The 288,358-nt window shown below is 39.5% G+C and overlaps 5 protein-coding genes and 1 long non-coding RNA gene across 10 annotated transcripts; 3 read left to right on the forward strand and 3 right to left on the reverse strand.

Annotated features, from left to right (window-relative positions):
- The first annotated feature begins 251 nt into the window (after positions 1-251).
- rnaseh2b (ribonuclease H2, subunit B) lies at positions 252-8,198 on the forward strand. 2 transcript variants are annotated; one of them, XM_063498369.1, is made up of 11 exons: positions 255-443; positions 699-767; positions 3,825-3,932; positions 4,430-4,506; positions 4,748-4,862; positions 4,944-5,008; positions 5,114-5,219; positions 7,133-7,214; positions 7,307-7,352; positions 7,623-7,700; positions 8,028-8,198. In XM_063498369.1, the coding sequence occupies exons 1-11, from the start codon at positions 380-382 to the stop codon at positions 8,136-8,138; spliced, it is 921 nt and encodes a 306-aa protein (XP_063354439.1). In that variant the 5' UTR covers positions 255-379; the 3' UTR covers positions 8,139-8,198. The 2 variants fall into 2 exon arrangements, with proteins under 2 accessions (XP_063354441.1, XP_063354439.1); XM_063498371.1 differs by lacking the exon at positions 7,623-7,700 and having other exon boundaries at positions 252-443.
- A 1,730-nt stretch (positions 8,199-9,928) lies between these two features.
- Positions 9,929-13,060, reverse strand: LOC134644444 (uncharacterized protein C13orf42). The gene is made up of 3 exons (XM_063497501.1): positions 12,641-13,060; positions 12,411-12,555; positions 9,929-10,173 (listed from the first exon to the last, which is right to left on the reverse strand). Exons 1-3 carry the CDS (start codon positions 13,058-13,060, stop codon positions 9,929-9,931), a joined length of 810 nt encoding a protein of 269 aa, XP_063353571.1.
- Positions 13,061-14,351: 1,291 nt separating this feature from the next.
- On the forward strand, positions 14,352-16,261 carry LOC134646139 (TLR adapter interacting with SLC15A4 on the lysosome). The gene is made up of 2 exons (XM_063499868.1): positions 14,352-14,411; positions 15,113-16,261. Exon 2 carries the CDS (start codon positions 15,115-15,117, stop codon positions 16,066-16,068), a length of 954 nt encoding a protein of 317 aa, XP_063355938.1. The 5' UTR covers positions 14,352-14,411; positions 15,113-15,114; the 3' UTR covers positions 16,069-16,261.
- An 18,213-nt stretch (positions 16,262-34,474) lies between these two features.
- LOC134646297 (uncharacterized) lies at positions 34,475-35,826 on the reverse strand. Its single transcript, XR_010096654.1, has 3 exons — positions 35,724-35,826; positions 34,779-34,961; positions 34,475-34,700 (listed from the first exon to the last, which is right to left on the reverse strand). It is a non-coding gene; the product is annotated as an uncharacterized LOC134646297 (long non-coding RNA).
- A 16,351-nt stretch (positions 35,827-52,177) lies between these two features.
- On the forward strand, positions 52,178-53,734 carry nr0b1 (nuclear receptor subfamily 0, group B, member 1). Its single transcript, XM_063499035.1, has 2 exons — positions 52,178-52,913; positions 53,229-53,734. Exons 1-2 carry the CDS (start codon positions 52,271-52,273, stop codon positions 53,468-53,470), a joined length of 885 nt encoding a protein of 294 aa, XP_063355105.1. The 5' UTR covers positions 52,178-52,270; the 3' UTR covers positions 53,471-53,734.
- A 3,739-nt stretch (positions 53,735-57,473) lies between these two features.
- il1rapl1a (interleukin 1 receptor accessory protein-like 1a) lies at positions 57,474-226,110 on the reverse strand. Of its 4 annotated transcripts, none has more exons than XM_063499031.1 (12): positions 225,335-226,110; positions 204,408-204,509; positions 157,500-157,785; positions 148,109-148,295; positions 146,616-146,769; positions 113,273-113,347; positions 81,551-81,683; positions 76,250-76,395; positions 66,047-66,190; positions 63,305-63,475; positions 60,994-61,038; positions 57,474-60,571 (listed from the first exon to the last, which is right to left on the reverse strand). In XM_063499031.1, the coding sequence occupies exons 2-12, from the start codon at positions 204,487-204,489 to the stop codon at positions 59,850-59,852; spliced, it is 2,145 nt and encodes a 714-aa protein (XP_063355101.1). In that variant the 5' UTR covers positions 204,490-204,509; positions 225,335-226,110; the 3' UTR covers positions 57,474-59,849. The 4 variants fall into 4 exon arrangements, with proteins under 4 accessions (XP_063355101.1, XP_063355100.1, XP_063355103.1 ...); XM_063499030.1 differs by having other exon boundaries at positions 66,047-66,193; XM_063499033.1 differs by lacking the exon at positions 60,994-61,038.
- Between the last annotated feature and the right edge of the window lie 62,248 nt (positions 226,111-288,358).

Here is a 288,358-nt window from a genome sequence, read left to right on the forward strand (position 1 = left end):
AAAAGTTGTTGGGCGACCTCTAGCGGCTCTACCGCGAATTTACATGCTGGTTGACGTCACCGCGGAACGTACCACTACTACAACAGCAAGTGTGTAAAAGGTTCAAGTTAAAAGTCTACGTTTCACTGTTTTGAGCTCTTGACACCACGGCATCCATTTATTTTTTTTAACGACCAGACTTTCCCCAAAAAAGGGACAGAAAATAAGCCAACTGCGGATAAACAATGCAATGTTTTGTCCCGTGTGACACAAACCGGAAGTGAACGCAGAGAGGCGCCTTTTCTGAGCTTTCACTCAGAAAGTAAGCACGCTCTTGAGTAGGCCAGCACTGTTTTTAAGTAAAAAAAGTTAACTTACGCGCTTAACACAACTACACGACATGGCTACTAAAAAGAAGCGAACGTCAAACGTAGATAATGACAGCTGGGTTGTCATCGCTCCAGGTGGGTTAGAGAGTGTAGTATGAGCTAACTGAGCTAGCTTGCTGCGTACTTTGCAAGCAGTTATTAAGCGTTGATAGGTGTAATAACTGATGTAACTGCTGGTGGTGTTGTGAGCTTTTATGGCAGCTGCCATGCTCCTGTCTTAAACTACATGCTATAATAATAAATTAAAGCTTGGCATATTTATTATAAGAAGAATAAGAAGGAGAAATAGTGGTGAATTATCATGTGTGGTGTCTGTTTTGATGTCTGCAGACTCTGCCATCGACACACACAAGCACGACGGTGATCCAGTTTTTGTGAGACTAAGGAATCCATCAACAGGTCTGATTGTTTCTTTATATACTTTGGTCTAGCTCTGAAACGTGGTGTTCATGTCAGTATCATTGAGTGAGTAAACCTTTAGATGAAATTAAACTTCTATCATATAAAATGTAATGGAAATAAGAGAAACTGGCACACTGAGAAACTATGTAGCTGAGATCCATCCATCCATCCATTAGTCTAGGCACCCTGGACTGTATGCTTTATCAAGTTTTGAACCTGATCTTAGAAGTAGAGAGGGTGTCTGTCTCCTAAATCCAAGCTGGAAGCTAGTTCCACAGAAGAGGGACCAGAAACCTGAAGGCTCTGCTTCCCATTCTGTGGTACTTCTAAATACCCTAGGAACCACAAGTAAATCATCAGTCTGAAGGTGATGTGCTCTATTGGGTTGATATAGTACTATGAGGTCTTTAGGATAAAATGGGGCCTGATTATTCAAGACCCTGTATGAGAGGAAAAGGATTTAAAGTTTGATTCTAAATTAAACAAGGAGCCAATAAAGAGAAACCAATGTGGGAGAGATAAAAGTCTCTCTTGCTTTGGATCAAATGAAGGCTTTTCAGGGAGCTATGAGAACAACCTGATAATGAATTACAGGAGTATAGGCTAGAACCAGTAAGTGCATAAATAAATCTTTCAGCATCACTCTGAGACAGGATGTTTTAAATTTTCAAGATATTGCGCAAATGCTAAGAAGAAGAAGGCTGTAACTTATCAATAACAGCAGATTACGGGCTTTACAGCCTGTGTTTCTAATGTAATGCTGATTACTGAATGTATATCAGTAGATTAAAGTTTTGTGTAGGTGGCTCTGGATTGACATCCTGTTATATGTTTGGTGTAGTTTAAACTATTTCTGTTCTTACTGTGTGTTACCATCACAGAACATAGTGTGTAACCATAAAGTCCAGCCTCACTGCATCCTCTTTCCCGACTTCTGAGATCAGCACGTTGCTGCTGCAAGAGATTTCAGAGCAGTTAAACTAACAAAGGAGAAAACTTTAACATCAGCTCTGGGCAGCTTTGTAAAAGAAAATCTGACCACTGTTTGCTTCTTTTGATTTAAATATTCATTTAAAATTCAACAAGATGTCACTAAATCATAACCTGTGCCAACCCAGAACACTTAGCATGGCAATGTCTATATTCACACACTTGTTGTGTTACTTGTTGGTTTTGACTTATGGATTATGCCTTTTTGTTTTCTAATGTGTGATTTATTTATTTTTTTAATTCTGTTGCAGTTCATTGATTTTTAATTGATAATCAAAATTGCTGAGGCGCTATACAATGAAAATAATAGTAAGACTTAACTTGAATATATAATTAGTAAGTCAGATTATAGTAAAAGTCAAGATTTAAAGACATGTTTGTGGTAGAGAAACCATCTATATGCTGTCAAATGTTTCAACACTTCCACTAAGTGACTGGACTGACACACACACACACACACACACACACACACACACACACACACACACACACACACACACACCTTCATACACCAAGTGAATTTTTGCACAATACTCAGTCTATTGCACTGTTGTGTCTGTGTCGCTCTGTTCTGTCTGGTGTTGCACTGTCTTTGTTTTGTTTGCAATTGTTGCAATCTTTGCACATTGCACTTTATGCAGTCCTGTGTTGATTGTCTGTTACATGTCATATGTGGCACCATGGTCTTGGAGGAACGATGTCTCGTTTCACTGTGTACTGTACCACTACACATGGTTCGAATGACAATAAAGCCACTTGATCTTGATTAGCATGTAGTGTAATGTCTCAATATACTGTGAAATAAATTAAAAACAAGTATATATCTTATAAAAAGAATGATAGAAAATTAAATTACAAAATTTTCACTAATTCTCCAAGCAAACACACAATAATGTTTGAATTTTTGTTTCAGTGCTTCTGCAGGTGTGTTGCACTTGCTAATTTGTGTTGCTTTTGTCCAGATGAACCCAAAGCAGGTCAGTCAGGCTGAAATCTTGAATCTGGGCCAGTTTTTCTGCTTTGAAACTCATCATTCTGTCTTCTAATCTTTTGGGTCATTAGCTAGCTATAGGCTGAACTCCAGACTAAGCAGGATTCTGGTAGCAATAATGTATTCCAGCAGTACCTCTTGGAATACAGTATTGTCCGAATAGTGGACAAAATAATTACTGTCCCTTCAACAGGCAGAAGGGTTGGAAGTTAGGTGGTGTACGTGTAGGGATTGATTGTATTAACTTTTTTAAGAATTAAAAACAGTGGTGTAGAAAAACTGCTTTCTGTACAATTAACATATTTTTTTTCAATTTTTGGTCAACTTTTCTAATCCTTGAAATGTTTCCCACTTTCCTTTGTGTTATTAAGGGTTAATTAGTGGAGTGGAAAATTGGGGTGTAAAACTGTCTCACATATGGAAGCCTGTTTCCGCCACTAAAAAAAAAAAAGTATCCATAACTTGAAATTTCGAGTTATCTTTCTCGAAATTTTGAGTTAGCGCTGCCAATCAGTAATCTACGTGAATGTCGTCATTTCCTTGTTACCCGGAAGCTGAAGCCCTCAGCTACAAATACTACAGTTAAGCTACCAGTATTACAGCCAGTCATGAATGCACAAATTACTGATTATTTTCAGTGTGGCTTCACAATATGAAATCCTGGTGTTATTAGCTGAATCACATGCGTTACTATCAGCAAACGTACTCTCAAAAGCGCCAATTTGTTGCAATCCGGTTTTGAGCGCGCATACCACGTAGATTACTGATTGGCAGCGCTAACTCGAAATTTCGAGTTACTTTTCTCCAAATTTCGAGTTAATAAGTCGAAATTTCGAGTTAATAAGTTGATATTTCCAGAAAATTAGTCGAAATTTCGAGTTATGGATACTTTTTTTTTTAAATGGCGGAAACAGGCTTCCATACTCATATTTAAAACAGAACCTCAAAACTAGATTTTTTTTTCACATTTCCCATCAGGTGTTAAAGTGGGCTAATTCTGTGTTTTGTAAACTGCAGTAGCAGAACTGAAATAACACATTTCCTCCTTTTTTCCCTTTTTTTTAATCCTGCAGATGCAGCATCTCTGTACATGTTGGGTTGTGGGGATGCGATGCTGTATGAGGTCAAAGCATTTGAGGATGATTTCCACTCTTGGTTTGTTGGCCAGACTGTGCAGAGAGGTGGGTCTCATTCCAGAGTAAACTGAATCAGTCTGATCATAATTACACACACAGCTATGATGTCGGTTCATTTTATCTTGAATATGCATCAGCTATATTTGTCTGATGGGAAGAGTTTTGCAATCAGGGCTTATTCCAGCTTGGTTGAAGTCCAAAGAAGCCAAATGATCTATTCAGAAGCTCCTTTTACATTGGACATAAATACTGACAAATGGATTCAACATGCAGCTTACCTATAACATGACATCATACACCAAGCGTATATGACAACTCAGGTCTGTGATTCACAGGTTTGCATACTGCGATGCAGTTTAACTGTATTTGTGATAGTTTTTTTAAATTTAATCAACAATTTATTGATTAAGTCATAGAAAAATCGATGAATTTTCAGCCGATGTCTAGCAGTTATTTATTTTGCTGTCTTATAGCAAAATTTAATCAGATGCTAATTACGTGTCTTTGCTTTACCAGTTGTCTTTCTCTCTTTTTTTAATCAGATGGGAGACTGATCTTTGTAACACCTTTGGATCCTCTCTTTCTGATTTTGCCATATTTGATCAAATCTGGCAAAGAGGTAAGAAGAGGCTTACATAAAATTAAGTGAAACATTTTTCAATTTCAGCAAAGCATTACAGAGACATTAGATATTGTTTCATAAGGCACAGAACAGTAGAGGAAGTTCAGAAAAACTTACATGGATTTAACTATATTGAATGCATTATAAGTTTTTGTGTACAGAGGCAAAATTACAAAAATTATGTCATTGTCAAAAAACGTATGGACCTGACTGTTTCATCCCTTAATGTGTTGCTCAGGGAAAGTTCCAGCGTGTGGATCAAGTTGTTAAAGATGAAGAATTCCCAGCTTGCTCGAGGCTGCTCAGCTGCGCTCGTACCCTGGCCTCCTTGCACCACATCGCTGAGGAAAAAGGTGAATTTTACTTTTAAAGATACTGGGATTCATGAAGCTGCAAGGTCAAGCTGGATGCTTTGTTCAAATGTTGTGTTCCAGAGGCGGGAAGCCAGATGTATCATCGATACAGTCAAGAGAAAACCATGAATTGGTTAAAGAAAAAGGTATTTATTGAAAATCTATTTTTGCTCAGTGCAATACAACACTGAAAATGCATGCTTAGTTTTTGCACATGCTGCACATTTTCTTTATGTGTGCATTTTTAATAGGTGGAGAGGACGGTTATTGCCCTAAAGAAAAAAAATGTCTCTGTGGGAGAAGGAGTGAAATCCTCAACATATGTCAGAGTAAAGTCAGAGACAGACAACCAAGAGGGTAACTTAAGACCACTGAACATTTTTAAGATGATTCCCATTTCTCAACTATCTGAACTTTCTGCCTCATTCTTAACCTGAGAAGACATACAGGTCCTTCTCAAAAAATTAGCATATTGTGATAAAGTTCATTATTTCCTGTAATGTACTGATAAACATCAGACTTTCATATATTTTAGATTCATTACACACAACTGAAGTAGTTCAAGCCTTTCATTGTTTTAATATTGATGATTTTGGCATACATAACACATGAAAACCCAAAATTCCTATCTCAAAAAATTAGCATATTTCATCCGACCAATAAAAGAAAAGTGTTTTTAATACAAAAAAAGTCAACCTTCAAATAATTATGTTCAGTTATGCACTCAATACTTGGTCGGGAATCCTTTTGCAGAAATGACTGCTTCAATGCGGCGTGGCATGGAGGCAATCAGCCTGTGGCACTGCTGAGGTGTTATGGAGGCCCAGGATGCTTCGATAGCGGCCTTAAGCTCATCCAGAGTGTTGGTTCTTGCGTCTCTCAACTTTCTCTTCACAATATCCCACAGATTCTCTATGGGGTTCAGGTCAGGAGAGTTGGCAGGCCAATTGAGCACAGGAATACCATGGTCAGTAAACCATTTACCAGTGGTTTTGGCACTGTGAGCAGGTGCCAGGTCGTGCTGAAAAATGAAATCTTCATCTCCATAAAGCTTTTCAGCAGATGGAAGCATGAAGTGCTCCAAAATCTCCTGATAGCTAGCTGCATTGACCCTGCCCTTGATAAAACACAGTGGACCAACACCGGCAGCTGACATGGCACCCCAGACCATCACTGACTGTGGGTACTTGACACTGGACTTCAGGCATTTTGACATTTCCCTCTCCCCAGTCTTCCTCCAGACTCTGGCACCTTGATTTCCGAATGACATGCAAACGTTGCTTTGATCCGAAAAAAGTACTTTGGACCACTGAGCAACAGTCCAGTGCTGCTTCTCTGTAGCCCAGGTCAGGCGCTTCTGCCGCTGTTTCTGGTTCAAAAGTGGCTTGACCTGGGGAATGCGGCACCTGTAGCCCATTTCCTGCACATGCCTGTACACGGTGGCTCTGGATGTTTCTACTCCAGACTCAGTCCACTTCTTCCGCAGGTCCCCCAAGGTCTGGAATCGGTTCCTCTCCACAATCTTCCTCAGGGTCCGGTCACCTCTTCTCGTTGTGCAGCGTTTTCTGCCACACTTTTTCCTTCCCACAGACTTCCCACTGAGGTGCCTTGATACAGCACTCTGGGAACAGCCTATTCGTTCAGAAATTTCTTTCTGTGTCTTACCCTCTTGCTTGAGGGTGTCAATGATGGCCTTCTGGACAGCAGTCAGGTCGGCAGTCTTACCCATGATTGCGGTTTTGAGTAATGAACCAGGCTGGGAGTTTTTAAAAGCCTCAGGAACCTTTTGCAGGTGTTTAGAGTTAATTCGTTGATTCAGATGGTTAGGTTAATAGCTCGTTTAGAGAACCTTTTCATGATATACAAATTTTTTGAGATAGGAATTTTGGGTTTTCATGAGTTATGTATGCCAAAATCATCAATATTAAAACAATGAAAGGCTTGAACTACTTCAGTTGTGTGTAATGAATCTAAAATGTCTGAAAGTCTAATGTTTATCAGTACATTACAGGAAATAATGAACTTTATCACAATATGCTAATTTTTTGAGAAGGACCTGTATTTGGGCCTAAATAGTTTCTTTCTAGGAAGACTGTTGACCAGCAGATGGCAGTAGCGCTGCAAAGTTTTTGTTTATAGATTATGTTGACTCACAGATCACTTAAACAATTCCCTGACCTTAAATTTTTAAATCTCTCGGTCATAAAGAAATACAGAAATAATCAAACAGGACGATTTTGGTTATTTGTGTCTCTTATTTAACGATACAGAGGACTTCATACGGTATTCCCACGGCCTGATATCAGAGTATATCAGTGAAGACCTGAGCAAAGCCCTCCTCACACACTTGGGGTAAGCTGATGAATGAATCATGATGAACATCTTAATGAGTAATGGTATTAACGCCACTGCAGATCAAGCACATCTCTTATTGTGCTTCATAGGTTACCAGAGCTCACAAGCCCAAAGGAGACCGAGCCTCCTTCTAAGGTATGAGCTCTTCCCTCTTAGGTGCAAATGTATGTGGTGTGGCATGTTTTCAGTTCTGCTTGCCGTCGTCGATGCCGTGCACTCTTCATGCACTCATCCACCTCACTGTAAAATGTTGCATGTTTCACAGGGGAAATCCTCTGCCTGCGCTTGTGTGGGGTTAACTTTGGTTATAGTGTGAGGACATTAGAGCTTGTAGTGGTGGTTCTGTGGAAAAATAGCTTGGTGGTTTTAGTCATGAAAAGCCTGTCTTACTTCCTCGTTTGGCAGAAGCGGAAACTTTCAGACAAGCCGGTGGAGGCTGGAGAAGACTACACCAAATTCAACAGTGCAGATTTTGCGCGCAAAGTGAGTGTATGTCTGCTGGAATAGACTAAAGCATCTGGAGCGTCTGGTGGTTTTATCTTCGTTGTAATTACATGATAATGACCAAAGCTTGCTGTTATTTTAGCTTTTTCTATTTCTTTTTCTTTCTTTGTTTTTTTTTAAGACGCTGATTGTTCGTGCAGTTTTTGTTTGGCGATCGCTTTCTTCAAGCCTGGTGTACATCGTGTATTCACAAGGCTGTGGCCCTTACCTTGTAGATTTAATTGAAGTTGATGTCATGTAATTAATTTACTGCGGTCTCCACACAAGGGCGTTGTGTTATATTGATTTTTCTTTTTTGCATTTCAGCCGCCCAAGAAGATGACGGCAGCTCAGAAAAGTCTTGCTAAGGTGGACAAGACAGGCATGAAACCAATGTCGTCCTTTTTCAGCCCCAAGGTCAAAGCAGAAAAGAAGTGAATGCTGTTTGTGTTTGATTTGTGTATGACATTTCTAATAAAGAAAAAAAGTGTTTGAAAGTACTTTCTTTTTAAATACTTTGAAGGTAAAGGGATCATGGCACGTAATTTAGCATTCCTTTTAAACTGATAAATATATAATATTAAAAACAACCCATTTCAGATGATATGGGTTTATTTAAGTTTCTGAATACTTCTTTTGCAACAACCACAAACTACACAAAGACTTTCTTTAATCCTACTTTAGTAAGTAAACATTCATTCAGATCCTCTGTATCCTGAAATTGAGTGACAGGTATTTGTAACCCTGGGAAAATAAAACCAATAATGCAACACTTGCTGTATACCATAAAAGTTAGGTCAGGTAGATTGTGTTTTATTGACTTTCCATGTTTACAACTATTTTAACTTTAGCAATGATAAATACAATAACTTTGGCTGGTTTTGAGCTATTCACACAGCCCAGTCCTTGGACTTGCTGAACTTCTCTCTCACATGAAGCGCTCTGACTTTGAAAGGAGCCATTGTTACATTTTTCTGTTGGTTTTGATACCTCAGAGGACTCCAACCTTTCCTTGGGTCTTACCTTTACACTACTGTACAAAATTCTATATCCAACACAATACTTAACCCTCACTTTGTTCAGTTTAAAAGAGACATTAAAAGATAGGTTAAAAAACATTCTTCACGATATCAAAAGAATTTCCTGATCTTTTATTTTAGAGTATACAAAAATGATCCAAGTTGGATCGTTAAAGTGTCATCAAATTGATATGTATCTGAAATCAGCACTCACTTGGACACTATTACATGCATTTTGCTGGTACTAGATTGAAGCCCATTTTGCCTTCCGAAGTTCCTAAATTCTCTGTGGCATCGATTCAACAAGGTGCTGAAAAGATTCCTCAGAGATTTTGGTCCATCTTGACGTGATTTTGTCACACAGTTGCTGCAGATTTGCTTGCCGAATATCTGTTATTTGAATTTCTCGTTCCACCACATCCCAAAGGTGCTCTAAAGGACTGGGATGTGGTGACTGTGTAGGCCGTTTGGGTACCTTCATTTTTAAGTCTTTTTAACATGATTGCTTTCAGAGGATGGGTAACTGAGGTCACAAAGTGATGGACATGGTCAAAAGCAATAGTCCTGTTAAATTGTGGTGTTTAAAGCAGCAGGAAAAAATATCCCCCACACAATTACACTACCAGCAGCTGTTAATACAAGGCAGGATAGATCCATGCTTTCAGATTGTTTGCACAAAATTCTGACCCAAAAATTTAGATGTGGCAGTAGAAATCAAGACCAGGCAACATCTTTCTAACCATGTTTTGATGAGCCTGTGTGAACTGCAGCCTCAGTTTCCTGTTCTTAACTGACGGGAGTGACACCTGTTGTGGTCTTCTGCTGCTTTAGCACATCTAATGTTGAAATATAAATATGTAATGGCCCTGTGTCACAACTGCTGTGTTTTTCAATATGAAGTTATTTGGGGTTTGCACTGTAATGCAGAGGTGCACCAAAAGGACACTTTAACAGAGTGAAATCCTTATTAATATTAAATATTATCACTTGTGCATTTCTTACTGTGACATGTTCAAGTCTCTGCCAAGAAAAAGCCAAATTTTAGAACACAAGGATTAAAATATATTTCACCAGCTGGCCATTTTTGCTTTAATAAAATTATTTTCTTTATTAAAAACTAAGTAATTGTCTGCACAGCTTTATTTATTTATTTTACTGGTGTCAAATGATCAGTGTGGCAGTGCTACTGGTTTCAATGTCCACTAAGCTTCATTGCTTCTTTAATTTGGGTTTGAAGCGCAGTGTCTGGAATGCGCTCTCCACCACTTTGGGCAGGTGGATCGGGTTTCTCTGAAGTCGCAGCCTGCTGCTCGTGGACCCGCTCTGTTTCTTCTTCGTGGGGATCCTTTCGTTGGCACAGTCAGGAACTGCTCTCTGGTCCGAAGCATCTGCGACTCGAGGAACTCGCAAGACCCAGTTAGAGTGGAGGTCATGTTCGGCCGAGCTGGAGGCCACTGTGGGAGGAAATGACAAGTACCCGTGGAAGCATTTAGTATCTGTGCAAGTGGCAGCCATAATTAAAGCTAGTTGAAAGGAAAGAAGCTTCACTGTTAGCATCGATGCGCTGTCTGAAAGGAGCATTCAAAGCCTATCATAATATAATCATTATTTTCATTCTTTCATACTTTCCCTGTAAGGTTGAGTGGGCAATGGGGTGAGCTCAAGCTGGAATTCTCAGTGTTGCAGCTACTTTGTTTTACTGTTTTGTTGACTAGTACTCATGACTTTTATTAATGAGAAATATTTTCACTGAGTTGTAGGTGTTTAAAGAGCAACTTTTAGCTTCTCCCTGCCACAGCAGGTAGCTCTGCATATTTGATTCGGCAGATCTGTACTCCAGATGCCATTCATGACACAACCACACAGGGGTGTCTCCTCTTGGGAATGAGCTGGGGATTTTTCCCTTGTTAAATAAATGTGTAAACCAATACACTGTGGAGCTACTGGGTCACCCATGTTTATCAGGTTTAAACAGCCTCCGTGAAGGGATTCACGAAAGCCTGATATTTGATATATTTATTTTGTAAACCTCCCCAGGATGAATGAATCTAATCCTTAGCAGCAGCTGAACTGAAATTATGGATCTGGCCTCAAACAGCTCAGTCAGTGTATATTTATATCTCCCAAATTATGTCTACCGGTCTAATTAACATAGTTTAATAACAATTGCTGCATTTAATTCAGTGTGACGCCACTGCTCTTGTGTTAAAACTCATCAGATAAAGATAAACAAACAAAGATAAATCTTTAGAAGCATTTTTCTTTACTGCTACAAGCAATAAGCTTAATACTGATACCAATACACACCTTGAGCCTAACATATATCCTTGGATAATGTTATCTGTGCTACATGGATAAGATTACCAGTAACCAACACAGACAAATGAGGTGTTAAATGTACGACATTTACACATGAAGATGAAGTTGCAAGGATTTATACAACGTGACTGAACTTTTGTTATGAGTTATTTTGATACAGCTGAAATTTGTCCCAAATCGACAGGTATAACAAAACCGAGAGGAAACTACGAACACACACAAAAACATCTCAGTGTGTGTGCACTCATTAGCAGGGGTGTTTCCATGATTTTTGAGTGAGGTGGCTTCATAGTAATAAAGCAGCTGGACTGAAGCACAAAAACACAGCAAGGTAACATAATAAAATATATTAGCTGTGCAACAGCAGAGTGGTAAGAGGTAAATGGTATTGTCTCAAGTATTCTCTTTTAACTCCTTCAAACTTTACAAATGTTTTTACAGATGGGGAGAATCAAATTGAAATAAGTGCTGACGGTGAACAATGTTGCATACTTCACGTAAGCCAGACACCCCCCCACCCCCACCTTATCTGATTACATTGTTTTTATATGTCTGGAGTGGGCAGAGGTGGGCCTTTTTTTAGTGCCATCAGTCTTTCAGCAACATAATGCAAAAAAACGTGATCATGGGTAAAGGCAGACTGCATTTAAAATTGGATCCGTATCGCTTAATTTGAAAATAAGAGATTGGTGAGGCCTTGGTGGAGGAGTGAACCTAATAGTTTATCATGTTTTGTATCTAAATCTGGAAAATACGTGACGTCGACTGTTGAATTAACCTCGTGTAGTTGAGGAGGGATAGTGGATGTTGAATATGGAGCTGCCAGGCAGGAAGAAAACAGGAAAAACCCAGAGAGATTCATGGATGTAGTGAAGGAACATCATGCAGAGGGTTGGTGTGACAGAGGAGAATGTTAGGGAAATAGGGAAGATGGAGGCAGATGATCTGCTGTGGTGAAGCCACAACAAGAAAACGTTGGAGTAGCCTACTTAAAGATCAAGCACCTTTGACCATGTGGTGCGTGCATTCAAAAATGACATAAAAGCCCTTTTTACATGTTTAACTTCGTCAGTTACATCACTGGCTTATGAATGCATGAATGTAAGCAGGGCAGTTTGCTGTGAAACAGAAAGCCTATATCATGTTTAGCAAATCACAGTAAATATTCTGATTTTGACCGAACCAATTTAATCATTGCTTTTGCAGTTTAAGTCTCACATCACATCCAAAACAGAATATCCAAACAAGCTGTTGGTGGCTTTATCACGTAGGTGACTTCACTGCTCGTAGGTTGTCAGGTTGTCTCGTAGGTTGAATAATCCTCACTCACTTCCAGCATTACTCAAATTAAAGGCTGGAATTTCAAACTCACCAATAAAATCCACGTCTGCGTGCCCGTCATCCTTGTACGGCTTGCGCAGAGGTTCGCTGTCACAGCTGGCGATGACCGCATCAAAGAACTGCAAAGTGTCGTCCTCAGTGGGCACTGGGGGTGCTGAGGGTTTGGCTCTTGATATCTGTGGTGTAAAATGATAGAAGAAAAAAAGAAAACGTCTTTGATATTTCCTTCCATGTGATATTGGCTGCTTGGTTTAAGCTTACCGGTCCCTCGTTTTTAGGCGGCGAGGGCGCAGGCTTCTTCTTGGAAGAAACTGTGGCCTTTGCGTCTGTACCCTTCAAGTCGCTCACACTCTTCATGTACTGCCTCCTCAGAGCCACAAGGGCTTCCAGGTATTCAAGGCAGTTCTGATTCTGTGAGTACAGCCATATCCTGTCCTCTTGTCTCTGATAATAGTACAAGGTCGACTCAATGCTCACTGTGCTTTTGCTCCGTTTTAAAGTCGATCCCGCAGCCGTCTGAGTTTTCTCCCCTACAACGAGCATGGAGGTGCTGCGCACCAGCCTGACAGTGCAAGCGTTGTGGTAGTCCTGCTCATCCCGACACCCACTCCCACCACCACCATCCCGTCCTCTCTGTCCATGATGGTTGGGACGGAACACATTATTGATCTTTCTGAACATTCCTCTAAGGACAGTCTGTCATGTTGACAGACTCGCTCTCCAGTTCCCCTTTGCACACCATTTATCCATATACAAAAAAAAGTACAAACAAACAAAAAACAGTTGTTGTCCTTTATGGGAGTCCTTATGACATCTTTGCTGGAGCTGTTCAACTGGACCAGAAGCTGTCCAGGGTGCTGAATTCACCAAAATGCTGCCTTGTTGTGCCACAAGAGCAGACGTGAGACAGGTGTCTAACCTGATCTCAGCATGTCTTTAATGTTATCGGATGTTGCTCAGCAACATTGCTGTAGCAACGGGTTGGTAACTCTACACTTTGCGCTCCCATTACTGAGCAGCAGACCTGTGTCAGATATCTTAACCCACAGGAGATTAAGTGGACAAAATAACTACAGCCACCAATGAAACTCTGGATCTTTTAGTTTTAGTGACTATAGCTGTGAAGCCACCTGTTTACACACCTGATACTAGAGAAAACGAAAGATAATCAAAAGCAGAAAGCTGCAGTTACACATGGGTTTACTTGTTTCAACTTTGGGGGTATTTTGTGCTTTCAAGACTTATAATTCAGCTGTATGAACAACCTAACAGCCTCAAGCGTTTATGATGTTATATCTTAGGTTTCCTTTCCTCATTAATAATAGAAAACTTTCTCTCATGTTTCATGCACTGCTATTGTTGGAGTTCCCTATCACAAGCAGAGGAAGTCTGGACAGAAAGGAGTCCTGCAAGCCGACAAGGGGCTTTCATCTCGGAAAAATCCAGGCCATAAATAACACCTGAAACCTTTCAACACTTTCACCACATATCTGATTTAGACTTAGGTTTGCTTCAGTGTATAGCTGTACTACAGCGAAGCTCGAGTCAAGTGAGGAAAAAGAAACTATTTCACGACCATCAAAGCCTCTGGGCTCAAGTGGCTTTGACAGTTCAGTGCCTGAAGAATAGGCAAAGCATCAAGGAGGAAATGATTATTTGTGGTCACATAACTGAGTGTGAAGTTACCACTTCTGCTTTGCTGTGAACTCAGAGGATGGGAAAAAACAGTCTAAAAAACAATCAACAATTAATAAAGACACGCTGTGAAAATTTTAAGGTACTTCAAACATTTGTGGTGTGATCCGTCATAAAACGAAAACAGGAATCAGTTATCTGGAACTTTCTGTTTCCTTGTATTTTTATCATATTAAACACGACTTTCTTTTCTGCTTTTATGCAAAGCTCAGTTGCACACCTGCTTTGCGAGGAAATGAAACATCAATGGTTTCTTTTTACAGCGCACATCTCGCCATGCTGTCATCCAGCATCCACCATTTTACCTCATAGTGCAAGAAGGAAATCTGATGTGGAGGTAGGCACGTCTTATTTAAGTTTGCCAGGTATAAAGGGTTTAAATAATCAGGTAAATACCAGCTAAATCCAATGAAAACAACAAATTAGTTGTTAAGATTACAAGCTGAAATGCATTAATGATGAGAGTGGAAGTTTGCAGAATTGGGATCAAGGTGAAAAGGGATAGTCCCACTTCCTTTTTGGGTGGTATAAAACAACAGCCAGGTTCAGACCCAAAAACAGACTTTTGAGAGTACCGCTTTAGGACGTTTAGTGCCAAAATACAGGTTTTAAGCTTTTCTGTGACTCAGATCTGAGGTAGGAAGATCATTCTTTTTAATAGATGAACAATCTTTGGAACTGTTACATGTAACTTCATAGCCACTCCAATTAAATTTTGAAATAGTCTGCAAAGACTTTTCAATAGGGATCAATTGTGCAGCAGAAATAGTTTGGTGCTTCTTGTAATGCTTTTGCAAAAGTTTCTCTCACTGTTACTTTTGTCCCGTTTTGGTGCCTTTATTCAAATGCATACTGTTTGTATGCATTTAAATAAAGGCCTACAGGGATGTGTGCTACAAATGCTATTTCCTGTATATATAAAAATACATTTAAAAAAATTAAATAGCTAAATAAGTGGTATAAATAATATCGTATCACATGTTAAATTCCCTTTACTCTCACTGCATACATCTTCTGAATATGTGCTCTTTCTTGCAGCCATGCTTTGTGAAGGCAGATTGTTGATCATGACCTACTGTGAAGTCGAAGAGCTGGACTCCCTTTCTTCTAAGCCGGCTTTCCAGAATGCTTATGGGTCACAGAAAGCAGCTGCTGCCCTCATAACAGGTTCCACCAGACATGCCCCCCTTGTTCATCACAATTCCCCGGAGCAGATGGCTACAGACAACCGAAGGGCTTCAGCTGAGTTGTACATTTCTCCTTTGCAGTCCTTAGATCTCCAGAGAGCTCATCTAGGCAGGCAGATCTCTCGAGAGATAGAGATCCCGGCCCAAGCTCACTCAGGTGGCGATACCCCTTTCTTGGTTCCCTCCTTCTGTCAGAGCATTTGCAAAAACTACAGTGACCTTCATATCGCAGGTGACCAGGTGCTACCTCTCTCAGCTAATAACTGTGAGCTGAGGGTTTGTGCCGATGTCCCGGATGTCGGTCCCTTTATCCAGTCTTGTGATGTGCCCCCAGCTGTGGAAGATTCCCTCCAAGGACACGAAGCTCGGGATGGGATGCTGTTTCCACTTAGGGGAGGTTCGAATCGGTGGAGACTGGGGAGCGGCCGTGATCGGAGCTTTTTGCTCCAGGGGCATGAAGGTCCATTTTCCAACTCCCTTCTGAATCACTACCTGGAGCAAAAGCTTCTGGATCTGTATCAGCAATACATGATGGAAAATATGGCAAGAGAAGGAGCCCCTGGTTCAGACTCTGACGCAAGTGCCATTTGCCCTTTACTGGGCTCAGAGCTGGTCCTCACCAGCCTGGACCAAATCACTTTGCAGCTCAGCCGGGAGGGCAACATGGAGGCCGGCTTGGCCAAGGACATGGTCCTGAGCTGCTTCCTGCGAGTCGCTGGTGATATGCAGTCAAGTGAGATCAGCACTCCCTTTCTGCAGATTTCTAATGAGGCGTCCAGGGAGCAACTCACAGAGAGTAATGAGTGACCCCACTGTCAAGGAACTCCTTCATTCAATACTGCCTTTCATTTCAGTACAACACTGAAAAAAAAACCCAGGATTGGACTGATAACCACATTTTTATTTTATTAGGTCTTGAGAAGATGTTACGTGGGATTATACAGTAATTACCTGGAAAATGTGCCGTATTTATGCATCCTAAATTGAATTTGCAGTGATGACACTGGGATCTGTGTTTACCTGTCTTTAGTGCAGCTTTAACTTTCTAAAGAAAATAAAAACAGGAACTGAAAACTGAAACCGCTGCTTCCCGTTTTTCAAAAAACATCGATGGTCTAGCTGCTAGACCGTCTAGCAGAACAACACGAAATCAAAAACAGCACGCTGCCTCTTTATGTATTATGTGCAGCCACATCTAAGATCATTTTGCATGCTTTAATTAGATTTGACTCTTTTTTTTTCATAAAGGAAACAAGGCTGTTTATGATCAAACTAGGAGGGAAGATACTGAATTTGCAACAAAGATCCAAAAGTGCAGCCTCGAAATGCCCTTTGATCAACACGCTGTCATTCTAGGCTTCACACAGCGACTTCATCGGCTCTGCTACCTAGAAATGTAGCTGTAACCAAGTGCTGCATGAGCCGTTTGTTACCCCAGTCTCCCCATCAGGACTGCAGATGTAAAGAATTTGATTTCATGATGTCTGAGCCACATGAAAAGAGAATACATGCTTTGAAACAGATTTTCTATTAATTCAAAAATCATCATCCAGGAGTGTAATTGCTCCTTAAGAATGAAAAGAAAACTCCACGAGCTGATTATTTCCCCCTCCTCCACTCTTCCTTGAACTCAGCTGTATGTTGAGGACAAAGATGCATCAAGACTGCTGAAAATCATTGAAAGAAAACAAAGGCACTTTTGTACATCTGATTTCATTTATTCTCTTGTCTTGCAGATCACCTTTCCCCTTACTGACTCATCCACAGATTAATATCCCACCCTTGATGAAATTACTTCTATTATAATGTGACTTATGAATGCTCTCTCTTTCTCTATGTGTCATTTTATGTGTTATGTAGCCAATTAGAAATATTTAATAACCCCTAAGGACTCTAATGAGTTTATATAATTGTCCTTTTGATTGTCTGACTCTCTGGTGTTAGCATATGAAATACTATAGATCATGGTTTTGGAGGCTACTCTGAAATCCATTTAAATTATGACTTCAGAGGGGATCGGATTCTTGCCTCCTTAAGTAATTAGCACGAGAGGATCCCTTTAAAAATCAGTCACCTGAAGCACGATTCGGAGTTCCTCTGTGAGCTGTAGAAAAAGGCTCTGACCGTCTGACTGCCTGCTGTTCTGACCTACTCCCACAAACCCTTTTGATCTTCCGCAAACCCATTCACAGCCAGACCCAGCGCTTCATCCTCCATCCCCGCTGCACTGCCATTTACTGATAACCTGTTGTTTAACCTCGGACTTCTCTTCACCCGCTCAAATATATTTTATCCAGTTTCACATCCTCGGTTACTGGCTTCTTTCAGGCAAAAGTTGTTCTCATCTCTGAGAAATCATACTTGAATTTTTTTATAGCTCAGTCCTTTCAGTCATTCCTCTTTTATCATGTTTCCACACCTCAGTGTCTTTCGCTTATTATGTTTTATTTTAAATGAGCTGTTATCGCAGCAGAATGTAGTTCTAGTTTCTCATCTTGTTGCGTGCTCATCACTCCTTGCCAGTGCACGGTGGAATCATAAGTAATCGTCCGCTGAGAGCCTACAGGTGGGTGCTGGGGTGTTAACAGTAGGTTTGATTTGTTGGAGGGAGAGATTGGAAAATGGGAGAGTTTGTTTGGAATATGATGTGAGGAGAGTGACGCATGTTGCTGTATGTATGCAGTTCAGCTCGAGCTGACTTGAATTAACTCACGGGTTTTGCTCCATTTGTGCTGTGTTTGAGTTACCGCTACTCTTTTGTTCACTTCTCAGTCTTTGAGTTGAATAGTTTGCTGTCTTATTAATGGATAACTTTTCCCTAAACTTACTTCTGAAACTCTCCTTGAGAGAAAATCTGAGAAGAACGGGAGTCATAAAGCGCTGATAATCTTATCTAACTGTCTGGCTGAATCAATGGTAGAGCTAGGTTGTGTAAGAGCTTTACATATATATTTCTAAAGCTTCTTTAATTCAGAATGGTATAACAAAGCCATGATGTGAGGTTAAAGTTCCCCTTGACTTAAACCTGTGCCCATGTATTTTACTCAGATGTGCTTTTTTGCTCATTGTTATTCCTTTAACTTTCATACTTTGCTGGGTGAAAGTGAGTATGCGTTCAAAAATTGATATCTGGTGTAAGAAATTGTTGCCTTTAAAAATCAACAGTTCTTTGAGGTGGACATTGAAAGAACTGGATAATTGGCAGGTAGGTTGTTCTCTTCACCTTGGGGTACTTGTACACAGTTTTTGTCGATATCTGCCCTGATGTAATCCCAGACTAAGTGATGATCACGACGCTATGAGGGGCATATTCTTCTTTGAGGGGCACATCCTTCTTTGGAGGGGTACTCGAGCCTCTGAGGGTGTAGCTGAGGGTTTTTTTTATATGGCTGTAACTGTATTTTTTTTTTTTTTTTTGGAGTTTTTGTCATGTTGCAGAAAGAACTTGAAGGCTTTTTGGACATTTATCTGTTTGCTCAACTTAAAATGATGTTTGAATCCACACATGGGAATTCTTATGATCACATTTAGTTTGAAAACCAACTGTTATCAAATATTAATTTCTTGTGCACTTGAAAAAAATTCAATTACTGACAAATTCATATAATGTGAATTTCTGCATGTGTGGAGTATCGAGTGTTTACCATGCATCTAAGCAGTATATTTCAAAGCCCAAGACAATTGTTTAAATTCTGAAATTAAACAAATTGGGTTTCATGATATAGCTCCAGGCATTCAAATCTTTATTTATTCTCTTACAAAAAAGAGCTTCACTGATTTTCTTGTAAGTCTTGCAGTTTGATAATCAGTCACAAGGGGGAAGCATTGCTACCTAACTTAATCCTCGTGGTTTTACCCCGTTATACCTTTTATTCCCCCTTTTCACCTCCTCCTTACAGTCAGTGTCTATCCAGCCAGTTAATGTCCTCTATCTTGTGCACCCTTTTACTCTGACTCTATGATGTCATCAGGACTGGGGTGTAAATCTGTTCAGATAAGGATAAGCATATCTACACCACAAGATTTATTTTTGGTATATATTGCACATGTATAATATTTAGCAGGGCCGGACAATGTTTTTGCACATTTTTTTCACCCTTTTTTTCTCCACTTTCAAAGACCAGCGATTCCAGCACAGTGTAGCCATGGCCTTCTGATCCAGTGTTTGATCAGCTTCCTTGTTTCCTTTCCAAACAGAAAGCCACAGGAGGAAACTGTGTTTACCGAGCTGAGTGCCGCAGTCGGAGCCCTGTGAAGTCTCAAGGCCGGAGAGACACATGTTTGGTATTTCTGCTTCTATCTGGACTGAACATTCCAGGTACATGTTAAAGGAACAAAGTTCTTACAAACCTAAACACAAACGCTCACATATAAATATGATTCACCCAATGCCAAGCCCGGCAGCGTGAGCACATTCAAATAAACTCATTTCCACAGACCTTGGAGGAAAAAAAAAGAAAAACAGACCTGTTGTTCCAGCAGAGGTTATAAGAATTGTTTGAAGGGCTGAAGGTAACACCACATAAAGCAGTCTCTCACAGTCTGTTTATCCAGAGACCCTCAAATTCACCGTTCACACAAATTATGCACACTATTTACATTTTCTTCTCAGCAGATTTATAATTTACAGATTTTATTTTACACGTTTGGTTTCAAATGATTTATAAGTAGAAGGACAACGAGTTCAAAAAAATTGCAATGGGGAGTTTTTTTTCTTTAAGGGAAGAAATGATTTTTGGAGAAAACATGAATAAAGAAGACAGACGAGGAGTGGTGAAAACACACACGCACATGCACGCACATGCACTTCTCTCATGGCCTAGCAATGAAACTAACTGGGAGGTTGAAGTGTTGGAGTGTCTTTCAGAGGTTCATAAAGTAATTTCCTCATCACAAAGAGCTTTTAACATGGAGGGCAGTGGAGGCAAGGCCATGGGATTTTATATCAAAACCAAGGTCCCGGATACACTCTCACTATTGTGGCTTTAATGCCTTTCGCACTCTGTGGCTTCCCTTTATTTAAAAAGCTTTTACTATGCGGCCTTGTTAATTGGAACAGCCACGTATGTTTACATTTCTTTTTCTTTTTGTGACTTTTCATAATTTGTTAGCGCCTACTGAAAGTCAAGATCTTTTGGGTTCTTCAAAGATTTACACACAGACTCACACGCATGCAGGAAAACACATAAACGCACACACAAGTGGAAGCATTTCAGACTACAGCTGGTGTATTGAAGCACTTAATTCGATTAACATTTGTTCAGTAGCTCAACTCGTCCTATTTTCGCTGATGGCCTTGAGCGATTGCCTTTTTTTTTCTCAGATTATATTCAGTGGATTGACCTAATGACCAAGAAGCAGCATGCAGGAACATTAAATGGCAGCCCTGCTCTGTAACTGTCTGATTGACACTGGGAGATATACGTGGTGGAACGGGAGAACACACATTTCCTGGTCGGTTAGCTGCTCAAGGTTGCAGAGAGCCCGCAGTGAAGCGGGTGACCTTGGTTAAGCTGGAGCAGACAGAGAGCGACCTTGAGAGACAGCGGTGCAGCAGGATCTGGCTCTCAAAGAGCTGGAAAACATAATGTGTTCATGTTTGAGTATATATCACAGAACTCAGAATGTGGACAGCATGTGGCTCTGAAAACAGATTTTCCCCACACGCTGTCCTTTACTACATAGCTTATTATGTATTAATGATTTCCGAGACATAACATTCATTTGTGGACCTGATCCTTGTTTTTCATCTTTTTCCTCAATTTCACAGATAGAGTAACTTCACAAAACAATAATAGTTTTAAGTGTTTTTTGAGGTTCTTTTTTTCTTTTTCCGCTCGTCAAAGCACTACTGTGTTCTCATGTGTTTGTCTTTGATTACTGACCTGTCCTTCTGGAGATTTTGATGAACTTTTTCTTTCACCCCTTCTTATATCATATCTGTTGTTATCAGTTTTTGCATCCTTTGTGTACTTCTTTGTCAGATAGTTTAGCTTACAGAGCAAAAAATCAACAGTGTCTTTTTATTATCTATCCTTCCACACAAGTCCAGTAACATTTGACTTTAATGAAATGGGGGAAAAAGTATACATAATTTCACTTTTTGGTGTGTAAAGAGGCTACAAACAATAGGTTCTCAAACTGGCATGTAAAATAATGCATAAGACACACAGAAAGAAATACAAAGTGTATTTTTTATTTGAAACTTGTACATTTTTCATGGACGGTATTCTTTGATCGCTTAATGTAAAAAGTAACTAAAGCAAAACACAACCGAAAGTTTGACCATTGTGCTGAATATTAACTTTCTGAGGGCAAACCCCACCAGGCTACATCATGTGCAAATAAATACTGAAATTCTCACATAAACAAACCATACAAATCTCATGCCCTATCATGTGTGTAACGGCTGCTATACACACCTGTGTCTTACTATGCTAATGCACATGTTGGCAGACAATACACAATATACAAGCAATATACAGATTAATGAATACAGAGTGCAGCTGTGTGTGGCGGCTCACATAGCAAACACTACATAACTTGTCAGACACTTTTTTAGGCACATGTTGCTACTAACAGGTTGGATCTCATTTTGCCTTCAGAACAACCTTAATTATTTATGAGACAGATCCAACAAGGTGCTGGAATCAGAGATTTTGGTGTATATTAACATGGTAGCATCACACAGTTGCTGCTGATTTGTCAGTTTCACAACATCCATGATGTGAAACTGTCACATCTCTCCACCTCATCTCAAGATCTGGTGACTGTGTAGGCCATTTAAGTACAGTGAACTCATTCACATGTGGAAGAAACCAGTTTGACATGATTTGAGCTTTGAGACATGCAGCCATCAGAAGATGGGTACCACTGTGACCATAAAGCGATGCACATGGTCAGCAATTATACTATATACAGTGACCATATAGTGTACGTCATGAATGAAAGTGAGCCTTCAATGTATAAATCTTGATACTGGTCAGTTATGTATGAGCGTGATAGTTTGAGGATAGAAGCTGCTGTATCTGGTAGTTTTGGTGTAAACAGCTTTTCAACCTTGGCTGGAGGGAAGGTGAAAAAATCACGTACAAGATGTGTGATATCTGTAATGATGCATTTTTTTGGGTTCCTACATAATACCTTAAGCACAGGTGATCAAATGTAGCCCCCCTCTTCCTTGCTGCTCTGTTTGCTCTCCACTGTTTGCTGTAGTCAGTTTCTGCACTGCTTTCTGGCTGCGCCACATCAGAGTATGATGGATGTGCACAAGATCCTGATTGCAGTTTAGAGCTGGCTCAGCAGCTCCTGTGGTAAATCATACTATGCAGTCCAAGTTCATGTGAATACAATCTGCTTTTCAAAACAGTCCATGAAATGTGTGAAAGCTGTTCTGGGAAATGTTATTCAGTGACTGCTGTTCTGGAAACTGTCTCATAAACGATGGAATGAGCGCTCTGTGGTCAGTATCTGGTTGACGATAAAGACATAAAGTTTAATTCTGCATGGCAAGTGTTGGTACTAAGTTGTATGATGAGAATTTAAAAAAACAGATGTTTCCATGCTTGCTTTGACTGGCTGATGACACAGTGTCCTCCAAATCTTCTTGTCTCTGCTCAGCCATATTTTTTATTATTTTTTACATTTTATTTTTTGAAGTTGTAAGCATCCTTTGTGTCAGCTGACATTGTGCTTTCATCTGCTTGAATCTGCTTTGCTACCAGCGGTATACTGGCAGGTATCACCACAGTCATCTTCATTCACTGCTGCTTTCAGGTTGTGCCGATGCACTTGAGTTTCATAAAAATCTTTTCTTTTGTACTTTTCCTTTGATCAGGCACAAGTATTTTCATGGTTACATGAAAGCTGGAGGCAATGATGCAATATTCTGCTCATGCACAAATTCAGAAATTGGAAGCTTCCTCTTTACCCGATAGACAACTTTTCAGTTTTTCTAGTGACAACCAATCGTGCCTGTAGTACACCAGGGAGTGATGTTTCTAATTAGGATGTGGTTGCCTTTCCTCTTTTCCAAGAATGCCTTACTTTGTTGTCATAACTCTTTTTTCCTCTCTCTCTGCAGACCTCTCTCTCTGCAGACGTCTCTAGCACTATATTGGCTTTTTGCTTTCAGTTTCCCCCCCTTTTTTCATGTATTTCAATGGTATGGGGTTCTACTTTCTTGTTAGTCAGAATCAGAGGTTGTAGGTCCCTCCGGAATAGGCAGTAAAAACTCACTGGCTCACGTTTTCTGAAGTTGCATTTCACAGGCTGGCTTATTAAGCAACACACAGATTTCCACAATCTCTTGGAGAATGTTCACCATCAGCAGGGGAGTCTTTGACCAATCTCCCTCTGGGTGATATGGTGTTCTTCTTGAGCCTACAATGTTCCATCTGGTTGTCAGTTAGATGAACAGCTGATTTTCTAACTCAATACTTAGGGTATAGTCATCAAATATCTTGATGTCTTCTATCTTGTCTGATTTTGATGTTTTATAGGTTCATACAAATCATGTGAAATGGGATATTATCAATATATTTTCAACACAACATTGTTTTTTTTTTCTCCTGGACAGATCCTCCAGACACTCTGAGTGCTGAGTAGTGACACTACTGCTAGGGGATGCTTCATTGTGTCTGCTGGGCCTTTAAGGAGCTGAGGATGACTTGCTAAAAGCTTTTTAGTCACCGTGATATGGAAAACAGATCGTGTCTCTCAAAGGTCAAAGATATATTCAAAACACTATTCCGATCCTCTCCTGTGGGCCCCAAGTCATAACAAAGGCTGTCAGATGTATTCTCTCAACTAAAAAGCTGTAATGATAGGCCTTACTTGATCCAAGAGAGAAAACAGAGAGTTGCTTCCCAAACCATCCATGATGGAATAAACAGGCTTCTTTCTCCTGTTACGATGGGAGTCTGTTTGTTCTTGGATCCAGCCTCAAGTACAGGAACAGCGGGTTTCAGCACTGCCAAGCTTCATTTTTTAACGCTGAAGGTTGCTACTTTGTTGTGTGAAGTCAGTGACACTCTGTTGTGAGTGTGTGAAAGACAAGGTTGGCAATCAAGCTACTGAAATCTGCGACAGGTAGACAAGCCCATAGTTGAGTATAAATGGTAAGTGGCCTGGTACTTATATAGCACTTTTCTACTACAAGCTTCGTCACCCAATCACACACACACATACATTCATACAAGAAATCCCCAAATCCCAGTCTCAGCTGACTGCAGGTTTCCCCAAACTTATAAACAGTAGATTTACATGATGACTGAAACTAGCACCACTGATGAACAATGGTTTGTGAGGTCTCTTGGTCATTAATATGCAAATTGTCATGACCATTGATCAACAACCACTGATCAAACAAACAAGAACATCGTATCAAGAAGGCCCTGAGTAAATATCATTATCCCAGCTGGACATTTGTCAAAGCTGGGAAGGCACCTGAAGAAAGCGCCAGATGATCCAGCAGAGAAGAAGGACAACTGCTGCCTAAGTAAGAAAATCCTGAGTGACGCCTTATGTGTCGGAAGTATTGGAACAGCTAAGATGCATTTTGTCTAAACACTACATCTCTTTGGCTTTCAAACCCCAAAACACGCTGTGCCAAAAAAAAGATCAGATCCCCCGACACAAACAGAGTAATGTAGCGTATGCTGGTAAGTGTCAGGAGGATTGCTGTGATTTATACATCGGGGAAACCAAACAACCTCTGGTTAAGTGGATGCCACAACATAGAAGAGCCACCTTGTCAGGCTAGGTCTCTACATCTACTATCTAGAGGCCAGTGGACACTCTTTCAATTTTGAGGATGTACACATCCTGAAGAGGGAGGAACGCTGATTTGAGCGGGGAGTCAAGGTGGCTATTAACGTGAAGATAGAAAGGTCTGAATCAATAAGGGTGCCTAAGGGTGCATCTTTCACCATCTTACAATGCTGTGATTGCAGATATTCAGATATGTTATAATACAGTGGCTTGCAAAAGTATTTGGCCCCCTTGAACTTTCCCACATTTTGTCACATTACAGCCACAAACATGAATCAATTTTATTGGAATTCCACATGAAAGACCAATACAAAGTGGTGTACATGTGAGAAGTGGAACGAAAATCATACATGATTCCAAACATTTTTTACAAATAAATAACTGAAAAGTGGGGTGTGCGTAATTATTCAGCCCCCTGAGTCAATACTTTGTAGAACCACCTTTTGCTGCAATTACAGCTGCCAGTCTTTTAGGGTATGTCTCTACCAGCCTTGCACATCTACAGACTGAAATCCTTGCCCATTCTTCTTTGCAAAACAGCTCCACAACTGCTCTGTGACGGCCTCAGAGGTTGTCTAAGAGAATATTGGGAGCAACAACACCATGAAGTCCAAAGAACACACCAGACAGGTCAGGGATAAAGTTATTGAGAAATTTAAAGCAGGCTTAGGCTACAAAAAGATTTCCCAAGCTTTGAACATCCCACGGAGCACTGTTCAAGCGATCATTCAGAAATGGAAGGAGTATGGCACAACTGTAAACCTACCAAGACAAGGCCGTCCACCTAAACTCACGGGCCGAACAAGGAGAGCGCTGATCAGAAAGGCAGCCAAGAGGCCCATGGTGACTCTGGACGAGCTGCAGAGATCTACAGCTCAGGTGGGGGAATCTGTCCATAGGACAACTATTAGTCGTGCACTGCACAAAGTTGGCCTTTATGGAAGAGTGGCAAGAAGAAAGCCATTGTTAACAGCAAACCATAAGAAGTCCCGTTTGCAGTTTGCCACAAGCCATGTGGGGGACACAGCAAACATGTGGAAGAAGGTGCTCTGGTCAGATGAGACCAAAATGGAACTTTTTGGCCAAAATGCAAAACGCTATGTGTGGCAGAAAACTAACACTGCACATCACTCTGAACACACCATCCCCACTGTCAAATATCGTGGTGGCAGCATCATGCTCTGGGGGTGCTTCTCTTCAGCAGGGACAGGGAAGCTGGTCAGAGTTGATGGGAAGATGGATGGAGCCAAATACAGGGCAATCTTGGAAGAAAACCTCTTGGAGTCTGCAAAAGACTTGAGACTGGGGCGGAGGTTCACCTTCCAGCAGGACAACGACCCTAAACATAAAGCCAGGGCAGCAATGGAATGGTTTAAAACAAAACATATCCATGTGTTAGAATGGCCCAGTCCAAGTCCAGATCTAAATCCAATCGAGAATCTGTGGCAAGATCTGAAAACTGCTGTTCACAAACGCTGTCCATCTAATCTGACTGAGCTGGAGCTGTTTTGCAAAGAAGAATGGGCAAGGATTTCAGTCTCTAGATGTGCAAAGCTGGTAGAGATATACCCTAAAAGACTGGCAGCTGTAATTGCAGCAAAAGGTGGTTCTACAAAGTATTGACTCAGGGGGCTGAATAATTACGCTCACCCCACTTTGCATTTATTTATTTGTAAAAAATGTTTGGAATCATGTATGATTTTCGTTCCACTTCTCACGTGTACCCCACTTTGTATTGGTCTTTCACGTGGAATTCCAATAAAACTGATTCATGTTTGTGGCTGTAATGTGACAAAATGTGGAAAAGTTCAAGGGGGCCGAATACTTTTGCAAGCCACTGTACAAATAAACAAATTCTTTACTTTAACAAGGAAAGACAAGTTGCAGCGATTATTCAGCTTCACATTACAGGAATAGTATAGATGAACTGTAAGATGAAGAAAACTTTATTTTACAGTTGGCAGTATGAAAAACATGCTAAAGGGGTATGCTTAAAAGGTATCCCCGTGTGTCAGAAAACAATGCTGTTGTCTCTTGCATTTATATATAACATCTTGACATCAGTATGTACCAAGCTGGGAGTGAGAATGTGCTGTCTTGTCTAACCCATAACATACAGAGTCAAAAGCTAAAATAAGATATGGTGTTTACTACATATAACATGTAGCGACCAATGTAAGAGATGCCAAGGTAGCCTGGCAAAGATTGCCTCATATAAACAGGAAGTTCATCAAGTTCAGCAGGCATTTAGAGGAGGCCTTGGCCTTGGCAAAAGAAAACATGTATAGAAAGCAACACCCTGAAGAGCGAGGAAAAAATTTACTGATACAAATAAAGTGTGGAGAGGAGGCAGAATGATGTGCCAAGCAAGGCCAATAGATGAACTTGAAAAGGCAGAAAAGAATAAAGGGTAATTGGAAAAAACTTCTAGATATAAAATTATATTAATACAGGCGGAATGTGGCTTGCTTTAAAACTATAGTCAGCTGTCATTGAAGAACCAAGGATGTTTGTTTACACAAACAATGGTTAGAAGGCATGTTGTCATGCTATCAGATGGGGTTAATACAAATGGATATAGCCTTGAATCAGAAATCACTGTCCACTTTGGAACCGTAAACCTTTGTGAATATGGGGCCCTAAAGTGGCTACAAGACAACCCCTGCAAGGGGAATGGTTTTGCAGGTGGTGGCCACGGATCATTGCTCTCTGCTTATCCTTCCTGACTGATTTTTTGCTAGTTTTACTTTTTACTTGTGTCCTTGTTATTGCTGGTAGCATGGGGCAGTACTTCCAGCCCATTCATGTTGCACCAATACTCCAACTCACCCATAAGTGACATCATAAGAAGGTCTGCTGATTCTCCCACGACTTTCAAGTGCGCAGAAGAGATGCCAGGAGATGAGGTGTTACATGAGAAGACATGGAGAGGGCCACAGAAGACCATTAACCTGGCAGCACAATATGAGGAGCATCGCCAGAACCCTACAAAATGACTGGGCTGCTCATGTGTATGTTTGTGACCAAACTGAAATAATCAGATGAAGGTGTGAGGTCCTTCGGTGGAGCCAGTTCTCCCAGCACAGCGCTCTTTAGCGCGACTGGCATTCACTAGAGAACACCAGAACTGGCAGGTTCCCCACTGGTACCCTGTTCATTTCGTAGATAATGTTGCAGGCAGCACATCATTCATCAGACTCTTAAGTCTGAACCTGCTCTTACCTGTAAAGAGAACGGGGTGCCAAGTTTGGCAGGTAGCAATCACCTGCCAAACTCTGCACCCACCCCCATATAATTTAATCAAAGACAGTCCCTAAAAGTTAATAAATCACAATAAGCAATAGAGCTTAGGATCTCATGCAGGGTAAAGTATTTAAAAAACAAAAGATAAGAAAAGACAAGAAAATTCTACGGCTAAGGTGTCAGCTGCTTGAAGTGAGGTCACTTTCGAAGTACAAATACACTTTTTTCCTTGTATACTTTATTGAAATTTAACCCATTCACTCAGTGAAGCGGGCAGCCATTGGGTGCCCGGGGAGCAGTGTGTAGGGACGGTAATTTGCTCAGGGGTACCTCACACTCAGAAAAATAAAGGTGCCAACTGGAACCAAAAGTGGTTCTTTAGACTGATGCCATAGAAGAACCTTTTTTGGTGCCACAAAGAACCTTTCAAACAATGGTTCTTTGAAGAACCATTTCTTTCAGTGGTTCATTGAAGAACCTTTAAAGGTGCCCCAAAGAACCATCAAGAAATGGTTCTTTGGGGCACCTTTAATGGTTTTTCAAAGAACCTTTTTTAAAATGGTTCTTTAAAGAACCATTTTTAAAAAGGTCCTTCAAATGGTTCTGTAAAAAACCATTTTAAAGAACCTTTTTTGAAATGGTTCTTTAAAGAACCATTATAAATCTTTCAAAATAAAATGTATCATAAATTGAATTTGAGTAGGGTAAAATAAATACGAGCACAGCATAGACATATATTAATGGTTTATTGACATTTCGTAATATACCAAAAGACAAAAAGGCATTACTATATCTATAGATAACACAACAATTAATACATGTATTGTTTAATTAATAAAACATCAGGAAGTGATAAAACATATTAGAAATAGCAATAGCTTCATAACAGACCAATAAATCAAGACATTTTCATCAGCAGATGTTTGCATGTTCAGTAAAAATATTTCAACAACAAGTTTTTGATTAAAATTATCAATGAACTTCAGCCTTACCTTATTTTATTATTTATTTTATTTGTTCATTTCAGGCACAACAAAAATACATATATTGAACATAAAGTGCACAAAACAAAAAACAAAATTTGCCTAATAAGGAGTGGGACGAAGAAAACTTATTAAATCCCACCCCTATACTCACTCATCAACAAAAAAACAATAAACTTCCCGCAGCTACGCCCATCGTTGCAAACCAAACAAACCCATTAACAGCCCCGGGCACATGCAAGCATCTCAACGGCAGCTCGCAAACAGCAAATAGAACCTTCATAACTGAATACAGAATATATTAATTATAAATTGCGTTACCACAGGTAACAGGCAATTACATAGTAACAAACACACATACATATACATACATACATATATATCTACACACACATGTACATATATGTACATACATACGCACACACTTTTTTTTTTTTTTTTTTTTAAATTTTGGAATCCATAACAGCAATGGTAAGAGAACAGACATTACAGAGCACACTAAAACCATCATTGAGTATACTGTGACCAAACCAACTGTTTGTAGAGGAATTTAAATCTATGAATATTTTTGCATTGTTTCAGTTGTAAACTCAGACTGTTCCAGATTTTCACACCACATACAGACACACAAAAACCTTTACGGGTTGTTCGAGTTCTGGGTAATTTGAATTCTCCGAAGCCTCTCACATTATAAACCCCTTCTCGAATTTCAAATATAGTTTGTAAATTTGCAGGTAGAAGTTTATTAAAAGCTTTGTATAAGATTATGGATGTATTGTAATTAACCAGATCCTGGAATTTGAGTAACTTTGCCTGAAGAAAGAGTTTGTGAGTATGATCTAGATAACCAGCCTTGTGAATAATACGCAGTGCTCGTTTCTGTACTGTGACTAATGGATTAGTTGTATTTTTATATGTGTTTCCACACACTTCCACACAATATGTAAAATATGGAAGAACCAGGGTACAGTACAGAGTACGAAGTGCATCTTTGTCAAGGTATGGTTTCACTTTGTTCAAAACTGCGAGGCTTCTTGAAATTTTGGTTTTTATGTGTCTGACGTGGGGTTTCCATGAAATTTTGTTATCAATTACGACTCCCAAAAATTTGTTTTCACTCACATTATCAATTGGTACACCTTCAATGATAATTGGTAATTCTATATTATATTTTAAATTACCAAAAAACATTGCTTTAGTTTTATTTATATTTAATGATAATTTATTTATATCCATCCATTTTTTTATTAATTTTAGCTCCCTGTTTACGGTCATTACAAGATCAGTATAATCATCGCTACTGAAAAATATGTTGGTGTCATCTGCGAACAGTATGAGTTTAAGTACTTGAGAAACATCAAAAATATCATTTATGTATACATTGAAAAGTTTTGGTCCCAACACTGACCCTTGGGGAACACCACATGTAATACCAAGTTTCTCTGAATGGTAATGCCCTATGCTAACATATTGTTCCCGACCCGTTAGGTAACTTTTTAACCAGTTACCAGCTTTCCCTCGAATACCATATCTTTCCAATTTATCCAATAAAATTGAGTGATTGATTGTGTCGAAGGCCTTTTTAAGATCAACAAAAATACCAACTGCATATTTATTTTTATCCAGTGCATTAGTAATTTCTTCTACTGCCTCAATTATCGCCATTGAAGTGGTTCTTTGCGTTCTGAAACCATACTGACCAACATTTATTATTTGATTTTTTTCAAGGAATTTTTCTAATCTGGAATTAAAAAGTTTTTCTAAAATTTTTGAGAATTGAGGCAGTAGAGAAATAGGCCTATAATTAGTAAAACTGTGTTTATCATTACTTTTGTATAGTGGTATTACTTTCGCAATTTTCATTTTTTTTGGAAAACAACCGGACTGAAATGATAAATTACAGACATATGTTAAGGGACTAGCAATATTCAGAATAACCTGTTTAACTACAGACATATTTATGTCATGATAATCCATTGAAGACTTACTTTTACATTTTAATGTGATATTTATTACTTCTTGCTCATTAGTAGCTGAGAGGAACAGTGAAAAGGGATTTGATTTTATATTACTGATATTTTCATTTTTTTGACACGGGATGTCCGCTGCTAGTTCAGGGCCAACATTTATAAAAAATTTATTGAACCCATCAACAATGTTACTCATGTTGTGATTTTCACCATTTGCATCAATGAAATATTCAGGATATGATGTTCCAGAAGATCCTTGTTTAATTAAGTTATTTAACACATCCCAAGTTCCTTTTATATCATTTTTATTTTCATATAATCTTCTTCTATAATAAAGTTGTTTACTCGTTCTTATAATATCAGTCAATTTATTTCTATATGCTTTATATCTTTGTTCCACTTCTTTTGTTTTTACTTTGATGAACTGTTTATAAAGATTGTTTTTCTTTTTGCAAGCATTGATAATTCCTTTTGTGAGCCAAGGACTTTTTATCTTTTTTTTCCTTTGTCTTGTGTTCGTTTACAGGACAATGTTTATTGTACAACATAGTGAAAATATCTAGGAAATTGTCATAAGCCTTGTCCACATCTGACTCTTCATACACCGAGCTCCAATCATGTTGTGCTAAATCGAAATTGAAGGCATGAGCGGGGCCTGGTGCCTGTCGCTCGGTCAGGCCTCTTCCGGGGCAAAGGGGACCCTCGAACCTCCGGCCTCGGGGCCTGCAGCTCGGTTCACTCTGGCACAGCTGGCTGCCGGCAGAGTCGGCGGGCACGCCGGTGCAGCCCCCTCTGGCTTCTGCTCCGTGGCTACTGGGTGACCCCTCGTCTGGGGATCTCCTCAGCCCTTCCCAGGAGGGTGGCACGGATGCCCCTCCGGTGGTACTCCTTGGGCTCTCGCACTCTGGGGTCCCTGGATGTCTGGAACCTGGATCTCCTCCATGCCTGCTTCATGCCCTGGGGGACCATTGACCATTGACCATTGACGGGGCTATGGCCCTCCACACCCTCTAGCAGACCGTTACATGGGGAAACCTTCTGTATACAAGCGCGCTGATCCACACGGGTGTGCACATGGGTGTTCACTGTTCGTAGACATAAACTACACCTTTCTTAGCTGCTACTTCAAAGCACATTGTGCGCTGTCTGTGCTGCACAACAACATTCAATATTTAGTATTTATTGCTGTTTACACTTAGCTAGATTAACATGATGGTGTTGTGTTTAGTATGTTGCTTTGTTTTTTTTTTGCTTGTTTTCTATTCTTTTTCTCTCAACAGGTGATCCAGGAGATTTTTTTTTCCTCTTTGTCTTTGTAAGTGCCCTTTCTCACTGTCCCTCTTCCCTTCTGTTTTTCTTTTCCTTCCTCTCTTTCTTTCTCCCTTTCCTATCCCCCAATCATGTCTGTCTCATCTGTAACTACTGAAAATAAAATAAATAATAACAACAAAAGTTGATCAAATGGACCAATACGGCAATGCCATGATGATCCATTTGGCAAAATAAATCCATTTGGTATCCTTGTTGGTCTTCAGACAACAATTCTGACGGCTAAAGAACCAAATGGGACAGACAAAAAAAAAAAAAAAAAAAGAAATTGAAGGCATGAATTGCTTCTTCATTTATTGTTCGCTTTGCTATCGTAATCTTGGTATCTATTTTTTTTAAATCACAGTCACACAAAGTAAAAACTGGTAAGTGGTCAGTTATGTCACAGACAAGCAGGCCACTATTAATTTGGAAATCCATGACATTAGTAAAAATGTTGTCAATAATAGTGGCGCTATGTGATGTTATTCTGCTTGGCTTTGTTATTGTTGGATATAGTGATAAGCTGTACATCGTGTCAGTAAAGTCGTCAATGGCTTTTAACCTTGTTGGGTTTAGCAAATCAATATTAAAATCACCACAGATGAAAAGTAATTTTTGGTTCACCGAAGCAAACATTTTTTCTATCCATTCATTAAAAGTGTCAATACTTGAACTGGGTGTCCGATATATGCAACTTATTATAACATTTCTCTTTTTTTCATTCATGATCTCAATAGTCAAACATTCCAAAATTCCATCAATAGCCATAAACATAGTTGTTACAACATTATATTTTATAGCCGCCCACCTTATTTAATCTATTCATGTATTTTAAATCATATCCATTCAAACAGAAATCTATTCCTTTATCGACATTAAACCAAGTTTCAGTGATGGCTATAACACTATAGGGGCGAGAAAATTGTTGCAAGTAGTCCTTAATGATATCAAAATTAGAGTACATGCTTCTGCTGTTAAAGTGAATTAATGAGAGCGTCCCGTCTAGGTTGATTTTTTTTTCATATTGTTCCTGTGTGAAATAATTACAATTTTTAACAAAAGAAGAGAGAAAATTACTTTCAGAATCTATTTCTGGGTCTATTATATTGTGCTCCTTATATTCACAATCTAGATCAATTACTTTCTGTTGGAGAATTGATATCAACATGCCCATGTCATTTCCTGGTGTAATTAGAGATGTTGGTGTATTTATCATTTTGATTGTCATTAGAGTTATATATTACCTCGATACATTAGTGTCAGTTGTACTTGTCCAGATCCTCCATGTTCCTCACTATCAGTACTTTTGCCTCTTCTGGTGTCCCGTTTAGCTTAATGAAAATCTTGCAGTTTGTTACCCATGTATGGTGTATTTTACCGTTCTTCTTCAGTTGCCTTGCCTTCCTTGCGATGTCTGCGTTTTTTCGTGTCAGATGCTCATTAATGAAAACGTCCGTGCCTTTCAGTTTGCGTCCTTGTTTCAGCAGTGCGACCTTATTCTTCCGATTGACGAATCTCATAATGACGGCCGGCGGTCTGTCGCTCCTCCCGGCCACCGCGCGCGCGTACGAGCGCGGCTTGATTTTAATACCGCTGGTGACCACGTCGTTCGTACGGGTGTACTGCTCCAGCTCATCCACCCGCCGCTCGAGATCCATGATCCGTCTGTCCTTCTCGGCATTTTGGAGGCGTAGCTGTTTTACCTCCTCCAGAAGCCCCAGAAGCAGCTCCTGCTGCGCCCTGACTGCGGCCACGTCTCCGCACAGCGCTCCGAGGGAGGTTTTAATGTCCTTGACCTCCTCTGGTGTTGGGCCTTTCTTGGGTGGCATACTTCACCTTGCGTCACTGTTAGCTAGCTAGTGACAGAATCGATAACTCAGAGAGAAATAAGGGCACTAAACCTTAAAATCAGTTGAAGAGTAAGTTTCATGTTGGACTCATGGTTCTTTGTTAGTCCAGTTTAGGATAATGTCTCTTGACGTATGTATCATATCAAATATATGTCATATCAAAACAACCCCAACACCTGCAGTTGTTTCAGCTTTTCACAGGTGTTTCCTGTCAGCTGGTCAACCTCACTCAGGTGGACATCCATATCAGCCAACCAAACGACAAGGTCCTCACTTTGTGCTTCAAATCCCTCCCACTCTGAGACAAGGAGCTGAGAGAGAGAAAACAAGGGTCAATTATAAACAAGAGAGAAAAGTGAAACCCTCCTCAGAAGGTCTGACTCGCATACCTGCAGTCGACCTGTGATGGACTCCTGTTTGGCGTTCACGTCATCCCAGCGACGGCCGCACTCCCTCGCTGTTGCCAGTAGCCGAGTCTGCAGGGTGCCCTGGAAGAGCAGAGTTAATGTTCGACGCCTCCTGATCAGGCTCTCCAGCTGGATGAGTCGAGGTCCCGCCTCTCGCCGCTACCTCTGAACACACAAACATAAATTGCATGTGAAGCAGGAGGTGCAGATTTTTTTGCTGTTCTTTTCTAAATCCAGGCTTGATCACGTGGAGGTATTTGGAAAACCTTTTTAGCCAGCGGACGACTGTTGTCTCGCAGAAAGTCAAATCAAATGTATGCAATACACAAGTAATTCACAAGAACACATTATAAAAAAAGTCCCGTTCTTACGTGATTTCAAGTGAATTCTGCATCAAAACAGGGTAACAGAATTAAAACGAGTGTTTGCAGCAAATGTGAGCACAAAGCCTCACTTTGTACAAGCCTGCTATTAAAGTTCTCCTCTATGCAGACGACTTTCCTGTTTTCAAGGCACAACTTGGATCTGCTATACAAATCTTATGTATACACGCTAAATGACACAGTAGTGTGCACGGCTACAGATTCGGATCCCTCATCCTAATATGGTCCCAAAAGGCTCACAAAAAAAACCAAAGCAATAGCAATAAATCAAATGTTGAGGCTTCTAAATACAAAGTCCATAAACCAATGACTGACATGGGTTTTATCATAAGGGTGATAAATATACAACATGTGTTTTTAAGACTAAAAGTATAATACAGATTTTTAGTCTGAGAGATTTGATGTTCATTTACCTGCAGATGCACTATACGTGCCTGCTCTGTGGTTTTCCACAACGTTTTGCAAATAACTATTTAATACAGGAAGTAGGTGATCTAAAACAAGTCATCTTTCTTTGTCAGAGGACAATATTAATGAAACAAACCTCAATGACATCATAGAGATCCCTAAAGATGCTTCTGCTGCTTCTCTTCCTCCTCATCCTAAGCTTCCTTCTCCTTGTCCTCGACTTCCATCCAATTGTAATTAAATTTAATTGTGTTTCTCCCTCCTCTTCCTCATTTTGTTGGAGCTGTGAACAGAATTAGTGAATCTGAATTAATTTGTGCAAACGAGAAAAATCAGCTTTTTGGTCAGAGGTGCTCTTGTGATTTAAGCCGGGTAGAGTAGAATTATGTGTTGATGCTACCTGCTTCAGCTCTGGCTGCTGAGTGATATTTACACCCTGGCTGGATTACAAACTTTAACCACGTGCTGAACTTTGGCCCAGTGTTGATACCTCTTGTTAGTATAATGGCCTCTTCTTGGCTTAATGTACGATGGTGGATAAATGAACTGTACAAAGAAAATTTTACTATATTACAAAAGGACATCCATCTTGGTAACATCAATGACCGGAGCATAACTTGTCGACTAGTCCGAAAATAAGTTATACAGGAACAGTCACACCTTCTCTTGTGTCACATTTCTATTCATTCAAAACACTTATGCATTGCTGTATTTTATACAGCTCTTACAGAATTCAGTACAGGCTCATGTGAGTATTTAATGTACGGCTCAGCTCTACTGAATTTCTGAGTTTCTAGAGCAGACACAGAGCTCATGTCAAAACAGGCTTCGGGCGCCATATTAGTGACTTTAACAATATTATAAATATCGGTCTAGCTGACATTACGTTCTGTACGCAGCACGCAATTGAACCACATATTTTAGAAGCCAAAGGTTCAAATTAGTTGAGAGCACCTTCACTTAATTATAACAGTGGTTTTGTTAGGAAAACAGTTCTGTATACCGATACTAAATTGCGTGACCGTCAACGGCTAACGTATCTAACATAGCTAACCGTTATTGTTAGCACAACATTAACAGCAAGCTACAATGACCTAGTAACAAAAACAAAACAGTAAAAAGGTTTTAATGAAAATGTTTTACCTTTTCCAACAGTCCCAGAATCCAGAGCTTCAAAGACCAGCAGGTACTGAAGACTGCTATCCGTTTCGCTGTCACCGTCCGTGAGAAAGTGTTTTTTCCCTTAGAAAGTTCAAGGCCCGCAGCTCGCGCGAACTCTCTGCACATGCGCATCCCACCGATTGACCCCCCTCCCCTCTCTTTCGGGAGGTTGCCATAGTTTGACGTGTTCTAACGTCACTCTCTCTCTCTCTCTCTCTCTCTCTCTCTCTCTCTCTCTCTCTCTCTCTCATTTATTTGGCTCGAAACACATATTAACAAATTGCTCAGTGATGAACAAGTACTCAGAGCATTTACCTAAGCAGTGTGCTTTGTCAAAACTAAGTAAGTGTGTTCATTACATTGACATTCTGTTGTGCAATTGTTATTTACTTGTATTTTATAATTTGACTTTACATACTGCTGGGTGGTTTGTAAAGTTTACAATAACTAGTATTATCATTATGCTATATTTTCTAATATATATAATAATCTCAAAAGTAATGCCTTGAAGCAGAAAATAGTAATACTTTATTAAAATTTAAAACTAAAGTACAGTATTTGAATGTGTGTATTGTGTCTACTACTACTACTCATCATATTCACAAACTTCTTAATAATAAATTCCATAGTCCATATAAATTCCATATTCTATTACCACATTATTTGTGATCAATGGGTTTGCGGGGTTAGGGGTGTTGGGGGTAGGGTCTTTAGGCTTTGGCCCCCATCCCTGCCGCCAGTATATTTTTAAGCAAGTATTTCTAACTTTTATTTGAATATTCAGTTTCCTATAATCTGCTCTTAAAGGGTAACCCGCCCTCCCCCTTCGCACACACATGCACACAAACAAAACACACAGTATAATTCACAACCTCATTATAGTAAATAAATATTTATGCCATTTTACACCATCAAACTTAGATAGCTAAGGATGAAGAACCTTTTGTTCTTTAAAGAACCATTTGTAATAGCTGAAGAACCATCTACAAAATAAAAAGGTTCTTTGACGTATGATGGTTCTTTAAAGAACCATGAAGACATCTGAAGAACCATTTAAGAACCATAATTTTTCTGAGTGCATGGTAGCCGTTTAGTGGATTTGAACGCCCGACCTTCCGATCATGGGGCCACCACTCTACCTACTGAGCTATCCCTGCACCTTTTGCGTGTTTAATTAACAGCAACACTAAGTCTTTATCTGCCAAATGTAACTACAGCCATTGATAAAAGAAAGAGAAGGAGAATGAGAGCAAAAGATAAAGAAAAGCCTCAGAAAGTGGATTGTCTTCTGACATGTGGGGTGGAAAGGTCCATAAAAGTAATTGTCTGGAAGTGGTTTCTGAGTTTTCAGAAGAGGGTGAGTAATTTTGATGCACTTCAAAAAAGAAAGTTTAATGCTTTGAGTTTGGAATATTGAAAGATTGAAAATGTTGCATTTTCAAGGCCTTGCAGATCTTTAACTGCACAATTATCAAGGAAGCAAAGCAAAGTCAGACAGCATGACTCACTGCCTGCCGGCGACTCACTTACAGAAATTTGAAAACGTCTTTGTTGTTCAAGGTGAGTAAGTTGAAGAAAAGAATGCCTCGCTGCCAAATTTAATGAGAATTTTTAGGGATGTGAATAAAAAAATAATGTGTTTTATCTCTCAAACAGGAAACCAGTCCAACTTCTTAGATCCCCAATTTCTTTCTAAATGTATTTCACCTATCAGCTACATTTTGCTTGCCTTGATCCGTCCGACATCTCAGCCCCTCCACCCTCACCTACTCCTGCGTCTCTTTGTGGCACGCCGGCATTGTTATTGGTGTCATAATTTACCTCTTTATGCAAACATGACCCTGTCCTCGATATGCCGGCAAAATATTCATACTGTAGTCACCGTGAGACCAATAAAGTATGAGATAGGAGGGACATAAATTATTTCTTCTTTGCTACGGTATTTCATATTTCACTCAGCTGCATTTCCTAGTATTGCAATATGCACATGCATTTATGCATGCATGCCTTACCTGTGTTTTCTTTAAAGGCTCTACATGTGAGACAAAGGAGTGTGACATTGTTATGAAATAAATAGATCAAAGGATGTACAGGGATGAAAAGCAAGGACAGGTGTGGGGTGCAGGCATGAAGGCAAGTAAATGGGATACACAGGAGTCATGTGAGGCATTTACGCATTTGTATCGCTGGTAACTTAAGATGCTACCTTTTAGACCAACTACAGGAGTGCAGGCAGAGATAACTAGAATGAAGGCGTGTATTGCTGAAGTGAAGATGGTCTTAAGTAATGAAGAGACTGAATTGAATGAACCCCTCAGAGTGGCACAGAGGGACCATTGTGCTGTATGGATTTGGTAGCACATGTGCACTCATGGGTTTGACCTTGGCTGCCTCTCCCTCTTCTCCTCCCTCCTCCCTACACGTTAACCCACCCCCAGGGTCCCACTCAACCTTGGCTAATTAGCTCACATCCCAGTGGCACATGTTCAACACGCAATTTATCCACAGCAAGGACATAACAACTGCAGCATCCCGCCTCTGTGCTGTTTCTCGTTTATTCTCTCATGTTACCGGCGCTACACTGTAGCTTGCTTATCTGTTTTTATTTAAGTATTATAACACAGTGCTGTAAAAAAAAGTACAGCTTTCTCCCCAGTTTTTTTTTTTTTGCATATTTGTCACACGTTTCAGGTCATCAAATAAATGTTGTTATTAGACAGAGATAACCTGAGTAAATGCGAACGGCAGTTTTTAAAGGATATTTCATTTATTAAGCAAAAAAAGTTATTTAAACCTATGTGGCCCTGTGTGAAAAAGTAATTGCTCCCCAAACCTTATAACTGAGTGTACAGTGAGTCTTTCACATGGCTGTGGAGGAATTTTGGCCCACTCTGCAGAATTTTTTTTTTAAATTTCAGACACATTTTTAAGCATGAATGGCCTGTTTAGGGTTCACTGGATTTAAGCCCGGACTTTGGCTAAGCCACTAGAAAACTGTTGTTATTTATTTATTTATTTCCCCTCTGCGAATTGCTACCTTATTGTGGTAGAAGGGTTTGTATGTCCCAGGGGTCCCAGGGGCTATGTTTTCTGGGTGCTTTTGCCCATGGCAAACTGGTCCTGGGTGAGGGACCAGACAAAGAGTGATGCAGAAGACCCTAATGAGTAGACAGTTCACCCTGCCCTAGGGTTACTGGGGCCCTGCCCTGGAGCCAGGCACAGGGAGAGTGCCTGAGGCCTTATTCCATGGGGCCCAGATGGGCGCAGCATGAAAAGGGACATGAGCCCATCCTCCTGTAGGCCCACCACCTACAGGAGGTGCCATAGTGTTTGGGTGCGTTGTGTGCACCCAAAGATGGATGATGGATGGATGGATGGATGGATGGATGGATGGATGATGGATGGATGGATGGATGGATATTTATTTATTTATTTTTTTAGCCATTAAAAGGTGGAGTTGCTGGTATGTTTTGGATCATCTTCCTGCTGCATGACTCAAGTGAGCTTGACTTTTAGAGCACAAAATGATGGCCAGACATTCTCCTTTACGATTTTTGGCGGAGAGGAGAGTTAGTGGTTCTAATAATTACAGCAAGTCATCCTGAAGCAGACCCAGACCATCACACTACCTCCACCTGTTGTTAAGGTTATCTTTATATGAAATGCTGTTTTAGACTCAAGCCTCCCAAAAAGTTCAGCTTTTGTTTCGTTAGTCCACAGAATATTTTACTGAAAGTCTTTTTTTTGGAAAATGTGAAACAAACCTTTGGGCTTTTTTTGGTCAGTAGTGGTTTGGTCAGCTCTCCTGAACTCTGGCCTTAAATGAGGCAAGTGAGGCCTGCATTTCTTTGATGTTGTTCTGGGTTCTTCTGTGACATCCTGGATGAGTCATTGATAAACTTTTAGAGTAATTTTGGTAGGCCGGCCACTCCTCAGCAGGTTCACCACTGTTTCAAGATTTCTGTAATTGTGGGTAATGGCTCTCACTGTGGGTCACTCTATACCAAAGCCTTAGAAATGGCTTTTTAACATTTTCAATATCCAGGCCTGGCCATATATAGTGAAAGAGTGATTTAATCAGAGTTAGTTACTTTTCCACATAGAGTCGTATGTGTAGATATTTTTTTAACATGAACATTGAATTTTAGTTTCGTATAGTCAGCATTTTATACATTTGTTTTCTGTAACAAAGTTGATAAGTGGACTGCATAGCACTATTATATCAGTAAAGAGCCAATTTTAGGAGATAGGTGCTGGTGTCGAACAAGATTACGCTAATAGTGCAGAGCATTATGCTATCGGTTGTTTTTGAATTTTTTAAAAATGTTAAAGATCTTACTTAATCCATAGCAAGCAATTTTTCCATCATGCAGTGGAAAGATGACACTTTACTTGCATAAATTCGAGTTTTTCTAATAAGTTCTACTGAAATTTAATGGAAGAAAAATAACCTTTGTCATTCTTAGGGGCGGGAGACAACTGCAGTGATTAAACACAGTTTTTCAGGCTTTTTCTCTCCTTTAATTTGATCTTAGTCAATACAGAAAAGAAGGCCTTGCACAAATATGAAGCTCATTTAAACAGTACTGCTGCTGCCTTTCAATTACAAGTCCATCCACCAATTTTCTCCACCACTTATTCAACTTCAATTGAAGGGAAGTTGAAAGCTTAAAAAGGCAGGGTACCCCTCGGTCAGTTTGCTCGTCAATCACAGGGCTGAGACAGATAAGCGCACACACTCACATCAGCACCAATTTAGAATGACATTTGACTACACAGTGTCAAATAACACAAACACGCTAGTGGGCAGTCCTCAGAGGAGCAACTTTATTTGCATGCTTGAACCAACTTACAGGCTTTTCTCCATTTAATTATTTAATTACTGCTCCATGAGCATGTATGACCATGCATGCTCATAATTAATGCACAAGTGGTTGGGAAAACCGCTTTAGATTTTAGAGGTCATGTCTCTCCTCACAAAAAGCCAATAGCAACGACAAAGTGACTTACATGGTCACAAGAACATTAGGCTTCGGTCAGAAGCTTACATGACACTCATTTTGAATTTCATGTTAATTTTGGGCTTTTAGTGATTTCTGTGAACTGTTCTTTTTTCAGAAAGAAGTGATTGAACTTAAAACTTTAATGGCTTTAAAAAACAACAATTAGTTGAACAAGTTTGAATTTTAGTTTTATTTGCTCCCAAGTTTCACCATGACCAGATGTTTTTGGTAGTCGTCAACAAGCTTCTGGCATAATTCTGTCTGGATATTTGATCACACTTCGAGGAAGAATTGGTAGAGTTTATTTAAATTGGCTACTTTTCTGGCATGGACCTGACTTTTAACTATAGTCCACAAATTTTCCATAAGGTTGAGGTCGGGGCTTTGGGAAGGAAATTGCAGAATCTTAATGCTATTTTATCCATTCCAAAACCAGTTTTGATGTATGTTTGGGATCATTGTCCTGTTGGAACATCCAGTTGTGTCCCAGTTTCAACTGTCTAACTGTTGATTTGAGGTGAAACTGAAAAAATAGTTATTCAGTCTACTTTGTGCATTGTACCACAACCACTGGCAGTAAAATAGCCCCAGAGCTGAGCGCTGTTAAACAAATTATTTTTATGCTGGCAAAGAGAAACAAGCAGTTGTAGTCAATGATGATCACTAATGAGAAGTTAATGGGCCTTGGCTTTGTCAAGTTAAAAGACACACAACTTCAGTACAACTTACTAAAAAATGTAAATAAGTCTATATATTTACAAGTGTTTGTAGACTTTTGACCCTGTGTGCATTAGAGAAAATCCAAATTAAATCAAACTTATGCACCCAAATTCTTGTTTCATTAAGTCATTAAAGATGTAGACTGTACAATCGGTCCACCCTGGACAAAGAAGAGTTCAAAGAAATCATTAAAAGCCCAAAATTACTATGCCATTTACACCCAACATCCACGTACATAAACTTCTGACCACAACCCAATGTCCTTATGACCTTAATTATAATATGTGTCTCTGATGATGAACACAGGCGAGCTTAGTGGAAGGAATGGGTTCTGAATAATTATGTATAAAACATTTTAATTGAAAGACCTGTGAAATGTCAGGAGTGGCTTAGGGGACTTTCAACACAAAGTGATTTATTGTTTTGTGTCTGTGTGGTGGTGTGTTTGTGCATTCAGTCTGTAAAGTTTGCAGAGACTGCTTGGAAACTTGAAGCACTCAGCAACGCTGACAAATATAAAAGTCCTTCAAACTTATTTTTTCTTTGAGTGTTTCAATCATTAGTAGCCAGCCTTACTGTGCCAGTGTTTAAATGACTGCCACAATCAATCCATGTGGGACATGCCCAGAACTCCTCACCCAGGAATCATCCTTGTCAGATCCCCCAACCACCTCAACTGGCTCCTTTTGATGGAGGAGTAGTAGTTCTAGTCCAGGAGTCGGCAACCTGCGGCTCCGGAGCCGCATGCGGCTCTTTAGTCCTTATAGTGCGGCTCCGCGTGGTTTGGGAAAATAAATTAGAAGTATTTAGCTGAAGTGTATTTTATTTATGTTAGTTCTTCTTTTTTTCATCGCTCAAAATAAGCGTCACACTCGCGGAAGCCGGTGTACTCGCCGAAACGCCGTGCATTTATCGAGACTTTCAACCCCAGGTAGGCCAATTATGGATCTTCGAATCCACATTATGTCAGCAGCTATTCCCCACCGTGAACTATGTTAAAAACAAACACCGCTCACGCCTCACAGATGACAGCTTACAGTCCTGCATAAAGATGAAAGTGACTTTGTACAGCCCCGATTTGCAGACGCTGTGCGCATATGGGATATGCGCAGAGGTTCAGGAGCAGAAGTCCCATTGTAAACATATCACGGCAGACCTGACGATGTTTGCATGAACATGCTTTTCAGCATCTCTTTATTGACCACTTTTCACACACGGTTGCTGTACGCATACAGCCGGCTGTAGCTTTTCAGCTCACAGCATAGATGGCACAGACGTTAAGGCGGCGAGGCGTGATTGCGGGTGCCGCTCAGGTGCGTCCGCTACCCCTGCAGCGCCACTGCAGACGACGCCCCGCCACACACCTTAACCTGGTAAAATACATGTTTAGGCAGAATTTTGCAAATATCTATTTTTCATTTTTCAGCAGCATAGTGCTTTTTTCCAATTATTTTTTAAAAGTCAGGTCAAGGCTCCAAAAGGCCAAAGGCGATATAAGGGTAGCGGCTCACAACAGTTTTTGTTTGCTACATGGATCATTTTAGTTCAGGTTGGTGTCTTTCCTTTGGTTATATTTCTTTAAGAGTTCAAAATGTGTTAATTACATAAATAAAATGTAACTTTCTCTGTAGCACTTCATGGATTTCATAAGCAACACACCTTAGTTGTTCACACAAAGCATAAAGGTAAAAAACAATATTTACAGTGTTATCTTAATTTTAGATGTCAAAAAATATTTGCGGCTCCCAGTGTTTTCTTTTGCGTGGAAACCAGGTCCAAATGGCTCTTTGGGTCTTAAAGGTTGCTGACCCCTGCTCTAGTCTATACCCCTCCCAGATGGCCGAACTCCTCCGCCTATCTCTTTGAGAGGCCAGCCACTCTTTGGAGAAAGCTCATCTCCGCCACTTATAAGACAATAAGGAAGTTGGCATCCTGATCTTGGTGGGAAGGCTGTTCCACAGTTTGGGAGCTCTAACAACAAAGGCCTGCTGACCTTTGTTTACTAGGTGAGACCTTGGACAAACCAGCCCCATTTAACAATAAAAATAGCCATCCAGACATATAGAGGCCAAACAATTCCTTCACATGATTTGGAGCATGGTCATTTAATGCTGCAAGTCATTAGTAAGCTTTTAGAATAAACACAAAATTTAACAGCCAACCAGTGTAAACTTCCTAATACTGGAGTAATATACTGACATATATCCTGGTGCCAGTTAAAATCCAGGTAGCCACATTCTGAATTATCTGGAGTCAGTGTAGTGGATGTTTTTTTTAACTTCAGCATCGAAACACAGCTCAGTGTTGAAAATCACTGGTTATGAGTAGATTGCTTGACATTTTTGGACAAAAGGCTTAGCTTACTGTGGGTCAGGGTAGTGGATTTAATAACTAAAACATCAAAGTTATCATCATTAAGCTTTAAAAGGTTTTGAGACAGCCAGCAATTGATATTGTCAAGGCTTTGAAGTACAGTGAGAACACATGGGTCACTTTTCCTGGCATCTGTTTGTCAAGTCGTCTGGGTAAACTCAAGACTCCCCTGCTTGGCTGGAGTGGCCCGAGGCTGCAATTTTCAGGGCATTGTGCCCTCAGAAGGATGTCACTGTGGTTCATTGCTCCTTCTACCCACCCTTAGCTGTAATCTCATTTAAAGACTCCCTCGTGCACTGGCTTTGAGTAGTGGATAAGACAAGAAGAAGAATATAAAGAAGAATATAAATGTTATTTGAAAATTTTGGGGGGAATACAAAGCTTTTAATTGGAGCTGTCAGTTGCAGAAATGCAACTGACAATACAGACATGGGGTGGAAATAAGCTGAAAAAATAGGATTTATGTAAGGGAAATAAACAAAGGCTGATGGTAACATGATATCAGTCATTTACAAGACTACTTTAATTTCAAAAAAACGTTCACCTTCTCTTCTCGAGCCCTCTCCCACCACCATACTGAACACAGTTGATAAGAAAGAAAAAAAAAACCCCAAAAACAACAACAACTGAAAACCATCAGTAGGTTATTACTAATGATGCATAAATCTTAAACAAGCATTTTGTAGTTGAAAGTTCATGTTTCTCTTTTTTAATATTCTTTTCCAGCTTTTTTTTTTTTAAAGCATCAGCAAATGTAATCTGATGTTGCAGACAGTGAAGGTTTATTTATAAACTGTGTTATCTGGACTGGTGATGTCATTATAAGGTTGCAGACAATGTCACGACCTGAGGGAGGCCGTTGTGATGTTGCCTAACAACAGCGAGAAATTACTTGTGTCCCTAACCTGCCAAGTTTTAAGAAAAGTGGGGTTAAGGTGAAATACAGACAGAGACGCAGAATGACAGAATCCTCGATTAACAGCAAGATCATTCTAAAAGTTTCTTTAAATGAAAGAATCTGAAAAATTTAAAATTTAAATGTTAGCATCTGACACATTTACCCCAAGCGAGGGGGGCGCAGAGAAGAGACTAAAAGCTCAAATATCTGCTGCTTTGTTTGTTGTAATCAGGGTGGCCTTGTGTTTATACACCAACCTTGAACACTGTTACTAAAGGAGAGACAAACAGACTATGAACCATCCTATCGCAAGCGTGTTACATTCGTGTTTGCAGTTTACCCACATTCAGTGAGAGGTTCACCGCCGAGGTAAACAATGAGCAAAGTGTGTTTGTTCAGAGAGAGGCTTTGTGTATCACTGAGCTGTTTTTAAAAACTGCCGGGGTTACGACGCACAACTTACTGTAAAACTGTAGATCTAAGGAACTGTACGAGCAGCTCGTAGGAGACGGGGCTGCTCTGTGAATGCCAAGCAAATACATTTCTTGTGGAGGACTGTAGGTGTGTGCGTGTAGGCTATTAGCCTCTAATCACATATTTGTCTCAGGGAATTACACATGATACAATCAGGCTGATGCAGAATGATTATAGTTTTGAATTTTCTTATTAACTTATATTTTTTATTTCATTTTTTGTTTTTATTTCAGTTCAGTTTCAGTTTAGTTTTCCTTGTTTTAAAATGTTTTGTTTTAATTGAGTTTTTATTAGTTCAGTTGTTTTAATTAATATTGTATGGAGGAAATAGCCAAGATTTAGGAAAACCAGTCCATGTATTACAGTACAAACACAGACAGTTTGGAAAGAATTTGCCTCACAGACTTGTAAACATCCAAAGCATCAATAAACACAAAGCGTCTTCGAGCAAGGTGTGATAGCAAATTTTGCCAAACTAAGATGTCTTAAAAGTTATATAAAATAATTTTCAGTTAGTTTTAATTTTTATGTATTTTTACCTTGGATAATTAAAATCTCAAATTAACACCTTTTGCTCAAAACCAAACAAAACAAACAGAAAAAAGGTTCAAAGTTCAAATATTTAGACGGATTGCTGTGAACCTTTTAGCTTCATATATCAAACACTTCACCATATATTTTTTGGGCCTCAAATGGTTTGTAGAACACGGCTAAAATGGAAAATCTGCACATATTTAACAACATGAATTATTATCTTCACAGTTATAATTAGAGTACAATCTGGAATTTCCAAAATTTTATTCCATTCAGATTATACCATCTATTAATACTTTTGTTTTTGTGCTACAACTTATGCCCAGTCCAGCATAAAGGTTCATGAAAATAGCATTTTCTTTATTTTTTGTCACAGAGAATTCCGTGTTAAAACGTTTTCTACATTCTTTATTTTTGCAATATTGTGAAATACAGAAGTCACTGTTTGTCTTTTGCATTGTGGAGTTTTTGAGTAGTTTGTGCTCAAATATGAGACTTTACAGATCAGCCTGATTTTTTTTCTGTTGTTTTGATGCTAAAAAAAAAAAAGACCAGTGAAAATGTCAGGCTTTTATCTTTAATAGTTCTTGAAATATTCATGTTCAAACACTGCCTCAGATTTCAATGTGCAAAAGGAAAACAAAACTCATATGTTCAAACATTACACCATAAATTATTTATGTAAATTGGAGCTCTGGAGAGCAGAAAATGTTCTAAAAATTGGCAGATTTGAGATTCAGTGACTCCGTAAGAACGTGGATCTGATGGAGGATGCTTCAGTTCTAAGTTAAGCTGTTTACAGGCTTAGACTGTTGTGTCACACACAGATAGTCCATTTCAGACTTATGTTTGGCTTGGGTGAAAGTGCTGTCTGTACAGAATTCACAGAACACGGTGGTGTTAAGGCACAGTTGAAACCACGCTGACTTTTTATTAGAGAGCCGGCAGGTTAAAAAGGTTCTAATCTCATCTAAAAGAAACTGACATTTGCATTTTCACACCTCTGTTGGGCGAAGTCTAGAAAAGTTCAGGGCTTCAGTGCATGCATTAAAACCAACTTAATGTCTCAGGACCCACTTTCTTTGCTCTTTTTAAAATAATGACTTAGGAAGAAGCAGTGTGCTTGTACATTTAAAAACATTTAAAAAACAACAAAGTCGTGCTTAGAATATTTCCAGAGACCTCTAAAATAATCACCGTTCCATTATATATCCTTTCGTTCCTCAGTGTGAGCAGTGACTGAGCATTTCACATCCCCAGACAGGGCGGGCCATACTTCAGTGACAGGAGCGTGAGTCATGTCTAACAGTTTTGGTTTGAACTGTCCTCTTAACTCAGTTGTTCTGATTTTGGTGTACACAGTCTTGACCTTATGCTCTCAGAACCCTTTTCTTTTTAATTTTTCATTTTTATCCCTGATTAGTCCTTTTAATCTGCCTTGTACTTTGCTGCATCTTTCCACATTCATCTTAGTGCTTGTATTGTTAGTCCTTTCTTTTCTGATTCATAAAAAAGACCAAGTTAGAAAAAAAAATGTACATTTTATTTTCCATTTGTGCAACAAATCTAAAGCCAGCTTGTCTTCTTTCATGCTCTGAGACACACACATGCACACACAGATGCACATGCACACTCATACACTTTCACTTTGCTGTAAGTTGGTGACATGAGTCCTTGGAAAGTGCAGTATTCAATTTGTAACTATTATGGAGACAAGGACGAAGTCCTTTATGTGAGCAGCCACAGAGAGAAAATGGAAGCAGTCACTATAGCAACCGCCAGAAGAGTGCCCAACAAATCAACAAACAATGCAGTACAAGACTTTTCCAGGGGAGCCATTTAATGCAAAGCCTTGAATCATACAAAGTTGTCCTCTTAAGTTTCTGAAACCTGTCTTGGAGTGTCTGTGGGTATCTAAGCCCCAAGTGCTTGGTAAAAACCTTGTGTTTTTCTCCGCACTTGTGCTTCAAGGCCAACTTGGCTGAATGTGCCAGAGAACTGTCTTCTTGGGTCATGGCAACCTCAGGATTTCATCTGTGTGATCAGCCTTCAGGAAGTGCTTACTGCCACTAAAGCACAAAACAATACTTACTTATTAAAAGCATTTTGTGTTTTTAAGTAATCTGGACCCACTAACAAAGCTCAAATTTAGTATTTTGTGATGGACGCAGAACTTCTTTGTTTGTAAGTGCGATGCATCCAAGTTGATGAAAGCTGACGTTTAAGACAAACTGCAATTGTCTTTTTAGGGAAATTGTCTACCGGACTCAGCAGTGTGGGCGGTATTGTTTTCAGTGAAATAATTCACTGTTTTGAGCTCTATGACAGGTATTATATGATTTTATCAGTATGATAGCATCTCTGTGCAAGATTTGATGAAATGTCATAGATGTGCAGTCGAGAACAAAATTTAAAGTGGGTGTGGTTCGACCTACAAGTACAAATCATCAGTGCTGCGGGTACGCCTAAGGGGTTCCTGGCCTCTTTGCTTTATGCCTCTGTACTGCATTCTTCTTAGTTTTTAATATATTACTCCCCATATTAAGTATCTTTATCTGCTGTACGAATGTGCAATATTATTGACGATGAATGTGGTGGATGAGCTCAGCGGTGTCAAGCTGGTATGATCCCATCTGGAGATTTATGAAAGTTAGCCACTTAGTTTAATGGCACTTCCTTTTGTCCTCCCTCCCTCTGTAATTCCTGCAAGTGGATTTCACTTTCCCATGGCCCCTGTCTGAGTAAATATCTTCTGTGGTTCTGACCTTGCTCTAAATTTCACCACCAGAAACAAAACTGTGCCGTGGCTGAAGCTGCCTGACTCGAGGTGTCTGCGTTTCACAGCAGCGAGTTTCAAAAAGTGCAGATCAACTGCGCGTTTTGTATGCACATGCACACACAAACTATTGATCTGCTTTTATTTGAGAGCAGACCATTCGCTGGCAGAAGCGACTCAGAGAAGAGAACAGTGGTGTTTTCTTTGCCGAGGTGCGAAAAGACACTCTTGCAGTTTTTGATAAACGTTACTTGAACTCAGAGGAGTCTTGACTTAAAGCCACAAACAACGCAACCCCCTCTCACAAAACAGAATGCGATGTTTTGTAAGAAGTCCCATCCCATCCTTTAAGTAGTGCGATGCGACCGTGAGAGGGCCTCCCCATGCTGAGCTAAGTCAGACTGGGCTCGGAACCAGCAGGCATCGTGCTAGAGAACAAGTCTGCTTCATATCAAAAAGAAAAACTAACAACCTTCAGCCTGGGAAACCAAAAGTCTCTGCACATTTCATTAATGCATTATCAACGCGTTACCCTTGAATTTCCTCCTGAAGTTAAGAACCTGAAAGTTTTCATTAAACTGAACTATTGCCTTTTTTCCCCCACCCTTTCAGCAACAGCCATTTAAAGTTTTACACTTGCCAGTCTCTGCGCATTAGTTGTGCAGCCTGATCCATTTGTTTCAAATTTCCTAGTTCACAGGAAACGATAGAGACTTGTAATGCAGATAAATGTTTTCAACTGTTGCAGTATTAAACCCCATCTGTTGTCATCTAAACTGACATCTTGCATTAATTCATCTGGTGTTTAGATGCATACGTGTCTATGAGATGACACGCATCAGTCATTATTTAGGGGATAGGGTGGCATGTTTGGCATCAGTTTTCAGATCTTCATCCAATTTTAAATAAAGCATCAACTTGTTGTGGTGGTGGGAGGCCAGTTAGGTGAAAGATGTTTAAGAAATATTTAAGATTGACTAAATTTACCCTGGGAAGGATGGTTAAGTGGAGAGTTACCTAAGGACACCTTGTCCAAATCTGATAAACAAACAATAGACGAAAAGGAGGCCTGAAAAAGAGCGACCGAGCGCTGTAGCTGTCTTTTCAACTCTGTGCTTTTGCAACAAGACATAATGTAATCTCTCCTTGAGACGGGAGGATTTTTATAACCTGCGCTGGCTGGGCCTTGAGCAGGAGAAGAGACAGGCTGAGTGAAGGCTGTTTATCCCGCTGTGTCCTTGATATAAACATGTGAAAAATTTCTGTGGTTCTTCTTTCTGCTAAATCAATACAAAGACATTCGGCCTCTGAACAATGTTGTAGCACTACAGAAAAAAAAAGTTTTTCATCCTGTCTCTCTCTTCATAACTGTGTCCTTCAATGCAACAAAGGAAGGGACACTGAGGTCCTGCTTACTGCAATTTCACAAATGTAACCATGTACTCAATGTCATCCTTTCACCAAACCAAAGACAACCTTTTGTTAAGACCCTCATTTTTTAAGCATGCGAGGGTATTTGGGACGTGGCCAGGCCAGAGCTGCTCAGACCTTCTACAAAACAAGCTGAGATTAGAACCTTTGCTCCAAACTTTTGCATTAGTCACCCACAGTTCTGCTCATCCTGACATCTTCTTTTGCTTGCTTTCTGTCTGGTTAAACTCCTCTGTAATCAGCTCTGATTTCCCCAGAGGGATTTTCCTCTCCCTCTTTCAGGTAGCAGCCAACCCTAACTTGTGATCCCTCTCAGGAGCAATTAAGATAAACCTCTAATTCATCTGCTTTATCCCAACTTGTCCTTCTTAGTTTCTCATTCACTGACTTCCACCGCCCCCTCCCCCAACCACCTCCCCACCCCCTCCCAAATACCTCCTTCAGTGACAGAAGCAAGGAGAGCACTGAGTCATGACATCATAATTCACCAGCTCCAGTTTTCACGGTTAAATCAATATCAGCGTGTCCGAGTCAAGGTTGGAGGCTGGCCTTCGCGCCTCAGCTCTTCCTACTTCTTTCTCATAGGAAATCATATAAATTGTCCCTAAAATAATTAAGCCTTCAGATCCCTCCCTGGACTATTTTTTCTTTTACTGGCTTCTGTCCGATGACTGCTCAGAGAGTCAAGGTAATGCTGAGAATAAAGCTGGTCTCTGGCGCCTTCTCCACTTTTCTTTCTCTCTTGCTCTCTTCCTCTGCTTTTTTGTTTCTTTCACACAATTTATAAAGAAGTCTCTTTGATTAAGCAAGGCTGTCGGTTTTTTAAAACAAACAAACATGATTTCTGAACAGTTTGATAAACCGAGCGAGCAGACGGAAATGTTACATTTCCTGTTTTATCTGAGCCATGGTTAACCTTTCACAGGTGAGCAACAGAGATGAAAGCTGCTACTGTCCGACGTGTTTACTTGCAAATAAATCAATAAAAATAAATAAGAAATAATAATTAAAAAATCATTTACACTGGTGTGTCTTGAATATGTGAGGGCTGTGAAAAGGTAAGTGTGGGAAATAGGAGAGGGGTGGAGAGAGGGGCGGTGTTTGAGAAGGGAGGGGTGTGTGTGTGTGTGTGTGTATGTGTGTGTTCAGGGGGTCTGAACAATCTCTCAAAGCGCGGGGACAGACGGGAGCTAATATAAACGCTCTGCCCTTCACTCGGGGCTATCAGGGGCTAAGAAAACAGGGCTACCTCTGTCACTGACCTCAGGCGCTTCAAAGAAGCAGCGGGACGCGCTGAGCTCCTGCCGGCGGTCATGGCCACGCTGGAGGGCTGCCGCTGTCGGGGTGCCAGCGGCCGAAACAGCAGCAGCAGCAGCAGCATTCTCTACAGCATTCTGAAGAGTGATGACCGCCTGGTGACCGCCGAGGAGCAACAGCAGTATCCCCAACAGCACACGCCGCAGCACTTGTTCCAGAAGCCCCCCTCCTCTTCCGCTTCTGCCTCTTTGCAGGAGGTCCGACAGCAGGCTTGCTCTTGCGGCTCGACTCGGCGCCGGGGCGTCCTCCGCTCCCCGCAGGTGACCTGCAAAGCGGCGTCCGCGGTCCTGGTGAAGACGCTGCGCTTCGTAAAAAACGTCCCCTGTTTTCGCGAGCTGCCCGAGGACGACCAGCTCGTGCTGATCCGGAGCGGCTGGGCGCCTCTGCTCGTGCTGGGACTCGCACAAGACCGGGTGGACTTTGAGACCACGGAGACCGTGGAACCGAGCATGCTGCAGCGCATCCTCACGGGCTGTCCGGACAGGCAGAGCGAGGCTGTGGGCGGCCAGAACAGGGGGGCACCTGGGGTCTCTGTTGTGGACATCGAAGCGATCAAAGCCTTCCTAAAGAAGTGCTGGAGTGTAGATATAAGCACGAAGGAATATGCGTACCTGAAGGGAGCCGTGCTCTTTAACCCAGGTGGGTCAGGGCTTTTGATAGCAGAGCATCAGTTTTTAAGCACAGGTAGCACGCTCACGAGTGGAAGCTTTCACACAGACTACATGATACAGTTTGATTTATTAATTGATGGGTAGAAGTTTGTTTTATTTCAGCATGACTGCTCTGATATTTACAGATAAAAATCCTAAACTTCCACCCCTGCGCACTAAACTGTGTACATTTGCAGTGTTTACGGTACAGACATTCCACTTTACCTACATACTTCTCTGCGTTTTAACATTTTTATCAACTTCTACGGTCATTTCACTTCCCCCCATCCTTCCCCACCTCTAGATCTGGAGGGTTTGCGCTGTCTGCACTACATCCAGTCGCTGCGTCGAGAGGCGCACCAGGCTCTAAACGAGCACGTCAGGCTGATCCATCGCGAGGATACGACGCGGTTCGCCAAGCTGCTCATAGCTCTGTCCATGCTGAGGGCCATCAGCCCGCCAGTGGTCGCTCAGCTCTTCTTCAGACCCGTCATAGGGACTGTCAACATCGAAGAGGTCCTCATGGAGATGTTCTACGGGAAGTAGGTCACGGGTACATAGTGGACTGAGATGAATTCAGCAGGTTCAGCTGTCAGATGGACTGAAATGCTCAAAGATTTTATTGGTTGGCAGGTGAGGACGACGTGTGGGACTCAATTAATTAAAGAGAAATGTATTTGGGAAATCTTCAGTGACTGTGAAATGACCAACACAAGCAAGTGTGAGTGTGCATGTGAGAATGAGCGGCACAGAGAAAGAAAGAGAGAATGTGCTGAGGGAAGAACATGTCATAATAGAGGAAAAATATAAAGCAGCTCATGTAATTCATAACTTATTTGTTTTTATATAAAATATTTTTCTATAATAATAATGATAATAAAAAAAACCTAAAAAACAAACTACTATGTATGTGAGTGATAATTGCTCCGTCATCGCTGACACATTTTCCTCTGTGAAATCAGCCCTGGACAAACTCTTACGAAGGAAGATAATGTGTCTCAGTACACACGCAGAAAGTACTTAAAAAATCTGACACACGTCGCCTCGAAAAATATGAGTCACACTGATTGATGTCAACTACAGTTCAGTCACATCGACTACAGATTATCTTCAGAAGGTCAGGGCTTGGTTTAGCAGCGGCAGCTATTCACTGTCCAGTGTAGGAGGTAAGTTGTGGAGTATAAACACAGATGCAGCCTTAACATGAAATTTCCCCTTGTGGGACTAATAAAGGTATCTTATCTTATCTTATCTTATCTGAATTCAGGTGAAATGCCCTGTTAGACCACCAGAGTGCAACAGTATACAACGTGTAGCGATTGTGCAAGTCACATGGACCATCTTCCCTTGTCATGCACACAGAAAGGGGCAAAAGTGGTTGAGGAAAAGGACCTCAGGTAAAGTTCCTGTTCCTCGTAGTCTGGCCATTACAGTGTGGGCACAGTGCGGTAAGGTATCAACTTGCTCGCTGGAAAAAAAAATCTCCCTGTAACCAACAGAACAAAAGCTCCTATAGACGCCTCATAAAATACACCTATGGTTTAAACCAGACCTCTGTAATGAGACACTACTGAGTGAATGTTCATCTCAGACAATGGCACAAGGACTTACTGCTGTTACACCATAGCCACACGATGTTACGAAGCTAAGTCCCTGAACATCTCATCTAGCAGCTATAATACTTCATCACTGTTCAGAGGTCAGATGGCCTGAGCCTGCACTTGGTCTCGCTTTGTGGCCACACCAATAAAATAACCCGCCCAGATTGTTAGCATTTTATATTATACATAAAACAATGGTGGTAGAATTTCGCACACACTTTAATTAAGGAGCAAGTAGCACACACTAAAGAAATACTTCAAGTAATGGTCCTGCATTATACACACATCAGAAGTAAAATGGCATATGATCGGATAATTATTGGATTAAAAACGATTACATTTGTGTCACAATGTTGCATCAACATGGAGCAGATTTTACGTTATACTGCTGGGATATTAGCCTACAATAATATATCACAATGTGGTCAGATTTATTTAATTTGAATTGATTAGAACATTCATTAGTAAATCACAACCGTATTAATTGGCAGAAAATTGAATTACTCAAATAAAGCACTTAGGTACGTGTGTAAAAGTGCTTAGATGCTTTCCACCGTGATTCCCAAATGAGAAAGGAAAGAAAGTAAAATTGGAGAAGATTTCTCATCTCGGTCACCGAAGTATGAAAGGACCTCCTGTTTCTGGGTACACCTTAAAAATGGGGCGCAACAACATGGGAGATCACTGTGTGTGTATGTGTGTGTGTGCTGTTGGCTGTCTCCGAGGTGAGAGCAGAGAGAGGAGAAAGTGCAGGAGGAGCTACCTTATTAAAAAGCCACAAAGCAGGGGGCTTTCGGCGAGAGACAACCTTGTTAAATTACGGCTCTTGGAAAGAACAAAAAGTTATGAGTCACATTTCTGAAACTTCTAGACTATAATGCTGTATCGGGAGCTCTCCAGTCACCAGCCTCGTAGTCTTAGAATGAACGCATGCGTTTAAATCAACATATTTACTGGTCTGTCGAACAAGGAAGCAAACAGTGAATCACTAAAAGTTGATCAAATTGAATTTTCAGTCAATTTTTCCCCCTCTCTGGCTCCACATCAAAAACTCTCTGAAAAGATGTGTTCGAGATCAGTAGACCTTTCAATGGTGCCCTAAAGCAGAAAAAGCAGTGTCTCTGTGCTTAATTTGTTGCTATTAATTTCATGCAAGCAGATCAGCAAAGCACTAAAGGGAGGAGGTGATGCCAGTAATAAAGGCTGGTACAGAAAACTTGAGATACTAATGAAATAGCTCACATACCTCCTGGTGGACAGATAAGGCATTGCAAAGAGTAAAATGGCAAAAAAACAAAACAAAACCATGCACACGGAGGTGTATTTACACACACACACACACACACACACACACACACACACACACACACACACACACACACACACACACACACACACGGAAACGGCCTTGCACATGTGCTCATGTGGACTTTGAAGCCACCCCGTCTATCTCCTCTGCCTTTTTCCTTCTCATCGGGGTCTATTTTTTCTCCAATTAAGCCTGTAATTGCTCTGGATAATAAAGAGTCTATTAATCCTGTGTCTGCTAATAAAACCACACTGGTTTGGCAGGAGGCTGCTTTTCTTGTGGCTGACAATATGTTGTGGGTGTTTGCCTGAGTTGGCATCACTTATTACAAAAAGAATACAAGCAAAGTAAATTCCACCATTTGAGACCCTTTTCTTTCTGTCTTTCTTTCTTTTTAAATTGGTATGGTGTTACAGTTTTTCTTGGTGTTTGCATAGTCTGAAAGCAGCACTCCCCAGCACCACCACCACCGCCCTTGTCTCCAGCAAAAATGTCCACAGGCTGAATCTTATAAACACTGTCTTTAGCTTCATTTCTTCACCATTCTGCCTTCCACTCAGTCTTTTCCTGCTTTTTTTTCTTCCTCTGCCCCAGTTTCTGTGTTTTCTCCTGGGGTTGGCAGACATCAGTAAATCTGCTTTCTGTCTCTGTGTTTACCAGTGTTCAGACACCCGTTGTAGGTAGTGTGTATCCCCAGGAGATGGCACTGTTTGTCAGCACTCACCCACCAATGTGCAGGCAAATGTCAGGCTTCAACTGAAACTGCCTGGCCTTAAGCCAAGCTGTTTCTTATATCAGCACCTTTTTTTTTGTTAAAGGTTTATCTTCACTTGGCATTTCTGGCTCTATCTGAAAGGCGAGAAGGGTAGTGAACATCAGGAGAGAGCAAGGGGGAGAGCACGCAGCAAACTTATTCAGGTAGCTTTAAACCAGAGAATTTCATGGTGCTTGTTTTAGACACCATTTGATTTCCATCATTACCTGTATGTTTGTATGTCACACTTCTCTCAAATGGCCAACTAAGCGAGTTCGCACTTACAGAGTTCAACTCATTGAAGTTGTTTGTTTTTGTTTTACTTTGCCACCAGGGGGGATTTGTGACAGAACGATAGCAGTAAGATTAAAAAGGGAAGGTTTGCAACATGGTAGCGAGGCCTGCTATGACGTATAGCTTGGTGATGGTGGTGCTGACAGACAGGAGACTGAGCTGGAGGTTGAAGAGTTGAAGATGCTCAGATGCTTCTTTAGTAGTGGAAAGGATTAGAAATGAGTACATCAGAGGGAAAGCTCAGGTCGAGTGTTTTGGAGACAAAGTTAAAGGTGCAAGACTGAGATGATCTGAACATGTACAGAGGAGGGATAATGGTTATACTGGACAAAGGATGTTGAAGATGGAGCTGCCAGGAATGAGGGAAAAGAAGACCACAGAGAGAGATTCATGGATGTAGTGTAGGAGCACATGCGGAGGGTTGGTGTGACAGAGGTGAATGCTAGGGAGGGCGACATGGAGGCAGATGATCCGATGCGGCGACCCTAAGAGGCGCAGCTGAAAGAAGAAGAAGAAGAAGAAAAAGAGATGCTCATTTCAGTTTCATTTTTATTCTTTTAAAAAATAATTTAGTTTTTATTAGTTTCAGTGTTTTTGTAGTCTCAGTGGTTCTTTGTTTTGTTTTTTAGTATGGATAAGTATTTGTCAGAGGCAAGTTTTTAAAAAGTTCAGGCTAGAAGTTATGATACAAACACAAAAGTTTTTGTTTTGCATGAACTGACATGTTTTTCCACACCTATTTTCAGTGTTTTGTTTAGTTCTAGTTAAAGTCAATGATTTACATCCATGCTATCTAATACCAGAACATCTCCTTTAAACAGTCTGCTTATCTGCCTTTCTCCTTTCTTCACTGCACTGACATTTTGCTGCAAGAAAGAATAATTATCAGGATGACAGGATGAGGAAATAGAGGAAAGAGGAATATGATTAGATCTGGCATATTTCTGGACACAACTATACCATAGGGTCAAGAAACGTGCCCGTCTCTTCTCTTAGAGGGCAAATGTAGTTGCAACGATTGTACACACATGGACACCACCTTCCAATGAGTCTAGTATTACAGCATTTCGGTGTTATCCACCAGAAAGAGCAGCTGGATCATAGACTGTATAGAAAGATTTTTATAACGTCTATGAACTGGACGTTCAAGGCACAGTTTGTTTAAAGACTTATTTCAACAGTACTAAAACACTTGTTCATTTACCCTGTGCCAGATTTCCCAGGGCTGATCACTGATTGAGATGTACTGTTTCACATCTGGTGGATGTAGCTGACTCTAGCCATTACATAATCATGTGGTAATGAAAAAAAAAGAAAAAAGGTTATTCTGAATATAAGAGTGTAATCAGGTGTGTTATGAATTACTGCTGGTTCAACTTGGACACAAAAGGAAAACATCGAAAGGAAATCAATGTTTTTAATGTGCAGTGAGAAAGTAAGGGCAACTGATCATGATTGTGTTTCTATAAAGATAGACATTTCTTTCCAAGTGAAAATTGTGTTTATATATTTATATAAATATCTATATTATATATAGAATACATATCTATTTGCTATGCATACTCAAAAATCACACCTTCAAATATATGTAAAAAGTCTTTCAGAACACAAAAAGAATTCTTTTCTTTCCTTAAACATGAACTATCCATATGAACCAAATGAATTATCAGGATGGGAATAATACTGTTGTTATTTTTTTTAAAAACCAAAACACTGAAAATGCTTTACCTTTGAATCTAGAAGAGCAGAGGACATTTTTTTGTCATGTGGGATTCAAAAGCCACCTTAATCTCTTTAACAAACCAGGAGCCACACCGAAGGGCACAAAACCAGCATAACACTTATACACAAATCCTCTTTCTATGGAAGATGAAATGCAAATAAGTATGACATCTCAAGCAAACTCTTTTCAATTATAAAAATAGAATTCTTTTTAAAATAATCTACAGATTTCTTTTTAAGGTGAGGCATTTCACTATCACTCTAAAACAGCAAGGCTGTTTGTCTCAATAGAAAATATGAAGCTTTAGAGAGAGATCTGCCAGTCTATCTGCTTGGAGAGGACGAGCGCTGCTCCCCAACCACTCCTCCTTTTCAGTCCCACGAGACGATATATTTTTGCCAGCTTCTCCTTCTTTTTGCATATTCTATATTTTTTTTTAAAAAGAGAGAGTTTCCTTTTAAACTAGATACACCTTTTACAGGTAAACGAAAACAAGTTTTAGCTCCTCAAAGCTCCTGAAATGTCCAGGCGTTTCCCAAAGTTCGAAAAAAAAAAAAAGTTCTCTTTAAACAACACAAAGATTTTTAAACAAACAAACAAAGGAACACAACAGCGCACGCACATGTCATATTGGCTTTCCTATCGAGCGTGTTAAAAATCAGAAATAAAAAAAGAAAAAGAGACAAAAAAGAGAAAATGATTAAAAAATATACAACTCTTTATGACAAGTTAAAGCAAAAGTCCTACATTAGAGAAGGCAACAAACATGACTGAATAAAATAAACAAAAGAACAAAACAGGAAAACACTGATGCTACAAATAAATTGAAATATATGTACAGACCCTGTTTTCCTTTTGCTTGTATGGATGCAATTTCTTGTATGTGTGTATGTGTGTGTGTATTCGTTCCTGTGAATAATTGCCATAGTGTGTTGGTTCTTCACCATGGAGTCCTTGTGAGTCCATTTGTCGCTAGTTAATGAAACAGTGTGTTCGCATTATCCCCTGTTGTTCCACATAGAAAACATCCTCTGGAAAAGAGGTGCAGTCCGACTGAAAAACAAGACAAACCACGTCCAGGAACCTGCTTCACCTCCATGACTAGCTGCCGGAGCCATACGGATCCAAATGCTTTTTGCCGTAATCACAACCTTGAACTGCGTTCCTAAGAACTGCCAGACTGTAACCTCGTCATGTCTGACGCTGACCGATCTTCCTAAAGCTGGCGCCGAGTCTGCTTGCCATTACCAGATGACGCTGGAGATGCTGGTTTCCCTGGGCAGCAGAGGGAGCATGGCATTGTTGGCGTGCCCCTCCTCCAGGCTGTGCTCTCGGCTCTTCCCGGGTGGCCTCTGTCCGTTCAGCAGTGTCAGTGGGATGTTGCAGTAGGTGTGCTGGTTTCCCAGAGATGAGAGAGGTGGCAAGGTCCCTCCTGGGGGCATGTCGTACTCGTAACTGCGGTAGTAGTGTTTCTGCCTCATGGTGGTGTGGTAGGTGCTGTGGAACGAGGAGCGCAGCTCTGGGTGGGCGGTGGCCATGGCCGTGGAAGTGGCCGCCGCCATGGACATGGCAGAAACAGTCTGCAGCTCTCCGAATGGGCCCTGCTCGCTGACGTCTAGTGCTGCCTCGTGCGTGAGCATGGGCTCCGTGCGTCTGAAGGGCATCTCATACTGCAGCTGCTTCCAGAACTTGGAGTTGAGCTTGTTGCTCTTGGTTCCACGCCATTTGATGACAGTAAGGGTCTTAATGGTGTGTTTAAGTGCTTCCACTTCCTGGTAGTTCATGATTCCGCGCAACTCGGCACATTCGATCAGGATGACTTTGATCTCACCCGTCACCAGCATGTTGCGCAGTCGCGTCTCCAGCTCAAAGATGCTCCAGCCTCGCCGCACTACGTAGTTGGGTGTCATAACTATGATGAGGCGTTTGCTCTGGTCTACACAGCGGGCCACGTCCTCTATGTAGGCTGCGGGAAAGAAGCGGTAAGGAAAGAGAAGAGCAAAAATTTATGTGACACAAGTGTGGCAAAACATTGCAGTGAGCATTGTTTTCACCTAATGAGAACAGGGCCACAACACGGTGATGGATGAACACACAGACAGCATCAGACACAAAACACAAGACAGTGACAGGTATCTGGTCTACTAACACCCGTTTAATATGGAGCTTTAAGTGTGCACAAAGGTGCAGCATATAAATTAACATTTTATGCACATAGAGCAGATCCATATGGCTCTAACTGCAAACCAGTGATTGATAAAGCTGCACACTCTATAGGATTAGGGCTGAGCTCGCTATTGAATCGGGCCTGATGTTTCAGATCACACAATGGTGCCACTCTAAGCATGAAAGCAGCTGATGCAAGAGGAAAAGACCGAAGGCGAGTACCTCTAAAGAGCCGCGTGTCATCCTGGTAATGCTCATTGGTGAGACCTAAACATAAACATTTTAACATTCAGGTCACAGGCAGAACACATTACAGACACAGAAACATGCTCAACACTGTCAGAAGCGTGGCTGCGTCCCCTCTCAGTCATCTTTTTATTTCACATACGATTAATCACATACCATGTTTCCATGATTGGACATTCATCTGCAATGATTTTACTTGGCAGTGGTGCTGGCGGCAATTTTCTTTTGATTAAAGGATAGAAGCGGCTCAGTCAGCAGGGCTCAGAGCCTTCACACATTACCCACTGATGTTTAATTCTGTCTGGACCAACTAGGACGTGTTTGCGTTTTATCTTTTTCACATGAAGCCTACAGTAGAAACACACAGCATCGCTACTAACTAGAGCACACTGTGTACCACTGGCAAAGACAGACTGCTAAACAGAGTTAGCACGCATGAGAATATGTTCAGACAGAATTTTCATGGATTTATTAATACATGGATAAAAACCAGCGAGGATGATAAATTTGTTCAATATATCGGCTCCCGGTACACACCGCATACTGTATTCCCATATCTGTAGTACACAGTATGGGAACAGCTAGTGAGAAATGCTATGATCTAGTGCTTTAATCCAGAGAGGTTTGAGAGGATACAAGAAAAAAAAGGGTTCTTGTTGACAGTATTGCATTGAATATTGCATTTCCCTCCTCTTCCCTTATTTTAACTTTGAAATATTCATCTATTCATCACTTGTGAGCGTGGATATCCTCTGCTTGATTCTGCCCTGACAGCACTGGACATTGAAACACAAGACAGTGACAGTGGAAAAACAATGGTGAAAACAAACAACATAGACCAAACAGACTGTGACAATCTATGTATATGTATATGTATATGTATACATGTACCCTGCTTCCAAAGAAATTAACAATCTTCAATTATGGTAATTTAGTTTTAATGAAAAGACAGAACATCAACCAAATTCCAGAAAAAAGACATTATATAAAAGTCACAGATTGAAAGAAGTATTTGATGCCCAAGCAAAACATGACTTGGTACTCTGTAGAGAAAGCCTTGTTGGAAAGCACCAGCAAGATGTGGGATGGATATTGGCCCACTCCTCTTTATAGAAACTTTAAATCCTTTACATTTCTTGGCTGCTGCTTGGCAACTCTAAGCTTCAGCTCCCTCCACAGTTTGTTTATAGGTCTGGAGATTGGCTAGGCCTCTCCGTGACCTTAATGTGCTTCTTCTTTAGATCCGTTGTTGCCTTGGTGGCATGTTTTGGGTCATTCTCATGCTGGAAGACCCATCCATGACCCACCTTCAGTGTTCTGACTGAGCAGGGAAACAGCCCAAAAGTATAATATTTCCACTTCAGTGGAGGATGGTGATCCTTTGGTTATACTCAGTATTTCTCTTCCTCCAAACACGGTGGGTCGAGTTGATACCAAAGAGCTTGATTTAGGTTTCATCTGACCACAGCACTTTCATGCATGCCTCCTCTGAATTATTTAGATGCTCACTAGCAAACTTAAGATGGGCCTGTAGAATGTGCCTTGTTAAACAGTGGAAACTCATTACAACGTCCTGTGCTATCAGTGATGTTCTTGGTGACTTTGGTCCCAACTGCCTTCAGGTCATTAACAAGCACCTCCTGTTTATTTTTGACCTGATCTATCACCTTTCTCATGATCATCCTCACCCAATGAGGGAAGATCTTGTATAGACTGAGGTTGACACATGGTTTTGTATTTCTTCCATTTCTGAATCACGCCAGCAGCTGTCACCTTGTCACCAAGATTCTTGCAGATGGTCTTGTCGTCCATTGTGGCCTTGTGCAGGTCTATAGGCTGCTCCCTGACATCCTTTAGCAGCTGTTTGGTCTTACCAAATTTCTTGGTCTTCCCAAGAAACTGATTCTGTGCTTTATGCACATAATCGTTTGATATCACAAGTATCTGTAATTGATTGATTATAATCTGTGTGCCATGTGGGCACACAGCCAGTCTGTGGGAGCCAGAATTCTAGCATGTTGGTCTGGAATCAAATACTTATTTCGCTCAGTGTCACTCAATATTTTAACGTCTTTCTCCATTAAAATGAGACTATCATAAAATTAAAGACTGGACATTTCTTTGTAAGTGAGCAAATTTACAAATTCAGTAGGGGATCAAATAATTATTTTCCCCAATATAGAATATATAGTAGAAACAAACAAACACCTATACAACTGTTGACAGTATGGCACAAACATTTCAAACGTGTGCAAGCATGCATACATACAAACACACACAGTCTTACTTCCTGATGGGATGAGGTCTCGATCTGGGATGAAGAGTTTGTAGCCATAATGTTTCTCCAGAACATCAGGGAGGATCTCCAAGGCAAAGCGCTCCTCTTCCCGGGTCTCCTGACTCCACTGGTCAGGGTCCACTTTGGTGTAAGACAAATATGCATCATAGTCTTTATTTTCTGAGGAACAGGAAGAAAGAGTGGAGAGTCAGTCATGAAATATGCAGACTAAATGCCATGGCATTTTCACTGAACACTGCACGCATATTCTCTGATGAACATTTTATTCCAAACAACTGACTTTACACATTTCTTGCAATTGCGTTGGCTAACTTCTACAATAGTTACAACTTTTAAAGCTACTTCTAAAACCAAAATTACACACTCCTTATTATAGTTTCAAAATAATAAAATAACGTTGGCTTTTCTTACACTTATTGGCTCTATCCATAAACATTCACATTTGGTCATGGTTATGACAGTGCCATTTAACCCTTATGCACGGCACCTCAAATAGTTACCAGTTATTTTCATCCAAACAGAATATGCATCAGAAATTTCTGCAAATTTATAGCCAAAAGGCACGAAAGTAAAATGCTGAAAGTCGGAAAGAGATATATATATATATATATATATAAATCTTATAAAGTTTGTATCTGTCTTGTGTGAAACTTGTATGAAAAGCATACAAGAGTGAAAACAGATATAAGATATATAAATGAAACTTGTATGTTTTGGATACTTACTAAAACAATATATGAAAGTAATGAGAAAGTGGCCACTTTCATGAGTAAATCATATAAGTTTTTACTATTTCTTTTCCATATGGGTTTTGTGTAATTCTTATACAGTGTTTAACACAATTATTAGACCACCTGCCATAAAAACAGGAAAACACAAATATTTTAGAAATTTGTCAAAAACTTTTTGAAAGCTAGAAACTACTGAATTTACTGAACTGACCATTTAACCACTAAAACATTAGGAATACAGGAATACATGTAATTAACTTAATCAAATAATAATAATGTGATTTATTATTTTTTATAGTTTTTTTTTTGTAAAACAGCGAATGTGAAGATTCATAGGTAACATTAATTATAAAATTGAAAAATAGAATTTTGATTAAAATGCTTGTTCATGCTGGAGGATTTACCATTACAGAAACATAACTTTTTTGATGATTACCAATACTGGTAACTTAGGGCAGCTGTGGGAAAAAAACTTGCACTTAATTGTATTTTAATAAATTTGTTAAGCACTGTAGTATGTTGTAGAACTGTAAACACGGGTAATAGAGTCTATAGTCTAATTTGAAACTATAGTGTAACTTTTTACAGGACACATGATTGTGCTTTGCTGTGTCAGTTTACATTTTCTGTTCGGTACTTTGTTTTCTATAAAAAACTGTTAAATTTTATAATTTGCCTACATGGATTTCCTTCCAGTGAGTCACAAGATCGTTCATGAAGTTAGATACTTATGATCAAGGAGAAGGCCTTTCTTGCAAATGCTGTTCCCAATAAGTGTCTCCGGTACGCAATCAAATTCTTCCACACCAAACTCAGAAAACCATTTCTTTTATTGTCTATTGTATGTATTTTTTGCTTATCATTCTTGTTTGGAAAAGAGAAGACCACTTTTCTAGTGGTGTCAAATTGATTTGGCCATGTAGTGTATACAAGAAATAAATTGTGGTAGATACAAAAATACCCAAAACAATGCAGAAGCAATACTCTCTTCCCACCTCAAAATGATTTCCCAGAAGACAGTGGGAAGAACTGAGAAGGTAGAAAATAGATAATAGGGAAAAGAACAGTGCTGGTGACATGTTCGCTAAGTCCTAGTCATTATGCTCTGTGGAAACCGGAATGTGGGCCAGTCAGAAAGTGAGGAAAGACTGCTTCAGAAACTCTTTTGAGGAGCATGCGCAGCTTTGAAACTTACTGGAAGGGCCATGGCTGTGCTCGATAGGATCCAAACATCAAACAAAGCTTTCAAATTAGCAACCAACCTCGCAAATTAACCACCTAGCAAAGTTGGAAAAATCAAAAACAGCTTGTATCAGCGGTCCCTGATGGCATGACTTAATCATGTAGAAGTTTGAGTCTACAGTCTGGGGCGTAATGGATAATTTATGCTACTGTAGAAACAATCCGGTGACTTCTGTCTTTCCAGAATTCTTGAAAAGAGAGCAAAAATGCAAAACACAGAGGAATCATACTGGGACATAAACAGACAAATCCTTAAGTGAAGTACAAGTTAACTATGTTCTGTAGAGAAAGCAGAAAGTTGCTTTCCAATTTGAGGATTGTTACGCTCCTATTTGTTGCTCAGAGACAGTGCTTCGAGCCTGCCTTGTTGCTGTGTATCACTATCTGGCAGCAGAGGGTGGGCTTCATTTCATGACATACTGAGATTGATCTCTTTTTAAATGGGCAACAAATTGAAAAACTGTCTCCTCCTTTTCTGGTAAAGTCACTGCACCATGCACCTCTTTACCAACAGCAGCGGAAATGCCGTCACTGAGATAGCAAACATCTGTAACTACTAGTGAGTAGTTACTTTTAAACAAAATAGTACGTTCATTGGATCTATGAATACAAGCCCGCAAAGGCACATATAGAGTCATCACAGCTTGCTTGATATTGAGTTTTTGGATAAAAAAAGTCCTGGTGAAAAAAGTGTGAAGAAGATAATGGTTAAAAGGCTAAAAGACGCATTTTTTTAGACGCATTCTTCTGTCTTTACCTCCGTCTACATCTTCACTGCCAAAGTGCCTCCTGTAGAAAAGCATCAGCTCAATCTTGTAGCATTTGTAGAGTGAGATGAGAAAGATGAGTAGCAGCAGGATTGCTCCCAGCCCTCCTGCCAGCTCCACAGTGTACATGAGCTCTGCTGAAGACAACACATACAGACAAGAAAATAAGCAAAACTGCTGAGACAGTCATGGTTAAAACGCCAGTTACAGTTTTGTCTGGCCACTTACAGTCACTGCAAATAGATAAACATCCCCGCACCTCTAAGGTTTTACTTATTGGGACAAAATAAAAAAATTATCTAGTCCCTACCAGGTCTAACAAAAACACATGAAATATTACACTGAGTCATTTTTTATTCAATAGAAACTAAGACAAACCCCAGAAAGAGTGTGTGAGTACACCACATAATTCAATAGTTTGTTGAAATACCTTTAGCTGCAATAACTTGAAGTAATAATTTTCTGTATGACTTCATCAATTTCTTACATCACTGTCGAGGAATTTGGGCCCTTTCTTCTTTACAACATTGCTCTAGTTTATTGAGGTCTGCAGGCATTTGTTGATGTTCAGATCTCCAATGGTTTCTCCACAACATATTCAGCCAGTTTGAGGTTTGGACATTGACTGAGCCATTCCAACACTTTGATTATTTTCTTTTTCAGCCATCTTGTTGTAGATTTGCTGTTGTGCTTGGGGCCATTGTTCTGTTGTAAAACCCAGTTTGGGCCAAGCGTTAGCTATCGGACACATTGCTTTACATTCGACTCTAGAATACTTTGGTACAGTGGCTTGCAAAAGTATTCGGCCCCCTTGAACTTTTCCACATTTTGTCACATTACAGCCACAAACATGAATCAATTTTATTGGAATTCCATGTGAAAGACCAATACAAAGTGGTGCACACGTGAGAAATGGAATGAAAATCATACATGATTCCAAACATTTTTTACAAATAAATAACTGCAAAGTGGGGTGTGCGTAATTATTCAGCCCCCTGAGTCAATACTTTGTAGAACCACCTTTTGCTGCAATTACAGCTGCCAGTCTTTTAGGGTCTGTCTCTACCAGCTTTGCACATCTAGAGACTGAAATCCTTGCCCATTCTTCTTTGCAAAACAGCTCCAGCTCAGTCAGATTAGATGGACAGCGTTTGTGAACAGCAGTTTTCAGATCTTGCCACAGATTCTGGATTGGATTTAGATCTGGACTTGGACTGGGCCATTCTAACACATGGATATGTTTTGTTTTAAACCATTCCATTGTTGCCCTGGCTTTATGTTTAGGGTCGTTGTCCTGCTGGAAGGTGAACCTCCGCCCCAGTCTCAAGTCTTTTGCAGACTCCAAGAGGTTTTCTTCCAAGATTGCCCTGTATTTGGCTCCATCCATCTTCCCATCAACTCTGACCAGCTTCCCTGTCCCTGCTGAAGAGAAGCACCCCCAGAGCATGATGCTGCCACCACCATATTTGACAGTGGGGATGGTGTGTTCAGAGTGATGTGCAGTGTTAGTTTTCTGCCACACATAGCGTTTTGCATTTTGGCCAAAAAGTTCCATTTTGGTCTCATCTGACCAGAGCACCTTCTTCCACATGTTTGCTGTGTCCCCCACATGGCTTGTGGCAAACTGCAAACGGGACTTCTTATGGTTTTCTGTTAACAACGGCTTTCTTCTTGCCACTCTTCCATAAAGGCCAACTTTGTGCAGTGCACGACTAATAGTTGTCCTATGGACAGATTCCCCCGCCTGAGCTGTAGACCTCTGCAGCTCATCCAGAGTCACCATGGGCCTCTTGGCTGCATTTCTGATCAGCGCTCTCCTTGTTCGGCCTGTGAGTTTAGGTGGACGGCCTTGTCTTGGTAGGTTTACAGTTGTGCCATACTCCTTCCATTTCTGAATGATCGCTTGAACAGTGCTCCGTGGGATGTTCAAGGCTTGGGAAATCTTTTTGTAGCCTAAGCCTGCTTTAAATTTCTCAATAACTTTATCCCTGACCTGTCTGGTGTGTTCTTTGGACTTCATTGTGTTGTTGCTCCCAATATTCTCTTAGACAACCTCTGAGGCCGTCACAGAGCAGCTGTATTAGTATTGACATTAGATTACACACAGGTGCACTTAGGGATGGGTATTGATAAGATTTTCACGATTCCGATTCCATTTTCGATTCTGTTTAACGATTCGATTCTTTATTGATTCTCTTATCGATTCTCTTATCGATTCTTTTTAAAAAAGGAGAACACTAAGGTCGATTAGCTTAGAACTTTGTTTTATATCTTCTCTTTGAACTAGATAGAAATTTAGGAGTAACATGGCCTTACAAACCCAACAGTGAGATCTTAAGAGATCCACAGCCTATGGCTCTTCAATGGGGTGTCACAGGGTCCCCGGGGAAAAAATTGTAAATATAAAATAATAAAATAAATATTCTTCTGTAGCAATAACAAAGTATAACATAAATTATTCTGTAGCAATTACACAAGAATATCCAGTAATGTCCCTGCCTACAATTAAACACATTCACTTACCGAAAATCGGGGGCATCTGCTGTGGCAAAAGGATGCAAGCCTTTGACCACAACCTTAGTCACTGCTCGGTGACATTCACCTATCCTGGCCTGAAAGGAGACGCTACCGGTAGACTGCAGCGAGAACTGCCAGCATCTGAGCCAGCCAGACTCTGTCTGTCTCTCTCATCATGGTCACCTAAATGCAGCGCACAGTAACGGCAGGTTTTGTAATAAGGCAGATCGCGCTAACATAATATGCACTGTTAGTTGATTATTTACCTGCAGCATTAACGGGAGAGGACGTGCAAACGTTACCGCTGCTGCTGCGTTGAGATTCACGAGTCCGGAGCGGAATTAAAAACACGACATTCATTTAAGGTCATCGCGTGTTTTGTGAGCAAATGCTTTTGCATATTCGTAGTGTTTCCTCCCTTAAATGAAATATCTACTTTGCAAGTATTGCAAGTTGCCCTGTTGTCTTCCGTTCTCGTAAAGTATAACCAAACTTTTGAGCGTTTGAGCCGCCATGTTTCCTGCCAGGTAAATGACGCTCCGCAACGTGGTGACGTCGTTCGGGGCGACTGGAATCGATAAGGGAATCGTTTGCAAAAATGGCAAACAATTCCAAGGAATTGAAACAGTGGGAACCGGTTCTCAACAAGAACCGGTTTTCGATACCCATCCCTAGGTGCACTCTATTTAGTCATTAGCACTCATCAGGCAATGTCTATGGGCAGCTGACTGCACTCAGACCAAAGGGGGCTGAATAATTATGCACACCCTACTTTGCAGTTATTTATTTGTAAAACATGTTTGGTATCATGTATGATTTTCGTTCCACTTCTCAAGTGTACACCACTTTGTATTGGTCTTTCACGTGGAATTCCAATAAAGTTGATTCATGTTTGTGGCTGTAATGTGACAAAATGTGGGAAAGTTCAAGGGGCCGAAACTTTTGCAAGCCACTGTATACAGAGGAGTTCATAGGCAAGTCAAAGACTGCACGGTGTCCAGGTCCTGTGCCTGCAAAAGAAACTCAAATCATCACTCCTCCACCACCGTGGCTGAAAGTTGGTATGAAGTTTTTGCTAATATGCTCTGTTTTTAATTAAGCTACATTGCATTATAGCCAAACATCACCACTCCAAAGGACATTGCTCTAGAAGTCTTGTGGTTCATTCAAATGCAAATTTGCAAATCTCAACCATGCTACCAGATTATTATTATCCTGGTATATTTTTTTTAAACTAGCCATAGATATTCAGTCTATCACTAATTGTACTGTATTGAACTTGGCCTGTAGAGCCTGAACTGTCACTTTTGGGTGTTTATTTGCACATTACACATTCTGAACTTAAATTTGCTGGTATATTCACTCCTAAGAAGAACTGTTGTCCCAGTTTTCCAATACTCTTTCTGTAGGATGATGGAAATCAAAGTATTTGTAAATAACTTACTAACTCTTCCCAATTGCTTCTCTAAGATCATTGCTGAAAATTTTCTCTTTGTCAGTGTGTTAAAACACACCTAAATGCTCCATACCTGCAAATAGTCAAAAACATATGCTTTTATAGAGGTGCTCAGACCTGCTGATTATCAGTTAATTAGCTGCATTTGATTAGCAGCACCTCTTACCCTCTTAATTGTTATGGAAGCAGTAGGGTGTACTCAGTTTTTCACACACTGATTCTACAACTTGGCTAATTTATTTCTTAAATAAATAATGACACAGTGTACTACGTCATGTGTTGTTGTTCATCTGAGTTTGTATTGTGTTAAAGGCCAGATTTTTAAGGACTAGATTACTTTTATTATGTCCTGATGTGTCAAACTTTAGAATTTAAAAAGTGTTTGCTTTCTTTTTACCCACACTCTTATGACAGTATTAATCAGGCTGGCCTCAAACTCCAGCCTCTTTGTTTCATTATTTCAGGTAAACTCACAGAATGAGGCACTTTTACACGTTTACATTTGACTGAAATCTGGACGATCATCAGCATTTTCAGCGCTCGGCTCAGAGCGGAGCAGAATCAATCTTCAGAGACACGAGTCTCATAATGAGTTTGAGAAAAATGAGAGGGCACATAGCAGAGAGACACAGGGAAAAAAAAGGAGATAATGAGAAACTGGGTTCATTTCTTTGGAGAAGTGCAGCAATGACACAGCTTTGCACTTTGGCTGTCATCCATAGCGGGACTGGGACAATTCTGGACATGGATGGAGGCTTTTTCAAAACAAGAGGCTTTAGTTTACTCATCACACTGTCACTCACCTCGCCATCATAACCCACTCTCTTCAGAGTTCTCTTACTTCTCCTTGCCCACTTTTCTTGCTGTCTCTCCATTCATTTCTCCTCTCCATTATCTCCTTCTCATCTCCCCAGAGACCTAGCTTGGGGAAGGATGAATTATGGTGTGTATTAAAGCCGCATTTACCTGGTAGGCTCAGCTAGAGCAGGTTCACTTTATTTCTCTGTCACACTGTGGGCTGTAATGCTGCACAGTGGCCCTACGTTCTCTAGGCTGCATGCCAATTTACTCTCTATATAACCCCAGACATAGAAAAAGTACATATTAAAGTCATAACAGAAATACTGTGAAGTTATAAAATCTTATTTTTATTAAAAGTCACTTAACTTTAGCTACACTTTCTGGATCTAATGATTATTTATTCTAAAATAGGTTTAACCAAAGACATAGTAGGTTATGAGAAATTACAAAATGATAACTAATTAAATCTGTGTTGGTGAGAGTAAAAGAAAAAGACCAACACTCATGATCAGCAGCCAGTTAGCTTAGCTTAGCCAAACAGCTAAAAACAGGAAAAGCTGCTTTCTGAGAGTAACAAAATCTGCCCTCAAGCACATCTAAACATTCATTTACCAGTCATGTCTTGTTTTCTAATAAATACAAGAAACAAAATGTAAAAGTTATAAAAGAAGCTATGTGGGTGGATATGATTTGGCTAATTTTCAACAATTTTCAACTCACTGTTTCCAGTCTTTGTGCTAAGCTTTGTATTTACCTTAGAGGCATGGGAATTAAGTGTATATGGCAAATCTCAAAACAGCTCTTTAACTTGTAAAGACAGATCTTTGATGTTGGCTTGTGCATTATATTTGATGTTTTTTTCATTTCAGCAGCAGTCGACAGTGTGTTGCAGGAAAACAGCTATGTTTTCTCGGGCTTCTAATTGGCTATTTACCGGCCTTTTCCAACTGTAACCAAATGTAATGCTTTTAACTCATTATCAGCAATAATCTTCACTCTTGAAGTTGTTTATGTTTCACTGACCCCCACTTCCTTTCTGCCTTCTCTGTTTTCATGTCTCTCTTTCTTTGGAGATGGAAGGAAAGGGAGCCTGCAGAGATATTAGACCTGCTGCAGGGCTTGTGAGTGATGCATTCTTGGAGCAGAGAACATGAAATAAACATCAGATGTGGATGAGAAGCAAGAGAGAGAGAGAGAGAGAGAGAGAGAGAAGGAGGGGGGTGTTGCCTTGAAGTCTTTTTGTAGCATTCTTTTTTTTTTGCAACTGCTTTTACAAAGAGAGCTAAATGAAGTTGTCTGCAGTCTGTGAAAACTGCTAAAATGGCTGTCTACAAAAGATGATTGCAGAGACAGAGATTAAAGTGGGGAAACAGACATATAACGGCATAAAATGTAATTGTATGCTGGACTTATTGGCCTGTTGGGAGAAGCTGAGGACCAATTTGCTGTTTAAACAACCATCAAATTACCTCTCTTTTAGGATGACAACCAGTGCGTGAAAAGAGCTTCTGACATGTCATACTAGAGCACCAACATAGCTACACAGCCGATGGGAAACATGAAAAAACAAACAAACATACAAATCAATTAGAATATTTCTGTTTGATGAAATGATGTAGCCAGGCTTCGATTATTTCATATGTCACGAGGCTTTACTGTCAGGCAAACAGAAAAAATAATATCATGCTTTCTAATGTAAAGCAACTAAATATAAAGAAAAAAGAAAAAGGATGATTTCCCCCAAAATCTAACACACATTTTCCTTCAGCCTACAGGGATTTTAATCAATCGAGATTATTTTAATATCCAGTTTTGGGTTAAGTGTAGAAATATCTGCATATTCTTGACTATAATAAAACTACAAGGCACTGATCAAACTGATATAAACAACGAGAAACCTAGAAGAGGCATAAAGGTGCATCATGTTCAGCTGTAACGTTGGGAAATTAAATAAAAAAAGTAAGAAATAAACCCATCTAACAGACCAGCATGCCACCGTATGCCTTTTACTGTCCTCCCAACTCTCTACCATACTTTGGGACAATGTTTGACACAAATTTGAAATTTGACAGACAAATAAATGCAGTGGTCAAGAGCAGTTTCTTCCAGCTCAGAACAATCTCCAGACTAAAAACCCTTCCAAACAACTTCTGATCCAGAAAGGGCTTGTTATGTCTAAAGTAGACTACTGGAATGCATAGTGGAGTTACTCATCTCTTGCCCACTTACAATTAGTCCAGTGTTAGCAGCCTTGCACTAAGCTCCCTGTGCATTGCATAATCTAGTACAAAGCGGCACTGTTTGTGTTTGAAGCTTTAAATGGTCTTGCACCTGCATATGTGGTAGATATATTGCGCCCATGTACTCAAGATCATTATGGCCTGATTCTCACTCCCGATTATCCCACAGTTGAACCTTAGTTCGAAAGTGACCCTGGACAAGCATCAACTGTAACTGTTTTTCAATCTAAACTTGAAAAATGCTAATTTCTGGAACTTTGTTGGATTGGTTGCCGATAGGAACCTGTTTATTCTATTTTATTTTCATGTAAAGCACTTTAGTTTTAAATGTGCTATAGAAATAAAATGCACTTACCTCTCTCCCATCACATAGCTATTTAACCAACAAATTGGATTTCAATCTGTCAGTTAAACAGCTGGTATGTTAGTATTTGCGTAATGTTAGAGAGGACTGTGCAAACACCCCAGCTCAGCAAGAGGAAACATTTCTATAACTGCAAGATCTGAAAAGAATTAATAAAACTTCTATAGGACTCATCGTTATAAGTAGGAAGAGACAGCGAATACCAATATCTTAATATTCTGTTGCTGGACCTCATTTCTTTCTCTCTTAAAAGCGCGCACACACACACACACAGGAGATATCACTCATGTTTCAATCAGAAATATGAGTGCACACCTGGAGTAGACAAATTGCATTCTTCTTACTCAAGACAACTTTTCAAATCAAGTGTTAATAGACTTGTTCACTGGATGTAATTACTTGTTCATTGTGAAACTTGTTAGATGTTAATATTATATAATCCATTCAGGCTTGTTAAACTTTAATTATCACAATGCCTGAAACTCCTGACTTAAAAATGAGTTAATTGAGGAATATGAAATTTAATAATCAAACCAGTATTTCACTTCTTGTTGTAAATGTTGGAAGTGATGTTATGACGATTAGTCATCCATATAATACACTCTGATGATGCTGTCTATAAACCTTCGAAATACACTTCCTTTTTTAATCCCATTTTCTCTTCATATACACCTGAACACGTCCATATTTCTGAACAAACTCTATTGCCTTTATTTATGTGGTTGGAAGGAAGATTGTTGTTCGTGGTTGGATCTGTCCAAATAAAAGTTGAACGAAATTCATTATTTAAACAACAATTGTGGCCCCAGAATTCATAGTGGTGCAAATAATCTTGGCCACACCTTAGAGGACATCCCAATGAGACCAGCATGATAAAAAAGACTGAGTCACACCATATTCAACTCTGTTTACATCTTAATCTATAATCAGTGTTGGGAAGGTTACTTTTCAAATGTATTCCATTACAGATTACAGAATACATGCCCCAAAATGTATTTTGTAACGTATTCCGTTACGTTACTCAGTGAGAGTAACGTATTCTGAATACTTTGGATTACTTAATATATTATCATGCTTTTTACAACTACATGAATGCACTATTGCTGTGTGATTTATTACTGTTACTGAAGGTCCGCGGCTACGAACCGTAGTAAAGGGACCTCTGGCTAATACATCGGGTTCCGTGTCGGGCTCGTAGCTGAAAACTAGCTTTACTTTGTTGTCTGGGTCAAGACAGAGAGAGGCGAGAGACAGAGAGAGGCGTTGAAAGGCTGCTCCAACGGAACGTATCGGAGGAAAACACGAACACAGCGTACAGTCGAGTATTAATAGCTTACTTACAACTGGGCTCATCAGGCACACTTCTTGGCTGCAGTGGTTATTATTATATTTACATGCTTCCAGCTCCCGTTTCTGCTCGGTGACAGCTCGGACTTGCCTGTAGCATTCTGCCAATTAGCTTAGCACAACAACAACAACAACAACAACAAAAAGGCGCTCTGTCACCCAGGAAACACACAGTCGCAGAGAGCGCGTCACCCTGTAACCATGGCAACCGTAACGCTGCCGCCTGGAACAACAGAACAGCTGTCAAACAAAACCCAAACAGTCCTGATTGGTCCTGACCCGCCACAATATGAAACAGGAAAATACCGCCGTGTAATCCATTTATTTCAACAAAGTAACTGTATTCTAAATACCACCTTTTTAAACGGTAACTGTAACGGAATACAGTTACTCATATTTTGTATTTTAAATACGTAACGGCGGTACATGTATTCCGTTACTCCCCAACACTGTTTATAATATTCAGTTTCATTTAGCTCACCAAGTAGTTTTTTTCAGTCAGGTGTAATTTTTATTTTGCCAATTGCATATGGAAAGCCGTTCCTTATTCTAAAATGAATGTTAAAGCCATAAAACTTGCTATTTCAGAATCCAGTCAACATCAGCTCTAAAAGACTGAGGGCCAACATCAGCTGCTGAGGTCTGTTTGCATGACATGCTCAAGATTTCACGGCTGCGCCCTTCTGAATCTACTCCATCATTAGGCTGTTGGATGACCTGAAAAGTCCCGCTTGTGAACTGAACGAACCCAGCCTATAACTACAATCAATAGGAAATCAAGCTTAAGTTCAACTGCCTCAGAGTTAATATCGTTGGTAGTCTCAATTAATCTGAATTAGTGTGAATTAAAATTAGTTTAATCATTCAGATATTTTATTAACTTTCATCTGGCTCATCATTTTCCAAGAGCTGGAGAATTAAATCCACATGCTCCCATTCATCATTACCCATTTGTTCATCAATTCTGATTCTGGTAATATCTTTATTTAATGCATTCTTGCTCCTGCTGTCTACTTCTAGCTATAGCTGTTCATAAAGGATTTGAAATGTGTTCCTTTCCTTGCAGCACCCCCCTAAATTAGCAAAGAACCCTGTCCGGAGACATAAAAGCAGATACTTTGAGCTACACATGCTTCTTTTCATTCTGAAGTAAATAAAAACATAGTTTAACAATAACCTGATCATAGCAACATTTGTAGTCATCATTTTTGAAAAGCTATATTGCTTTGAAATGTGTTCTTTCTTTGGACCACAAGGCGAGTCCTATTTACTTCAATTACACTAAAGAGAAGGCAGACATCTTTACAGCCAATATGTGGAAAATTAGGAAACTCATACCATAATGATGCACATGGATGAACAACACTACATGCCAGAGGAAAAATCTGTATTTTAATTTTTTTATTTTGGGGGGTGGGGTTGAACTGTCCCTTTAAGTTTGGAGTGGGAAATGTAAAAAAGCACTTACCCCGCCTGAAAAGCTGGATGGTAGCTTGGCGACGGCCGTTGCCATTTTCCACGTAACAGGAATAATTTCCCAGGTCTTCCTCCTCTAAAGAGTCAATAGTTAGTGAAATGGCCACTTCCTGTTCTCCAAGATGCTCCTTGATGACCCTGCAAGACAAACAATGCAAACGGTATTGTACAATTCTTCTCAGTATCAAAAACAATAGGTGGATGGGGAGTGACTTGCAGTTGATGGAATTAAAAAAGGATCAAAAACTCTCATGTTCAGCATGTGATGGGTCTTCAGGAGTCATGACCCGAAGCACATCAGTCAGCGCTGTTAACCAGATACCGTGTTATTGCAAATCCCAAGGGTTAAGCTATACAAAATACTGTTCCTGTGGTACAAATGTATCTTGATCGAGGCCCTTTTGCGTTACATTAAGTACTTCATGGTATGTTAATTTCTTTCTTTGCACTCAAACATATGAGAAATGAAAATCAATAAGGGATCTTCCTCAGCTTGTGCGGGAGGAAATCAAATAATAGCGATGAGGAGAAAATCTTTTTATAGCAGCTGCCATGGTAACGGCGAGAAGGAGAGAAAGTAATATTCCATAAAGTAAATGAGTGTCCCCCGCTGGGCTGGTTGAGCCTGATGGAGGAGAGAATAGGGAGATAATGCTCCCTCATACCTTGGACACACTACTTAGCCTACTTTTACAGCACCCTCAGCACAAATGACTCTTTGGAGGAAACAAAGTGCAAATGAGAAAAAGATCCCTTCTGTTTGTATGTGAGTGTGTTTATCATTACTGTGCTGAGAAGAAGGAGTGGGACGAGGAAAAAGGAGAGAGAGTGTTTGCATGTGTGAGTTTGTGTTTAAATGTGTAGGGGGTGGGGGGATAATGACTCTCAAGCATCTCACTTCTCTCTCACCTTCAAACTGATAAACTGCACATAGGAAAGCTTGTTGGGAGAATTGGCATCGGTAATTGAAAGTGCATCATGGGCCGTGTGCAAAGAGATGGCGGCAGCACTGATGATTCAGAGTTTGTTTTGTTGTAGGATAGGCGCAGTGAGAAGGAGGCATGAGAATAAATCAGGTCTATCCAGAAAGCAGTGGTGACCCTAACCATAACTGTGTATTGTTTACTCAAGCAGTGTACTGTGGGACTGTGGCTCAACACTTAGGGTGGATCATCCACTTTGCATGCCAAACCGTCCTCGGTTAAGATGCTGAACTCCCAAAATCATGTTTCCTGAATGCATTTTACTATTTACTTTGCAAGTCAAGTCTTTTGCATAAAAAATCTATGAAAAACATTGGTAACTACTTTGATAATTGTTCAGAGTACTTGTGGAAACATTACTCACTATTCTAAAAATTATTTATTAACCAGTCAACTAATGGAAAAAATAATCTGATCAGTTCAGTAGGAAATTCATAATTGTGAAGAAAAGTGACTCTGAATCTGGCGTGGTTGGTGTACTGGGATTTTCCCACACAATCATGTCGATGGTTTACAAAGACTGGTCTGAAAAAGAGAAAATATCCATTAGGGGGCAGTTCTCTGGGCAAAAACATCTTTTTCATGCCAGATGTCAGATAAAATCACCAGTGTTGCGTTCCAGCTGATAGGAAGGCAACAGTAACTCAAATAACGACTCATTACAACCAAAGAAGAGCATCTCTGAATATACAACATGTCCAACCTTGATGCAGAAGGGCTACAACAGGAGAAGAGAACACCTGATGCCACTCTTGTTAGCTAAGAAAAGGAAATTGAGGCTATATTTTACATGGGATCACCAAAATTGGACAATAGTCTTGATTTCTGCTGTGACATTTAGACGTTAGGGTCAGAATTTGGTGTAAACAACACAAAAGCATAGCTCCATCCTGTTATGTTCATATTTTCTTGCACACTTAAGGCCACTTAATACCAGCTGAGCATTGCTTAAACATCACAGCCTACCTGAGTATTTTTACTGGTCATGTCCATTTCTCTATAACTAAAGTCACTGCCAGGGGTGCATGTGAAGAAATAAATGGGATCGGACATTAAATGTTCCTTAACACGCCAACTCCCTGATCAAAGTCTTAATGTCTGGTAGCATGTGCATGAGAATAGCTCAGATAATAGTCAGGTGAATTCACAGCAAGCCATTGTCTCCTGCATGCTCCGTCTGGGCAGCACCAATATTTCCTGAAGTGAGAATGTGACTGAAGTCGACTGTCTCCTGCTGCGTGCCCCTTGTGGGAAAATGCAAACTCAGACTCCAGACAGCGTCTCAACCCAACTTGCTCCCAACACTGTCTGGAGTTCATGTGAAAACAGTAATTGTGGGCATATTTCTCCAATCAGTATACTTCTAGCTTTAACACTTGCACTGCAGTTTTACAGAGCAGTTTCACAGCATAGTATTATTCATTTTTAAGTGTAGCATGTGAGTGGTGTCTTCTGTTTCACATTTCACACCATGTGACACAACACAGCCATTGAACCTGATGAATAATGACTATGTGAACCTTGAATGGAGTTCACACTTGGTTTTAGAATGTGGACAATGATAAATAAACAACATCGTGAAAGGGGCTGCTTTGATCCGGTCATTCAGGCCACTTTGCTGAGGTGATTTTAAATGCACTTGGCCTCATATCACTGTACTGTAAATGCTAATGTGTCCTAACATGAGCAACGTATCAGGATGTAGTAGTAAATATGCCAACACTGAAGGACAAACATTTTGTTCTCTTTGCTAGCTCTTGCTGATCTTACGCTTGAATGGCAACAGACAGACAAAATAACGCTGTCCTTTCACCTTCTAGTGGAATTTGCACTGACAGTAACAAAGGCTGAACTTGTGGTTAGCTGGAAACCTTAGAGGCTAATGAAATGATGACTCATCTTGGCTCTCTACTTGTGACCCAGTCACCCAGCATACATTTTAAAACCAAGTGTAAACAGGGTCATAGTCACAAATGTGAGCTGAAGGACACATAACGGCTGGGATACAGATACACAGGAAGTTATTCCTACTTTGGTACATCAGGGTCGGATTTGCAGGATGCCCTCTGCTTTTTCATGACTGATCGAGTTTATTGATATAGCCTCAGCAGAAGGAGTAAACTGCAAACTTCTTCTCAAGCTATGGCTTCTTCTTTATCCCTTGTACATCCACTCCCCTCCTCATTGATAAAACCTCTGTGTTTGCTCATTTAGTGATCAATTTCCAGCGTATTCATTTCTTTCATATATTCAAGTGCACGTACACCTGCAAAACATCAACTGAAGCCACTCGATAACGTATTGATCACCTATTTTTTTTTAATGCTGAGACGCATTTGTTTTGTTAATTTATTAATCTCTGCATACAATGCTGATGTCTAGTCATCCATGCCATGATAACAGCAATAGCCCAGTCCCAATGGCGCAAATGAGAATTTATGGGCTCGGGTTGCCACAGAAATGAACTCCACCAAATCAATAGGCTGAGAGTTGGGTAAATAAAAGCCTGCAGTAAGTCTGTTCTCAAGGTATGAGTGCTCTTCTCTAAACTTAAGTTTGGCTGCTGATGCATTAGTAATAAAAGTATGTGGGTGGCAGGCTGACAAAGCGAGGTAACCCTGAGAAAACATGCCCAGCGTATCGTTTATAGGGGAGCAAGAGCTTGACTGCAGGGGAAGGACTGATTAGTTTGTGTTTAGTTTCTTGTATACTTGTTTTTTTTCATTTCCCGTCATTTTTTGTGCCTCGTCCATGTCTGGCTGTGTGCGTTTAAGTAAAATCAAGTCGTTTGCTGAATCCTTCAAGAGCAGCATCAGTAGGAGAAAGTGGATAATCGGATATATTATTGATCTCCTGCATGAAATATGTTTTAAATTATTAAAATGATCACCCCTCAGCCAGCGAGTGGAGGAATCCTGGTGACAAAGGGAGGGGCAGAGAGGGGTTGGTTAAACAGCAATCTGTTTCTTCTGGATGCTCATACCAGTGTGCGAAACAACTCATGATAACATCCCTCTTCACTTTACTCTTCATTGATTTGTGAATATTTCTCGACTCGTTCCACTCGTCTTTCCTGTTTGCTTCCTCTCTATTTTCTCCCGCTCTTTCTCTCTTTCCCTTCTAGCCCTTCTCCTCAGCTCCCCATGGCCCATCTGCATGCTGCTCTAGGTGGGTGCAGCGGGGGAGATAGCATAGTGGTGGCGGTGTGAAAAATGGCAGTTGTTAACCATCTGACAGGGCTGTCTCCCAGGAGCTGCAGCCTCTCCAAACAGCTCTAATGGGAAACATGCACATGGACCAGAGAATGGACTTGTTTAAATGTGCTACACCACTAGGAGGGGAGCGACACGAAGATGGGCTTGTTTTAAATGTCTGAAAGCCTCCGGAGCGAGGCTTGTCAGTGGAGTCTTTGCAATGTTGCACAAAGACCTTAAGCGGGGTGAAGGTACATAAACTGCTTTTTACAAATGTGTTCAGCATCATCTAAATCTATTCTCAGGGCATGCACTGCATCCTGCTCTGTCAGAGATAAGGAGAGGGAAAAGCGCTGGTCATGGAGAGAAAGCAGCTCCCAGTAAGACACAGGCAACCATTTTAATACTCCACGATTTCTTTCCAGATTTCAAATCAAAACTTTTTTCTTCTTCTTCTTTTTCGTTCTTTTTTTTCTAAACTACCAGAAAGAGTTTATGAGTGCACATTTCTATTATGAGGAACGCTTAAATGTTGAATGTTTCAGTCATACATTTTTATTAGTTTTCATAATGATCATAAATAACACCCTAATTACAATAAGAGAGATCAAGATGAAGCTGCATCCAGGCATGAGAGGCATGAGATACCAAATATCGATTAGATCAGGGTTGCTTTTTTCTTTTTGTAGCACTTTGACTGAAATTACTTGATTCATAGGCCAACTTTTGAAGGTGTCCTCACACTGGTTTTTTACATTCATCTACATTTTTTCGTACAGCAGTGTTTGTGTCCACAGGACAATAATGTATTTTAACTGACAAAAATATATCAGCGGTAATAAAACAAATAAATTACAGTTTATAACAAATTTTAAGCCTCTGCATCGTGTTCATGCTGTAGTGTAATTAATTGAAAAGAGCAGCTGCTTAGAAGGCAGGGAATACATCTCTGGAAAATGGTTGGTTTAGTGTATGCAATTTGGAGTTAATGGGCTAAGAGATGCGAAACCATTTGCATCGTCCTTTAATATTATGGGGTAAATTTATCTACATCTGCTATTAATTCCTCATTACTGCCAAGTCCAGGGAGGTGATTTGTAGCCCTGTGTTCCTTACTTGATGTCGCTCTCCTGGACTCTCTCTTCATCCAGGTCCTCTATGAACTTCTCCCCCTTCATCCAGTAGATGAGGGGGCTGACATCGCCGCTGTAGCCAAAAAATGCCCGGCAGGTAAGGTTCAGGGCACTTCCTGCAAAAACCACAAAACAAAACAGGAGATGACATGCTGTCATGCTCGATAGTCTTGCTGTTGTGTTAAAGGCATACAGCTCACATGCACAACCTGAAAAAATATTGTGTCAAATCCTATGCAGGGCTTTAAAGTCAGTGATATCGCACAGATACTCCAATTCTACCAATTCTTTTTATTTTATGCATCATACACACATAGGGTGTGACACACACTTCACACATTCATAGACTCACAAATACACACTTTGCAAATCTGCACACAAATGCCGTCTGATGAGAGAAAGTGAAAATATGCCCATCCTCAACTAATTTGGGGGATGTGCATCTGCTATTTAAGGAGACAGTCTTTCCTTTCAACGTAGGCTTTAAATGCTCATTTGGCCACACACAAAGCACACTGATCATAAAGCAAGTAATGAACACATGAGGGCACTCAAGAGCTTTCCAGAATCCCCCTGGCGACAGTGCATTGGAAAAAAATAAGGCAAAAGGAAGTGAGCGGAGACAGACACATTATTTTATTTAGAGCTGCTGCTGGGTATGAAGGGAGGTCAGGAGTCAACAACTACAGTTTGCTGTGAGTTGATATGTGGAGGGAAGAAGTAATTGTCACTGGGGAGCCGATGGATTCTTGGTTCTGTGAATGAAAGGATTATCTCTGTGGTTCAACACAGAGGGCAAGTATTTGCATGGAAGAAAAGGTGATACTTCACTACCAATTAAAAAAGTTTCCGTTGAAATCTACCGCACTAAAGCTGCTGGCAGCGTTTTTATAATTTGAGAAAGCCTAGAGATAAATCATAAATGAATCAGAGATAAAAAGCAATAAATAAATAAATTAATTAAAAAAATATACATATATACATAATGAATCAAATATTACAAGCAGCACAACTGGGAGCTGATTAAAGCTGGCAACACGTCATCACTCATGCAAGAACTTCAGTGTCCATGAACTTTGCATGTACTAAACTAAAGCTAAAGCGTGGCTGGCATACACTGTGAATGCATTTATTTTTCGTTCCAGCGAAGTGGCATTCACTAAACGCCTAGAGTGCAGTAATCTCGGCAAACCACAAGCGACGTGTAAACAATATACATATGATATATACATACTGTAAAGTGGGTGGAGACTCCTCTGGGGAGAGTCGGAAGCGCTGGGAGAAAAGACGTGAAGAAGCTGGGGGGATGACGGAGATGCTTTTTGCCTGTTTCGCAGCAGGATTTACAAGCCGCAGTGCAAGGTTTGCATTTGTTAATCCCGATTAGTATGTTACAGCACTTGTGTTGGGAATCCAAGGGAAACTCTGCTACTTAACACCAACTTCAAAAGCAACTACGTCTAAGTCAGATCTTTTTTTGTAAGAGTCAAAACTAAATATTTAAGGATTTACTGCAAGGCTCTTCTCTTGCATTACACATTATACAAGGATTTTTTTTTTTGCTCCCTTACTGCTGTGATCTTTGAACCCACTACACACCACTGTGTAGCCCAGCACCTTTTTCTGGGATGCCCCAGCTGTGCCACCGGTCACAGATCTTCAGAGCTGTGCCGGCAAGGGTTATTCTTTAAAAGATTGTTTGTGTTTGAACTAAGAGCTCGTTTTCTCTGTGCTCCTCCTGTCAACAACCGAGACACAGCTACAAAAGATTTCAGCGGGTTTCTCTCTCTCTCTCAGCATAAGGAAAGTTTTGTGGCGTGCAGGGAAGGAGGATGGGAGGACACCCAGGAATGAACTGATAGCGCTGTCTGTGAGGAGCCGTGTCTGACATTTCCAAAGTTCAACAGCCTCTCTCAGCTTGGTATTTGTGCACAGCCGGGCTCTACAAAGGCTACACGCTTTACCTACAAAATAGGAACCTCCTGCGTGCAACACACACACATACAAACACAACCACTCACATGCACATGTACAGAGAACTTGGTACAAAAATACTTTACTATATAATCAGATCCAATTTTTTAACATGCACATACGGCACAAAATTACACATTACAGGCAACTCCGTGTCTCTGTGTATGACCCAGATGCAGTATCTGCCTTTTCCTCTGTTTATAAATCTGCCCCCTGCTGTTCGTATATCCCTCAGATCAATTGTAAACTAGGAATGTCAAGCTGCCAGCAGCCGCTGCCCGGAGAGGAAGTCTCCACTGAGCTGCCTGGGAATCACAGGAAACACTTGAAGGCCTCCTGCTGTCTTATTCTAATCCAAATGCAGCACTCCCTGAAACGCTCTCACAGCCACCTTTGTTACTTCCAGAATGCTGGTGGGTGGTGTTGCACCTGCAACATCATCGTCACAGTCGATACAGTGTAAAGCTGGACATTTTGTTACAGGATGGTGGCCAATTAGTCTGTGCTCATAGGGCACATGTGTGGTCTCTTGCATTATCAGCTCATCCTGTACATTCAAGTAATACATAAAAAAAAATGTTTTCTGAGGCTCTGATTGAACAAAACATTAATTTGGAAGAATAACACCAGTAGTGCACTACACAGCTTTTTGGAGCTTTTGATGATATATGATTTTTTTTTTTTAGCTGATGGAGTTCTTCTGGTTTATTTTGGCTTAAAAGTCAAGACTGAAAGTTTATCCTTTAATATTAATAAAGATTTACAAATCTTTATTATTATTATTATTAAAAATAAAGAAGATTGGTTAATAAATCATAAACTAAAGATCGTCTGCCCCATTTAAAACATCTGATTTGTACGCGTGTTTGAAGTTGGGTATTTGAATATAATTTCACCCCGACTGATTATTACGTGGCGTTCTGTACTGTCTGCAGGGTCACATGCACCACGTTTTCTGCCTGCATTGAACACTGAACAGCTTTTTTATACCTTTAGAGGCTTATTTTCTTCCCAGAGCACTTCAGTGTGCAGCTGAAATAACACCCAAGTTATTTGAAATGACACTTACGCTCCCCTGGTGCTACATGTGCAATGCATACCTCCAGCTGCGTTTTAATTGGCAAGGTGAAGAGAAAGGTGCACGACTCTTTGCAAGGCAGCAGAGAAATGTATATAAGTATTACCCAGGCATATCTATATCTATCTATCTATCTATATATATATATATATATATATATATATATATATATATATATATATACATATATGGAGAGAGAGAGAGTCCTGTTTAAGCTAGGCAAGATTGCCATAACTATTATGATGCTAAGCCAGCCAGACTTGGAGCAGATGGTAGGAAGACTATTAACCAGAACTGGAACAATGAGGTTGATCATTTGTACTAGCTGCAAAGAAGGGGGAACAGCTTTTTAAAGTCTCTCCCATGCTGTCAAACCCCATAGCAGTATCATTATTATTATAATCTGTTATTAGTCTCAGAGAGGTTTGTAACATTTGGAAACTTCCATTAATGATCTCTGTGCTGACTTTGACTTTGAGGGTGAATTTTTACTGAATTTTTAGGCAAAAGATAAGTTCAGGAAAACCCTCCAAAGTTAAATTTGGCTTTAGAAAAGCTTTTAAGGGAACAGGTCGGGCAACAGAATTGTTTGGTCTAAAAATGTTCAAATAACGAAAGTGCTGATTATAAAAAAAAGCATAACTTTCTTAATATAAGAAACACAGTGAATACTTAACTGAACAATTAGATAAAATATGTAACAGGATGTCAGCATCACTGGTTTAATTGCTTTACATTAGATACCTGTGACCAACCACCACCATCCATGTCTCCTGAATAATAAGCATTCTAGCTTTTGGTGAAAACTCAAAAATTCAAATCTCTTTTTAATTTATTGAAGTTCACAAATAAGTGTGCCATTACAAGACTTGGCAAGATTAGGCGTGAAAAATATCCCCCGCTGAGTGGATGTGCGTCTTGTACAGCACAAGAGCGTGATTAAGTGTTTGCCTGAGTGTGCGTTTCTATGTGCATGTCTTTGTGTGTTGTTTCTGCCTTCACACATGCGTGGGTGTGGAACAAATCCATGTAATCTGAGTGATTGACATCCTCCCCTCGGCTGAGAGTTGGTCACGGCGCTTGATGGAAATTAGACTTAAGAACCACCCCTTTTTTTTTCACTTCTGCCCAATGTCTCTAAGAGTCTTCCACACAGACTACATCTTTGGTCCTCCTATAGCAACAAATAAATATTTGGTGGGGAACAGTATAATATAAAAATACATTTTGACCCTATTATTACTATAGCTGGGTATATACATGAGGCGATGGGATGTAGTTATACAAAGTGGACCCAGTGCCTTTATTAATCTAGCCTTCAGAACATAAGAATAAGAATAAGAATAACTTTATTTATCCCGAGGGAAATTCTTTTGTCATGTACATGCTCAAAGCAGCAGGAGAGACAGAGGAACAGATGAATAAGATATACAATATATACAATAAGAATAGTAGTATGCAGTAATATACAGTAGGATAGTGCAAGACATAGTATCAAATAACTCTAACGAAGTAATATATATAAACTATATCCTGGAGAATAAATAACTTAACTATCAGTGCAGGCGATTCTAGAAAGTGACATAGTATTGTGCAATAGAATAAAGGGAGTAGCAGCATATGATGGGGGGATGAAACAAATATTCAATAAGGTACTGTTGGGTAATATTGCACGGTCTGAAAGGGAACAGAATAACATTGGTAATAGTCTCAGGAAAATCACCTACAGAGTGAGGAGGAGTTATACAGTCTTATTGCCACCGGCACAAAGGATTTCCTGTGGCGGTCAGTTCTGCATTTCGGGGCAATGAGTCTTTTGCTGCGTTTGCTCCGATGGTCCACCATGGGGGCATGCATGGGGTGACAGGGGTTGTCCATGATAGAAAGAAGCTTTTTTAGCATTCTCCTTTCAGACACCTCCTCCAGGTTCTCAAGTCTGACACCCAGGACAGAACCAGCCTTTTTAATCAGTTTGTTCAGCCTGTTGGCATCAGCTGTCTTCACCCCACTTCCCCAGCACACAGCTGCAAAGAACACGACGCTCTCCAACACCGAGTGATAGAACATGGTCAGCATTTTCCTACCAACATTGAAGGACCTGAGTCGCCTCAGTAGGAAAAGCCGACTCTGCCCTTTTTTGAAGATAGCATTGGTGTTCTTGGTCCAGTCCAGTTTACAGTCCCCTTTCTCATGCCTTTCTCAGAGATGGCTTCTTTTATTTGTCTGTCTGAAAAACTTAAAATATGATGTTTTAAGAGGTCCTAGAATGTAGCCACACCAGCAAACGGCTTAAATAGAGAAACAGTTGTACAAAACCTTTTAAGTTTGCATACACAATGTCTACTTTTCATTACTTTGGGTGTTGGTAATTCTTGTAGTCATGTCATCAGTAAAATTGGTACTGGTAAGAAGTTACCACTAAAATAACAAACCAGTTGTTTCTTTTAACTTTGGGTTTCATTCAAATCTTTTATCAAGACAATGGCTGCATTTATCAAACAGAGTCAATATAGGACGTTCCGAACTCATACTGATATATCGACTCATATTTTTTTCTTTCAAATACACAAAACATAAACAAATTTGCCTAACATTTGGTATGTTTAGTTATTTAGGAAAAATAATCTTTAGTTGTGGCTTGACTCTTTCACTCTCTGACTCTGGTCTGTTTAGCTGGTTGTTGTATTTGTAGTGTTTCAAACATGTGTTGCCGACAGGGAAATTGCAGAGCGCTCTCTGGTGGACAAACTATGCAACATGAAAACACATAACACGGCTGAAGAGTGTTTCTACCAACTGATCTTTACTTTATAAATGTTGATTTATTGTCAATGCTGATACTGATATATTGGCAAATAGCTAATAATGGCCAGTATATATGCTATATATATATATACTGCAATTAAACAGTTTGGGTTCAGATTACAAACTATTCTTCTGGAGAAATTAAATCAATTTTCAATTTATTTAAATGTTTAATTTCATATGGTAGCTGGCATAGGCTCCAGATCCTCTGCAACCCTGAACTGTATAAGCGAAAGTGGATGGATGGATGCATAGTGCCAATTTGTGACAACATCAGTGCTTTATATCACAGGGTAAAGACCCTACAATATCAAAACCCCAACAATCGGGTGACCCCCTATGAGCAAGCACTTGGCAACAAGGAGAAAGAAAAACTCCCATTTAACAGAAAGAAAACTTTGGCAGAGTCGGGGTCACTGAGGGGCCACCATCTGCCGTGACTGGCTCGGGGTGAGGGGAGGGGGAATTAATAGCAGCTTCAATTTTTCGTTTTCTGTCTTCTGTGGTTTAAATATCTACTTTATCGGCACATTGTGACAAAACCTCTGTAAAGTAACAAGCTGTTCAGTTTTTACCAGCCACTAGAATTTATAATGCCCATTATACTACATTACATTTATTTGGGAAACACTTATGTCTACAGCAACTTGAATGAATGTGCTTTTTGAATGCTTTTAGAGCACACTAAATATATTCATGCCAAATAAGGATAGGTACACATTTTACTTTTCAAAGGGATCACAAAAGAAGCTCTTTATTAGACAATATAGTGGAATGAAACCTAGCAGCCAAAAAACAAGCCAACCCTCATGCTGGGCAGGCCTTTACTGTGAAATGCAGTAAATGATTGAGTGAGACCAGAAATGGTGATCAAATTTTTAAAGACTATAAAATAATGTGTGCTGCACAGGGTCATAAATTTGATTTGCATCAACTCTTGGTGCATGTTTAGCTGATTTCACAGTATTTGGGATAATTAGGCCTCACAGAGCTGGCACTCAGATTCACACAGAGGAATACTTTCCAAGCCAGAGGAGAGGAAAACAAACCTTGCACAGAAAACACTCTGCAGATGCTGTCCAAACTCAGCACAGATGCACAGAGCACACAGCGAGATTGACAGATACGCCGACAGAGAGGCAGATGAATGAACAGACAGACAGACAGAAACCCCCCCAACAATAACACTATGCATATACGAACATGATTAGAAACTAACAGACACACACATACACATCGTGTCAGTTCTTTCTTTTCCGTCTCAACTCTTTCTCCTTGAATACACTTGTCGTTCTCGTGCCACTGCTTAGAGCAGAGTTGTGTGCTGTTACTGCGTGTGACAGCCACCATCATGTTTTATTTGTAGGATAAGAAACAATCTGGAGAGCCTTTTGAAAAAGTCATATTCAGAGTGGGTTTGATGTTTCATAACACACTCTAGTCCTCAGCACAATTGTTCTCTCGGTACTTCGTTTTCAAGGTAAGGCACAGTCTTGCACATCACATGTGAGTGTTTTTTCTCACCCTGAAGATGCACTTTGCCCATTTTTTTTGGAAGGGGTGGCCCTAAAATAATAAATAGATTATTTGAAGTGTAGGGAAAACACAGAATTGACAATGAAAAATTGCTGTTACTGTGATAAAATCATACACATCAAACAGAAACAGCAGAATAATAATTTACTAATCTGACAGTCAGTCTTCTTGTTTCCGGCCATCTTAGCGTCCTCATTCAGAAAAGGGAATCAGCTACATGTATAATTTTCTTTCATACATCTTGTTCACTGGAAGGAGGACTTTTAATTACAATGTTATACAAGAACTGCTATAAAGCTCAGCTGCTCCATTATTCACAAGGGGTCCAAAGCGGGTAGCTCCACATATTTGATTTGGCAGCTTTTTACACCAAATGCCCTTCCTGACGCAACCCCAAAGGGGCACGCTGTCCATAACAGGTTCCCAACAAATATAATTCACTTAAAAACAGAAGAGCACTCTCAAACACACCTGCTTATTCTCTCACATAAAAAAATAAAGGGCCCTACACATAGTATTGTGCACTAAAGATTTCAATTTTACACTTGTGCTTGTGTAATTTGTTTTTTTGGGTAGCCATCACTGGCTTTCACGTCGGTTGTGATGTCACAAGCACTGGCCCATATGTGCATGTGGAGCAGATGAACGTGAAAACAGCTTTCTACAAACTCAACATACTGTCGATCAATCTGTACAGTGAAAGTCAAGGATCCAAAAGAAGAAGGCGCATCAACACTTTGGCAATATCTGCTGCTATATTCGAACCCACCAGACCTAAATACAGCCTTAATAAGCTGCGCACCTTCCAGGGGTTACATATCATAGCACACGTGCTGGTTGATTGCCACCATAGGCTGATATTTAATTCTTGTCAGACCCCCGATGAAGATTTAGAGCGCATACACACTAGTCTGTTTTCCCTCAAAGAATAAACTTGAACTATATATTTTTACCTGAAATAAGAGGGCCTCTACAACCCGTTTTTTTTTTTAAGATTTCACCTGCTGCACTGAAAAGCACCTGTCAGATAAGCCCTCTGAGCAATGCAGTGTTTCCCTTCTTTTCTTTTTGCTGTACAATATCATTGTTGCAATATATTTTTCTCCTGAGATATTAATAGTATTGTTCTGCTCCCCACTGTTATATAGGTCCTTGTAATCCATCCGAATGGACAAACCACCAAAAGCTGAGTTATTGTACAAGGTTTTTATGGCAAACAGCAATATCCCACAGCCTAGTTTTAGACACAGGCTTAAATTCCGGAGTCTGGGTATTTTAAGCTTTCAATAAAATGGCCAAGAAGAAAGTGTTAGTGTGTGCATATGCATATATGAGGGGGAGGGAGGGAAGGGGAGAGAGAGCGAGAGAGGGAGCGGGAGAAAGAGAGAGAGAGAGAGAGAAATAAGGGTTTGTGAAGATTTCCTGTGGATAACTCTGCAGGAGAATCTGATACAAGTCCTGTCAGTCATGATTCTTCCCCCACAAGGTGTGAAACAAGCATGAAAAAGTGCACACAGTACTGTGTAATCCTTTTTTGCACAGAGAGAGGATAAGAGAGTGAACAAGTTGGAAAACAACAAAACTACGATACATGTCAAACCTTCTTTGGCTGGTGCATTGTGATGTGTATTGTGTGTGTGTGCACGTGTTGCACATGTAATAACGTCCTTTTGAGTAGTTAAAAATGGATAGGCCATACATTTTCTGAGCGCTCCTGCTCTGTAAACTATATCCAGCCTCATATTCACCCCACACTCACATTGTAGAACGCCTTAAACACGTGCCTTTTTCAAGGATGGGAGACAGAGGAAGAGTAAGGGGAGCCGGAAAGTAACGACAACGGCGGCATTGAGAAAAGAAGGTGAATGACAGCTATTCAGCATTCCCGGGTGACTCCTTGAAATTCTCATTCCAGTTCCCTTCGCTAAAAATACCTGATCCCGCTTCTTGTCCGTGCTCATCTCTCGATGCAGGAGGTGAAATCTCTAGAGAACCGTAAGCAGGCAAATGTGTTTACTGTTTCAGGAGTGGGGAGTTGGAGCACAGGAAAGTCCAAATCTGTCTGTCAACATTTCTATTCTTTAGCCGCCTGCAGGTTACCATGACTACACCTACCGTGCGAGGTAGCAGCAGCTCAGCAGGCTCTGTCAGGACAGAGAATACAGTAAAGATACGTACTGTAATGACATCAGGATCCTGGTGGATATATTGACAGTGAGCAGCAATCAAAGCTGGCTCTGCTTGGAGGAGGGTCAAAACAAAATTCTGACTCCTGACAAACTGAAAAGTCCTCCGCTTGTTTGTGCAGCTTTTCGAACATCTTGGAATCTGTGAAAAAAGCCCCACTGTATGTAAAGATGTGGCTTTTTGTTCGTAGCACACTGGTGAGCTGATGTGGAACGATGACGTTGGCTGAACTGATTACTTTTGCTCTGCATTGCGGAAGTCGGTGTGAGGCAGGGGATATCGAGGGGTGAGAAGTACAGTAAAAAGGTGGATTGGAGGATTTGGGGCAGAATAAGTGGAGGAATGAGTAAGGGCAATGAGAACATAAAAGAGTTAGGGCTCACCCCCTCCGCCACCTCAGCTTCTCTGCAGCTCTAATATCGTGCCCTCTCCAGAGACAAGCCCTTAATTACCATTACAAGCCTGAGAGCTTTTAACAGAGGAGAATCCTGCGTCTTTCCCTCTCTGTTGCTCCTTCTCCTCGTTTGTTCTGTGGCCCCCGACGATCCATCAGGGAAATGTAAGCCTTTAATTACCGGTAAAAATTACGGCCTTTGTGAACAGGTAGTTGGTGCCCTCGCTTTCATCTCCCCTTTCGTCTGCTAAGCGTCCCTTTTTGATGACATAATAGGTGCTCTGTCCGAGGAAGGGAAACACAGAGGCCCATTATACCACAAGAGGCACTGTGGGGGATTATATGATTATGTGATAGCGAACTTAATAAATGTTCTTTTATCTTTCTCCAAATTCACACTGAATGAGGGATCAGTGTGGCAACAAGTGCCCATGCCCCAACTTTTTCTCAAAAATCAGCTTTTTCAACGTTCTGATCATCCAGTATGAAACTGTCCACCGTGGGAACAAAAATAAAATTTCACAAAACACACCGACTCACCCACGTTTCGAACCTTTGGTCTTCTAACCTTTCTGCACACTCGATTTTGAATTGCTTTCTCACAAAGTGCCTTTATTACCCATGTCTTATTATTTCTAACGGCCCCACATCTCCCCTTTCCATTTTACGCCAGAGGGTTTTTGGAATCACTTTTCCTACTAATCTGAGTTCATGTAAAATCTCCTTTTATGGTCAAAAAGAGACCAAAATAAATGCAATTTTCATTCAGTGTCAGTGGGTGTCATAAACTGCCTTCTAGGAACCTCGAGAAAGCTTTTCTTCCCACTTTGCCGTTTATTTTGAAAAATAAAATTGAAGGTGTTGGGACGACAATAATGTAAAGAAACAAAAGGAAGAAAGGGGCGGGGAGGAAAATGATAGAAGAACTTTGCAGCTAATGGACAAGCACAGAGATACAAAGTCAAATATAGAAGGATCTGTAATTGGCTCCTATCCAGGGAACTGGAGGCCAATTAAATGGTGTGATTTGAACACTTGACGAAGAACATCACTTTAACGAACGGCTCAAGAGGGCCCTGGCTGCAGGCACTGACCCACTGACCGGAATACCAACCGGAGTCTGACTAACTCAATTAAAACCGGAGCTCAGTATCCAAGGTTAGGTCACACCAGCACAGACCATCATTGTTAACCAACCGTATCCCAAGTGACTTTATCAAATCCTATTCAAACATTTGTGTCATCCAACTTATGTCAACAGAAAAGCCCTCTATTCCCTTACTGACATCCATATATCCAGCCAGAAATACAAAGCACTGCCTCAAGAAAGTTTAGAATGTATAAAAATGTATTTTAAACAGACAAAAGAAAGCTTAATTTTTATTTGATCACATTTTTAAAATATATTTTAAGTTAAAGGCTGTCTGGGCTTTGAGAAAGCTCAATAAGAATCATCGAAGGCGTGTGAAATGATTGCAAAATATGATTATTCTACTCTTATACAAACCAGCTATAAGAGCTCTGTTTGGAATTAATGAGAGCTGTAAGAAATAATCTGCAACACAGTAGGTGTCATACAGTAGTTTAAAGTTAAGACAAGTGTGTGTGTGTGTGTGTGGAGGGGGGGGGGGGGATAAAAGTCTGTGTGCGTGGGAAGGGTAGTAAACCTGCTGAGGTATTAATGAGACAGAAAAGGCACGTGTTAATGAGTTAATACAAGAAAAAACAAAATATGGATAAACTGCAGAAAAAAAGAATGATTCTGCAACAGTGTAAATCTTTATTTTAAAAGAAATGATCAAACAAATTAAGGCCTAAATTTAAATTTAAGGTTTGCTGTGCTGAGTCCAGATTGCTTTTAGGGATTTTGAAGAGACAAGTGGAACACCAAAGTCGGGGAATAGATGCAATGTTAAGTGCCTCTTCACCAAAGTCCACAGTAATGCAGCAGTGGATTTTTCAGTGGGTAGCAGGACATATACAGAAAAGGTCACTGAGTTAGAAATAACTCTATTAGGACTCTCAGGCTATTCAGCAAACCAAGAAAGTACACCATTATAGCATATTTTCAAGACGCACACATCCTAAAAGAAAAGCAGGGTAGAGAAGAAAGTGACTGTAATGGCTGAAACATTGTTCAGAGTCCATAAAAGTAAGACAAATTATTTTTAGCAGTTGCAGATATGCAACTTTGTGCTGACCCCGTGGTAAGGAGAGTTCACTCTTTTCTGCAGATGCAATCATATGACCAGGTGCAAATGATTTTCAGTATAGCGTTGTGAACTCAAACTTTTCAGTATAAAGCCTGTGTAAAAGCATGCAGATTATACACCTGCAAAAAGAAATATAACACATTTCCAAAACCTGAAACAGGCCATAAACATAAAAGTACTTTCACTGATCCACTCTGAAAATACCCACTTTATTTTTGGTCACTTTTTATTCACACGAATGTCATGAAATCAACATTCATAGCAAGAATAACAGATGAAAGACCCGGAGGTATTTATGCATGCTCCAAATTTCCATTTTAAATTTTTGTTTTAATTATAGCTGAACACAGTAAAACAGAATAATGTAATGATCCCCAAGAACATCTGCTGCTATATCAGATGAGCTGAAGCTAGTTAGGAAATCAAAGCTTTGTAATGTTGCTATAGAAAAAAAAAGGGTTTGTTGCCTTGACACAAAAAGAGGTTAATACTATTTCTTTTATTTCATTTCTAGAGATCCCACATGTCCACTTCATGAAGAGATAAACCTTCTGTATGTCATTCTTTTGTAGTCTTTCTCTGAGTTTTCTTCTAAAGCTTTCACTCATCTTCTCAGCATCACCAAAATCCCATTTTTCCTTTACCTGCCCTCTTTTTATGCACCCGTCAAAGCACATCCACACACATCCACAAATATACATTCACGCACACACACACACACTCCTTCCTATAACAAAGCGGTGCCCTCCTCTCGTCACTTCCACACCTCTGCCTCTTATCACACCTCTAGCACTCCATACTCTTTCTCACCCTCTCATTTTGTAGCCTAACCCTGAAATCTCAACGTACCACTTGAGTCAAAACCACCGCACAGACTTCACTACTCCTCCTCACTTTCTTTGTTTTTTCCCCACCTCACGCTTCTCTCTATTGTCCACTCTTTCTCTGTGTTTCAATTTATGACTCATCATCCAGTTCTTCACACCAACCCTCCCCTGCCTCGCCAAGACCATGTCCGGTAAATTTTGGGCTTTTGAGTAGGAGCGCAGATTGAGCTTCGGCCGCAGGAGGCCTATGTGTTGAGAAATCTAAATCAAGGCTGACAAATGACTTGTGCCGTGTGGGCTGGAGACACTGGGACAGGGGCACTGGGGAAAACAGAAATGTTTACACACTAACACAGGCTGATGGTGTCCCATGGTACTTGGCAAGCACTGGGATAATTTCACTCTTGCAAAATACCTGAGGGATCTGTGCCGAGCTGCTTCTTAGGATGACTTTCAGCCAATCAGAATCGCAATGAGGGAGCGCGCTAGGACGTTAATTACTGCAATGATTTCCTGTGAGAGGCAGGATGTGTTTGATTTGTGTGTGTATTTGCATGTGTGTGTGTGTGTCTACCTACAAGAATACACATGCTCCATCACGCGATGGTGTGAGCACAGCATCAATCAGTGCCTCCTTTTCTCTAAAACAGATTAAATGACTTGCACTGCATAAATCCTTATCATGATGGCTCATCAGTCATTCTTCTTCAGTTTCTGTCAATTTGACCATAACCTTTAACTGTAACAATGTCACTTGTTCACTGTCAGAAATCTAACAGATTATTCTCTCGACGATCCAAACTACAAGTCCTTGCCAGGACTTTGTTTGGAAGGCATCTAAACACATTGCATGATATCCTATTTTCACTTTTTAGGTCCTTGGGGATCGATACTTTTGAAGAATGCAACTGGGATCTGGTTTCTATAGTAACTGCAGAGTGCACTTTGCTTATCCACAATCTGGGGAAAAAAAGTCTTTCAATTATCACCAAAAAATGAACATTGTTTGCTTGCATGAGTGCTCATCCGCATGCAAATAAATGCGTGTAAATTAGGTCAACTGGTTAAGCAAACTAAACAGCATATTGCATGTGTTCATGCTCTGCATGTGCTTGGAACAACTGTTTATTTCATAAAGATACAAATTTACAATGCATAAAATAGACAACGCAGATTAACATCGTGTCCTATATTTCTAAAATCTGGCTTAAAGTAGGGCTGTTAATCAGAAATTACCCACGTTCCGGTTATATTTTTATTAAATAACATTACACCACAGTTAGCAAGTGCAATTCATGCTCACATCAACAAAATCTTTATTTAAAAAGCACCTTTCTTTCTATTAATCTAATAGTGATACTCATCTGTTTCCTGACTATGTGAATATGATGTTTTAACTGTAGGACAGTCATGTTATATGATCTAAATATTTGTTAACTACATATGAATTTTAGTTGTCATGAAGATGCTCAGCACAAAGGTCAAGCAGCCGACCTAACAATAATGAGAAATCAGTGCCACAGCCCACTGAAATACACTAAATATAATATAGTTAAGCTTTTTAATTGTTTTTATGTGCAATGACTCTAGTTAACGGATTAGAGTCGTTAAAGCTGGGAAGCTGTCATCATTTTTACTGTATGCTGTCAAACAAAAAAGTCATTTGTTTTGTATTCAACACCCAAATAAATGCTTTTCCAAAGAAAAATTCAACACATAGTTTGTATATCAAAAAGTTTTTGCTGTGAACCAGCATCCATTTTTCTCCAAACAGGCAGCCAGTCATAAACAAACACATGAACAGCAGGTCAAAAAAAGGTAGATTTTTTTGCCATGCTGATGCGGACGAGCAAACAGATTTGTTTTTGTTCTGGGATCATGTGGCAACAAATCAACTATTACTTACTGCGTGTGTGTAATTTGCAGCTCAGGTGCTTTTGATACCTTTGTTCTGATATCGGTGGCTAATGCTAACCATTTATTTGACAAATTAACTTTACACGCAACTATTTTAAACAGCATATATGATTAAAACATCCAATAAATTGTTAATTTACTGGATATTTTATAAGCTTTTCCCCAAATATATTTGTTTTTTTAAATACCTTTTTTGTTTTTTTATAGTGAATAGAGCATTTTAAATGAGGTCGTGAGCTTTACTGTTAATAAAAACTCATGGCTTGGTTTATTCAGAAAAAGTCCAGAGTGATTTGAAACAGAATGATTATCAATATTCAAACAATATCATGTTGTTGTTTTTTCAACATTAACCCAAATGCTTTTTCACCTAAATTTTATCCAAGCACAGTCAAGACGTGAACGCCTGTTTATGGTTCTGCTGTACATAAAAACTGTCGTCTCTGAATGTTGCTAAACCAAGTAATGTCACAACTAGGAAAACTATTTAGTAATAAAGTAAATACACTTACAATACAAGTGTATGTAACATAATTTATATAATGTGAAGTAATTAATAGTGGTAAAGTAAGCTAGAATAGAACTGAATAATATTTTTTTCATCAATTAGGGAAATATTGTTAAGAGGTAGACATATTCAACCTCAACCTTTTTATTGAGAAGGAATTGTGTATTTCATATTTTGTGTCCTACACCTTGTCTCCCTTAAAAAAATAATAATATAGAGTCGAGCAAGAATTACTAAGCACATTATTCATTAACTTTTTTGTCTAACACTATTTATAATGTAGAAATCTGAATAATAGTTTTGGAGAATTTGCACTGTGTGATTTGCTTCAAATTGCAAAAGGAAGTTGTTTTATTTTAAAGTTATTTAACTTTAATTACCTACATTTATAAAGTAAGTACTCGCTGATTTATAAGGCAAAGTTTCTCTGATTCCAAATGAGTCACCCCAGAAGTTTGGCAACAACCACTGCAATGCAGATCTGCGTGATGGATGACCTGTTGTACCTTCGTTATTCATGAGTGCACACAGTTTTGTTTGTAGTACTGTGGGGAAAAAAGTAAAAGAAAATGTAAGAGGAATTAAGGCGGAGCTGGGAATGGGACATCGAAAGTCAAAAGGATGTTTAAAAAGAAAGCACAGGACATAAAGTTTGTGTATGATGCTGGTCTGCAAAATGCATGGTCGACCCAGCTATTCACATGAAATAATATGAATAATAAATAAGACACTGGGACCAGGTTAATTTCTGGATGCTACTCTTAGCAGACACTCTAGTCTGCAGTGTCGTTTCATAGTGTGACTCAGTGAAACAGTGCTTTACAGAAAATATGGTTAATGTGTCTTTTCTTCTTCTGTTAATATAAAGACTGACTGCTGAAGTCCACTGATTAAAGATCTATAAATCTTTAATTAATTGTAATCCTTAATGTGGATGTATATTAACCCTTATATTTAGTCCAAATCAGGAGGTGAGTCCTAAAAGATGGCTTGAACCATAGTTAGATCAAACTTCTGGCTTGTGTCCAATGCATGAGCTCTTATCACTCTATCAAACAATGTCATTACCTCTGTTAGGAAAATGTTAGAAATCTGTGGGTGCTGCACATTTATGAAGGCCTAGAACATGCACAAGGAAAAAAAACAAAAGAAGAAGAAAAGACAATGAAATGCTGCGGCATGTTTACTATTTTTAGAAAAGGTTAGAACTGAGGCCAAACAATTCTAAGGTTGTGTAGGTTTGATGCCATATCTGTCGCTTTCACAATTCATTAATTTTTTTGTTTTATTATCAGAACTGACTGCAGCGATGGTCAAAATGATTAAACTCTCGATGGAAAAAAAAACAACAACAAAAAAACCAAAACAATTTGCCCTTAATAGTTTTGAGTGGGCCAGTCGTTCAATGTTGTCATTATTTCCAACAAACCATCTGCTGCTTGCTCACACCCACAGCAAATGTAAATCTGAGTGAAAGATTCAAGACGGAGGCCCACTAAAAAGCTGCTCGCTAAACTTCGTAATTACTAGAAGATGCTGCACTTTCAAATCCTCCATCACGCAAATGACAACTGGAGGCGTTTTAGCGTTTGAAACTTCAGACAATATCATAGATCAAAGAGTCTACCATCATTGAAAATAGAAACAGGTGAAAAGTACCATGAAGCAGGATCTTCACTCGATTTAAAAAAAAGAAATGGTTAGAGGCACTTCTTGTGTGCAATAAGGAGAGCATAAAACCTCTGCTTATGTGTTTGTGTTTTTGTGATTCGCGCTCCGGGCAGTGCAGGGCCATCTGCATTGAAATGCCAGTGGCTTTAAAAAGAAAGAAAATCAATAAAATTACATAAAGTTCAGTGGAACTTTAATATCAGCCGCCCAGTGTAGTTGTGGTGCAGGGAATATCACTTACATTTCTTTCAATGCAGAAGATGCAAATCAGTTCCTAGCATGCAGTTTCAAACACAGGCTTGCAGAGAGAAGGATCTTATAACGCACGCCACAAAACACGCATGCAGCAAACGTGGAAATCCTGACACAAGAAAGAAGCAGCCTTTCACACATATTCAGTCTGTTTTGCTGCTTTCCTGTCCACCAGTCCTATGTTTCCTTCCTCTTTCCCATCCTATGAACTGCAGGGATTTACTTGGTATGGAATCTTGCCGCAGTGCTCTCTCAGAATGCTAATATGCTCAGCTGATGCGGGTCAGGACTTAATCCTGTAGAAGTGATTATCACTGCACGACTGGAACTTCTCTATCATTACCAACTTGGTACTTTTCAGTCATGTCATTATCATTCCCAGAAAGACAAACACATCACTTTGGCAAAACTGGAACAATTAAAGGGAAAATTATACGTTGTAGAACTGCACCCAGCAATATTACTTTTTAAATCTGTGTGTATTCATTATCATAGTGTATGTAAAACAACTTTTGTGTCCCAGTTTAAGAATCATTTTAAGCTTTCTTTTAATACTGTATCTGATTAGTCCAGGACAAGACCACTTATTTATGTGAATATTTTTTAAAAAGAAAAACAAAGCCAGCTACAGTCCCAGGTGGATTCCTTCTTCTGCAAAAAGTAATGCCCAGAAAGTAGAAGCCAAGATGCAATATGAGAGGAACTGGCCCTCACCTGCATCAGGATGACATAAGGGGGACCTGAGACCCTACCACACTAGTTTATTTATAACGCACTTTTAAAAACAACAACAGGGCTGACCAAAGTGCTGTACAATAACACTGAATATGAAAGACACACACAGGCCGGAAGGTAAATGACATAGAAACGCAAAAGTAAAAAGTAATTTGAGATCACAGACAACATCTTGTCATGAGATGTCTTTGAATCTTGCCTTCCTCTTCTTGAGCGTAACCAGTGGTTTGCACCATGTTGTAAACACTGTGTTTTAATCCATGAAGCTATGTCTTGACTTTTAGACTTTGACAGTGATGCAGCAGCCTCCTCAGTGGTGTTCCTAACTTGAAGGGATTTTTCTTAACCAAGGAAGGAATTCTGTAATATATAGTTCTTTGCTTGTTCAGCTTGTTGGTGAGTGCATTAAAAAAATGTACTGGATTGTAGATTTGGTCACTGCTACAATTTCTGCAGTCTCTTTGATTGGTTTATTTTTATTTTATTGATGTATTTTTTGCCTAATGATGGCACTCTTCATTTGCACTGACATCTCTTTGGACCTCATATTGAGAGCTCCAAATGGAAGTTTAGTACTTGGAATCAGCTCCACATCTTTCATATGCTTAATTTGCCATGGACTAATGAGGGAACAGGAACTACTTTTCAGTCAACTTCCAATTATGTTTCAGCCTCTGAAAATGGGGGACTGGGTATAAAAAATGGCTTTAATTCCTCAACAGTTAATCCGGTACTTCTGTTAAATCCCTTGAATTAAAGCTCAAAGTCTGTACCTCAATCACACATTTACTGTTTGATTTAAGATCCACTGTGGTGGTGTACAGAGGAAAAATTACAAATTTTGTAAATTCTGTCACTGTCCAAAAATCTACCTGGTAGGGTTGGAAATATATTATGGTTTTACCTATACAATTGTTCACTAGGGACAAACCATCAGGTAAAAATATATGTGGGATGAACTTCAGAAAAGACCTCCATACACACAGAAAAGGGTGAATGTAAATCTACAATACAATTCTGCAATCATGCACGGCAGTTTTGCTCAATTACATGCTTGCGTGTATGTATTTTGTTTGTTCACCAGTGCGTGTGCATGCTGCTCATTCACACAGGTGAAAAGCCAAGCTACCTGCAGAGCATGGGGAATTTAAGTAATGGAAAAGTTATATGTTTCCCAAACAGAGTTAAAGCCAAAAGGGAATACTGTTGTTCTGCTGGAAATAACATTAGTGCATGCTTGAGCAACCACATTCACAAAGAAACAGGGAGCCTGATTGAGGGAAAGACATCATTTGATAGCACTGTGTGGATGCAGTGCTCATATATATTGAAATTCAGCTTTTTCGCTGCTATTTCTAACCAGCTGCTGAATATTAACTATAATCGCAAAAAGATGTGTGCCAAAAGTCAAAAACATATGCTTCTTACCAAAGTACTTTTAATATTATTTACTCACTCCTTGAGAAAATTATATAAAAGGGGGGTGACAAACAAAAGATAACTACATAGTTACAAATAATGAGCAATGATGAGCAATAATGAGCATTTCCAACCATTTGTTTCAGATTACAGTCGATTCTATTGATTTGATTGATTTCAGTGAGGTAAAAAAAATCAATTCACAAATTTCCTTTAAGAACAGGACTCACAAAAGAAAGAGATAAACTAAAGAGTGATGGCACCAGAGATAGAAAACAGATACAGGAGTTCAAAACCAATGAGGGGTAAAGCAAGTGATGAGGAGGAACACCGCAAAACAGGGAAAGTGACAGATTACTTGGGAAACATGGCCTGATCAGGTGGGCCTGTTCAACTAAAGTGAACAAGAGATGAGGCCAGAGAAGTCCTTGTACGCTTCGCTACACTTGCACGTACGTAAAGGTGACTAATTTTCTCATTTTACAGTTGAGGACAAAATGTTGTAATGGCCTATTTTGGCTGAATCAGTGATGGAATCCACTTTAGCTACACATTACGTTCCACTCGATCCACATCTGTTCTCAGTCTACCTTATTCTTAAAGGTCACACAGGAAACTGCCAACACATAAAAGGTCATGTTATCTCTAATAGGGCAGCGCATGCGATTAGAAAAGCCACTGAGTGGAGAAGAAATTAAGTAAGAAGAGGTCAAAAAGGTTATTAGCAGGTAGCAAACCAGCAGTGCAAAGTTGTTAGCTTTATAATAACTGCCAGCCACACTTCATATAGAAAAAAAGCTGAAGCTATGCAATGACGCAGTAAATAGGTGCATGAATAACAGAAAGAACAGTTCAGACAGACAACAAAAATCTAGTAGGACTATAACAAGCTGTTACAGTGTTAAAACAAGCTGTTTCTACAATAAACAATAGGATATAATGCTGGCAGCATGGGATAGAAGAACTCTATAAGAAATTAAACAACACGTCTTGACTATTAAAAAAGTTTAAAGTAAAAAAAACAAACAAAACAAAACAACTTGACGCTATAATAAAAAATGAAAAATTGCAGGCCAGGAAACTTGTATTATGTTCATTGTCAGGCCTGGTTATTACGCAACTAAGACTAGTACAAAAGAAATGCTGCTTATAGGGTTAAAGGAAAGGAATTCATAGGTGACTAAATGGGACTAAATGTAATATTTTATTACAATGAAAGCTGTTTTCTTACATAACACCATGCTACAGCACCATGATGCAGTAGAAGAGTAGTTGGATACAATTGGAGGTTTCAATAGGTATGAAAAAGTAAGTCATTTCTGATTTGGTTTGAATCACGTGTTGCACAGCTAATGTGCTTCTGAGATGAAATGGGGGGGAATGTATTCAGATAACCCTGAAGACAAAATTGCTTCTTCTGCTGTGTTCAGCAAAAAGCAAAAACAAAAAAATTCTACTATAGTAATTTTGTAATATGTTGTGTTGTTCATCTGATGTTGTATTTAGATAATTTTACGACCTGAAAGGACCAAATGATTTTTAAAACCTTATGAAACCTTGAATTGAAAGCGGGTGTATTTTCTTTTTACTATGGCTGTAAATGATGCTAGTCTGGCTTTAAATGTGCACGTGAGACACTTGAGTAACTTCCAACAGCACCACGTTATTTCTTTTTACTTTCATGTTTAATATTAGTATAAAATAGCTAGGATGCATAGCCTAGGCATTACCAAGGCCTTTTCCAGTTGAAGACTAATGTTTCACCCATTGTTTGACAGGTCTGTTGTTCTTGGTGTTTTGTCAGATTTATAACATACTAAATGCTAATTGGAAGAATTTTTGCCAAGGTTTCCGACAGACCCTAAAACTACCCCTGGAAATGAGCACACAATGTCCCTAGTTTTTCCACCTGGGGACCTGACTTTATCTTTGTACGAGTTGCTTTCAGTCAATTGCTAGTTCTAGCCTTGTTCTGTTCAATAAGTTAGCACTAGCTGCTTTACAGTTGTTAAAAAAGGGGTTTGTAAAATGAAGTCCCATTCATCCTGCGATGTTGTAATTTTCTTTTTCATATACTTAACACAATAACAAAATTCATAACTTTTCTCATGTGCAGAAGTGCATTACACTGCAAAACACACATGCAAATGATTGTTTCGTTTTGTTCCATTCGGTTCTTTGGCCTAATAAATCAAGCTAGCTGTCACTGAAGAGGATAACAACGCCAACAACAAAAAAGAGAGTGAGTAAAAAAGTGTGATATCTTTAATGATGTGCTATATACAGTATGCAACAGTAAACAGGCACCCCCACAAATACATAAAACAGTTGCAGCTGCATGCTAACTGCCTAGTAACGCAAGAAGAATTTTTCCTTTTGTTTCAAAGGGGGCAATTATTACCATAGAGGGTGGTTATTAAGGAAAGTAAAGCTACTACTTAGCATGCCTATTCTTCCATTGTTTAATACTAATAACACTTTTCAGAGGTTGAAGGGAGCAGTTAAGGCAGGAAGAAGAGAATCTGGGAGGAGGAAAGTGCAGAAAAGAAGGCAAGAGCAGGCTAAAATAGTTAAAGGAAATGAGGCTCAGTCTCATCCCATGAATGGATAAATTACAGTTAAAAAAAGATTTGTCAGTTTTTTTATTTCAAATTTACAAACTTCAATTTCATCTTAGACACTTCGCTGAACAGTAGCAAGAATAGCCTCAGTAAATTTTAGCTGACTGTACTCTGCCCTAATTTTCCCCCACCTCTCCAGACTAGCACCGGCTAGCACCCGTTAATGCCAATTTTACAGAATAAAACAAGCCAATTACAATCAGTCTGACAGTGTTTATGGTAATGGAAAAAAATCGAAGATAATTATCTGACTATGTGTTTATTCATAAAATTATGCAAATCATACACAAACCACTTTTATAACGCATTCGTTCTGCCGCTCTGTAATATATTTTGAGCTGCATGTGTGACTGTGGAGAGAAAAAGAGAAAGGGACACCCGAAAGACAAAGACAGAGAAAGTCCATTAACACACTTGTAAATGAGTCTCAGCTATTTACCACATGCTGGGCCTCTTGAATTACTGACTGTGTTCAGGATACAGATTGCAGATGGCAATTAAAGATGAACCGTGTGTGCACAGACAGAAAGATGCACACATGCACAAACACAAGACGCGCGCGCACACACGAACGCATGCACTAATGTAAGCCTGCATACGCTCTCCCTAAGGCAGTAGTTCAGTGCAGATCTACTGATCTCCATAGCAACATTCACTGCCGTGGGCGATGGTGACATCATGAAGATTGATTGTCATAAAAAAGCAAAACTGGAGCTGGTAAAAAGGTGTTAGCTAAAGTGCAAAACTGCTCCTGATTGCCGGGTGAAGTTGTGGCCTCCAGCCAGAGGTCTTCTTTAGTAAACAGAGAACAGACATACGTGAAGTGCCTCATATGGTCTCCAAAGAGATCTGCTTATGTAACACAGAAACAGAGAAGAAGAAGAGTTACTGTAGCTAGATCTCTCGGGTTGAAACGCTCAGTGTGGTCCTTCTCCTCTGCTTTCTGTTTATACCTCCTCCTCCTCCTCTTTCTCTCCTCTCCCTCCTTATCGTTTTCTGTCCGACCGCCTCTTCTCAAGCCTCCTTTCTTGTCTCTCTTCACACCACCGACTGATCTCCCTCTTTTTCTGCTAACTCTTTTACCCCTCACTCAACACCAAGGCTTGGTGCAGCACGGTGACTAACCCCATCGTCCGAATACAGCCACTCGCCTGCCGGAAACATCAGAGCGCTGAAGTTTAGAAGTTCTGTCTTGCCTTCTTCGTCTTTTTTTCCCTCCCTCTCTCACCACCCTGCCTAGTTTTTTGGCACTTGTTTTTCTTCATTTTTCTGTTACATAACAGAGACAGAAGTGGAGCAAGCTTCAAAGTGAATGGCAAAGCCGCCTTTTCCCCTGCTCGCTTTGCTGTTCATGCATGTCATTCCAGTGCCAGCTCCCTCCCCACTGCCCCCCGCCTATCTCGCCCCATCCTTGTCATTATTATTTTCTTCTCCACTACTTCATCCTTGCTCCATCCTTTCTTGTTAGCCTACATCAGTTTCTTTCTGGCTAATTCTTTTTTAGTCACATTTTGTTGATGTAGTCTGTATTTCAGGTTCCTCTCTTACATCATGCCCCCGACCTTGCCATTGGTGCTTTGACCAAATAGAGGAGGCAGTGACTGGAAGAGGATGAAAGGGCAATTTCTGAAAGAAGAGACCCTCTAATAAGGAGACAGGTCTCATTATGTCTGCCTCCTCACCCTGTCTACCCTTGTTGTGTCAAATACAGAGTGATGCCGGGATGAGTGGGGTGCTTCTTTCCTTTGATTACCTGTCACTGAACTTGAGCATCAGCAGCCCGATGAGGTAAAAGCTACCATTATCTAAATAGTCTCTCTTTAAAGACATCTTTGGGCTTAAATGTGGAGAAACTCTTACTCGTGACTGACTTAGCACGAGTGCTTGGGATTGCCTGGATAATGATTGTGCTTTAGTCCTAGCAGACACACATGCACAAACACAAACACATGACTGACTGCCTGAGTGAATATGCACACTGACAGTAAGCAGAAAGTTGAGCTCACGGCAGGCAGTGAAGGCAATCTGTGGCTCTCGTCAGGGCTAGACCCGGTGGACGTGGCACGCCGAGTTGAAACTAAAGCTGACTGAAGCGTCAAGTCACAATGCCTCACGTCTTCTAAGTAGCGCTTTACAAGACCACAACAGAGGGTCACCTGTCAGCTGACGTGAAAGCACATGGTGAAAGTAACAGAAAATAACACGCTAGTTTGTGTATTCTGCTCCAGAAAGTAACACAGACAAACACACCTAAGCGATCGAGCCAAAACTCTTTTCACAGCCATATTTTGCCTTATTATTAAGGTTCACACAACCATTACTATATTGTATATTTTGAGTAGTGCATAACAGATGGACTCTAGTGAGGTCATATTTGTATTTGCTTTTATTTTGTCTCGTAAGCTATATATAACAGTTGGACTTGAAGCCTTGAGGTGAGTGTTTTAACCATCATCATGTTGGTGTTTTGAAACTGATTGTGACAAGCAAGGTAGAGATCTGACTGAGAACCTGAGGGGCAGTGTTCGCTCACACAAATGTGATTTATGAATCACAAGGTTACCATGCTCTGCTGAGGTCACAGATCAGTGCAGCAGAAGGGTCCCTTTCACACAGACAATCACACTTGCCAAGACACATCCATGCACTCTTCATATGCCTATCCCCTATATACAGTCTCGCTTTCAGAAAATACATGGAGTTCATAGAATATAGATAAGTCTGCACATTTTGGATGGGTATATATGGTGTTATATAATGAAACACTCCATTGCAGCCAGCCTAGGTAGGACCTGACCTGAGAAAACTATTGATTAAAAGAGCTGTTTCATGCTCTTCTACCATCATAGAAAGAGAATACAAAATTAAGGGGACACTGCATTAAATAGGCAGGCGGTCAGATAGCCTCTTCTCACACCAATTCAGCATGCTGAATTAGCTGCTGAGACTGGTACCTCAGCAGCCGGGTATGAATTAAGAGACTGTCCACACCTTTCTCGCGTCTCTTGGCCTCACTTCAGCCGTGGTGAGCAATTTAAAATCAGCAGTAAACAAACCCCTGTGTATGATGCACAGTAGGGTGTTGTGTTTGACTTTCTAGCATAAGTGTGTGGCGCTGCTTATGGCTATGTCTCTGTACAGTTTCGCGTTTGTCTGCTTTCCTCCCTCCCTCTCCCTTTACGGTTAGGCATGAGAGAAGCAGTTAGTTCATTTATCATACTGCAGTCTCCTGCTCTGTGCCCCAGACTTGGTGATTAATGACGACCGTTCACACACTTAAACATTCAGCTTTGTTTCGCTGACACACTACTTACCATACCGGTCACCATGGGTTACTTAACACTGGGTCACTGTGGGGCTACAACCAAATATAATGACATATCTGCGGGGTGACCTTTAAGGGTTCTCAGTGTGTGATTTTTATCTCTGTGCTGTAATATAAATACGTCATTTATCACAAAACATTAACATAACCAAATGGACATCTTTAGAAAGTGCTGCATAGTCCTTTTCTTTACTCAAAAGCTGCACTTAAGAGTTTTGACGTGCTATTTACACGAGCATTTGCTTTTCTGCTGCTACTGTATGTCTACTCACACATCATTTCAGGAGGATTGCAACCCCTTTTTTTCTTCACTACATTTATTTGATAACTATAGTTACTCTAGATACAATAAATGCAATTTTTACCAAATGTAATATTATTTTCTCTAAATAAGATGAGATTAGGACACGACTTTATTGATCTCTAGGGAAATACAAAAAATTATTACTTCATCAGGTGAAAAAGTTAAAGTAATCTACCCACAAATGGTACAGGAATTATAATAAAACATACATCATTCTGAAATGGTTCATTATAAAGACTACTCTTAATGTAAATGTATTTTAATAACAATGTTTTACACTTAAAAATAGAATTAAAATAGAATTAAAGAATTTAATTCAGTTTTTTACTTTAAATTAGTTAAAAGATTTCAATACTTCTTCTTTGCATTATTATAGTGATGCAATTGAAACACATAACATGTCGGGTGATCATGAATGCTGGAGCTGAAAATCAGAAAGGTGGCACGAACAGAGGCAAAAGGGAGCGAGGAAACTGTCAAAGATGTATCATTTAAGTCCGGAAATTAAAGTGTGTGTATGTGTGTGTTTGTAAGACACGGACAAAAAAGAAGCAGACAGAGACAGAAAGTAATTTAATGAAGTGAATCTCCTTTGACCTCCAGTAACTCTCCAGAGCAATGTCAACTTCAATTTCACCCTCTCCGAGGAAAAGCGACATGTTTGTTGTCAAGGCTAGGTGTCGAAGCTTAAGAATGTCCTCACTAATGTGGAGTTCTGTACAATCCTCAAATCTCCAAGCAAGCAGAGGTCAATAGGTGAGGCCGCGAGAACAGAAGAGATGTAATGGATGAAAAGATGTAGAAATAGACATAGACGGAAGGGAGAGGTGAGCAAGAACACGGATGAGATAAGGCATGAACTCGGAGGAAAAAGATGCTATATGTTATGTTTTATATATAAAGACATTAAAGAAAAAACTAACATTTTTTCGGAACATCATTTTAACTTTGAGCGTTCAATCTAGCCCTAAAAGGTTTGATAAATTTTGTTTCCCTCTATCCATTGTTATATACTTTTGTTCTAAAGTGTATCTCAACATGAATATTTAATCTATCAAGACCCAATATGTGATTTTCTTTGGGGTTTTTTGGCAGTATATACTGCCTTTGGAAATTGGTCACATTTCTGATGACTTCATTGTTTGCTTTACAACCCTGCTTCCCAAAGATTAAGGATACTGTGTAAAATGTGTACATGGAATGATGAGCAAATCATTTAAGCTTGAGAGATCCAGAAAACACAACTTTATTTCTGCTAGGGCCCACCTCATTAAAAGATGGACTGAACTGAATATAATTGTCTTGTGGCCTGACCAAAATATTACATTATTGGAAAAACCTGCAGACACTGCACCCTCTGGGCTACAGTGGACAGGTGTGCTTTGGTTTTTGGTACATAAATTAAAATGCAGGCCCTGCGATGGAGACCTGCAATAGCCTTGTTCAAACCATACCCACCTCTTGCCACATGACAGCTTGGATGCGCTCCAGCCCTCCATGACCCTAAATTGGGTAAGCAGCTATGAAATGTATAAATAGTGGTGCTGTTTGTTGAACTAGTGGAATCTGGAAGGGTGACCTGTATAATCACAGTTCAGTATTACAAGTGCAAGTTAGCTGAATGCCCGATCATGTGTTTTATGGCCACGTCAACAGCAGTACAACGAGCTAACATGGGTTTTCAAGATTAATATTTACCCTCAGTTCTTTCTCGGCTCACAATAACAAAACATGATGTATCTCTTTCAGTCAGTGCATTCAAACTAAACATAACCAGCTGTTTCCAAAAGGTCATGAAAGAAGCTGAACATCCACGCTGGCTTTTTCTTTGAGCTTTTCAAAATTGCATTGCTGAATTACTTGCTAAATTGGGAACGTCAGCGTTTTGAGTGTCAGCCTATTACAGCTCTAAACACCCCTGAGGGTGTACAGTGTGAGAAAATGTGTGCACACGTACAGGTGCATGGATGTGCGTGCGTGTGTGTAGACTCGTCTCTGTTTAAATGAAGTAGGTAGAAGAGCCTTCTCCCTCTTGCTGCCCATCCTCTGCTGTTGGTTCCTGCTCTCTGAAATAATGGATTCTAATTCCTTTCCACAAGAGTGCACCCATCTGCTGGCTTTGGGGGATAGTAAAATCCTCTATCAGTTACAATTATCCCACGGTTGCAGAGGTCTGCGCTGCAAGCGTGTGTGTGACCTATCCACCTCAAGTAGTGCCCGGTTGTTTGAATATTTGCAAGTGCATGTTTGTATGTATTGCGATGAAGAGGGAGAGCTGGGGAGACAGAAAAATGCTCTCACTGAAGTGCTGTGTAAGCGTGAGCTGAATCTTTAACCCCCACCCTCTGAACTCCATGACAAATCATCCCAAGGGAGTCAACACCAATCCTGCATGTGAGTCTGTGTGTGTGTGTTTCTGCTAGGCTATGTGTAATGTGTCATATTACTGTACTGTGAGTATATGTATTTTGTGCATTTCCCTCTCACCAACCCCAGCACCTACACACAGATTTAAACCCATTAATATAATGAATCATCCTCCTAATTCTGGAAGAACTGGGAGTGGACTTCACCAACTCACCACTGGGGGACAGTAGTAAATCTGGCAAAAGAATAGCTGAGTGGCTAATGGTAAAAATCCAACATTATACACAGACTGAAAATGTCAAGTTGTCCAAAAGTAATGTTTCTGATGCAGTGCAGGCCGGCTTTCAGCAGACGCACAGTCACATATCCCTGAGGATTGCTGATGTCCTAAAGAAGAGATTTGTGAAGAGAGCAACACACACACACGCGCGCACACACACACACAAACACACACACACGCGCGCGCACACACACACACATACACACACAGCTATTTGGTGGTAGAATTGGGGCTTAATGTATGTAGTCCTGAGTGACAGAATCTGTAGCTGTGGGATTTCGGTCCATCAGCAGAAAGGGATGTAGTGGCAGAAACATCCAGGAAGAGGGAACCTAAAGAGAGAAGGGGAAGGCATGGATCTGACAAAACCCCCTTTGGACGAAAACAGTTTCTAATCCCGTGTGTGTATTCCCTCTCAACCATCCTGTCTTGTCTCTGAGTCCCCGCTTGCCTATCACGATTCTGAGGCCTGAGTTTCTCACATTCATCTTCTTAGACTTTCCAGAACATCTCTGCTGCAGGTCTTCTGTGAGAGTTTATGTAACATATGTGTTTTATTTATGCCTGCCAGTGTGTGCGTGTGCGCCGTGTAAAACTAGCTGGGATGTAGGATGTCTAAGATCTGCACTGGTTGCAACAGCAGAGGAGATAAAGTTGGCCCGTGTTTCCCGGCAGTGTTGCAGATTTATCTCTCTGCTTACAGCTCCGGTTTTACTGCCCATCCACCGGCCTCCACTGGCTCCTGTGTCTTTTTTCCTCTCCCTCTCTATTTCGCGCTTGCCATAAGAGACCGGCCTCTTTCTGTGCACGTTCTAGCTACCATAAATCTGCCACAATGCCCCATAAAGCTGCTTAGGGCATGGCTCAACAAATATTAAGGAAGAAGAGAATAAATAAATAAAACTAAATAAAAGAGAAACTCTCGTCTAGAGGGAGAGACAACTATTCTGCACACAAAATGGAGCCACTGTAAAATATTTACATCAGTGTCTCTCTGTTTTAGATACTCCTCTGGGAGTCTGTGGGGTCTTACCGCAAGACACTAGACTTAATTGTTTTGTTTTTTTCTCTGTCTTGCTTAGATATCTCACAGTGTTCCCTATTTATACTTTCATTTATTTGTAGATGTGCCAAACCTTTGGTTACCATATTATTAAAAGTAATTTCCCCTTATTTTGTGCATCTAGATAGATTAGAGTTAGTTTACAACTAGTTGAGCAACCTTGCTTTTGCTTATTTATAATAACTAGATAAAAGCAAGCTTTCAGAGTGCCTTTGTTACTTTGCAGTTAAATTGTATTCCTGCACTGTTTGCGAAGGAAATTCTGAATTGTTATTTCAAGTTCATGAGGTTCTGGCTGTGCTCTAAAAGTCCATCCATTTCTTCCAATTATCCAATTCAATGGTCACCCGGGGGCTTCAGCCTATCCCGGCTGCCATAGGGTGCACTCTGGACAGGTTGCCAAACTGTTGCAGGATTTACACAGAGATATTTTACATTTACCTTACACCTAGAGCCAAATTCAAATGACCAATGAAGCTAACCCAAATAATTGCATGTGTTTGGACCGGGAGAACCTGGAGAGAACCCGTGCAGACATTAGAGAACTCAGGACCTTCTTGCTGTGGGGCAACAGTCCTAATCACCGTGTTGCCCCCTGAATATCAGGGATAGCAACAGATTTGCAATATTTGACAATTGATCACAGTTAATTGCAGTATCATTGCAAACAGATTGTATGTAATTACTAACAATTGAATGGGGTCAATTACTAACTTGAGCCCATTCATTCGCAAACTGAAAGCAGACCATCTTCATCGTATTGGCTTTTTAGTATTTCAATTCAATTCAATTTTATTTACATAGCACAGAATCACAACACAAGTTGCCTCGAAGTGCTTCCCATCAACAAAGTTGCTCTAAAAGGCGGTAACTGACTGTTAGTGGTTGCAGACTACAGTGACCCTGGTCTTCAAAGCAACAATTACAAAAGGAACGAGATCTCATGTTCATTGAACTAAGTTTGGTCACACTACTGTCTCCAACCACCATTTTCTCCAGTGTGACTCTGACATTAAAGTTGCACTGCATTTCAGACAAGAGGTATGGGTGCGTGTATTTACCAGCCATAAAAGGATTAACAAAGAGATGAATCATTAAATAGGAGTAAGGACCCAGATCTTTTCTAGCTTAAGGCATAGCAGAGCCTAAAATCATGATATTTCAATCTGTTATCCAATAATTTACACCATTCTTCTTTTAAAGAATTTTCTTTCAAAGTCTCTCTCTCTCACACACCCACACACAAACACACACCACACACACACACACACACACACACACACACACACACACACACACACACTTACTGTACAGTACTCACACAGCAAATGCGAGAAGGAACTGACGTGAGGCTATAAATATGAGTGAGTCACTTTTGAGGGTGAAGTCTTTCCTCACAATCTCACTGGAATCAAGATAGAGACAAATGAGACAAATAGCTGAAGGGCCAACATTGTGCAACCTGTTCATGCACGGGTGTGAGTAGGCTGACATGTGAGGCTGTGCCTGTCAGTTTATCAACAGCAGCAATTTTTCACTCTTGATCAGCCAACCGTGGAGGCATTTTAAATTAACTACCTGCATTCCAGTAGCATCAGATGGAAGACAAAAGGCAAGCACTCAATGAATCATAGCAACTTTTTGTCTTTGTCCTCACCCTGTCTTTCTGTCAAATGCTCTTCCAATCCTTTTCTGCTTTTCAGACCCCTCCGTCTTGTCTGACCGGCTTCAGCATGACAGACACATTAGCCATTCATAGAGCGGCAAGCACCATGTGGACAACGGACTGTGCCCAGAAATCAAGCAATATGCTGCTGCAGAAACAAACAAACAAACAAACAAACCAAACCATACTCCCTCATGCACATACGCGCACACGCTTGGTCCATCGTGACCCCACGTCAAAGAAGACAAACAACGGCAACAGAAAGTGGCTGCGTCTCCATGCGGCAAGCCAGTGTATGGATCTCTGGCAGCATATGGGCTCTCCATTGTTGACAAAACAGCCTAAGGGACATTAGTGGCGACTATTTGCATATATGGCAGACACTTTTACAGTTTTTTTTCCTGTTTTGCTGTTTTCTCAGCAAGTGAAAGAACCATCATCAATCTGCGATCAGTGCCTGTAGGTGTGCTGGGCAGGATTGGTACAGTTATCCATTTACTTTCATTTAAAAATGACACAGATAACACTGAGTGCAGAGGAAAGAAATCCCACAAAGGTCTTACCTAGCTGAAGCTCCATATTGCTAATCTTGTTTTCCGAGGGGAAGAGGATCTTTGGTGGCTTGTCCGTCAAAGGAGCTGAAAAGGAAAAAAAAGGGACTATTTATTTTTGGATAAAGCAGAAATACAGACAAACACCTTTTTAATGAACTACTTCTGTAGTTTTCAGTGGGACAAACACTATAAACGCAACGTCCAGATGAACAGAATCCACTCTTTGGTACTTCTGAATGAGCTTTTTTTAAATTTAGTTGTATGCCATGCCATTACAGAGATTTATCATCTGGTTTTTTTATTCATTTATTTTTTAAATACTTACTATATATTTTTATTAAATACATGCCCATCCCATTTTCTATATTAACCTCCATTCAAGGTTCAAGGTTCTTTATTTAATGACTACGTAGCCTAGAACATTTCACAATTTAATCTGTATCCATGATAGATAGATATCAGAAAAACCACAATCCAATGATTAATTTGTTCAGGATAGACTGACAGTTGGTTGATCAACTGCCCAGATATTATTAAAATGAAGAAACTACAATCGTTCAGCTATATATGTTTGTGCCTCAATACAACCCTGGAACTCAAGAAGGGATATATAGGTACCTTGACCACCTCCACAGAATAATGTGTTCATTGGTGTGACCTAAAATGAATATTTAATATGACAGGTAAATGGCTACTCTTTGACCTCTACCGAAGCAGCTATGTGCTAACCTGCCTAAGATCAAAGTAAGTAAACACAGATGTCAAAAAGTCCAGTTAGCATCAATAGCTGCATCGCAAACTCTGATACGCAACTTCACACAGGCATAGCAGTGTAGCTTGTTTGCTTCAAAAGACTAGATCTGTAAGGAAAATGCAGGAATGACCAATTTTTCTTAAGAACATAAAATAGAAAAGGCTGTATTCAACACTGGAATCACAGTTCTTCACAGCTTGGCTCAGTGATGTCCATGTTACAGTGGAAGCACAGGTGATAAAGCAGCACACCAAGAACACTCTTCTCTTACAATATTTTATATTGTATATACTTTGTACTGTGTAAGGCCTTTTTCTTGGGTATGTCAGAACATGTGTCACTTTGTCTCATTTGTGTCTTCTTGTTTCTCTTTAGTGTTTTTTTAAAGTGTCACAATGAAGGAGTGGGGAAAGCTAAAAAACAAAAACAAAACAAACATTAACAAAACAAAACATTTTTGCTTTTTCATAAAGAAATGCCTATAAATGTAAATGTCCATTGTCATTATGCCGAGAGATGCCCAGTAAACACAGTTTGATTTTTTGTACTGGGTTAAAAAAAATGTTTAAATTCACAACTTTAAAGGTCATTGGCAATTGCACAATGAAGGGAATTTTTCATTATAGTTATAGTTACCTTGAAGCTTACTCCTCCAGTATGGGATAATACACATTTACCTTCATATGCATTCTTCTATGCTACTCTATCCTTTTTGTAAAGTTCAAGTCAATTCAATTTTATTTATACATCACCTCAGCGCCTCAAGGTAAGGTCGACCCTACAATAATACATACAGAGAAAACCCAACAATCATATGACCCCCTATGAGCAAGCACTTTGGTGACAGTGGGAAGGAAAAACTCCCTTTTAACAGGAAGAAACCTCCGGCAGAGCCGGGCTCAGGGAGAGAAGGAAGACAGGTTAGGAAGTTCACAAATCTCCAAGTTTATGGCACAGTAGGTGTTACTATTTAGGATTAGGTAACAATATATTTTTCAGTGTTTGAGACTTGCTAGTTTACTGTAATTAAATATGGTCACATTCCTAAACCTGGAGTTTCCACCTTTTGTGAATCCTGGATGTGTGATACTTGGACTCTACCATTTTACACAATATGCCAAGCCACCATTCTGCTTTATTTAATGCATGTAGTGTGAGTCAAATCATAAATTATGTATTGAGTCACACCTTATGTTAAACGTAATTTACTTGGAATGTGCAGAAAATTCTTGCATTAAGGCCACAGCAAATGCTAATCTGTGACCAGCCACTTTTAAACTTACATATAACAATTCTTTAGCAGGTGTGTAACTACCTTTCTGTTTGTGCTCCCCTTTAAGGACACTCTCAAGTCTTGAACCCATTCTTTCCATCCTAATTTTGACAAATGAAAGTTCTGTGTGGTTGGTAATCCAGTCACAACTCTGACACATTTAGTTGTTGCTGTGCCATTACATCATGAGAAAAAAACAGTGGCATATTAAGCGCATTATAACCCACGTTTCTCTGCTAGCAAGCATGACATGTTTGATATCATCCCAGACTCTAACATTTCTTTTTCTGCAGTGAGATGAGTGCAGAGCTCTACTGGGTTTATATTATTCCTGATGCTAATGATAAAAATGTGGTTATCTGGAATAAAAAGGTTTGATATACATGATCGGCCACAACATTAAAACTGACAGGTGAAACTGATAACATTGTTCTCCTCGTTGCAACTCCATGTTCTTTGGGAAACCTTCGGTCTTGATATTGATGTGGAGATTTTTCTGACATGTACCACTTAAGTATATGCCATCACAGACCAAGCACACTTAAGGACAGTGTTATATTCTGAGTGCAGTGGACTCAAACAGCAAAACACCATGCCCACAGTAAAAGAAATTGCTTAGGAATTGTGCAAGGAACATGACAAAGAGCCTAAGATGATGACCTGACCTCAAAAGCCTCGAGACGCCAACTTGATTAAGCATCTCTGGGCTAAACTGGATTGTGTCCCACAGGACATCCTCACTGATAGGTATGTTGTTTTAATATTGTGGCTGATTGGTCTATATTGTAAATCTTCATGTGTGGTGATCTAATTGTATTTATTCATGTATTACATTTTGCAAGTCGGACATAAAAACACAATGTTTGAACATATTAAACAACTCTGCACACAGATGCAGAGCCAAATCAAGCATATTTTGTACAATCAAATGAACTAAAGAGAATTCTTCATTTTCTAAATCAGATGAAAAAAAAAATCAACATAATACCTCCAACTACCAGCAGCTTTTCAGGCATTCCTAATTATTTTGCTGTGAATTTGTAAAGCTGCAGTGATGTGTATTCATTAAGATGTTTCCTTAGAGTGTGCACACTTGACTTCTTTTTTTTAGTCTTATGATGAGGTTTCCAGCAAGCTGTTTGAAAACCCTTTTCTGTTTTTGGGAGCAACATAATGTTGCTGCATTGACTAAATTGTTGGGCAAGACTGACGTACTGAAGTAAAGCTTTGTGTTAACATGTTCGGCAGTTACTGAAAGAACTACTCGTGACGATACACAGACCAAAATGTAAACATCGACTCTATTTTGTTCTGATTTTGTATTTATTTTTGGCTCAGCTATAACACCTGCTGATACGTAAATACTGACAGAAAAGCACATTGACATCTGTGAGAGGGGCGGTCACGGGCTTTTAGGCACGACTGTTTGCACTGTTAATAGGTAATCACACAGCACAAATTACACTGGATACTGATACAGTTTTAATTACATATCAAACTGCTATACATAATTACACAATGGGTGATCCTATAGCTAATTATACACTGGGCAAACAAATGAGGACGAGCTGTGTATGGGAGACAAAAGGGAAAGCAGATGTGGTAAGGACTGTAGACAGAGAGGTAATGCTGGTAAGACAAAAGAGGGAAAATTTAGAAAGCTAAAATAAAAAAAAGATATGAAACGTGCCCCCTCTCCCGCTTCATTTTGGCATGCTACACTTGGTTCTGAAAATCTCATTATCTTAATTACCATTCCTTCATGGGAAATACATCAATTATCATTGGTTGGGAGGGGGGACACCATTTAAAATATGGAAGAGAGGGAGCAAACAAAGGAAAGAGTCTCTGTTTGCCAATAAAAAGGAAACGTATGAAATCAAGCAATCAAAGCTATAAAAGGTAATTAAACATGCAAATACATTAAGTGATGGGTTGTTAATGCAAGGACAGATTGTGTGGGCATCATGACAAAAGACTCAGATGATTTATGTATTTGTTATATAAAAAAAGGATTTATTTTTTTGGTTAATTTCAAGGTTACAATAAGCTTGGATTTCAACCTAAGTATGCACATCTGTTACTTCAAAATCCACTTGAAAAATAATCCAAATGAAAAATAACTCCTGGTCCAAGAACAAATGGGCAAACTTTTGGTCAGATTTGTACTATAATGCTTTGTGGTGGTTGCAGATTGTTAAGTGTAGAAGCCCAAAATCACCATGTGGTGCTTCGGAGTGCTTGCAGGATTCTTTTGATCTGGCGCATTCACAAAACAATGAAGTATCACACATGCAAATGAATTATATGCCACGCACTTAAATCAAATAAGCCATACTATTCCTTCAGTAATACATGTGATATAATGTGACAAGTTATATGTCTGGACAGACATACTGCATTTGAATGAGGAACACGTAATGAAAGGTAATTTAGCTAGTAAGAAATTTTTTCAGGTCAACTTTCACAAAAAAGCAGCATGGCCACGTCCAACCAATGAGAACAAATGTTTTTCTTTTCACTAAAAGACCCTTAAACATGTAAGAAGGAGACATTTGAGACCACACTATCAATCCTAAAGCTACTGCTCATCTCTCTTCACCTTTAGAGCCACAGCTGCCCCACAGAATCACACTCTGAGAGGAACTTCTTTTAAGTTTACATAAAACATTAAATGGCCTGTTTGTGTATGAGCAGAGCAAGTGTCTCCAGGGTGAATTTGTGTCTTTAGGGGACCTGAATGGCTCGCCCGGTATGTCTGTGCAAGTTTTACTCTCTGAAATCGATGAGTCACTATAAAACATTGATGTCCCAGGGCAGAAAGGTTGTCTGTTCTCAGCAGCAAATCAGGCTGAATTAATTTTCGGAGGAGACACAAAGCATCTGTAATAAAACTTTTCAACAACACGACACTAACATTGTGGTCCATTTAGTTTGTGTATACTTTACAACTTGTATCGTGCAAATTACAAAAATGACTAACTGTGTGAAAATGTATAATGTAGTGTCTAATATGCAAAGTAATTAAAAACATTGCTGGATTTGTGTTTTAGTTTCTTTAACACTAGATAGTCAGACTGCATACCTGCAAACAAGTATTAAGCTCTACTGAAGAGGACTGAATCAACCTTTGTGTGTCAGTGTGTGGTGGCCTACATGTGAATATATTAATGTAGTACGGGACTTTGTGGATGTAAGCTTTGTGATCAGTCATCCACAATCCCATTTGTGCATGGTGGTAGAAAAGCTCACTGGACTTTCCAGATGGATTATTCTGGGTGACTGACTGTAGGCAAACAGCAAATTAACGAATTACAGATGGAGCTGAGATTCTTGGATCACTGGGCTTTTTCTGTTCTGTCCCATTTGTAAGAAAAAATATGCTGTTGGCACATTAGTAGCAAAGGTGAAAATGAGAAGAAATCAATGTACAAATGACTGCCATATGCTTTACAGGGGCGCACGTGCTTGTGCAGGCGTAGCCACGGACATTCACGAACACGAAAAGACTTTGTTAGAGCGTGTCCGTGCATGGACGCGCTCTCGTGCACGTTAAGTTGCGAACTCTTGGTTTAACAAAATTAGCTCCCAAAGGTTTTTGTTTTAACCAACAAAGGCAGTCACGCTGAAGAAGAAAAGCAAAAAAAAAAATTGAAGGAAAGAGACTCGAAAAATATGAAGTCCCTGTGAGTCTCCCAACACTGCTAAGCTTCACTAGAGAAGTCTCAGTTCTCCGCTACAGCTGGCAGACTCCTATATGGTACTGCGGGAGATCACTATATATTACCATTGACCTTCCTCTGCAGTGTGGTCACCTTTGAGCCAGTTTCATTTCATTCCTAATGGTGCAATAACCAGTGTGTATGATTCTCTTATAAAGTCACCTCAGAGTATACAGAATTCACTTCCCGATCTGACCATTTCCCACATGAGAGAAGCTGTATGGGGAGCTTGTCTGTGTCATCCAGAGGAAGCTAATAAAAGCATCCAAAACCACTTCATGCTCCCCCGCTGTGCACCAGTGTTGTGCTCTCTAAAAGCCCTGCCTCTGGCAAAGCTGAAATACTTCAACATCAAAGCAACAGGAGTGCGCATTCTGTCCAGCAAATAAGGCCAGACAGGTTTCTACATCATTGTCACTGGCACAGTCAAATGGCTATCATCGCAAAAAGTGAAAACAATTGGCCTCTTGTGGCCAAGTAGGCAGTCGAGCTTTTCTGACTAAGCAGCTCTCTAAGAGAGACAATGTGATGATGCAACATGGCAGTGACCAAGCTGTTCAAAGCAGGGCTCCAGCTGCGAGGCCTCAATAATCCATATCTTTGTTAAATAAGAATTAAGAGGAAATTAAAAGTGCCCACCTGTCAGTTCCCTGCTTGTTTGAAGAATATACGAACCATTAGAAACTACATTCAGCGATTTATTACCTATTAGGTACAGCATTGTTTAAAAAAATGCATTGCTGATTCCTAGTTTCACCTCCTGTCTGCTCTCTCGGCAGGTGTGTTTATGCGTAGTGGGTTACACATGTATGCTCACGTGTGTGAGCTGTGTGTGTAGATGCTGTTGCTTATTTCAATGATCTTCCCATTAACTCCTTGTGCAGGAGAGCTACTCACACACTTCATCAGGTTATTTTTTACTTAAGATCCCTTAACTAAAGCACCTTCTTGAGTAAAAAAAGGATGCTCAGCAAGTCATCAAGTATCCACCTCCACACAGTATCATATTGTTTTGCCTCAAACTTTATTTACTATTTAAAGAGCACCCTAATTAAGACTTTGTCTTTTCATTCTCTCAGCACAGGATTTATGGAGGCTGATAGAATAATGTGTGTTTCACACTAAGAGATACAGTTAAGCATTCAGGGAATATGAAGAGTACTTGAAATGAACGAGGAGGATTTTTATTGGCCTATTGTTTGCAGAACAAACAGTGAGCAGAAAGTGAAGATGCTAAGGTGAGGGGAGAAGAGAGTCAGAGGTAACCACAATGTTTAATTGTCTCCCTTGTGTGTGACAGAGCAAATGGCCTGTAACAAATACAGGCCATTTACCATTTATAAAATTCTTAAGTTCTCAGATACAGAAAAACATAATTCATCCTCAAATTCTTGAACCACACAGAAATAAATATTTTAAACGTGACTTGCTTCACTGTTGAACTGACAACACTTACTTCGTTTGTAGATCTAATTAAATTAAGCAGAAGTAATTACACTGATAAAGCAGGTACTGTATGGGCAAAACTAGTGCAACAAATGCAGTCACTCTTTCCCACCTCTCACTTGCATGTGCACAAAAATAAAATACCACCACACACACACACACACACACACACACACACACACACACACACACACACACACACACACACACACACACACACACACACACGTGTGCAGCCTGCCCAATCCACTTTCCTCGCGTTCCTTAGGGATGTGTGACACATATGGTGTGCCGAACTCTGCTGTGTTACAGTTTGAGATATGACTGTTTCAGCGCTACACAGATGCTCTGTGTCAAACTAACTTGGACTTGAAGCAAAGACTAACAAGGCAGAGTTCAATCCATTTTAATAATCTTTAAATAAAACATTGAGTTATACAACAAAGGCAACAAGGTAAATCCGAATAAGCTGACCATAGTGAATACAGGAGGAGGGAACTTTGTTTGTGTGCAAACTTTATCCATGCTCTTCTGTAAAACCCATGCAAGTGTGCCCTTCACCGCACTCATGTTTATTTGAACTTACTGGTAAAGAGGACAGGCAACTACTACTGGCAAGAAAAAGTTAGTATAGAGTTATGCAAGTGCTTCTGTGATATGAAAAGTTTAAATGAGTATGAATAAAATGGAGGGCACATAAAAAGTGCGCGTGCATGCCTGTGCTTACTTAATACGTTTCTACTGAACTGTTGTTGAAACCTTGATCAGGTATGAAGTAGAAAGGGACAAAGATGAAGAAAAACAAAGAATGAAAACACCAAGATCGAGGAGAATTGAGCGGAAGAGGCAAAAGTAGGAGATGGCGAAAATAAAGAGGGTAGAAAGAAGACACACTTGATGAAGAGACTGCCAAGATGCCGGTTTCAGTCTTGCAGTACTGCTGATTAAGTATCAACACACCAGAAATCTATGTGGGTGTCGCTTAGCATAGTCTGCTTTGTGCCCCCCTCTCAGCTCACATTCCTGCTCTTTTCATCTCTGTCTGATCTTCTGCGCTCTTAACCTCTGTCGCTGTAGCACGGCGTTATTTTCCTTTATTCCACCTCACTAAGAAGCGTGGCCCTTTCTTCCCCCACTGTCATCTTTTCATCCATTTGTCACTGTCCCACAATTGGCCCCCACCCCACTCTTTTTACCCTTTCAGAAACCCTTGTCAGTTCTTTTCTTAGCTCCTCTGCACTCAACTCAGTTTGTGCCTGTACCTCTGCCTCTCCCCGGCAGCATGTATAGGACCTGTGTGCCTGTGCAGTGCATCTTGGATGATATCAGTGTGAACTTTAACGTTTCCCAATGGGTAAGAGTACACTGTACTGTTCTTCTATTAGGGCGCGGCTCACAGACAGTGTTTATGTATTCAATATTGCAAGTCAGCGCGTATGTCTGCCAGTATGCAACCTAAGCACGCACTAATTAACACACAGAAACACACACACATGCACACACAACTGCCTATGTACCTCAAATGGTACATACACCTTCCTGCTAGCCTCAGATAACAAAACCCAGTGGGTGACCTGTGATAAAGGAGCCATTTTTATTAAATGACAGAGCAAAATGTACAAAATACACCTGTGTGGAGCTTATGCAGATAGGCAGAGGAGGGATTCAACAAGGGAGACATGTGACAACACAAAGAGAGAGAGATGAAACATTGTCAGCCAAGACAGATACTGACCATCAAAACATCGGGCAGCTTCTCCTAGTAGGCAGTGACAGAGGATTAGCTTCTAATCAGTGGCGATCTCTGTGGGTGATTCAGAGGGAAACCCTAGTGGTCTGGTATCCATTCTGTTATTCTGTTAGAGCAGAAGGACAAGGCTAACCCAGTCAACTGCAGGGGAGGGCCAGTGCAGGTGGATATACACCTGAGGGACAGGATTAACACAGTCCTGGCACATTACAAGCAGCATGCACAGAGCAAAATCCCAATGGAAGGATGCGTTTTTGCCACGCAGTACACCAACCTCAGGTCTGTCCAGGTGTGTAAACACATTGGTAGTGCCAACAGGCTACCTGCGACGACACATACAGACCTGAGATTTACATGAAGTAACAGAGGAACAGACAGGCAGCCTGCAGGGTCACCTCGCTGCCATCTGCTTCATCAACTCCCTTTGACCCATCTCCACGGCATACTCGGCAGCTCCCAGAATCTACTGTTGCCCCTAATCTGTGTATTTTAACACAGCCACAAATGTGCACAGTTACTGCATAGCACCCTGCTTCAAAGAAAATTGCGAGGTCGCATTACATGTAAATATAGACATAATTTAATTCATTTGCAAATCATTTCAATCTTATATTTAACTGAAAACTGTTCAATTGAGAAAGTACACATTTTTTACAGTTGGTACGGGTGCAATAAGTCACTGAAAATGTTGTGTAATAACATTATTCATGTGGTTTTGTGGTCAGTTAATTTAAGGTGAAGAGGTTACTTGGAACCATTCAGCAGTCCTGTATTTTCAATAAACTTTGCTTAAACGGACACGACCCTCATGTTTTTATTTGTTTAACTTTATTCTTGCCTGTTACATCAGTTGTGGTGGCTCCATAGTATAGTGCTTTACACATTTCCCTAACATATGAAAGGTGCCCTGTTTGAGACCAGGAGGAAAGACAAACACCTTTGGGGTTGCGTCAGAAAGGGCATCTGGTGTAAAAATCTGCCAAATCAAAAATGTAGAGCTATCAGCTGTGCTGAAAGAAGCTTCTTGCAGTATTATTTAGTCATCTAAATTTGTGGCAAAAATAAAAAGACATGAGGCAGAGCTGAAGATGTTAAGATTTCCATTGGGAGTGGCCGGAATAGAAACAATTAGAAACAGGAATGTCAGACTGATGCTCAGGTCGAGAACTTTGGAGCCAGTTAGAGAAGCAAGGCTGAGATGGTTTGGACATGTGCTGAAGAGTTAAAGTGGATATACTGGACAAAGGGTGCTGAACACAGAGCTGCCAGGCAGGAGGAAAAGCAGAAGGCCACAGACAAGATTAGAGAGGTGTAGTAAAGGACATGCATAGGGTTGGTGTGACAGAGAAGGATGTTAGGAATAGGGTCAGATGGAGGCAGACAGTCCACTGTGGTGAAAACCTCTAAAAAGAGCAGATGAAAGAAAAAGAGGACTTAGCCATCTAAATTTTTAGTGCTAGTTGCCCAGTTTTAAAGACATTTGCTGAGATGTTGCCATCTTTTGAGTATAATGGAAACCTGTAGTGCTCAATGCACTAAAATAACATAAATGATACCCATAACGAAAAAAGAAAGAAACAAACAAAAAAACCTTTTTGTTGGCAGTTTCTTGTAGGCACTATTTTATTTGAAACTACACTCATCAAATCTATCACTCTTACTCACAGGAATGGACCTTTTGTCTGCTAGTGATGAACGGCCCATGCAGGTGACAACATGATGAGATATAAACATTAACGGCCTCTTCATCAGCTTAGCTGTAACGCTAGATATCTGCTATTTCTGACTGGGACACCAGCAGGCTGGTCATCTGGCCATCTGGTTTCATTATATTCAAAAGAAGAACATGTCTACAGCCAGGCCAAATTCACTAACAGCCTGTGCCAAGACAAAAGCTTATTATATCAATAAAAAACTATTCTCTTCACAGTGTCCGTTTTAAAAATGAAAGGCCAGGACATTTCAGCAGCTGGCCTTATTGTAATTTCCCTTCAGAGTGTAAAAGTTTCAGAGAAGCATATTTGAAAGAATGAATGTTAATTTATTTGGAGTTTATTGGAACGAATACCTAATTAGTGTGGGTGAACGGCAAAAAGGGTGTGTTCCATAACTCTTCTGTTTAGAGTTTACCTTGACGTATTGCTGCTCCTCAGAAACACTGGTATTTTGACAAAACATCCACATTGTTCTGGTCATTTGACACACAGATTCAGGTTTCTCTGTTGGAACAGTTTGTAATGATGCATCCCTCTTTTCTCTGACTCCTGTGATCCACCTTCACTGTCCACAGCATGGCTGTCTCCACCTACAAGACCACACACAGTCCAATTTCTAACAGAAGAGTTTGCCTTTATATCAAAAAATATTGATTCTTCTCCAGCTGCCTCACACTGCCACACTGTTTCCAGACAGAAAGGTTTCACAGACGTGTGAAACCTGTGCTTATATTGTATTATTTTAGTTAGCAAGAGTACTCTCTCCCTCCTCCTTGGGTCTGCCTGTTTTTCACCTGCTGATCTGCACTGGTCTCAGTCAAACTGACTTTGATTATAAATTTGCACATTGTAAATCTGACTCCAAATCTCTTGTCTATTGCCATGACTGGTTTGTCTTCACGTGTTTTTGTGAGCTGGTCGTATTTTTTTTTTAGAACCAAGTTTCAATTTACTTTCCAACCAAAAGCAATGTTTTTCTTAACTAATGCCAGTTGATTTCCTATTGTCACAGCTGCCGTAAATTCACGGGTTACTGTCAAGATATAATTTAAAATGGTGTGTACGCAGCAACCCGATGATGTAGTTTGCTATAGACTTGGCATATTAAAGTCGCATGTTTGTTGTTCACACACTGTTCAAGTGATAAGAAAAGACAAGTGGAGATGAGTAGAAGGCAACCACTCAAATCAAAAACATGAATATTTAATTTCAACCTGTCCATATGTTTATTTGATAGTGTCCCTTTGATGAAAGTCCACATTGTTATTCATCCTGACAGAAGTGTTTGTCAGCAGAACCAATTGTCTCAGAGGACTAAGTGATTTTTACATCTCTCTCCGAGCGCTCAACTATTTATCAGCATCCTGTTCTTTCTTGATAGGGCAGGCATGCAAAATGGATTCTGCTTAGGTGGAAACAGGTGATGATGTTAGACTAGCTGATGAGTACATGCGGACAAAGGGGAGAGAAGCTGAGCAGCTGGAAGGGGAGAGAGAGACAACTTGCCAGGCTCTCAGATTCTTTTGACTCTGCACACCACACAACTTAAAAGGACTATGTCTCTGAAAAATTGCTTGACACACAGAACAGCAGCAGAGCAATATCCCAAAATATGCCAAGGTACTATTCCCATGGAATACTGAATACTTTGTTGATAGAACTGATGATTCTTACCACACATCTGTCTTCTTTCTTTTTTCTATTCTACTGCAGAGAGGTTTCAAAATGTAACACCTACATGCCAAGAGATGTTTGCCGAAGTAAAACTGACTTAAAGGAACAGTCCTCCTAAGAGGAATGATAGCATGGGTTGTTGCAATAAGTCCCCTCCAAAAGCAACTAGATATACAGTACTTCCTCAACTATCTAGTGTTTGTCAGCTAATCACATGGCAGTAACTCAATGCCAGTGTTGGGGAGTAACGGAATACATGTACCGCCGTTACGTATTTAAAATACAAAATATGAGTAACTGTATTCCGTTACAGTTACCGTTTAAAAAGGTGGTATTTAGAATACAGTTACTTTGTTGAAATAAATGGATTACACAGCGGTATTTTCCTGTTTCATATTGTCGCAGGTCAGGACTGTTTGGGTTTTGTTTGACAGCTATGGTCTGTTGTTGCAGGCGGCAGCGTTACGGTTACCATGGTTACAGGGTGACGCGTGCTCTCTCTGTGACTGTTTGTTTCCTGGGTGAGAGAGCGCCTTTTTGTTGTTGTTGTTGTTGTGCTAAGCTAAAAGGCAGAATGCTACAGACATAGCCCTAAAGAATGTAGCCTCATGGGCAGTGTAGTCCGTGCTGCAGGGAGAATGGACTGCCATACCCGTTATGTGTCTGTGAGCGCGAGAAGGGAGAAAAAGGAGAGTGGAAAAGTACGAGTTGTCATTGAGCAGAAACGGGAGTTGGAAGCATGTAAATATAATAATAACCACTGCAGACAAAAAGAGTGCCTGACGAGCCCAGTTGTAAGTACGCTATTAAGACTCGACTGTACGCTGTGTTCCTGTTTTCCTCCAAAACAATAAGTTCCGTTGGAGCAGCCTTTCAACGCCTCTCTCTGTCTCTCGCAAGCAAAGTTGACCCAGACAACAAAGTAAAGCTATTTTTCAGCTACGAGCCCGACACGGAAGCCGACGTATCAGCCAGAGGTCCCTTTACTATGGTTCGGAGCCGCGGACCTTCAGTAATAGTAATAAATCACATTCATGTAGTTGTAAAAAGCATGATAATATATTAAGTAATCCAAAGTATTCGGACTACGTTACTCTCATTGAGTAACGTAATGGAATACGTTACAAAATAAATTTTGGGGCATGTATTCTGTAATCTGTAGTGGAATACATTTTAAAAGTAACCTTCCCAAAACTGCTCAATGCATTTAGGCATGTAGATATGGTCAAGATGACCTGCTGACTGGAAAAAATGCTGCCTGGTCTGACGAGTTTCATTTTCTGCTGTGACATTCGGATGGTAGGGTCTTAATTTGACATAAACAACATGAAAACATCCATCCTGCCTGGTATCAACTGCTGTCTTGAATATGACAATGAGTTCGCAAATGACCTCCACAGTCTCCAGGTGCCACTGCAACATAGCACCTTTGGTATATGTTAGAGTGACTGACTGACTTCTATGATGCATGTGCTGCAAGTTTGTTTACAGGACAATCAAGACTGCCAACGTGCTCATATGTCACTGCCTGATCTGCACTTCCTACCTACAGTATGTTCTGTGCATGTGCAAAAATGCATGCACTTCTGGTCATTTTTAGTCTTTGTATTTCCAATTTAGCATTGATGTTAATGTCTTCAAAGAGGTCTTCTACACTTACCTACGTATTTACCAGCAGGATACACAATTGAAACTGCCACAGAAAACAAAACAAATGAAAGCCTAACTGGACGAAGCAGAAGTAAGAGAATAAAACACGTAGGCTCTAGGATGAGTGGCTCGTCTAATGCTGCACAAATTCCCTCTCCATGATGTTTGAGTCACTGTGGAGTGGCTGTGCCAGATTCTAATTAGAGCTTCATTAGTTTCATCTGTGTTCACAAGCACAAGATGTGCACATAGATGCACTTTCAATACGGCTGAACATATATTAACATGGACACACAGACAAAAGCTGAAAACTCACAGTGGCCTGGCATTTATACAGTAAACACACATACTGTTACACAAACACTCCGACTGGAGAGCGCCGATCATTACCATGACACATCTGATGGTCTAAACTGTTTCTGAGCTATGTTTCACCAGCTGACACAAATAAAAACACTCATATAATACAGTGCAAATCATGTATTAGCTTGCTTCCTCTTATTCCACAAGCCCAATAAAGGTCTTCTCGCCTAGCCTTCTAAGACATATGGGATCATTAGCCCCCCACCACCCACTCTATTGTTTGTCATGTCTACATCCACAGGTGATTTTTATGTCTTTCCTTTTCACTCATTCGCTCGTCTGTCTGCCACTCACTCAATGTCTCTAACCATCTCCCTCTACGTAGATTTATATCTATAGGTTTTCAACTCCAGCACAATCTTACAACTTTAACAAGTGCTTCATCACTCTTGTCAGAAGTAGTTACAGGAGTCATGACATACACTTCCCTAGACAGGAGGAATTGATGGGAAGCCATTAGACTCTGCTGATCCTAGAGTGAACAGAAAGGCCTACATCACGGCATTCATCTGCTCCTTGACATTGGAAGCATGGCCAGCGGTGGCTGTTTAGACAATAATCGAAATCAGGATTTCTTTACAGGCATCGCTTTAAATGTTTTTAGTGTTTTGAGCAGTTGTTAAAGGAGCAAATGTTAATGATGAACTTAACAGCTGTGACTGCATCAACATCTGCCCACAGTTTTAATTTACAATCAGAAAATCTGCCAAAAGGCATGCAGACTCTAAAAATTGTTAATGAAGTTCTGTCATTAATGGCATTATTAGGAGATGCATATGGCTACGTAAACACCAGAATGGATCTATAGCTTTATTGTTGGTAGTGTTACAGTTTTAGCTGTGCGCCTGTTTGTAGTAGTGTTGAAATGTGTTAACAGAGCTCCTGCTGTCCTGCCTGCACTGGTGACCATCTGGACTGAATCCATCACTTCGTTCTGTACTTCCTTTGTGGCCCTGACTCCTAATTTCTCATTATGGCACCGCGGTTGTGAGACCACGAATCGGAGAGGCAACTGTACCAAAAGATTGTGTTTCCTATACATAAAATACTTTTTATTTTTATTGCATATCATTCTTTTTCATGTGAAAAGAGTATACTTTACAATAAACAAAGTTATAAAACCTAATCTAATGTTTGTTGATATGTAGTATCTTTTATAAGGGAAACGATTTCTCATAAAAGTACAGTATTTATGAAGTAGAGAAAAACACACTGTTACGTTACTTTAAAGAAATATTGTATCAATATTTTTAATAATATCATTTAATGTGTTTTAATAAGCCATGTGGCTTTGCGGCAGTCGATGACTGTCTTTATAGTTTCGCCCTTAGAATATTATTGGTACAATGACAGGGAAGGAACATCTGTTGCACGCTGTCATTTTGGCGTGCTATTTGGATGAATTATGGCACAGGGTCACTGTTCTTGAACTTCCATTCATAAAAACGTCTGAGCAGTCTTCTGCACTCAGTGCTCTACATAATGTTTCACCACTCTGAATCAGGGTTGAATTAGGTCACTTGTGAGGCAACAAGTCTATATGTTATTCCAAAACAAAACATTTGAGCTACAGCTGAAAAATTACAGAACTTTACTGCAGAGCTGTTTAAAAAAGTGGTGTGGTAACCTTAATGAGACTTGGAAAAGGTGTCTTTAATTTAGTCCTCTTTGCAGTCTCCAGTAACCGAACACAAACGAGGCTAAAATGACTGAGACTGTTCTGTGAACATCACTGAAAATTCCAATTAGAAGGCTAGGATCAAAATTTGTGATATTGAGCCCTACTCCCAGCCTTTGTATCTCTAATGAAATCTCGCAAGCTGTGCTCTTGATCTTTTGCAATTAAAGCCAAACTATGTAACATTCTGTTGTGATTTTTTCCCACAAAAACAACATTTTTATTCCAAGAAATAAAAAGGATGCATCATTCATCATGAGGTTTATTGTTATATTTTCTAAAATTGGCTGGATAAAACAGCATGTAGCAGCTGAAAGAAAGCATGATGTGTGTCATCAGAAGATTTCAGTTATATTTTACAACCAGTGAGAACACATAACTTCATAACAGACACCAGCAAACACACTGTAAATAATGCTGTTAGTTTCCTGACCTTTTATGGCTTTCCTTATTTTCTGTCATATATAAAATATCACAAAGGTGGACTGTCATATTAAACATCTCCAACAAGTCTTTATGAGCCAAATGATGGATCTAAATGCTTTTCTTTATTTGTCATAATCTGGTCCTCACAAAAAATAGACTTAAAGTTAGAGGAGCTAAAACACTTGGTTTTAGACAAATGATGAACTAAGGGCCTGCACTAAGGCCCAGTATAAATATATAGGGATTATTTTAGACTTTGAATTATGCAAAGCTAGTACAGAGTACACAAATAAATATATGGAGTCAGAAAAAAAGCATTAAAAAGTCCCATTTAAGGTTTTGCCCCACTGAAGGAAGTTAGTACAGTAGGTAGTGTTACAGCTCGCCTCTTAGGCTACATCATAATGCTGGTTTGCATAAGGCATTTTTTTATTTTGTTGCATGCATGACTGATGTTCCTTTCCACACTCTTACATAGAACCCAACTGAATTCCACAGTGTGCGATTATCATGCTAAGGCTCCTGTTGTTGCTGTTCATAAAAGGTAAGTCTGAAGGTAAGTAATGGCTAATGCAAATGTCAAACACTACATGCATTCCCAAATGCATACAAACAACCAAGTGCATACATGCACTACATCAAGAGTCACCCTCCTGTCAGCATTTTTACACTGAATTCAAAGCTAATAAAGGTAGAAGTGCTGATTGAGTGCTTTGACCTCCCTGGAGTTGGTGGAGGTTAAACGGTTGCAAGCTGGAGTCTTTTTCTCTGCTTTTAAAGACCTGACATGTTCTCTGCAGGATGTCTGATGCTCTCTGACCACAAATCAACCATCAATTACAATCCAACAAAAACCCATGCACACACCATTACCAACACCACAGTGCTAAAAATCTGGGACAATATATTTGTGCAAGGCCAGAGGGTAACGTTAGCAGAAGCTTAACAAGGCATACTGTTAAGCAGAAAGTAGAACAAGAGAAAGAAAAATATGCGCGCAAATGGGAGTCGTGAGCTTGACATGTGAGCAAAGGAGACTGCAAGCATGTTTGAAGAGCTACTCATCTCTACAGTCCTTCAACAAATGCATTTATTAGCAAGCAAAAGCTTTGAAGACTTAAAACACGAGTGGCAATTGCGTTTAGCTGTTTAATTCTATGGCCTCGTACGGCCTTACTTCGAGATTAAAGGACCTTTTTTGTCCACTCAGAATAACTTGTTACAACATAGCTGGAACCAAGGTGCCACCTTATCACTTACAAAGGCAACACTGTTGGTGACACTGTTGGCAAATGTCTAAAAAGGAGGACGGTTGGCAGCTTGTTGGCGGGCAGTCACTATAGAGGATAAATGATTCTCTGACATTCAAAGACAAAAAAGGAAAAATCTATTGGTGAATGCAACATTTTATACCAACTACATATACATATATACAAAGATTTAATGGCGGCATATGAAGTCTCAAGGCAGAGGGAAACACAACCAGTCATTCAGAAGCACATGTTGGGATTTTGAGCTGAACACTTACTGAATATTGTCTTTAATACTGAGGCTTTCAGAACTTTTATCAGTGTTTATTTAGGCATTATTATAGTACATAAATACAGATTTTAAGACCACATTTTTAGGGCTTTTCATCTTACCTCATCGAAAAGTATTAAAAGCCAAATTACCCTCCTTTTTTGTATATATAATTCACAAAACTCTTGTGTCAAAGACAACAAATTATTCAGCTTTGATAAAAGGGAATAATCTGGCAGCCACTCCATACAGTGACATCTCCTAGAGAAGCACCATCGACATCACATTCCCTAAAAATGAGGCGACATGAGATATCGATAGCTGCATTATTTGCATTTTGAATATGCCCACCTTCAAAGCATAGCAACAGAGGGGAACACTGAGGATTTGACAGTAATGACTAATCATGGACCAGTGATACAAAGCGGGCCTCTTCACAGGGAGCCTTTGATGCAGGTGAATCACATCCTAAACATACTTATTAGCAAGAGTGAGGGAGGAAGGGTGAGGTGGGGAGAGAGAAATTTGTTCCGCACGTTAGCTGGCATGCTTGGGTGCACGAGAACAGAAGGTTGGCATAATGAATTTTGGCGTGCAAGCGGCTGTTAATGAAATAAAGAACCCCACCCCAACAGAGGTGTGATTGTGTGTGTGTCTGCCTGAGACTCTATTCATGTTTGTAAAAAGTGAGGGCTGGTGAGAGTTGTGTGAGTTTACTACAGAGGAGAAGATGAAGAGGGAGGTAGAAGAGTGAAGGAGCAAAGTTTACTACTATACAGAACATAGAGGGGCAGGTTGTTGGACTCGTGTGGGCTGTGTAAAGAAAAAAATCTGCATGAACATTCACGTACAAGTACTGCGGCTCAGGGCCTGCGGCGTGTTGCCTCACAGCAAGCTGGTCCTGGGTTCAAAACCCAGGCAGGCCCTCTTTGTGAAGTTTGTGAATGTTCTTGAGGCTACCTATTATAAAACAATATAGTGCTGAAGCAATATCATGATGCAAGCACTGAATGTGGATGTGTGCAACAATGTGAAGGTGCTGAAGTTGCAAACACAAACAAGTGATGACAGGTGGATGAAAGGAAGACACTGGCTGATCACATATGGCAGTTTTTATAGCCTGGAAGACCCAGAGGTGAGCTGCTTTAGCTTAGGGCGCTAACATGTCAGTGAATTTTCCTACAATATATGCTAGAATGGCCTTCCAGACAGTGGGAGGATTGTCACCAGGGAGCAAAAGTATCATAACGTACCTGGTTTGAAGTGGCTCAGTTTATGAATCAAAGATTTTTGCTGAAACAGCATAAAATGTATCCTACTCAAACCAGCCCATTTTCATTCCAGGCCATCAAACAGTACGGTTTTGTCAAAGCTGTTAGCCACTCTGATATGCACAGGGTTTGCTTAGTAGTACTGAGAGCGGGTCTGTCATTCCCATTTTGTCACACACAGCTTGTAAAGGACCACTTTGCGCCACACTTAAATGCACGAGATAAGCATTATATATTTCAGCATGCAGGGTTCATGTATTCTAACCCAAACCATGATCTTCTTCTCTTTAAGCAGTATTTTGTACTTACAGCTTAATACAAAAGTAAAAAGTTAGTGCACACAAGAAATTAGTGAGTGAAAACAGTAAAACACAAAGATTCAACAACAGAATATTAATCCCAGTATCCCCAAGCTAGAGACTTGCGCAAGTGTGCAAACTACACAACCCCGCCCTTCTAACCACCTGATGTCGCTGAATATTGCAGCATAGCTGTTTAAATAGTTAAGATATATTTAGGATATTGTAGTTTTATATTCATGTGGCATATAGTGCGTTCTCAGTAGGCCAGGTGGTGGTGGCTCTGATGTGATTTTGAAACTCTCTGAAGATAGTCTGTCCCCACCCTCTCAACACGGGTTCTCTAATTGAGTGTTAATTTGGTGCTAATTATGTAACATGTTATCCCAGTGAGACGCCCCAGATGCCACGAGACGAAGGCGTGTGGAAGAGTGTGTAGAACTGCAAAGCAAAGCATTTAGGGAGACGCGATATGATGCCGGTTCTGCATCTGCTTCGTGATTGCAGTAAATCACAATGCTGAAAAAAACAAAACAAATACACACACTCATACATCCCACATAAGGAAGCATTCAATCAATCCAGTAGTGAAAAGTGTGCTCTTTAAAAAGGCCATCCTCACACGAACTGCAGCTGCTTGTTAAACAAATATTCTTCTCTCTACAAGCGAGGGTTTGAATAAATCATTCAACAAACATTTCCCTGTGAAAATGTGGACCTTTAAACACTTTTTCTTTTCTTTCACTATGAAAGTAATAAACACTGATTCTGGGCTGTTTTTTTGAGTGGTCGGGCCCGGGGTTGCGCTTTTCTCCCTCTGTTCTGTTTGCTCTTCAGCATACAGTAAATATAACATGATTAGGAAGAAGATCTCTCTGGTATTTTATTCATCAAAGTTGGAGAGCTTCATGCAACATATACCACTGAATATTCTGCACGGGCACCGATGGAGGCTGTTATGATTTAGGAATATGTGTGTAGTGCTTGCTTATTACATGAGAATGTGAAGGTATGCACTTGACTGTGAGCCTGCTGCTTTGATCAAAGGATAATGCTATCATATTTTAACCAGCTCTGGGAAAAGACCAAAAACATCTATACATTTCTCAGTGCTTATAAAATAGTCTGCCTTACACTATCTCTAGAACTCTACAGACCTAAATCTTTAAGAGAGGTAATTTTAGATCTAGTCAATTTAGTTTATTGTAAACATTATTTGAACAACATTAACTGTTATATTTACAGGAAACTAATTTAGGAACAGAAAAATACATGTTTAATAGGGTATTGAATTTTTAATCTATTTTGAGGACTGTTAGTGTAATTGACTCAAACTAAGCTATGTTGTGGTAAATCAATTGAGGTCAACTAGAGATGCACTGTACTTTTTATAACTATTCCCAGTTTCTTATTAATGATTTTCTTGCAGTAAGAACAAGGATTTATCCTCTAGTGGGCTTTTTTGTTTTTTTTTTGTACAGTCTAATGATGCAGTCACATATGGAACTCGCCCAGATACACTAAACTCCATTACTAAACTCCACTAATGATGCTATGCATCTTAACTCAGTGTTATGGCTTACCGCAACTTTGCTATTAGTAACATGAGTATACTCACTGCCCATAAAGCCCCTTTTCCATAAGTACGTACTTGGTTCGACTCTACACGTTTCGCCATGGTTTTCAGGGTTTTCCATTAGTTTAGTTACACCTTGACAAGTTACACCTTACTAGTACTGGGGTGGATCACTGTTGCCCCCAGAAATGACTTGGGTCTACATGACAGTGCTGGAAATATTGCTCAGAGATTTTGGGACATATTGACATCATAGCATCAAGCAGTTCTTGCAGATTTGTTGGCGATACTGATCTGCAGGCTTTTGTGGCCATTTGGGTACAGTGAATTCATTATTATGTTCAAGAAACCAACTTAAGATGCTTTGAGCTCTGTGACACGTTATCCTGCTGGAGGCAGTGTACCCATCTCCTGATGGCTAAGGTCATAAAGAGATGGACATGATTAGCAACAATATTGGCTGTCATGTTTCAGTGATACTCAGTTGGTACTAGAGGACCCAAAGAGAATATCACCACCTCATTACACCAACACAACCAGCCTAAAGTATTAATTCAAGGCAGGATAGATCCATGTGTTTGCGCTGTTTACACCACGTCCTGATCCTACCATCTAAATGTTGCAGCAAAAAACCAGGCAACATTTTTGCCAATCTTCTATTGTCCAATTTTGGTGAGCCGCTGTGAATTTTAGCCTCAGTTTCCTGTTTTTAGCTGACAGGAGTGACAACCGATGTGGTCTTCTGAAGCATTCCTCTTAAACCCTTGAGATGGCATATAGGGATATCCCAGTGCACAAGCAGTTTCCGGAATGCTCAAACAAGTCCATCTGGCTCCAATAATCACTTCAACAGGTTACCTTGACGATGTCTGGATATCTAAATGCATTTTGATGCAGCAATGTGACTGGCTGATATTTGCATAAACCAGTAGTTAAATGGGAGGACCTAATGAAGTGGCCAGTGAGTGCAAGTCTTTTAAAATGACAAGTCAGAAAAGGTAACTTGCCAAAAAAGGTATGGCTGCAATTAGTGTTACAATACCGATGTACCATTAGCTTTGTTAATTTGCTGCAAGTTATTTATCTGCAACAATACAACCAACTGATAATGTGGATTTATTTTCACCAAATATGGAACAGATATCTTAGAGAAAGAAAGAGAGCACATCACCCATTTCCTTTTGAATGCAATAATGGCAGGGGAGATGACTGTAGTTAGTTTAGCACTAACAGAACTCAGCAATCCCTCATTCAGCACTCAGCCTTGTCTGCATTCACTAATAGATTTCCTATTCTTGTCTAATTAATAAGGGAAGCCTTTTCCCCCTGAAAGGCTCCCAGAGCTATATTGAGGGGTGGAGAGGTCGCTGGGAATCCATCAGATGTGATGCAGTTAATCAGCATAAAGCCTGCTTCAGTGCACTGCTAAACAACGACTGTAGGAATGGACCCAGCCTTCATAATGCACCACACCGGTACAGGGAAGTACAGAGATAATTCATAAACAGTATTGTGCACTGTCGAGTTTTTAGAGAAACTGCACTTACTTACTTTCTTTATTATCTGTTAAGCAGTTTTTCTAGTCAGAATTTAAAATGAGTAGCTGAGGAAAAGCAACATTGTAAGAGGGAGAGAACGCTAAAGGATTTGTGGGAGAGAATATAAAAAATTTAGAATGTGGGGGAAAAGCCCACAAAACCACTCGCATCCTACCTTTCTGAGCAACAACAACGGCAGCAGAGAGAAAATGCACTACTCAGGGAGAGAGGAATAAAGGAGACCAGAGAGCAGGACCATATACAGGACAAGAAAAATGCTATGACACTCCTCACACCCACATCATTCTGCAGCAAACTGGCAAGTCAGTAATAAAAGCTGACTCAGTCTCCTTCTGCAGTGCACATTTTACTTCATTGTTCCACGCATTTGATTAAAGTACAAAAAAAATATCTGTTCCTGACACAGTGGGGAGCAGAGATGGTCATAAAGACAACAGATGAGTCAGTGAGGGCACTTCCTATTGATGTTGAGCATCTGACGAGCTAGACAGAAGTGCCAGATTGTAATCTCACTAAGGTCAATCAAAAGCATTAATCAGCATAATCTGACCTGCACCTACAGCCCACATATCTGCTGGCTACCTGGAGCCTGGCAACATCCTTCAAAGAAAACTGCCATTTGGGTGCTGCTGGCACCTGCTACCATCATCTAATCAGTCTCATTGGTACCTGATTCAGAGAAATCAGCTCTTCTTTAGCTGATACAAGCAAGGAGACTTGGACTGTGTGTCCAAGTGGCAATTGGTTTATGCAAGGAACAGGTGGAACAGAAACACATTCTTTGCAGTTACTGCAGCTGGGCATGTATTCATGAGTGGGAATATGCAGTTCACACGTAGGGATGTGCAGCAGTTACATGGATGCAGTGATGTGCACAACCACACTGTACTGGTGTACAAAGTATGCACACATACACACACTGTAGATGCTGACACTGGCATCTTGGACAGCCTCTCAAACTGTGTAGCGATGCCAGAAGAGGAGGAGAGAGAGAAAGAGTGAGAGAGCAGGAAAAACATCAATGCTGCTGTAAAGACATCATTTTCATTGTGTACCAGGGAAAGTGGTGGCACCATAAAATGGTAATGACAGTTAAGGCGTTTAGTCACGGACTTACTGGAAGGTGGTGAAAAAACCCACACACCCATATTTTGACATACATAACATTCTTTGAAGCGTCAATCCTTAAAAACCTTATGACCTCATTAGTGGGCATCCGTATACCTTCACCTGTCAAGATGGAGTGAATAAAATTGATCTCTTCATTACAATGAAATGTTCAGCTGGGAAACCTTGGGCCATGGCATTCATATGGATGGTACTTCGACACCTACCGCCCACCTAAACATTAGTGTAGACCAAGCAACCTCGATGGGAAAGACAATCTTTAACAGCAGTGCTCACGCCAAGTGGGAAAATGCATGCTACCACCCTTGCAAGGCTTTGATGTGGCCTCCAAACCCCACTGATCCCAATCTGATCGATCATCTGAAAGATGCTCTGGAACGAGCCTGATACACAGAGGCCCAAAGGACTCGATGCCAACATCCCAGCGCCAGACACCACAAGACACCCGCAGAGGCACAATGATTAGCAATTCCACATCTGATACATAGCTCTTTGTGTGTGTGTCTATGGAGACAGAGATGCTTTGATTGGGCACTGTGTGTGTGTCAAAGGTGTATAGGTCAAGGGTGACATAAATCTTATGAAGATCATTAACTCCAGAGAGGGAAAAAAATGTGATGGTAGTTACAAAAGATACACACAGATTATTTACATTTGTATTGTTGCTATTTTTTAGTTTGGTTTGTACCGTATTGACAAGAAAAACAGTTTCTATCATTTCACTCAAAATGACATTGTCATACTGCCAAACTCTCTGAATAACGGAAAATTTTAATCTTCCAGATTTTTCTTGGAGCAACCTACAAGGTCTTTTGGCACCCTGACATGTTGCATTATCAGATTTACCTGCAGGCTTGTAAAATCACAGACAGTCTCTCCACTCACTTTTTAACTGTTCTTTGTCCTGCATCTGTATGCAGTTGGGTAGATGTGCATATTAATCACATTAAGTGTTTGAAAATATGCCAACAGATGCTCAAAAACACCTTTCTTATCCCTTTATTACTCACATCAGGGCGTGTCCATGAAGGCGTCCACAGTCACTGCGAACTTTAGATCAAGTGTGTGGTGATTTCTCTGTTTTGTATTGTCAACGTTCCCTGTGGTTGTTAATGGTCATATTTCCTATCATTTAATTGGACCAAAGCCTTTCTTGAGTTTCTTTTCTTGAGGACAGCGTATAATGAGAGGGTTATTCAGAGTCCTCTAACTGACCTTCAGCCATTACATAATCTGTCATAAGAACTGTGCTGCAGCTCTTCTTGAATATAAAAGAACTGTGAGCACTTTCCTTTTTTCTCACAAGGAAAGGAAAGGAACATGTCTGCAAACTAAAAGGTCTGCAACATCAAAAGTCACAACATAATCAAATCAAAATACTGTAGCCTACATAGCAATGAAATGTCATTAGAATTAAAAAAACAAAAACAAAAAAAACGACACTAATCTAAGTACAACATTATACTATAAGCAAGATGCTAACTGACAAAACTTCCCTGCTAGTTGTTCAAATTAAACCTCACACTGAGGCCATTTGCACTGCTGCAGCTACTGCTGGGTTTAAAAATGAAACTACAGGAGCTCCAACCTTGCTGTAAGGTATGAAATTGTACAATAACTCACATGTAGACTTCAAAATTGAGAAAGGAGCACGCTATCTCAGTGTTCAGTTCAAAAGGACATTGTCTTTTATAGCAGGGCAGGACACAAAATGGAAGAAAAATTATAGCTTTGGAGTGACTGCGCAAACATGCACATTGTAAGGTACAAAAAGAGAGAGCGAAAGTGTCAGAGAGCGAGAGAAAGCCTAGATCTGTCTTCTCGAGAAAGCGAGGATTAAACAAACAAACATGTGATTTGCATCCGGAGGAGAGTACGTGACAGCAGAGCTTTGTTTTCTATTCCCCAACAGTTCACGTACAGTGCCGGGCTTAGCAGCAGCCTTGTAAGGACAGCAATTTCATTCTTGAGAAGTAAACTTCAAAATAGAGCCAGCTGCGGTAACATTTCTAGATTCCTGAAGAGTTTCATGCATTTTAAGCACCAAAAGGCCTTCTTTCTCATCCTTGATGAACAAAAGGTGGTTCTGGATGAGATTGAAATGTTTGTGCTCTGCCTTTCACCAAAATGATTTTGTGGTTTAAGTAAACTACCCAACAAATTGCTGCAAAAATAAATAATGAAATGTTCTGATGAAAAGCAGAAAAAGGCCAAATACACTTTATAAGTACTTCTCATCCAACTCCTAACAAGAGTTTGATGACAAGATTGTTACCACTTATATATGTGACTACCTGTAACTATCTGTGGGTTAGCCAGGCCATCGCTTGACCCTGTAAGAGTAGAAGCCATTATACTCAATAATGATGATCATTATCATTAGACTTGTCATTAATTTGTAGGGCAAACTGCTACACAAAAGACATTTAATGTTCTGTGTTGTTTGACGACTTCTTAAAGGTGACAGCAGGTCCTTCACCTCAGACATCTGACAAATTGATAAACTGCAGACAAGTTGTACAAACACACAGTTTGTGCCAACACCAGATCAGTTCAAGCCTTATAGACAACAAGCTCAACCTCAAAGTCAGCTGACCATTGAAGAAGCTCAAGAACTGGAGGACTTGATAGAATTTTGTTGTTGTAGTCAACCTGGAAAGAACTCTGATAGAAAGGATCATACGTTGGACTTGCTCTAGTTGGTTTTGTATTTGATCTATCTATCTATCTATCTATCTATCTATCTATCTATCTATCTATCATAGTCTGAAGTACTCATGTTATTGGGAGGCAGTGCTATATAAGTTCAGTGTCATTCATATTGCTATGATAAGTGATATCAGTGTTATGAACGTTATCACCGGCTGAATGACTTATCCCTATCATAGAGGACACTTTCAGTGAAAGGAGACCATTTCACTGGACTCAAAAATATAACAGTAACAGGTCTTTTTAGACGTACTTTGTCAGCCACTACATAACACTGTTTAATTATTGACCCAGACTTCAAAAGGCTTCAAAAGACAGAATAATAATTTTAATTTCACTCATGCTCTTGTACTTACCCTATAGGCCTAGATAATGATAATAACCACAGACAGAGGGTGTGTATGTGGGTAGTGTGTGGTAGGTCAGGCAAGATTAATTGTGTAGTATGTAAATTTCATTCGTCACATGCAGACTGATGTCGATTTTAATTGAATTAAAACAATGTGAACTCTGGCCTGCTCAGACTCTAAGAGGACAGCTGGTGAATAGTGATGAAGTGAGTTGGAGAGACAGGAGGAGGAGAGGGCGGGGAGGTGAGGGGTGAGGTAGATATGGCAAGGGGCACAGATTAGTTAATGATGAGAGTGATAGTTGACCCTAAACTAATGAGCCATTCTCTTCCATCCTATACAGTGCTATTGTTTCACTAGTAACTGAGCTGCTCTGTAAGTTTATAGGCTCTGAAAAGCATGCGGATTTATCTGTATCAGCAGGTTGTGACAGACAGTAGGTTGCACTGCACATCTCACATATAAAGCAATTTTATATTGGGTGTGCCATCCTCTCATGGGTGTGATTGATGTAAGTGTGTGTGTACACAAGTGCACTGGTGTGTAAGTGAAGTTGGGAAAAGTCAACTGCTGGCGTAACACTTATCTCAGGTGTGATTTTATCATCTCGTCTCCAAGGACATGTACAGTAACCGAGGCTGAGAGTCGATCATGGCAGGCCAGCACACAACGGGCATCAGAGTTACAACGTATTCACGCAAGCACATAGACTCGGAGATGGAGAAGGTTTCAGCTGAGGCTAAACCCATCTCTTTTTCTCACCCTACACCTCTTATCTCTCACCACTCATTCCTCATATTCCCACTCTCTGGGATAATATCATAGCTAATCGCTGCCTCTCCATCCATCTATCCTCCTTCGGCCTGATAGATGAGGACAGAAAACAGACGGAGGAGGTGTGGATACCACACTCCTCTTTCACGTCTCTGCTGACTGCTTCTGCCTCCGCTTTTTTTCCCCTTGCTGCATCCACGGAGGCTACATCCAGCTGGCAAAGTAAAAGTCAAGTCATCGCCTTGATAAATAAATATATAAATACATCACACAGTCATGCTCACACATGTGCATGTCGTCAGTTACATTTTATAAGGCTGTGAAGTGCACGTGCTTCTGAAGGTGACCCTGTGGTGGAAGAACGGTAAGAAACCTTTTACTGCAATGAGACAATGTCCCAGCTCACCTCTCCCCACCTCAGCTCCTCATTACACACACAAATACACTCGGTTTCTGTAAACTCTGATGGAGGAATCTTAGGCGTAACACTGCCTGCTGAGTGTATAAAAATCAGACACAATGCATGCCTATACAGCGAGCACACAAACAGTCACATATTTTATCCTCACAAATAAACATATTCATTCACTGTACATAAATTGAGTTTTCCAAGCATGGCCCCTCTCGCGCTGTGGACATTCTACAAGCAGTAATGTAAGGTAGACGATTCCTCTCCTCCCCTCGATTTCCTCTTGCCCTCTGCACCTCCAATTCACTGTGCCAAATGGTACATTTACATTGGCCATAACCTCAATCACCATGCTTGCAGGCTATGCTGAATGTGCAGGCAGACATTTCTACAGTGAAGGGATGCAGACAGTGGTATAATGGGAGCAATAGATAGAAACCCACGCCCGAGGCATCCATCAAACCAAACGACTCCATTACAGTAAGTCCGACAGAGGCAAACGGTAATGTGCACTGTGATAAACACTAGGATAATAGTCTGTTTATAGTCCTGGACACACTGTTTCTGCTGGGAAACACTGGCTAGGAATACAGATAAGATACACGAGCACCAACCTCTATCTTTTTCACTCTGTTCTATCGCTTCTCCCTCTCCCTCTTTTTGCTGTTATCAGTCACTTTCGCTCCCTTGTTCTCTTTATCCTTTTCTGCTCTCCCTGTATAATATTTTCCTTCCTGCAGAACACAGAGCAGGCTGCATATATCAGCTGAACCGAGCTTTATCTGGTGTTTTACCGTTGTAGCATTACCATCACAGAACTGGAATGAGGCCTAAGAGAGCCATAAAAATTTAACAGAAACTATTCAGACGTAGACTGAAACATCACACAAAATTCCCACAAGTATGTATGTTTAACGTTAAAAAGACAAACTCGCAGGCACGCACAGATAAAGTGGCCCGTGCTCGTATCGGTTCATATCATAGGTGGGTTGCAGTTTCGGCTCGGAGACTGCTTCGTGTGTCTGTGAAAGTGGGAAGGGGTAAACACAGTTGTAGACAAATCTGACCACACTCAACATTCCCCAGAGGAACCGGGGAATGGCCAACCTGCTGCTGCTATGAATCAATTATAACAGTACACAAAAAGGCACTCTCTTTTAAAGATGGGAGGTGGAGGTGAAGGCCTATGGGGGGCGGGGAAAAGGAAAATCTTTCCATCTGTTGATAATGGTGCATTTGTTCTCAGTGCACTCGGTTGCTGCACGGGCTGTACCTCCCTGCGTCTGCACGCTCAGAATGAGATAAGAAAATTTCAATGCACCGTGACATAAACATAAAATGAGGCGAGGGGCTGTTGTTTGTTTTACATTTCGATTAACCCGAAGAGCATCAAAGCTTGATTAAGGGGCTCCTGGATCAGCCTGATCTGTCAGGGCCTGTGTTTATGCTCATAGTTAACCTCTATTACAAGACTTACTTTATTCCAGATAGCAGCTCCTCTACTGCTTCTAATGGAAGTCATTACATAGTGGAACAGGGTCAGAACACACACGCACACACACACAGACACGCACACACAGTCTGCAGTGAGGCAGGGTCACAGCAAAGGCCAGTATCTATTGCGCTATATTTAAGATCAGTTAAACTTAATGACCTCCTTCGTCCTCTTGGCCTATCAAATAAACTACAACATTAGCCCTTGGACGTAGTTTGGCCTTTTATGTTTGCTGTCCAGGCAATGTCGGTTTTAACAGGATGTGATAAAATGTGGATAATCGCACACCCACTTGAGGGGATGATGGTGTAGGTTTATTAAAGGAAATGAGCCCATGGTGAGAGGGAGCTAATCTGATTCTAACAGGAGACTACAGCTTTAAAAGAGGAGGTATCCCACTAAGGCTAAATCAAGTGGTACTACAGTATTTAGAGTATCCTCATATTTTTTTCTTTTATAACAGAAAAAGCAGAGTAGAGAATACAGAAGAGGACACAGGGATTTACATTACTGCATTTTCCCGTCAAAAGAATCTCGCTAATCTGTTGTCATGGTTGATAGTTTTCTGCTGCATTAATGCTGAAAAGCATCGTGTCCCGAGTGTAAACTTTCTAACTCTGTTTTCATGACAAATGATGGCACTTTATGTTCTGATGAATGTGATTAAGTGTAAAATAGGTTCAGAGTGAGAAAATAAATATTCATTTTTATCCTCTTGCAGTCACTGGCTCATTATTGTTCACTGTTACTTTACCCTAAAAGCTTGCTCTTCCCAATGATTTACCATTTCTCTTGTACGGGCTCTCATACCTCACTCTGCATGGAGGCAACATGTTGAGTTCACATATGGAAAGATACGGGAAAGTAAATATGTTTCAAATGACTGTTGTTTCTTCTTTTTCTTTCTGCCTCTGTCCAGATCTCACCATCTCCTTCTTTCTGTTGTCTCTTTTGTTGATTGACAATTCAGTAAAGGTATTATGACATCATCGTTACAGAACATTAAGGTCAACCTGACAACACACAAAGATACCGCTAAAGTACTTAGAGTGCACAGCCAGCATGGGATTCACTCATGAAGCCTACACATTTTATAGCACTCAATTAAACACACCAACAGTATTATTAGACCATATACTCACTGGGCAGTTTATTAGGTACACCTTTCTAGTACTGGGGTTGACCCCCTTTTGTATTTGGAAATGCTTTAATCCTTTGTGGCATAGACTAAACAAGGTGCTGGGAACTTTTCTCAGATATTTAGGTCCATATTAACATAGCAGCATCAAACAGTTGCTGCAGATTTGACCACATCTGTGGCGTGAATCTGAACTCTTGGACATGGTACAATACCCGACTAGAATCACCTTTCAGATGATGGGTGGCTGTGGTCATAAAGGGATGGATGTGATCAGCAACAACACTCAAGTAGGTTGTGGTGTCCAAACAATGCTCCGCTGGTACTAATGTGCCCAAAGTGTGGCAAGAAAATATCCCCCACACCATTACACCACTACCAGCAGCCTGAACAAGGCAGGATGGATCCATGCTTTCATGTTGTTTACGCCAGATTCTGACCCTACCATCTCAATGTTGCAGCAGTAATCAACACTCATTTTTCCAGTCTTATACTGTAGTGCATCTGGAAAGTATTCACAGCGCTTCACTTGTCCCACATTTTTCACCACAAAATTTTATACTCAGTCCCCCATTATGACAAAATAAAATAGGTTTGCTTGAAATTCTGGCAAATTTGTTAATTGTACATAAGTATTCATAGGCTTTGCTCAGTACTTTATTGAAGCACCTTTGGCAGCAATTACAGCCTCAAGCCTTTTTGAGTATGATGCTACAAGCTTGGCACACTTTTTTTGCCTGTTTCTCCCATTCTTCTACAAAGAAGAATGGGAGAAAGCCCCATCAGGTTGGATGGAAAGCGTTGGTGCACAGTCATTTTCAGTGCACTGAGTTGCTGCCATGTGATTGGATAATTAGAGATTTTTTTAAAGGAGCAGTTGAACAGGTATGCTAAACAAAGTGGTTAAGTGCACTATGAATTCAAAACAACTTAAAACAAAATCTATCAAAAACAATTTAAAAAGTAAATCTAGCCAAGGTGAATTGTTGTGGTACCAAAAGGTGAAGGGATTTAATTCACCTTTCACTAAAAAATGCAGAAACAACAAAGTTTCTTTTAGGGCACACTGGCAAGGTAAAGTCCTCAGAGTTTGCTATTACATTTTCTCCAAAAAGTTGATTAAATAAATAAATAGTTCTCAACACGCCAGAATACCTTGAACTTTCTTTTGGATTGCTCCAAAATTATTTAAATGTATTCAATTTATTATCTAAACACTTAGAGAACCTGCAAATTCTGCTCATATCAGTTGTAGATACCACAATATCTAGGGAGGGGAAAAAAGTTACTTCCAGCACTGGTGATGTGACTTTGGAGCTATGGAACAAAAACCCAAACTGGTTAACAAACTACATGACCCACAAGTGAGGGGTACTCACGTACTAGGGTAGTGAGCCAACCAAGCTGGGAAGGCTCTCCCAGCGATAGTAATGGCGATAATGCCAAATCTAATGTGTCTGCCTGTTGAACCCTGCCGTGGATAAAATGATAGCCCATCAGTCACAACCACAGCCAATCTCAAAACCACACCTCCAGGATCACTTTTAATCTTATCCAACAGCACACTCTGCTCAGGTTAAGACATGTAGCTTTCTCTCTATCTCTGCCAGACAGCAGTCTGTGCACTTCAAATGCATAAACGCCTTCATATTACATAACAACAATGGCCAATCACTCAAAGAAGTGCCACTAAGGATATCAATCAAGTGTTCACAAATATTCAGTGTGGGGAAAAAAAACAAACATGCCCATGAAAAATCTATGCGGACACCTTTAATAATGAAATCATATTAAATATTTGCATTTATCATACCACTATCCTAAACATCATCAAAAAGATGTGCTGAATAATTGCTTGTAATTGCTACATCACAACTGAAAACAAAGAATCCACTCAATATAGCAGTGTTAGTACACAATGTACTGTAGCAGTCGGTATCAGACAGATCAGTATTCTTTAGGCGGGAACATTGAGTATAAAAGGGCAAGGGAAAAACTAGATTCACCCTCAATCCTCATCAGAGCAGTTAACCTGGCAGAACACACAAGCCAGAGCATCCAATTCCCAGGTTTCAACAGATGAATGCGTTTATTTGTCACACGCTCACCTTGCAGCTGTGCAAGGTAAAGAGAAAAAAAAAGGAGTGAGAGATGGATAGAAACAAAGAGTAAGTGCACTGTAAATCTACTGACCTTGGTCCTGGCTCTTTAGCTCTCTGTGTGAACGAGTTTAGCCTATAGCCTTAAATATTTCAACACTGCTTAGCTGACTGGAAAGTGCTGAGTTAGAAGGAGGGATAGATGCCAGGCCACAGCATTCAACCTCCCTCCAACAATTAACACAACAGCAGGACATCATTGCCATACCCTGTGGTATTTGTGTGTGTGTGTGTGTGTGTGTGTGTGTGTGTGTGTGTGTGTGTGTGTGTGTGTGTGTGTGTGTGTGTGTGTGTTTGTATGTGTGTGTGTGCGTGGCTACGTGTGTGTGTGTTTGTATGAGTGTGTGTGTGTGGCTACGTGTGTATCTTTGTTACAATCCTCTCCTTTTATTCAACTGTCTACTATAATTACTACTCTGCTCATTCTTAAAACATGTGCTACTATGTGGAGAATTTGTATAAATGGCGCCTCTACACGCAGAAAAAACATCTTCAGTTTTCCTGAGAACTTACCAGTTACTGTGAGTTCAGTCGTCCTTCTGACCACAAAACCACCAAACTGGACTTCGCAGGTGTAATTCCCAATGTCATCTTCTGTTACCTCTTGGATAGACAGAATGTCTCTCTTCTGGATGATGCTTGCACGCCACTGCTTTGGACGGCACTCCTGTGTACCAAAGAACAGGCAGATCAGAACTGTAAAAATCTATTTACTGATATATCATGTGAGGTGTCAGATGGCATATAAGTGACAAGTGTAAAGATGCTGTGGACTCTGTTTGGCCAGAGATGCAATATTCTGGGAAAGCAAGGCCTTGAGAAATTTAAGACCTGCAGAATGCCTTTTAACAAATATACATCCATGAGATTTCAAACACTTTAACAATGCTGAGTGTAAAAAAAGTGAATAAAGTGGTAAAAACACATAGCTCGCCACTCTGATATAATAATTTTATAGGCTAAAATGATAAAGCTAAGCTATTGTCCTACTTATCTGATCAAGATTTATTGCACTGAACGGAATATTCTCCATTCAATATTCTACAAAGGCCACAGAGAGACAGAGAATTTTATTTACACTACTCTCTGCTGACAAAATAAGTGTGTTTGTGCTACATCCGTGCGAATGCGAGTATACATGAGCAGGCAAAGTGAGTGACTTCATGACACGATACTTTCTTCAGCTCCTTGGTGCTCAGCCAGGGACAGCGGTGGCTCGGTGGATTCTATTCTACCATTGCTCTCGGCAACCTTCGAATTCAATCACGGAGACTCCGCAGTGGTCCAAATAACTCCGGGTTCCAGCACTCCCAGTCATTACCAAGATCGTAATTGAATTCTGGAAAAACCTAGAGGTCAAGCCCGGCCAGCTAATCTACTGCTGATCTGCCTGTGATTAGTCTGGCATGAACCTTTCTCCGGGATGCACTCCGTTGTCCGCAGGCCATGCCTGACCTAGGAAAAGCAAGAACCCAGGTGATGGAGGCGGAGGTGCATGCTGAATAAAGATCAGGGACCAGGAGCATTTGGAGGGTATCCACTCTTTCCACAGGGCACAGAATGACATTGCACAATTTTCTTCTCATAGAGGTTTTGTGTTCATTATAAAAGCCATCTCTGTGGCTGCCCTCTGCTCCCTCCTCACTCTCTTTCGATGACTCTCAAAATGGTGTGGCACACTGCGAATGTAGCTTAAGGATTTCATTGTCATCATTTGCCTTTATACATAATCTGCCTAAGTAATCTGGAAACACAATTCCGATAAGGCTTTAAACACAAACAGACGAGAAATTAGATGAAAACAAACCAACGAAGCACTGAAGAATATTTCTCGGTTGTATAATCACAAAGACAGACGCCCCCTTCTTTCTGACAAATAAGAGGATTCAGGAAACAAAAATATCACTGAGCCTCCAGGCAAGGATAAAATAATGATGCAAAGATCATATGGCAGAAGAAACATAATCACATATTAACAAGCACGCTCAGTCGAACAGCAAGCTCACCTTGGACCAGGTGATGTCTGGCTCTTTGCCAGGTTCAACATAGTCGTCTATGTCAGGACAGAGGATGTCTTTACTCTTGCTGAGCTCAGCCTTCTCCATTCGTCTCATTTTAGAGTTGTAGCACAGGTTTGTGTCATTTTCCGCCACAGTCAGAGACATGGAAACCTTCATGCAGTATGTAGAGTTTCTGTCGGCACAGAAGAACAGTGCAAGGAGTTTAAGAATGAGTTTGATTATAATAACGCTCTTATATATTCTTCTTTTATTGTCAGCTCAATAAAAACATCTGCAAAGAATAAGAAAGAAAAAGGAAACTTTTTATATGATTTTTCTTTTTAACAAACCAAAAATGAACCATGTTTTTTTTTCCTTTGATACCTTTTTAGTTATTATTCTTTTCCTTTTTACCCCCCTCTGCCTCGCTCGCCCTCTTTTTGTGTTTGTAGTGCTAGCAATAATGGAAAATCAGTGGAAAACATTCATGACTACATTCTGAAATTTTTTTTGGGGGGGAAGCTGAAATTGTTAATCTAAAAAAAAAACGAGAAATGCAAAAATGGTCTCACAACAGGACAGTGAAAGATTCATGGCCTCGCAAGGACTCAACCCTCCCCCTTTTTCTCAGCAACCACCTGAGCTACGACCCGAGCTTTGATATTCGAGAAAGAAAGATGACTCTGTCTTTAAATTAATGTTATAAAAACGATCATCAAAGCCACATTCATTACAGTCCCTATCACCACTGACACATAGCTAAGAACTGACTGTAACAAAGTGTTCCCCAGTAAGCCTATGATACATGGCCGAAAATCTGTGGACACCCTTGCTACTGTAATAGTTTCTACTATTTTTGGAGGTCTCTCCACAAGATTTTGGACCTCAATCGCAGGAATTTTCTGGCATTCAGCTTCAGTGCTCCAGTTTCTTTCAGACTTTAGCAGGGCTGTGATGTTGTAAAAAGTTGTAAAAAAAATATGTTTCTAGTTTGAAAGCACTTTGTAGAGATACTTACATGAAATCATCTCTAAAAAGATATATCGGTTTGTGAATATGCAGAGTCTTTGAAAGGGATAAGACTGATAATCGTATCCCTTAATCCTGTCCCTGAAGCTTTGTAGCTTGGTGCAGTTTGCTTGTAGTCTGAGTACTACATTGCGAATACTTTATAAACAGAGGAATAAAGAGAAAGAGAAAAAGGGGGAAATCATTTGATGAAATGCAATTTCCAAAATATTGTCTATCAGTTAAATACAGTTTAAGACAGTGATGCAGTCCTCAATGTATCTGGGGAAGGAGCTCAGGGCAGGAGGAGGGAGAATGGTGACGGTTGTGGATGGGTCTGTGCCTGAAAAAATGAAAGACACTTTTCCACATAAGTTGCAAACAATGTTGGGAAAATCAAACTGGGATATTTCTGCAGGTGCTTTTCTCACCTGTAGAACACAACAGGAAGTAGCCTGGGTCAGACAAACTATCATTACTCCACTTGATTTAGGTGACCTTCTTATCTGAGCAGAGTGTGAAGGAGGCATAGCACATGATGTCCACTTGCTCTGTGTGAATTCACCACACAATTACCTGAGCTACTCTCATAAGGGCGCAAGTACTTTGTACTAGGAAGCTGGTAAAAGACTCCTAAATGTCCAATCCGACTGACTTAGACATTTAGGTTCTCTAGCTAATGGAAAGTTAAAGGCTACGTGCATGTACCAAAAGGGCTGTAGCTTCAGTTAATGTGGAACAGCAAGCCAGGAGAGGTGCTTGTGGTCAAGAAAAAGTGTGCGAGTGAGTGAGTAAACCGGTAAACACATCCAGGGTTTGTTAGGAACTTCCGATGACATAAAGAATGCCATTGCAGTAATTGAGTCTGGGGGTAACGAAGGCATGGATCCACGTGTCTGTGAGACTAGCCTGATCCAGACCATTACAAATGGCCTCACCCCAAAAGTCCACATTCTTTTTAATGTGTGTCTGTCTGGGATAGCTCTCACTTGGTCAGTCACCTTGTTGGAAGGCTGGTTGTACAGGCCATATGGGCTTTCATTTCATTACATTACATTTATGGCTGGCCAGATGCTCCCATTCACTGTAAATGACGGAGTTTCATATGATCTACTCAGGTTATGGAAGCAATAAGGGAGTCCCCTCTCTCATATAAACACCTCTGACCCCCTGGGGCCATAAAACACAGACGCAGACATGCACGTGTGCACCCACGCATCCATGTATGCTTAAAAGACATGTGTGGCTATGTGCTGCTATGGAAGGCTAGCAACAGATAGTACTACGAGGGACAAAATGAGAATACACTGTAGCTACTTGGAATCAGAGAAAAAAAACCTGCATATTTCTCCTACATAAAAATGACCAAAAGGGCATCTAGAAGACGCTGTAGGAAGCTAAAGCAAGATGCAAGATAGCCCCACAGAGCTATGCCCTCTTGGTGCAGAAAACTAACATTATTGACTCAATACCTCCTATCTGGAGGGAACAGAGTGGGAAGATGTGTTGCTCGAGGCTTACAGAGTACACGTGAACAATACGCTGTATTTGTCTACTGTACAAATACAACTATGCAAACATACACTCAATGGCACAAACACGGGCATGTACATCACATTTGCATGTAAGCAAATTTATACATATATATAAAGTCAAGCCAGAACCTGTATCAACCATTGAAGTGCCCAAGAAGCCTGCAGAAGACATCTCTGCATGTTAAATATTCACAGCAGGCACCCTGTGGCATTGTGGGAAGGTGTTGGTGCTTACGCTTGATTGATGGACAGCCGGAGGTCGATGCACACTCCTATGGTGTCGTTCACGTCTGTCACATTCTATTTAAGTATAGCAGCTTTAGATATTTGTCTGCAGCTCGTGGTAGCTGTAATTCTCCACATATTATTATCTAACATGTTGGACAGCGTAATCATGGGAAGTAAATGCACCATTTTTCACATACTCTAGAATACAGGTTTATTACTGGAAGTATTATAAAATAATTTATCCACCAAAAGTAGAGAGACTGTGGCAGTGAAAGAGTGGAAAAAAAAAGTCTGTTGGCTCAGTGACTCTGACTCAGTGTTACAGACCTGAGAGATGATATGCAGAGGAAAGAGAGGCGGGGAAAGAGCAAAGGAATAAAAGAGAGAGAGTCAAAGAGAGAACATGGAGATTGGTATGTAAATTAAGTCACCTTGACATGAAAACTGGCAATTGGCTTAAATTTCCAGACAGAGAAGGACAAATAATCATTCACACACACGCAGACACACACACACACACACACACACAATAAATGTACGCACAATCTATCCACAGAGAAATAGTGTGGTGTGCCTCAGTATCTCTTTCTGAGAAAAACACCTGGAGGGCTTTAGCGAAAAGCTGGACTTAGAACAGATTTACCTTCAATTATAGACATTACACAACATACACATAGCTATAGGATAATGTGTTATGTATACTGTACAGGCAGGGGATGTTAGGACAGTGACACATTTTTGTTGTGTCAGCTTTAGCCTGTTAAATTACAACACTGACTTTGAACTTTACAATGACAAGAACTTAAAAGCACTGACTAACAGCTTTGACAAGAGAGTGGTCATTATAGGATATATAATCATCGGTGCTTCTAAAATGCTGATTCCAGTTAACTCTTTCATGTTATAAAACTTGTCCCCACTGCTTATAACAACCCAATCTGACCACAGTCATTTTGGTATAAATGGAAAGCAACATATACTAAATATGTATTACTAAATATTTAGTTCTATAGCAGATGTGTAACTCTACACATCTACTAAAGCCACATAAATAAAAAGTTCTTAAAAATAATTAAACTCAGGTGTCAAGTATATTACACTTGTCTCTACTTTGCAAATGTTTTTACTGCACTACAAACTCCTCAAAGTAAACTACTACAAAACTACAAAGTGAGTATTTGATATGACCATCTTATACTTCAACACGGCCTGAACTCTCTTAGGGATGACTTTTTGTAATTTCTTATGATTTTCTGTACATTTCTTTAAGTACTCTTCAGGATAGTTTTCCAGGCTTCTTGAAGGACGTTTAAAACTGTTCTTGGGATGTTGGTTGCGCCATTCTCCTTTAAGATGATGCTATGTTAAGATATGTCTTTGCTACATTGTGTGGCAGTGTACAGGATGGGAACACTGTCATACTGAAAAATAAAGCCAGTGCTTGAAGTTTTCAATCAGAAGTTTTCCAGTTAGTAGTGGATGATGGATCAAAATATGTATATTACAATATACACGCTCTGTCATTTGTAGGCTGTGTGCAGGCAGGAGTGGTGAAATGGAGGACCCAAAGTGCAGACTCCGGAGACAAACATGAACTCAAACAGAACAAAACCAAGAATCCAAATAACTTACACAGGCAGACAGAACACACAGCATATATGATGGTAGATCGCGACACACAGAGAAACACAGGGCTTAAATACACAGAGGGAGCAATCAGGGAATGGGAAACAGGAGGGAAACGCAGCTGGGGCAAATCAGGCCTAATGAGACAGGGGAAGCAAAACCAGATACAATAACATAAGACATGGACCTTCAAAGTAAAACAGGAAACATTACACAGAGACGCATACTTGACACGGGGATACAGCAGACAGGGGAGACAGCAACTATGGATCACAGACAGAAAACCAGAACACTAAAACTAACAAAACCCACACAGAGAACCTCAACTAAGAATAATCCTATAACCGATAAGGCAAAGCTAGAATATAATGAAATAAACAAAATCAAAGAACCAAAAAACACAAAACACTGGGTCGACGACCCAGGCACCCTAACACCCTCTAATTGTCTATTTTTGATAAAAATTTTTAAAAATCATAGTTAACCCAAGTGTACATGAATATAAGTACCTGTATAACCTAACAAGTGCCAACTGTTCAGTAGATTCTAACGTCTCCATTAACAACTATTTTCTATCAAGGGCGTTACTGATATAGCACTGACTCACTGTAAGTTGAAAACTTTCCATGTTGTAGAAAAAAAAGAAAAATTCTCTTTGAGCAAGCACTTTGTGCAAACACTAAAAATTAATTATTTGCTATTAATTAATGGCTAAATACAGATTTTGAGAAAAGCAAATAATCTAAGAGAAAATAAAACACGGAGAAGTGAAGTTTTGTCTACAATAAATTATAAATGCTATACTGTACCAGTGGCACATATTGTGATTTTAATTGAATACATTAATTATAAGAGTCAACAAACCAAGTAAATCATTATGGTTTATTAGCCAGATTATTAACTTTACATATTATATATAGAAAGCCAAACTATAAATCTAACCTTATATATTCAATTTTTGAAAATGTTAGAGGTGTTGTTTTTAATATATAGTAGCATGGTTATGTCATTTTTTTTATTCATCCCAAAGAAAATCAGTTTGGGTTATTATGATAATAGGGTTGTTTGAGATGTCTCCAGATAAATTAAGGTATACTGAAACTCCTATTTGTAATCTAAAGGGGGTGCAGAAAAGACTCCTCTTTGCCTGCAGGGAGTTTTAGGGGAGAATGTTTGGGTCATATGTGCTACAGTGTGTGACTCAAAAGCTTACACTCTAACAAAAAGACAATTGATTTCAGCTCTGAGGCAAATCTCTTGCAGTGTTCTGATTAGGATATCTGAGAAGTTCGAAATCCTCTCAGCTCAACACAAGCAGAGAGGAAAACACAGCTGGGGGCACTTTGTTACGATTGCACTATTCTGCAGAATTATAGCATTCACAGAATTTCCAACACAGTGTATACAGTTGTGGCCAGAAGTTTATCAACAGTCATCATGGACATGATTGTTTTGACCTGTTCTTTATCCAAGGTGCAATGATTATACAGCATCAATCTTAAATCACTTTAAAAAGCACGGCTCAGATATATAGATACACTCACTTTAATCTTTTAATAAGTGGTGCTGAAGTTTTTACAATGTCTTCACATGGCCAAGGCCCATTAACTTCTCATTAGTGAGCACGATTGACTACAACTGGTAGTTTCTCTTTGTTGTTTGACAGCACTCATTGAATTGAATAATACTCTGAACAATGGGAAAGTTGGGAAAGAACTCAGTGAAGATCTAAGAAAGAGAAATGTAGATTAGCACAAGTTGGGAAAGTCTCTTGGATGCATTTCTGAATGACTAACGATTCCAAAAATGATCAGTTCAAACAATTGTACATAAGTACGAGTTCTACAAGATAAATCACCACTTTGACAAAGTCTGGAAAAATTGGCAAAGAAAATAGTTTTGAATGCTCAGTAAGCATCTGTGCTCAAGTTTGCCAGGAACTGGTAACCAGTGGAACACCAGCGTGACTGTCCACAGTGAAGTGAGTTTTAAATCGCCGTTAACTAAGAAGGTTCCAAGCAAGAAAGTAGCCTTTGCTGCCAAAATCAACACCTTCAAACTTAATTGAAATTTGCAGTTGCCTACATGGACAAGACAATTACATTCTGGGGAAAAGTTTCTTGGTTAGACAAGATAAAGACTGAGCTATTTGACCACAATAACAAGAGGTATATTTGGAGGAGTAAAGATGGAGCTTTCAAACAAAATAACACTTTGCCAGCTGTTTAGCATGGTGGTGGTAGCATCGTACCCTGGGGCTATTTTGTTGTCAGTGGTGCTGGAATATTGCACAAAGCAGAATAATTAAGAAGGAGGACTACCTCCAAATTCTTCAACTTCATCTCACATCAAGAGCTAAACAGTCAGGCTTTCAGCACAACTGAATGCTTCAACAGGTCAAACACACATTGGTTTTGGAATGGGCAAAGCAGACAAACACTAAACTATACAGGAATGGTCTCCCCAAACCACTCAACCCTATTGAAAACATGGTCTATGCTGGGTCAAAGCCAGGAAACCAACAAATTTAAATCACGTTGGCCAAGAAGAGTGGGGAAATATCCAGCAAGAGTCATGCTAGAATTTTGTTAATGGCTACCAAGCATCTAGTTGAGGTGCAACTTTCTAAGGTACATGTAACCAAATATTAGTGGGGTTGTAAAAATTTACTTGAACCCGTGTAGATTGGAGAAAACACAAAATTAATTCAAACTTGTGCACCAAATTCTTGTTTTTTAAAATAATTAAAGATATATAAGATGTAAACTTCTGATTGCAACTATAAATAAGAGCATGTACTAAATTGTTAATAATAAAAGACGATATTAACTGAGAGTAAAACAGCACTTGAAAGTGTCTGTGCAAAACTGTAACTACAGCATGCAATAATGAAATGCAGGTATAGCTCAGGGTATCATTGCACACAAAAACACTCCCCCTGGTCACACTCCATGTATCCTGCCTCTTTGGGTCTTTATGAGGCCTTTAACGGGGTTTATTAAAATCTCTCTGAAATGAAGAACTGCAATGAGGCGTTTATTGAGGGATGTTCTCCACTGTAAAGGTTAATAAGTTACTGCCACATGATTATGCATCTTGTATTATGAAAAGTCTCTATGTAACAACCCACTGAAGTCTGACTGTGGGATTTATTAATTTATTTATGTTTTGCCTATATTTGGTTGCATCTCTGTGTCTGTAAATGTTTCTATGCAAAACCAAATGGAGAATTTGGTATTTTAATTTTAACTGAAAACAAAGTATGTATAACTCCTCTACTAAACACACAAATGCAACTCCATTGTGCTTCTGTCTCAATTTGATAAAGTTGATAATGTGGTCAATGACAAATTTACTTTTACTTACATTTAATGGTTACAGAACTTGATTTTAAAAGAGATTCACTCTACCTTATCTAAATGTAACCTTTCGAGATGAGCGTACATGCAAACATTTGCCTGCGTTTTCACACTGATTTATAGTTCACTGCACTTCTTGTCTCTCAACACTCATACAAAGACAGCTCTATAAGAGTCATGTCATGTAATCTTTGAGATGTTTTAGGATTTAAGACACATTTGCTCATGAAAAGAGACAGTTTAATTTGACTTTATATGAAAAATTTGAGATTATGTCGCCTTTGAGTATATGCCCTGCCACTTATTCTCAAGTGTGAAAATGAATATGTGCTGATTTAATTTGAAATATTAATATTTCTGAACAAACCGTTTCTGTTCTATTTGGATAATATTAGCTTAGTATATAAACTAAATCATTTCAGGTACATTTGAATTTATCAGTCACAGAGTTTTGAGGTTTTTTTATTTTAAATAAACCCTGTCAGTAATAATCAACTTCTAAGTATGTCTCTAGAAATATGTTTTGTAGGTGCTTTTTTATGCTCCAGTGATTTAGAGGTTGACACGCTCCTTGTTGAGTGATTCACCAAACAAACAAAAATTCTTCTGAAATTGGTGAGGTACAAGGGCTGAAAATGGGTCAAACTCCAGCAAATGTCCAAAGAAAAACTTTTAAAGACTTTCAGAAGGCCTGCTCAAAACCGCTTGAAAAACAAACAAGTCTGGCTCTTCGGAAACAAAATATTTTAAAAAAAATGAGGAGTTGCTAAATTTTGCACAGTACTGTATATCATTTCTGACTTGTCGAGTCATATGGTCGTAGCAGGTACAGTACAGAAACAGACTCTGTAGCTTTGACTACTGTTATCACTGAATGTGCATATCAGATTTGCATCTAAGTATGTAACCCTTGAAGTCCTCTCCTCTTCTGCAGTAGCTATATTGTATTTAGATTATTAAGTGTAATATTATTATTGTTGGATACTAAGATTTATAGAGCACTGCATTTTCCCGGTGCTGCTTGTCCTGTGCGCTCTCCAGGAGCACCATCATGCACAGTATGTCTGGGAAATGAAATGGCTATAACATGCTTATTATTTCCCTTGACAACACATGTAGGTATCACAGTACAAAAACTTCTATCAATAGGGTTCGTATGATTCTAAGCATAATGCAATCTACCCTCCATGGTAGAGATTCATGGAAATGTTAAGTTGCCAATTAATCTAACCACATGCATGATAATCTGCACTTTTAACCACATTTAAAGAGACAGTAGTTCATTTTGATAGATGTTTCCTACTTGACACTGTCATAGCGATAGAAGTCCATTCTGGTAGATACTTTCTGCTAAAAAGAATAAGAACCCCATTTCTTTTTCTTAATCACATTTAGAAGTTGTAGTTTTAACTGACAGAATGACCTACCCTACTTTTAAAAACATAATTAAGGGAAGCTTGTCAGCTTCTCACTCTTACTGTATGTGACCTTGGTAGCTTCTAGATAATGTTTTTCAAAGGTAGTTCGTTATAAGTAAGAGGCTTAGTTCATCTGCCTTACTGTAGGAACAGGTTCTTCCATATTTCCATGTTCCATATTTCCATATGCCTCTCCATATGAATAGACATCACTCAAACTTACCGTAAGACACAAGAGTAAAGGCCCACATCTTGAAGGTCAGCAGGTCTGAACCAAATTGCGTCCTCCTCCTTGCTCATGCGCACGCCATCAAAAGAGATGGGCTCTTCAAAGTCACTGTGGCCAAGGCCAGAGCTGCGGTACCACATGAGGCTAAGGCCCACACTCTGTGCCTGGCTGTAGTTGGCTCGGATGTAACCATAGAACAGTGCGCATTTTATCCGTACCGGCTCACCCTGAAGGACCCGGTACCTCAGATAGTCCACTGACCAGTCTGTACAGCCATCCACTACAAAGAAGCAGAAAGAGAAGGAACAAGACATGCATCATTACCAAAGTGAATTTATAAAATTAGTCATAAAATCATAAATCATGCATAAGCTTTAGTACTGCAATTCCAGTATGCAGTATATTCAAAGATATATTATGTAACAACAAAGCAACACATCGGTATTTTGCATTCTCACATTGCTTTAGGACAGGAGGGTCATAAACAACAGTGTGTATTTTGAAACACTCCCTCAAATAGCTCTATTAGTAATGAGACAATAAGCTATGTATACAGTATGCAAGTATACCATTATTTCATTGTGTATGCTGAGTAGATAGTCATATAGCAGAGGACTTTTATCTCCATAGTGTGTGTGTGTATGTGTGTGTTTTTTGAAGATTGCAATTAAATTTGTTACGTCAGTGCTAGACAACTCTTCCCTCCTCACCTGCTATGTTGACATTTCTCACCCAGGGCATATGTGCTACGATGCCCTCTGCAAAGGAAGCTTTGACTATCTCATATAACCACTGTGACATTTGGAATTAACCATAAAATATCTTCATAAATGATGTCATGCACCTTCAAGTGCTGTGGGCGCACCACAGCTCCAGTGCAACTCAGTGCAAGGCTAGCTCGTTGTTGGGAATAAGCCCTTCAACACGTTTTGTCCCTTGTCCAACAGTTCTACAGCTCTGCTATCTGACTAAGTTTGTGTATATAGTGCGGTTCAGAAGAAAACAGTTTTAAAATTAAACCTAACATGTGCAGCACAGATGAGAACTGGACCTTAAAGCCTTATCTATGAAACGTATAGGGCAACTCAACTCGCAACAAAATCAAAGAAACTGGCACAGCCTACGAGGCACGCTGGTCTGTTCTACTTCTGGCAAGCACATCTCTCCTAGTTCCCAAGCTACTGGATTTTAACCTATGGCCAGCTATCCGTCTCTGACTAATTAGGTAACATTTGTTTATCCAGCAGGTGTATATTTGAAAGCATGTGTGTGCATGCGTAACCAGAGACTGAGAGAAAGAGACAGAGAGAAGTAGTGATGGTGTGGTGAGATAAAGTAATAAGAACCCTGCTGCGTGCCAGTCTGTGAGTGATACGGAGCCTCACAGGGACAGCTATGCTTGTAATTAATACTCTTAATTACCAGGGAAGTAATGTGTGTCTTTCTGTGGGCGCGCTTGTGTGTGTGTGTAGGTGTGTGTGTGTTTTTATGAGTGTGCATTCCCTATACGAATGGTTGTCTGCCTAATTATGTCAGTAATTAGCAGCGTGCTTAGCTACAAATGTGTGTGCACTTACGTACATTTGAATGTGAGAGAATTAGAAGGTGTGCGCATGCAATAAAATGTGAAGCCCTGTCTAATTATCACTCTGCCCACATGCCCTAATACATGCAAACAGGCATAACTGTACTCTCATATGTGTTTACGTACACACCTCAGAACTTCAGACTTGATTACTTTAACTGTCAAGCATCTTAATGATGAGCACAGTTAAGGTTACACAAAATCTTTTTGTTGAAGATTTCGACACACTATTAGATACTTTAATAATTCTAAAAAGCCACAAGACATTATAATTTAAAAAAAAACCAATACAAACCTCAGAGAAAAACTAAACAATAGGGTGAATTTCCTCTACGTTTGTTATGACATAAATATCATTCCACAGAAATAGAAAGTAAATCTTCTCCCTTCTCTAAATATCAATCTACTAATCAACAGGGACAGCAGAGGCTTCATTTATCCTTTTTTATGTACCTTCTACACCTCTAATGGATATGACCTCTGCATTGCTCTCACAATATCCATTTCTGCCCCCTGTGCCACAACAAAAACTGTTTACTCTAACAAGCTTGCCTGAATGAAGCAATGAAAGAAAACACTTTATTCAGAAGCTCCATGCCTGTCTTTTCCTTTCACCGTGCAGACCTGAGCTGTCTGAGAAACAAACTCCACATGCATAAAAGTATGTATATGTAAACACACACACACGCACGCACAAATACACACACACACACACACACACACACACACACACACACACACACACACAAGGAGACCTTTCATTCCTTACAGACATCCCAATGGGAGTTGTCTAATGCGGTGGCCTTTTGTGGGGGAAACCATATTTACGTCTGAGACTCAAAACGGTTTTATCAACTCAATTAGAGGCTGACATTTCCCACATCCCCACGCTGGGCCGGAAAATCAATGCTTCCCGCTGGAGGAATACTGCAGTCCCCACCTCTCACTCTCTCACACTGACAGCACCACACATATCTACACGCACATACAGAAGCTCTCTCTTTTCTTCACTGCTCTTCTGGGACGTCGCGCATTTGTACTGATTCTGTTCGGCCACTCTTAAACAAGCCCATACTGTAAAGGATCTTTCCATATGGACACATTCCCACATGACTGTCAGTCTGAAGAAAGGTGGCCTCTGCTCCTCCTTTACTGCAGTACCACGAGCTGCAGTACTCCTTTACTGGCTAGTGCTAGTCTGCTGCTGTTGCCCTAGCACTACTACAGCACATGATATAGAGGGTATAGGTATGGCTGGTGCAAGAAAATAGCAAGGGGGAGGGATGTCAAGCTGTGGGATGTGTGTCGTGTATGTGTGTGCGTCTCAAAGAAACCTTATTACATTCTGTGTTGAGGTCCAGACCTGTCCGTCTTCATGTGACACTAAAGCAAGGCAATAAATACAGACCCCTGAGCTAGAATAAATTTACTGGCACTCATGCATACACACTCCTGAAGCCACACAAACAAGCAAACGCACACTTGGAAACCAAACCCAACCTCCTAACATAAAATCACAGATTGGGCTACGTCCAACCCGAGTCAACTCCTGCTTTGTTTCTCCCATAATCAAATTCCTGTGATCCTTTCACAACATCATATGCCTCCAGTGGGCTTCCATGTCTCTCACTCGCTCTCACATTGCTCTCAGTTATCAGACTCGCTTCTCTCATCACTACCTGCTCTCTTAATGAAGTGTAATTATCAAACGTTAGGTGGGCGGCAGGGTTCTTGCAGGCCAGGAAGACATTCAGTGATCATATGTGGATAAGGATACTTAATAACTTTCTGTCTCTCTTTTCTCTTTCTCTTTTTCTCAGTTTACACCCACGCCACATGGATGACTCCATTCCTATCTCCCTATGCCCCTATGACTTGTAGCTTGGCCTGCTCGTGTTTCCCTCCTCCACTGGCGATTTGGGACTTTTTTTTCTTTATAACAATAAATAATTGCTTCGTTGTTTAACCGGTGACTGAAAAGGGAAGCAGATGACCAACAAAGTCTCCTAAATTCGCCTATATCTAAGGATAATTATGAACTACAGTATCTCTCGATGGCTTTCAGGCCCTACAAAAGTTTGTGTGTGTGTGTCTGTTTGTGTGTGTGGAGGGGGGTGGGGGGGTGTAATGGTGCATAATCTATAATAAAACATCCACTATTCTATAAACCATCCACAGGCTTTCTTCAAATGACTTAAATCTACTGTGTTGCACACATTCGTACTATAAGTCCTTTATATTCAGCTAATGGAATGAATAAATATACAGAGCAGTAAATATAGAGAAACCATTCACACATTAGTCTTTAAAATGGGCTTAGGTACCAATCACAATGTGTCCTTTAGGCTCATTACTGGGCCTTAATTCTCTATCTCCCCATCTAGCCTCCAGATTATTTAATCAAGGAACAATATAGTCAACCACTACCCGAGTCTTAACCTGTAGTGATAGAATCCCAGCTGTCTCTGTAAATCACTGACTTTGTCTTTTTAGCCAACTGTTCCTCTGCGTGTCCCTGAATGTGCCCTGAATCTGAATGCTTCTTCCAGGCTTGCCGGCCTTGAATCAGATGTATGTTAACATTGGATCTCCACATAAATAAAAAGCCCAGAATGAGGGACATACTGTGTTGGAGGGATGACATAAATGTATAACCGAAGTAATAGCAAGATATTTGCAGTTATTATCGTTCTTCTGTACACCTGCATGAATATGATTGGAAGTAATAAGTCAGATAATAGCTGAGAGCTGTGAGTAAGTGTGTTTGTGAAGCATGAATGCAGGAGCTGGTGCCAGTACACTAATGCAGTCAGTGCTCTGCTTAAAATAACACAGTCTTTTTTAATGTTGTTATGTGCGATGTTTGCTCTGATTCTTTGCTATAAAAATGTACTCTAAGAACTGAACCTCTTATAGGTAGGGGACCCACATCAGCCAGGTCTGCATATGTTAACTGTCAGCTGATTCAACTCAGAAACTCAGCAATGAGCAAAATTAGCTTCTGCCATCTGTCTTAATTATTTGGTATTTACAGAACAAGAACATCTTAAAATAATGCAGCTTGGTTTTGTTTTGATCCTCCGCTGTTGCAGTGAAACAAGCTACTTTCTAACAGCACCTCACATAGCCTCAGTTGGCATTTGCAGTACATATTGCAGTACACACCTTTCCTATTTCTGTGAATAATACAAAATTCTAAGTTTTATAAATTTGTCTGTCGGAAACTATTCCAACGTGAGCTAATTTTGCAACCTGCAATTACAAACAGATATTTTATACTGAAACCTTTGCAATTATGCAATTGAGGCCAGTACCTATAGACCCAGTGTCAACATTTTTAAACATCCCGTTGTGCAACCACTAAACACACACGGTTCCTATTATTTGTAGGAAAACCCGTCCAATTCCTTATCCCTCTCCTGCTAAAACTCCACAAAAACCTCCAGCATGGACAAATAACGTGATGTCTGCTTTTTTCTTTTCTTTTTTTTTTGCTTATCTCTCCCCCTTGTGCTGTGCCACTCTGTACTTCTCTGTCTCTAAATCGTTCTCTTTCACTAACAGTTTACCATTGTTCATTTATATGCAAATGTGAAGAAATACTGATAATTTCTCTCTTAAGATGGCGAACTGCATTTGCTCTGAAAAAAGTTAGATGAACATCACTCTTCTTTGAATAAATCTGCCTCTGTGCTCTTTCTGTCGCAACTGAATAAAAAAAACGAGTTGCAACAACAAAGATTTAATTTTAAATAAATAATCTTCTGAATTGCATATAAGGCATTGTCAACCTGTTATACACTCATTTACAGACTTCCAAAAGTCTTTCAAAATGTGAGTAATGTTCACTGGGTTCTTTCTTGAACTCCGTGACTGTAGCTAATCATTAGCTGGAGTTTAATGGGCAATGTACACATACACGAGTTGTATGTCAAAATAAATAAATCACTACATTTAACTATTAGGAGTGAAGAATGAAAATCATCATGCGATTACACACGAAGGAAAGGAATACCCAAACTGCTGATCTGCTGTAGAAATATGCAACATTTCGATTGCTTCCATGCCTCCTTTTGTTTAGATTCTTCCAACTGTGTGAAACAGTGCACATATGCAGTATATTATTATATGGAAAGACTGATTATGTAGAAGAAGATACAGGAAGAAGGATAAACAAACAAGTGATGGGTTGTAATGTGTTTGCATATGTAAAGCATGTCTGCCAGACCTACTCACAAAACGTCCAGCTGATCCAAACTCACTGTCCCCATTGCCTTTGTTATATTAGCCCAAATTTGTATGTTTGAGCAGAAAGTTAAAATGAAGTATTAAATAAGTAATTTACTTCAGATTAAGATCTTTTAAAGTCTTAGTGTTTTTGCTGAAGCTGGTAGGAGGAGAACATCAGAAAATACTCTGAGTTGGGTAAAAGCGACAGATGCATGCCAGTTTTCTAGAAACAACAGGAAGGAAGCTATTCCATTTCAGCCACAATTTACCTTGTTTACTTTTCACAGAATTATAGACCATAAATAATTAGAACTAAAATTCCATAAAACGATGAAGAAAATGTTTTCACTGTTAGTCAATCTATACCAACTGGTTGTTGTTTTTAAACCCCTTTAATCACTCTCAGCGTATGTCACATCCAGGTTTTCTTCTATCATTAATCTCCTTTATGTTTCATCAACTCTATGATTTTTCCACACTCCATCATTTAACTTGTATAAAGTTGCTACTGGGTACCAGAGAAAACCTGTTATCATCTTCCTAACAGGCTGCACCATTAGGTTCCACTTTTCGTGGACGACCCTGTAACCAATCGCAAAGAGAACTGCATGATTCACATGTTTGCGGCCACTGAACTGTGCAGCACTTAACTGATAATGATACTGAAAAAGTTAAAAAAAACAACAACAAAAAAAACTATCACCACTATCACAACTGTCCAGTTTCTTAAAATAAATATCACTACAATTCCTGATTATGTTACAAATACTGCCTTGGATCTGCAGTAACAAATGGTTCACACTTAAACTTTTTTCTTATTTTGTGGTTTTCAGTGTTTAAGGTTTAAATTTATGTGTTATAACTTATTTAGCTCATTAGATTTAGAAAATGGGCCTTTTATTCTAGCAAACATTGGAGTCTGAACATTGGAGTCTCTTTTCAAAACCACCTTAAGACTGTAAATGGCCACCATTATTGCAAACCAACCTTATGTAACCTTATATGTGACTCTGAGATAATGACCTTCCTTAATCTCTGCTGTAATATCTGAAAGCTATTATCCATTATTTGTTATTGAATTACATTTTTTCTGTGTTATTTTATACGGTTACTGTTCTGTGGAAAATTGAATACACGTTATCACAAGCATAACAGATCATCCCCAGTAAACTGAGACAATTACACAAATTAATGGACTGCTAAAAAGTGACCACACCTATACTTCACATGTCTTCACATAAGCCTAAGCAAAATATAATACTGTATGTGAAATACACTGGGTGTACCATTTTTCTGCAGCTTATTTCAGTAGTTTTTTTCTGCATGTGATAATATTTGCAATGCTTGCTCTGTAAAATGTGATGTAATACACAGCAGTGCAGCATTAAACTACTGAAGCTTCACCTGAGGACCACAGGAAGAATACAGGGAAGATAGTGAAATTAAGTAAATCTAATTTATAACAGTAGATGTTTGCATTTGCATTTATATTGGCAGAGATGTTTCAAAGGCAAGATGGATTTTTGAGAGATAAACAAAAAATAAGATCCTCAAAAATGAGATTTACCCCACAGAATCTGCTCCGAAAGAAACGGCACGCAAATACATCTGTTGATTAAATAATGACAGTAGGCTAGAATCTGAAAGTAAACATACCTACAGTATTCACTAATGTATCAAAAGTGTTTTATGGGTGAATCACAGAAACTTTCAAGTTTGCCTGAAGGTGAGTCCTGTTTCTATTGTTCATACAGAAACCAGGGTGGGTTTGTTGCCCTTGACCAAGTTCAGCACAGCTCACTCAGATCCTTTTAATAACTCTCCAATTGACTTCAAATTAACCAGAACCCTTTATAGAACAGAAATTTCCCCTGTTGTGTGCAAAAGGGTGTCACTGAGACATTAGCTTTTTGACTTTCCTCTCTCTCTCTCGCTCTCTCCCGCTCTCGCCTTTCCTCTCTCATCCTTTCTTCCTTTCTCTTGATGATAAAGGGGCTCTTTTTAAGGAGAACAGAAAGCTTGTCAGGATTTGGCCAGCTGGAGAAAGTCATTTGAGGCCCAAATTGATGTGGCCGGGACTCTCAATAGTATCTCTCCAATAGTGGGGGCAGGATAGAGGGAGATGTGGTGGCCGGGACATTGTTCCTCGTAAATGGCTCTTTATTTCATAGGCGAACTTGGGAAATGAGCAGCACCGTTCACGGTTTCTGCTGGGGGAGGACGGCCATGCGTAAAATAGAACACTAAGAAACAGGAGGCCCTAATATCTTAACAACTAAAAAGTCGGTGGCTCTCCTACATCATGTGCAGTTTTACTGGCAATGAGAACACATGCAAATAAAGTCCCTATAAGATATAAAGTCAAGGCTGTGTGTGAACACCATCCATCATGCTGACAGGGTGTGGGCAGCCCACATGGACATGAATCCATACACAGGCTGACTGACTGAGCCAGGTTCCTTGGACCATAACTAGGAAAAAAGGCCAAGGAAGAGAAGCACTTCAAATAACACAATCCTCAAATGCAAAGCTTGTGTGCAGACTTGCTTTTTTCCCTTCTGTGGGGCAGTCTTTGTGTTTGTCTATGCAGGTGTCAGTCTGCAGTGTTGTATTAAAATGCCAGTTATTTCTTCACTCTCTGTCTCTGTGTGTGTATGTGTGTGCCGGCGCTCTCCATTGTGCAGCTGTGATCCATGTGATTCAGGCTGAGCTGTCACTCTGCTAATCTTCCCCAGTAGAAATACAGCTTGGAAAATGTCATCTGAACATTCCGAATTGTGTTTACACTCGCTGCAGGTTCCATCGCTTCTAATTTGACAAGTCATTATCACCCATGCTCCTCTCCCTCTTCCCTCTTGCGGCCTGAGACACAAAAATAAAGAGGAGGTGGAAGAACGGAGGGAGCAAAACAAGGCAATAAATTCCACTCACAGACAAACAACTGTGCTCTCGGTAATCAGTTAATACAAAAACCTTAGCTAAAATGGTGAGCATTATTGTTATTTTCAGTCATTTACATCGGCTACTCGGCTTCAGATCTGTGTAAACTTCCCGTCATTCCCTAAGGCCTGTTTATATTTATACAATGCAAAAACTAGACAGAAAGCCCTGACGGAGAAGTTTCTTGGCTGTCTCGTAAAAAAGAAGCAGCTGGTGGATATGTGCGCTGGGAAAAGCACATGGCTTTCCACACCCTCAGGCCCACAGCAAAGCTAGCTTTGACAAGGGCTGCACAATGGGAATTCAGTATTAAAGAAAACAAGGTGAAAAGCCTCATACAGCAAGTCCTAGAAATAAAACAAGCAAAGACGTTGTTATTCCAACACCCCATATGAGCAATGCATCATCTGACGTCTCTATCAACAGGACAGGCTTTCAAAGATACAAATGTTCTGAGCTTACTGCTACCTTTAGGGAAATGACTGCACATATACTGCAGCTCTAGATCTTAAACTCCCATCAATTGTATAGTGATGTCTAGGTTAGATAATAAATCTGCAAACAGAACTGTAGAGCCCCCTCCTCCCCTTTCCAAAAACTTTGTGAATCTGGGTTAGACATGTCTCTAGACATTTTGTGGACCATTGGACTTTGTATCCTCAGGCTGTGTGAAGCAGCATTTTTTGAGACCTCTATTGCTAGAAGGAGGGAGCTGGGGTGGAGGCCAACAAAATCCACAGACATCCCCACTACTAATTGAGAGAAGTTAACTGTGCCTATACTTGAAGATAAGCTCTTCAGTGTAGATTTGTACTCCAGTCATGTGCACGAGGTAATCTAAAGCAGATCACACAGTACAGCCTTTGTGGCCACTGTACCAGTCTTACTCGGTTGTCAAGTTGCGTTACTCAGGTGCGCTTATTAAATTTTGGGCCACTTGTGGCTACAACATGGCATAAATAACAAATCAAAACACTAAATAGCATGATAATTATGGAGGAGTAATAAATGTGACGTTAAATCAAGGTGACAGCAGAAGAACTGACAATGAAAGAGCAGGTGGGAGAGGAAAGGAAGCAATAATCCAACCATCCATCCATCTGTAAGTCTGTCCAGTCGTTAAAGAGACATCTCCAGTGAGAGCTGGCACTCGGGGCCACGGGAGTTAATGACACACTGCCTTAAGCCTAGATCCAGGCACTGTTCCTCTGACAAACTCATACAAACACAAGAGCTGAAATTATTTTAACGTAAACGTGTGTATTTCACCATCAAAAGACAGAAGCTTGCCATTTAGTGCTGTTATGCTACAAGAGCAAGGTCTATACATCATCAGCCAATAGCATCTGATGCTGGTTGTTGACTGATGGCACAAAGTAGAACAAGTCAATAGAAACCTGTTATTGATATCATCACTCCTGCTGAAGTGTGATCAGCGCTCTGTCTGCACATGCCCTTAAATATTTACCCCTGTTTAATCTTCTGTCCTCTCTGTCCCCAACTTTCGATCTACTCCTCATGCTAAGATATGATGCCTCACTGCAGCCTGTCCTCCTACCATGTTTTTCTCCCCCAACTATATTGAAATTACACCTCCTGGATTTACCCATCACCAAGCCCCTTTGATCAATGGGGTTTTTTTGGCTCTGCTTAAGATTGGAAATATACCGGCATAAGATATTCTCTCAGTTTCTCACAATTACTACTAGTTCCCTGGTTAACCCCCACCTTTCCTGAGTTGTAGTTAGTCATTTAAATTAATATGTTTGCTGAAAAGAGCACACAACAAACAATCCAAGTCACAATACAAAGCCAGCAAAAAGTCTTCATGTGCTGAAGATAAAAGAACATTTTCAATTAAGATGAGTATGAAGCTTGGTTCATTAATAATGCAAAAATCATTACCCCAATTATCTTAGCGTCCCAGTTTAAAGACACCATATACGTGCGTGTGTGTTTGCTTGCCCATTTTTTTTGCAAGCAAGAGTTTGTCTAGTGTGTAAGTAAAATGGATTTCTTAAGTGAGCTAAAGCCAAAAATGTGTTCCTTTTAATGACCACAAGAAAAAAGAAAAAAACTACAACTTTTACAAAACCCGTGCAAGCATATAAATCCAGAGAGTGCTTTCAGGTGCACCTGTATGCATGCACAGCACAAAGGGAATGACAAAGACAGAGACTAGCGACAGAGATAGGAGCGACTGCTTGATGCGTTCCTCTAAAATATTTATGCAGCTCGAGATTTGTGTCCCTGATTCTGTGTCCAATTAAGTGTTTTTTTTTTCCCTCCAAATGGATGGGAATTAGATGGGAAAGTCTATGAGAAACACCATGCGGTAAATGCATATACAATAAGAATAAATGCTCATGAATGGAATGCAATCCAATACAACAAAATCATGCCCCTTTCTTTGCTTCTTGCATTGACTGCCCTGACATTACAAATTACTGCATCCATTTAATGCAACAGCAGACTCCCAACATTAACCTGCTAGCCAGAAGCAAAAGCAATCCCATTCACGTTTCAAACTTCTGAATTATTCAGTGGCTTGCCAATAAGGAGTGGTGCTTGTGCGGATTGGGCTTTTGGGTGTTCACTTCCACGACAAATGACACAGATGCTAACATGCATCGCTCCCTAGTGACACTCACACATTAGTCTCATGAACTTAATATCCAGAAAAAATAGTAGAGTGATTTATGAGGACTTCACAGATGAAATCACTGACACAAATTAACAGAAATGATACTGACTAACAAAACGTGGATTCGTCCTCGCTCTGTCTCTGAGCTGCCTGCTCTCCCTCGGCCTGGAGAGTAGGGAGGGCAGTGGCTCTGCGCGAGCTTTAAATAGGAATTAGCAGCATTTCATTGTGATAGTGATTGAGTATGGGTCCCTGGGGTGGGTCTACTCATTGTTACCAGGCCTTGTAAATCTACAGTAATCCTCTCAGTGGAGGAGAAAAACAAACACACACACAAATATTATACATATACACATGTATATAAACGTGTGTGCACATGCATGCTTATTTTTCACTGGCAGAACAATATATGCATAAAAAGTATCTGCTGGCACTCAAACCCAGTACTTTTAAGGATGGAATGTCAATCAAAACATTCATATCCCCCCTCAAGATTTTCTGAGAACGATTTAAAAAAACTTTGTTGCCGAGACACTGGTTCCTTATACGAACTACTGCCCATGCTGCTTACTCCTCTAACATTTGTCCTCCGCCCACTCAATCACCCACACAGACCCACGGACACATGGTTGGGAAGACACAGTGAGAGTGCAAAAACTAGCTCACAGCTTGCTGACTCTTGCTCTTGAAACCTTCCCACAGTCAGGGTTCACCTGTCCCTGCACTTTACATATTTTCAAATCTCGCACCATTTTGCGAACCCTAGTCAAGACTATTAAGCATTTCAGACTAAGCTGGAGAGGCTAGAAGAGGCAGCTGAGTGTGGTCCTTGTTCAAAGAAGATGTCATTTTAAGAGGTACAAAAACCCTTCTAATTAATTCTTAGAGGTTTGGACATGCAATGATTATTCCAAGTTTAAATACTAAATTCCTCAGGTATACCACCTTAAATAACGTTGGAACCTTGTGATGCTGAAGTGACTCGTGTCACTAGTGAATTTTGTCATTTTAAATTCGGGTTTGGGTTGCCAACTCTAACAGGAAATCCATTGCTCCACAAAATAGAAAGCAGGAATGTACATGGACACCATAAGATAAAAAATAAAGTAAATCCAATGCAATCAGTAGTGGAAGAAGCATTAATAAAACCACTTATATATGCTCAGCTATAAATAATTATAACCATTATATTGATATAGTAATAAATTGTTATTACTACAATTTTGATGTTGCAGCAGGTAGAGGCAAACAGTTATTGTATAACAATGTGCATCTATGATAAATTGAAAGAACTCTTTCAGATTGTGGTAAAGCAGTGGGGATTCCATTATCACTTGCCAAATGGCAGCGGGGTGAACAGGCTATGAGTAGGGTGGGTGTTGACTTTTGGTATCCTTTGGGCTTTGATCAGACACCTCACTGATTATGTTCTGGCAGTTTCAATCACTCGCTGCAGAGACTTCTGGTCTTGGTCTTACACATTTCATGATGTTTCCAGACATTTCCGATTGCACTTAGGGCTGTAGGATTATTTGAGTTTTAATCTCAATCATGATTTTGGCTTCCCACAATTAAATGAGCATGATTGTGAAATGTTTAAAATGCAAGCTCCACCAATTGGAACGCAAATTAAAAGCAAATCAGGCGCTCCCTTAAATTGATATTTGAACATGTGCCTGCATGTGCCAATCACAGCTGTTCCCTGCATCATGTAGCTTGAAGTTTGAAGGGTTTATTGGGTAACACTATGTTAAAAGATACAATTACAATAACATCCAAATGTCTGGAACAGCAAAAAGCAAAGAAATTGTCCTTAAAAGCAGGTCGTTGCTTGGAAATACTTTGGATTTAGCGCATGTGATGTTAGCCAAGGACAAATCATATGTAAAGAGTGCTGTGCCTCTGAACTGCAAAGCAACACAACTCATTAAACCACATGAAAACACACCATAAACTGCAGTACAATTAAAGCATGAAGGCCAACAAAAATAATGAAATGCTGGAGCAGTTTCCCTTTGACTTCATTTTATTAAGTCAACAGGACTGTCATTAAGAGATGTGCTTTAAGTGAATAATATTTCAATGCAAAGATTTGCACAGATGTGAAAACGTGAAAGCAGCAAATATTGCACTCTTATTTAAACAATGCAATAAAAAATGTCTTAGTAAAATCAGTGAATAATGTTACAAATAATCCCAATCTCAATATTGAACAAAATAGCATGTTAGCATTGCGGATGTAATTGTGCAGCCGTTCTTATACTATTAAAGTTTGTTATGCTACAGTAAATATGAAAATGCTATCACATATGGCACTTTCTCAGAAGTGTATTTAAAATCTGTTAAAGTTCAGTCATTGATATAATGCAGTAAACACAACAACTGCGTGAGGTCTGTTAGACAGGTAAACACATAGTTTCCTAACCTCACATTATACCTGTCATTCTGTTAGACAATACCTCAAACATTGCTTTAACTAAAGTGAAATCAACTGCATAATAAAGAAATGCATACAGCAATATGTAGACCTGTGTCATTCCGCCCCAGCTGGATTAATGTATTATACTGTGTTAACTTCAAGTATATAAGAAAGTAACAAACCAAGCAGTCATATGTTGCCCTGCCTTCAGTATTATTTGCATGCACTCATCTGTGCCCACAGCACAGGAGCCCACACTGAGAAATAGTATCTGCTGCTCTCTCAGGCATGTACTTTATAGACTATTTTCATATTTAAGCACGCTGTGAGTAAAGGCTCCTCTAGTGCACAGTAGGTGTTGTGGAAATAAATATTTTATACTGGAATCTAATTGCATTTTGTGGCCTTGAGCACCCTACAAGACAATCTGCAGCGCTGGTCTAATGGCTATCTTCCGTACTGTCTGGTGGGGGACCACTGACACACATGCACACTTTTTATGATCTAGTTTATGGACTCAGATTTGTGAAGCTCTCACACATCTGTGTTTAACGTATGTACACTAGAAACTACAGAAGATACAATATGTATTCTAACTACGTGGGACTCTATAAAATATTCAAGGATGAAGGAATATCATAAATCTATGGCAAAATCTGTGATGCATGCCGTCATGTCACAGAGGACTGTGTGTACCCTTTCTGTTTCTGCCCATTGACCATAAAATCCCACATGAAGGACTTTTAAGGGTAAGGCGTATGAACATAAAAACACACCGACATGCACAAAAATTCAATAATGAACGTCAATATGCTCTGAACATCATACAAAATGAGGTTACAGTATTTGTGCATTAGTAAGAGATATCTCTATAGCCCAAAAATCTCTACCATTTAGCTTGAGAAGCCACAAAAATATAAAAAATATAGAAATATCTAAATACCGATTGGGCTACAGGCCACAGAGTTAAGTGTTGTACTCAAATGATGGCTTTATTGAAGATCAGCATCGCCAGAAATGTATAATCTGACAGGAAGACCAAATCAATATCAGCGCAGGATCCAGCACCTACCACTCTGATGAGGGTTTAGCACTCAAACAGAAGCCCACTAGGTCAACTACCAGACAAATCCCAATAAGGGAATCAACATAATCATGAGGGTCCAGGCCAGCCTTAGCTTTGTTTCCTATCCTTTTAGTCTGTGCTGATGGATAGTATACAAAGAGGATGCGGGACCAGCATCCCTCTCTATACAGAGAGAGCAAACAAGCAGATGGTCATGAAGTTCTAAAAGTTGGCTGTTAAAACAAAAGAACTCAAAATACTTAAAAAATGCAGTCTCCTGCATCCCTGCCTACTGCAGGGCTGCAGAGGTTCACAGAAATCTCTTTAGGATTAACCAGTGCGGCTGTGTGTATTGGTGATGCACATTCACAGGGTGAAGCTCAGAAAGCCTGATGTGGTTTTCTGCTGGCACACAGCCAGAATTTACTTATGAATAAATATGAGGGAAAATCAAATAAATAAAAGGACAGCAGGGAAAAAAATAATCCTGTTAAAGATCAAACAGCAGGCTCCCTTTCCCCTCCTCCTGCCATTCTCTCTTGCCTTGATTTTTCTCCAATTTATACCTATATTCCTCGGGTCATCTATGCTTCCACCGTGCCCTCTCACTTTGCTCACTTTTCTCACCCGTCTTCTCGGCAACTACACCTTAACTCGCTATATAAATTTCAGGTTCCCGTCATCTTCTTTTTCTCCATCTTTTCTCCATCTCCCCCATCCGCCATCTCCTTTTCGATTTCATGGCCGGTCATATCTTTAATCTTGCTCCTCTTTCCCCCTTGTCCGATGCTCCCTTGCTGGCTTCGCTCCCTCCCTCCTCCTCTCTCCCCCGCTCCTTCCCTCACTCCCTCCAGTGCAGAACTAAATGGAGATTAATGAAGGGAGGAAGATGTGTCTGTCATCCAGACAGTCTGATGCAGCCACCACAGCAAGTAAAGTACTGGATCTATTCAAAACACACTAGACATAGCTCTAATACTGCTCCAGCTGAGAAGAACGACAGATTAGCATGCCGCTTCTATTTAGATAATTTGTAAATACTAACCGTACCGCTGAAGCATGCATTCCTTTCTATAGTGATATAAAGTATTTAGTGTGTGGGTTTTCTTTCCCTTCTCTCTCTCATTTCTTTCCTATCATTAAAGGATATTCAAAGCACACCCCAGCATCTCATTTCCTCCCCAAGTTTAAATCCTGACAACTGACGGCCACTCGCTGCTCACACGCCAGTCAAGCAGCTCTGATAAGCCCCGCAGGAAATTGACTCGTATTTTAGAGCTACATCTCCCATATCATATCCGTCTACCACCCATCACGCCCTTGGTTAGAGGTCAAGCAGCTTTCACTAATCTCACATGCAAATTTGTGCATGTTACAGTGTGAACGTGAGGGTGATATATGAACCATGTCTATAATTCATGGTTCATTACCGGCGACAAGTCACGCTTACGTCCGCACACAACTTCATACTGATATTAGGTTAGTGCTGGGTTAAAGCATAAAAACGGTTTTAAAAATAAGCTGTCATTTGAATACAGAGCATCTGTGTCAGTCTGTGCGTATATTTCTTATTCCTACATTCCCCTGGTGCATTCAGAAACAGAAGAGCAGGAGCATGCTGAATGCTGTGTGAAATATTTAGCACAAGTAGCGATATAATTCTCTGAACTTGGTTGGTTGTCTTCTTAAATATCCAAACCTTTCCCCTTTTATAGTCCCTTGATATTACAATGTTTTTTTTTATATTGAAATGATGCAAGACTGCGGTACGTGCGTGTTTGTGCGTATGCTTACCAGCACAGGGAGCGCTCTCATCTCTAAACACTAGACAAACACATTCGATTAAAAGCAAACATTCTGATTAAGATGATGCATTAGCTCACGAGGTTACAAGCACCAAAACCCATCTATAAAGAAAAAAGAGCCTCTGTATGCCACATTTATCACTAAAATCAGCTGCTTATACCCACACACTTAGGCACTCGTCAAGACTCGCACAGTCATGTGTGGATTAGCTGCTGTTTATGTGTGGCATATATTCATCTATCTGTTGTGTTCCTTCTCTCAGCCCGGCTGGATGTTGCTTTCAAAGCGCAGACATTTCCTCTAGTTTTTCTGTAGCACTGTGCACAGCAGCCAGGGGAACACAGCAGGGGGGAACAGGGCTCATGTGACTCTACTACTGGTGAGAAGGAGGCTGAAAACTAACAGGCTGGCATACACGATTGGGACTGCAGTTAAGTCGACTGGAAGACTCCTGCGAGGCCATTGCAGATATGGTTGGAGGAACTGCATTAAATGAGAGCATCTGCCCAGTTAAAATTGATTCCAATTTCTGCATCTGTTTCTCGGATCACAACAAAAGCAGTCCTGTACTGGGTGGACTGAAATGACCTGAAATCAAAGACAAAGATTTATTGAACAGCTCAGCTAAGCTTAGATAGATAAGATACTGACCTAAAAAAGCTATGGGACGGTTAATGCTTCAAGGCAGGAGATGGCTGTAATTGTCCTCCTAACCTTCTATCTGTAATTAAAAAAAAACAGCTCTGACATTCATGAGCATTTGAACAGCTGGTTTTGACCTTCCTTACTGCCCACGTTATTAAAAATGACAAACAGCGAATATTTCAGCTTTGAGGGAAGGACTGTTTTCAGCATCACTTTATTTTCCAACATCAGCACCCCACTATACTTACCAACACTAATACACGTGAACCCTTTTCTCATAAATTTCTCCTAACCTAATACCTTGCCTCCAAAATGCATCGACAAACCACATCAGTAACATTGACATCATTGATTACTCTGGTTACTTAACAGTATGTTTTTTAAAGAAGCACAAATAATGGAACTAATTCATAGGGAATTTCCGTAACTATAAATAATAAAATGTAATGTTTTTTTAAACATCCAATTCCTGTATATAACTGTTATACTCCTATCACTGTTGTTGATTCTCTAATAATGGATTAATCATTACTAACAATGGGTTGTAAGGATGCTGAGAGGAAGACTAAAAATGGCATTAACACCACACACAGGGACGGCTAGTTAAACACTGGATGTTTTTTTTATGAGCGCTATCTGTGGGAACCCGATCTTCCCATTCAGCTTCACTTAAGTATTTACCTTATTTGTTTTTTCTCATCGTGCAGTCGTAGTGCTCTCTGTCTATCAGTTTCTGCATCATAATGCTGCACTATTTTGTCTTTCACTCTGCATATACTTCTACCTCATTCACATGCTAATATTCTCATTTTAATTCTTTTTGCCCTCCCCTTTACTTGCAGTGTTCACTTTCTCATTCACTGCGTTAATATCGGCATTCTTCTTATTTCCCTCCCCCCATCCTCTTTTTTTCTCTTCTTCCCCTCCTCTTTTGATCTGTGTGCTGAATTATTCAATCTTACCCGGGCTTTTAATTCTCTTGATTGAGCCAATTACCTTCTGGCTGGATCAATGTGGGGAAGGTAATGATTTAAATGGCTGCCGCATAAAGCCACATAACCACTTCAACTGGTGCAGAAGGGAAAAAGGAGGGAGAGGAGGAAGAGCACATGGAGGAGGAGGAGGATTGAGCAAAGGAAGGTGGTTTAACTGAGGTAGGGAAATGAATATCCTCTCTTTAACACAACCGTGCATGATTCAGCATGTACGTTTAAGTGCTTCATTTTGTGTCCCTGACTCTACCTGCTGTATGCTACAATGTGAAATCATGCAGGGGAGCCAGACTGTGCAAACCCAGTTTCCTTAGGGATTATCTAAAATGTATGGGCTCTGTGGAAACTGGGTCAGTCTGATCCTAAATGGTGCCATCGTAGCAGAAATCCACTAAGTCGATACCGCCCAGTATCCCACAGACCTTCTCTCTCTCTTGTCATCTCATCTCTCACATGCACCTCTTGTTCGTGTAGCATGTCCAGTCCTATGCACACACCAACATACTGTACATGTGCACATACAAACACACACTTTTTCCCCATCATTGCAACTCGTCATCTCCTGTTGAGTGAGCTGTCCCATCCTATTTGGCTTGCCTCCTTCATCCTCCTATCTATTATTGATGTAATGGAGCATTGTATCTAAATGGAGCCCTGCTTGTGACAAGCTCTTCAGCCAGGAGGGAATCAGGGAAGCAGGCCAACGGCGGTGTGCTCCTACTGGGTTTGCTTTAGGGGCAAGTCAGAGAGGAGACAGATGAATGATTGGGCAGGTAGTTATCTTGGTCTTGGACTTGGACTGACATAGATATCTGTGGCAGTCCATGGATAATGCCACTAGCTGCACCAGACAGTGATCAAGCATGAAGTGATAACAGTCCTCTATGCGAAATATGCAAAGAATTGTAGTTGCAGCCATGCAGTTGACATAATTGAAAGCTGAAAATATGAGCATGAAAACTCTATGTTCCATCTCAATGTCAATTTATGTGCTTCTTTTATCATCCAACAGACACCACATTAACAGTATCACTCTAGAATTGTCTTTTGTCTCTAATTCAGATTTATTAGAAACTCAGACTTGAATCCTGTCCCTGTTTTTGGATGCACACTAGTTAAAGTACATCCTCTTTGTGGGCCATTTGAAGTCCAGTGTCCATATGAACCACTTAACTAAAAACAAAGAGACCAGCATTAGATTTCGTTACCACAGCAACAACAATTGGGTTCTGGTGGAGGGGTCAGTGGTGATCAGTTCCCTTTAAGAATGATAATGTTGAAGAAGCAGCGGAGGCTCAGGATGAACCACAGCATAGCTGCCTCTCTAAACCAGTTTCTCCCTCTACCTCTGTTGAACACGACTTGTTTCTTATACAATGATACAATCTGCTTTATATATCTATGCCTGTCACAGGAAACAGTCAGCCTTTATAAGCTTAGAATATGTATAATTACATGACTCATAAAATTAAGTGGCAACAGTTTAAATTTAACAGACAGCACACTGTTCTGCACCGAATCACAAATAGCTGACATGGTGATGTTTTGCTTTTCAGCATTTAGGTGATAATTAACAGCAGATTAAATAATTTCTTTTAAACATCATACTGATACTTAAAACTTGTATTTTGCTTTCTATGACATTGCATGATACAAACTAGTAGATTTTATTTAATCATGCATGAATTAGTCAGATATGCTAATTTTCATCTGCTGCTTCTGTTCAGTTTTTAAAACAGTGACCAAAAATAGTACTAAAAAGATATAAGATATTAAAATTATATACAGTGGCACATACCTAAATCAAAATAACACTGTAGCAACATTATATATACTGAAAAACAGACAAATGAAATGTCAAGAAGCAGTTAGTATTCTAATGATCACTTGTTGGATCGTTAAAAACCTTCAACAGCTCGACAGCAGAGAAGGAAGTGTTGAGCTTAGTAATATCTACTACAGTAAAATCCCTTCTTTAGACGCTCACTAACTTAAGAAACCTCTTCAAATGAAAAACACACAGTATATAGTAGAGATGGACCGATCCGATATTAAGTATCGGTATCGGTCCGATACTGACGTAAATTACTGGATCGGATATCGGAGAGAAATAAAAAATGTAATCCGATCCATTAAATATCAAAAAAGCACCTCACAAAACTTGCACACGGCGTAACTTGCCTCATAACCGTAGCACGTCGGAGCAGTGTGCTCACGTGATAGAGCGGCTGTGTGTATTTGTAGCCTCGCTAGCAATCCAGCATTTCATCTCCGAGGAAGTTATCCCAGAGAGAAGTAAAGCAAGTGTGTAAGTTCATCTCTGAATGTTTGTAAAGCGTACCTACAACAACCGATATATGGAGCGACTGCCTCTTCTCTCTCCCTCTCTTGCTGCTACTTCAATTGTGAAACTTATTAATGATCAGCTGATCGGCTTTTCAGTCGCGAGTCCGTCTCTCTTCTTTGTTTTTGCCCCACTTTGCACCAGAAAGAGGAAACCAGCGGCTGAACAACAGCAGCACGTTTAACCTTGATAAGCTGTCGTTAGAATTTATTTAATATTACTTTCTAGACCAGGATCCTTTTCTACGCAGCTGACGGCTGGTAACTGTGCAGGGGCGGATCTAGCAAAGTTTAGCCAGGGGGGCCGATAGGGCATTAACAGGGAAAAGGGGGCACAAAGACATACTTTTCTTTCTTATTCTCTTTTAAAATGTCGAGCTTTTAATAAATAATTATCTGAATCTTATACCCAAAGTTTTAATCTGATGTAAAATGTATAGAAGTCCATTACTGTATATAGTAACTGTTAAGTCTAATATACCCTAGTAAGCTATAGTACTTTTTCCTTTGGGAAGATACCATCTGTGCAGTCTGCAATTCTGTAGAAGAAAGATGTTGAATCTATTTAATTATTCTTGAAAAATAATTTATTTCTGTGCATTTTTTTTCACACTGCATCAAATTAAAGTTGATTATGTCGATTAAGCATCATGAGGTGGAGGGTGGGGGTGGTTCCCTTTTTTTTTTTTGCTGGGAGTTTGCAATTCTATTAGTTAGGTTGCTTAATATTTCTGCTAAGTACTCTTTAAAATACCAGAAAAGGAAGGATGGAGTAGTTTAAGTTTATTAGATTGATCAGTATTGCTGAACTATGAAATATTTTGGGTGCAGTGTATATTTTACATACAGGTATAACAGAATAGCTTTAGTGTTGTTGTTTATTTAAACTTGAGTATGAACTTATACAAAATGCAGCAAGATATTAAAAAAACAGTTTTACTGATTAAAAACACACTATATCGGATTAATATCGGTATCGGCAGATATCCAAATTTATGATATCGGTATCGGTATCGGACATAAAAAAGTGGTATCGTGCCATCTCTAGTATATAGTATATAATATGGCTGTCTCAGAGATCACAAGTTGCAGTATGAATTACACTATAGATTTGCTTTTGACAGTTTTGCTAGATTCTTGAACAACCAAATCACGAAACAACCAACCAACAGCTGAACTATTCTTGTTCCCAGGATCACATATAGCCACCGAGTTATGGCAGGTATGGCATTGCTTGGTGAACTTGATGCATGTGCATGAAAAATAAAATCATTTAAAAAAAAAAGCAAGGGAAGATCAAAGACCAAAAGAATAAAAACTGACTGCACCACAATACAAAAAACAAACAGAAATCATAATGTGAAAGGCAAATACTTTTATCAACTTATGGTGGAAAAAAAACAGAGGCTGTGCTTATTGCCTAGCAACCCAACGATTCTCCTTACACTGCAACAGTCGCATACGTAATAGGATCATAAACCACCGCAGCACACAATATTCACTTGGAAAGATGTCAAGGCCTACATACTTAGTAGGTGTTCTTTATTCAAACTATAGGGAGTTAGTGTTCTGTTCCCTCCCCTTGTGTTTGCTTCTTTTTTCCCTCTCTCTCCTCCCTCACTCATCTCCTCGCCCTCTCTCTCTCAGGTGCACCAGGTGGAGTAACTGATGATCGCCCTGCCCTGCCCTGATTTAAAGGAGGCTGGGAAAAGAGTTTCTCTTTCTCTCCCAGACTACCCAGCTCTCCAGCATAAGGTTCTAAGGTCCCTGATTCTTTGTATGGATTTATCTCCTTTCCTTTTAGGACTGACCTCCAAGTAGTCTGTTTCTTTTTTTTAAAAATAAACAATATAAAAGATGGATGTCGTCCTGGGCTAAAGCTTCAAAACAAGTGTCTTCACCTGGCCAGGGGAGGGTCTGACTGGGAACTAATTGCTCATTGGCTAACCACTCGTCAGTGAGCATTCCACAGACAATCTTTCAGTTTGCAACATAGTATGACCAAGATTTGGTAAATAGACTTATTTTTTTTATTCAGTATGACCCAAAAGGACTGACTGAGACCATGAACTCAGCAGGAAAGTGTTTACAGAGGTCAAGTCAGAGAGTTGCTTTTTCACAGACTCGGATCAGAAGCCTTTTTGCAACCACAGCTATTGTCTTCTGGTGGCAATTGTGTATTAGTTTCATGTTCCTGACCTTGAAGCAACATCCATGATTTATACTTTCTATGGGTTTCTTTGTTTTTTCATATTTTCTGTTTAAATAAACGTCTTGAGTGTGGCATCCTTTTGATATGTTGCGGTCACTGAGATGAGTTGAGCCTTAGTGTAGCTTTTAAAAAAAAAAATCACTTATTCACTACATTTCAAACACTTTGTAAGTTACGTTGTTGTGGAGAAAGTCAGTTCATGTAGAAAAAATGAAAATACCAGCAGAAGAATTCTTCAGAGAGAAAAAGACCTTCATTACAGAGAAACAGACGCTTTTAGCCACCTCCTGTGGCGAATGACTGAAGACATACACAAACAGATACCTTTTAGGCCTGTTCATTAATAAAGGATATTTCAAATACACTACAGGCTTCACAGAAATGTCCAACAAAACATTTGCAGAAATGTGTAAACATAAGGCAGAGGAACACATGAGAAATAAAATGATGATTTCTGTATCACAATTTTACTAAATGAGCATGAAGGTGATCGATTGTTGGTTGGTTGAAAGAAATGTACTCATATTAAAATGAGTAACTTCAATAAAGATGTTCCACTTCTCTTATACTAAACTAATTGTGTTTGGCTATATATTCTCAACAAACCATTTTATAACTGGTATTTTCAGTGATTGAATGTTTTATTCATCAAACAGTTAACAAAAGATTTAGCAGATGAATCAATGTGTCCACCGTTGCACATTTATTAATATTTATACTGTACATCCTTAGAATTGATGATGGGACCAATAAAAATATAGTCAATCCCCTTCGTTCTTGTGTTTGCCTTTGAAAGAAAAATGTACACAATAGATCAATGGTCTAGGAGGAATTTAAAATTAAAATCTGCACAAGTTTATAACCCAACAATACCTTTTCTTCTTACGTCTGCACAAATGCAATTGTTTACTTTCATTAATTCAGGATTCTGCTCTTTGCATAATCATGTTTCGTCTCTTACCCAATCTCCCATTTTCTGTCCATTCTGCACCTTCAGGCTGTTCACTCTTTTAGCTCTTTTTCTCTCTATTCAGCATCCAATAATCCTTTACTCACACCTCCCCACCTTCCTGACTCCTAGTTTTGCATTTCACCCCACCTCACAGCTTTCTCCTCTCTTGCTGTCCGCTCCTGCTACTCGCCCTCAGATGGAATAATCCATGTCATATTGTCACATTACAGGAGTTCAGATGCTAATAGCTGCACTGCTAATCCAGCTGCTGGCGAGTCTGGACCGGTGCCCGACTGTGCTCTGCCCTGCTCTGCAACAGCTGTGCCTTGCTCAGTTGTGCCAGTGATATGCTGGGGATCTCAGACACAGCGGTCCGGCTGGTAGTGGGGTGACTGCATGTTAAAATGACCCTCAAAAGAAAGGAAAGGAGACCTCGAGACTACAATCAAAGATGTGTGCTGGACAAGAGGCGGATGTGTATCTTTCCAGTAGTAATAGAGTCCAAGATCCCAGGCTACAAACAGCACTGCCTTTTGGAAAGTCCTCTTAGGATACAATATTGGAAAAAAATGTGGTCATGCCCTCTAACAACATTCGGTTATTTTAACAAAGAAGAGTGTGAATGTGACTGAAAGTCGGGATTCACCAGTGAGATGCTGATACAACAAAATGTATTGAGCTGTGGATGTGAATAAGCCTTGGCAGGCAATTATAGTCATTACTGTCGCTTACAATCTTTCAGAAAAAAGAAATTTGCCATTCTATGGGAAGTAGGGAATGTACTTAAGCTCCAGAGCGTTTGCTGTTTGTTGTGAAGTTGTTCCAACAGCTCTCCCATCCATTAGAGGGGGGAAATCGGTTTGCCTATAATCTAAGTATAACACTACTTATCAAAAATTTAAAGTGAATTAAAACCTCCTCCTTTTCAATAAAACATCTGCCCAAAAGCACCATCCCATTAGTCAAAAGCAGGCATGCAGCTACTTCAAAATAATTCTGCTAATTTGGCTGAAACCTCTGGGTTCAATTATTGATGAATGAAGCCCAGAGGAGCAGGGGTTGGAGTGGGACACCAAGTGGAATGATCGGGGACATGAGAGCTCTTTTGAAAAGGGTGACGTGTACCTGTGCAGAGGTATTGTCCTTCACCCTCTCGCTTCCAATATTTCACAAATCACTTTCCCACCTATTCCCTCTCATCCACAGACAATAATGACAAGCTTTATGGGGCCGATAAGTGTTTTCTCTGATTCCAACAAGTGTATGTGTGCATTAGGAGTACTTTAGCTGTATGATGGATGGCAACAGCAGGGCAAATGTCCTGTTAATAGATGAGTATATTGCATCAAAATCAACTCTGAATCACATTGAGCTACAATATAGGCTGAACTGCTCTGTTAATTTGATTGGTGTGTTTTTGGGCAAAGGCAAATCTAAAACAGGGACGGACAAATTAAATTGTAAAACTGAAACAGAATTGTTAGAAATGATTAGCAATAAAACAGGATACAGGGCCTTGCAATCTCTAATTTCAAGATGGGCCTGCGAGAATGGATAGCAGCTCTTCTCAGCTTCATCTCATCTCCTCCAGTGTTTAAAGAGGGAGACCTTTGACCTTCAAACACTGCAAAGAGTGGAGAGTGGATTCAGAGCATGTGTACTAAGCTCTTCTGTATACAATGATTCCCTGCTTTCTGTGTGTTCATGCTGTTTACATTTAATTTGATTAAGATATGTGTGTATTATAGTGAATGCCTTTGAGTTATGGCGTACATATATCTGTTACCAGTTGTTAGTCCCAACTTACACAAACTGATAAATAATAGTTTCTTGTTTATTTTTTGTTTGTTTTTTTACATTAATGGAAAATATACAGCTGAAAAAACAGTAAAGCAGTGGGCCACCACGTCTTCGGTGCGCTTCGGCTTTGATTCTACAAGAAATCTCCTAGAAATCAATCAGAGGAGTTAAAAATAATTCTACCAAAAGTTACTCCCTCATTTGACTTTGATGATGACGTTGGAGAGATGAGCCCAACATGCTGATCCAAAGTCTCCCATAGGTGTTCAAATGGCTTGAGATGTGGTGACAGCAAAGGCCATAGCATGTCATCAAATTCTTTTCATACTCATCAAGCCGTTCAATGACCCATCGTGCCCTTTAGATTGGGGCACTGTCATCCTGGAGGGAGACCGCTCCAGTCGGCATAGAAATATTTTTTCATACGATAAAGGTTACCACTCAGAACAACTTTGTATGGATTTGCAGTAACACTTCTTTCTAGCGAAAACCCACCACATCCCCTCACTTGACTGTAGTTCAGGGCTACAGTCAACATGTGAATATGTGCTGTGAAGCTTCCATATGACTCTAAAATGTCCCCAATTTAAAAGAGGAACAGAAAATCTGCAACTGAATCATTTACATCTATCATCATAATATAACAGTTCTTATTTAAAACACCATACAGCAGTATATGTGTACATTACAAGGAGACAGCAGTATGTAGCACAAAGATGAACATTCTGTAAAGTTAGAGTGTGCAAAATATCACAGCTAGATGTCAGATGTTTGCAGACTGCAGTAAACTGAATAAGTTTTCTTACCCCCAGCAAATTCAAGTGCATACCACTAGCTATAGAGGCTGCTGTAGGACAAACAACTCTGGCCGCCATTCATCTGTTGTTAGTGTAGGCCAGGGGTGGGGAACTGCAGGTTTTAGATGTATCCTCGATCCAACACAGCTGATTTAAATGGCTAAATTAACCTCCTCAACATGTCTTAAAGTTTTCCAGAGGCCTGGTAATGAACTAATCATTTGATTCAGGTGTATTGACCCAGGTTGATATCTAAAACCTGCAGGACACCGGCCCTCAAAGCCTGCAGTTCCCCCACCCCTGGTGTAGGCTATCAGTCTACTGTTTATCCCAAACGTCATATGTCCACAGCTGTTTATTCTGGAGGAGGCTGTAAAATGTTGTGAAAGGAGTCTGATAGAAATTGACAACTCAGTGAAGCTCAGCTCTGTCCAATGACAGCGATACTGCCACAGTATCTATAAGAGCTGCTGTTCTTGCTAATGTTAGCGGCTGTTAGCTGACGTTAGTGCAACTTTCTTTGAAGAGAATCAAACATTGCTGAACACTTATATGATACAAGAATGTAATCCCACTGTTTATCAGAGGAAAAGTGTGATTTTCATGATACTGAATACTAGCTTATAACCAGCTGGTATTGCTGTTTAGCCAACTTGTTGTGTGCTTTTTGGAGTCCCATGACTAATCTGCTGAAAACAGGTAGTTGTTGCATAACACACATAAGCATAACAGGTAGTTATGCTTATGTGTGTTAGAGCCCTGGCTTCAGTTTAGGAGATGAGGCTTGAGGTGAGAGAGAAGTGGATGATGGACATGTTGGCCGTTTATCAATGCCCAAGTACGCGAGTACGTACTCGCGTGCTCGGTGAGTACGTACTCGCCGAGAACGCACGGGAGTACGTACCCGCCGAGAACGCGAGCACGGACTCGTGGGCCGTCTCTCAATTCTCAAGTACGCGAGCTCGGACTCGTGATTTGTACCAGCGTACGTGATGATGTCACAGGTCCGGAGTTTTTACTGCCGTCCCCTCCTAATTTAACTGTGAGTAACATGTTATGAAGCTTAACTTTAATCACAGCCAAACCGGTTTACTCAGGAACAAAGAAAACACTGAAATAAACCAAACATTAACATTTAGAAGTGATCTAAGTGACTTATATATCATTTTTAACCTCAGTAGTGAAACCTCTATTAATAAAAATAGTGTACACGATGTGCTGGGAGTCCGCTGTTGGGTTTTGGACGAAATGCATTCTGGGATATATAGCTGTACCAAGTCTACACCGATGCATGCTCGATAAAACGGGCGGAGCGAGAACACATCCGGGACTTTTTCGCGTTCTCGGCTTGATGCGTACTTCGAATTGGAACAGTACTTGGTCTCCGACTGATGACGTATCACGAGTACACGAGAACGCAAGTACGCACAAGTACGCATATTGATAAACGCCCAGTGTCTCTTTGCAATTTTACTTCTTTGGTGATAAGGATGAGATGATAAAACAGATGATGAAACATTGGTATGATGCTTTATATCTTGAGCCTAAAGGTGAAGATACAAATTAAAACTTCTCTTCTCCTTCATTTCTGGTGTACTACATATGTGGCCGGTTTCTAATCACATATATAAAACTAAATTAGGTTCAATAGAGATGTACATCTCGGCCACTGTATTTAAGATGGCAGGGCAACATGGTGGATTCCATAAACTGGCACCTGTTCCTATATATTTTTCAAGTTTAAGTTTATGAGAATACATCAGTTTATTGAAAGATGTACTAACACAGTAATAAATGTATATTTATGAGTACAACATACTTTTTTTCTATTAAATAAATACAAAAAAAATGTGATTGTACCTTTAAGGAAATAAGCTATTTCTGTTGTGTTTACTGAGACTTTCTTCCTTGTTAACATTTTCATCCAAGGATCACTCTGAACCACTGAGAGGGCCCTAAGCACACCGGTGATCAGCTCACCCAACACACAACATTAACAAGTGAGAACGAAAGATTTTAAATAGAAAATTTATTCCTGAGAAAATTTCAATAAAAAGGAACTGAGGAAGAAAAGGGGGGAACTAGAGTTCTTTCCTGTTATTGTTGAGTCTTTATTTCTAGCTTGAAGAGAGGGTCTCAAGGTCGCAGTGGTTGAAAATGTGCGCTTAGTGGTTTAAAAGAGAGAAAAGGGTGATTGGCTGAGATTGGCAAAGGATAATAGGTGAGGATTGAGGAAGCCCCCGAGGCTAATCTATCATTAGCATTCTAAAGGAACTACTGGGGTTTGGAGACAAACGCACAAAACACAACAACATTTGCCTGACTGACACAAGTATACATTTAGAAAAAAGAAAAACAAAACAATGCACTTGAAAGCGAACACACATAATCCTTCATCATTATCTAACTCGGGGCTCTTAAACTTTTTGTGGCCCTCCTCAGAAGCAGAATAAATTTCATGCCCCACAGTTTTCAAATCTATCATTAGCCAATTTATTAAAATGAAGACTGGAAAAGTCTTACTAATTTTCCTTATAAAAATCACATTATTTCAACTGTGTTTTAACTTTTTCAAATGTGGTAAAAATTTAATGGTAACTGCTTCAAGATGCCATCTTGAGCTTTGTCATTTGAAACAATTTGTTGATCATTTATACACTAAACCTAGACAAACGTGTTCAAAAGGTGCAGAAGTTAAAAAAAACTGCTCATCCACACGACACCAAGCTATAAACGAGCATCACCGGAGATTTAAACGGGAAAAGAAAGTGCTGTAGGAGAAAGAAAAAAATGGGAAGAAAAATTAAGAAACACACTTTAACACTTGAATTTTATGCCACCAGTCCATTGTATGGTAAATACAATGAGATCTGTTGCAGTAATGAGGTAAGCCAGAGCTGTATTGATCACATGCAGTGGATCAGAGGACCTCTGCCAGTCCCTCAGAGCCCACTTTATGCAGCCGAAAAACCACCACAATCCCATCTCATTTACAATGTACATCTGTCTTCCTACCCCTCCCTGCCTCTGCATCCATCTTGTCCTCTCAATACATTTTAGAGGTCCTCCTTCCTTTTGCACTTTTTTTTTCCTCATCTACTGTTGTCTCATCTTACTCTCTGCCTCCATGTATCAGCCTCCTTATTCATGTAAATCCATTTGCTGTGAGAATGAAGCTTGTCTAATGTCCTGAACACTGCTGGATTTCATGCCATTTCTTCCTGGTAACGGTAGAATAATGAAAATGTAAATAGCGTTAAGCTGGGTAGCTTAAGACAACCTCTTAATGAAGGCAGAGAGAGAGAGAGAGAGGGAAAGCACAAGAGTAAGAAAGAAGAAAAGAAAGAGACGTTGAGAGAGAAAGTGCAGACATTTTTAGCTTCAAAAGAGTCCTGTCGTCACTGGCTACAACATCACATGCAGCAAATCACTGAGGCGTGTGTATGGGAACCAGCTAGAAAAGGGACACTATAGGAATTCAAGATGTGTGGTAAGAATTGCCACCACATAAAGCCTTTCAAAGTGTACCCTTTCAACATTTCAACTGGTATACGCCACACACCATTCAACCTTTTTCTCATGTCTGCTTCTTTAGGCTTTCCCTTCGGTTGCCCGTCGACCTCAAGAGAAAAATCCCAGCCTGTAATCTGAGGAGACGTTAATCAAGCTTTCGTGTTTGTCTCCCTCTGATACGGCTATCTATAAGAGGGATAAACCTAATAGTTTGTGAGAATTGATGATATCAATATTCCCTCTGCCTTAGCGCTCACATTGCTTTTTACACATGCGCAAGTGAGGGGGAGGCAGTTATGTAAGAAGGGATACAAGAGGGCTTCCCTTGAGCTTTAGATATATTGAGAGAAAGGAAAGAGCAAAGCAGAGGAGCGCTGTATGTGAACAGAGGAAAACCACCAGAAACTGGGCAGAGGTGCACAAAGTTGACCTCACGTGCTGCTGATGAAAAGATTAAGTTAGGGAAACAAAGTGGGGGGACTGAATAAACCAGAATAATTAGCTATTTCAAAGAGTGATTACATGAGAGAGTGAGGAACATTTTTAACAATAGAGGCATAGAAAAGAATGCAAAATATGAGATGACTCAACTGAAAGAGGGCTTTTGCTTTTGTTTTATAAGTACCTTTTGGCTGTCACCTTTCTAAATGCCCTGCGCCTCTTTATAGATTGTAGATCTACTTAGACCACAAAACAGCATGTGCGTCCTTGCTATCCCGCTCAACCTTGGGATAACTCTGCATTAGCACATCAGGCTGTTAAGTCAATCCCAGAGCTACTCAGCCAAACAGACCATTGGCTTGATCTTTGATTGTAAAAGCCTGCCAGGCTGGCAAGTTAATCCCGGAGCGTAGAAGGCCAATCAAGTTGTCAGGCCAGGCTCATTGTCAATAACACATTTAGGTCAAACAAAAAAGGCGTGGAGCAGGCTTGAGCTTCTAAAGACATACCTCCATCAAATCAGTTAAATGTCAAACAGTTCAAGTATAGCTTATATGTATACATATGTGCAAAAAAAGGATGCTGTTAAAAGTATAAAATCAATAAAGGATTGGGGGTTTTGTTGGATAACTTGTTCTGCCTGCCTTTTTTTATTGATCACCAAGTGAACTCAGGCACTTGACAATGTGAAGCAGTAGAAAGGTTATTGTGCAGTCACCAGAACCACCCACATCTGCAGTGGCACAGAAAAATAAACTCCCAACACAACAACTAGACAGTAAGAGAAGAAGGAAAAGAGCGGCAAAGATCGAGGGAGGTGACGTGGCAACAAGAGGAGTGGAGTGAAAGAGAGAAATGCGGAAAACACTGAAAGAAATAAAGAATGATGGAAAGAAAAAGAGAAAGAAAGAGACAGGCTGACATTGAGACAGCACTATTTACGGTAGATTAGTTGTTATGGTGATAGGGAAAGGAAGGGATGTAGTTGTCAGGGTGATGGGGCTGCACTGGGCTACTAATGATATGTAAAAATAACTGTGCTTAGAAATCACCCTACCTTTGAAAAAAACCATACTTACACACACATACACACACAAACATTCTCAGATGAATATGCACAAAGCAGTTTGTTGAAGCAGGCTCCTTTCATTAGCATATGGAGACATACTCAGATTCCTCCCCCACATTCCCAGCATGGAGATCAATTTTTTGTAAGTTTTTGCTTAATGAGGGATGGTAGAAAGATACACACCAACACTGGGAATGTAAATGTTTAGTTCTATGTGTGACAGCTGTAGTTCTGTTCTTCTAAAGGTCTAATAACAGAGTCTGAGTGTGTATAATTTCTTTGCGGAAGGACATAAAAGTGTTGGTAATTGTAATTTAAATGGCCTGAAGGGCTTTCTAGAACGGTGGTCTTTGTAGCTTTTACTGCCTGCAATGTAAGCTCTGGGCTTTCCAAAGCATCTGATGTAATCACTGTCAAATAATAATCAAACGCACCTCAGTGGCATGTACCAAATAATATTTTCAATTATGTCAACAACTGTTGTGCCCACTGGTGAATGCAGTTAACTGCATTTAGTAGTTAGTACTTCACATTTTGAAAGAAATGTAATAGTTTTTAACATGGGAGAGGCACAAACCCAGCCACAGGGAGTCACAAGCTAGTACTGCTAGTACTACTAGTACTAGTAATACTGCTAGTATTGCTAGTGCTGGTCCCAAGCCTGGGTAAATGGGAAGGTTGCATGAGGAAGGGCATGGGACATCCAGATCCATCCACTGTGGTGACTACTTGGGAAATAATTGAGCAGCTGAAACAGTATAGCACAAAGCACCTTAAGAAAGCTTATATCCTCACCTGCTGCTTATGAAACACTGCTGTTTACATGAAAGTAACAACAAAAGTTTAATGACACAGCTGCAAGAAAAAGCGTGATCTTCACAATAGTGAATCATGCTATTATGAGGACCTTCAGAAAAAAAAAGTTTTTGTGCAAGCAAAAAAATTGTGAACAAATGGAGAAAGCTAAGTTGTGTTTTTATCCACCTTGAGTGCACAACCAGCAAAGATCACTCCAAGAGGAAAGTGGATAATAACAGGGTCTCCTCTAAGTAAATAAAATCGTCTCTCACACTGGCTAATGTTAATGCTTATAACTTGACTATTAGGTCAACTGCAATTTTGGACATGGCAGGCTGCTATCCAAAAAGAACGTAGCTGCCTTTCTGCAGTTTACTGAGGTTATATGTACAAATCAGCAGGCTGTTGAAAAGATGTTTTGTGGACAGAGACCAAAATCTTTTTTTTTTTTTTTTGTTAAAGTAGAAGCATTACATCTGGAGGAAGTAAAATATTGCAATCCACCAGAATAAACTTATCCCAGTTGTGAAACATGATGGTGGAAGTGTTACAGTTTGGCCCTGTTTTGCTGCATCTGGGCCAGGGTGGTTTGTCATTATTGATGGAGTAATGAATTTTGCATTATACCAGGGATTTATAAATCAAAACGTTAGGGTATTTGTTTGAGAACTAAATCTAAAGAAAAAAGTGGGTCATGCAGCAAGACAAGAACCAACACATAAGTGATTAGACAGAAAATAAAGCTAATGTTGTGGAATGGCCCAGTGAACATCCTCAGCTTCATTAAAAATGTTTTGGAAGGACACGAGAATTGAAGGTGTCCTGAACAGATGAATGACCCCAGGCGATATTAATGAATGAGCGACAGTTACCGAAAATGGTAGCTGTAGCAAATAGGGGTGCGCGCTTTTTCTTGAATTAATTTGCAACTACCAGGTATACAACAGTATCTGGTGTTTAAAAACACAATTCCCTGTTTTTATCTTAGTAATTTGTGCAATGAGAGGTTTCAATAAGATAAACTGCTACAGATTATGCTTCACTAGGCAAAGTTTTGCAAATATACATTTGTGATTTTCTAAATTGTGGCATTTGTACTTCAATAAACAATGTGACTTACTAACTTAATAGCTGTGTCCAATGTTGTAGAAGCACTAATACACTCATAACTAATTTAGGGAATTTCAAACCCACCATGAAAACCTTTAATTTACTCATGTACAACAGCCACTCAAGGCTCTGAGAAATTACATATCACAACTTAAAGAGAGCAAAGTGCTGCTATATCACAGCTATCTAATTCGAACTTAACTGCTCTGATGCCAATCAAAGTGTCTAGTGGTACTTATCCTTTGCCAGCACTTGATTACCTGGCAGATTATTACTGTAGTAGATATAAACACACTCATTTAAACATACGCACGCAGTAACGGCACTGCATATGTTGAATATTATGTTATTTACTTGTGTCACTAACATGAAAGATTCTCCAGCATAATTGCTTCAATGCCAGTGGAGGCCAGCATGCACGTATTACTCTGTGCATCTCTAACCACGTGTTCACATTGGAGTAAACTGCCTTCACAACGCATTGCAGTGCCACCAAAATAGACACACAAATCACATGTGGCATCACACAAACACACCCACATACACATACATGAAATGTGCTTGAGCAGACATCAAATAAAGGGAATAATTTCCCTTTTGAATGAATAACTTTGAATAGATATAGAGGGAATTTACCCCTAAAGCAACCATGCTGTTTTAGCAAATAAAATGACTGAGTGGAGTCATTTATGACCCCATTATGTTTAATACAGGCATTCTTATTTATTGGCACCATTTGTGCTTAGCATATATGTTTTCCTTTTTCTACAAGAGATTTCTGACACATATTCTCATGTAGTAATTGTGTTTTTAAAAGATTTTTACACAAAAGGAGATAAAACAAAAATCATACTAAAAAAAAATACATTTATTTAGAAAATCTGTTTCTGTTCCTACTTCCTACAAAAACTTTATTTGTTTCAATTATACAAGAAAAAAGAACTAAGATCATAAATAGTGAGGTTTGAGTGAATTAACTGGTGACACCATTGTACTTTTTACAATTACATCATCATAATCAGGCTTTAATCCTTTTTTTTTTAACTTCAGTGTTACTTTTTAAAATAGAAGTTTATTTTGTGCTGCTATTATTTGATGCGAAGCAACTTGTGATTTGAATCTTGAAACACTCTTTCTAAATAAATCTTTCTTTTTACTTAAAGGTTGAAGACCTACTGAATAAAAGGTACTTAAAATCTCCCCAAGTGAAACCAAATACCTAGCTCTTGACAAAACACTTAGACACAAGAAGAGAAAAGGGCAACCAGAATTCATGGGGTGACAATGAAATTTGTCAACTTGTAGTTACGACAGGCCGCATGACACACACTAACAGGAGCAAAGAACACTACTGACTGACATGTGAACCAATGGGAAATAAACAAGTCGGCTGTCTATGGATGTCCACTTGCGACCAAATGGCAGACCGGAAAGTGATGGGTGACAAGGAAATCACTTTTTACGTGCACGACTGTGTATGACTAAAAACATTCAGAAGTTGTCCTTAGTTTTCTGAAAGCCTCTTGTCTCCACACCACCGAGCACTGATGGCTTACATCAAAGGCAAAACCTAAAACGCATTTCCAATTTCACTGATGATACAATCAACCGCTCTTTCTGTTTTAGTGTAGTAAGTAAAAATAATTGTGTAGTCAAATGCAATCTTTTTCCTCCCCATAAAAATATGACATTATGGCTTGGGTGCCAGCATGTTGTCCTATCCTAAGGCTATGCAGCTTTTATAAACTAAGCAAAGAAAACAGGCTTCCTATCTGCACAATGCACCATCCAGGGGCAGTCTGGCTTTCTACAAGAAAGCCATTTAATCTCCAGTAGTCTGCATGTGATCAATCTCCTAGCACAGTGTTACTGCAGCGCAGGCCATTCCTCATCATTTAGAGAGAGAGGTATTGACCAGGCCAAGACAGCCTCCGTAGTGCATCTGCATGTTGTGAGCCAACAGGAAACAATAAAAAATTTCCACGGTATACATTATGTGTTTTTCTCTTCTCCATTATGTGCATTATGTATATTCACGAAATGAGAATGTTTGAGTATGACAAAGAAGCAAAAACAGCTGGTTAACAAAACCATATATTTACAAATGCTCACACATCTTCCAGTTTGTCGGCTTGCTTTTGTATTAATGTCTTGTGGGTTAATGCAGTCGGCTGTATTTTCTGTTTATCATCAATACATCCTTAGTTCGACATTCCTGCTTAGTGGCTCACACCAGGGAAATGCACCGAGAACGAGCACAGCATTGTTAATGAGCATCAAATGCAACTGGCTGAGCGCGCTGATGCAAAGAAAGGGAGCCTGAAACTAGTTTTGAGTTGGTAACATCACTTTGGACCCGTTAAATTAAAGGTTTAGACTGCTCAGTTGCTAAACTCGGCTGCAGACATATATTAATGTGTACGGATGTCAAAGTGGACAGCTGATCTTCCAGCCCTAGAAATGAGAGGAATGAATGTTCAATACAAGCATCCAGGAAGCCTCTGGGGTATGAGACAGGCATGACAAGTAGAGACAAGGTTTCACTACATCTTATTTGTGTACGTCATTTAGCTCATCTTCTTGACAGAGGAAATGTATAGACAGGCACATTTCAGTTTTCAAGTGTCAGAGAAATTGCGGCAGTATGATTTGTGAAATGAAAGGAGAGCACCTTGACAAATAAATTAACTGACTGACAGACTGGCTGGATTGTGTATTCCTGCCCTCACACTTATCGAGTGGTTTATTCAGGCATCAACTCCACGGACTTCATTCCTCACACTGCCTTGGGGCCATGTCAGATTTACAGTTATCCATGACGGGCTCTTATCAGGGATTTGGAGCAGGACTTTGCAGACTCATCTAGAATATTGGCTGTATCGTTTTTGTGTTGTTGTTTTTTTGTTTTGTTTTTTATCCCTGCTTCGAGACACAACGAGAAGCCAAGGTTGGGATATCACAAGTCACATGGATAGAGTCACACAGTGCTACATGCACATACGCACATCCCTGATGTCTCCTGCTGGGATTGCTCCATAGCAATACCCCGACATATCAGAGTATGTTGACAGCGAGCCGATTGCAGTGGTTTCTGCTGTAGTCACAAGTAGCAGCACTCTCGGCTGGTCCATGAAAGTCTTATTTGTACTGACAAAGACATCAGGTATGCAATAATGTTCATTCTGTGAAGTCACAATCCACCGTTTTCTCCCTTACTGTTTAGAGCAATTTTAGATTTCTTTACATTTCTTTAGTGTTTGATTTAATGATAAAAACAATCATCATTATGTGCTTTTCAATAGCAAGAGAGCAATCAAGAGAGATTAAATACCATTTTCACTCCATAATCAACCTTTAAAAAGCTCATACTGCCTTTTAGTATCTATTTTTGGCTTTGTTTTGCTTTATTCACAGCTCCTCTGTGTCTCACTTAAAACTGAAAAGTATTTTGTTTACTTGGATTACATGCTTTCATGATTGAAACAAAAAGTACCAATACTACACAATCAGGATGATAAGAGCTTTTCTTAATGTGCTGATAGCAGACAATATTTCCAATGTTTGATAGTAAAAAGTTTTGAATGTGTTTGAACAGCTTTTAATTTGAACACACTGTAATCAATGTATTTAAATCGAAAGGAAATATTGAACGGATTTTTTCTATTTACATACTTGTGTATATGCATCTTATAATATTTAGACAATTTGCATGCTATCTGTATGATTGTGACCTCTATCATGCATGATTTGGACATGTCAAGTCATACACTTTGATTAAAGGACTTTCCATTCACATGCATACTTTGAAGTAAGGCTACCCATTTACATACTGCACTAAGTCACACTAACACACACACATATATATATAATGGAAGATGGTGCTTTTACTGAGTTAAGTGGAAGAAACTGAGAGGATACTATTCCTGTATTTAGTCGAGTGCAGAGTGTTGTTTTTCACTGCAGCATGTTCATTCATCCCTGCCCGCTGTATTTAAAAGCCATTATTCCGGCTAACAGACCGGTCAGCAGGCCTTGGATGTGTTTAGAGATGTGTATTGTCTGTCTCTCTCATGACATTTGGAGTGTATAAATGGACAGTGTGTTCAAACAGCATATTATTTTGTGTCTCTGTATGGGACAGCAGAGGCAGCATAGGGTGTGATGATGCAGAGATGCAGCTGTGAGCAATTCATAATCAGAGCTTTTGTCTGTTTATGGCTGACTCAGGGGCAAAAGATAACACAAACTGTGCCCTGTAGGATGATACATTACGTTCCTCCTTTGATTGGGTGACACTGATTGATGCATATGTGGTGCACAGTTCTCAGCACAATATTTTTTTGTGTTTCTTTAGCAATTTGGGCAGTTTTAAGTCTTAAAATGTGATGAAAAGAATATGGTGAAATTTAGCTAATCAACTACCTTGTGTTCTTATACGGGTGAGCTGTCAGGTTGGTGACTTAGTAACAGGGACAGACTGAAATAATTATTTAGGCCAGGATTATTTTCCATTTTGGCCTCATTGGGAAGAAAAGATTTACAGATTACGAAATCGAAACTATCCCAATTGTTGAGTTTTAAAGGTCCTTTGGTTGTCTCATCAAAAACCGACTAGCAATATAGTGGGGAATAAATCAATTTTATTTAATTGAATTTTATTCATCTAGCACCAAATCACAACAACAGTTGCCCCAAGGTGTTTTATATTGTAAGGTAAAGACCTACAAGAAAACAGAGAATACCCCAACAATCATATGACCCCCTATGAGCAAGCGGTTTGGCAACAGTGGGAAGGAAAAACTCCCTTTTAACAGGAAGAAACCTCACATCTGTAAAACACATAGTGAATGAAAAAAAGTTTGTGAAGAAGAAACACTCAGTGCATCATGTGAACCCCCCATCAGCCTACATATATTGCAGGACAACTCGTCACCTGATCCAATGCTAACAGTATTTTTTAGCAAAAGGGAAAGTTTTAAGCCTAATCTTAAAAGTAGAGAGGGTGTCTGTTTCCCGAATCCAAACTGGAAGCTGGTTCCACATAAGAAGGGCCTGAAAGCTGAAGGCTCTGCCTCCCATTCTACTTTTGGTTCCTAGAATATTTTAAAGTAAACCAGCAGTCTGAGACCGAAGTGCTGTGTTGGGATGATACAGTACTATGAGGTCTTTAAGAGAAGATTATTAAAGACCTAGTATGTGAGGTGAAGGGTTCTAAATTTGATTCTGGATTTATCAGGAAGCCAATAAAGAGAAGCCAATATGGGGAAAAAAATCCTCTCATTTTCTAGTCCCTGTCAGTACTCTTGCTGCAGCATTTTGGATCAACTGAAGGGTTTTCGGGGAGTTTTTAAGACATCCTGGTAATAACAAATCACAATAGTCAGGCCTAGAAGCAATAAATGCATGAACTACTTTTTCAGCATCACTCTGTGACAGAATGTTTCTTATTTTGGAGACGTTGTGCAAATGGAAGAAAGCAATCCTACATATTTGTTAAATATGTGCTTTGAAGAACATATCCTGGTCAAAACAACTCCAATATTCCTGAAAGTGTTACTGGAGGCCAAGGTAATGCCATCCAGAGTAAGAATCTGATTAGATACCATATTTCTAAGAGTTACTGAACTTAATTATCTGCTGGATTTTTTAAGTTTGCTCACTTTTGTTAACTGTAGTTTAATTTTAATGGAGATAGAAAAAATATCAAACAACAATCCAGAAAAAAACACATTACATAAAAGTTATAAACAGGTATGTGTTTCATTGAGTGAAATAAGTATTTGATCTGTATTTGATCAGCTTGAAGCTTCAGCTCCCTCCACAGACTTTTTATAAGAAACAAGTCTGGAGACCAGCTAGGTCACTCCATGACCCTAATGTGCTTCTTCTTTAGGCACTCCTTTGCTGCACTGGTGGTATGTTTTTAGTCACTGTCATGCTGAAAGACCCATCCACGGCCCATCTTCACTGTTCTGATATTGGGAATGAGGTCCTTGTCCAAAATTTAGCAGTATTTGGTCCAGTCCCTTGGCTCCTTAATGGGTTGAGGTCCTGTTGAAAAACAGCCCCAAAGAATAATGTTTCCACCTCCGTGCTTGACTGTGATGGTGGTTTTCTTTAGGTCATATTCAGCATTTCTCTTCCTCCATACACAGTGGGTTGAACTGATGCCAAAGAACTAATTTTCTGTTTTATCTGACCATAGCACTTTCTCTGAATCTTTTAGATATTCACTGGCAAACCTATGAAGGGCCTCTACATGTGCCTTATTGAGCAGGGGGATCTTCCGGGTAGTGAAAGGTTTCAGTCCATTATGGTATAAACACTTTCAGGCAGCCACTCTTCAGAACCAACTGAAACAATTCCTGAGTCCTCATTGTTTGAAATGTCACATCATCCTTGATAATGCCATACATATTGTCACCTTGAAAAGTGAATATTTGGAATGGTGTCCTTATGGGGTGACTGTGGTCCCGACTGCCTTCTAAGCTTCTTCCATGTAGTTTTGGGCTGACCGACCACTTTTCTCATGATCATTGTGGCACACAGCCAAACTGTGGCTTGGTTGAAGGCGATCAAATATTTATTCACACTTTATTATGATTATTACTACTATTTTGTCCAATAACATGCAAATCAATTTATATAATGTTTCTGTAATGTGGGGAGTTTTTCTGGCATTTTGGTTGATATACTGTCTCTCTGCATTAACAATGAAACTACCATAAAAATTACAGACTGTTCATTTCTTTGTAAGTGAACAAAGCTTCAAATTCAGCAGAGGATCAAATAATTATTTCCCCCACTGTAGATCAGTCACATCAATGAGCAATATGCAAAGCAAGCCACAAAAAACAATTAACCCACAATAAGAAGAGAATAACAGGGGACAGTGCACCCAGAGTGAGTTGAGTGTGATGCATGGATTCTGAGACGTCTGCTGGCTCATTCCTGCTTGCTATATTATCGCTGATTAGATTGACTGTTCACAGGAGGGCAAAATCCCAAAAATGTCGATATGCTCAGACATCTTACTCTGACATTTTCTAATCTTGTCAGACATACTGAGTCAGAAAATATTAATTTGTTTTGTGTTATGATTTTGTAAAACTGGGCACAGTGAAGTAGATGGCCATGTTGACCTGGAGCCAATACAGACCAATGCAAAATTAGCATTAAATACAGGAATGAAGACCTTGTGAGAGGCTTGTTAATTGGAATTCAACATCTAACATCTAGTTCTCTTAGTAAATCTATGATTAAAATCAAAATTATAATTATGACTCAATTAATTTCCTCTCGTTTACCTGTTCTGAATCAACCCAGAGCAAACATGCCAAAGTGTATTAAACTATATGTCATGACTGCAAAGTTATTTTATATAACCATCCCAAAAAGCAACAGCAGCCTGTTTTTGACTAAGAAATATTGATAGACAATAACCAAAGACCTCGAATGTTGGCTTTCAAGTATAGTAATAGAATTATTGGACAAAGTCACTGAAAAACCACATGGACTGCAATGCTTGTGAAAATATTATGAATTCAACATTAATTTTGAACTGGATGTTGGTCGTATTCAAAGCGCAACCTTTCTAGCATTCAGCATTGCTAATATACATAATTTGCAAATCAGGAAGACCTGTCTGTCCTTCTTTATCCCACAAAGCGCATGTACACTTTCAGGCAGCCACTCTTCAGAACCAACTGAACCACTTCCTGAGTCCCCATTGTTTGAAATGTCACGTCATCCTTGATAATGTCATACCTGTACCTCATAACTATATTGTCACCCTGAAAAGTGAATATTTGGAAGGCTATTACTTTGGAAGAGAGCAAGCATGTTTGAAAACACTTAGGAAACATTATATGTCCAGGGCCCAAAACTGAAGAGGTTCATTTGGTTTATTTGGCCAACTTCAACCGCTGCCCATTCATCCTCAGCCTCTCAGCTTCCTCAGTTGTCATTTTCTTGACTGTTCGCTGCTGCAACTCTGATTCAGTCCAGTGGACAGTGCAGTGCCACAAGGTCTTTGAGAGGATCAACAGAGAAATGTCTAAATTAGCATTTTGTTTTCAGTCCAGACGTGCCCAAAATTCACACAGTGCACACTACTTTGGATGCTCCCTGGATAGATAATGCTAGATAGTGATCATCTCACTACACAAAGTATATTGTTTCACCAGCGAGGATGTGTAAATGGTAAAAATTGCCCAACAACATAACAACATGAAGTCCACTAGAAATATCTGAAGTGACACTGTAGATCAAAAGGAATTAAACATCCCACTGTATTGTTTCCTAGTAGAAAACAGTGGGTTAGATCATTTTCACCAAATACAGATAGTATTTTCTTTCTCTAAAAATACATACAATATGGCCAATAAACCAGTAACTTGGTATTTTCCTATAAAATAGATGTATATAAGATGTCTACTTGATGTCAACCGTATGGATACATTTTTGGATCCATTTTACCTGTACAGTGTTGTAATAAATTAAGGAATAAATTACATATTCCTATGGGACGCTTCCATGGTCCAAAATGTTAAATTAAGAACTATTTTGCATGACAGCAACCTTTAAAAAAGAGCCACTTTATATGCTTGAGAAGGCTAATTAAAGGAAAAAGATATAGTCGAATATAGTTGACAGCTTTAATAGAAAACTGATCACCAATGTCACAATTCTATTTTTCCATTGACTTAATCCGTCTATCCTTTCAGCAATACTCACCATGTGTAATGATGACTATCCCCATTCTCTTACTTTACTTTTACACAGTTTAACAATGTATTGTGTTGCAGTGTGCAGACCAAGAGGTTTGTTGTTTTGTCTATAAATTTGTTATCCATATTCCGCAGTGTTCATTGTCTCTTTCACCGAGCTGCAAACTGATAATTGGGTTTGTAAGAAGACTAAGACCCCAGTTAAACAGTCCCTGTCTTCTCTGATTAAAGTCTGGATCTTTACGGGCCGATCTGTGGCCAGGAAACTGAGGCGGGCCTGTTTAGGTCAGACTAGGCCAGGTCAGACCAAGACAGAGACAACTGGAGCTTGATGGACAGCTTGTTTCTGTCACCAGTATTGACTCTCAGGCAGAGTCAGCATTACTTTGGTCATTCCAGTGCAAAATAACACCTAGGTGAGCACAATGCCTGGAGTAACAAACCCTCATTTGCAGGAGCACAGCATGTGTGGGTCAAAAAAATAAGATCTGTGTATAAACAGCTCATACTTGCTTCCACATGTTAACTATTGTTTTTGGTTGGGGAGTTTGGTTTGTGTGGTGTGCACACCACACAAACCAAAAACAATAGTCTACCCCAATTGATATATAATTCTTCTGAGCTTGAAGGGTCATTAAAAGCATGAGTAGTACCAAGTGTGTCATAAAGAGCGAGGGAAAAAGAGACAAATACAGCTTTCAGACCTTTGGGAAACTCATTATTCTGGGAAATGCAGGCTTCACATTGAATAATTATAGGATTTTGGGGAACGCTGGGAATGACACCCAGACATTGGGAGGGAAAAATCAATTGTATTGTTGCTTCATACAGTATCTCTTGAGGGCTAATCAAGCCCTCAGAACTGATTCTTACCCGAAACTATTCAAGGTTGTGGAGTCAAATTCTTCTTTCTGTAACCCTATGAAAACAATAGAGTTTTCCCATCGGAAAGAGAATGCCCCACAAACAATTCATTAGAAGAGTAGCCCAAGCTTTTCTTTCTTTGTCTCAAACTTTATCTTCCAAAATTTCTGTTTTGGACTGGTTTGGAAAACCCAGTTCAGGGATGGTGATTTGTTAATTTGAGAGCAGACATGGAAGTCCATGTGCTCAATCTCTTCATCTCCAGCACAAGAAGATAAATATCCCAAACCTCTGAGCCAGAAAACAATCACCTATCATGTGGCTTTATCTGCAAATTAATCTCCTGTACCACTACATTTCATCTTTAACCTCAATTCTCTTCAGTTTGTCAGCAGCCAGTGATCAAAGCTGAAGGTGCAGGAAAATACATTTTTCAATTAAACCATTTTTGAGTTAATTGTCTTTGGGCAAAATCAATTATTCAAAATAAAACAATAAATAAATAGGTAAGTAAAAAGATTTTTCAGCACTATTTTCCATTTAGAGAAACAGATGCAAAAACAACAACATTTTGCTCAGGGTAAATAATGAATGGAATGTTAATTTCATGCAAGCAACTACACTAATATTATCCTTACAAACTTGCAGCAATGAGTTATTTACTCTTTTTCATTATTCTTTTTGAACACAAATAAAAAAGGCATTATTTATTGATGGATTTACTGTCCAAATTCAGTACTGCTGGATGTTCCATTAGTTTGTGTGTGAGACAGAGAAAAATTAGAGCTAAAATGACAGTGTCCATTTTGTGAGCTTGATTTTCACCATGACTTAATTGATAATCTTTTTATAATCTTTCAGGCTTCCCTTTGAGCTGCTGGCAGAGAGGCGAGCACAGTCTTTCAAAAAGGCTAGCTTACCTTCATTGTGTCAGTCAGATGTCTTTGACCCCACACTTGAGAGGTAATATTGAGTTTACCGCCATCAATAATTGACCGAAGGACCCAGAGGAATACTCGATTGACCGGATGTGTTATCCTGACTCTGATCTATGCCAAAATCCTCCACAGACCAAATCATACAAACACACAGGTACTAGTGTATGTGGATAGGGTCATACAAAACGGACACACAAGCAAAAACATGGAGTCAAGCAATTTCAACTTAGACACTCAATGACTGACTGTACTCTAAGCATAACACAGAGAACTCGTTATAATCTTATTTGTAATTATGTACAAGACAGAAAAATGATGATAATAACACACAATAAATATTTTTTATGCACTTACAAAACTGATTAAAGGATCAAATTGATGACTGAAATTCATGTACCCTACTATCTAACATTCATTTTTTAAACAACATTTAAACAATGGCTTTGTGGGCGCGGTCTTTATCCAGTCAAAGATGAACTGTGGAACACATCACTAGCAATGCATAAGTGCTCTCACCTTGACCTACAAGGTATACTTTGAATGTCTGAGACACTGGCTGTATTTTGAATAGACTATTTTATTATCATTTTCATTCTCATTTGCATGTAAGTAAGGTCACCACTTGTACGAGGCCAAGCACCACTTTTACATGTTATTGATCTAAAGTTCAGTGTAGTTTAATGACTGCATTTACCAATGCCTTTAATACAACACTGCCGTAAAAGAATGTACCATTTTTATCATTTTTATTCTGCATACTCATAAAATATGCATCGTATATTTTCAAGGGGCGTTTAGAAAGTTGGCAAACTTTCTAGATCTTATTTTCCCTGCCTATTTCCATCAGAGATGTTCAACAGCCATTGTGTGGGTCTGCATTGAAGTAATGTGTTCCTGTTAATTGTGGGAGTGTAGTAGTTTAGTGTCATCTATTTAAATGGTCATGATCAGTTGCTATCACTCCCATAGATATTGCTAATAGGTACTTTTCTACTGGTAGGTTGCGACAGGGGTATTTAATAGTGGAAATTTTGTATAATGTTGATGGTGGCAGCACATAAATGAGATGATATACGAGACACAGTGCCCTATAGTTGATTAGTTAAGTAGGTATAGTTGATACACTGTATTTAAGACACCAGTTTTACACCTAAATTATACAGAACTTCTGGTCAATGAGCAGGTGAAGGACAGCACCTATGCTATCCATATTAATGTGGTATTGAGCCATTTAAAGGGTTGATGACATTCAAATCCAGTTTGGGAGAACCCAGACGCTCAGTCTGAAGGAACAGAGATCCATAGACACTTAATCAATGAGATGCATAATTCATACAAGTTAACACAATGGCACATTTAACCAACGAGCAGACACAATTTTCTTACATGACCTTCATAAATGTATTTTGATTAACTTGGATACTTTTTTCTTGTAGAATTTAAAAAATGTGAACAATCCACCAGGCCACAACAGCAGTCAAGTTAAAATATTCTTACTATCAAAATGGTAAAATCATTATTTTGAATAGACTGTGCATACCTGTGCTGACACTATAACAAGTGTACTTATGTGGAGTGGTTTTTCAGTTCACACATTTTTATTGAGTGAAATGATTCAATTCTGAGAACGGCCTAATTATGCATAAAATATAAGCAAGTTATTAGATTGTTACTGTAACTCATGCTGGCCCGTTTGGCTAGCTAACATGTTGGTGACTAGTCAAATATGCCAAAAAGCTTCTAAAATAACTCCTTTTGCAAAAACACACATTTGAATTCTAATCAGTAGGTTAGTGTTTTTGCATTCTGTGTCACTGACAATACCTGTCACTGGATATTAAAGCACATATACTCATTGATAAGTTGCCCTTTCACTCCAGGGAGTGTGCTTTCCTATAAATATAGAAGCTAAAGGTCATGTTTTAAATCTTCAGACATGCCTGCATGGCTGCAGTACATCCACACAGAGGTAAACAGAAGCACACAAAGACCAACAGATTACAGTTCCTAGCGGACATGCACACAGACAGCTGTGGACACCACCGTCATGGTGTTCATGCTATACTAACAGGCATTTCATACTTTCACAGTAGGTCAGAGACAGAACCAATGAATTTCTTCTTCTCTCAAATCCTAAAGATTCATTCACTGAATCTTTGCATAAGTAGCATACATATGAAACAAATATGTTTCTGGATTCAAGCAAGTATTAATGTTAGATTACTAGCTACAATAGAAAAGTATTTTGTTTAATGTAGAAATGACATCAAATAAATGTTTGAAAGGATTTTCTGACCATCACCAACACCGCCAACAAGCTCTACATTGAGTGTTGAGTGTCAGCTGTTTTCCTTACACCCCAGACTTCATGTCATGAAAAGTTTCTACTTTCAGTCTTTTTGCTCTCTATTTTCTTTTTTGACCTTTGCATTTCCTCACAATTGATGTTCAATTTGCTGGCATTTAGAGCCATAATGAGTTTCACATTAACCCTTGGTGACCCAGTCACTGAGCAGTTGGATCATTTGGAAGCTGTCATTCTTTTTTTTATTGAGGTAGATCTTGCTAATTCTCCATTATGCTATAAATCTGTGTGTCAAGTCACATACTCCTCACCTTAGAGACAAATACAAAAAAATAAAAAACTGCAGTAACAGGTGAACTGCTTTCCATTGTTACATTCTTGGCAATTACCTGCAGAATTATGTGGTGGATTATTGTCAATTATTATCAAGAAACAATACATTTTCACAGGCTAAACACAGTCTAATAGTCATAATAACTGCAACATAAATTCTAGACTATTGATATTTCGCACCGACAGAACTTAACAAACAACTACACAAAACAATTTCATCATTAAAATTGACTATAAGTCTTCAAATTACATCAGCCAGTGGCGCCAACCATTAATATTAGCAGTTGTAAACATTGGAGTCTACTCACACACATGCATGAAAAAAGCGACACAGAGGCTGTGCATGCACATAAGAAGTAGGAGTAAAATACCTGAGCCTCTCTTAGAGACCACCTTTACACTCTTGGACAGGGTGATGTACAGCAGGATCATCAGAGGGCTGGGAGGTCTCATCTTCCCCCCGTCCTCACAGCCTAAAAAGAGCGAAGGAGGGAGAATAGGGATGGCAGGAGAGAGAGAAAGAGCCATCAGTCACTGCCATTACATGAGATCAAGTACCTCTTTGTACTACTAGACAAGAGTAAGTGTCAGTGCGGAGGGATGTTCTGCAAAAACTACAGAGAGCGCGCGCACACACACACACACACACACACACTTTTGTGCAAATATTTGCACACCAACTTAAACATACTCACACACTTAGATCAACATACCAATTTCCACATTCCCCTGGGGGGGTTACGGGGGGTCATTCTTAGAGTGATTTTCTTTCGTGGTTGAAATTCAGACGAGTTATCATTAAAGGGATATATTTCATGAAACACCATTCCATAAGATGCTGACAAATCAATAAAGAAATAATTACATGTGTAAGAACGACCAGTTTAATCGCCGTTTTCATTAAAAACCGAGAGGGTTGGGAGGAGGTGGGACCTTGAGGGAATTTAAAATGATCACCTTCTGACTCAAAGTGATGTAGCAAATATCCCACCTATACCCCTTATATCGACGCTTATTATATTAATTAATGGAGGTGACTCGCTCTCTACCTCTCATCTTCTCTGAGTAAATGACATAATCTAACATGTAGTAATTACCCCTTAATAGCCAGGTCCTGAAATAGTGCTGCAGCTGCTGTATAAATTTAAGAAGAAACTGTTTATTAGCTTAAAGGTTATACTCATGGCAATATTCATCCATGTAATAAATTTTTTGAGACATCAAACAAGAATCACAATTGGGAAGTAAATTAGTTACCATTTAACCTGTTAGCATCACCCAATTTGCCACTGACATGTTTAGGATTAGGATAATCTTAAGACCCCCTTTTTGCATGCCTAAATATGAACGCTTACAGAACTGTGGTAAACATGCAAGGTGCAAATTAGAGTGCATTTGCAGGTGTTTGTTTAGCTTCTGGCTAAAATATAATTTGACTCAAACCCCCAGCAAGTTGCTGCTGACCTGATGGCAGTTAGGAGGGTGAAATTTTGGACAAGAAAGCCTTGTTTAAATTATAATGAAATTATAATTTCCTTAAGATCAACATTGTTTTAGACCAGAAGCTTCTAAAGTGTCTCCTATTTCCATTCGTTTTAGACTTTTTAATGGCATGACATAAGATAAAACATATTTATGAACCGTTAATGAAATGTTAGTGAAATATAAAGGAGCTTATGCCTTATTTTAAGTCTAGTGCTAAGTTAGCCAGCTGCTGGCTTCTGCTTCCCCATTACTATGTCTGACTCCTGGCAAGAATGTGAAATCTAATTCCCAAAATGCTCAATTTCTTTCACGTCTAAGATTTTTATTTTTTTTTATTCCTTGCTAGTTCCTTTCTCCTATGTTTTATCCAAAGGTAGACAGAAATCCCTCGTGTTGTTTCTTTTGAAGCACGGATAACAAAGGAGGGGCGAGAGTTGACTCCGTGGTGCAAAGAAACTCTTATATCTACTTGTGTAGGAGTATGTCTTTAGTACCAGATAACCAAAATTCTTTAGGACAGGATGGGAAGATTGAGCAATAGCTCGATAATGTTCCTTTCAATCAAACTGCATAGAAATTAATAAAACAACACACACGGAACTGACCAAATGAACCTGAAATGAAAAGATAGGCTCTTTGAAGACAAAAACTAAGAGAGACAGAGCCAGGAGGGACCTTGGAATCCACAGCTAGTCACGTGCCCTGCAGATTAGCATAGCTAATGAAAGGGGCCTCTCTCAGCGTGTGTTTACACGGCACTCACAGCTCCTACTTTAAAAAAGAACCCTTTCTCTGCTCCTCACTCACATTCTGCTAGGAAACAACTCTCAGTCAATAAACACCATTATGCCAATAAAATTCCTGTGAAACACCACAGCTGATTTGCTCCTCCTTTTTTTGTTTCTTTAATGGCAACAAGCTGGAGAGTTGTGAATGTGTGTTTTTAGCCTCAGCTGTAACTCCATGATGGTTTATGGTTATGCAATCACCTATCCGAAATATATCCCCAGACTATAGTAGTCTTAATGACTTTATACCTCTTTAAAGATAAACGTATTCCACAACTAATGCAGCGATACTGTTTAAGTTCAAAACAGCAAGGGAGACGAAGCTAAAAAATAAACAAAAAAGGTAAAAAACTGAAAAGTCAAGGGACCACATGCACAGAGAAAGATTTTAATATTGTCACAGCGTAGTAGTTTATTTACATACTGTACCTTTCTTTTGTCTACTCTATAGTTAGCTTGCTGTCTGTCTTTCGTTTAGTGTCCTCACTGTATTTCTGCGGTCTGTAAATGGACGTCATGTGATCAGCCTGGTATTCAGTGTTAAAGCATTCTGCTACATCAACTGTCATGGAGGCTAAAATGAGCACCATGTAACCATAAAATGATCAGTTTAACTCTGGTCTCTATCGTCCCATAATTCCTGTTAATATTTTTGCTTTAAGCTCTCAATCGTTGGCATCGGGCACAAAAAAGAAAACAAAACCGTAATTAGTTGTAAAAAGTTGATTCACTAAACAAAATGATTGGCAGGCGGGTTTGTGCAGGATGGGGAGGTGCCCCTCCGTTACAGCCTAATTCAACAGAACAATGTTAGTGACCCTGCTCTGAATCCCGGTCGCGTTACGCCTTCACAATCTCAGTTTGGGCCTTGCCAGCCATGACATCACCAGCCTGCTATCCTCACACACAGAGAAGGATTGTGCATTTCACATGCAGCCCCTAACAAACCATACAAACACCCAAAACCCACCTCATTTCCTGTCACCTCTGTTTAACCCAACACAAAAGAGCTAAAAAAGGAACTTAAAAACAAGAACGGTCCATCGGACAGATTCTCAGTGTACTTTTTAGGACAGACTGATGACTGAGTGAAACTACACACATTAGACATCCGCATGTAAACTCAATAAAGCAGCTCTTTGACTACCTTAGTGTAGACTCTATTAAATGTTTTTGCAATCCTCGACGCTTCATTCATCATTTTATGATGCTCAGTGGAAACGTACACCATAACACTTTTATGGTTAGTGTCCCAAAACAAAGAAAGCTTGAGTTTGACTTAAACATACAAGGTAAACATTTCTTAGCCTGACCGACTTCTTCTGAAGGTATTAAGCTATATAACATCCAGGACAAGAAAAAAGCTCGAAAGGTAATTTCAAAGTGCCCAATAAAAAACGTTTCATGGTTTTAAAAATTAAAAATATATAAAAGTACAGCATGTAAGTGAATCACAATATGTACTATCCGTTTATTCTAATATGACACTGCTCTGTTGCTTGTATAGTTAAGAGCCAAGCTTTTTCTCTGAGGCGTCAGGAGCAGGTGTGTTTGAGGAGGCACACACAGAGGCATGGCGTGAGATCCACGCTTCAGCGATGCATGAAGCATGCACACATCATCACCCACAGTAGCACACATGCCGTTTGACTGCTGTTTTGTTACCAGAAAATGAGGGGCATGGCCCACCACCACCTGCTGACTCGCCCCTGACAAAGTAGCAGAGGAATTTAGTGTCTGTTGCCATTGTTACGGGACTGTATCTTACAGGATAGCAGTATCTCCTCCCAAATTCAATTATCACCTCAGGCTATTGGTTGCTAACACACCCCCATTGTTCTGTTCATGTTGTCTATGCGTGTGTGCGTGTGTGCTTCCATCAGACCTGAGTATGTTATTCTCATTTCCAATTTTTTCTTATCTCTCAAGGCAGTGCACACAAATTCACGTAATTACAGGCCAAAAACACCTTGCTGATATAGGATGAAGTTGTGCCATCTTAAGAGAGAGAAGGAAAACGCCGCCATCTTGGCATAGAAAGCCATGGGTGATTGATCATGTGATTTAGAGATTTAATCTAATTTGAAGGCAGACCACGCTGTGGTCTTAGGTAAAGTACATCATAAGACGTGACTCTGACCTAAAAAGAATTTATCCAAATCTTGTTGCGTCCATGGAGTTATCCCTGCTGCTTCCTTTTAGCTCTAACTTCTACATTATGTCATCTACTGTTTCTAATATAACAAAATAGACGGTCCAAGTGAAAATGTGAAACAGATAACATATGTAAAAGTGAACATTTAAAGAGGCAAATTCAACCTAGACTATTTATCCAACAAGGTATGACGTTCATTACGACGAGTTCTTCAAGAAAGAGCACAAGGGTCTCTCATTAGCTGTCTCTGCTAAGTGCAGGTAGGACAATTTATTTTCAGGAATAGATGATGAGTGTATCCCACTGCTGCAAATACAAGGGTTTAATCTTTCTCACACACAAAAACAGGCCAAGTGCTTTTTGATCAATATTACATGAGTAATAACTGCATAATATTAAATGAGATTTCAACAGATTTTTCTTATCTGTATACAGATCATAACCCTGATGTTGTGTATGGAAATGTGTACATACATATATATACGGTATTTGTATACCACCATCTATTCTATAAAACTCTGCATTATTTATGAGCATCAGCAGCCAGTGACTGTAAAATTACCTTTGAAGCTACCCTCTTAGAGATAAATAAACTGACTGACATTACTGATAACAGGAAGCAGGTTCAACACTGAATTCAATTAAATTAAAGAGAAAGTCTAAATTATTCAAAAATGAACGTGAATTTGTGTGCAAATGCAGCTCTCTAACTTTCATCGTTATTTCTCTTCATCTGCAGATTTAGCTGCGCTAACATCAAATGCGACACCAGCAAGCAGAGCAGCCAGATGAAGATGAACAAGACAAGCACAAGGAAACACACACACAACTGAATGAGTCATAGGTGTTTCTATGTGTCACTGTGTCAAAGAGATTCATGCTGGGATAGCTAGTAAATGGCACAGCATACTGTAACTATGCTTACTGTATGTTTACCTGTTCCTCATGCTGCTCAATGTGGCATCTGCGCGCACATGTGTGTTTGCTCTGCTGTTTGCCAGATGTGTCACAGTGTGAGTCAGGCCCCATGAGCGGCATTGTGCAGTTGTAATGTGAATCACTGCTTCGGAATAAAAAATAAGCTTGGTGGTACACCAGGTGAGCTTTCGTTAAAACACATTTGACCGCTTTTGACCATGATCAGCCCTCGTTAATCTCCAGAGGCTGGCCATAGGTGGTTAGAGCTAACGAGCAAGGTGCTGTGAGCTATGCCCTGCCTCAGTCCCAACACGCACCTCTTCACTGAGTGAGATTAATTACCACACGATCCTGAGCCAATCCACACCCCTGCTGTTCTCTGAACTTCGAACATAAACACACGGAGACTGCACATGCACGTAAAGAGCACATTCAAGCACATAAAATGCAGTCCTGTGTATATAATTAATTAGAAGAGCTTCAAGGCAAACTAAAGCCGTTTGCTCATGATCGGTCAAGAGTAAAGGCCGTGGGTTGTTGAGGTCTGACTTCACACACATTCCACCAGCAGTGAAGCATTTTCCTGCAGTTGTTGATTGCTTTCAGCCAGGTCTCCCATGCCCAGGCCATTGTCAGCTGTCCAAGGATGACTGGCCACAGAGACGCCCTTATGTTTCTAGTCAATGCTGCCTTTGATGGAGAGCAGGGGCCAACGCTCTCCTCACCCATTTAGTGTACACACCCCACTGGGGCTGCTGGACCACAACTGGCACCCAGGTAGACTAAAAACACTGGCAAATGCAAGCACACCACTTCCACAGAATGGTAAACAAACTGGGGTGTGCACACAAACATAGAACATTTTAAATATGGATGAATGTTGTGCCTTTATGTTTTGACGTCATATTTGACAAGTTTCATCTAAAGCACTTTTTACTCTGCACCATAGACTGGCAACATGTCCAGGTTGTGGATGGATGGGTGGCTATTATATTATTCTGATTTGTTATTGCTCTAATTGCTACATTGCAAGAACAAGCTCAAATGTGCACAGTTTGTTCTGGCATCAATGAAGATTCAGCGCAGTTCAGTGAACTCTGTAGGCGTTATGTTATATTTAACATATTCTTTTCTCATTGCAAACATGTTTTCTTTTAGTTTATTATAGTAAATATGCATGCTGAAATGTTAAGCAATTATCAGTAACTCTTTCAAAACAGTACACTGTTAAATCTATTTTACAAATAAAAAAAAGCAACTAATGGTGACTTAATGCCAATGAGGCATGTCATGTGGTTAGCGAAGAGCAAAGGGCGGAATGAATTTGCCAAAGTGCAATACGGAAACTATTTTTGCTTTCTTTTTTTTTTTCATTTTAATCAGCTTTTAAAAATTTGTTTCCGTTGATAAAAAAGTGACCGGTGCACAGAGGAGAAGGCCTTGGCCCGGCTACCCTAGAGGCTTAGTCAGCAGATTAGCTGATATGTTCCCAGGTTGCAAAAGATCTAAAACACAATAGGACACTAACCTGGTAACTAGCCGGCTTAAAAGGGACCTTTAACTGGAATAAGATCCCTCTAGTCCGCATGTAAGGAATTAATAAAGTTCTTCATATTATTATTATTATTATTATTATTGTATAATCAACACAAAAATATACAGTTATTATATACACATTGTAATTTACACATCAGTGTCTCATGATACCCGAGTCATGTAGCCAGGCAGCAGCAATAGATTCTAGTCAAGTACCTGCTAAATTGTATCCTCTCATCAACTTAAGTGAATAAAAATATCCCCAAATGGTTATTGATTTGCTTAAATTGATTCTGATTTTTTTAGGCGTGGAGCATAATATCCTTCATCTGCCAAACTGCAGTCTGATATTGACATCTGAAGTTAGAGGACATCCAAGTATATATTAAAGTGTCAACACACTTGTCTAAAAGTGCGACAACTCAAACAAAACACTTTCTCCTCTAGGTAAAAGACTTTGAGAAATATGACAGAGAGACAGTCATAGAAATTTTTCTCAAATTCAGTTTTTTTTCTCTGTTTCTCAGTGTGAAAAAACAAAAGTGTGAAGGAAAACATGCAAGTTGGGACTCTATTACACAATCCAGGACATGTCTTGGATAAACCTTGACTATATTCGACCTTTTTCGCCGCAGACATTCTGACTTGGCGTGTACAGTAATGATGGTTGAATTCCAAATAAGCGAGGTGCTGCTTTTGTGCATGCTGGTTCACTGTCATGAACTATGGGGACAATTAATGGAAGTGAGGGAGTGTTAATTCCACCTGTGCTCTCTTCACTGTGACAAGATAAAACATCTGTCATAAAAAAGGTCTGCCACAGAAGCTTTCATGGAAACTTTCAATCCGAGATAGAAAATGAGGACTTTGATTGGATCTGCACGCTTCAGCTGCCTGACAGACATACAGCTGCTGTACAGGAGCGCAGCGTGCCTGATGAGGAATCAGCAGCCGCTGCAGTAGAAACACATCACCATATGTTGCAATTCCACAAAAACTAAGGCAGCGCTGGAAAGGTAAAAAGGTAGCTTGCAGCGTGGGAAAAAAAGACTATACATTTGCTATATTCCCATCCTGCTTTTGATTGTGACATGGGGCGTAGAGAGGCATTGCAGTTGTCTAAAAAGACTGTATATGTCTGTTTTTTTCCCTTTAAAACAAAGCTCCTTGAGGAAAGGAAATGCTGGCCTGAGCGGTTTTCACCTGGAATGTGCATTTACGATTTGGTATCCATGACAGTCTGTCCTATTGTCTGGAGAAGCCATCGTAGTAGCAATGGAGCCTAAACGAGGCCAATAATGGTTCTCTGCTCGGTCCCCAGAGTCCTGCCTGTTTAAAAATCGATTCTCTGCTTGACTAAGGACAGGCTGGGAATAGAGAGAACTAAAAGAAATGGAGAGGAAAGTGGAGGAAATAAGGAAGCAGGGGTTGAGAAGAGTTACAACAGATAAGAAAGATACCTCCAATGAAAAATCCAACTGTAAGTTGCATAATCAATTGTATTTGGATCAGAGCATCATAAATTAAGACAAGCATGCTGTTGCAAAAAACATTTCAAGAAACATCTAGCCGTGGTTGTTTTCCAGCATGCTCGTGTGTTTATCATGCTATTTAAAAGTAATATCAAACACTTTTTATTAGAAGAACATTTTTTATGTGTATGTATGCAAAGTCGTCACAGCTGCATAAACATACACTTCATCTCATCATCTCCGTATAGTCCAGTGCACAGTGCAATATTTTAACTGAAGTATAACTGAAGTAAAATGTGCATATCTAGTCTAGAAACCTTATTTTGTTTTAAATCTGTCAAAGTATTTTGAAACGGTTCCAGAAAAAAAAAAAGTATCCATAACTCGATATTTTGAGTTCTTTTCTTGAACTTTCGAGTTAATAAGTCGAAATTTCGAGAAACGTAACTCGAAATTTGGAGAAACATTACTCGAAATTTGGAGAAACATTACTCGAAATTTCGAATTACTTTTCTCAAAATTTCGAGTTAGCTCTGCCAATCAGTAATGTACGTGAATGAGGTCACTTTCTTGTTACCCGGAAGCATATGGCGCAGAGTAACGCGCACTCAAAACCGGATCGCAACATTCGCGAGTACGTTTGCTGATAGTAACGCCATGTGATTCAGCTAATAACACAAGGATTTCATCATTTTTGAAGCCATGCTGAAAATACTCAGCAATCTGTGCATTCATGACTGGATGTAATACCGGCAGCTTAGCTGTAGTATTTGTACCTGAGGGCTTCAGCTTCCGGGTAACAAGGAAATGACGTCATTCACATAGCTTACTGATTGGCAGCGCTAATTCGAAATTTCGAGTTACTTTTCTCAAAATTTGGAGTTAATAAGTCGAAATTTCAAGTTAATAAGTCGAAATTTTGAGAAAAGTAACTCGAAATTTCGAGTTATGGATCCTTTTTTTTTGTGGTGGAAACGGGCTTCCATAGTTCTCTGAATGGCATCTTGCCTTGATTTATATGCTTACTGGCCACTTTTTTAGATACACTGCTCATTAATGCAAAATCAGTCAATCACATTGCAGGAACTCAAAGCAAAATTATAATAGAAACTGCTGATCAACTGAGGTTTTTTCCACACAACCATGTCTGCGGTTTACAGAACATGGTCTGCAAAAGAGAAAATGTCCGGTGAGCAGCAGTTCTCTGTGTGAAAATACCTTGTTGATGTCAGAGGTCTGATGAGGCCAGACTGCTTTGCGCTGATAGGAAGGCAAGAGTAACTCGAATAACAACTTGTTAAAACCAAGGCATGCAGCAGAGGATCTCTCAGCACACTCCAACCTTGAAGAAGATAGGCTACAGCAGCAGAAGACCACACCAGGTGCCAGTGTTGGAATGGGAGATTTGCATCACGATGGGCAGATGACAAATCTGCAATTTGCAACGATTTGATATATTGATATGGCCTAAAATCTCAGAGGAATGTTTCCAGCAATTTATTGAAGTGGGAAGTAACAAAGTACAGATGCTTCATTACTGTACTTGTGTAGAATTTTCAGATATCTGTAGATATCTTGAGTATTTTTTTTCCTGACAACTTTTACTTGCTTTTACTGCACTTTAAAAAAATATCTGTACTTTCTATTCCTTATATTTTCAAAACAGGCTCATTACTTTTGGTTTAGGGCATTTGAAGGGAGTTATTATTTCACTTCACTGCGAGCCTTCAAACATCAAACCAATTTGAGCCTAAACAGTAACACCTGAAAGGCAGTCCTGTTCATGTATTAATCACCAGGGGATGACACATAACAACAGATGAAAGAGACAAAACTCTGTCCAAACGTCAGGGGTTAAAGTGGGCCGATGTTTCAACTTATTTATTATTATTTTTATTCACAACATCGGAACGACTGCAGGTGTCCATAAGTTACGGTTACAGTACTTCAGCATTTAGCTAGCCCTACTGAAGAGGAGCAAATATAGAGTGAGTAACATTTTTTAAGTAGGTCATTTGCAACATTTCTATCAGCTCAAAAAACATCAGCAAACACACAAACTGTGTCTACAGTTTGTTGCACAGTGTGTTGCTAGCTTAAAGGTCCAGCTGCTATATTTCACAGGAAGAGAAAAAAACGAGACCTAACTTCACTCCGCAATGGAGAAAGAAAGAGGAAGAAGGGAGGTCATATTTAAAGGTAAGGACTGTTCCGTGGTATTTGATAAACTGGAAAAGCTTACATGTAATTCCTCTTGTTTTAAAATCAGATATTGGGTCTGTACATGTGACATGTTTTTTTCATGTTGTGAAACTTGCTGCAAAACAACCTGTTGTAGACTAACTGTGCTATTTAGAGGTTGCATGAAAAACTCTGCAGGTTAGTGCAGGATAAACAGGTTAGTTTGCAGTACTGTGGTTATTCACAGTAAAGGACTGTGTGCGACCGGTGGACAGTGACTGTGGTTTCATGGTCAGAGTTAGATTACATCAAGTGTAGCAGAGATGAATTTGAAGTTAAGCTGATATTGCTTAGATCCATTCACTGAATTCCACCTTCATACTAACTTTATAGTGCCTAATATAAAGACATCGTAAACAATGTACTGTCTATCCCTATTGTGTAAATCCACAAAGAGCAGCAGGTCAGCTCATCCTAGCCTGTACACAAAGAAAGTCTACTGGAGAACACCCATTCAGAAGGTTTCAAGTGATAAGCTGCTTCCTCATCTCAACACAACCTTTAAAGAAACGTTTCCACTGATGTGAATTAATTAACTCTTTCAATTATTACAGTATCAGCTATCAAAATGAAAATTACTGACGTTGCTCAGTCTAAATGGAACCAGATTGCACACCACAAAAACAAAAAAGGAACTTACCAAGGTGTGAGTTACCAAAACTACTGGCAGTATGTCACAGAGTTGAACTTGTCTTGTTTCCTTGACTTTACAGCCTACAAAGAGCCTGAGGTACTGTCAGTTTCGACAGAGAAAGATATATGTGCAGCAGCATTAAGTGAACCAATGACAGCCATCTGGGTGTTGCAGTAAAATACCTGCAGCCAACCAGACCTAAATACACACACAAAGGAGGTATCACACTTACTAGGGATGGATCAATGGATGGTATATGTTTAATTGAACATGTGCTCCCATTGTTATCTCTTGCTGTACACACCAACACTCTACCTTGTATTACCCCAGCTGTTTTATGTGAGCAATGCCCCATAAGCACATCCCAGTGACCTTCACTCTCTCATCTATAGAATCCCAACATACTCACCTCCACCTGGCCACAGTGCACTATATGATGCAATGGGACTCTAAAATCAATGTTTTGGATGCTCTACAATATTCAGCTAAACCAAAGTGGACATTGCACTCCTGTATACTTTTTGTTCTTTGTCTGAATACACACATCCGGCATCCTTTTCTTTTTTCAAGAAAATAAGAGATTAATTACCATATGTATTTTATGCAAATGGTGCAGTGTTTTCAGATATAGTGATCCACATATCTAATAAAGCATGGAAATGTTTAAAAAAAACCTGTTCAGGCTACTGGAAATTCAAGGTTGCCGTTAAAATTTAATATCTAGTATGTGCTTTCTCTAGTGATTCATGAAGAGTATTTAAAATCCATGTTACAACCACACACACGGACACACACACAGAGTCAGTAGCATTGATTGTTCTCTGACCGCAGCTGTATCCATTCTGTAGTGCTGTGGGTCTCCAAGAGGGGAAAGGGCCCTGTGGGGAGCACTCCACTTATCTCAGATGGAATCTTATTACAGGATTTATGTGAACTGAAACAGAAATTTAAGACAGGGTATTCTTATATGTGTGTTGGTACATGTGTCTATCCCTGCTGTGGGGTTATCTAGGTTTTGTCAAAGGAATAATGAATGGACTTTGTTGATTGCAGCTCCAGCCTGTAACTAGTCACGGCTCTTCACAGTCCATGTGTTCAACATCTTTTGAGTGGCATATTGTATTTTGGGTACATAATGCTGCCATATTACCATCACATGATAGCAAAGCATTAAAAACTGAGCCAGAAATGAGAAAGCATACCGGGAGAGCTGGGGTGAAAGTCCAGTCAGCTCTCTTTCTTTTATTTCCTTTTTTTCTTTTTTCTGACACCCTGCAAGGCCCGGGCAGGCTGATCTGCACTGGTGTGTGGATGGAGGGAGAAAAGAGGGATGGGAGGAGGAGAGGCAGCAGGAGAAAGGGAGGGAGAGAGGGATGCATGGCAGGGGCTGCAGAACTAGGAGAAGTGCCAGATCACTGCTGGAGCCAAGAACAGGACTGACTCGGCCTGTGTGTGTGTGTGTCTCTATATGTGTGCAGACACACACACACACACACACAAGCATATCCAGGATGAACAGACCCATAGATGTCATTGACCTTCGACAAAACACACTGCAATGTCAGCTCCAACAAACACTAGTGGCCCTTCACTATAACACAGCACGCATTAAATCAACCCAGCTTCCTTTGTTTGTGTTTGTTTATTATGAGTTCTCTACATCCCAAAGTTTAAATCTTTGCTCATCATCTGACAAGGAAGCTCTCTGTTGCGCTAAGTTGCTGCCCCGTGTGTGCGTCTGTGTAAACTCAACTGGAAGACTATTTTAAAGACCCTGGTGCCCACTCATTACTGACCAACAGCACTAATGGCCAGCATCCGGTGCACAATGTGAGCCCACATCAGAGACGGCTGCTCAGAACAGTGCAATATTTATGGCAGTCCCCACTCCCTGGGGTCTCATTGCACCATAACACAGACCATTGCAGCTGACAAAACAACAGGGCAGAGCGTTTCAGCTTTAGGAAACAGTAGAAACACCTCGAGTTCTCTTTTCCTCTCTCGGCGTCTTTCTCTGTCTCCCCCGTGCCAATTCTTGCATGACCTTGTCTGTTTTTGTCTTCCCATCTTTATAGCTCAGAGCTAGGGCCATCAGAGTGGATTTGAGAGGCAAGATGACAAGCCAAGCAGCAGAAAATTGACATAAAGTCACTCCTTCCCCCCCACTGTCTATTTTTTGTGGGCCAGTCCACCGAGAGATCGCAGCTTACAATTACACTGTTGTGAGCAAATCTGATCTTGAAAATTCGAACCACTTTCTTACAAGTACCTGCCAGCTCTGAGACTTCCAACATCCACGTCTCTAAGGAGCGCTACAACTGTGATTCACTTTCCGCACAAATTCTACAAAAGCAAAATGATTAAATTACACCTTTAAATACAATTTCATCAGACATCAAGACAAGTCAATTTGCCAGGCTTAATCTTGTGCGCGCCACTCTGTGTGAGCATTTCTCTGTTTTACATCCCTCCACCCCTTTCATGTATGTGCCCTGTATGAGCACACGTGTTGGAAGCGTTCACATTGCATATCTTACATGTTCACCCATGGGACACTGGTGAGATTTGCCCAGGACCAATGCAAAGTGACAGCTGAGAGATTGATTCCATTACAGCCGGTGTGGTCGACCCTCTGTATTTTATGGCAGGGCCAAAGGCAGCGTGCAAACAGTAAAAGAGAAACCTAATACATTTAAAGTCAGGAATAGGATTTATTCAAGCATGTTCTCATGACAGACATAATCATAAGGGAAATAATTAACAATGTCCAGACCGAGTTTCTTTTTTTATTGATGGAGACTGAGAGGGCAACACGTCCTTTTAGATCATATGATGAAAAAGATCATTTGTCGGTTTGCAAAATGAGCCATATGACTGTTTTCTAATCTCTTCTATCGAGTCTTATTTTGGCTCTCTGAGATGAAGTGTTTTTAGGTTTAGGGAAACTCAAACAGCTGGTTAAGTCTGAAACCAGATTGTGCTCATGGTTTAAAATCAAACCTTGGTTTTGCTCAGAGAGAGTGTTAAGAAAAAATAAAGGGTGAATGATTGCACTATAACATCTTCCCTAAAAGGTTTTGCACCACTATAACAAAGTCTAAATCCTTCAAACATTTGCATAGCCCCAATTCTTCCTCTTCTTTTTAAAGAAACAACTAGTTTTACAGTTTTCTTAAATCCCTTAGACTTCTTCCTTAAATCCTAACATTTCCATCAAATATATGATTATAAAAGTAAAAACTGAAGCTAAAGCTAACACGTTTAAATAATAGTTTAAACATTCTGATAATCTGCCTTCATTCAGCTGATCAGATTTGATTGACAGCGTCCTGGAACACAATCTCACTCCAATTATTGCATTTTAATTAAAATGTTAGAAATCCTGATTGGCTCCATTATGGTCCAGCTCCCATCAAAAAAGAGAAAAAAGCCTAATCCAAAACACAAATAAAGACTTTTTAAATGAAATAATAAAACTCTTTAAACTTCTATCTGGCAACAAATGTGCACTGATGTAGTCATAATATGTTTGGGGGTTAAGAGCTAAAAAAAAGCCCTGTAAATCTTCTTATGAAAATAGTCTTAAATAATTCATTTTTGGTGTTACACCCTCCTGAAAGATCCAACCTTCAGGCACAATTAAAACCATCTGCCTGTGCTAAGTTAGGGCTGTCTCGAGCCACAAAAACACAGCTGACCCATCAGGGCATGAAGACTGGACCTTTCTGGGTGTCCTGTAGGGTCTGGCACTGGAACATTGGCAGGACTGGATCAACCCTTTGGATCCTGTGGATTACGGGGAGGGGCCTGCATGGATCAGGCTTTTTCAGGTGTATCCTGTGGGTGCTCTACGGGATTTTAGTTTGTAAGCTAAATGAACTACTTGGTCTCTTTTTTGTGTTACTCATGTGCTAAGGGCAACACCAGAGCACTACACTGTAATGAGACGATCACTGATCACTTCACCTGTCAGTGGTTTTAATTTTGTGGCTGATTTATGTAGATATTTAATCGGCTTTCAAACTTGCATTCCAGCCTTCGAGCTTAAAGAGTATGGTTCTTTAGCAATTGAAAGCAAGTCTGTGTACCTCTCTTTAACTTTTATATATCCAAACCCCCACATCGCCACCCCTCAGTGACTGCTCTCTGCACATCAAGCCTCCAGATAATGCAGATTTTTTCCCCGTTTCCTTAAATCACTACCTGCCTTCCTCATTTTTTCTTCCCCATGTTCATCTCCTTCTCTGGTCGATTTAGAAGTACAGGCCATTTTCCATTAGTTTTCTCAATAAATGTCTAAACATAAAGGCATTTTTATCTGGTGAGCAAAGTGACTTGAAGGTACAAAATCGACACCACTTTAATCTAAATACTGTAAGAGCTGGCAGCTTATGCTTCCGAGTGACTGAATTAAAGAGCCAAGCTCTTGAAAGCAACCTTGACAGGCCTAACTTTGTTTACATTGACAGCTTTCAAAGTAGAGTGAAAGTAAGAAGTTAAGTTTTCTAAAAATGTGCTCCTGAAAGAAACTTGAGGCAGACAGACCAAAGTTACAGCATGAAGGAAAGATGAGGGAATCAGTGAAGTGGGATCTGTGCCAAGTGCTGTGAGAGTGATAATGTTGGAGAGGTTATCAGGGAGGTGATATCAGTACAGATGTTCAAGCATCCACTGTCAAGGATCCTGCAGTGTGCTGTATTACTGTCATTCTGTTCTCTGATGGGAATGTTAAATTTTGCTTTTTCAGAGAAAGTAAAGAAAAAAGAATACTAATTTCAAAAACACACAATAACTTTATAATGAGGTCCATGATTAAGGGTGTAATTCCCCTACAATTAAATGAAATTTCAGTTTTTTATTTGATTATCTTTACCTGAAAATACATGCTGGTAGTAGAATAAGGAGGTAACAGTTCAAATGAGTTTTTGCATAAAAGCAAACAATGTTTCCCAGCCTACACTGCAAATATGCCGTACTTTCAGGACTGCTGGAGTGGCTAAACATCCTAATCTGATTGCATAATCATGCATTGTTTTGCTGTCGACTAAGGACTTTTACTATTCACCTGTATAAAAATGTGATAAGGACTTTTCTTCATCTCCTATTTATAAAAAACAAAATCAACAAAATTATTTGGTTTTTTTTCTTTTGTTCTTGTAAAATACCTCAATTGCTGCACCCTCATTCTTGTTTAGCTACCATTAAGTATTAGTACCAACCAAAAGCACCACATATATTTAAACTGCCATGATAATAAGGAAGGGTAAATGTGCCATGGTCCTCTTAAACAAAACAAGTAAATGGAGTAAATAAAAAGCGTTTTTAACAATTTTAACCTCAAATGTGATACATGCCTACTGAAACTCTTTATGAACTGGCACTGAAAATGCAACATGGATCAAATCTATTCATTTTTAAATAACCTTTACCCTTTTTTGTTATGGTGGGAGAAACTGAAGCAACTGGAAAAAAATGGTATAATTACAAGAAAGGGCGTAAATGACTGGCTGATAGAAAAACAGAAATTTGGCATTCTTAAAAACTGAGTACAGCACTGCAGTTGCCCAGTCCGGCCATAGAACTAAAGATGCTTGAATACCAAGCTGTATTGTCTAGATGCATCAGCTTGGCCTCGTCATCCTTCACCACGCCCAAGTCGATATGAATGATAAATGAATTAATGCTATCTTGACTATTATCATCTTACTGATATTTGATCTGGGAGTGCATTTTACAATGAAAATATATCAGAGGCAAAATGTATATTCTAATGTGTCATAAATACTGTCAATATCTGTGATATTGTATCACATTATGTTTTCTAGCATTTTCAAACTCCAGCCTCATTTTCTCCCTCCTTTTTCAAACACTTCATACACAATAACAGTGGATCATTTATAATAATATCACATAAATATATAAATTACTGCTCTTAAACTCCTCATGGGATTTGACATTACCAGTTAGACCTATGAGCATGAATGTCATGAGTTCAAGCTGGAAGGTCTTCAAACCGGCATCTAAATGCCATCGTCCTAATTTGTGAGATGAAAACGTGATTTATTGTCCATGTATGGTTCCTTTGAAGGCTAGTTAATCAAACAGTATTCTCTCTGAGATGTTTATTGTTCCTTTATTGTCAATCAATGTGACAGGAAGAAGATGGCTCTTTAAAACATGACCCTTCCCCCAGATATCAATTCCAATAGTCCAGTGACTAAAACAGCATGCAAGTACATGCGTGCATGTGCATGTGTGCGCACACTCCAGTGGGTGAATTAATGAATTGGCTCGCAACCTTTACTCAACCTTTTCTGCAGCAGGGACACAAATCACTGACCTGTCCTTTCTGCTGTGATGTGGCGATCTGAACGATTTCATCAGATAACAGACAGGCTAAAAGCTCCGGTTCCCTGACACCACTCTGTACGCTACATCTATGTGTTATTATGCTGTGATTTTGTGTGTGTGTAAGGATATAATTGAACATTTTGAACCTTAGAGCCAATATGCCTCAAATGAATCCTCAGCTCCCACATCAAAATGATTATTCCTAAACAAACCGTGTTTAATCGACTGCGTGCCTCTGCGGCTCTCTCCATCTGGAGGATGCTGTGTGACAGCTTCCCTTAAATTACAAATATCAATCTGCCACAGTGGGAGCTCAGCTGCCAGTGGCCTCATGGGGGTCCACATCAAAGCAACCAGCCTTCAAAACAAAGCCATCAAAATGCTGCGCTTGCTAGACGCTTTGTTCTGAATCAACCATGTTCATCACCTGATCACAACTGTGGTAAATTGACCGAATATTTTGTGATAAAGAAACACAGAAAAATGCTTCCAAAAAAAGAAAACCACAAAGAAAAAGAAAAAGAGCTAAACTGAGCTGCCTTCACCCAGGATGCTGACCTGAAGTTGGCCCAGTGTGTGGTTCTAGGTCAGCTCTGTGTGGCTCCACTGCTCATTCTTCCCCTACGGCAGGGACCGACAGACGCTAGCACCAAGGGCTCCCAATCTGCCGTGTGATCAGTGGGACTCTCCCTAAGCGTGTTCCCCCTCCTCATGACCGGCTGTCTGCCCCCGGCAACACTACCACTTACACTCCATCCACCCGCTTATTGATAAACTTCACTGCAGGATCGCCTTTGCTCCTAGGGAAAGCAATGGAACTGCAGGGTGGCCTAATTCAATCAGCGTTAGGGGAAAACGCACACACCATTCATCACCAACGAAAGACCACTTCAAGAAGTCTGTACTAGCGATTCCCCCCATACCAGATGACCATTAACACGCAAACAAATTAGCTTGCTGTGGTCCCACTGGGCACTGATCAGCATGTCTTTATTGAACTTGGTAGGGGTTATCAAGATTGTTATCACATAATGACATTTTGATACACTGATGTGAATATTATTAGTAATCACAGATAAACAGTACAGTCAATCATTCAGCGCACACTAGATGTCACAACACCCCCCATCCCCACCAGAGATAATCGGATTTCCACTTGGGCTGTATATCAGCGCCACAACTGTGTTTATAACACATTTTAGCACCAAATGTGTGGTAAGAGACTTTGTGTGCTTAGCTCTGTGGAATCCAAAAAGAAAATAAAGCAGGAGAAATGCTGTTTTTCCCCCAAGAACACAATCATCTGTGTTATAAAGAAAGTACTTCATTTTTGGAAAAACTGATAAAACTGGCTTAAAAATAAAAGTTTTATTTGAAAGCATATTTTGTGTGTGTATGTGTTGCAAATATGAAAAGACTGAGAAGAGATTATTTCTTTGAAATTGACATTTTACAGTTACAGCACCATAGTGAGGCATAATTGCTCTTTGTGCCTGCTTTTAGTGTTGGGCTTATTTCTGGTGTCAATAGCTGTTATTTTCATTAAAAAAAAGAAAGAAAAACAATTGTTCACATGGCCAAGAGAAGCCCCACTTTATGGTGATCAGCTAATGGATTTTAACACCACTCAGCAGACACGATGATGCCATTTAAAGCAAAGGCTGTGATCCTGTCCCAATCTATGATAGATAGATAGATAGATAGATAGATAGATAGATAGATAGATAGATAGATAGATAGATAGATAGATAGATAGATAGATAGATAGATAGATAGATAGATAGATAGATAGATAGATAGATGCAACATGTGTGTGTGTGACTCACTAGCTGTCCAAGTATTTAACACACAAAATGTGACACAAGCCGAGGAGAGTTAGCCTACAGCAGCAACCGAACATTTCTGCCCAGAGTTGAACAAAGGAGCTGTCTGTTTCAGCACCACGGACAGTTCCTGTCATCTCTCCTATGACGAGGTGCTGCTGGCAAGAGCGACGGCCTGCCATTTTTATCTGCTGCACCGTGAAACATCAGACAGAAGTGACTTTACGAATTTATTAGCGAGGCCCCGTGCTCACACAAACTACACTGAAAATTCAGCGTGACGCGGAGACGGTTCAGTTTCACGACTTTCTTTGTTAACAGCGTGAATTGGAGATGAGGCTCACCTCAGTCCCACGGATGATATCGTCACTGCCAGCATCAATAGATAAAGGTTATCTGAAAAACTTCAAAAGACAAAAAATTCTGCTCTGATTAACGATACATGACTCCGGCTTGGTGTCACCTCAAACTGCAGCCTGGCGACGAACCAGGCAGCACTGGGTGTTTGACAGCGAGAGAAAGACCGGGGGGGCTTAATACCAGCGTGTGCGTATTCACTTGAAGAACACGCTTGCGATGAGTCCAAGACTCACTGACCACCCACAGTCTCTCCTCATATCTGCCTGTAGTGAGGTTTAAAACACACACACACACACACACACACACACACACACACACACACACACACACACACACACACAGAGCATGGAAAACAATAAATAAGAATGGCGATTCTTGATGTTTCCACTAGCGCTTAAATTGTTCAGGCATTTATAATCCAGGCGCACTTCCAGAAATAGGATCATCATCTATCACTCATGTCCCTGCGTCATGCGTCGGTATTTGTACGTTTCCACCCAATGGGCCGCGCTGTTCGTCCCTCATGGGTAACTCGTACAGTAGGTCAAAATGGCAAGGAACCCAATCCGATTAAGCTGTCATTTCAATACGGTTACATTTGCGTAATGACGCGGATAAGCTTTGTTCGGGCAGTAAAATAATGACAGCATGTGCGCGAGCTTTGGCATTCAAATATGTCTGCAATTTAAGCTTTACAGCCTAAGTACAGTGACGCACTCTCTCTCACACATACACAGTCATTTCAAACTATCACTGAGAGTGTGTGGGTGTGCACGTGACACACATGAGAGAGAGAGAGAGAGAGAGCATAATAAGTTTTGTGTTTTTTTGAGGCTCTCCTTTATGGCTAAATCATTGCCTCGGTACAACCAGCAGCCCATATCCCTCCGTATAAAGACAGGATTGTGCATATAATAAGGCTTACTGGTAGACTGCCTTCAGGAAAAGCTGCTGCTTCGTTTACACCTTTATCTAAATCCTCTCCTTTGTGAGCTCCAGTGAGCCCGGCGGCCCGATGTATGAGACTGCACTGCAGAGGGTTTCTCCGGAATCTCCATGATTGAGCTCATGAGCAAACATATCGTGAGCCAAATACACAAAACAGGAACACTCATTCCCAAAAAAAGAAAAAAAACTAAACAAAAAAAGGCAGGCACTGAGGTTGCCTCTCACATTGCGACGCATATCTTTAGTTTAATTATTTATCTTTTGGCTTCCTGAATGTTTGAAGCCCTTTGTAATCTATATTCGAAGTCAATTACATCGTTTCCACAGCATGTGCTGAACTTCTCCCCTTAAAAGCGTTTGACTGACTCAGAGCTTTATAAAACTGATGTATATTAGTCTTTCTCCACCGTGTATTTTTTCTAGATTAACTACTGCAACTGTCCGACAGAACCACAGACCGGGGCGATCAATCTGTGGTTGTAATATTAGAAGAGTCGGTTAAAATGAGGTCTGCGAACTTTATCAGATGGTCAGAAAAACCGTGTTATGTCGAAAAGCCAAAAAAAGAAAAAAGAAAACTGGCCTACCTTCAACTCGATTCCAAAAATGGTACGACGCCGTTTGTCAGTCAGTGAGGAAGGCTTTGGACATCACAACTCCAGGTCAATGGAGAAAACAGGTTTCCATATAGTGTGTGCAAGCTCGTGATAGTCTGTGTTTCGGCGAGGTCACCCATTCAGCCGATCGTCCGGTTTAAATCCAAACAGAAGAATGGAGATTTTTGTCTCTGTCCTTTGGGGAATAAGTGCGCCAAGTGCTCTCCTACGCAGATGTGACTTTGCGCGCTTGAAATAAAACGGATGATGGGTAGAAGAAGAAAAAAAAATACGATTTTACTACAGCAAATAAAACATAACATCAAAACGAGTTGGGGCTAAGCTGTCAAACGACTAACCCCTCCGAAAAAAATATATGACAGCTGACTTTTACGCAAATAGTGTTCGGTTAGCCTGCTAATCCTCTCCTGGGTGCTTGACCATCCTAGGCTCGCTGATTGGTGCGATCCCCACTCAGCCGCGGCGCGGTGGAGATGTGGAAAAGAAATGTATGGATATAATGGCCAGATCCGATGGGGGGGTTTCCTCCACAGCTCCTCTGTAGTTGCAATGCACACGACGAGAGGAATCGCTCCCTGGTCCTAGTGCACCACACACCGTCCCTGCTGTCTCCAACACATGCTGCACCTGCACTCTGGCACCATCATCGCCGACTGAACGGCAAAATAGACGAGGGGATGGCGCGAGAGAGAAATTCCAGAAGACATCGATAACTCAATTCAAAGCGCCAAAGACGACGTGCAACAAAAACGCTCTTCACTTGTTGGAAGAGGGGAAAAGGTGGACAGGGTTAAGAAAGGGAAATACGGGGGTGGGAGGTGCGGAAAAGGAGAGATCAACAGGGAAGAGAGAAGGGACTTAAAACTGCATGCTTCTGCCTCACGCTAGAGAGGAGCTTGAAATAAAGTGAGTTCAAAGTATTATTATGTCCGTTCAAATGGAAATATGAATTATAAACAGCCTACTGTTTAATCTTGTTATTACTTTGTTTTACGGCTGCGATTAAAAGGAGTTATCCGGACACCTGTCGAATTTGAAACACCAACATCACAATCTCAGAGACATCAGGGAGCTTCCAGGCTACCCGCTGCCCTCTTTTATAACATCCTTATTTACAACTGTTTGAAGTCTGACTGAAATTAGAAAATATTTACCTCTTTATATTAGTGATTATGTAGCTGCTCTATTTTCTATATCTTTATTAGCTCTCCGGTTCCTGTTAAAAACCAAAAGGTAGGTGGAGGCTGAAGAAATACAGTTTGTTGGTTTTGCAGTAAAGTACCATCTTCAGCTTTTACATTCATGTTTTTCCTGTTGGACTTGTTTTCAGAAGCCTATGAAATCTACATAAGGCAATAATGTTGTCATTGCGTCATGCAGTTCTAAGCAAAGACACACTGGTGAACAGCCAGACAACAATATACACAACAACAGAGGGAATGTTTCTAATTGAGTAATGAACTTTAGCTTGAAGATTAGTCCACCAAGCAAACACCACACATTAATCAGAATCGTGTAAGCTTCACTGTGAAAGTCACTTAGAAGTTAGTTCATTCTTTGGCAACCATGCTACCAACAAACTGCCAGCGAATAATAAGATTTCTCTAAGTTTGTTGGACTAAACTTGTTCTCAGGTCTGGATATATAGACTTTGCTTGATTGGCAACTCTCTGACTCATCTGTTAGTTTGTTACACCCATTTTGTCAGGACAAATTACACCTTTTCAGCATCTTATCGGTACCTGGACTGTAGTTATGCCACACACTACGTCTGCCCACATTTAACACCAGCATGTAATCCAGCAGAATACATGAAAACACCTGTGTGGGTGTACAAATCCAATAGAGAATGATTCAGTTCTTGTACTCATCTCCAATTTTGGGTTAGCATGAGCCATCAGTGGTGATGAGACACATCCTACTAATTCATGTAATAGCGGTCTGAAAAAGAAAAAAAAAGTCTCAGCTCAGCTGAAATCTCACAGCCAAATGCACACTCAGTGGTGAATTGTTGTTGAATTGTTTGCTCTGTGTGTAATATTTAACACTTTGCCCGCTGTCTCCCTCGCACCATTCTGTGTGAATGCCTTCTATTTTAAGCTGGTTTGACATTTTTGCTGGATAAAAATGGTCGTGGTATATTTTTTCTATGTATTTGTTTTTATGGTAAATGATTAATCAGGGAGTTCAGATCAGATCAAAGCCAGGATGAAACCAACACATACTAAATTGAGTAGCCCAACTATCACCACGAGTAATAATAATAATAATACATTTTATTTGAGGGTGCCTTTCAAAAACCCAAGGTCACCTTACAAAAGAACAACATTAATAAATGAAGCAATAGTCATAAAATACATAAAATAAGTTAAAATTGCACAGCAGAACTTGACAACAGGTAAAATCAGCACTAAAGCAAATAAGCCAGTTTGAACAGATGTGTTTTGAGCTGTGACTTAAATGTGGGAAGAGAGTCTATATTTCTTATGGCTGGAGGAAGAGAGCTCCAGAGCCGAGGAGCAGAGCGACTGAAGGCTCTGTTCCCCATAGTGGTAAGACGTGCGGACGGAACAGTAAGAGGAATAGCAGATGAGGATCGGAGAGGGCGGGAAACAGTGGTGATATGGAGCAGGTCACACAAATAGGAAGGAGCAGATTTATGGATACACTTGTACGTGAGAAGTAAGATTTTAAAGTTTATCCTGACTTCTATGGTCAACCAGTGAAGCTGCTGAAGAACTGGCGTAATATGAGCTCTTGACGGAGTACGAGTTATGACCCGAGCTGTGGAATTTTGAAGAAGTTGGAGTTTATGAAGGGACCTTTTAGGGAAACCAAATAAGAGGGAATTGCAGTAATCAATGCGGGACGTAATAAGACTATGGACAAGGATTGCAGCAGCATGGGGAGTAAGGAAGGGGCGGAGTAATAAGCTAAATTCAGACCTGCATTTTTTAATCAGTGCCTTAAATGCACCGCTTCTATATCAATATTAGGCATCTGACTCAAAGGCCATGTTATTGGAGGCATATTTTTTGATTTTTATTGAAACATTTGAAACCTTAAATTGTTTTTCTTAATAAGAGATTCAACATTTAAATGTAATAACATTGCCCAAACAGCTGTCTTATATATGGTGTATGGTGGAGCTCCAGTGCATGCCTTACTACAACTTAATCATTTATCCATCACAGGAAAATGTGAAATGAATAAAGCTCTAAGCAGCTCACAAAAAAAAAAACTCCTTTTCTTGAAAAACTCTCTATAGCATCTCTTCTTGGTCAAGTTTCGACAGTGCTGTAAGCCCCACAAACAAAATCCCATATAACATTCACCAACTTGTGTCAGCTAGGGAAGCAGGGATATGGGATCTACTATGGGTAGATGTAATTGTTTTAGAAAAAGCATGATCATCCATCATGTCAGACCCATCACCATAGTTTCTCACTTTAAACATTCATTTGAGCAGATCCGTAACAGCTGTTGGAAGTCATAAAACTGCATCTCCATCCACCCACCTGTAAGGATTGTCTTAACTCTTTGGTGAAATTCGGTTATGCATTTCATTTAGCATTTTTTCACTGCTGTATTGATTATGGTCGCATCATATAATGTAATCCAGGATTGCAGATTATAAGAGTACAAGTGCTCTGTAGATTTAAAATGCCAGCTAAGGTATACTGTCCAGTTTGCTAAACAAAAACTTGTGTTTCATTTGTGTGTCTTTTATATTTCTCAACCGCTTAACATAGCAACCCTGTTTAAAAAGTGGTCATCTCAGTTGTAGGGATTACACAGCAATCTTCATAGTATACTGCCCTCAAGAAAACAAGAGCAACACTGAAGCTGAGGTTACAGAATAAAAGGAATGCTAAAGCAGCACGTGGGCATTTTTATGCACACAACAATTACACTGCATGTGTTTGTGTCTTGTCCACCTTTCATTGTGAAATCCCAAAAGGAACTGTGGTGTCCGTAAACGAGGGGAAGGAAGAGGGCTGTCTTGTATAACTGCACTGGCCCAGGGCTCAGGAAACTCGTCACAGACGTATCTGCCTCCGCAGTTTTCCTTTCAGAGTATGAGTAGGTACCTGACCATTATTCCGCCTGCAGAAAATATAGAGGCTGACTGATATGACATAAACCCTCCTCTTCATTCTCCGTAAAAAAATAAAAAATATGCTCACTCATTCACTCACTCACTCATGCACTCACTCACTCATGGCTAGTTCCTCCATATTCGGTAGATAAATGGTGCATAAGTGATGCCATAGAAACTGCTTAGAGATCACAGGACTCCATCACAGCTTACTCCCACACTTCTTTTTTTTTTCTTGCTGCTGCATTGTCCAGTCTCCTCCTGCTCAGTGGCACTGCACGGAGGCTACTTTGACTGGATGGGAACGGCTCCATATGGACTCTTTCACTAATTTAAAAAAATAAATAATCACCAACTTTGCTTTTAAATAGGCGATATGTTGAATTAACATCATGTCCCACTTTCCTGAGCGGACAGAAATAGACGATGCATATGAATGCAGCCAGATAAAGAAACAATTAATTCTTTGGTTCAAATTGAAAATAAGAAGAACATAATGTGTGTCCTAGTGGGCCACAGGAAACACAAGAACAGATGTAGCCATGGACTTTTAAAACACAGCAGTACTACTGCAATGTGAGTTCACACACAGACAAATTGATCATAATATTGAGGTCTTCTCTCCACTGGTTTCTACTTGAACATTTCTCAAAGTTTTAACGTAATAAGATGAAGCCTTTTTCCCCTTGCTGTGGGTTTGATTCAAAGTGCTTAAATCCACCAGTGAATCTTGCTTGTAGCAGTGCGTGTATGAACCCCATATTTAATTCTTTTCTGTCCACTTACACATAGCGCTGTCATAGATTTGATAGCACACAAACATGGTGTAACCTTAGCCTCCAACAAATGAGTGATGTCACAGTATCAGTCTAATATTCACTCTTCCTTTAGCTCTGTTTGCTTTTCATCATCTCCTGGGAGCAGTATCTGTCTCATTAGTTTATATATCTGTCACTGTCTGGTCTGTGTGCTGTCCATCAGTTGTCGTCATCTCATCTCCCTCCTGTTTCTGTGCCTTCCGCCATTTCTTGTTTCTCCGCCTTCCCTCTCTGAGTTAGGCTTGTTCTTGTTGCTGCTGGATATTTTCTGCCAACTCTTAGAAGGATTTTGTGTAAAGCATATGTTTAGACTAAAGATACTTTAATTTCACCACCTACAGTGCTGTGGAAAAGTATTTGCTTCCCTCCTGATTTTGAGCTTTTTTGCATATTTGTCACTTACATGTTTCAGATCATGAAACAATTGTTTTTAACAGTTTTTTTTATTAAGAAAGCAGCAGATCATGCCTCGATCTAAAGAAACTCAAGAACAACTGAGAAACAAAGTCATTGACATCTATCAGTCTGAAAAGTGATCGCTAAGCAATTTTCAAGGGTTTTTTGGATCGTGAACGCTGACCTTAACTCAGGCACGTGAACTACAGTGAGAGCCATAATCCACAAAACCTGAAACAGTGGTGAACCTTCCCAGGAGGGGCCAGCCTACAAAATTATTCCAAGAGCACCTTGATGACTCATCCAGGTTATTCCCAAAAGAACCCAGAACATCATCTAAAGAACTGCAGGCCTCACCTGCATCATTTAATGTCACACAAACACAGCATTTCATAAAAAGGGCATACCAACAGCCAAACATGGTGGAGGTAGAATGATGGTCTTGAGCTGCTTTGATACTTCAGGAAGACTTGTCATTATTGATAAAATCATGAATTCTGAAGGAGGATGTTTTCCCTTCAGTTCGTGTCCTGAAGCTCAACCACACTTATGTTATGTCAAAAAACATATCAGAAAATCTGCCTCTGCATGACTCCAGAAAGAAAAAAACTTGTGGACCAGTCAAAATCTGGACTTAAATCAGATTTAGGTGCTTTGGCATGAACTCAAACAGGCTGTTCATGCTTGAACATACTCCAGTGTGTCTGAATTAAAACAATTCTTCAAAGAACAGCGGGCCAAAATTCCTCAACAGTGATGTGAAAAGCACTTGATTGCAGTTCTTGCTGCCAAAGGTGGCACAACCAGTTATTAGGTTTAGGGAGCAATTGCTTTCCCACACACAGCCAAGTAGCTTTACATAACTTTTTCCTTTAATAAATGCAATCACTCATTTAAAAACTGCATTTTGTATTTATTCATACTATCTTTATCTAATATTAAAGTCTGCTGGATGATTTGAAATGTCAGTGTGACAAATATGCAAAAAGACTAAGACATCAGGAAGAAGCCATTTCTTTTTCCAACTGTTTAGGAATTTGCTGTCATAAAAGAGAAATAATGCTTCTTTATCTCCAAGAGACTATACTGGATGTCCCCTCACCTTCCACTTCTAAGGCTTCAGTGAGAGACTTTTACAATTTGCAGCTTTGTTTGTCTCACAACATGTACATCCACAAAACACACAAAGTCAACAAAGCTCTTCTTCATGCAAATCAATGTACTTTGCTATTTTTTCCTAAACTTATTGCACGGCTTATTAACTTTTCTTGCAAGCTTCTTCTTCAGTTTTTCTGCTGATTTGGACATTTGGGACAACATGTCTCCTGTTAGCTTGTGTCCATCGTCCATCATTCCTAATTCTTTCTGTGATATGCACACATGCTGAAAATGGACAGACAAACACACATGCACATACTCTGACAAACGCAATAACACACACCCACAGACAAGCAGATGTTTCACAGAGTGTGCTGACTGATACATGCCCATTGCCTAATTGCAGGTTTATGAAATCTGCAGGTTGCGGGTGCCAAGCAGTTTCTAAACGGATGCCAAACGGTTGCTGTGACAGCAGGTCGTGACCTTCCTGTAATTGTAGAGATGATGCCATTTCCCCTGCTCATCTGGTATGCACATCTGTGCCAGCACAAAACCACTGACAGCCAGAGCACACAACTGAATTAAAACCAACACATCAGAATGAGAGTTGGTTTATTGTTACCAGTCCCTCAGAGGTTTACTTTTCAAAATGCCATTTCCTTTTTCAAAACCTTCAGTTAGAAGTGATTTAACCTCTTTATAACTGATACTGACACTGCCAGCAGATTCATGCGCAACCTTGGGAAAAGCAATTGCTCACACGTACAAGAAATCTAATAGTTCTAAAACTTTTGGACACCTTTTCTTGTCCTTGATTATGTCATCGTTTTGGCCAGTTTTTGTGCTGAATGCTGTGAACAGCCTTTTTTATTAAAGTGGCATCTTTCCTAATCACAGTGCCATTGCCTTTGAATTTGACGGTCCGGCATACATGTTTGCGTGTGAAAAGGCATCAACATCTAATTAACCTCACCAAGTGATCCACTTCCAGAGAAGTTAAAGGCTGGGTTTCATTTTAAAATGCAGAGCAGGAGAGGAGGGGGTTAAAACAAAGTTGAAGAGTACAAGTGGTGGATTCAGAATAACTTCTCTGTCTGGGCTTTTATAAGAATGTACCACCCACTCCTGGATCATCATGATCTAAAACCACTCATCATCTAACAGCTATTGTTGCATTGTGGAGAGTTTTATTTCAGTCACAGTAAGTCTTGGACATCAACCTACATATTTGATGCTTTCATTTGTTTTTTAAAATATATATCTACAAAAAAAGAAGTACATTTCACCTTCTGATCCAAAATTCAAGCCATTCCTTTTGACGTCAGTCACACACTGACAATTTCTCCTCTAAAACAGCGAAAACTCCTTGTTTTGTGACATGACCTTGTATGAATAATCATTGCATTACTCTGAGGTTTTTTCCACTGCTGTGTTAAATAACTTTTTGCAAAAGGCTACTTTATTATTCATAGCTTAGGTTGTTTTTTTTCTTCGCATTTTGAGTAGTGCTGAATATTTCAACTGGGAACTACATTTTCTCCTTTTGCAACTTGCCAACAAACCATTGACTAAATTATCACAAGAACTTAAAAAGTAAAAGCTGAATCTCTTGAAAACACTGAAAAAAGGAGGAGAAGAGAGCTTAGTGAGTGGTACTCTGAACTTCTGCTAGTAATATGCATTTGGGAATGTTTGGGGTGGTCCTATGTATGTCACTGGTACCGTGGGTGTATAGCTATTTGAAAATGGCTGTACATCCACAAATTCATTTAGAGAAACAAGGCTGCAGTTGTCAAAAGAATATAATCTAAACCCAGACGCAAAAAGCAGACAGTCTGTGTGGTAACAGGTGTGAGTAAACCATTGACCATGCCTAGGATAAGCATCTGAAAGCAAATACTACAAATAAAGTATGAAATTAAAAAAGCAAAACAAAAAAGGGAAAAATCATAGCAATAGAAAAACAGCTGCAGTGAAGACAAACATCAAAACATGTGTGATGGGAAAACTTGAAAAAAATACACAAGTCCATAATTATTAGAAGTTAATATCTAAGAAGCTTAAAATACAAGATGTTTTGCAGACTTGGTGCAGACCCGTTTGCATCTAGAGCATGAAGAATTTGACAGTACATGAATGTCATAAACGCGACTTTATACTCTGACTTTGACCAACATTTGATGTTATCTGTTTAAATAAATTTGTGAGTGTGCAGGCATTACTTTTTTCCCCTCTTCCACGCTGAGACACGTGTCAACATCATTAGTCAGTCTCATTAAGATCTCCCATCTAATCTGAATTATACATCAAGCAGCCAATCAAGAGCTTGCATCTGGAGCCGTCATGGGAGCGTTCCTGATGATTCCCAGTCGAGGTTTTTCCTTTTAATCAGAAGACTGGAGCAGGATCACTGTTTTCCATCTAAAAAGGAATACATGGTAAGGTGCAGCAAAAATAGAAAGATAGTAAGAGATGGGAAGAAAAGAATAGAGGGCGGGAGAGTGGGAAGTCTCAGATGTGCAGGAGTGGAGAGATTTACATTTAATAACCACGTGCTGTGAATTTGTGCAAAGATGCTTCCAAAGGGAAAAAAGCATGGTTACACTGTGTATAAATATATGTAAGTATGCCTTTTTTTCACAAAAATGTAGATGAATTCATATCAAAATTTCAAAACCTAAAAGCCTAAACAATTTCAGTGCTATGTTTCACTGCCATTATACCATGACGCTGTAGTACCAGGTATGAAACAAAACTCCTGCCCACACCCATCGGTGATTTGGAGCACAGCGGTGTTTTGTCCTCATTTCATCTTATCCGGCTATTAGTAATTTTTGTAATTTTTGACATGTAATTTTATACAGCATCAGCATCTGCTTCACTTACACCTCTACTGTTACGCCTCTGTGTAGCTGTCACTGCAGTCGACAGTTTGCATTAGCGGTTTTCCTGAACTCCAGTGTTAGAAAAATCAAGTCTGGGCAAAGTCGTTCTCCTCACTTTTACCACAGAGCAGGAGGCATAGCACATGACACCCACTCGCCCACTTGAATTCACAGCACAATTACCTGCTTTATTCTCACATGGCCTGAACAGAACTTTGACATGAACCTGGTGGTGAGAATTTCCAAACAAAAGACACAAGCTAGCTCAGTTATGAAGCTCACATGGTGGACTACAAACACAATGCTACCCTTATATTTGTTCTACAGAATTCAAACTCAGGTGGGGCAATAACTATTTCTGTCACATCCACGAACTCTCCTGTGGGTCAAAGTTTATATGACGCAGGAAATGACTGCCTAAGTTATTTTTTGCCAGCTGATTGGTGGACTGATATCACAAAACTAGAAAAGGTCAACTCAAAGGTACACAAGCACCACTTCCTTCTACAAATGGGGTTTTGGAGAGGGTAGTGACAGGATGCCACCACATATAAATGAGAACCAAATCTAAGAGTAAGGGAAAAATGAGGACTTATTTAGATGTAAGATTTAAGCCCCCACTTACTTGTGATGTTCTCAAAGCTGGTGTTTGACAAGTAGCACTTCTTATGTGACACTAAGTACAGCAGCTAAGTGCATTTGTAATCCAATGTCTTTTATTTTTCACTCTCTTAATACAAGGTTACTTAACAATATTTTAATCACATAACTCCTCTGCTGAACATCAACTTTTTCTGAAAACAATTGTCCTCTCCCCGTCCCTCCCTGCGCCTCTAGTATTCATTAACATAGAAATTGACAAGCCACAATTGAGGCTCTAAAGTGAAGTGCAGACAGCAAGGTCAGCCAAGAATCAGTAATTAAGCAAGTTCTTAAAGTGTGGTGGATCTGCTTATTAGTAGTGCAGGCCTGGACTCATCCATATAGAACTGAAAATGGAAATATAACCCATCTCATTCCAAGAGACGCCCGCAGGACGTCAGCACTCAGCATGCAAAACAATTACAGACTATTACGTAGGGCATACTGGGTTGAACATGGTCTCCTTGCCTCTAACTGCCTTTTACCTGTCTTTTGAGAGACACAACTTCTCCAAGTGTGCTTTTATAAATTATATAATGTCTAAATCTGTCTTTCAAAAGTTTTCATCCAGAGAAAGCAATCATAAGAGTAAGGGTCTGGTAAATGGTGCTGAAATTTCCTCGAGGAAATCTACAACCCTGAGACCCAGTCAGAACAAAGTCTCACTCCACATTTGCTCAATTACCTATCATTTCAAGCCCAATTTAGGCCAAATAAGATAAAGAGAGACAAAAGATACATTCTTCTGCTAACTTTTCGTATCTGCTAGGTCTCACTTCCTACTGCTTTCTCACATTAAACAGCAATAAAAGCAAGTGTTGGAATGGTCTGAAGGATAAAAGGGGTGCTATTAAGTGCAGTAGAGATGATTTATTCATTGTTTTTAGTTCCATCATATCAGAAGCCCTACTGCATTAGGTAGAGGCTGACTAGATCCACACTTGATTTGTCTGGCAGAGATGTAGGCAGGAGAACTACAGTCACTCCTTTTCTTTCTGTGTATCTTTCCGTATTTAAGCATGCAGCCGTAGAATTTCCTACCATACTTCTTCTTAATTTAGATTTTAGGGCCAGGGGCTCTAACTTGGCTTGCTCTCCTGTTGAAATAAGACTGCTATTATTACCAGTTTAATCCACTCTGACCCCTGCATACAGAAAGAAGGAACATGAAGACAGTGAATTATTTAGCTGTAATATGGTAATCGTGCAGAGAGCAAACACATTTTTCCTCCCTGATAATTTTAGACTTGTATCATTTCTATTTATGCTGTACTTCTACAAACAAAATAAAAAAGGCAAGTGAAGCAGTTCATGAGTACTAAATCCTCCAACTCCAATAGGTTAACAATTTGTGTGTATGACACCAGTTTATAATTACACACATTCTTAAGAGGGGAAGTTTAAACCTTTACCACTTATTTTTTTCTAATTTGGGATTTAATTTTAGGTATTTTATCCCAGTAATCCTAAATTAAAATCCATCTTTGACTCTCAGGCTTCACAATGATGTTCTTCTCATTCTAATAAAATGATTTATTTTTATTTTATTTTCATTTAAAAAAATTTTCCCAGATGTTAATGTTACCAGAACCAATTGTTAAGATATCTTTCAATGCCAAAATTCAGAAAACATGACAGAATTTTTTCTTTTTATTAAAATCCTTTTAACCCTTGGTACCAAGGCTTCTATTGGATGACTGAGGCAGGATAAACCTACAGGTGTTCTAGTCTATCCTTACATGCTGAACAAGAAGACGGACACCCGCAGGCACAAAACTACACATGGCACAGCAAAAACAACACACTGAAGATGATGACAAGCAAAGCTGCAGCACAACTCACACAATAAGGAATAGTCGGGCATTTTTATTGTGAAATACGTGTTACAGTTTGTTTTTTTTTAAGAGCTGGCATTCGCATTGTAAGAGCAACCATGTTTCATACTGATGTAATGTAACTAACATTATACTTTGTAGTAAATGTTACTAGGCTTCACTACCACCACTCTGCCACCACAGGTCACTGAGTTCAAATGACTTTTTAATCAAGGAGTATGTTTAAGTATATGGGATTATGAATATTTTTTGTATTAAATTGGCTATTGAAAATCATGCATTTCTACTGGTATTGATACTGGCTACTACATTTCTATTGTCATACTTTCTGGGTCCTACTTGGTGCAAATTCTATGGTATACCTTGAGTTAGGCAGTTGGTGTTACATAGTATCTAGGAAGTAGCACTCAACCAATAAGATCAACACCAATACTGATACTTATTTAGAGCGCCTTCCTAAGATAATGCAAGAATGCAGTTTAGAGATAATCTTGTCTTATTGTCATAACAAGTTATAGATTACTCATTTACACTCTGCTCACATCTGTTAAAATCAGCTGGATGTCGTGTTGAGCGTGTGTCAGCTTTTTCTTTTTACAGAGTTTCACTAGCTGGGACCACATCCTCGGTAGCGATGGGCGATGAAGGATGAGGAAGTGTGAACTGGTGCTGCGGTTTGGGGAAGGCCTCGAAGGGGACTGGCAACGGCTCCCGGGCCGGGCAGATCCCCATGTACTAACGAGGAATGAATGAAGGAAAGGAAGAGAGGAGCAGAGGAGAAGAGAGGGAAAAATGGGGGGTGGGGGAAGGGTGGGGCATGGAAATGAGAACAGCAGGTATTGGAGAAGGGGGGCTTTTATACCCTGAGGCCGGAGGGGGCGTGAAGGAGGAGTGGTCCCGCTCCTGAAATTCAGATGATATCTCCACAATATTTATGTAATGTAACGAGTAGTATAACAAGCTGCATTACTTTTAAGAAGGCTGTTCTGTGTAATATGTGTAATAACGACTTTTTTGAGTAGTAGGTCCAACACTGATCACAAGAAAGAGGGTAAATACATCATCAAACATGTACAAACATTTGACAAACAACCTGCAATTAATTAGCATGAATGTAATTTCTTAGCATCGGTGGTTATTCTCAAAACGAAGCCAAAGAGAATCGATGAGAAATCGAATCAATAAGTGATATCGATAATGATTCTCCTCTTCTATCAGTGCTGATGTGGCAACACCTCATTCAGGAGAATAACGTAGCAGTGAGCATAAATAGAAGTTGCTGTGTGATGACATTACCGGCGGTGCATAAAGCAACGAATGCGATGATTACACTGAGACCTTTAGCCATACTCATGAAAATCTTTATTTCTCACTCTTAAATCCCAATACTGACAAAAAGAAATCAGAATCTTGACTGTGTTCATTCATGTGAAACAAATGATCATTTACAAGCAATTTATTCATGCATGTAGAGCTTTAGTTTATCTTGGGTTCATGGGTCAAAAAGATAAACCAAACTGCATTATCCATGCACTGAAAACATGTGATTTCTACAATTTCTATAACAGAACAGAACAAGGTTGCTGAAATCTCTTTTTGTCACTGCTCTGCAACTTTGTAATCTCTTTTCATGAGTTGTTCTTGCCTCGTTTCACTAAAATTAAAAAAGTTACGAATGTGGCTGAGACACCCAAACAGCCATATTTGGTCATTCAGTGTGTATGTGACCACTCCAATCAAGATTTGAACCAGACAAACGGCAATCAGGCTCCAACTCTTATCGTGAGAAATTTCTTCATCACACCATTATTAGATTTCAACATTATTGTTTTTTAAGAACATCAAATCATGGAATTTATCTAAAATAGCCCTTTCCCTGCCATCAATAAAAGACAGCCCTGTGTCTAATTACCGTGGAAATAGGCTTATCTTCCATCTCTCTTTAATATAAGCAGGCATAAACATTGAAGGGCACTGAGGCTATGTCACTGAAGGGAAATGAGAGCATCAGCATTGTGGCATGGCGAAAAGAAAACCATCAGCCAACCATAAAAAAACACACACAGAGGACAATTGCAAACAAAACAACAAAACGAAGCACGGTGTGGTAGCGGAAGACAGCAAGTTACTGAAGGTCACAAAACAGACTGAGTGAGAAAAGGACGGAAGAAGAGCACTGTTAGCCTGGAGTGACAAAAAGAGGAGTGTTAAATGTTTGCCGCTTCATCATTTTGCTCTGAATGATTTTGCATGAATTTGTGTGATGATTCATGATATGCCGTGATTGATTTGCTCTGCAGCAAAATGTTTGTAATTAGTATTGAAAGTGAAAAAAAAATATAAAACATAAAAATCTCGTGGGAAAAATATCTATAAAAAGCAGCCATGTGAATGACTTTCTTTTACAGTTCAAGCTTGCTTCACTCTTTCTTTTCAAGTTATTTTGGATTATCCTACATTATCAGCATGGCTGCATTTATGGCAATGACACACATGCCATTCATCGGTCACCATACAACAATTCGGCCATAACCGCCTTACATCTGGTCAGTCGTGCCGCGTTTGCTGTGTTTGTATGGTGGGTTAGAAAGCAGGAGTGGGTGTGTTATTAGTAGTAAGCTGATCTGGAGTGAGGGAGCAGGAGTATCCCCTGGCTCGCTCATGTCTGACAGCTGGAAGATTAGTATGAAGGATGTTCTTCATTTGTTAAGTGCTGATACTAATCCTGTCTGTCCAGGTTATGAAGTGACACTCAGTCTTTATGCAGCATGGACAGCATCTCTAAGATCAACACTGGCGGAAATTAAAACCAGAACCTGCCTCCCTTATTCAGCCATCAGCTATTCATGTCTGCGCGAACTCTGCTACAGCTGAAGTGACGTGTTTTTCAAAGCACAGGGACACAATCACATTACACAAGGCTTCAAAGGGAGACAATATAACTTTTTAAATGTTAATACAAAGCTCTTATTGCAATAAGTTCAGCCATTTTTATGTACAGCTTTACTTCGGATATAACTAATGCATAGCAGCTTATGATTGCTAATTTTAGCAGCTTTTAGATAAATGTAATTGTCTTTTTAAAATGATTGCTGAACATTTTGGGGTTTTTTTCATGGCTCTGCTTACATGGAGCCTAATGTTCTGAGTATAATTGGTTTAAAAGCCCACACAAAATAGAAATGTTCCATATAAACAACTCAGTCAGGCCAGAATTGATTGGTTTCAGAGGGATGTTTTAAAACTTCTTCATCAACCATTCAGATATATAAAGTGAACAATGTAAATGACTTTCCTGATTACTTTATGACTGCACTGTGCATGCCATCTATCTTGATGTAAACATGTTAGGATGTGTTTTTTTCTTTCTTTAAAAGGCAGCTTCCGACGTTAACTGGGCACTGGGGAGAGTCTGTTTTTAATATAAACTCTTAACCCGGACTAAAGCATTAAGGCCAACACAATAACAGCAACTCCTGTGCAAAACAGATGATAGATCCATCAGGGATTTTATCAAACACATTCAAAAGACTGAAGTGTTTCAACATTTTTGTGTCACACTAACATGTAAAGACCATTAACATCTGAAGTACACAGTTAAATCATGTATTCTATTCTGCACTATTAATCAAAATGAATTTTTTAACCATTTTTATGGTAACATTTAAGTTCCTTAAACATTCAATGGGCATCTAAATATTGTACAAATTATGGCTGTGCCATATAACACCGGTATATTCTTTATGTGAAAAAAAAAAAAGAATATCGCGATTATTGCTATTTCAATATCATGCACTTACATCCCCCAGCGAGACAAGCTAAGACATGCCTGAGAGAACCACATGGGCCTTGTCAGCCTTCGAATAAGTACTTTGCAAAATATGCAAGAAGCCTTTTCCTGCAAAAGGTGGAAGCCACTTGAGGCAAAAAACATGCTTTTGAATACAACCAGTATATGAAAGATGAGCATTGCTGGAGCACTCACTAGTTTCACTTGCTAGCTGCACTTCATATGACAGGAAGATCAACCGGTGGTTGGAAATAACTGATGTGTTTACATGATGGTTAAGGAGGGCTTTGAGCAGTTGTTTTAAAAGTGCGATCTAAGGCACAAAATCCCTGTTCGAAAATATTTTTCAGTTTTGTTATGCGGCAACATTGTGCAGCTTTTTTTATTATGAAACTAACATGTTAAGTATTTTATAGTTTTAAGTAAAATTTCCAGGTAAAACAGTACCTAGGCTACGTCTGTGCTTACATCTGACTTATGCTGTATCACTGGAAAAAAAAAATACTGTGTCTCTACTATAGCACTATGATGCTCAGCTGCTGGTAATTTGTTTCAAACACTTTAAATGAGGTAGCCTGTCATCAAGGACAGTAGCTCATTAGGAAAGAAGGATGGAAAATGCTCTTCATTTACTGACACTTTTTAAATGCTGCTGCCTGCAAACTACAAGCATCATCAGAACTATTATTGCAGTTTTTTTTAATATTGGGATGTCATTTAAAGCCTATTACCTATCCCGTGTGCAAACCTTTTGACACCTCTTATGAGCTGCTCAGGTTTTCATTGAATATGACTGTGTAAGTGTTAGTGAAGTTATAATGTTAGACTTTAACTTGCCATGAGCCAGAACTCATGCACAAAAATGCACAAAAAGGCAAATACTACTGACTTAATCTTCACCCACAGTTTATACTGACACTCATGTTTGTTGACATTAATGGCTTTGTACAAACAAATGGTTAGCCAGAGTTCATCAGAAAACAATATATCAATATAGTTGCTTCCTCTGTTCATGTTCATGCTTGAGTCTGTGATCTAGGATTAGGTAATCTAAGGCAAAGATTGTCTTTGCTTTAGAGAAAAAAAGAGCCATTGAAAATGTCACAATGAGCTGAACGTGTGAAAACCTGAACTGAGAAAACCAAATTTCCTGGTGCATTATGACATCTATAAAGAGAGATCTGACATTGTTGCAAAACCATTAAAAATGCACCAACCTAATTTGCTACTAGTGACAGACAGATAACCCCTCCTGCGTCAGTGGCCCGTAATTTTATCAACTAAGTGCAGAGAATTCATTACTGACAACAAAGACAAACTGTCAGTTCCTCCGTGTCACGTAAAGGGTCTGTATTGTCCCTGTGAAATGTGAGGCATTTCACTTTTTAAGGCTTTCAGAAATGTTTAAACTGAGCATTATCAGATCTTCTAAAAAAGGCTACTGGCTAGAGGGAAATCCTACAATACTACCATAAAAACGACAACTGTTTGGTTTAAATCTTATAAGTAAATGAAGTACAGGGGCTACTGAGTTAGTCTGAAATTACAAGAGCAAATCACATATGAAGTTCTCCAGAGGTTATTGTGTTCAATGAGCTCAACTAAAGTCTGACAAATTGTGGCTTATGGCTCAATCACTCTAAAGTAACAAAAGAACAGACCGGGGAGTGCACTGTTACTGTTGGTGAGCAATTGCAAGTAGTGGGAGGCAACCTGTCTCCAAACAATTGCGGTCCGACTCTGACTGTCTTAGACAGGTTTCCAAGACATTGCAATCAGTGTAAGTAAGTCTGCCCCAAAGAGCACAAGAGACCTGGTTCCAGTTGGTTGCTAACTGGTTTAATGCTACCTATATTTCAAAGGTTGCCAAACACCAGTTATATTTTGCAGTTAAATTTTTGTCCAGCAGCTACGCTACCAGTCAAAAGTTTGGACGCACCTTCTCATTTAATGGTTTTTCTTTATTTTTAAAACTTTCTATATTGTAGATACATACTGAAGGCATCAAGTATATGAAGCAAGATATATGGAATTATGTAGCAAAGAACAAATTGATGAATAACTCTAAATATGTCTGATATTTTAGATTCCTCAAAGTAGCCACCCTTTGCTTTGTTGACAGTGCTGAAAACCCTTAGCCTTTTCTCAATAAGCTTCATGATGTAGTCATCTGAAATGGTTTTCACTTCACAGGTGTACCTTGTCAGGGTTCATTTGTGTAATTTCTTTCCTTCTTAATAGGGCTGGGCCCATCAGTTGTGTTGTGCAGAACAGCTGACAGTCCTCTTTGACAACTGTTAGACTTCATATTATGGCAAGAACCAATCAGCTAAGTAAAGAGAAATGACAGTCCATCATTACTTTAAGAACTGAAGGTGAGTCAGTCCAGAAAATTACTAAAACTTTGAATGTGTCCCCAAGTGCAGTCACAAAAACCATCAACAAAACAACAAAACTGTCTCACATGAGGACCGCCCCAGGAAAGGAAGACCAAGAGTCATCTCTGCTGCTGAGGATAGATTCATCCGAGTCACCTTCCTCAGAAATCTGAGAATCTACAATGTAGATAGTCATGAAAATAAAGAATTAAATGAGGTGTGTCCAAACTTTTGACTTTTTGTTGAGGGTTTTCTAAATTTCTGCTTCAAATCTATGAGAAGAATCTATGAGCAGCTTCTGGCTGGACTCTAAATGTAAGTACTTAATGTGAATTTCTGTGTATATGCATGGCCACAGATATGAAGCAGGCATCAAGAAATGTGCTATTTTTGCAGATTTATCACAGATAATTGCTGTATTATCAAAAACAGATCATATCTAATTCTCAACTTTACCCCATAAGACAAACTGACTCTGTCTTAATGCCGTCTTATTCCTTATTGCTGTGAATGGTCACAGACCGGGTCTCCATCTTCAAAGCAACCATTTCAAAGGCATTGAGATCACACAGTCACTGTATAAAGTCGCACTAATATTAGTGTGCCACCGTTTCCAACATCTGTTTTCCCTAGTGTACATATTTAAGGTGTGAATGTAGCATTATGTAGATGTTCCCCAGGAAGACAAGACATGGAAATTATGGAGGACAGGAAATACATTTTAGAATTTTTTGGATTTTATATGTGGTATTTTGTTAGTAAATGGGCATAAGATTGTAGTCACTATGTAAACTCTATAGACTCTATTACATGGCATTACTAAGTTGGATTACTTCCATCTTTCATAAAGCAGCGGCTCTTCTCTACTTGTGCTACATTGTTTTTAAACGTAACCACTGTAGCCTTAGTGGCTGAAGGTCATTTAATTTCTTTTTTTTTTATAGCTTTTTCCACTTTGGCACAGTGGATAAAATGCTATTATAATTGTATTTCAGAAACAATTAGCCAAAGAGAACATTTATAGTCTCCCTAAAATGAGAATTATCATTGTGATTTAAATACATTTGGCATTTTAGCTGTTCCAAAAAACTGCTATAATTTTGAAAATGTCAGTTTGGGCTCAGTTCACCCTGGGAAATTATCATTTGAATAAGTGATGATTTTAAAAAAAAGAGGTTAAACCAAAGTCAGACAATGACAAACACAGACAAGCAGAAACTAAACAATGCTGGCAGAAGACAAAACAGCAGGGCATCCATTACCCCGAAATGTTCCAGAGGGACCATAATATTTAAACAACAGAGTGTGCGGGGACATTAATGTGACTTGCAATGGAAGTGGGTTCATAAATAGTCTTGAGCGCCGACATGGTGGACTCACTGAGGAGGTTCGCCAGGCTGCTGAACTTAGAAGCTCCTTAGTGAATGAAAGTTCACAAAGTGGTGAGGCCCACCTCCACTCAGCAGCCCACACTGCCAGGCCTTCACATCATTTTATGTAACCGTGCAAGGAGAAGAAGAGAGAAAACAAGAGAGGCAGAGATGTAGAGAGGCGGCAAAAGAAAGAGGCAGGAAGAGAGAAAAAAAAGATGGAGTCACAGAGGCGAGTGAATAAAAGTATATATAGAAAATAATGAATAAGATGAACCTTAAACCTAAATAGCATTATAACATTACTGGTTCAGAAAATAGATGACCCTACATATGTATACACACATATTTTTAATGTCCTTGAATCCCACAATAAGACCAAAACCAATAATGCATTAGCCTGGCTCTCTTTCCTGATCTTTTTCTGTTCATTACTCCTAACAAAGCTGCAAATCTTAAATGCCTCATAAATGCATAGCTTCCTTTGTGAGTAATTTCCTCCAACAGCTGTGCACTGTTTAGCAAACATTACTCAAGAAGGAGTAAAAAGCACATTTGTTGAGCACTACTTTCAGCAGTGGATTAATCCATATTTGGTGCACTACAGTGTATATAAAAATGACAGTGTACATGGGCTGATTTAAAAAAAAATATCTACAGTGTCATTGTAATGAAACAAAAGCAATGTAATGGCTCATTAATGTTGTATGGGCTATGGCACAAAGAGAAATCTATATCAGGCTTTGGCTACACATGTAATACTCGTTAGTGGTATTTCTAAGTTACTCTTTTTTCAAAGCGTTTGTTGGCAATAAGAAATAAGCTACATCTTTTTTTTTCTAAGGGATCAGTCTCATCTGTTTCTGAAAAGATTTCTAGTGTTAAATGTTCTATAATATTAAATATAATAAAAGCATAAACACATGTCCTGCAGATATCAACCAAAGATTAATAATGTCACGTGTGTGGTCATTTCCAGAGTAAGAGCACAGTGTTTGGAAAGCTCTCTCACACAAAGTTATACACACTCATGCCAACTCACACTCGCACTGCCTAAGTGGTGATAGGAGTGCTGGGACTGGACTAAATGCCAGGCAGCTCTCTGCCTGAGGAGATAAAATTTTCTGCTCATGGTCTCTCCACTTACTCATCAAATAGTCCTAATGATCCCGCTGCAGGTGAAGTGAGATTATGAGTGTGTGTGTGCTTGCATGCATGCGCGTATGCGTGGGACAGATGGTAGTTAGGGGAATAATTTGGGCTTTGCTCAGAGTACCAGTGGTGTATGTGTCTAGCTTCTTCCAGGCTGAAGCCTGGGCAGGAAGTCAAAAGGAATGCTCTGACATTTTTTATAGAATATGGTTGGTTTTTCCATGGATGCTCTAGTTTTGTCTCCATTACCCTTACCCTTCAGGACTTCTGTTTCAGTATTCCCAGGCATGCAGGTGATGCTGTAACTAATATTAGTCTTTGAGTTTTAATTATAGATTATAAAGCTGTATATAAGGCCCTAAAGCAAGCCTGTATTATAACATTGAGCAAAAGTATTTTTCTGTGCTGGATGTGGCTTTGTTAAAGTGCAGCACTTTTAAATATTTTAAGTTCTAAGTTTCGAACTTGTAGCTGCTAGCTTTTTTTTTTTTAATGGAACTGCTTAACATGATGCCTAAAGAGACGTTGATACAAGTGAAGGATTCCAGTGGCACAAACGCTTAAGCAAGGCCAGATTAGACTTTGCCAGAAAGATCCTTCACAGTTCAGGAAAAAAATCTTGGGGCAGAGAAAACCAAGATTAACTTGCACCAGAAAGATGGGAAGGTCTCGATTATTCAAGACCTTGTATGCGAGGAGAAAGATTTTAAGTTCCGTTCTGGATTTAACAGTGAGCCAATGAAGAGAAACCAATATGTATTAAGTATTAAAACAGTCCTTATATTTTTTTATTATGTTAGTTTATTCAGTCACTTTTGTGATACTGAGTTTTAATTTGCTTTTATTCTTTCTTGAGTTTATAGTGTCCTTGACGCATCCCTGTCTTGTCTCCCAGATACTGCTGTCTTCTTGTGTTGCCCTGTCTCTGTCATCTTGTTTAGTTTTAGTCTCTCCCTGTTCTTTATATTTTGTTTATTTCCTGTTTTGGTTTTCTAATGTGTCTTTTTCAAATTTTCCTTTTTTGCCCTTATGGTTTTCACCTGTTCCCACCTGTGTCTCAGTGAGCAGTCACTTAACTATGCATTATTTTGGGTTTCAGTTTTTGTTTTCTTTAAGGGTCTCCCAATTTTTTAACTTTTGCATCAGCATTTTGTTGACTTTGTCTGCCTTTTGTCCTGGAACTCGATTCTCTGTCCTGACCTTTTTTACAGTTAATATCTTGAAAGAACATATTTTTTAACCCAAACCATGATTTTTTTTTCTGAAACCTGACCAGGATGTTTAAAAACTCAAAAACAAAAGAAGAAAAATTCCAGTACTCCTGTGTGCTTTGGTTGGTTTTCAAACATCAGAATCCATCAAGAGGCTTTATAGATCACACAGCACTACCATGCATATCCAAAAAATAACACATTGAGGTATACAGTGCAGTAAAATGTGACGCCTGAGATCAGTATGCATTGAGCTGAGTGAGAATGTGTCGGGTTTCTAGCGTATGGAACAGAAACATTGTCTCAGTGGAGGCCTAAAAATAGGTCATGCTCTGCTCTCTGATCTACTTTGCACTGTTACATAAAATACACTGTTTTGTATCAAATCTCCATTTCTTAACCTCACTTTTACACAGACCTGCAGTACACAAACAAATGCATACACTGAAAGTGTTTCTATAGAGGTAATTACATGTTAAGATTTTAAATAAGGAAATGACTGATATATATTGCACATATGCCTCACCCATGGTACGGGAGGTTACTGAAATTATCTTCAGATATGCAACATTGTACGATAATCCCTTTTTCATTGGGATTGTGTTGCATGGCAGTAATGATAGCTGCCATGACCGTGATGCGAAGAATTCTTATGAACTTTTTAAAGAATAATTCTCTCTTTGTCGCAATTTATAAATGTGATCCTTTCTTTTGCTTGTGTTTGTCGTGCACAAATAAGGTCTGTATACTAATTAAAGCTCTAATTGGTGATAATGCCATTGTTTGTTTTCAGATGAAAGCAGCTGAGATGAGAGGTCGGCTTAATGCCACTGAGAAAAGATCATCTGAACCTTTCAACCTTTCCTATTGATTGCCGAGCAACATGATGCCATTGACTGTCAACTCCCTGATAAACAAACACAGCTTGATGCCAAGAAGCTAAAATACAGAGGAATTAGTTTTCTTATATAGAACAGGCCTAAAATACTACTGTTGTTGTGTAATCCTAACTACACGCCCATATGGAAAAGATATATATAAATCTTATAAAGTTTGTATCTGTCTTGTGTGAAACTTGTATGAAAAGCATACAAGAGTGAAAACAGATAGAAGATCCCTAGAAAAATTATATAAATGAAACTTGTATGTTTTGGATATTTAATAAAGCAATATATGAAAGTGGCCACTTTCATGAGTAAATCATATAAGCCTTATATGATTCACTATATAAAGTAGGCCACATCTGATGCAAGTCTTTTATAAGTTTTTTCTATTTCTTTTCCATATGGGCAGTGCTATAAATAATAAGGCGGTAAGGAGAACTTTCTTTCCAACATCTAAAAATATGTAATAACTTTGTTATTAGAATATAAAATAAAGATTAAAAAACACAACAAAAAGTGATTGAAATTTGGCCCCATTAAGATTTCATAAATTATATAAATATAACTTAAACATTACAACGTAGATCCAAGTTATATTGTAATGAGTTAAATTTAATTAGGCATTTTTAACATCAAATTAACATGACAGGAGTCAAGAAAAGGGAAGTCAAGTCCAGCTTTACAAGAAAATGAACTGAAAAGCTGTTTAATAATCTAAACTCAACTTCCAGTCAGCATGTGTGACTGTGCTACTTATTCTATTCCCTGTGAAGTCCATGGAAATAGCAAAAATAACAGCTAACAAACTACACTTGCAGCACCTAGAATGAGATGCCAATTTGGCGACCCAAAAATTATGCTCACTCACTACACAGATTTAAAAGCTGTAATTTATTGATTAATGTGTTTTGAAAGCTAAATGAGGCATATTTGAAAAATGACAACACGTAGCCGGTAATGTGTGTTGTCAGTGTCAGCTGTCTAGTCACTTTTCTGTTGGGTATGATTCACTGGGCCATGTAATACTCCAAATTTTCCTTTGCAAACCGTCTACAATCATAATCACTTCTCTAAGGTTATTCTCTAAAAGTGGATGCCTTTATAGTAGTGCTCTGACTGAACTATACAGATCATTTTGGGAATGCATAGAGGGAGGTGTTCCAAAGACAGGATTTAAAGACTCGCCACTATATTCGCATAATGGAGCCAGTTACTCAGTTCTTGTTTGTGTTTACTGGACAAATCTTTGTAAAACAATTGTTAATGTTCATATCCAGCTTAGGCCATGCTATGAGTAAGCCTGAAATATAGCTCGTGCTATTTGTGATCATATTTATTCTGAACCATGAGATTTACAAAGTTGCACTTAAAGGATTTAATGTTTTCTGTGGTCCAGAATAAGACATGCAGAAATGCCTGACTGAATGTTTGCATCCATTAAAATATTAGTTGTACAGGTTCAAGCATGTATCTCGAATTTTTAAGCCTAACAAACCTTCGCACCAGCTCTGTTTTATTTTGACACAAATACACTGAAAATATCTCAACGTAAACTGTAGATCACAATTTGAAGTTCATCCTGAAGCCATTCATCCATCCATCAGTCTTCTTCTACTTACTCCATTTGTGCCTATCCCAGCTGTCCAGAAATGTAGGGTACACCCTGGGCAGGACACTCATCCCAGGCTAATGCAGGGGCATATTCAATTTCAAATTTCAATTTTGTCCTTGGACTATGGGAAAAAGCTGGAGCGTTCATCTTCAATATTATATTAAACACATCTTTATTGAATCCCACATTAAATGCCTTAATACTTTAAATCCACACAATCCCAGAAATGTACTCGGTTGAGTTGAGCACATTCAAAATAAATAAAAAATGCACACTCTGTAAAGGCTGATAAAAATGTAAGTGTAAAAACTCATTTCTGTTAGATAAATGGAGCACACTCCACTTTGTTACACATTGTTCTATCTTGTTGAACCTCCATCAGCACTGTGTCTTAGCCTGCTGAAGGGTATCCACCCCAAGCCCCTCCCCATACGTCTCTCCTTCTCTTCTCGCCACAGGTTCGATTAACAGTGCACGCTTTGTTCTGACCCCCCGGGGTTACCCTATTGTAGCATGCCTGCATGTGTATGTGTGCAAGAAGGTGAATGGAGTAAGATGCAAGAGTAGCAAGTCTTTGAAGAACGAAAAAGGAAAGGAAGACCCCCAGAAATGTGAAAAACGCAAGAATATCAAGGGACAAAATAAACTCAAGATGCTGAAAAGGTGTAAAGATCAAAAGGATAGGAAAAAAGGTGACATATATACATTGATGACAACTCAAGCTCTTATGTGAAGACTCTGTTAAAGGTTAAAAACTACCATAATACTCTGTGGTTGTTCGTGTATATGCATGTGTAGTAATGCTTTTAAGATCTTAGAAATATGTTCTGAATGTTCAGTGAAACAGCTGACGTGTTATCGCATAACTTGAGCTGAAGTGAATGTGTGTGAGAGCAGCTGATGTAATAACTTGTAAGACTAAGTGTTGTTTACTGGTAATGCTATTCACACACTATCTGCATAGGGTATTTCATAGGAATACTGCATCCTTATGGAAAACTCTACAGACCTGCTTCCTAAGAAGCCACTGGCAAGTCATGAGAGCGTGTACTTAAATATGTGATGTTTTGTATATTCAATGTTGGGGAGTAACGGAATACATGTACCGCCGTTACGTATTTAAAATACAAAATATGAGTAACTGTATTCCGTTACAGTTACCGTTTAAAAAGGTGGTATTTAGAATACAGTTACTTTGTTGAAATAAATGGATTACACTGCGGCACTTTCCTGTTTCATATTGTTGCCGGTCAGGACTGTTTGGGTTTTGTTTGACAGCTATGTTCTGTTGTTCCAGGCGGCAGCGTTACGGTTGCCATGGTTACAGGGCGACGCTCTCTCTCTCTCTCTGCGACTGTGTGTTTCCTGGGTGAGAGAGCGCCTTTTTGTTGTTGTTGTTGTGCTAAGCTAATAGGCAGAATGCTACAGGCATAGCTCTAAAGAATGTAGCCTCATGGGCAGTGTAGTCCGTGTTGCAGGGAGAATGGACTGCCATACATGTCTGTGAGCAAGAGGAGGGAGAAAAAGGAGAGTGGAAAAGTACGAGCTGTCATCGAGCAAAAACGGGAGCTGGAAGCATGTAAATATAATAATAACCACTGCAGCCAAGAAGAGTGCCTGAGGAGCCCAGTTGTAAGTACGCTATGAAGACTCGACTGTACACTGTGTTCGTGTTTTCCCCCGAAAACAATAAGTTCCGTTGGAGCAGCCTTTCAACGCCTCTCTCTGTCTCTCGCAAGCAAAGTTGACCCACACAGCAAAGTAAAGCTATTTTTCGGCTACGAGCCCGACACGGAACCCGCCGTATTAGTCAGAGGTCCCTTTACTACGGTTCGGAGCCGCGGACCTTCAGTAATAGTAATAAATCACACAGCAATAGTACATTCATGTAGTTGTAAAAAGCATGATAATATATTAAGTAATCCAAAGTATTCAGAATACGTTACTCTCACTGAGTAACGTAACGGAATACGTTACAGAATACATTTTGGGGCATGTATTCTGTAATCTGTAATGGAATACATTTTAAAAGTAACCTTCCCAACACTGTGTATATTACGTGTGTCCACAACAGTTGGGTCAATAAATGATGCTCTGATTGACTGAATGTTGGAGCTTTTTTGCTTTCTGTTTCAATATAAACATGTTTTCTTTCTATCTTCAACTTGATGCATGCTTAATCATCCAGGTAAGTAAATCCCCAAAAGTTGATTCTGTTCATGTGGACGTAGCTTTTTCAGTGGGAGAAACGTTTCGTCACTCATCCAAGTGACTTCTTTAGTCTCAGCTGACTGCAGGTTTCCCTAATTCCCCCAGCTGAGACTAAAGAAGTCACTTGGATGAGTGACGAAATGTTTCTTCCACTGAAAACGCTACGTCCAGATGAACAGAATCAACTTTAGGGGGTTTCTATCTTCAAGTTACAGTAGCAGCAATTCAGACAGTGTCATCTCTATCGTTGTTCTATAAATGCTATTCTTTAGAGGTGGGGGGATCGATCAAAAAAAAAAACGAACCCAGTTTCAAAATAGATGATAAGCTGAGATGTGTGGGGGGTTTCTTAGGGTTTTTCTGACAGTACCAGGCTCATGGAGGGCCCTGAGCCCTGAGGGTTTTCTTTGTATTTTTGTAAATTGATGATTATATATCTCATAAGTCATTGCACACGCCTATCCCCAACATAAGCTGCATTTATAGGTTTAAAGTATCAGTATCTGCAATACTGGCTCTGTATTTACTTGGTATCCAGATTAAAACCAAAGTTTGAGTATCGCACAGCACTACTATTCTTCCAGAAAGCAAGAAAGACAGATTTCAAAGGTTTAAGAGGCATATTGCAGCTTTAAAAACTTATTCAAGCATATTTACAGCTATTTCGGAGGGCATTTGGGCGCTTTCACTTCATCAAATCAAGTGAAGTGAAACAGCTGAAGTAGTTTTTGTAATTTTATTAAAAATGAAAGATGAAAATTAGTCATTAAGTATTCAGATCTTTTATAAAATAGTATGAAGAAGACCTACTGACAGCAATTATATGTTTAAGTTTTCTCTAGTTTTTACAGGCTTTGCAGCAAGCTTTGTTTGGACAGTCAGTCCCACTGACAATTTCAGATCTAACAGATGTTCTATGGAGTTAAATTCTGGCCTTTTGGGTGGGTAATGCAAGGATAGCCAGAGACTGGTCCTGAAGCATTTATTTCCTAGTGTGCTGAAAGATCAACCGTTGCCCAAGTCTTACGTTGAGTGTCCTGAAACAGTTTTTTTTTTCCTCAAAGACCTCCTTTAGGATGCTTTTTTATTTAGCTTTATTCATCTTTCTGATGCTGACAAGCAGTGATGACATTAGCCTGGTGCTAAAGAATTCCTTTTATTAACCTGGAGGGGCCTGTCTTGATACCAAAGGAGCCTATCACAGGAATGCTTGCTGAACTTAAGCACTTTTAAAAATAATAATTCAACAGTACAAATACTCTTCACCTCTTTGTTTTATTCTGTACACACTAGCACAGTCAAGGAGAGGACTACAGACTTGACAGTTGTTCCGATGACAATCATCAGCACCCTCACAAGGAGGGTAAGCCTCAGAAAGTGATTGCTTGAAAGGCTGAGTGTTTACAGAGTACTCCATCGAAGCATACTAATGGAAAGTTGAATGTAAGGGAAAAGTGTGGTAAGAAAGCTTCACAAGGAGTGGGTTGAGGCTGGTGTCAGAGCATCAAGAGCCACGACATTCATCTTCAGGAAAGCAGCTACAACAATTACATTCCTAACATTGAGTCAGAGACTCAGGGACAATATCAGAATCATCTTACCTGTGGAGAAAAAGAGCTGGACTGCACCATCCCAGTGTTCCAAGACTACTACCAAATGGTTTGCAGCCTGGACTTCAATAACACCTTAGTAATGCCACAAGGTGATCACCTCCTTAAAACACCATACTGATCCAGTCATTCATGGTAAACGTTTCAAAGCTTGAACATAAGCCATAATTATCCAAATTTAAAAAAGAAGGCTTTAAATATTTCACCTAACATGCAATGAATATAAAATACATTAAAGTTCACTACTTTTTGTATTTTTTTTAACATAGATAGATAGATAGATAGATAGATAGATAGATAGATAGATAGATATTCAAAAAAAATAAAAGTTCAACCTTAACATACAAATGCGGTGCATTGACATTCACGCTCATTCACTTATCATTCAATACAGTAAACAATTAAATGTATTGAAGTAGTCCAACCTGATCGTGTTAATGATTAATTATTGTGTTCAGCTTTGTTTCAGTCACATCAGTACTGCAGCCTCAATTGGATCTGATCTGGTTCCTTTTTGCATACTTTGTTCAGATCCAAGGTTGTAGAGTCAGTAATTAAATGACTTTGATGACCTGGCTTTCAAATAATTAAAATCCAGATCAATAAATTGAGTTATAGTTTGAAAAAGAAATTCGAAGATTTAAATGTGTGTTTTAACCACATACAGTCAAACTGATGAACAAGTTTTTTCTTACACTTTGAGGATGAGTGAAGTTATCTAAACAATTTGCCACTGAGTCTGGAAATGCCAAGCATAATAAAAAAAAATTCTCCTTTAGTTAGCTCATTCAGCTACTTGGCTTAGAGCATGTAACCCTAAAGCACCTGCTCCTTGATTCCTTCCCTCCTTTTTGATATTTCTTCCTCTTTCTTCCTCCACTGTCCTCATCATCACCTGCAGAATACTATCAGTCTGAATCAGTCACTTTAACACACTTTTATGTGTTAGCCAACAAAGCCTTTTTTCTTTGTTTTGCAACACCTTCTGGCTCGGTGAGTCTCTATTTCTATGATTGTTTCAAAACAAGTGCTGGATACTTTTAAGGACTGCTAGATTCTAACAGCCAGAGTGACACATTTTCTCTAGTTGAGATGAAAACTGCTATCTGATTGCACTGCTTTAATTCCCACATTTCCAAATGTGACTATTAAAGTAAACAAGGATGTACCTGAATATAAATGTTGAATTCTCTATCAATTGGATTTAATACTTTTGTACGTTAGAGAGTAAAATATTGGTTTTCACATATTCATCAAGGGTTATTGAGTGTAGCTTAATGGACAAAAACAATGTATATGTTTAAAATGAAATCAGCAGCATATAGAGTGTTCATATAGAGTGAAAGTGAACAGAAGCAGCTGATTAGTGCAGCTTTCTAGTCATTAAGAGTGATTGTTACATTGGGAAGGAGTGCTGGGTAAAATGGAAAACCAAAGTTGGTAAACGTAAAAGCAAACTGGAAACCAAGGCCTTGATTACCATAAAGTGTGGACTGTGAAAAATGAGGTGGGAGCAAATCAGGTAGTTGTTTTTTTGTCTTTTTTTGTTGTTTTGTTTTTGGTTTTTTTGTTACTTTTTACCTTCTGATTTGTTCACACTCTGCACCATCTAGATAGCAACAGGTGTCACGATCCTTTGCTTTAGGCAGAGAACGGTCCAACACACAAAGTCCATAAGGTAACTATAATAAACAAAGAGAAAGGCAAACAGAATTTTAACAGGCTGGGAGCGCACAAAGATGACAAACAGACAATCTGACAGTTAACAAAGTTAATACTCACACACAGACACTGAGGGCTAATCATGTGAATGGGACACAGGAGGGTAACAAGACACAGCTGAATATAATCAAGGAAAATGACAGAAGGTAAAACTAAAGACATGACACAAGAGACAAAGCACAACAAAACAGGTCAGGAAATAATTAAACCAGATGGTAAATAAAGGGAAATTGACTCACAAGTGTGGAATAGAAGGGTCTGATGGCTATAATAACAGAAACTCAGTAGCCACACTTAAACGTAATAGGACCTGGAAACATAGAATACCTTTGAGGACAAGAAAATACTTAAACATTAAAATACCTGGAACTAAGAAACCATGCAGAATAGTGAATAAAAGGAAATCTGTCCCTAAACAATATACACAATAAGGACCATAAATCAGAAAATAGAACAGGTAAAAGTATAACAAACCTAATCTTCAAAGCTCAAAAACCCACAAAACAACACAACAAAAACCCACAGACCACGACAACAGGAACTGCTGGAAAAGCTCATCCTTTATTTTTTAAGCTATTGAAGTGTGATCGGCTCAGCTTCCATGACAATGATGATCTGTTTGCACGCGAGTATATATATTAATCGCAGTTATTAATCTGCATTCAACTTCACCCTTTCCTTTTGTATTTGCAGTGCTATACACACACACTAACCTCAGTGTGCACTAATAAAATAAAAACTCACAAAGCTCCCCATTTCATTGTAATCCATTTTTAAAACCTGTATTTAATATAAACCAACATCTTAATTCAGCTATTTATATCTCTCCTAAGCTTTTCCTGTCAAACTGAGTAACATGATCCATTTGTTATGTACCATTAATCAGATCAGCTGCTAAATTATCCATGTATAGATTGTTTGATATCACTAAATTTCTTTTTGGGTTATAAATGTCACAGTCTCTAAGGTCATTGTCATTTGATATATTTTTGAAGTATTAATCAATGATGATTTCATGTGACTTGTGTTTATTTTCAAATGAAAAATACACGAATGATTTGCCCTCTGTCTCGGTCTGACTCAGTCTTCACTACATGACTCATATATTTATTATAACATACATAATGTAACATATATATCTTTCCACCTATTTTATTTGCAGCAGAAACCCTTGTATCCTCATTATACTGATGCAAAGATAACTCAATATTAAAGGAGTAAAAAAGCAATAATGTTCAGGTATATACACAGTAATGCAGGCTTGGGTCTGTATTCATTTCAAATCACCTCATATTATTTTCATCTCTTCCTGTCATTCTGTGATTCTGTGGAGAGGCGAGCCTCCTCACACTGCGTTTGACAGAGAGATAATGAGGCACCGGTTACAGAAACATGCTCTAAGGTACACAGATACACACACATACACACAGTAATTCCATCTGTGTTCATAAAAAACTTTGTTTACCCCGAGTGATTATCAGGGGCATGTGATTAACCTGTGTTCATTACACTGTCCTCATGCTACTCAATATGCCTTATATTACAATAAATGGGTGTATAGGCACACATTAAGACAATTCCTCAGGCAAGATCTCATTAACGTGCTCCCCCACTCGTAAACACCAAAGTAGAACCATGCAGTAAAAGTGTACATATTGTACCTGTAGGTAGACACACAGTGCAGTTACATGGGCAGACAAAGAGAAAACCGGAGAATTGCAGAGTATGTAATTTTACATGTCTTTAAATAGATTAAAAACACTTTATTTATACTTTTAGTTTTGAAAGCAAATGTGATTAATAAACTAAAAGGACAATAGCTAATTTTGGAGTCACCAGTTCACCTAATAAACATGTCTTTGGACTGTGGGAGGTGGTTGGAGTACCAGAACCCTCGGAGTAAAGAGGTGAACATGCAAACTCCACCAAGAAACCACACAAAATCAAAGCACTTCCTGAATTGTTTGTCAGCTGATGTATAGTAAACACAGCTTTGAAAATATTGCCACAGAGATAAAAATTCTAAATTGGTCACATATGTGAGGTATATAAAGTGTTAAAGTGTATAGAATTAAGCATAGTTAAGTGTAGGTTGTAGTCACCAAACTACATTTAAAAAGCTTTGAGTGGTCAGTAAGACTAGAAAATCACTACACTTATGTTTTTCCATATTATTAGGTTATCAACCTAGGTACTTTCTAGGTACTTGCCGGAGACTGGAGAATGGAAAACAATGCATGAGATATGACAGTGAGGTCTGTACACAGATTCAAAGTATTTGATTTTTAAATACATTTCTGATAATAATAAAAGAAATCAAGTAACAAAGTAACAAAAAGTAATGAAGAAAATATGAAAATAAACTGTGCAGTACATTTTTTCAAATCTATTTACATCTAAATCATTATTATTGCATAAACTGAAGCAGACAGAACATTTCAATAGCGAGTTACTGTTGAAAATAGGATGGTAGCATTGTTATTGTTCATAGCTTTTTAACAGCATTCAATATTATCTGCATATCAAGCATTTGCCACTAAAAATAAGAAGAACAAGGCATTTTTGTCTTTGTGCTTAAAGGTACAAATGGCACTACTGTAAAGTAAAACGCTACTGACCTGGAAGTTTCTGGCTCAGAGTATGGAACAAAAAACAGTCATGTTCATAGCCTTTAAAGCTATTTTAAAATGTTATTATATTGAAATTGAATACTTACAGTATATATAAGAAAAAAAAATTCACTTTAAAAATGTAACAATTTAAATGAATAAAATTTATTTTGTAATTCAGATTCTCTGAAATTTCTAATTTAAACAAGCAAATATGTTGTTATCTCATTAATATGCATTAATTTGCTCGAAACACCCTGTGTGCATTTTGGGGCGCTTTTTTTTTGGACTCTTTTTTTCCACATTAGTCTGAAAAAAAGATGCTCTGAAACCAAAATACCTCAATATATCAAATTGTTCAGTCCCTGAAAGAACCACATTTTCCACTGCAGTGTCTCCCATTTAAGGATCATTACTGTCCATTTTGTTAGTCTCTGGGACAATACAACAAGCCCCCTCAGTCACCTGTAAAGCAGAGAGAGCCACAGCACGGTGTATCATCTTTTGTTGGTGCATGGCCTTTATATAACGCAATGCTCAGCCTACATTTGGATTGGCTGAATCATGCAACTCATTTACATTTTCCCAGTGACCTTCCTTGCTCCCTGCAAACCCACGCATTCCTAAATCCAGAGTGCTGTCCACGCATTGAAGGGGCGTTGCTGAAGTCTCACTCAGATGTGCGCACAGACTTCAGCACACACTGTTGCACGCAGGAAAGCGTAAATTGTGAACATATGCTTTTCCTATACATTTGCTCAATGTCTTGTTTTATGGCATGAGCCAGAGCATCTACATTACTTGAAAAGGGTGAATGTCTACGTCCAACCAGATATGTTCTGTGCTGTACAGGTATGTTATCAGTTTAGGGTCAGACTGGCAAACCTTGTCATGGACTGACACTGTGTGTGGATAGCAGAGTAATCCCTGATTGTGTAGGTGCAGTTACATTTGAAAAGTGTTCTTTTTTCCTCTTCAGCTCCAACTGTCGAATGAAATGAGAGTGCTAAGCCCTTTCTGGTGGCGTGCTTTGTGTGTGTGTGTGTCCTTTTGATTTCCATGTTCTCACCTCCCTCTTACCTTGGATTTTCTCTCTCATGCCTACAGTATGTGATAGTATGTGATTATTGACATACAAACGTGCTTTTCTGTTATTTCCTTTGTGTGTCACTGAATGTCTACTGCTCCCCTCAGATCTACTTCACTTTGCATTCTAACCCCCACCCCCCAACTACTCAGCTGAATCCTTTGCATTAGAGACTGTGAGAGGAAGATTAGTGTTGTATCAGTGTGTGTATGAGTGTGCCTTTGGGGTGGAGGGCTGGGAGAAAGGATTTCCGAGGCTTTCTTGGTAACAGTAAGACGACAACCAGGAATACCATTATTGTCCAAAAGGGTTGGAGGGGGATGGGGGCGATGCTTTATTTATATCCATAGTGTCACACCCATTATATATCAACTCTGTCATACCATGTAATATTACCCGTATATAGTATATCATCATTTTCTGTTACCATGAGCCTAGTTCTGCTTCTACCCAATTGTGCAAATCAAATGCTGTGTGAGAACAAAAGAAACTCCCAGGCATACAGGTTTGCAAATCTCAATTAAATCCACAGGGAAGTGAAGCCTTTATGCACACACACACACACGCACACACACACACACGCTTCTGCATCTGCAGGGGCCATCAGAGCTGGGACACGTGTGTTGCTTAGAGACCAAGAGGTCATCCGCACAACAGAGATCACACAAACCAGGTGTGACATCTGTTCCAGTGTGGTGGCCACAGCTAGCAAGGGAGCCGTGCCTGCTTGGAGCATGCAAATGTAGAACAGCTGGTCATGAGAAGACATTTGACAGTGAATACATTTGGAAGGACTGAAGGGCCTTTTTTTCAGGTGTTAGTGTTGGTGCCTCCGGATCAAAAAGTCCCTGGCAAATAGGTTACTGGCAAATCACAAAAATGTATTTTGTATGTATTCAATATACATAGGAAGGAAGAAAGAAAGAAAGAAAGTAGATAATAGGATACTTTCGCACCTCAGCTGAGAATAAAAACATTTTCATGCATATTGTCTTATGAACTGAATTGGCACAAAGGCTTTTAGAATCCCTGTGAGGCTGGAATGTCCTTTTTTATAGAAATAATTATATAAAAAATGCTAAATGGATGAACTACGGAAAGGAAACTGTTATTATGTAACATTAATATCAAATTTAATTAATTTTATTTTCTGTAATTTGCCTGTTTTAAGACTCCTCGGTCTGCTGAGCTAAGCTCTGCTTTTCGTCATTTCATTCGATGCTGCACATCACTGGAAACAAGCATAGTTAGGCTTAAATTTTAACTGAAAATTGTGCATTCACTTAAATTCAGTGGGGCTGAATACATAGAGAGTGTCATATCTAGGTATTCAACCGTGGTGAATTTGAGATCATGATCTCAATTATCTGTCATTTTAACATGTTTAGTACCTAAACATTATTACATGTTTTTAGCTCATTTCTTGTGGTGCATCTAACACTGGGTAAGCTTTCATCTCAAACGGAGCTGATCAGAAGTGGGCAATTAGTTATGTCGTGGATTACAGAGGTAGACATTATGGAGACACATTTATATTCTGTTAAATATGAATACAAGTACAAAATGTAAAGGCCATCAGATTATTATGGTAGCTGGTCCAGTGCAAGACCAACAACCCAAACCTGACATCCGATGATTCTCAGTAACATGGCGTTAAAGGCGAACAGACTGTATTTTGCTTATGAGAGTTTCCTGTGAGAATGCACGATCATCAAAGTTAGGCAAATAGCAGTTACAGCTTATATCTGCATTTAGCATCTGTTTGAGCTGTTGAATTGGCATGCTCACTCAAGCATTTGAGAGACATCCATCTGCAGTGCCACTCCAAAGCGGTGGAGTGCGACTGCAGTGACAAACGTGCTGTCATCCAATTTCCCACACGCAAACAAATACAAGGCACACACACACACATTAGACACACACAGATGTGCCCTCTCATAAACATTTGCTCAGATGCTCTCTTCCTCTCAGTCTTCCCATTCTGTTCTATCACTCTGTCTTGATTTCTGACATAATTATAGACAGTAGTGCAGTGAAACATAAAGGAAACACAGTAGTAGAAGCTTTAATACACTTTAAAAAGTTTTAAAAAAGAAGTGTTGACTATTATGAGCCCTATCACAAAGCCTAACAACCTATAAGCATAACTGGTGTTCAGAAATACTCACTAAAGTGAGGTACAGTGAATAGTTGTAGAGTAACATATTGTAGATATATACACTCACTGCTAGCAATGTTTTCTGTTGATTTGTTAGCTGTACATCCACAATTGGAATTTCCAGTTCCATATGACAGAGTCTGACCCTACTATTTAAATATTGCAGAAGAAATTGAAAGCACATTTTGGCGAGCCTTTGCAAACTGTAGCATCAGTTTCCTGCTCTTAGCAGACAGAAGTAACAGCCGGTGTGCTCTTCTGCTGCTGTAGTCCATCTGCTTCAAGATTCAGTGTGATTTGATTCACTGTTGGAGTGAGCAGGTCAGAGATAGAGCAGCTCATCTACTAATTGAAGATTAGTGGGTCGATCCTTGGGTTAGTTACTGAACGTTAAGTTGCTCTCCAATGCAGCCATTACAGGCATGCTGTATAGAGTGCTCCAGTAGAATAGAAAAGTGCTTTATAAGAACCAGTCCACTGATGATTTCCTATATGTCTGAAGAAAAACTGACCTCCGGCATCAACAAGGCATTTTTGTCCAGATAAATGCCACTCCCTGAACGTTTTCTCTTTTTCTGACCCTTCTCTGTAAACCCCTGCGATGGCTGCATGGGAAAATCTCAGTAGATCAGCAGTTTCTGAAACACTCAGACCAGCCTGTCTGGCACCAACAACAATGCAACATTCATACAAATCACTTTTCTTCCTTATTCTGATGCTCGGCTTGAAGTTCAGCAGGTCATCTTGACCATGTCTGGATTCCTAAATACAGTTTGTGTTTTTGCCATATGATTGGCTGATAGATATTTGCATTAACCAGCAACTGAACAAGAAACCTGTAAGTAATATTAATAATTCATTAAGCCGTGGTCTCTGCGACTATAGTGAGCACTTCTTCTTGCCCCAATGCTCACCACCTTAAGCAGTTCAGAACAGATGTAAGCAGGCAACTTCAATCTATGCCGATGCTCCTTTTTCCATCTCTTCCATGAGCCTCTCTTGCATATGAACCCTCTGCTCATCTTTTATAAAAAAAAAAAAACATTGTGAGAAGTTCAGTCTCTTCTTTGTACCCAAACATGCTGAGTGTTTTGACCTCCCTGCCACTTCTTTCTCTTTTATAGTTTCTTTCGTTCTTGTTCCCTCTCCCTCCTTTTGCGTGTTTCTTTCCGGCACTCGCCATGACACCAGACCAGGGCCACCAGGTGACCCCACAGATGGCACTTTGACACTCAGATGTGAAATCAGGTGTTGTGCTGTACAGATCTGCATATTTAGTGTCAAATTATACGGTATATTAACACACAATGTTTACAATTCAAGGTAATGTCTAAGTCAACAGAGCCAGGGTAAGGAAGGAGAGAGGGGAAAACAAAGAACAACTTTGTGAATAAACTGCTCCGCTGCTCCTCTCTGTTCACTTTTCAAGGGTAAAGCTGGCTTTGGTGTCAGGGAAACAGGAAGTCTTGCTGCTTCTTGAGGAATTGTTTATAGATTTCTAATCTAGGCCAACAAGTTGTAATTCTCGCTGTCTTACTCCTGCTGTGCATTTTCTCATTAACTGCATCAGCGCTATGCTCAGCAAGCCACAGCAAGAACAAGAGGCCATGCAGGAGACAATTCATTTTTGTGAAAGCAGAAGATTGAGTAGCCTTGACATTAAAGCCACACTGTATATGCTGACACATAAGCAGCAGGGGGTTTGTCTACACGTCACACAGTGATCAAAAATGTCTAGACTTGGCAATTACCCCTCAACGAACCACTGAGAAATAAAAAAGGGTGAGACACGAGGCAGAGAAAGGAGAAAAAGAAGGGAGAGAAAGGAATGAGTGACACACTGATGAACGACCATAAACTGGTAAATCTTTTCAAGCGATCCTGACATCCCATTATATGTAGAAAAAAGTAAATTGGCTCTGTGATTAAATGCAGCCAGGGCTCCTATAAAAATAATGCAAATACGAGCAGCTTTTGTTAAGCTTACAGTGCTTGCACTTGACTTTAGAATTTCTAACATTACGCCAATCCAAAACTACAAATGTGAGCCTCATAGTTGAATAAATTCGGGCAGTTACCCAAGTATTAGGATTTGTCTGCGGGGAAGCGTGAATGTCTTTATTAGAAAACCATCCAATACTTCTTAAGATATTTCACACAGTAATACAGCTGCCAGTCTGAATAAAAGTACACTATTAGATCTTAACCTACATTTTGATTATGTTTTTTTTTCCAAATGAAAGTGTAACATTAGCAATTCTTTATAAAAAATAAATGGTATATAGCTACAGCAGCATCACTATCAGCTCTGCTTTCCACTGTGTGTGGGTCATGAAACCACACGGTTGTTATACTAGCTGTTTAACTTCTTTTACCTGTAATTTTGTAACTTTAGGCCTATTATGCGTTCTCTAGTGTTTTCCAGGTAAAGACACGGGTGAATCAGGGGTATCACTGAACCATTTACTGCTACCATTACCATTTGACAACTAGCAACTGTTTGTCTCAGTAAGGCTTTTCAAATGTGTCTGTCTCAGAATTAAAGATTTGCCAATGGCAACAAACCAAAGCTTGTTAGTCCAACAAACCTCATCCTGTTGTTGCCCTAATAAGTTTTTCCACAGCTGCATAACAGGGATTTTTGAGATGCAGCTAGGAGACTAATTTTCCCTGGAGCTTACCCCAGAGATAACAGCATGATGCATGTGTGTCTCTGTGAGTGTATGTACGTGCGCTATGCACTTGTCTGAGCAGTGCCTATGCCAAACTGACTGTCGGTAAAACTCGAGTGGATATGCATAGGAATTTTTTTTTACTGCACTTGATTGCTTTCATTTTCCTCTTTGCCTTTTTTAAGCAGACATTAATTTGTGGCGGTATTAATTTGTAAAACATTGACATATTGGTTTAGAACTAACAATATACTTGAATGGCTTGAACACTGAATATTAGGGGTGTAATAATACCACAAAACTACAGTTAATACCTCAATTACTGGGCCACAATCTTTGTTGATACCTTGGTTTATATTTAGAGTGAAGGAAGAAAAAATGTGTGTGCGTGCGTGCGTGCGTGCGTGCGTGCGTGTGTGTGTGTGTTGTGAATAAAACTTCCAGCTCCTTGAAAACCTAATAAAAAGCCAGTGGAGATAACTTTGTGATTTAGAGACTGAAAAGAATATGTTTCTGCTTCAATTAGAAACTGTAAAGTGAGCCAAAGATTGATGAGATGATAGTCCTCTGGCCATTCTCCATTGTCTTCTTCTGGCAAGCTGTATATTCCTCTCTCCCTATGGGGTTGTAGGAGGTTTGAGAAGATTTAGATGAGAAGGCAAGCTGTTGAAAACACCTCACAATCGCACTCCCACTGGGTGCCCCATCAACAGCAACATTAATCTATATTCACTATATCGTCACACTACCTGAGGTGATGCTTTTAATAGGAGATATGCTCGACAATGTGACACGGAAAGAATGAAAATGCTGTGATCTGAAATCGATAGCTCTTAGATCTCATGCACAAGTGCCTCAAGCCTGTGAACAGTCTGCAACAGAGTAGCTTCTGCTTCTGCTTCTTTCCTTGGCTCCACAAAATAAGAATAAAGCAAGATGACTGTTATCCCTCGCTGTAGACATTTATTTGTGGGCTTTGACAGCCAACTGGTAAGACAAAGCCATCTGTAGTTTATACTCCAAGGATAGCACTTTTTGACAAAATCCATCTGAGTCAGTGTTTTCCTAATCCAACTCTAGATTCAGAATAGCGCTGCAGCTGGTTTAAGAAAAAGATAAAACTACTGTATCAGCAAACAGTCGTTAATTCCCTCAAAGCATTGCCTCCGACATACATCATGCTACCCAGCCACCAGCCACGCTGACAGTTAGCGATTGGTTTGATTGGAACCTGTCCCTGCCATGCTGAACTGTACAATCATGTCACACTCTGATTCATGGGTTTGTGCCTGCTGTCGCTTAAGTTTTATGGCCGGTATTGGCAGGGTACTTTTTCACACATTCAGAGCCATTTTAGGGCCTCTTCTCTCTCTGTCTCTCTCTCTCTTCAGCTTGGTCCATTTCTGCCAGTGTGAATCAGCATCCCGGTCTCTTTTACCAGCGTACACATGGTAATACACGACAGGGTGAGGACTAGGGAGATGAAGAGGTAACCTGCTGTCTACTCCTCGCTCTCCACCATCAACAATCTATATTGTGCCTTCGCAGTTTGAGGCTGACCTTTTTCTTGCCTGTAAAACATGTCCATGTCTGTGTAAAGCAGGGATGTTGAAACAGGTATGCTGCTGTGTATGTCTGTGCTTGTACAAACACTCCAAAGGCCCACTCAGCTTTGACCTGCATTTGGGCTTTAACTGCTGTGTAAATCTAAGCAGCACTTTAATGGCTTGTTTACCTCTGATGCTTCTGAGACACATCACCTCGGCAGGACAGTGTTGGTCTATGTGTTGCTGGCACATTGCAGTATCCAGTAACCCTAATGATTATTATTTTATTCACTCATCTGTACCTGTTTGACGACAGCAAATCACAACTTCTTTCACCCTGTGCATTTTGTGTGTAGGAAGACTGCTACTGTAAGACTGAAATTTAAGGTTGTTACCCATGTACGATAACACTTTAACACAAGTGTTAGATATTACTTAAAAAATAGTGAAATTGGACTTACATCAGGGGTTATCGTCATGTGTAAAACTGAACACAAAAATCAGATGATAAACAATACTTGGTGTTCGGTGTTCGTTTCTGTCTGCCAGCTTATCCAAGTAATAATCTGCCTGCCTATCGATCCTGCTTACCAGCTTCATTTGTACTACAATCAGCTGATTTCAGTTTGTGTGCTGGAGGAGGAAATAGTGACGTAGTCTACTTGGACATACGGATATGGACATTTTACTTTTATTTTTACAGCGCTAATGCTAAGCTAGCTAAGAAACCAGCTTAATGATAAAGCTGAGACCCTGAACTTTAACAGGTAACAAAAGCAGTGATCAGCAGTCAGGCTGCAGCTTTCCACCACTGCAAACAGTTTCTACCTTTTCATGTTTCCAAAGTAGGATCACTGTGGCGATCGTTTTGAAGTCTCTTTGAGCTGGGTTTCATCTTTGCTTTGTGCTGTCAGCTTTGTGTTCATACCTAAATACTAAGAAAAAGATCATATGAAATGCTGCTTAGAGATGGTCTTGACTCTCAAAACGGAGCCAATAAGAACCTACTCAGAACTGACAAGAGATTTCATAAGAAATTGAATCAATAACTGGTATCAATCACTAAATTCTTATCAATTCCCATTCCTGCTAATACCCAATATACATTTTTAGTCAGTGTGTAAGGGTGAGGCAGTTGTTTCAACCATCGGGCCTGTGTGTATATTGTTCAGTGGTCTCCACTCCCACTATTGTTTACAAGAGCGGCAATCATCACTCACAGAGGCCAAGAGAGAAGTTTAAAATGCTAAATCTACCGAACATCACAGTGATGTAAAACCTAATGCACTGAATGTGCACGGATCATTCTGTGAGCGGACAGAAAGTCAATTTTTACCGTCACTAATCAGAAAACGCATGGACGAAGGGGGGTGGGGAAGTGATAACCTGTTTGTCTCTGTGCACTCTCATGGAGGGAAAAAGGCTCTGCCACCACAGATCAATGACCTCCCCCCTCGTGGAGCTTAAGCTCCAGCACCACAAGCCATAAGTCTTCAGACTGCATAGCGATTCCTTAACTCTGATCCTGTGTCACACATAGGTTCATTTCCAATATATTACAAAATGGCTATAAATGTACGCGGCTGTGTGATTGTGCATTGTGCATTCTGATACGCAAGTGCTATGTAACCAGATTACTTAAAAAGCTACCTGCACTTAGAATGGGCAGTGATTAAAGTGGTGACAGTGAACCACAACTGTTAAGTTTTAGGTTAAAAAAACAACAACAAAAAAAGTCTGAACAACACACCATGAACCCATGAACCTGAACATAATCCACAGAGCAGCAGATGAAATGCAGTGAGCTTAGCCGAGTCTTTAGGGACTCTGAAATCACTTCCAAAAAATATCAGCTGGATATTCCAAACTTATTTTCAAAAAAGCAAAACTGCACTATGTTTAATGTGATAGGTTTCAAAAGTAAATGGATTGTGCCGGCAGGCTATAATTTTGAGATTGATTGGATCCGCTCATTCTGGGATTGGGTTTCTGAAAGGGAATCCACACATGGAGCGTTTTGCAAACCATGATGAAGCTTGAAGTTGTGGAGAAATGTTTGCCTGCAGCCACTCCTCCCCACTCTGTGTTGTTCTAACAGCTGGCCCGTGATAGTGCACATTTCTGTAACCAACATACAGACAGTACATGTAAGCACATGGCATCTGGGATTGGTAATTATTACCTTATAGCGAGAAGTAATGGAGATGAGGAACCCTCGGCTGGCAGAATACATTTATCCCCATGTAGCAAATAGCCATCAAACAACAGCCAGGGGCAAAATATTGTTGACTAAACAATGAACAGATATCACCCTGCATCTTTGCAACATAGCGATTAGAATTTAATTACTGAGAGTAAAGAAGAGATTAATTCAGATTTATCAAATACGTCACACATAGTTTAAATTGATCTGAATTGGTCCTACAAGGGGGGTTGAAAAATATCTTCAGTGCTGATAAAGAAGACAGATAAAGAAAAGGATTACAAAGTCTTAAGAAAGACCACACACATAGACACACACACAGTGACAAAAGCAAATCAGCCTCACAAGTTAACACCACATGGTGCTGAAATTTTAAAATCTTAGGCACTTGGGATGCTTAGATTGTTATGCAAAATCCTTGAAACAACTGCAAAGGACCTTAAATGCACTCAAGTACTAGTGCTGTTCATGAGGACACAGCGAAGACTGAACAGATATAGTTATCCGTGCTTTATTGTCTTTTGTAGGATGTTTTTCATTTTCATTTCAAAGCAGTCACACTTTATATTATCTTTACATCTTATAAATAAAAGGAAAAACTATCAAAGTGTGTTTCTAACCAATCAAAGTAAACTGTAAAATGATACCACTCGCATCAGGATGGAAATATTTTGTCACTATACGATGATGATTACTCAATTCAATTCATTTGTATTTATATAGCTCCAAATCACAAAATCAGTCACTTCACCAGCTTTGTATTGTAGGGTAAAGACCCTACAACAATGCAGAGAAAAACCCAACAATCAATCAAACCCCTATGAGCAAACACTTGGTGACAGCAGGAAGGAAAAGCTCTCTTTTAACAGGAAGAAACCTTGGGTAGAACAAGAACCAGGCTCAGCAAGGGGCAGCTATGATGGGAGTAGTGTTGATGGGAGAAAGACAAGACAAAAGAAACTCGGTATGTCTTTGTAGCAGTCCTTCATTCTAAGACAGGTCTGGTCAATTCATTTTCTCAGGGGGCCACATGAACTGGGGCTATTGTGGAAGCCCACATCAATATGTTTATAAGGAGATAAAAATTTATATTGGGCAGAATTAAGTCCAGCTTCAACAGTCCCAGTTTTTTATGTGGTCCCTTGGGAAAGGTCTAAGGTAACAAGTGGACCTAAAGCATTCTGGCAGAATTCCATGGAAAACCTAAAAACAGGGGTTGAGGTTTAAGCTTTTTCCTCTAATTTGTTATATCAGTATCTTGTGCATGTTAAGAAGCGGATCAGCAGCTTATTCTGGGTTTGTATAATTAATATTCCAGTGGGACTCGTAGTCTAGTAATTAGGAGCTGAAACTCCACAGGACTCCATTAATGAAAAGTCAGTCTCATAGCTAATAAAAGATTGATCATCTCTTACTTTGTCAAGCATGTTATCCAGCATTTTTACTTGGTTTGCCCTTTAAAATGTCCCTTGCTTAGAAGCACCTGTGTGTCCTTGACCAAATTCCTTCATGGGCCACAAAAAAAGTGCCTGGACCTTGAACAGTGGGACAGAGAAGGAGTGCGTAAAGAGAGCAGTGAAAAATGCCCCTTGTCGTCAGACACTCCATCTCGCCTCGTTTATGTTGACATATTAAAGCATGGACCATCGAGAGCCCATAAATACAGTGGCCATATCCTAACCCATCACTGCTAACCCTTGACCCTTCCAATATCAACCAAGGGAATGGAAACAGCAGCTAAAGGAAAAGCAACTATAAACAGAACAGGAAATATGATATACTTTTTTAAAAAGAATAATCCATAACAGGAAAACAGGAATATTAAGAGTTCCAAAATGTAACATTCATTAAATTCAGTGGCATTCCCAAAACGTATAAGCAGGTTTAACAAAAGACACAGCAATTTGTATCCTCAAACAGCTACAATATTGTGCAAAAGTCTTGAGTTGCTCTTAATTTCTTTATTTGTTGCCAGAAAAAAATGGGCAAACAAACTTTGGAACACAGTAGGTAAGACAAAGCAGGTTTCCCCCCCCCCCCCCCCCCCCTCCCCCCAGTCCTCTGGAAAAGGATTAGGGACACTGGAAAAAGAAAAAAGTGGGGATGTCTTTTTGGTCAGTGGCCCTAATCCTCTTCCATACAAGCTTGAAAGTCAACATCATCAGTATGGTCGCCTTTATTCTTCAACAGTAGATGGATCAACTTAAGGACCAGATCCATTTCTCTGGTCCTGTGTTGTATCTTTGCTGGCCTTTTCCTATTTTTTAAAAACTATCAGATATTTTATGTCTGCTGTAGATAGTTTTTTGCACCTACCACTTCTTCTTTTGTCTTCTACTTGTTTAGTTTCCTTAAATGTTTTAAGAACACACTGCCCACCATGCTGAGATATGCCAAGATTTTGGCTAATAGCTCTTTGGGGATCACCTTATTGGTGCAATAATACTATTTACTATCTTTGTGAAACTGATTCAACTAAAGAAATAACAACAAATGTTTTTGCAACAGGCAGCTAATAACAAAGTACCTGAAAATTCTGCTTAAAAGTGTGACTTTGCTAAGTTGTCTGATGTGCTGCAAGTTGCGAGGAAGGTGCATTTTTATGCACCTAAATGATTCATAGGTCAGAGTTAAGTGGCTTAAGAAACAAACAAATTAAAGAAACAAACCTGAAAATGGTCAGTTCTGAGGATTGGATTAAAAATGAGTGAAGAATTAGCCAATGTCCAAAGAAAAACTTTGAAAGACCTTCAGAAAGGCAAGAGAACCTTTGTGCAAGACCACCTTATAAAAATACAAGAACTTTTGGCTCCTTGGAAGAAAAATATACAGAAATTAATGGTGGCTCATGACTTTTTACAGTACTTAAATATCCTAAGAAGACATTTTGTACAGTTAAATGCAGTAACTGAGCAGCTTTTATGAATGATTCCACAGTTGGTGCGAGGTATATACAGACTTTGAAAATCCGCAAATGTTGAGAAATGTCTTAGCCTCTCTTTAGAAAAGATTTCCTTACAAACCACCAAACATGTGAACGTTAACTAGAACAAAGCTTCTTGGTGTTTTGTCAGATTTTGAAGAATGCAATGACTTAATATGGATGTTTGATTGGCTTTTTCACCACATTGTTATGTGTGCTAAGTCATGCAATGCAGTGAACTCAAATAAGAAATGACAGCTAGTAGCAATGAAAACCCTAATCCGGATTACACCAATAGGTTTCTTCCTGCAGGTGGTGTGAAATTGTTTGAGTCCTACAATTCCCAGACCACAAGATTAAAGACCTTGACATACAAAGCCAGCTACAAAGAGCTGGCCCAGACAATGTCCAACTAATGCACTGACTCTCATTTTCTCTCATTTTCTTCTCTTAAAGGTTGCAAATGGAAGTGCTGCAAAAGATACCGGCAGCTCATCACTGAGCAGAGCCTTTCCTGCATTGGAAGGAATAAGTACTATGTTGTATTCATTCTAAATAGAAACATCAGTCATCTATTAATGGCTCACCAGACAAATGTCAGCTCGGTGTGTTAGGCCTCCCCTCACCCTCTGAACTAGCACCGATGTAAAATCTGCAGAGTTGAACGAATGTGCTTAAAAAGTGACAGATCTTCCCTTCAGCGCAGCTGGTTAGACAACTCTGCCTCACATAAATTCAAACTCGGTAGCAGATGTTGAAAGGAGCACATTTAACACGCAGTCACTGTCCAACAAAAATAAAACAACCCGAGCTTGTCAACTCAACCGTTTCTGGATAGAATACTACAAAACAATAAATCCATGACTAAACAATGCATGAGCTAGCAGCCAAAGACAGGGCTGAGAACGCTGCCAAATAACTGATGTTTGTTGATCCTCTTTAAACATGTCCCTCCTGAGAAAACAAGCACTCCCTTAAAATTGTTGACTAGCTAATCTTTACTTTATAGTTCCCCACATTAGACAAATTAGATTGGACTTGCACAACATGAAGCCCAGTAGCAGTGTCAAACTACACTATATGGACAAAAGTAATGGCCCACCTACACATTACACCTTCAGCAGCTTTTTTGACAGTGAAATCCAATAAATACATAAATCCATGGGTATTAATATAGAGCTCATCCCCCTTTCGGAGCTATAACAGTTTCTGCTCTTTGGGGAAAGTTTTCTACAAGATTTTGGAGTGTGTCTGTGGGAATTTTAGTCCATTCTTTCAAAACGGTATTCATGAGGTCAGGCGCTGTTGTTACATGGGAGAGCTTGGCTCATAATGTCCATTCTAGTTCATCCACATTGTTTGAGAGGAGGTTTTGAACTCTGCAATCACTGAGTCAGCAGAGCTTTGGAGACCTTGATGCACTTTGCATCTCAGCGCTCTGTAACTTTATGTAGTCTGTGGTTGAGTTTCTTTCAGTAATACCACCTACAGTTGAATATTTAGGGGAAAAGAAAGCAAACTAGCTTTTTGCATCCTGTTACAGTACCACACTCAAACTAAGTGAACTCTTTAGAATAGAACAAAACATTTGTTCACAAATGTTTGTAGAAGCTGTCTGCATGCCCAGGTGCTTGATTTTATACACATGGGACTGACTGAATGACCTGAATTCAATGATTAGGAGGTATAGCCCAATAATTCCATCCATATAGTGCAGTGGTGTCCAACATAAGGCCTAGGGACCAGAATCGGTCTGGCAAAGACTCCAATCTGGCCACTGGACAGCTTTGGAAAATATAATCAAAGTCATACATTATTGGATTTTTTATTGACCTCCCCACAGCCATTCATACTACAGTAAAGTGGTTATGCAATACATAATGTCATGGTCCGTGGGAGCAATCGTGTTGGGAGTGTTTCCGGATGGCTCTCCGGCTACACCCTCTGGCGGGGCCACCAGCGTTGCACCTGAATTCCATCCCCAGGCAATCACAGGAGGACTACTTCAGCCAGCACGGTCTGCTGCTCCACACCAGTCCGTTCAGTCACTCTTAGTGGTAACTAAGTCTTGCCTGTGCTCTGTTCTCGTTTTGGTTTTGGCTCGTGCTTAATTTTGCTCCCTTGTGCCCAGGTCTCCATCCTGTTTGCTGGAATTACTTCCTGCCTGCCCTGCACGCTGGATAACACTCCCCGTTACTTCATCTCTCTAGATTCTCCCACGGACGTCTTTCCCCTCCGAGCTCCACGGTTTGGCTCTGAAGGTAAGCCTGCAGCACCCTTATCCTGTTTTGTCCTCACACCCCTACTTCCCCACAGTTAAATAATTGTTTCCTCTTCTGTTGCAGTTTTCCCACAGTCCCGATCACGGCTTCTCCTGGTACTCACCTCCATAGTTGCTCTTAGTTCACTCTTGTTTCCTAGTGAAACTTTGTACATGCTGCAAAATTTGTGTTGAGTCTGCTTTTGGGTCCAGAATATATACTGAGAACATTTTTTTTTCTCAACGAACAAAAAATTCACACAGGACAGTCTGGGTAGTGAGCTACCAGAATCTTTTCTGTAATATTGAACATTTATCATGTAGAAAAACTGAGCTGGTCTTTACAGGTCTGGCCCATTTAATATCAAAGTGGGCTATATGTGACCCTCGATGTGAAATGAGTTTGACATTCCTGACATACTGTATACATAACTAAACTGTTGCTATCATTTTTCCAAACTCTCCAGCTTGCATTTTTTCTGTCAGTATCTTGTGCCATTTCTCTCTGAAGCTTCCTGTCTCTGAAAAATTCACTTTCTTTCAGCCATATGGCTTTACTCGAGACCGTACGGTGACAGATGTTTGTTCGCTCATAGTGTGAGGTATCTGTCTGTAACACACTGGGTGGCTCAGGAGGTGGAGACAGGATGGCACAGATGAGGGAATTCACCACAGGCACTGATAATCCCAAAGCATTTAACAGAGCTTTTGAGAGCTGGTCAGTGCCGCAAAAGCAAGAAAAAAAAGAAAAGAAAAAAGGATACGGACAGCTGGGGAGAAGAAAAGCAAAAATGTCTGCAATTTATGCCCCCAAATCAATTTTCAGTCAACACTGTCTCTGGCATGGGGACAGGTTTATTCAATAAGAGTTGTTATGATCTATAAAACCTGCAATTTATAAATTATCCCTTTCAGCACTTTATCATCTGAAAGAGTCCAGAAAGAGCAAAATACCAAAATGAACTTTTAGAAACTCAGCATCTTCCTTGCCTTATCCTGAAAATGAGACCAACTATATCCAATCTATAATAATCATAAAGTAATTTACAATTTACATTGCATTTTGCTATATCTCTAGGACATTGACAACATGAATAAACAAACCATATACCGGGGGGGTTAATAATGAGTCTTTAGGGGGAAAATAAGGAAGAAGTTTGCTGTGATGACTTGAGAGACTCATGGGAGGACTGAAAAAGCCTGCTGAGGAATCTCTTTGAAGAACCACTCTAACCAAGTGGGGGTCCTCTGCTAGTATCCAGAGTGTGTCCTGTCTTCTCAGTGTTTTTTGTTTTTATTACCTTACTTGAGATCTCTTTTATGCACCCTCTGGTTTCAGCCGCCACAGAAGTACGCTTTGGAAAATGAATAGCCTTTACGCTTTATGTTCAAGACATCCTTGAACTCACCAGGAAATGTTACCAGAGTGTATAAACTAAATAACAGCAACATGACAATAATATTGAAAGTTTTTGACTTCCTCCTTTATACACAAATTTCACTAAAATGATAGATTTTTTGGGATGTGTAATAAAAAACAAATGTCACATTTTCATCAAAATACTTCCTTTTTAACATTTTTGTTAAGTTAATGAGAGTTTATTATAGTTTTTTCATGCATATATACACATGTCAATATAAGTATGTGTACATTGTGTACATTTCACAAGCACATGCACACATACTCATACAAGCAGTGGTGGGCTAAACTATAATGTTGTAGGCCAACTCTATATGTTAAGGCTCCCACAAAAAGTATTCCACATCATTATCAAGAATTCACATTAATGTGTAGTAGAGGAAATAACTTGATTGATAATTATATTTCAGTCAGGGGTGCTGTAAGGGAGAGAAAAGTGATGACGATTCTAAGGGCCCTTGACTGACAGGTGCCCAAAAAACTGCCAGTAAGTAATTTTTTGAATGGAAATTATTAACCTGTCACCATAACATAATGTTTTCTTCACAAGGTACTTATAAAGTTTCCTAGCATTAGTTTTATGTTGTTTTTAACAACAAATAAAAAATCCCCTCCTCCCCCTCTTTATTTTATGATTTGGTTTGGTCCAGGTGCTCCTAGCTGATGCTGAGCACTAGAGTCGTACCTCTGCAGGAGAAAGAGACAGAAGAATGGGTCCATGAAGTAAGGTCTGTGTTTCAAAAAAGAAACTTCCAAGTCCACATGAAACGACGTTCCTAGTAGTAGTTAGTTTACTTCATTTCTAACAGAAAATGAATTTAATCAGTGCAGGCAGACCCTTTGTATATATATATATATATATACTAGATGACTTATCTGACAACCTGTTTCCAAATCCCTGGTGTCACTCCTGATTAAAGTTATCCTCAATACCTGCCAGTGTAATATGATGTCTGAAATCAGTATCCTATGTTCCTCTGAAGTTTTCCAGATTACACATATAAACAATTTTGACTGAATCACCCAAACGCACCAAGGCTATTGCTGAACCCTTGAGCCCTGAAATTTACACACACAAAAACCCCTAACCCCCCCCCCCCCCCCCCCCCCCCAAAAAAAAAAAAACTTTCTAAAAATGAGCTTGAGATGCAAAATAGGTATCTTTACATTCACACAGGAATCAAAATATGAAATGTCTAGTACACTGGGCAACTTGTCAAATGTTATACGTGCAGATGGAGGTACACACGTACCTTGGCAAAAGAGAGAGACAGTCATCACCAATGGCTGCATGGAGTTTGATATGAGCTGCGGTGAGAACATGCAGTTAATGAAGAGGGTGATAGAGTTGTGAATAGTTATGTGTGGAGTTATTTCAAATTATTCCTTCTTTATATAATATCGTCCAAATGTTCCTGCCGCTAAACACAAACTGGAAAAGATGTACGTGTACATATTTGAACTGATGCCAGAATGATTTTATAGTTTTATGTGGTTACATGATTTTATTTGTGTACATAATTTGTGGTTTTAGGGGAGATGAGAAGATCTATAGGTACTAAACAAAACTGGTTTGTTTTTCTCTTTTATTAACGCAGTTAGTTCACATGGGTATGCACTGTTTGCAGACTGAGCCAGTGGTTTGTTTAAGATTTTTGTTTCTTATCAATTTAGCCTTGTTTTTTAGGGGCTCTTCACCAAGTTAAACTATTATGACCCAAAGTGTTTTGTGTGTGAAGATTCCGAGAGCATGGGGAATCATTGATGACATTTTCTATGAGATTTGAAAAACAATATTTGTGAGTCTTTAAGTGAATGCTTAAAAAATGCACTTAGACTTGGATGTACACTTATTGCTGCTTGCTGGTTGATGTTATAGTCATGAGCAATGTCCATAATCCATTTTTCAGTTTGCGCTACTGGCCTGTCTGTGGATATTATTTATATTTTAGTGGGAATAAATTCTTGTCGATGGAGGGGAGAGCTGTATTTGTTTAGAGCCATGTGGTTAATTTTTTTCTTTTAATTTGTCTTACTTTATATATTTAAAAACAAAAACCATAAGTAGGTATTATGTAGCTTGACTAAATAAGTTCATAAAGGCCATAAGAGAGATTAACAATCACCATCATCTAGGCTGGGTACTCATCTCTGTTAGAAAGGGAATGGTTCTATTATTGATTTAAATCACTGCTTTTTGATATAGTAGTATAAAATAAAAAGGGTTTATTTATTTTAATCTGTCTAGAAGGAAGCAGATCCAATGTACAAGACCCTAGAGATTTTTCTTTGGGGACAGAGTCAAACAGATCACACTGTATATTTTGCTAAGAGTGTAAAAACAAACAGCATTTTTGCCTTTAATAGCTTTTCATGCTCAGGCCTAATGCCTGCTATTACATATGCACATCACACGTACATGCATCTGGCCGAGTGCATTCAGACACAACTGTACTGATTGCACACATTTCCAGGGCTTGTCGATTGTTTATTTCTGTGGCCCTGACAGCTCAATAGCTAAGTAAGAGAAGCTCTTCACCAACTTGGCAACACCTACACATGCATAGTGAGGAAACAACTACATACTGAAATGAACTGCATTAAAAACTTCTAAACACACCTGGGATGTGCTCGCCGTTGCCATGATAACTAGTAAAGTCGCTGAAGTCAACAAGATGATGGTGATGTTGGAAAAAATGAAAAAGCTGAAATGAAATTTAGTTTGTTTCTTTAAACATTTGGATAAAATGATTCATATTTTATTCCAGATTCCTGCTGTCTGCCTCGAGCGTTTCTGTAATTGCTGGGTTGTAATTTCCCCCTTTTCAGAATTTAGTTTTAAAAATGCAGCACACATAAATACAGATAATTGCACATTTTTGAAGCTGTTTTGCTGGTTTACATTAATCTATTTGCATGCAGTCACACTGAATCCAAAATAAAAGTACAAGTATATAAGAGCACAACACCAGCACAGGTAAAACTACTAAATTCTCGAATAGTTCTTCACAAAACTGAAAAGCTCCAGTAATAAATGCCCAGTAATAACTACACACTCTCTTTTGCTTCTGTTGCTAAGAAACTTGTGAGCTTTCAGACCTACCTGTCAGTCTTCGCAATCACTTAGCAACCACTCAGCACGATCCACAGTTGTTAATTTTTCCAGGGCCTCAACATATTTGTTGACAGCTAGGAAGTTTTACTTTCGAACTGTGCACACTTTTTATAATATTCTGATGAAAGTTGCATCATCCTGTTGGGGGCTGATACGCTACGGTAACTGATACGCTATGACATGAGCATGGCTTTAGAGTTTAATAAAAGAACGATAGCTATAGTTGATGTAAGATTTGAAATGACTGACTGAATGATCCCAGATTATTTATGCTGTGATAACCTATTTTTAAAACCACAAATACAAAGATAGTTTCGTCATCTGAAACGGTAGAGCCCAGAATCTGACTCCTCAGCTGCCATTGTACAAACTGTGTCATTCTCAACCTGACATTTTGACTTTGTCTTCATCTTATCTACTGAATATTGCAAAGACCCGATGTTTGACCCAGATGCTTCAACTCTTCATCACTCCGAGTCAGTAAACTGTGCAAGAATTGCAAAGCGAGACTGATGCTGTGACATCTCCTCTTCCGTGACTGCTACTTGTATGGTTAGTTTTGCGTTCCTGGTTCAGGAGCCTTTTTCTTCCTAAGTGACATAATTTATGTTATCTTTTATTTCAAATGTCATGCAAGTTTGTTATAAATGTTTCTTCCAAATGTTGTCACTGACCTTAGCCAGTTTACAACAATGCCATTGAGTAAGCATTACATTGCAGAAGAGTCTTCCTGCCCTCCAAAATCCTTGCTTCATCATCTCTCCTCAGTAAGCCTGGTGATTTGTGACAGATGCTGTTAGCACTTGCTCTGATGGCTTTGGTTCAGTTGTCAAAGCCTGATTGAAGTTTGTACCGGAGAGGGCCAACATAACGCTGGGCGGGCACACAGGTGTCACAGCCCCGACCAGCTGTTCACCGTTGTCAGGACAATGTTTGCCCTTTTCTGGTGCCTCATCATCTCTCCAAACACCTGCTATCCTGTCATAACCACAGAAATGGCTCTAAACACAGCTTTGATCTAATTATGATACAGCTATCATAATTCTTAATGAATTTTTAGCCTTACGAATGTGCAAGTATCTAAACAGCAATTTTGGAACTGCTTTCTTTGTGAAGCTAACTTTCTCAAATGTAGAACAACTTATTTTTTAAAAAATCATTAAATTGTTTGCTGTAAATTACTATCTCGTCACTCACATTTATACAGGCCCACAGGAGAAATTCAGTTGTACTGTAGTTGTTTTATAATTTACCCTATAAATACATTATGGTTTGTTGTTTGTTTTAAACAATTAAATGGTTAAATTAAACTAACTATCTCTGGAAATTGTAAAGAAATACATATACAGCGTTAATATATACCTATACTGAAGTTGATTTTTTTTTTTTTCAAACATTTTCAATGATTTGCGTTGTTCTGTAAACCGTGGGGAATGATGCACATGTGTAAGGAAGAGACAGATTAAGACAAAAACATGTTAAGGAAGAAGAAACGTTTTTTATTCAGTTTGAAAAGTGTTTACAGGGCCTGCGATAGCTGAAGTGTAACCAGACTGTGACACAGAGCATTAAACAATGTCGGAGTGTTTCAGGCATTGCAGAATTTCTATTATCTTCATGTGTCTGCACACATTTCCTGCTGCACTCTTAAACTGAACTGACGTGTAAACCATAAACTTTACTGAAATAAAAACAACACCTTCTCAAAGTTCTTGAAAGCTGAGTATATGTTATTTATGTTAGTCATGTTGATTTACAGCTCAATATAGGGGACAAAATGTTTAAAAATATTAACTTATACCAAAATCCATCTCTTTTTTTCCCTGAAAAATCATATGTCCTGATCTGGAAGCTCTGCATAATCATTTTTACCTATGCAAACTTTTCATATGACCCAAAAATAAAGCTCCTTTTTTTAAACTTAGACTGAAAAACAACCCTACCAACATCTAAATATGTGACATTAAAGAAGATCAAAAAAATCACTTTGATTCTGTTTCACTGTGAATTTAAATACCTGCTGGGACCTAATGCTTTAGAGGCACTAAATTCTCTCAGAACTGTGGCTCAGTATTTTTGTGAATTAATATTGCCCAACATAAAACCAAAGTGTGTGTGTGTATATGTGTATATATATATATATATATATATATATATATATATATATATATATATATATACATATATATATATATATATATATATATGTGTATAGATAGATAGATAGATAGATAGATAGATAGATATAAATTATTCATATTGTTTACTGTTTCCCAGCATTTCGTAGGCTAAATGAGACTACTGATATTGCTGGGCACAGTCAGTGTCATGCCACATAAAGGGTTAGTGTTGTACTTCTGGTGACTGCATTTATGTGAACTGTTTTAAGATTCTCTTGCTGAACAAAATGTGCAATGTGTAATAAACTTTCTTTTTCTCACTGAGCTTATTTTTCTCATTGATTACAAAAAACCAAAAACCGAGGGCAACGCTGACATCCTGCAAAAGAAAATGTCATTCTTGCAGCATTTTTCTCTTTTTATTCCCAGTCTCTGTTATTTAATTAACCTTCTCGAGATTGAATGAACTTTTTGTTTTTACATGGTGCACTGAAATTCTGAAGAAATACACATCTGAAAAAGGAAATATGGTCTAGTCACTTAAATTCTGCTTTTAAGACTTCACTAATTCTGTTCTGTCAGTAATTTTTCTAACGTTGGTTATTATGGTATACATTATATCACTCTGAGACAGGCTTATTTACATCATGTGTTCTAGTAGACAGACATTTGCTTCAACATAATGTTTTAGATTTGCAAAAAGCATGCTGACGGATCCATTTTAGTTTTATTTTATGATATTTGTTCTTTTTAAACGATTGTTCTCCTCTTCAGAAGCCAAACAAAGTTGAATTTCAGTCAGCTGAACTTCCAACCACCAAGAAACACTTACTTCTTTTCCCTCCAAAAATCACATTTATTCCACTTAGTTTTTCTGAATTTTCCCTCCACTCCACCTGCAGTGGCTCTATGCCCCAGACGTTTGTCTAACATATGCTAGACCACATGGCTATTATAGCAGTAAATAACATGAGTCAACTAACCGTTTATAAATACCCAATTAGGGACTTTCTTCATAGTGTGGGGATTAATAAACAATTTTGTGTTCACTGTATTGTTGCAGTAGGCACATCAATATATTCCAACTGTTGTTTGTAATGTAATACTGTTTTTCAGTCATTGCTTTATGCAGAATAATATTAATATTTATTATTTTATTATTATTTTAATATTTTAATATTTGAGGGTGCTACCAGTTTGTGATTGAATAGGGTTGTGAATTACATACATACATTCTGTTTGTTATAATAAGGTTACATTAACAGTGATAAATTGGTAATATACTGCAAATCTGTTGCCATCTATATTCAGAGAATCTCACATTAAATATGAATTTATATCAACCACTTACACTCAGATTCCAGCCAGAACCTTGTAGATTTGAAAGGGAAATTTAGAAACTCCTCCACAAATAGTGGTGTGAGTAATTGTTGCAGGGCACCAATTTAACTTCAAAACAACACAGGCACTCAGGAGCCTTGCTCTTATATAGGGACATAACTGGAATACAACTAGTTGAGTCAAGTCCATTATTGCAAAAAGACACATTTGAGACGAGATGCACTCACTGGCATACCCTGACTCAGACTGACTACAATGTGTTGGCATTCTTAGGTTACACAGTATTTATTTGCAAACCTTTGCCAATCTGTCTGAGAGTGATTGCAGTCAATCTGAGTCGGGCAACCTGTGCAATCACCTTGCAAGCTCGACATCACAACAGCTCACATTTCCTGAATTTGACAAAGATCAGTGAAGTAGGTACAACAACAAATCAGGCAATCATTAGATAATAAAAAAATAAAACCGCATGGTTATTCACTGCCTCATATACATCTTTTTGATTCTGACTGAGTTCTCAGGTTTTGTGGTAAACATTCTGTGTTTCTGTATATTATATAAAAATGTTCAGAGCAAACATTTCAAACTAAAATCATCAATCAGTCCAGCAAGTAGAACTGCACATGAGATCAATGCATCTTTCTTCAAAATAGCAAGTTTTAAATATTTTTTAAAGATTTAGATATTATAAAGGATTCCATTATATTATCTATATATTTTATACATTTACTGCAATGCAGTGTCTATGATTTGCATGTATTTCTGCTGAATAATGTAACACTGTCACAATTTTATATCCCAGTTACCGTTTTCCTGCTCATAACTTTCCAACCCCTCTCACTTGGTACACTTTCTTGACAGTTGGATCATCAGATCTACCCTGCCCTCTTACTCACCTGCCTCCACTTCATTCATTTCCCTCAGCATATACACCAGCAGGCCACAGTTCACTGCCTGTATTTAGAACTAAGTAAGCTACATAAAAAAACAACAATCTGAGCAAAAGATGACCCAACAGGTCTGAATGCAAATCTAAAAAGAAGGCAGTGTTAAGTAGTTCATAATACCAGTAGCTGAAAATTACTTATACAATGGCAACCCATGGATCTCACAATATTTGTTCGCCCCCATTTTCCCTCTCTTGTTACCTTCAGGTTGAACATAGTGCTTTTACCACACTGCAGGGAAACTAGTAATTGAGTTAGAGAGAGAAAAGTACAACTGTGCGTGTTAACATCAGAGATTCGCTGTCTGCTGTTCCTGTGGCTGGAAAAAAAGCTTGCCAGGGAAGCTGCCCCTTGTCAGCGAAGACATAAGAAGCTAAGCTGATGGAGTCTGTTGACACGTGAGACATAAGACAGGGTCACACCAGTACACGGATGCAGGCAGATAAAAGGAGGGAGAGTGAAAGCTCATGAGAACCCCAGGGGAGCAGAGAATATGCAGGCTTGAATATCAACTTACAGAGGCCCCAGAGCTTCGACAGAGATCATGCTGCCAGCTCCGCATTGGCTGGAGAACACGACAGCTGTCCAATAAGACTCCAGATACGATCTCCTTTTGACATGAGTCAGTAATCTCATTCATCGCTTATTATTCACACACTGCACATTCTGTCAAGATAATCAAAACTATATGTGATACAATCACATATAGAATTCTCAGTGGCCTTTTTTTTTAGATATTAACCGGTCAGAATGTGGAAATGAATGTGGTTACACCCTAAAGAAGGTGATGACAGCCAAGCTGTATCGTCTGCTTGTCTGAGAGCCTCACATTCTGAGATTTCTGAGAAGAAAAAAAAACAGTGTATTGTTTGGTGTGCTGTCTCTTTGGGCAACCTTTAAAAAGCATCAGCTGCAAAAAAAAAAAAAGTCAAAAATGACACAACAACTTATCAGTTTATTGATATGCTACATAGTGTATGTGGCATTAAAGTCTTATCTAAAATATTCCTGAATGTATTTTGGGAAAGCTGTCTACCAGATAAAATTCACAAATGTGATTATGATCTCCAGTTTTTCATTTGCTGTAAATTGTTACCTTTAGACATGCCTAGAGTGTTTTCTTTGAAGTAAAGAATGGGTGTATGTGGAATCTATGTGTGTCTTATTTTCACAAAGCAGCTTGATTTAATTTTTTTTTCCAATTTATTTGGTGAGTAAAACACAAAAACTGCACACACCAACAAAAGCAGAAACTAAGAAAAGCTGCACTCATATGTCGGATGCATTTATTTCAGCCAGTAGAGATCAACAGTTGGCTGGTAGATAATCCTTTAATAAAAGCACACCTGCTGCTAAGACACTAGCTTGTAAGCAACTCTTTTGGGTTTTGTATTGTAGAAAGGCATCTTGCAAGCTGCCTATAATTCTAAACAACATGTTGTTTTGGATTTCTTAAATCCAGTGGTGGCATTCTTTTAGAATTACATTTACATGTATTAAAAATTTAAGAACCGATTCAACTTCTTTACTCAAGTAAAAGTGAAAAAGTACTGGCCCTGAAATGTGCTCAAAGTTAGACAGTAAAAATTAGTCTTTGAAGGATGTTTCTACCAGTTATTTTTGTGTAATGATAACTGATACTACTTCTTTTGGACTTTGATTCCACAGCTAAAAAGAAAAATGAGCACAGTCGGGGGTTAAAGTGCGATTAGGCAGGTGAGGGAACCCACAAATCGACCTATCAAAACTCACAATCAGCTCCAGTAAGTTTGTTCTTTGTGTACAGGCTGTGATTAGCTGACCTGATGCTCTTTGTGGAATTACACAACAGAATTCAGCAAGATGTAAGCAGATGTTACACGAGCTACCTTGGCTGATTTCCATCCCCTACACTGACAGTATTCTGTCTTTATACTAGACAGTACAGAGTTGGTATAAAGGCTGAATTCAGTGAATGAATCTAAGCATCATCAGCTTCAGATTCATCTCTTCTACAACTGACCGTGAGCACCACAGCAACTGTACTTAAGCACAGTAATGAAGTACTTGTACTTTGTTACTTCCCACTTCTTATTAAATTGAGCAAAAAAAGCATAAACTTGTATTTATGTTATTCAGCCAACTCAGTTCAGTCTGTCTGAAAAAAGTTGTTTTAGATCTTATGTCTTCAAGGCCCTCCTTTCTGGAGCCTTCTTTCTTCTGATTGGCTGTCTGTCCCTTACCTGGCTTTAACCATCATTTTCTGTCTTGCCTTTGTGGAGCTCCTGAAGACGAACTCTAAACCTACAAAAACAAATACTGCCAACCGCCAGTGCTACCCCTCAACCTCCTAGTAGACACAAATATTCTATCAATATCAAAATCTTACATTGCCTTACTCTCAAGTTATCGCATTTTAAGTTAAAACTTGACCTGAATTTGACCTTAATCTCAGGTCACTGAGATTTACAAATTTTAGTAGATACATCTATGGTATTGAACTCATATGTCACCTTGTTCTGGAGTTATCATATTCATCCCACCCAGCGGGGTTACGACAATGCTGCATCAGACTTTTGTGACTTTTGAGGGGTTACAAATAAATTTTCATTCTACATTTAAAATGTCAATTTCCCCAAACTGCATTTGTTTTTATCCCGAGCCAATTAAAGCAGTGAAAAAGTGACGAAAGAATTAAAAGTGTAGAATGAATCTTTCATTCACAAGCCTGACCTTTATATAGAAACATTTTTTCTATATATATTTTTTCTATACAACAATCTAATTCCATTTACAGTCGATCTATAGACATTATGAGAGGGAGGTTTTAGCATCGCACCCTTAGTTGATGGAATGATAAACTCTCAAAGTGTGTGACCAAAATCAAATACCTATATTCATCTGAGTAGGAGCAGCTCTCTGAAGATGATAAACCTATTGAACTGTACATGAATCCTCTGTGGGGAGTAGTTATTTCAAGCACCATAAAGTGTTTAAAGTCCCTCCACATTTCTGAGATTGTTGATCATTAAAAGGACAACTTAAAACTCCAACAGCTTAAACAACTCAAACAGCTATGACCGTGTTGAATGGTAGTATGGACAAACTGAAGTGTAATTATAGCTTTGGGCTGCGAAATAATTTTCATCACCACAGAAAGCACTGCCTTCCAATGATTCAGGTTGGAGAACTGGAGAGAGCGAGAGTCTACAGTTAAAAAAACCAAAAAAAAACCTGAGATATTCATCATCACACGTCTGGAGAGCGGGAAACATTTGCAGAAAGGATCCCTGGAGAGGCTCGTATTTGGAAAAACAAGAGAGACTTCCAGGACAGAGTGATAAACATGTAACAATCAGATAAGCCTCTTGCATAGCGCGTTGGTGATATCCTCCCCAACTTTCAAACACTAATCACACATCAAACAGCTTCATAACAAATTAAATACATCATTTATCAATGAGGCTGAAAATATTAATAATAAAAAAGAGTCAACGCTTTCTTCTATCTCAAAAGAAATGAGGGATGATAAATTAGACTTGACCAAATAGTAACTAAAATAAATTTTTATTCTATTGTAAGTTTTATAAAACAGAATAAAAGATGCAGTTTAACTCTCACTATTTTAATAATAGTAATAGTAGTAATGAACTGATTATAATGATTATAGTCACTGATATATTAAAGTTAAAATATAAAATATAGCTTATGTCGTTTGCTTTAGAAAGTTATTGACTGAAAACATTTTGCAGTACTCAAGAAAGTTCAGCTTTTAATAGCATGAGGGAAACAATCATTGTCTGATGTAATAAGGGAATAATTAGGTAATGTGGAAGAAGGTAACAATAAAATGGTTGTATCAGTACAATATTTGGATTAAAGGTAACATGGTAAGATTAATAGGATATTGAGCTGGTAGGATGATGGTTTAACACGATGAGCTATCAGCCTAATACCTTTGAAATCCCATGGAAGTCAAAAAAGGTAACTGACTTTATAGTTATCAAATTAACTTCCTGTTATGTTCCAAACAAACACACGCTTTTGTTTCTCCACATTACTCGACCCTGAGTGGAGTAAGTGTTACCAGAATTTCCAAAAATAGGCATAAATAATGAAGTTACTAGTGCAGGGAGGAAAATGGATGTATTACAAGAAATCAGCCCTTCTTTTTAAGACTTTGTATTCTAATTACAATTTGAAGCTAAAAAACAAAACAAAAAAAGGAGGAAAAGAAGTAGGTATAGTAGAAACAGTGAGTGACATGTTTCCTGAGATCTCCAAATTCAGGCTGCAGCTATTCTCTGGTGAGTGAGCACGAGGAAAGAAAAGGGAAGGTAAATCTAGTGTCTGTGCTTTCTTGCACATCTTGTACTGACACATTTAGTTGATGTGCTATTTTGCTAGCATGTGCAAAAGATACAGACCTAAATATTAACTCAGGCACTAGTTTTAATTATTGATTATCAAACAGAGTTTGCTGACAAAGCCTACATGTGATCCATGAACAGTCAGCTGACAATCGTGTTTCCATTTATGTTTGCACATTTCAAAAATCAATGCCCCTATTTCCCATTTTTGCTAGCATATACAGAAATAAGACATGGCTCAAGACCTTTACCGTATATACCATTTATATCGCTTGTCTAGCCTTACAGACCACTTAAAATGCTTTAAATTACAAGCCACGTATATTAGACTACAAGTCATTCATACAATTCAATTCAATTTTATTTATATAGCACCAAATTACAACAACAGTTGCCTCAAGGCGCTTTATATTGTAAAGTAGACCCTACAATAATACATGCAGAGAAAAACCCAACAATCATATGACCCCCTGTGAGCAAGCACTTTGGCGACAGTGGGAAGGAAAAACTCTCTTTTAACAGAAAGAAACCTCCAGCAGAACCAGACTCAGGGAGGGGCGGCCATCTGCTGTGACCAGTTGGGAAGAGAGAAGGACGACAGGATTAAAGACATGCTGTGGAAGAGAGCCAGAGATTAATAACAAGCATGATTCAATGAAGAGAGATGTCTATTAACACATAGTGAGTGAGAAAGGTGACTGAAGAAGAAACACTTCCTTCTATGTATGTTCTGTATCTACTTTACAGCCCACCTTTGGCCCTGTGACAGCTGCAATAGACTCCATAAAGATAATATGTAAACCTCATAGAAAAGTCCCAGCAGGATGTTAAACTTCTTGCTTTAAGTTGTAGTGCTAACCACTGCGCCACCACCAACAAGACACAGTCACTGTTTCTATCTCCTATTCCTGCATCTCATTAGCCTACTGGTCCTGTCATGCTGCATTGTGGCAGATGATTACTAACGCTTAATTTCATTTGTATAATTGGAAGCTAATTCTCACACACTGCAGATGAAGTCTGAGAGACAGTGCAGTGGCCCCGAGGTAACTTAGTAGTAGCCTCTCAGCCCTATTCTGTGTTCAAATTCAACTTAGCTCCCATGACTTCATTTCATATATCACCTCCCTTCCAGTCACATCTACTCACGCACATAAACACACAAGTACAAACAGAAGCATGCGAGCATCCTTCATGGTCACACACAAACACTCTGGCATAGACTCGAGCGCACAGGAGAGTCCAGCGACAATTTGAGACATTTCCACAGAATCTTTAAATCTCAAAACAATCAACCTACACAAATTAGGCTGCTATGCATGGCGGAGTAGAGCTTGATGCGTGCATGATTGCATTAAACAGCTGTGAGTGTGTTTTCTTTGCTGATATTTTCCTCTTGCACGGTGACTGCTTTTACATTTACCCTTACAATTGAAATCACACAGTAACGATATGACATGGGATTTTGAAGCCACTTTAGTTCGTCCTGTTAAAGGCAGATACATGACACACTGTCGATCTTTGATTCGTTTGGCACAGTATTTTGTTTAAAATGAGTGAAATCAACAAACTGGGAAACTAATGCTTTGTATTCCCATCCCATCTGTTAGGGAGCTCAGAGTAGCAGGCGCTTGGACTCTTTCTTTCATGACACTGAGTGGCTTCAGAACAAGTTGTTCATGTTAAGCCTGACCTCAGTGTGGCCAAGTCGGTATGGAGCCACTCAGAAGTCAGATAGCCAAGCAGATAAAAAAAAATGTAGGAGGTAGACATAGGATTAGATAAAAAAGAAGAAATCTGATAATGTCATACTGACATCACAGGTATTATTTTACAAACCTATTTTTGTGTCATTGCTACAGTGTCACCATATCTAAAACTCAAAAAAGTGAAGAGGACTTTTAAATCTCTGGAACTGATTATTAAAAAAATAAGTTAAAAGAAACTGAAGCATCATTAGAGAGGGTAAAAAAAAACATGTTAAAAATGAAGTACTCTTACTCTCCAAATGCTGTGACCCAGTAAATCTCCTGACAATGGAAATTAGTTTTTTCAATATTAGCTAGGTTAATGCGTATCCCTTTAAGGTAAGAGTTTCTTGCACAGCCTCTTACTGTTGGCCTCTCTGTGGTGTGATGAGCTTTAGAGGTAGTCATATGGTGCCCGTGGTGTGTGTGTGTGTGTGTGTGTGTGTGTGTGTGTGTGTGTGTGTGTGTGTGTGTGTGTGTGTGTCCTTCAGGCAGGTTGTGTGAATGTGTGTTTATTTTGTGTACATGGTGCAATCTGGTCACCCGCCCAGTTTTTCTGCCAAAAGCTCCCTCAAAGGAAGACTTTTAGTGATGCATGTTTGAGAGTCATTCTTGACACCCCCCATTTTTAGCCAAGCTACTGCACTGATCAAGTAAAGATTTTGATGGATTGCAAGGGCAGCCTTTACATTTGAATATTAATTTGGAAATCAGTGCATGTGATGAATTGCATCAGTGACACAAACACTCCGAACTGAAGTTGTATTTATTTCCTGTTC

This window comes from Pelmatolapia mariae, linkage group LG16_19 (assembly GCF_036321145.2).
Source record: "Pelmatolapia mariae isolate MD_Pm_ZW linkage group LG16_19, Pm_UMD_F_2, whole genome shotgun sequence".
In the NCBI taxonomy this organism is placed as follows: domain Eukaryota; kingdom Metazoa; phylum Chordata; class Actinopteri; order Cichliformes; family Cichlidae; genus Pelmatolapia; species Pelmatolapia mariae.

What these genes read in the sequence shown, in the direction of transcription:
- rnaseh2b (XM_063498369.1), top strand. Translation starts at nt 380, where the DNA reads ATGGCTACTAAAAAGAAGCGAACGTCAAACGTAGATAATGACAGCTGG. An exon ending in ACTAAGGAATCCATCAACAG is followed by an intron (nt 768 to 3,824) that starts GTCTGATTGTTT and finishes TTAATCCTGCAG; the next exon opens with ATGCAGCATCTCTGTACATG. An exon ending in TGATCAAATCTGGCAAAGAG is followed by an intron (nt 4,507 to 4,747) that starts GTAAGAAGAGGC and finishes TGTGTTGCTCAG; the next exon opens with GGAAAGTTCCAGCGTGTGGA.
- nr0b1 (XM_063499035.1), top strand. Translation starts at nt 52,271, where the DNA reads ATGGCCACGCTGGAGGGCTGCCGCTGTCGGGGTGCCAGCGGCCGAAAC. An exon ending in AGCCGTGCTCTTTAACCCAG is followed by an intron (nt 52,914 to 53,228) that starts GTGGGTCAGGGC and finishes CCCCACCTCTAG; the next exon opens with ATCTGGAGGGTTTGCGCTGT.
- LOC134644444 (XM_063497501.1), bottom strand. Translation starts at nt 13,060, where the DNA reads ATGTTCAGAAAGATCAATAATGTGTTCCGTCCCAACCATCATGGACAG. An exon ending in CGCCTAAAAACGAGGGACCG is followed by an intron (nt 12,556 to 12,640) that starts GTAAGCTTAAAC and finishes TTTACACCACAG; the next exon opens with ATATCAAGAGCCAAACCCTC. An exon ending in CGCAGACGTGGATTTTATTG is followed by an intron (nt 10,174 to 12,410) that starts GTGAGTTTGAAA and finishes TTCCTCCCACAG; the next exon opens with TGGCCTCCAGCTCGGCCGAA.
- il1rapl1a (XM_063499030.1), bottom strand. Translation starts at nt 204,489, where the DNA reads ATGAGACCTCCCAGCCCTCTGATGATCCTGCTGTACATCACCCTGTCC. An exon ending in GGTCTCTAAGAGAGGCTCAG is followed by an intron (nt 157,786 to 204,407) that starts GTATTTTACTCC and finishes GCTTCTTTGTAG; the next exon opens with TGGATGGCTGTACAGACTGG. An exon ending in TGACACGCGGCTCTTTAGAG is followed by an intron (nt 60,572 to 60,993) that starts GTACTCGCCTTC and finishes TCTTTCCCGCAG; the next exon opens with CCTACATAGAGGACGTGGCC.
- LOC134646139 (XM_063499868.1), top strand. Translation starts at nt 15,115, where the DNA reads ATGCTTTGTGAAGGCAGATTGTTGATCATGACCTACTGTGAAGTCGAA.